Source organism: Chrysoperla carnea, chromosome 2 (genome assembly GCF_905475395.1).
Source record: "Chrysoperla carnea chromosome 2, inChrCarn1.1, whole genome shotgun sequence".
NCBI classification, from domain to species: domain Eukaryota; kingdom Metazoa; phylum Arthropoda; class Insecta; order Neuroptera; family Chrysopidae; genus Chrysoperla; species Chrysoperla carnea.
The window spans coordinates 20,190,787-20,479,144 of record NC_058338.1 but is presented as its reverse complement, the minus strand read 5'-3'; the positions used below and the strand labels follow the sequence as shown (position 1 = coordinate 20,479,144).

Here is a 288,358-nt window from a genome sequence, read left to right as displayed (position 1 = left end):
GCGCAAACAAAATTTTCTGGGAAGACCATTTATTATTTTACATAAATATAAGAAATGTATGCATATAGGATATTTTTTTTAATTTGAAGGCGAGCTACAGGCCCTCCAAAAAAGATGTCCGGCGGTGAGGACCATATCTTTGGTTTCGATTATTTAAAATGAAAAAATCCAGAAAATTTCTTTAGTCAATAGATGAATACAGATGTTTATTGAAAGAATTGTCAAAATAATAATTTTTGAAAAATTGCGGCTCGCGAAAAAAAAAAATCCAAAATTTTCAACTTGAAAGTTTTCTAAAATACCGAAATAATTTTCTGGGAAAAATATCTAAGAAGATTGTGTAAAAATTAGAAACAAATCAGTCTCCTCGTTCTGGAGAAAAACGCATTTAAAGTTTCAAAAGACATAATATTAAGTTAAATTTTTTTTTATGTCTTTCTGCGTGAATATTTTTCGGATCAACTTGAAATTTTCAGAGAATATACTTAAATATATATACATTGCAATGGAAATGCAAAAAATCTGCAAAAAATGAAAATTCTAACTGGATATAACCCCTTAAGGTTGTTTTCTTAGTTTCCAAAATTTCCAAATCCTCCAATACTCTAAAAGACATCATTAAAAGCATTGTAAAAGTAATCATAGAACTTTCAATTAATTATTGGATTAATGTCTTATATTGTTTAGAAGAAATTTTAGGGCACAACCATAACAAATGACGCTCGAAATTCCGAGCGTCATTTACCCAGTTAAACCGAGCTAAATTTGCATTCATTTTTATGGTGGAAACGCAGAGAAGTAATACGTTTTTACATCTATCTTAGACCAAGAATCAATTGACGAGAATTCACAGTCATAAAATTTGATAAAAAACCAAATAATAGGTGAATATATAAAAATAGTAAAATTATGTCGTCATAAAAACGTTAATGATGCACCGTGCGAATAATAATGCAATCGATTTTAAGCGAATTGAGCTGAAATTGGGATAATCAAAATATAAAAGTTCTCTATTACAATGGAAATATTAAAACAAGCTTGCCCATAACGGAATTTAACGAAACTATATCACGGCATAAAAATCCATTATCAAGTTAATACGAAAGTTATATCGTGTCTTCTTTAAAAAAAAAAAAAGTGTAAAATGTAAATATATATATACATTTTGGGGAAATGTCTGTATATGTTTGTACATTAGGTCAATATTAATAAGTTGATTTTAGACTAAAAACAAAATGCACAAATACTTATAAAGTCGGTTAATAGCTAAACTCAAAGTGAATATACGAATGCGACCAGAGAGACCCCACACATTCAAATGTGTACACAGGCAATTTAAGGTGAATAAGTGAGTAAAATTTATTCGAATGTTTTAATATATCTAATTCCTTTTTCTTTCTTTTTTTAAATTAATCTTCCAAAAAAGTTTTGCATTAAAAATTCAAGAAAGTTATCAAAACCAGATCATACTTTAAACAATTATCCAATTGATGAATGGACCTTTTTTCCGAGAGATGGTAGGGCCAATTAATAAATAGCTGGGTGGCAATATCGTCGGCTATACATTTTTGTCTATCAGTACTTTTATATTAAAATGAATTCAGAAACATTAATTCATCAACATTCTAACTTATTGTCGGCCTGGAAAATGGTTACAACTGTAGTAGAGCATTTGTTTAGAAGATTGAATGAGCGAGGTGGATGGGGAGCTTATGAACAGGTTTACAAGTGAGGAAAAGAATGTATGTTTTTAAAGTACAATGCCCAGTGAATCCAGTGGGAAACTGTCAGTTTTTGTATAAAGCGTGAATTGTCGTGGTATAAAATCTGATTTTTAACGCTCGAATTAAAAAAGGGGGGCTATAAGTTTGACCGCTATGTGCGTGTGTGTGTTTGTCTGCCTGTGGCATCGTAGCGCCTAAACGGATGAACCATCTATATATTTTTTTTTTGGTTTGATTGGAAAGGCAATTTAACGAACAGTATTCTTAGCTATCTTTCAAGTGCGAGCTTAAAGTTCCGTTCTCGAAAAAACTAAAAAATTGACGATGATCTTCAAAATCGATTCAGTTTGGAAAATGCATGACGTATAATTTTAGCATATAAATAATTACTATGGAAATGAATGATCAAATAAACCTTAATTCATTTTGAAAAGTGAAATGGTGAAATAATAAGGTAATTCAAAACAATAATTCAAAAGAACAAAGTCAACTCAAATATTTTAATTTCATTTCCAACAGATGATAGCTCTCTAAGTATTTTTTTCATCTCATCTGATGTCCTTGACCATCATTTTGATAATGATTTAAGAAGGAGTGTTATAAGTTTAAAGTTTTTATCTGTGCATCTATGTGTTTCTCAGTGGCGTCGAAACCGCTAAACGGTCGAACCGCCTTGATTCAGAACATTTTATAGCTAAGTTTCCAAAAATCGGTTTACAAGGAATGAATCGCATTTATCGGGGTTTTTTTAAATTTTGTAAACTTCACTTGTTTAAATAATATTTTTATATTAAAAGCATATAATTTATTTTAAGAATGTACTTACTTAAAAGGCAACTAGATCATCTGATCTATATTTATATATAATATGCTTCTTATGTGTAGGTATACTACAAACGCAAACAAATATGTATATGTTTGAGTGTGTAAAGGATAGTAAATATCTAACGCGCAACAGTTTTTTTTTTTGTTATGTCTCAAATATTTGTTTTTATATAAAATAAACACCTTTTTATATAAAAATAGAGACGACACGTAAGTAAAAATAAAAATAATAATATCATAAACATAATATGTTAATTTGTAAGTATCATTTTCTTTGAAAACGAAACAGATACTTTATTAGACAACACACAGATTTCTAAACACATTAATACGGAGTTCGATGGGCAAAATCAATGTTTGTCTAAATCAATTAAAAATGTATCTTTCTATTGACTTATCCACTAATTTCTGATTCTATTCTGTAATTTTTGATTCTATTCTTTGAATACAGAAAATCGATATAAATTTTCTCAAAAAAAGCGTATAAAAGGATGATTAATTGATAAATAAAATTTTAAATGTTTGGTATCAATTTCAATTTACCTACGTTATCGAAATACCTTAAAGAATTGGAATGAAAAAAAAAAAACAAATTGATTTATACTTTTAAGGAAATTTCGATTCTCTGTACGGTTTATGAGAAATTGTCCTGTTTTAGGTAAAACCAAGTGAAAACAAACAATTGACTTAGTTTATTGTTGAAATACCATGCATAGACAGTGTTGATTACTCTATTACATTACACATACATACTGTCACACATACAAAACTGATATTCCCATATAATATATACTATACAATTTACGCGTAATTTGCGCTTTCACGGGTAAACAGTGATGTTCACGAAAAAATGTTTCAAACAAGAATTTTTTTTGTTGATAAAGAACATTTTTGTTACATTTAAACTTTTGTTCTATCTCTAACGGTTTACCTGATGGGTCCCACGGACCCAAGACTCAATTGACCCATGTTGCCCACTTACGAACTCGACCTCAATTTTTACGTCCTAAGTACGCTGTAAATTTCAGCTTGGTATCTTTTTTCGTTTTTGAGTTATCCTGCTCACAGACGGAGGAACGGACGGACGGATGGACAACCGGAAATGGACTAATTAGGTGATTTTATGAACAACTATACCAAAATTTTGTACGTAGCATCAATATTTTTAAGCGTTACAAACTTGGGACTAAACTTAGTATACCTTGCATATTACATATATGCATGATATAAAAACTGACTGATAGTTAATTATTTTAAATATTTATTAAGGTACTGTGGTTAAGCAAAGATAATTGGGTTATAATTTTTATTAAAATTGAAAATTATTATTGCCTAAATTGCAAATCGTTTAGCAATAATTCACATGAATATGTTTTTATATATGAAATAATAGTTAACATAAATAATTTATTATTCAATAAATTTATTAACAACTGCAGCCAAACAGGAAAATTATTAGTAATTTTATAAAATTAAAAAAAAAAATGAATATTCACTTACCTATATGAAATCTACAGCCTTGAAAATATATTTTATTTGTTAAATTTATTATCAAAGATATTCTTATTAATTATTGTTTATTATTTTTATTTGTGTAGGATAGATATCTAAAAGTGTTATAAGAAATACTTAATTTTTTATTATCAATACCATACGCTATAAACAAAGATTATATTACTCGTTATATTTTACTTGTGAGAATATTGCAGAATTATGTTACCGAGGTATCATTCAGGAGTTTTTGACGAAAATATAATTTTTAATTCTAGCATAGTCTTTCATATGATATGACGTAGTACCATGAAAGTACATCTGATCTGTGTTTATGAAAATTATTATCTTAAAATATTAATGATCCTTAAATTGTGATTAATCATTAAAAACTTTTTATTCTTAGTGGACAAAAGCCTATTGTGATAGAAATTTATGACCCGTTTTCTCTCTGTCCAAGTTCCTGATAAATTTCCATCACAGTTTTTATCAAGTATTTATGATTGTAAATATATTGCAACAAAAAAATTTATTTAAAAAAACTTTCATTTTTTTACATCCTTAAGCGTTTCTTAAGTGCTTAAAAAATTATTTGATTGCAGATATTAAGATATTAATTTAGTATTAACGTCGTGTTATAGGATTGTTTCGTATATAATTAGAAAATAGGTTTTTGAAGGTCAGTCAGTGTGTGTATGTAACTTTTTATATTATATTTACATTATTAATTTACAAAGTTGCTAACTTTTTTCACATTATAAAATTGTACATATTTTAATCCTTAATCACTGAAAAATCTTTAACTTATATGATTTATGAATATGCCATTCTCCTCCACTAACAAAAATGATTCTTCTAGCCTATAATGCTGAAGAAATACGGACAAACAGATTATTTTTTGGAAACTTTTTGTTAAAATCTGCATATAGCAACCTAAATAATATCCGTAAACGTCTAGATTGATTGATTTATATAGGTTAGGTTAGACTGGCTGTCCTGGGGTGGGACACACTTAGACCATAGGGTACGTTGTGATACCGTAAATGTGTTGGCCCATCCCCGACCACTACGCCATGAACAATTTGGAGCTGTTTAAGATAGCTTTGACGTCAACTGACTAGGTCGGAGAGGTCATCAAAGAGAGGCTGGCTCAAGTAAGTCCATCTTCTCATGGCAAGAGCTGGGCAGTGACAGAGAGGATGAGACATTGTCTCTTCCTCTTCCTGCCAGGCCTAAGCGTTCAGCATGCTTGCCGCTCAAGCAGTGTCCTGTGATAGCCGCAACAACTTTTCGAACAGAGGCCCTTGGAAGTGATATAAGAACTTCGGAGCGCCTACGATTATATTCAGACCATGTCTGTCTTGTAGTACCACAAGTGCGTTCTTCCCTCCATCTAAAATTGGCCTTTTTCAAGATATTTGCAGTTCGCAAATGAAACTCCCGGGTATTTTTTGAATTGATTTATTTAATAATAGTTTAAACTATAGTGATTTATAGATTAATGAATGCCCTAGATAGGGTTTTTTATAATAAGAGAATTAATGAGCAATATTTGGAAATCTTTCATTTCGAATATATGTGTTGAAAACAATTTAATTACCATAAAAATATTCAAAAGACGTTCTATTTCTCTTTAATATGAAGAATATTTTAAAAAAATTTTTCTGAAGTGAATGGACGAATGTATCATTTGTGTTATTTCTTGGGTGTTAATTAATATAAGAATATATAAGCATACACAAAAATATAATTTATTCATAAAGGTATCTACATTAAGCATAAGATAATACTGGTCATAGTACCGGAGCTGTGGCAAGAGATTTACTTTTCGAAAATATCCATGCCAACTTGTAGAGCATAAAATGATAATTTCAAGAACATATAAATATATTTGCAATGAATCTATGTCTAGCCGTTTAGGGAAATGCCATCGATTTGCTGGTAAAATACTGTTCGGGATCAATGGCGTAGCTTCAGGAAGGTACAAGGGAGTGCATGTGCCCAATCTCCGATAATCCATACCTTTTATAATTCTTCGGATTCTCGTGACCCATATAAAAGGGATTTCGACCCATATAAAAGAAATTTTTGATAGACGTGTGCAAATTTTACATACATTTTTATCCAATGTACATTCCGGGTTTTAGATAAAATCTAAAATATGCTCTGTGTACAAATCGTTCGAGGGGTACTTATAGATTGATGAAATTTGCGTAAAAAAGTTTGCCCGTCCTTATCTGGAGCTAGATTTAAAAAAAAAAAACTTTTGATTATTTATATAGAAGATATGGCGCATGAACACTGGAGAAACTGTTTTGTTAGCTTCATGTCCTGTATGGGAAATTTACAAATCTAGTTTCATAAAAATTTTTTCATAAACATCACTGTTTACCAGTGAGGGCGCAAATTAGGACAAAACTATGGTGTCCATTTTCTCCAAAACTACTCGACAAAATGTTATGAATTTCTTTTCGGAACCAGCTCAAAAAAAATGACCTGAAAAGTGAATAAGTGGATATGTTTTCGATAACTCCCAAAAACTTAATGACTAAAATAAGACATTCAACGTATAATTCACGTCATAGAAATTGGTGTAATTGATATACTGCGACATTCAAATTCAAACCTGCAAAAAAGTTGTCGTTGACATTTTAACATTCTTACAATGTCTTAAAAAAATAAAACACAATTTACTTTCATGAGTTGAATTACGCTATTAATTATTCAAATTTTAAATAGTATCACTCTTAATGAAAAACACTACACCTTCAAAGAGGTGAACTTTAAAGATTTTTAGTATAATAACAATATTCTACTCTAAGTATTTGAACTTAATGGGTGGCCAACGATAAAGCCTACATAATCTTCATAATATTGTCAGTTATAAGCAGTCTGTCAACATAAGTCTGTCAACATATTGTTGTTATATTGTCACCAATAATAATACTAATAATAATATAACCAATGTTGTCTTTCTTCTGGTAGATGTATGTTAATTAACTCAATTAACTGTTCATTTTCACCCGCGAAGCGAACATAAACTTCTTAATTACAATTTACATAAATATATAATTTAATGTCGTCATATTGTCGTGTCAATGTACATAAAATGTTATGTCTTATTTTACATGTGAAAGAAAGAACTTCACTTTAAGGCACGACCTGCAAGTTGGTTTACATTATATGCAGTTACGATTGTAAGAAGTTAAAGAGTATTTTCAATGAATTTATCATGGTTCATGGAAAATGTTATCAAAAACAAAGAACATAATAGTTTTAGAAAAATAAAACCTTAAATTTTGTGTACGTCGACTAAATGAAACATTATACTGAAATGATTTTGACTGTGCTAAAAGATTAACAAAGGATTATTTTCTGCAAAGGAGTGCAAAATAGAAGGTTAAAAGATTAAGAACAGGAAAACTTATTGACCAGGCATTGATAAAAATGGAAACAAATCTAAAAACCTTTAAATTTTATTTAAGCATACTTCAATTTTTCAGGTAGGAAAAGCTTTTAAAAAATTTATTTAAACCAATTTACTTGCACCAATAAATTTTTTTTATCTCATGATTTTCGAACTTTAAACACATTTGCAAACATTCTTGTTTGAGCCAAGAAAATCATTTTTCTTGTACACTGAGTCTAATAATTTTATTTCTTAATCTCGCAAACTTTTACTCACCATGAAATTGCATTGATTGAAATCTGTAGTTGCTTTTTACTAAAAATTATAATATGGAATAAAAATTATAATATGGAAGTTTGTTGCAGAGCAAAGTTCTAGAAAGAAAAACCATTTGCAATTTATCATCTAAGCAAATTTTTGCCTCTATGCAATCCTATAATTTATGCTTCAATATCATATTAATGTTCTTAAATTTGAATTTTGAAAAAAAAATTAATTTAGAACTTTAAATTACAAACGATATTTAAACAATCCTTAGGTCGTTAATATGGTATTCACATTGAATCCAAAAACTACAAAGAAACTCTTTTCTTAGAGTTTCACTCTTAATGACTCTTCTAAAGTGACAGTTTTGGTAAATTAACTAAATGGTGAAAAAAATAGTGAAAAACATGCTTCCCTAATCCAGCGTTTTCTTTTCTTTTTAAATAATTGAACAACCTTGGGGAATGAATATTGCCATACAAATAAATGACGTTTATTTAAATGCAAACGTTAAATAATTATTGACACATTGCAATATTATCTAATTATTGCATGCATATTGGATCGTCGTGTACACATTATCTGCGCAAGCTAGTTAAAATTTTAACACTTGCATAAATAAACTATCGTATAAAATAGTAAATAAAAGAATTTTTAATGTTGTCACGAAATGCAGTGTTCAAGGACTACAACTCAAAGAAAGAATGAAATTTAGTATCTAAACTACCTGCGAATGAAATCGAATCAAAGAAAAATTTTTAAAGGGAGTTTAAGCGGAAGATGAAAACAACAGTTTGGGATTATCGTACGATAAAAATCAGTAAAGCAATTATTAATACAATTATTTACTTATATGAATTTGTTTCGAAGTAGCAGGAACGGGCGAGCGTGGGGAAGGTGTGTTTCGAAAAAACTATTGTTGGAAACTAATAAAAAACTATGGAAAATGATAATTTTGGTGGTGCTTTCCATCATGTCTATCTACGCGCTGATGTACTCTATTAATTACATTTTTACTCACTATCTCATGCTTAGCTGCCGGAATATCAACAATAGCTTGCCGTACGTTAGATTACCGTCCGACTTTCGTTTCGAACATTATCGTCGGGCTATCGTTTCCAAAAATTATTATGTGATAACCATTGTTATTAATGATAAAAAGTGAACCAAGCAAGTCTAAGTTATACAGCCAGCCGCTGGTAATCGACTCTTAGAGAGAAAGCGTCCATCAAAATAATCTCTCTAAATTGTCATTGCAGTTTGCGTGGTCTCCAGTGTATCCACATCAACTAATGGATCTCCACACTCCTTGCGCATTGCATGATAACATTTTAACTTTGTCTGAAAATTTAAACGAGTGTGAATGGTGGGTTGATGAGATATTATTGGAATATAGGTCTCTCCAACAGAAAATAGATCTTTAATTTCTTATAATAAAAGATAGATCTTTCGAAAAAGACCAAATATAGTAAATAAATTTTTTTACACATGCCGGTTAATTACTCTCTTTTCGCACTATTTTCTGTGCAGCAAAAAGAAGATAGGAGAGAATTTTTGAATTGACAGTGAATAGACGTGTCTATTATTGTGTAGCAAAAATTAAAAATTAAAATCAGTGAATACAACAATACACCATAGGTATGGTGAGTTATAAACTTGTTTACGACTTTGTAAAATAATAATAATTTATATAATAAATAGTGAACAAACAATTATTAATAAAACACAACTAAACCAACTAATAAATAATACAAGATGAGCCAAGAACTACTATCAAATCCTACGAATCCAAATCATCCAAACAACCAAACCCCACCACAAAACACACAATCCTTCGCAGAAACCCTCAAATCTGGACAACAAACCACTCAAAATATAGACGACGAAAACGCTATCATTTTGGAGACAATCCAAAATATAGAATTCAAAGAATACATTCGCGCCTTGGCCTCCTACATTGGTGCAGATAAAATCTTATTCAGCACAAGAATATCCAACAATAGAATCATTGTATACCTCAAAACCAAAAACGACGTCAAATATTTAACAGAAAATTTCAAATCAATCAAGGTTAAAAACCAAGATATATCCTTAAGAAGTTACATCACTCAATCGCACAGGATAATAATCTGGGCCTTCCCCACCATCACAAATACAACAATCCTAGAACAACTTAAAAAACATAAATTGAATGTTGTCTCTAATATTTACCACATGTCAGCAGGATTTACCGAAAAGGAATTCGCACATATCAAAAGCTTCAGAAGATTCGTTTTTGTTAACGCAGACCATCCCGCAATCCCTGACTTTATCGAAGTAAATCACGGAAATAGAATTCATAAACTATATCTTTCAGTAAATGAAATAAAATGTAACTACTGCAATAAATTTGGCCACTCAGAAAACAATTGTAGAATACTAATTAATAACAATACAAACACCACACCAACAACAGATAATACAATCACTCAACAAAACACAGAAAATCCCAATAACAACACAACACATACTGAAAAAATCAACCAAAACAATCCAGAAAAACAAACAAACAAATCAGAAATGCAATCAAATGAACCAGAAACAAACTATCTGAACGAACCCACAAACACAATTAAAAAAAACGAAGTCCCCATAACCTCTACTACAATCAACAATATAACAGAAAATAATGAACATTTGAAAAAAAGAACACTGTCATCCAGTAGCCGAGACTCATCAGACCAAATCAATCAAACAACAAAAACTCCAATGCAACACATAGATAACATATGCTCTACCTCCAAAACAACAGAACCGATGCCAAAAAAAACAACAACAAAGACAAACGATAAACTGAAAAAGAAAAAATCTAGAACAGAATACATGCCCAGTATTTCAATTAACATACTCAAAGCCCCAATGGAGAAAGAACCAGAAAAATACATTATTAACTTCGATACCTTAAACAATATTTTAATTGAATCATCCGGTATAAAAGACATATCGCATATAATAAAAAAATACCAAATCAATGCAGATGACCTATCCCACACAATAAATATCTTATACCCTCTATTAGATAACCCACATGCTAAAACAACCTTTACAAAACTCATCAAGAAAATCAACTTAACCCAAGACATAAATTCAACGAGTGCCGATGACGACTAAAACAAAATACCAAAAAATGAATTCAATCATTCAATGGAATGTCAACGGTTTTTATAAACGATTGGCAGAATTACAAATCTTAATTAACAGATACGAACCTATAATTCTATGTATTCAAGAAACCCACCTAAACCCCCACCAAAAAACCAAAATCACAAATTATATTCCATTCAGAAATGATTTTTTGGGAGGAAATAAAGCCTGTGGAGGAGTCGCTACCCTTATACACAAAAACATATACGCAAAGCAAGTAAATATATCCTCGGATCATCAGGTTGTAGCTACAGAAGTGATTATGAACAGGACAAACAAAATAACAATTTGTAATATTTATATTCCACCGAACAAACCATTTAATTCAGAAGATATTCAAAACATCATAAAACAAATACAAGGACCTTACATCCTTCTAGGTGATTTAAACGCACACACAACCATGACAGGAAATAATAAAACAAACAAAAGAGGTGAACAAATAGAAAAGTTATTACTATTGAACGACAATCTAATAATTCTAAACAATAATAAACCGACGCATTTTAGCACCGCAACGAACACGTTCTCGTCGATAGACATTACACTAGCTTCAATACAGCTTGCAACGAAACTTAAATGGGACATTCACGAAGACCCCTGTTCATCTGACCACTATCCTGTCATTGTACAATTTGAAAATAATTATCACAATAACTCGATCATTAAATACGACTTCGATAACGCCGACTGGGAGAGATACACTCAACTAACTGAAATAGACTCTTGCGAAACCTCCAACATCCAAGAATCAATCGACACCCTTTATGAATGTATCAACAATGCAATAAATAAAACCGTCCCCAAAAAAGTAATTACCTTTAAACACAAAAGAATACCATGGTGGACTACAACCATTAGCAAGCTAATTAAGGAACGAGCAAAAGCTTTACGAAAATTCAAAAAATGTAAGGATGAAGATAGCTTAATCAAATACAAAATAACTAGGTCGAAAGTACGCAAAGAAATCAAAGATGAAAAACAAAAGAGCTGGATCAAATTCATTTCCACAATAAACTCAGAATCATCGGACAAAACCATTTGGCAAAATATCAAAAAATTAACAGCAGGCACAAATAGTATGGACACAATATCAGCAATAGCTACAAATGATAAGATAATCACCAACCAAAAAGAAATAGCAAATGAATTTGGTAAATATTTTGAAGAGGTCACCGGCTCCCATCAATATAATCCCACCTTTTGCAAATACAAAAACCAAAAAGAAAAACAAATCATCAGCTTTTACTCTAACGTGGAAGATGATTACAACAAACCATTCACATTAGATGAATTTAATTCCGCACTTTATGACATTAAAAAATCAGCACCAGGATCTGATGACATTAATATCGAACTGTTACAAAAACTACATAAATCATCCTTATCGTTACTTTTTAATGTTTGCAATGAAATATGGGAACAAGGACTAATACCAACCGAATGGAAAAACTCACTAATTATTCCAATACTCAAGCCAAATAAAAACAAACTAGAAGTATCCAGTTATAGACCTATAAGCCTACTAAACCACAACTCAAAAATACTTGAAAAAATGGTATACAAACGTCTACAATGGGTTATAGAATCCAACAATCTAATAAACAACAACCAATTTGGTTTTAGACAACACAAATCCACAATTGACTGTTTAACCATTTTAGATACCAACATCAAAAATGCATTAGCTGTACGCCAAAATTTGGATGCAGTCTTCCTCGACATTGACAAGGCATACGACACTGTATGGCGACACAAAATCCTTACCACATTGCACAAATGGGGTCTTAAAGGTAAACTACCATCCTATATTCAAAATTACCTCTCAAACCGAACATTCCAAATTAAATTACAGAACACAATATCCAACACATACTATCAAACTAATGGAATTCCACAAGGGTCAATACTATCGGCTTTATTATTCAACATAGCAGTAAATGACATCGTAGAAATCTTTCAGTACCCCATCCAAACTATTCAATATGCCGACGATCTAGTGATATTTTTAGCCACCTCAAATAAATCCTATGCCCAAAAATCAATACAAACAGCAATTGATAGCCTGGTTGAATGGAGCGACAAAAATGGGCTAAATATATCTGAAAACAAAACAAAATATTTATCTTTCAGCAGAAAACGAAAACACAAATTAAACATATTCATCAAACAAACTAAAATAAAAAATTCAACAACACACAAATTCCTAGGATTATATCTTGACGATCGACTAAAATGGCAAAATCACATATTATGGTTGAAAAACGAAGTGCAAAAAAAACTAAATATTCTTAAAATCATCGCAAACAAAAACACAGGAGCCGACAGAAAATCCTTAAAAAAAGTATACCATGCGTTAATTACTTCAAAGTTAGATTACGGTTGCCAAATCTACATGACAGCTAAAAACACTATCTTAAAATTATTAGACCCAATCCACAACTCTGCAATTAGACTGATTACAGGAGCATACAGAACTTCACCTATAAATAGTCTTCTCTGTGAATCAGGCGAATACAACCTATACGAAAGAAGACAACTGATTATGCTTAAATACTGTATTAAAGCAAATGAGAAACCAAATACCGAATTAAAAAAGACCATCAATAATACCACATACAAAACCATTTTTGAAAAACATGATAAATACCCTAAACCGATATCCCTCAACCTACAATCCATTTTACATAATCTTCAGATCAGCCCACATGAAATTTCTAACATTCACCAGATCCAAAAACTTCCCTGTGTACCACCTTGGATTAAATTTAATATAAAAATTGACTACTCACTAAATGACAACAATAAAAAAAATAACACCACATCCACGGAATTTAAAAAATGTTTCAGTGAATTAACTAACACAAATTATAATGATTACGAAATAATATATACAGACGGCTCAAGAACCGACACTTCCGCGGCATATGCAATAATAAAAAACAATAATAAACACCTATTTAAATTAAATCCAATTTGTACAAACTTTAGTGCCGAAGCTGAAGCCATCCTAAGTGCACTAAGAATAATAAAAAACTCAAACAACACACAATCACACAAATCATTAATAGCTAGTGACTCCCTTAGTACCTTAAAAGCAATTGAAAACAGAATCACAAAAAACTCAATTATCCAAAAAATTCAAAAAGCTTATCAGGAACTACGTGAGGAAAATCATAAAATCATTTTCGTGTGGGTACCAGGACACGCAGGTATAGCAGGCAACGAAATGGCAGACACAGCCGCTAAAGAAGCCCTAACAAATGGAACATATAATCCCAATATATGTAAAGAAGATATAATTAAATTATGCCAGCAAAAAATCGACCAAAAAAAAACCCAATCTTGGCTGGAAGTGCCGATGACAAACAAGCTCAGACAAATTAAAACTGAAACCAGTACATGGACTTCTTCATACCAAACTAACCGTCGGGACGAAGTTGCTCTCACCCGTCTAAGAATTGGCCACAGCAAACTGACACACGAGCATGTACTAAAAAAAACAGCCCCAACACTATGCAATTCTTGCCAAGTACCAATAACCACACAACATATACTCATTACATGCGCTAAATATGACAACCACAGAGTAAACGCAGACCTATCACCAGACATCAAAGAAATACTAGGAAATGACGAACAAAACCTACGAAAATTATTTAAATTCCTTAAGTCTACAAAATTACAAAATAAACTCTAAATTAACCTATATAGTGTAACTAATATATATATTTATATATACATACATCTAAACTGTGTAAATGACCATAGTTGTTAAACACACAGTATAAAAATATATTAAAAAAAAAAAAAAAAAAAAAAAAAAAAGAAGATAGGTATCAACTTTCTTCGCCAAATTAGCACTAAAATACAACTGAAATTATCTCCAATATTGTGAAAGGTATTGATCATCTTATCAATTTGTTATCCTTTTTCTGTATGGATTATATGGCCTAGAAATATTGACATTTTTTTAGAAAAATTTTGAAGACGATATTGATAACAAAAAATTTGTAAGCCGCAATATTTTAAGTCGATTTTTTCCTCCCCTAATGTTGAATGCATACTTTCTTTCGGCCAAAATGTTTTACTGAGACACGTTGTAAGTAGATGTAAGGCTTTTGTGCAGCTTTTTCTTTGTTTTGAATTCATAACAGTTGGCTTTATTTTCTGTATCAATACAATTTCAATGTAAATAATATACTCTATTTTTAGCCTTTTACATGGGCTTCAGCATTTTTTTCCCTGCTTCACTAATGTATGCTAGCATACACCTGAAAAATAAATTAATTGGTGATTATTTTTATATATATTTTGAAAAGACTTCGTATCATTTAGTGTATTGTCAAAGCATATTTGAAAAACAAAACGAAGCGTAAGTGAATTTATAGGAATAAAAAGTCATTTCTTGATAGAGCTTTTCATTTTTAACCCGTCAACACTCGCACTGTTCGGTAATCTTTAAACGCATCATAAGATATGGACGTCGGTAAATTTTGTTCCTCCAACTTAAAATTGACGAATATGTACCTGCACCTGGAACTTAAGAATGATTTCACGCAGTCACCATGTACAAATTAATCTAATTAAGCTTTTTGAAGTGCAATTTGCACGGAAGAGCGTTTTAAAGATCCTTCAGGAACATAATTTTGAATTTATCTTGAGTAGTTTTTCTTTTTAGAACTTTCGATTTCGATGTTAAACATTTTGTAATTTGAATAATTCATGAAATTTAACTTACATGCACCGTTTTGCAATCCATATAGCACCGTGCGTGCACTCTTCTTCATTTGGACAAACACAGCTGCATGTTTTCGGGTCAAATATCATTGGCTCATCACACTAAAATGAAAATTTAGTTAGAAATGTTAGTTGATCTTTAAATCTGATGAAATGAGTGGCATTTGTGTTAAAAACATAAGTATCTCTTCTATAAGCGATTTTTTTTAATCTTGAGGCATCAATATTTCTTAAACTATGTCTGGTACAATTTTATTCTAAATTTTCGTCCCCCACCCTCAAAATTTGAAACGTAATTATATTTTCATATCGCCAGGCTATAACATAATTCAAAATTGAAAAATTTTTTTATTTGTTTACCTGAAATTACTAAATCAAGCACGAGAAGTTAACATTTAAGAGCACTTACTTCCATATCATTTTTACATTCACATGAACAATTGTTTGCGTCATAATATTGCTCCTTCCTGCAATGTTCTGATTTAGTCTTACATAAGATATCACAAGCTTTATGTTCCTTAATAGTATATTCATAACACTTTTCAATATCATCTGAGTTAGGCTTTGGAAATCCCACCAATATTGTAGTATTCGAAAATTCAGTTGGTTGGCATGCTGTAAGTGGACTATGGAACGACCCACCTTGGCATTGCTTTAACGTAACGTACATAGGAGTCTAAAATGAAGTATCTATATTACATATAAAATGTATAATAAATTCCAATTATGGCCCTAAAGGCGAGTAAAAATTGTGGTCAGGCTAGTAAAAAATAATTTTTTGATTCATCCGTTTTTTTTTTGTAGGAAAGATGAATTTAGCCAAAAGGTGGATCGCCAGCGGTGACACGTGGTTTTCAGCGATTTATGGCTTAAGTCTTTATTTTATAGAAAAAAGTTAAATATGAAGTTCTCGGTAATAAAAAAATATGGAACTTTTGGGCTAGCATGGGAATCAATTCATTATCAGGCTAAGGCGAAAATGAACTATTCTCCCATTGCATACTGAGTGAGAAAAGTCAGAATGGTGAGTCAAACTTGAGTCAAAAATATAATTTTGTTTCAAATCTTACCGAATCTTTATGATATCCAAATAGCAAATCTGAAACTTTAACCAACGTCTCGCGTGGCTCGCAGTCGTTATAAATATGATATTTTTTAAGTATCATTTTTGGGCTCTGTTCTAAAATAAAGAAGTTTTAAATTAAACATTTAAAAAATAAATAAATAAATTGTCAAAACTTACTTTTTTTATTGGCAGAAGATGCAGTTGTTATTTGTAAGAATATCAGACATAAACAACTTACTGTAAGAACTATCTTCTTTGAAGCCATAACTGAATTGAAATAATTTTAATGTTTTGAAATTGTTTCCAAAAGTATTAAATATAATTTTATCTAGATAACCCTTACTGAAGGTCAATAACGATATTACATTTAATTTCATTTTTATTTACATGTTTTTTTTTTGGGAATTCCAATAGATAACAAAATCATATCGTGTATGAATCATTTTGAGAAAAAATAACAACTAGTAACTAGAGTAGAATTTTTCCTTAAGACTGATTAAAAAACAAGAAAGTACATGATTTCGTATAGGATGCAGGTAATCTCGATTCGATTATTTTTTAAAGAAGACGCAGCTGTTTAAAACCTTTTTAGTGTTCATAACGTTATATCTTGTATATGGAAGTACAAGTATGAAGGGAGCATTGACCAAAAATCGTATACTTTTACACAGGATGATTTCTTTAAAAAATTGCCAGTTTATTTTTTCAAAAACAGATCAGAATATCAAAAAAACGTTAAAATGTGTCACTATTTTTCTGGAAAAAAAAAATTCTAGTTTTACTTTTCGATGGCACTTTCCTTATTAAGTAGACTCAACCTCGTTTTTTTGAATGCAATTGCATACATTCAGTTTTTTCAAATCCATTTTAGCAGATTGTTGTTCTTTGGCCGAAAAAACACTTTTCTCTGAAAAATGTTTTTCTTAGATATCAATTTTTGGACACATTTCATGTACTTACCGATATTTTCAGAAGGTTCCATCATGAAAATTTTTAACAAATTCTAAAAATATTAATATTTTGTACAATTTCTTAGTTTTTATCAATAAACAAGTAATTTTGTGTGTTCTAAAATTTTATTGCTACAGTTTTTAGTCTAAAAAAATCGTAAAATTAAGTGTTGAAAATTATCGTAAAGGAAATGTTTTTCAGACGAAGAATACGAATCGATCCTTGTTTAACCGGAAGGCACCTTCGGAAAACAAAAATTGAGCCATTTTTTTTCATTTCCCCCAAAAAGTAAGTGAATAGTTCAAGTGTATTTTTTGCAATTCTCTTTAATTAAGATTACTAGACAAGATATTTGTCAATATTTAGTTTACGCCTGTATGTAACATATTATATCAAAAATATTCGAATAGACCATGATGTAAATATCGTATGCATAATTATAAGTAAACAACAACAATAAGTAATAAAGTGAATACGTATTTTATTTTTTTGATATTCCAATTTTCGGTTTTCGGTTCAATTACCTGGAGACTTTATAAAAATCATCCTGTATACACTACATATAAATAATATATTATGTATGCTTAAAACCAACATAAAAATATACACTTTTAATTCTAAATCAAATAAAAATATTTAAAAAACAAACACCAAAAAAATGTAATAAATAAAGAATTATAATATAAAATAATAATAATAAATAAATAAATACTTAAATATACATTTTTAAATATAATTTATACATATGACAATAATTTTTGACCTACATCAAATAACAAAATTCACATAATTTGTTGATTATAAAAAAAAGTTGGAAAACAAAAAAAAAACTATACCGCAAAGGAGTTCGAGGTAGTCGAATTTTTAACTTCCCAGTATTGGGATCTTGGTAATTGATCCGAAAATCCATATCGATATATAAAGTATATATTTACGTTTCATGGTCAGCAGATTCTATTGACAAAAGTACAAGAGACGGAATAAGGTCGAACTTCAGTCGTTTGATAGTCAGATGAGACATATTTATTATGAAGTTTTATTGATTTTTAAACACTCCTATCATAGTTTTTCTCTCCAAAAGTGTTCAGGGCTATATTTTTAAATAAATTAATTTTTAATAAATTTTTTCCATGAACGTTTTTCTGCAAGCAAGCCTAGGTATACATTATTTTCGTAGTTAAGATATCTTTCTTTTTCAATTGGTAATCAAATCGGTGTAGATCTGTTCATACCATATGAACAGTTAAGTCCTTATAGGTAACTACACCGATCTGTTAATCAATCGAAAATTATATCAGAAGAAAGATCATTTATTTACAAAAATGATGGTATAGGCTTGCCTGCAAAAAACTCTTCAATGGAAAATATTGATGAAAGTTAATTTAATTTGAAAAAGTCATGAACACTTTTTGATAGAAAAACAATGATAGGATTGTTTAAAAATCAATAAAATTTCTTAAAAAATAAGGCACATCTGGTAATCAGGCACATCTGTTAGATTGCACTACATTTAGTTCATATCTGTGTGATGTGCTTTTGTGTATTCGGGGATATATTTGGTTCACAATTAATCGGGAACGATAAGCAATTTTGATCTCTGACTTTTGGGCAAACGTGGCTTAGAGAAGTCCCTCAGACTTTTGTATCTAAAATACGAGTAAGACAATGACAACCTAACCAGTCACAATCAAAAATACGAGTAAGACAGAGAGACAAAATTTTTTTTCTACCAAACTCATTACTATAAGAGAAACTGAGATATGTAGAAGAGTCGTATACCCGTCTCGCTTCCTCCTCTATGAGCATTGCGGACTTGGATAAAGAGACACACAATAAAGTTTATGGCACACAATATAGTTATAACAATGGTGACTTTGACTTAAAATAACTCGACCATGCCTAATGTTTGGAGGTAAAATCTGATTTATACGATACATATACGTCAAGTAAAATGTGTCCTTGTTTTATGGTTACAAAACCAAATTATAATTTGTTGATTTAAAACAAAAAAATATACAGACAGATTTCCATTTTTTTTTTTAATTTCTGTATGCGTTATCTATCAAAAAAATATTTATATTAAATGTTATAAAATAATTATGCGCCTATAATGTTAATCAATGTTTATTCAGGATAAACATTAAATAATATTTTTAATTTTTGTTAATATTATTTAGCTAACTAATTTTTTTCACTGATTTCAGATTTTTTTCATTTATTTATTTTTGGATAATAATAATAATTAATTAGCAATTTTTTGTTTGTTCGTTTACCTTTTATAAAATCAATTATCTTTAGACTGTTTAAAAGGGGTGTCGCTATGTTTGTGTGTTTGTCTGTCTGTGGAATCGTACCGCCTGAACGGATGAACCGATTTTGATTTTTTTGCTTTCATTTGAAAGGTAATTTAACGGAGAGTATTCTTAGCTATGTTTTAAGTACGAGCTTAGGTTTCCGTACCCGAAAAAACTAAAAAATTGGCGACGATGTTCAAAATCGATTCACTTTGGAAAAGGCATGACATATAAATAATTACTATGGAAATTACTGGTCAAATAAACCTGATTCAATTCATTTCGAAAAGTAAAATGGTAAAATAATTAGGTAATTCAAAACAATAATTGAAAAGAACAAAGTCAACTCAAATATTTCACTTTCAATTAAAATATTTCCAAAAATTTGTCTCAAAAAATGATAGCTCTCTGAGTACCCTTTTCATCTCATCTGATGTCCTTGACAATCACTTTGATATTGATTTAAGCAGGAGTGTTATAAGTTTAAAGTGTTTATATGTGCTTCTGTGTGTTTATCAGTGGCATCGTAGCGCCTAAACGGTCGAACCGACTCGATTGAGAACATTTTTTAGCAAAGTTTCCAATAAATCGGTTTACAAGGATCAAAATTAAATTAATTAAATTTGTCGGGGTTTTTTTGTTTTAATTTTATAAATTTCACTTGTTAATCAATATTTTCGTGTGAAATATAAATTATGCCACAAACAAAACATATAACAACATACTTAACAACAATAAACGTTATTGTTTATTTAGATAATATTCGATGGTGTAGACTGGCGTCAGCAGAAATAATTCTGAAATAAAAATATAAAGGAGATTCTCGTCGAGAATATTATTATTTGTTACCATTATAATCATTGTCGTGTGTTGATTTTTCTTGTGAACATACATACATAGTGTACATACATGATGACGTATTTATTATTATTATTGTATACAAACATTGTTTATAACAAAAGAGGACTTCTTCAACTTCGTCTAGATATTATTATAATGATGTAGATATATGTGGAGGATATAAAAGGACTCCAAAATTATTATGTAGATATAAATATACAACAATTCTATTGTTTACCATAACGATACAACACAGTTTTATAAATGATATAAACAATAACTCAACTCTTACGTACAACGTTATTCCTCTTGATATATAATGTACGTAATACGTATGTATATTATGTTGGTTACTGAAAGCTATTATGATTCTAAGAACAATATATATTTATTATGAGAGTGTCCTATAATCGTCTACTTAAACAAGTAGGTAGATATACCGGGTGTCCCACGGTGACCACCAATTAGAAGTTTCTGGAGAGCCAGACATAGAAATATGAAAATTGGTTATCCATAAAAAAATTTCCAGATTTGTGACACTGTCATGAAAATCGGTATAGGTTAAGTTAGGTTAGGTTATATTGGCTGTCCACAACGGACACACTTAGGCTATAGAGCTCATTGTGATACCATATATGTGTTTTACCACCATTTAATTTATCAGCTCCTCAATTTCAGAGGCTGAGTGCACCTCTTTCATGCATATATCATGCACTATACCAGTCCATCACAACTATTAACTAAATTAATTTTGTTGCGACGGCGGGAATCAAACCCGCCACCCTAAGCATACCGCAGACGGAATTGGTTACGTCTTAACCAACTGAGCTAATAGAGCGACTGAAAATCGGTATACGGGCATAAAAAAATATTCTAAGCAACTAATAATTTGTTTCGATAACTCTAATCATCTATGCCGCTATAGGCAAAATTTAAAGAATTTTCCCTATTTGTCAATTTGTAGTAGGCTGAGTTTAAGATTCAGGTTTCTGTTAATTATCTTAAAAAATGTGACCCATCCCCTTATATTACTGTGCAAATTTTCAAATCGATATTTCTATAAATGACGAAAGTGTGAGGGTGCCTTTCTCTTAAATGCGACACACTGTAGAATCTAGAGAATCTAGATATAGAATGTCCAGTGAAATTAACGATGTATTGCAACCTTTCCATTTTCTAATAGCCCAGTAATTTCTGATCAAAATGCACTTAGTTATTATGCCCCACTGTCTGTATATAACATATAAAAAAAAGAAGCCACCCTCTTGTGTAAGTACGTAATAATATTGAAATATAGGTAAAATTCTTTGTAAAATTCAAAAACTGTTTTAAATATTTGAAGACATAGCAAATAAAAACTTTTTCATTTGATGTTGGATCTAATTTCATATACATTCTACATCGTACACAGTAGTGATGTGTCGAATATTCGCATTCGCATATTTTTTAACTTCCCACTATAGGAAGTTATCGTAATGGGTCCGATTTTCGAAATTGAAATTGACAATATATCTTTACGTTTCATGGTTAGGACAAGGCATTAACACTAATTTGGAGAAAAAGTATGTGTGTGTGTGTGTGCGTGCGTGCGTCCGCATACATTTTTTCTTGTGGTGTCGTGCGATGCGTATTAAAGGCAATATGATCCGAAAAGAATTTTATTCGGACATTCGATCGAGCCGGGCGAGCTTTTTCTGAAATTTTATCCAGATCGATATTGTACGTCACGATAAATTGTAAAATAATTCCACATTTCACTAATATGTACTTATATACGTTAAATGTACATTCGCGAATGTACATAATGCAACAGTCGTCCCAACACTAGTACACAGTTCTCTTACAAAAATGTATACCAATGTCGTTAAAAGTTTAATCTCTTTCATTAATATTATTATCAAATATACGAAATAATTTTACAATTTTCTTTTCTGACAAAAAATACGTTGAATTCAATCCAACTTTTTTATGCAAAGAAAAACTTTATTTTGAATTTTACAAGAATATTTTTACTTCCATATAAACTTAATTATAATAATTATAAGCTAGCAATTAATTTCGATTTAATGATGTGTTTGGCATTTGCAAAGGGCGTAATTTAGCACTTTCCAAAAAAAATATATATTGTTTTACTATATCACGAAATTATAACCGCAAAATAGTTTAAAATTGACCTATATTGCTTATTTACCAACTGAATCTCACTTTTTATGTCCGGAGCACAAGAGGGCAGACGCACGGACAGATGGAAATGGGATTATTAGGTGGTTTTATCAATACCTATACCACAATTTTACTTGCATTATCAATATCATTTCTAAGCGTTACATACTTGGGTCTTATATAAGTATACCTTAGCATATATTTCATATATACATATACCGCCCCATTTTTCAGGTTAGGTAGGTAATGACTTCAGCTATGTAGAAAATGTTCTTATGGTTCTGTAATCTCTTTGCTCTACCGGTATCAATTTTCGGCCTTACCATTTTAGGATAGAATACCTATAAATTTAAACTGACATGACGTGACATGACCTAAGAATATCACTTAGTATTAATAATTATATCTTCTAATATAATTCGATAAATCACCTAAATAAAATATATATGTACCTCTATATTGAATGAATTAATGCTCCCAATAATAAAATCTATGTAATTGTCAATAAATAATCGTATGTTTTTCTAATGTTTCACAAAGGGTGTAGAAATAATAAATACGTTTATTAAATCATTTATAGTAGGCGTTAAATATTGTATTGTTATTATTATTGCTTATATTATCTGAGGGGATTTTGAATTTGTTACCGAACAATTACAGTTTTACAATACAGAGAAATTATATCGAAGGGTAAAAGCCTTAACAAACCTTATAATATATATAACAGTATATCTATCCACTGTTATTGTGTTACATGTTACATTTATACAAAAAAAAAAGTATAACATATGTATTATGTAACAATAAATTATACGGTTGATATGTGTGATAGAAATTTAAAAAAAATGTTTTGATTTTATTAAATAATTGTTGGTTTAGTTTAATTTTTAAGTTCATATTCAATGGTTTACCCCCCGTGAAAATCGCACCCCAAAATGCGAATTTTCATAAAATGCTTCTTTGATTCGTTTGTCCATAATTTGTTCACATTTGTCCACTCAAAATTTTCGTTTACATCAACACTTCCAAATGCTAATTTTCACTAAGTGCAAGTGCCATTTATTAGGCAACGGTTTTTACACGTTTGTCGACCTATTTTGTTTGGCTAATCTTCAATTTTGCATTTTGAGGCAATAAAAATTGGACATCAGCACTCCCAAGTGCGAATTTTCACAAAATTCAGCCCTCCTTCTATGAGTAGTCGATTTTTCGATAACAAGTTGTTACAACCTAATAAACAAATGTGCCAAAGTTCAAAGATGAAACACTCTTTTCCTTAAGGCGGGCTACTAACCCGTGATTTGTGAAATACAGAGTCTTATGCCGGTTTTCTACTAAACGGACAAAACACAAACTCGTGTCGAATAAAAAAAAACTCAAATTTTTTGCAAACTTTTTTATAAAAACTGTCGTGTTTTGTGACAGTTGAAGTTATTTCAGTAAAAGTAAAAATTAACTACAAGAAAATTTTTATTTTGAACTGAGATGAAGTTTGTCGAAACATATGTCGAATACACACTCTAAATAAATATGCCACCTGTTTCTCCTTCCAAACTGCAACACAACAAATTAAATGAAGTTGATTATTGTTCTTTGCAGAATAATATGATACATAATCACTAGTTCCGACAAAAAACTTTTGTAAATAAAACAATAATTACCCAACACTTTCATGCAACAATAATTTCATGAATTTATATTAAACATGCAAATATAGAAAATGTAAATAAAAAAATTGATTTTATGTTACAAAAAAAAAAAAAAAACAAAAACAAAAAAACAAGTGAAAACAAACACTGAGTTAATTGTTGAAATACCATGTATAGACAGTGTTGATTAATCTATCACATTACACATATTACATGTCACACATACATAACTAATAATCCCATATTAATACATACTATAAAATTTGCATCTAATGTGTGCCTTCGGGAGTAAACACTGATGTTTACAAAATAATGTTTCAAACAAAAGTTGTTTATTTTTTTATATGGAACATTTTTTATATTTAAACTTTTGTTCTATCTCTAACAGTTTACAAGATGGGTCCTACGGACCAGATACCAATTGACTTATGTTGGTCATTTACGAACTGGATTACGAGCTTTATATCTATTTGCGTTTTTGAGTTATTGTGTTTACAGAGATTCTATGATTACCTATACCAAATTTTTTTTTAGTTGCAACATTATTTTTAAGCGTTACAAACTTGGAACTACTCTTAGTATACCTTGTACATTACATACATACATGGTATAAAAATTGATTTTATGTAACATGCTGCAAAAAAAAAAAAAAAATTAACAGTGAATATTTGAGTCATATTATCTTAATACGTTTGCATATACCTTTAGGGAAATTTTCCAACAATATTATGATTTAAGGGTTAAATACTTTTTGATTCAGATTGACAGAATTGTTTGTGTGTATTTAAGTAGTAGCAGGTGTACCCCGCCCCTGGTATTTATTGTTAAATGAATATAAATATGTCCCTTTGCGTTTTAAATACATCTATCTGTTCTATGTATGTATGTGCAGGGAGCCCTCAAGCATTATATAAAGCCATAATATATAAATTGATGTATTTATAGACGAAAAACTTTATATGACATCTGGCAACGGTCATATCGCGGTTTTGTCATGATAAGCGTACATGTTTAACTGCTTTATCATGATAGTAATAAAAATTAATAAATTAAAAGTAGACAGAATGTTATGTTATATTTTTATAATATGACCAACCATTTATAATATTTTGCGTGACGATAATTTTTTATTTTATTTAACCATATTTTATTAGATTCGAACTTTATTTCACAATTTATATTGAAAAAAGAGTAAAAGTTTAATCATTCAAGAAAGGAATTTTTAGCACGCTTTTATAACTATGCAACCAAATCTTTGAACGTGATTTTGAACCACTTTAAAACGTCGTTCGAATTCAGTTGAACCTTCACAAGCTTATCAAGAACCGATGACAATACCATCATTTAATAAGTATGACCGATTATCCTGATAATGTGGATAATCAGGAATAACGATTTTATCATATAAATAAATTTATATAATTATGGTGGAAGCGCAGATAACATTGCAAAGTAATAAAAAATAATAGTTTAAAAAACACGTTTTGAACCTAGCTGAAATACCAAGTAGAAAATAAATAATAGTTTGAAAAAACAAAAAAAAACGCTTTTGTAACTAGCTGAACTAGAAAGTAGAAAATAATTTCTTTGAGTTCAAAAAAAAAATCACTCAACACAATTTAACAAAATTCACCTTAAAAAAATACTTCAATCATTCAGAAATAAAGAAAATTAATTTTTTGAGAAGAAATACGTTTAAAATGTATGTTACTGAAATATTAATCACCATAGTAAAAGTTATATAAGAAGAAATCGAAAACATTTCATCCCACAATGACGGAAATGAAAAGTTTAAAGATGTATACAAAAGTCCTTTGGAACTTTCCAATATGAGGACACCCAATATTGATTTTTTTAAATAATTTAATTTAATTTTTTAAGATTATAATTGAAAATTTTCAATTTATAAAACTTTTCTATTTACATGCTAATAAATAAGTTATAAAACTTGAATATTATTTGATATAAAACGTCATTTTTTGTCCTACATTTTAAACGAATTTTTCCATCAAGTACATTGTGGCAACAGGGCAACAGCCCTGATCACCACGGGGCTTTTCAATTCTTTTTACAATTTATATAAATAAATTCATATCCTAGCAAAATTTGAACACCATAAACTGTTCAAAATTCGAACACACAATGAGTATTCAGTTTACAAATGTACCTTTACGTATGGGTTTGGGATGTTGGTGTTAGTACCTTGTTCGTCTTATATATTTATCTACCATATAACATTAAACTCATTTCATACAGCTGCAGCGTTACATGTTCAACTTTATCATACATGACTATGTCATATTTTTCAGGGTTGCAAATTTTGTGAAAAAATATAAAATATTTAACCATAAACATATCTGTGCAAAAATTGGGAATAGAAAAAAATGTTTTTACCATTAAGCTCATACGATATAAACAATTGCTGAAATTGCCTTGGAGTAAAATTATGGTATTTCTAACGACATGTTGCTAAAAGTAATTTGGCATGAAGCTGATAAATTTTCAATAATACAATAATAGCTAAGAAGGGAGTCTACCCAAAACAAAAATTCATGGCAAGTGATATACGAGAAAAAAAAGTTTGGGTCTCTGGTCTACACCTTTCTACACGGTAAGTAAGTGAAAATGATCTCCAAGCTTTAAGCCTACATATTCCTAATGATTTTTCACAATTCGTAAATTTAAGTAAAAATTGTCCAACCATTTCAACTTTTTATCTATGTATTAAACAATATCGCATCTATATATATTCTACACATATATTTTATTAGATACAGTTACTTCCTTGATGTTCTCGACATTTTCTCTTTTCCTTTTGCTGGTAGGTACCCAAGTAAGTTATATACTCACTTCATTCTAACTAACATATTCTATAAATCTTCCTTTAACTTACCAATAACAAAATACATTATTCTATGTATTATAAATAGGGTATTATCGGTTATTTTTCTTCAAAACACGTCTTTTGGAAATTTATTTGTATGTTAAAAATCATCTGTCCGAAATTCTGCAATTTATGTCGGATTAAAATCTAAAATTTTTCTTTATATATCAGAGATCAGCTATTAATGCAGTAGCGCTTTGAGGTTTAATTTTCGAAATCAAGACTGGTGAGGCCAAATAATATTAAAGCTCTTATTTGTTGCGCCAGTTGACTGCATTGTGCAGACATATGGTGGTATAGCTTCCATCAATTGGCGGATGATACAGCCAAAGGATCCATTTTGTAACCTTCAGGTTATTCTTTTCATTTTATCACTGGCCACCAATCCCGTGATTCTTCTCAAATTCTACTCAAAAATTGTAACAAATTTGTCAGGTAATAGAAGAGTTCTACATCTTGTATGACATAGGAGTCGATTAAGAGAGAGCAGCGAAGAAAATACGCAAAAGAAGTTTACCTTCCAATTTAACATTTAGTCTAGTTGGCTTTTCCTAAAGTATAAATTTAGATAAAGATTCCAGATTGTATTTAACGCTCAAGTTATTTAATGCCCAAATTTATTATATCTTGATCGTAATACAATCAGTAATTAATAAAATGCATTTACCTACAAAAAAAGAACAAAAGTTTAAAAAAAAAGAGTATTTCAAAAGAACTTTTATTGGTAAATAAATATTTTAGAAAATAATATATTTACTAAAACAATGTAAGGTAAATTGTTCAAAGTGGCGTTACAAACATAGGAAAACTTACACATATACATACACAAGCCATAATACCCATAAACACACTAGTCCTTACCGTGCCATTAAAAAGTATGCTGACTCTATTACTGTCAGCAATCATACAAAACTCGATGCAAAGTAGGTAGGCGAAAATATTACTTATTGCGCCTTTATCGGAGGAATTTTTCTGAGTAAGAACTGAATTATAATTTTTCAATAACCTTAAGTTGTTGTTAATAATATATTGTTAATAAGTTTTTTCTGAGATTTTAACTTTTGATGCTTTTGGATTTACTTACAGTCGTTTTGAAAAGCTCCGTAAAAAAAATTATTCCTCCGTGTGAGTAGTATCTTTTACAAGGTGTAAATACTTGATAACGAATCTTCAATAAAATGAAATTCTGAATATATATTTTTATTGTGGCGAAAAATCAAATAGGCCAAAAGAACTTGTCCTTGTATGCTTGTTCTGAAACTACTATGTAATTGTTATGGTGACTCTCAAAAAGAAGAATGCAGTCTTAGCTGGTATTCTAGATTCAAATATCTTTTAGTTTATAATTTTAGATGATATAATATTTTGACAAAAAATGTCTATTAGTGGACGTATTTTTGCCGGAATATGAATTTAAAATTCATGCCTTGTTAGTGTTCGATATTTTAGTGGAAACTGTGGTTTGGAAACAACAACAACTTTAAATCTGCCCGTCCAAAATATCGGCAAATTATATTTTATATTTTGGCATCTTCTTGACAAAATCATTTCAGCACAATTAATGGAAATTTGATTTATGAAGAAAGATCATTATCACAACTATAACAGTGCTTCAAAAGCTAATTTCACATTGCTAGTCATCAACATTTGGTTTCCTTCAGTAATTAAGTTTCTACATTTTTTAATGTTTTGGTAAGAACCAAGCATATAACACAAGAAAGATTATCAGAGAGAGTGTTCGTTTTTCATATAACGACAATAGCATACAGTGAAAAACGAGACAGACAACGTAGAAGATAAACGAGACTAACAGACAATCATGTGTAGATTTGTTGTGGAGGGATATCAACAATAGTACTCACTGGTGTAATATCGGACTGAACGAAACGAACAGACCAGTTGGGGCGGCGCGTATGTTTGCACAGGACTTCAAGTGAAATATTAAAACCTGCGCTGTGGAACATAAATATATATATACATAGACATATACGATGGATATAAAACACCACATTTACCCCATTATCATTCCTCCAGCTCCGGAAAACCCGGGACGAGAGATGGTTGGCGGTGAGTTATACCCCTCTGACATTACCTTCCTCCTCCACTAAATATTATTCAATATCCAGCCAACATCATTTATATTGGGTCTACTATACACCAAGTATATAGTTATACATCGATTGTAGTATATCATTTTATACATTTGTTCATTGAAAAATTAAATCTCACCAACATAAAATGTGAAAAAATTTTGCGTATGTTTTATGTGTATGATAAAATTTTTTGGTTTTGAATATACATTGTGATTCATATTTGTTAAGATCGTATACGAAATTCGTTTTTACAAGATATACACATACTAATTTATAACGGATGGAAGTCTTTAAAAAAATTGGGAAGAGGGACACCGTTTTTGGAAATTCCAGCGGACAAAATATGAAAATTTTAAATTTATATGAATCGTCCATAAATAATTAAAAAAGACAACGAATCGAGGGCTGTTGAATTCGTCTTAAAAAATTTGTTCTATTTATCTTGAAAACATCTTTCAAATAAAAAATTTTCTATCATCTCCCCCTGCCCTACAAAAGGGACTGCGTGAATGGTAGTCCTTTATCTTTCAACGTGTTTGCATGTTGAGGGTTCCGAACTTTTTCGCATCACTGTATATCCTGATAAATAAAGGTTTGAGAATGCCTTCAATTTTCGCAGTTACCGTTCATCTTTTTTATTAAATGAAAACAAACGATTGACTGAGTTAGTTGTTGAATCTCTAGCAATTTAAAAAATAGGTCCTTCGGATCATAGACCCAGTTCACCTATGTTGCTCATTTACAAAATCGACCTCACTTTTTACGTTTTTTTAGACAAGTATTTAGAAATCATACAAACAGGAATAAAACAGAAAAAGAATACTCAAGGCCTTTTAAAAGCTTTTACTTTTATCAACTTTTTTTTTTACATTACTTATAAATCATTGTTATAATTGAACAAATCAAATAAAAAGAAAACTTGAATACATGCAAAACAATAATGTATCTTTTTCTACCTTACTGATAAAAATTCTATGTAAAATACTTTTTCTTTTTTCTAGTAAGTATCATTATGCGAAGTACAGAGTGTTTAAATAGCATATTTCTAGATAATTTGTTTTTTCTGAAATTAATTTAGTTTGATGATTTGTATGACAAAAGATGATGATCAACTCTGGTCCTGGTTTCTTCTAAAGTACTAGGATCAGTTAAGGCAATTTTATAAGCCAGCCCAAGACAAAATTTGCATCATAACTTAAACTAATTAAAAGAAAAGATATACATCCAACAAAAACGTTAATATCATTTCCATATTGATTAGAAAATTGATTAAACTGCGAAAATCGTTAAAGCATATAATCTGCACTACCAAGCTGCACTAAGAATTATAAATGGCAATAATAGTCGAATGAAGATCATGATGGATTGCATTTATGCAGTTTGTATTTACCCATTTATCCAATGGATAATGATCAAAATATGAGTGAAAGATAAATTATATGGTACTTCCATGGGACCTGTAATTGAAAAAAATTACCAAATAAAATTCAGGATCAGGCATAATTATAAGAGAAACTTTAGAAATAATAAGTTTTAAGTTGCAAGGTCTTGCAAGTCTTTGGGTGGTCTTGCAAAGATGAACGAGAAAATCGAGGAGAGAAAGTAGCATAAGGCCGAGTGTTCAAGATAGAGATGGTTAATAATTGAAAAACCAAGACAAATTTATTGTTTAGGAGCTAGAACGAAATACATGTCTAAATGTGTAAGAAAAAGGTAATTCAATTTGCCTTTTTATGGGTCTTGGTGCTCACCACTGGCTCTGTTTGGGTTATTTCGGATTTTAAATCCCCCTTGTGTTGAGCAAGCCAAGATCCAAAACATCACCGACAAAATCGTCGAGAGGATCCGTACAGATATTCGAGGTTGCGGGATATTTTGGCACGAACATTCTCATTGAAAAATATTACTTCCTTTCGAGATTTTTAAAAAAAGTAGCATCCTCCCTCTATTCATTTTTTTTTGTATAATACAAATAAATATAATTTAACTTACGAACATCAAATTGACTATTTTAAGCATATTTTTCCCGAAAATATCAACTTCTGCACTATACCGAAGGTCAATGGAGAGGGATGGAATGAGATAAATCCATTTCATCACCCTTAGAACGCTATATTTGCATCTCTTCATATTTGTTTCCCGAACGTTCGAGCTTCTCAAACCCTTTTGTTCAAATGAGGTTAAATTCTATGAAGGGTTTCTAACAGCTCTCCACAACTGTACAGCCACATCAAATTGTGCAAGCGGGGCTGAAACGTAATGCCAAGAATGTACCTTTTTTCGCGATATTTATGCTTTGCACACCACCACAGGACTTCTAAACTGTGCTACAGAGTTAAATATTTGCAGACAAGCTGAATTAGTAATAAGGATGTGCCTTTTATGTTTGGCAACTTTGCAAACCTTTTTTAGCCTTTTTGTCAGTACTTGCAATGCGATTTTTATTTCAATACAAAGCATCGAACATTAAAATTATTTATTGATTGGGAAATATGACTTTAGTGATGGAACTCTGCTGCTCACGAGTTATTTTTTTATTATTATTCCTTTTTTCTTTATTATTTATTATTGTTATTATCTTGCTATCTTTTTTTAATGCACATTATTATCAATTTATTTATTTATTTATTTGTTTATATATTATTTGTTGAGTACTACGACGATGTTGATGATGATGATGGGAAAGACAAAAGAAAAAAGAAGAAGTGCTTTACGTACTTACAACAAATTATTTATTTTTATCTATTATTTATTATCTCTTCCATGCTACATTAAAAAAAAAACAGGCAGGAAATACATAAAAAGTAATTTCTTAATATCAAATAATGATATTATATTTAATTGTAAATTATTATTTACTTTATATTTATTTTTTTATTTGTGTTTTTATATTTCTTTCTTCACTGTTAATTAATTTACGAATATATTTTTATTGATTTTTTACGATTCTTAAGCGCAAAATTTGTTTATGAATATTTCTGTATATTAAGAAACGAAGTACTAGCAAAACAATTGTACACATACCCGCGCCGGCTTATCTAAGTTATAGTTCGGACGCTAGCAGGGATTCGGTATACTTTTTCAGCTTCATTGATTTCAATATATTTTTTGATGCTCCGATTCGATTTTTCGAGGGTAAACAAATTTGCTCGATCATCTGTTTATACGCATTTTTTGCATTGATAATAATCAAAATAACACCTTTTTGACATGGTAGTACAGTTCAAGAAGAAGATTTTGAGCCCTGAAATAAGACATTTGGTTCATCAAGTGCATTTTAAGTGCTCCAAATCCAATTAAAAAATTAAATGTTTGTAATGAAATTATCTATTATATTGGCTACAATCTTCATAAGTAGCAAAGATAATTTTTTACTAACGTTACATTTTTAGGACTAACGTTCTCGAAAAATCGAATCACTGCAACAGAAAACATCGAAATATGTATAAAAACTCAATGAAGGTGATAGCATCCGCACTAATACTGTAATTTATTGCTTTAAAAACTTCATTGATAGCATTCGAAAAAAAATCATTTTCTTAATGTCTTCGTGTACTACCCATAAAAGAAATTTAACTCTCCGGTCGTTTCATTGTCGAAAATTCTTCTTCCTGTTTTCTCTCGGGAATTTATCCTTCGAATTGTTGTTAAGTGGCATAGTGTCAGAAAAATTTATCCACCGAAAAAAATCACCAGAATCCGTAGAAACCCAACTCGTAGATTGCTTGATTATTTCAAGGAAAGTAGAAGCGCAGGTATCGCAAAGCATATGAAAATTTCGTTACTTTTATCTTAATTGAACGAATTCTCTGACAATTTCATCACTATTTAAGAGTTACTAACTTAACTTAATAATTTCATTTTAAGCTCAAATTATCAAGAAAATTTATCTTTACCTTTCCCTAGGCATAGGCTTTAAATTCACCTTTCCATAGGCCCCGACAATGTTTTGGTGGCCTGTTGCCCATTCTAGGAAACTTCTTCAGCTACTCCAATGGTAGTTCATTTTTGCAATATGATTTACGAGAAAACGAAAATATTTCACTAGATGATTGGTAATTATTATCAAAATTTACCCCAGATAATCAAACTAGTGACTAATGGCGTCGTATCTATCTCTTAAGATACATTATTTGGATTAGTTGTTTTTGCCAAATACAATTTATCATATTAAATCTTATTCACTTGATATAATGATTGCTTTGCTTTGGTTCTTGTTCTGGTAAAATCTTACTGATTACCAACATACTGATTTTAAGTATATTGGAATGAGGATATATTATATATAATGCCATCCATAAACGAGTATTAGTAACAACAGGAGAGTATATAAGGCTATCATATGGTCTGTTGAGCGTAAATTTCTACATCAAACCGTCCCTGGGGTTTCTACAAACGATACGCTTCCATATATATGTATATATTGTGAGTGTGTGTAATGGTAGAGACCACGAATATACAGGCTGTTTAGTTGAAAATTTAACATAAAAATATTGAACTGATCAAAATAATGAAAAATATTATTGGATGTACAATACTTGTTATAAAGTTGTAGTAGTTTGAGTAGAGTCAACAAAAATCACTAATCCCAAAACATATTTTACGGACAAAAAGATACGAAAACATTGGATAGTAAAACTTCTAATGGTCTCATTTAGAAAATTCACTGAAAGTATTTAAAGCCCCTAATCAAAAAACATTCTATTGCCAAACAACAAATTTCTTGCTTCACCCAAAACTTTATAAAAGACAGCAGAGCGTGTCTATTTCCTTATCAAAATCAGAGCAAGTTGCATTATTTTTCCGGTTCATATCCTCCAAAAAAAGTCTAATACATTTTCAGCTTTTATCTGATCATAGACCAATCCATCCACTCCTTAAAGTATCACGTAGTTTTCGAATAACTCCCACATATAGCAATCACATTCCTGAAACCTTCACAAGGAAGTTACCAAATCGTTTTATTACCCTCGTCTTTGCAGTAACCTAGTACCTATCCTTAGGTAAATTTTTCTTTCATTTCCAAATTCTGAAGTGAGTCTGCACATTCTGAAAACGGCAAAAAAAGGTAGCTTTAAGCTACCTTAAAGCTATTCGAACAGACGTAAATCAGCCGCTCAGTGCAACTTATAACTTCTTGCTGGTTTGCCACAGATATTTGAGCATAATCCACTGTTTGAAAGACAGTGGCGTATCGACCCAGATAACTTATCTGTAAATAAAATAATATTAGTAGGTAAAAACATTATAAAATCACTCTATAAACAATATGTAGAATGAATGGGAAAGGTATTGCATTTCATTTACTGGTAAAATCATTTTAGATTACATGAAACCACGATATTATATAATATACTAGTAGAAAATAGATTCGAAGTTCAAATCAGTTCGAGGTACAATACTACCCAGCTGTAGACAGATAGTTGTTATATAATAATAATCCTTTACGTTTGATTATATCCTGTGTGTACAGGATCATTACGATTACGATTACGAATTAACAATGATATAATTTATAAAGATATTTAAATAAGAATATATTCAATTTAATTAAAATTCATTAATTTCATCAGCGGTTTTTAAATCTTTGAGTTTGAGCAAAACTGTGATGAATTATACATAAAACATAATTGGAAAGAACGATTATACTTCCAGAATTTATCGTACGATATTCGTTTGCTGGTTAGGAGTTAAAACCAAAAAAACTGCAACAGACACCAAAAACCGGCATCTAAGTTACCTAGGAAACTAAAACTTGCCATGAATTTTGAAAAAATGTAAAATTATGTTTTATCATTTAAAAAAATTGAGCTGTGAAAGTTAAAGAAAACAGAGATAATTTAAGGTAAGTACAATGCAATTTTTATGGTTATTAGGTACAAAAGGAATATAGTTCCTACCGGGTGTCCCACAACACCTCTCGATCTGTTTTTTACAATATTGATTTTAACTTTCTAAAAAGTGGATGACTAGATTACATCCAGCTAAGAAGTCAGGTAAAATTGGGCCCCTTCCAGCTGAACAGTTAATGTTTTGAAAATGTGCTTCCTAGCAAAGTTTAGAGCGTATGTTCTCACTCTTAGGCGGAGTAAAATAATGTTCTGTTACATATGAAATTATATTTTTTGATTGAAAAACCTGTTACTTCATCCCAATTTTATCACCTGAACCTAAGCCTTGACCTTATTCAAATCTTGTATGCGTTAAAAAATCAAAAATAACGAAATCAAAAAAATATCAAATAAATAGTATTAAAAAAAAATCTAGCTATTATGTTGTGTAGTAATAAAATTCGCGTATGATATACATTACATACTTTTATGCAGTTTATATTTACTTTTGGGAAAACAAACTACTTTATTTACAAACCTTACTCTGCGGAGACGATAACATAGGGATATAAAGCATGTATGCATGTGGGGTATATAGAGAATAAAAGTGGTTTGAGAAATAATATTCATAGTAAATGTGTATATGTGTGTAGATTAAAACTCGATGTATGTAGATGAAGAGCATCATTGCATTATTGCTGCATATATTTTATGCTTAAGAGGAATTTAACGAAAATCAACTACACAAAACGTTGAGAGTTAAATGTTACTTTGATCCTAGATTAATTTACACTAGAAGGGGATCATTAAGATCACAAGGCAACATTCACTATAAAGAATATATATTGCAAGAAAACTTGGCCTTTGAAAGGGAACGAAAACTCGAGAACCAACAGTTCGACATAGAACTTTGCAGAAACAGCTTTTGTTAAAATTTTCCTAAAAATTTAGATTAAGTTTGATCAAAACAAATTGAAGTGTCAATGCTTTACAAAGTTTTTAAGTGGGAAGTTTTGGAAATATTTCGACATCAATTTCTTATCTCCATAAGAACTAGAATTAAGTATTTTTGAAATTCAACTTAATTTCTACATATAGCAGTTAAAGTGTCCACTATTTCTTTGATCGGAATTGTCTTTGTTTACCGCTTTAATACTTATGTCTCACATTTTGGTATATTTCTCTAACATTCATTTTGTTAATGTGAAAATTCTGTTTTAATTCTAGCAAATGTATTATATTCTAGTAAATATTGTAGTATTAGCTAGGGAAACTGGAGAATACTTGAAGCCATCGCTAGTCCCTCCCGTTGGTAAAAACATTACAAAAAATAATTTTTTTTTAAATAGTTCTTTTTATCATTCTGATCAAAAGCTCTTATGAATACAAAAATTTTTAACGAGTAGCTTACCAGCTACGGACTATACAACTGTAATGTATGTGTAGCTTTGATTGTACGTAGCTCGAAAACTACTCGTTAAAAGGATTTGTGGCCGTAAGAGTTTTTAATCCTAATGATCTGAAAACCATTTTGGTGGCGATTTGAAATAGTTTCACAAAACAGAAAAGTTTCACAGATGGGTTGGAAAAATTTTCATAAAAAGCCATTTTCCATGTAATATTTCAGGGTCCTTTCATATCACTATCCAACAAACTCAGTTGGGTCAAGTTTTATTGGGTTGGAACAAGTTGGATTGAGTTAGTTTTTGGTAATTGAGTATACATTAGTTTGAACTGAATTTAATTGTAACGTGTATAAGTAGGTAATCAAATACGGGTCGTATAAATAGGTAACATTCTAAATCCATTGGCAGAAAAATAACACAATAAAAGTATAACAAAAATAGAAACCAAATTCTATGAATTCTTTTTCCCAAGAACATAAAACGGAAACATTGGAACACATAAGATGTGATTGTATATGCCATTGAGATACAGATCACGTTTATACTTTTCAAATCGTTTCTTCTACACTACACACAAGACGTAAGAGATTGTATGTATAGGCATTGTTTTATTATCAGGAATATCATCCTTACATTTCAAAATGTTATACCTATTCATATTCTTATGTAGTAGCGAAACGAAATAAGACGCCGTTTCGAGTTCGTTTTATTTTCAACGTTATTTTCATTAAATAAAGGATTCGTTGACTTATTATACATAGATTTACAATAGTCACTTAAATATAAAAAACACCACAAATGGTTGTCCACATTTTGAAACATTATTGATTTCAGAATATAAGGAATATCAATATGTACGAATAACGACTCAATAGCTATTTTAAACGTCCTGAAACACACACAAAAATTTCCAAGGGGCTCATTAAATCAAGGGGACCAAATGCAACCGATTTTTGTACTTTTTGGGTCAAAATTACCTTACAATAAATTTGATCCAAAGAGTATAAAAATCAGGTTAATTTAATGATTGGATGCTAAGTTAGTGAGATATCGCAATATTTGGATCGATTTTAATCCGCACCTCAAAAACTATTCGACCAGTCGTCAAATGCACCCGATTTTTGTACTTTTTTGGTCAAAATTACCTTATATACTAAGTTTTATCGAAATTGGAGATAAAAGAAATTTCTCACTTCAACTCTCTGTACATTTGGCTATTTGGCTATAATATGCTGCACAAGCTATAATATGATTGTACACAAGAGTTAAAATTTTTAGGCAAATATCTTTTTAAACTTTTCTATTCTTAATGCTTTTAAAATGCGTACAATCTTGTGGAAAAACCGTTCTAATTTTCATCTAGTCCTGCTAAATCTATAGTTCCGTCTTGAGATTTACGATCTATAAAATACAGTAAAACGAAAAAGTTCGTTTGATATATAAAAAAAACGAAATAAAAAAACTTGAAAGAACACGAGAATCTTTTATTTTGCCACCCTCATCCTGCACCTGGTAAAAATAATACTACAACTTACAGTAACTGAGACTATAAACGATAGTCACTGAAAAAGAACTGTTCTTTTCTAAATGTGTACAGATATTCGTTTGTACATGAACAGTATACGTATCTATAATGTGCTTTATTTCAACTTTTAAGCTCTTAGTTATAAAACGTTCGTTTTATTTATAGTACACACATATTTTAACCTTCGTATGTGATATAAAATATAAATGAAGTTTTATCAATTATGTATTTTACAAATAATAGACACACATATAAGTGAAATATCACTGACCACTGACTTGAAATAGCTCTAAAACTATTCATTTACGATGTAGATGCTCACTAAGAACGGATTTTTTTGAAATCTTACTTGTAATGAAGTGAAGGACTCAAAAAACCCTGCCGATTATATCACTTCCAATTCATTTATCATCATTTATAAATTATCCGCCTTTCAATCCATCAGTTGTTAGTAAATGGATCCTCAAGTCTATACTTTCACTAACGAAAGATACTACTCTTTCTTTTACTTGAATTTTTAAATCCTCAAGCCTACCATATTTTTGCGAATCCTGGCCGAGAAAACCGTAATACTGCTAACCTTACCTCTCAAATGTTTTCGAATGATCTTACAAATCGATCATTCGAAAACAAGCCAATCACTGACAACTTTTATTAGGGTCGTAGCCAGATATTAGATAACACCAAAGCGGCTCAGAAAATAGCATATTGTTTATTGACATCTCTTCAAGACATAATTTTCATCTATGTTTTTGCAGAATTTTGGGGGAGACTATGGCCTTGTACTTGATTTCCTATAATTGGTAGAGCACAGTACATGATAGATCAACTGAGTCGATCATACCGCTCTATACGGACAAAATTTCGTGCTCAAGCAAAATTCGTGCTTACATTCAGAATAATTATAATAATTAATTAAATTATTATTTATAATTATTGATTTTAATATAATATTTGGAATATTTAATAGATTTAACAATAACAGTTTTTGACAGATGAAATCTGTCAATTTGATGGTTCACATAATATTTGTTTTCGTTATTGTGTTTATTCTACTAAAATTTTAAAGCTGATCCAAAGAAAGGGTTACTTTAATATAGGCAGAATATATTATTGACTTAAAATTCTACTTTTTTATTAAATAATTGGCTTCAAACACATATTAACTAACGCGTTCTAGAGCATGATTTAATGTTATCGTCAGATGTCGTTTTCATCGGGCTCTCTATAAATAAGCTTTAAGAATTTCTCTTTAAAATGCATTTGTAATGCGAAGGTAATTCCACAACGAAATGTTTTTTTGTTGTGTTGTTTTTCATTATTATTACCAGGATCATGATTCCATCTCAGAATGTTGTTGTATTTATTTCTTTGTTACACAATATAATTTGTGTATTTTAGGTAAATACTCAAACCATTTTTGTTAATCCTGTGTTTTTTAGTTTAGTTTCGTTCTATTTACTTTTTATTTTGAGTGTAGGAGTGTATATTTAGGGATTGTTTTTTGAAAATTCATAAAATTTGAAGTTTCGTAATTTTGATTTCAATAACCCATTCAAAGGTGTTGATTAATAGTCGTCTAAAAGAGCCATAATAGAAAAAAATTTTTGAAAAATGTTTTTCGGAGAAAGAAGTTTGAACTTCATGTTTTAACGATTACCTTCTTAAAAAATCAATTTCAATATATCAGTCTTTTTGTTAACTGATTAATACATACTTGAAGCTTCGTAAGTGGCTTCGTTTTGGCGAGTCTATCAAAATTTCTCTTGACGACTATTTTCGAAAGTGCTGCGTTATCGAATGAGCATGATAACCTCATATTTAAGCCATCCATTTGAAAAGTGTAGAAGGTAATTTGTCAGACAATATGACCACTTGATAACATGAGAATTCTTAATTAATTAATATCAATGATTTTCAATTGAACTGGACGAACAGCAAGAGAAAAGTGTTATGATGCATTATAGATTTTTCTGTTATTGAACGAATATTTTTGGGTACAAATGAGGTTTTCCCATAATTATAGTTTTATGGAAATATATTTGCTTTAGTAACTATAGAAATCAATAACAATATAAATAGTGAAATCACTATAAAGCAATGGTTGAGCTTATACAATGTAGACAATTCTAATCAATGTGGAAATATTTTATATAAGGTAACCAAAATACAGAAAAATTTTAATTTTTGGACTCAAAGGAAGATATTTTTTACACTTCATAAATTCCACCTTGACTTTCAGAATCATCTAAAAATCACCTCGTGATTGATTAGAGATAGAAGAATGCTTCAAATTAGAAAGTTGTCCCCAAGAAAATTAAGTTGTAAGTTAAGTGATAAGACAAACTAAAAAAACTGATTGTACAAATATACATGAAAAAGAAGAGTTCTACAACTAAGACGGAAAGCGTAGATAAAAAAAAAACTAAGTTAGAAACAATTGAATATATCCTTTACTTTACAGCGGAGCTCCAATTTTTCCACATTGCATATCTGCTGCAACTGCTAAGTATATATGTACTTAGTTTTTCTTAGAAACTTTGCGACCAACATTTTTGATTGAAATTATTTTCTGAATTTCGATTTTCCTACACGATTTTTCAACTTATCGATATAAATAGTCCATCCAATATAATATTGTAATAATAATAGTAGCATAATAAATTCATTTTTAATGTATTTCTTGTCGATTGTGATAATTTTAAAACGTTATTTGATTGATTTATAACTATTTAACCATTGTTAATGTCATATTCAATCACCATTATGACATTAAATTGTTATAGACCTTAATAGCAAAACCATAAATAAATTAACGTTATGTATTTTACATAAGACGATAAAACAAATCGCAAGCCGAACCACAACACACCGACGATAAAACGAACCACAACACTTAACTTTTATGGTGAATATTTTCTGAATCATGTTCTGGAAAAATGTATTCTACCCGTCAAGTCGATTCTGGACTACAAATTATATTAAATTTGCCATTTTAGTTTGATTAGGATATATACTATGGCATAACATAAAAAATTGCCATGTACTTACTTGAAATTATCTCTGTTTTCTTTAACTTCTGATAACTTTCACAACTCATGATAAAACATAAAATTTTGACTATAAATACAAATTGACAGTTATAAAGATTTTTGCGTTTTCTCGAAATTCTAGGTAACCTAGATGTTGGTTTTTGTGTCTGTTGCAGTTTTTTTGGTTTTAACTCCCAAAAGGGTATTCATGATGTCCTATTTACAAGTTGTTTAAGTTCTATCATTTTAAATGGAAAACCCTCTACAGCTAAAACATGTAGGTAATGTAAATGATTGAATAATAATAATAGTTCATGAAGATTGATTATTACAAGTGAATAATTAATAAACTTATATGTATAAATGTTTTTAAATTACACATCAATAAAATTATAATAAAACTAAATGTAAAAGAAATTAAACTTTACGAATATAATAAATAATATAATATAATGGGTATACTCGAAGCTAGGCTATTATTATGTAAATAACATAATAAACGACTTGTCTCTGATTGTACAGCTTACATTTGGATATTAACCGTTCATATATATTTCCTAATGATTAAATAATGAGAATTTTATCAATTTGTTTCATAATTAAAATAAAAAATTTTACATAATTTATAGGGATAATTTTTGTGAAAGCTTCTTCGAAATGAATATGGCATAGAAAAGGATAATTTTTGAAGTGAAAACTTCATTCTGATTCAATTACAAAAAACAAATGAGAAAGGGGATCAAAAATTACCTTTAGAACATCCGATCGCAAACATCAACAAAATAATCGTCTAAACTCTTTGCCGATCCACGAGTAAATATTGATCTCTCTATGACCAAAATGATTTGGAAATGATAATTAATAAATAATGATAAATGATAAAACTTTTGATTAAACTATAAATTTGCTCGCAGAAATTAACGCGCAAATCTGTTGAGTTTCTGAAAAAATGATTCCGACTGTACTCTGTACTCAAGGGGCATCCTCTGGTCAATAAACATTCAAAACATATGATGATTCCGATTTGAATCAATGTAAACAACACAAATTATTAGTTAATCTATGAAAACCAGACGCATAAGGTGTGTAAAGAGGAAATATAATTTTGGTAATTCATTAAACAAGTTTTAATAATCAACAAAATTTACAATGCAAATTCCAAATCGTATTTTTTGTTACTTCCATAACATTATGACAATTTTAATATTTTTATTAAACTTGAAGAACATTTGAAACTGTTGAGACTTAAAAAAAAAAAAAAAATTCCCCCAAAACTTCAAATATTCTACATCATACTTGGTAATCATAGCAAAAAAAACTCATCTTCTTTTCGGCATGAACGACAAAATACATTTTTCCACATCTAATTAGAAAATAATTTGGAAACAGCTATTTTCCACTTTGATGGATTTTTAAACATTTTCTTTGCTAACTTCATATGAACTAACGTCAAAATATATTGAATATGTATTTATATCAACTGTCATTAAGGTGTTGACCTTGAAGATGAAAAACAGTTTTTGTACTTTTAATTTTAAATTTCTTTTTACAAAATAATAATATGTAATTGCTTATTGGGCTAACTTAATTTCTCAAATTATTTTTGGAACATGTTTTTTATCGCGCGATATCGTTTTGATTTGATTGCTGGTTGGAAGGCAAAACCAAAAAAAGTACAACAAAAAAAGGCACAAAAACATGTTCATTCAATTTTGAAAAGATGCAAAAATATTTGTATATCTACTTTGTCAATTTATATTTTTTGTCAAAATTTTATGTTTTATCATTTAAAAAAATTTAGTTGTGAAAGTTATCAGAAGTTAAAGATAACAGAGGTAATTTAAAGTGAGTACAAGGAAATTTTTATGTCTGTTTTATGCCTGTGAAAATTTTCAAAAAATTACAAAATTTTTTCAAAATGTAAAATAGATTCGTTTTAAATTTGTGAATGAACACAAAAATTGTACATATCGTCAATTTAATATCGAAAAATCAATTGAAATGAATTTTATAAACTATCCCTGCATAAAATTATTTGACCTATGAATGATGTTACTGGTCAGTCATACAATGTTTTTTATTATTTCATAGAATATAGTGAGTGCTTGCTCACCATTCAACATATGTAGGGGCGGAGGTATGTACCCGAAAGGGAGTATGGTGTGATGATGTTAACAAAATACAAGAGATAATTGAAATAATTATTTTGAATTGATTGAACATGGTGGGTTGATGGTAATTATTAAACGAATACACATAGTCGTGTAATATCTGTGTGTGGTGTATGTTATTTTTTTTTTGTACAATGGATTTCGAATGAACAGAAAAAAATATGACAGAATATGAATTAGTTTCAATAAATGGGATATACAGAATGTAACCAAAAATTTTTTTGAAAGAGTACCTAATCCATATATACCTTAAATCTTCTATTTTTTCTCGATAGATTTTACCATTTACTGGAGAGAATTTGTATTCAAATGAGGAAATTTTATCAGAATGCAATAAGTCTGAAGATTGATTGTCAATGTGGTTTTGTTTTCGAATAAAGTAAAAATAAAATATTTTGACTCTAGTTTAGTAGTAGTTTTGACTCTACTGATTAACTATTTGAAAACTGGTCATTGTACATTGTTTTATAAATCACTAGCTGTGAACTACCTGCTTCGCAAGGTAACTTCAATTTTAAATGCAAAGATTATTGTGTTACAACCTCTATTTCATTTGTCGGTATTTACCCTCCTTTTGTTCACAAATTCGTTTAATCTCTAAAATTATCAGTGTATTAAAAAAAACTCTATATATTAAAAAAACCGCATCAAAATCCGTTGCGTAGTTTTAAAAATTTAAGCTAACATGAGGATTAGGGGCAGACAGACGGAAGCGACTTTGTTTTTTACTATGTATATTGAAACACAACGTAAATCGTTAATTATTTTAACTGCGCTTAATTCAAATGCGCAAGAAATGTACCTTTAATATAGCATCATAATTTACCTTTATATATTCAATTGACACATGATGTATGCAACAAATTTTACAATTACATTCTTGTTTTTTATGGATTGTTAAGTTTAGAAGAAAAGTAGAAAATTTTCAAAAAAAACGACAAAGTACACTTTCTAAACATCGGTTTAACTCGAAATGTGGCATACTTATCAAGAACCGATGACAATACAATAATTTAATAAGTTTATTTCATTATCCTGATCAGGATTTTCAGGATTACCGATTTCCGTATCTGAAAGTATATACTTTTACTTGCGCTCCCACCATATTTATACTGAACTTGATTAATAAATAATAGTCTAAAAAACTAAAAAACACAAAATGAATAATCGTTTAAAAAAACTAAAAAAACTCGCATTGAACGTATTGGTATTGAACAGTTCTAAAACTTTTCGAAAATACTGTAAGAAATATATTAATCATTATAGTAAACTCTTATTAGCTCTTATAGATAAAAGATATCCCGTACAACTACAGCTAATTATTTTTCATTAAATGAATTATAAACTTTGTCTATAATTTTTACAAAATCAGTAGTAAAACTTCAAATAAAATTATTAATGCAGTAGTTATATAGATAGTAATACATTAACATTATCCAATAAGCATATAAGTTTGTTGAGTATTAGATGACGTCTATCCTATCAATATAAAAAAAAAATCTTGAGCGGGAATACAATTGAAAAACTATATTAAATTAAATTGAAGCAAATTTAATGCCTTTGTACTTTAAATTGGCTACGTATTAATTTTAATCACCATAAGACATGAGAAATGTCGTGTCCATGATGGCAGTAAATTCCATTATGAATTTACTTTTTTGCTCTGCTTTAGGAGTAAAGTTATGGCTGAATTAAATTTTTGAAACTATGTTACTGTTTAAATCTTATCTCCAACATCAATTAAATTAACTTCCTTTCAAGTGAAGTCTCCATAAACTATGAATAAAAATTGGAAAAACGAAGGTAATCAAGAATGTAGAGCTCTTTAACCACAGCAAACAACTCTGCAAAGCATCCATCACAGAAATCGTGATAGTTTTGAAAACATATAGAGGTACAATTGATTTTTCAACGAGTTTAATTTATTATTTTATAATATACCATCCCGTTGTTGTTGTGTTATAAACGTTGATATGGTGTTTACTGCAACCCCCATGGGCATAAGTGAGGGTTTTCATGGTGGTTTTTGTACATGTGCATGTTGTATAACGTTATGTTATCCGCCAGTACTGTTGCTGTTACTGTTAGGTTCCTGGAATATTTATTTCACATTCGCATACAACATGTTCTCCCAAAGGAGATACACTATCAACAAATTTATCCCAATTGAACCCTGAAAATATATACAGCATATATTTTATAGAGTATATATCGATATATAATAATATAGTATATGAATTGTATTTGTATTTCCAAAACTATCGCATTTAAACAAATAAAATAAAATTGTCTCCTACCATTATTAATATTCGTATACAAATCACAAAATTGATGACTTTTTTTTAGTAAAATTGGAGGAATATAGAGCCAATTGGAAGCTGTATGATCGCATTAAAATATCTAAAATTTACCAAAATTTTATTATTTTTTGCCTCTATATTCAAGAAACATTATACAATAGAGGACGATGTGCTATCTCGAATACGAAATTAGGTTAGGTGAGGTTAGGTTATATTGGTTGTCCACGAAAGACACACTTCGCCTATTGAGCCCATTGTGATACCATACATGTTTAACCACTTTTCATGATTGGCTGACTGTGTCAGTGATTTGCTGACGTCACTGACATCGCAATTTCACAGATTCTTAGAATAGTATAAATTGTAGGTACATGAAACGATCGATGTTATCAATGGTTTTTTAAATAAGATTTTTCCGATATTTTTATTTAATACGATATTTATATAAGGTATTTATAGGTAAAGCTTAGGCGAGGCACTTTGAAACTTCTCCTCTTCAAAATTTAATGTAATCGTTGAAACTGGAATATAGTATAATCACTTACTCACCCAGAACCTATGATTACGTTGAGTGTGATAATCAAAAGAATATAATATTTTTTACTTTTTTCTCTTATTTTATTTTTACTTCGAAAACAAAACCATAATGACAATCAGTCTTCAGCCGATTACATGTTGATAAAATACACCAAGTAACTGCATAATGGTTCAAGGTACATTGTAAGTAACAACCAAATAACTTCTTTAGTTATTTGGTTGTTCTCTATGTGATTGCCTTTCAGTCAATTGAAAAACAATAATTTAAAGAATTATTATATAAAAAAATCTGATTAAATTATTAAAAGGCTTTTTAATTTGTTCAGCATTTTTAATTTGTTTATAAATTTATTAGCAATAATAAGATTAAATTTTGTAAAAAAACAGGATTAATTTTTTCTGAATAATTTTCAAATGACAAAGGGTAAAGGTAAAATATATACAAATAGTGCCCACAGTTCTATACAGGAAAGATTAAAATAATATATCATTTGATTATCGAAACACGGAAGGAAACATGCGTTAAGAGCACGTGTCCGTAATTTAATATACAAATTATAATGTTATATTCCAAATGAGTTATTTAACACACGAAATTCATTAACTATTTCGGTAATTTGAGAAAATATTCAATATGTAACTATTCTATTTTACGAAACACTGGTAGACTAAGGACTATAAGCCACATCTTAGCTTTTTAGCAATTGAAAGACGGAGTAAGCTTAGATCAATGTATTGAGAATTGCTATTTGAACACTATAGTCATTTTATATCAATTGCATTTAAACTATCTAAATAATTTGAAAAGACCAATGCTTACAGACTCATATAAAAAAGGAACTGTTAAGTTTAAACTTTTGTGGAAAGTGATGCATACCGAAATCTTATTCTTAGAATAATGGAAGTTAAAGACTAATAGCCGATTTTTCAAGTTTAACCTTTGAAAAAATCGATAAATATGCAAAAAAAGTTTTGTTTTGGAATTTAATGAAACTCGGTGGATGGGGTAATTTTGATCCAAAAATAATAAAAATCAGGTTGATTTAATGATTGGATGCAGAGTTTTTGAAATATCGAAATATGACAAGATTTACCACGTGCGGTAGTTGTTAATGCTTAAACCAACTCAGCCTCTACCGTTATTGGAAAAACATATTGTGTATTTTTTAGCTGTGTCCATGTCCATCGACTATATCTGATACCGCCAGACAAAATAAAATAAACTTTTAAAATATCAAGAAAAAAAACTTGAATTTATAGAAAAAAAAAAAGAAATTTCTGATTAAATTTGTAAATTTGAGCAAACTATTCACGAATAATAATTTTATGATTAAAAGCAAGAAAGTCTATTCGGATCCCGTACCATTTATTTTTCATTTAAGTAATCCACAACAAATTTACATGCAACCTGCAACGAACGACCAATGCATGTTATACATCTACACATATAGCATGTATATGTTGCATTCATATTATATCCAAGCATTGCATATATAGTTGAGTTCAACTCCAGTAACAACAACCTCGTACGGTTAAAGTATATTTAATATTAGTTTATGATGAGGAATTACGTACTGGTATCGTGGTAATATATGGGTGATAAGAGGGTTAACATGTGTAAGGGTGAGGGGTGCTTATGTGTGTATGATATATAATGTTTTAGATTAGTGAGTGTATGTGAGTTTTGTGTTGTTTTATACAACGTGATAAAGAATTCTTATTCTATTCCTATTATTATATTTTCAAGTTGCTTCAAATATTGGAAGCTATCGAAACCGTTTTTTAATTGTTCATTTAATTAAAAATTTTATGTTAAAGTTCAAATTTTTACAAGGTTATATAAACATCTTTTATGAACGGTTTTGAATCCAAAGAATACAATATGATGAATGAGAGAGAGGATTGTATCCCTATCATAGTCATATGTCATAATCATATGATGCATAGACATTTTATGTCTGCCATTATATTTGTTTTGTACAAAGATGGACAATATTCTCCAATATGTGGCCGCAGTTAAATTGTATACTAAGTACACAATTTTTTTTTTTTAGAAATATTGGTCGATTAAATTGCACTTAAATTTAAATAATAATTAAACTCAATACAACTTTTAGTTAATTTTATTAAAAATTAAACTGTTTATATTGTGTTTTTTATGAAAATAAAGTTTCTTTTGACCGTTCTACTTCTTGAATAACTTTTAATGTATTAAATAATATTCCATAAATCTTAATATCAATAATGTAAACAATATGTAACCAATGAAACATAGATTAGACGAAGATACAGGGGAACTCACTGACAGTCTACGCTCTCATTCATCATATAGCAAATTTTTGTCCCTGGCGTTCTCTAGTTTTATTACCTCTTTGGTATACTATGAATTGTCATAACAGATGACGTCATGTATCATGGTGCAAGATTCTGAAGTGTTTAAAAAGTCACAATTCTTTTAAGCGAGTAAATTTATTGCAAAACACTTTTAAATGTTTATATTAGGAATCATTTTTTTGGTCCCTATAATCGATTTGACGTGTTTTTGGTCGAATAATTTACTCGAAGTGTCTATTTATTCTTACACACATAATACAACATATATAATATTATATGTATTATATGGGTTTAATACTGCTGATATAATATTATTATAGATGGAATGAGTTTAACCCCACTGTAATATGCATCACGTTCACAGTAATAATTAATGAAGCACTTCTAACAGGAAAATAATGTTTATTTTGTAACCTTTTGCTTTCTACATATTACTTACCAACACTAATAAGTATATGTACATTGTACCTACGTATATACAGGGTAAAGTATTGAACCTAGTACATTAGATCAACAAATTTACATTTATACATTTTCAAAGCACTTTATACATTTTAATGAACTTGAAAAACTGTTTATGAAAAACTATATTTATTTAAATTTTATTTATACTAGCTGACCTCGTGAAATTCAGTTCATCTACAGTTAATAATTTACTAGCAGCCATCTGCCCGCTTTGCTGGACAATTTCTACTTTAAAAACAAAGGCTACCGCGTTATAGCCCTAACTTATTCTCCCTTTGGTTCACAATTTAATGAATTTAAATATTTTGGTGGGGAACTTTAACTTTTTTGAAAATGAAATTTTGCCCATGATACTTGCTGATATTGTAACTTTCTATATGTGAAATAATTTTTAAATCGGTGAAGCAGATAATTCAATAATGACGAATTATCATCTCCTTTTCACCTTCTATTTGACCCCCTGAGAGAAGAAATTTTCATGAAACAAGTAAAATAAATTAATAATTTATTTCATTTTAACTTCTTCGTGATTCTAGAAAGGGTCTAAATTAACACCTGCAACTCTTATTCATCAATAGCTCTTACTAATATTGCTTAGCCTCCACCCTCCCCTCCCCCCACTTAGCCTGCCTGCTAGATACAAAATTTACTCCTATTTCTAGGACAATTAAACGTATGTCCCGTTTGCTCATCTTAGGGGTTGAATTGCAAAATATTTACTTACTAATACATAAACCAGTGCACTTACGAAATTCTGACACTAAATTATTGCTTTTGTACTAAAAAATTTGATTTAAATTTTACTAAAAATGCTGAATTTGGCAACCATACTCTCGGTTTGTTGCCTGCAGTTAAGTATACTTTATCTTCATAAACTTTATTGTCTCATAAATAGCAATATATTTAAAGGAATTGAAGTCTGCCCGAAGGTATATTTTCACCCAGATACAACAATTTACCCTTAATATATAGCTAAGGTACTTATGTATTCACCTATTTTTACCTAGTATATACACTTTTTACTAATATGGTACTTAAATTACTAACTCTATACGCTATTATAATATATCTATGGTATGTGAAATAAAATATTATGAACAAAAAAAAAGTATTCAATGACTTTTTTGTATTAAAAATTACACCAAACAAATATGTCAGAATATTAAGAATCTTGGTTTCTATGCATCACTAGGTTAGTGGAAATTGAAAAAAAAAAAACATTTTTTTTATTAATAAGTCATTAGAGCCAAATAAATGAATTTCTATGGAAAATATAGTTGCGGAGATATTCTGCCGTCATAATTTAAAAGGTCCTACTACATTTCAACGTTTCCAAATATGTACACCTTTTTATAACAAAAGAATTTCGTGATGTGAGAGATCGTTTTGAATGATACTAAATTATAATGATTAATTAACAAATAAGTGTAGGCGCTGAGAAGGTTTCGTATGCATTTACAGGTCCCATCGAACAAGGAGTGTATTTCGACGTAATTTGATCGACTTAATCCGAATTCAGTCATTTTGATTATTCCACTCATCGATCAGAGTGGAATAAAATTAATTGTTTATAATACAGCCATAGATCCTAAACTATTGAAAATTTTACCAAACAATTGTGTATTATTTTATTTTACATGAAAAAACAAAGTTTCTTTTTTTTATTCGACTTGATACGACCATTAGGTAAAACTGGAGATGTAGTTAAAATTGTAAACATTTTATTTTTGCTCCCAGAAATTCAGTAAACTTGAAGTTCTATTTCAAATCAATCTATATTCAATCAGACTATACATTGCACACATTAAGCTTTATGATAAAAACGAAACCTACAAATGGTAAATAAAGTAGTTAGTATCGTGAGGTTAATGTGTTCTAACTCTTTGGTGGTCAACGTGAATTTATCATTCTAACCGTTGCCGTCGTCTGCTGGTGCGTGTGTTATACATAATAATATGACGTTCTTCATCGATGGTCATTGTTGATGACGCGTGCACTTTAACAAAAGCATATTCAATATGGTTAGTGTAGATATAGATTATGTGCGTTAACATTACGTTCAGCATTATACATTCGTTACCCAGTACGTATAGAGTGTTCCAAAAAAAAAAAACGTACAAACAATTGTCTTAAGGATGTTCGAGCGCCAAGGCAATTTTAGATAAAAGGCTTGACTTTTTTATATGAAGTTGGACTAAGTCTAAATCAAACCTGAAAATTTTAAGGGGGATAAATAAATGACTTCAAAAATAAATTAAGGTAGGCTCTGCAATGTCAAACCTTTACTCTTTTATCCATTGGCTTTAGACCTGTGGAAATTACAATTTATGGTAAAAATATGGTAACAGTCACTGAATGATTTAAAATCAGATATTACCAGTGTAAATATCAATTAATCTTTGAATGTCACTTACTCCACTTTGTCGAATGATATTTAGTTCAAAGAATTAATCCATAGTGGGCACAATTTTGAAACTGGCTTTAGAGCAGGCAGGGGCGAGTTGTCGCTATTTTTATAACTTTATTGTGTGCCATAAACTTTCTTGTGTGTCTCCTTATCCAAGTTCGCATTACTGATAGAGAAGGAAGCGATACGGGTACACGATTCTTCTACCCATCTCAGTTTCTCTAACAGTAAAGATATAGGTAATAAAAAAATTATTGTCTCTCTGTCTTATTCGTATTATTTTTGTTTGTCACTGGTTAGGTTGTCACTGCCTTACACGTACTTTAATTACAGAAGTCTGAGGGACGTCCGGACGTCCACTTCTGTGAGTACTGTTTGTCCATGCCTGCTTTAGAGGAAACCTTACAAACGAAGAAATGTATACCTGCAATGGATATGTTTTGTAAAAAATTTAATGTGATTTTTTAGCGCATTCTGTACGGTGTATAGTTGGGTTGTTCAATATGCACCATGTTCATGTTTTATTGTATATTGGGCTCCTATTATTTTATTATTATGATTATGATAATATTCATAGTCTATTTTGATGTGAGCACATCACGCAATCGAAAATTTTTTTATTAATGTGTATAATAGATAAAATAATACACTACGATCGGGAATAAGTTTGAAAATTATCTAAGGTCATTTAAAGCAGCTCGAGAAGAGTATATAAATAATTAAATAATAACCCATTGTGACACCTTTTTTAAAAGTATTAATCAAATATTATCCTTAATAATACATGTTATATATAAGGAAGTTACTCTTATCCATAATGCACTAAATTACAGAAGTTATTTTTTATTTAAATGTGGAGAAAGTGCCTCTTTAGATCAAAAATGCTGATAACCTGATAATTAAATTACCTACCTTTTTTGTAAACAATTTTTTTTTTATCATTGACTATTTCTGACTTTTACGACTATGACGATTTACTTATTGACTATTTGACTGATATCTCTTCTAATATTTGTTTAAACAATAAAATGCTCATAACTTAACTTTTATCTCTACAAATTTCCTAAAACTTTTACTGTAAACTTTCTTTCCTAAAATTAAATTACGAAGTTATAACGCGTTTAATGTTGCAATCACCGGGTGCAAGATTAATAAAAAAGAAGTATACAATCTAAGACCTCTGCCTAAGAAGAGTCAACTCTTACTAACAATCGACTCGTCCTAAAACATATATATCATTTACTTTATACTATGAACAAAAACTAAATTTAATAACATCAATTAAAATAAATTAGGTAAGTCGTCCAGAAATAAAAACATCAATTTGTATATTTTCTAATACGATATTTAATTCTATATCCTTCCTTCTATGATGTATATCTATCATATGTTTCAAATAATAATGTCACAGAAAAACAAATTACAATAACAATAAACGCCTTTAAATAGTAGTAACACCGCACTATTTAATAAATAATTTATGAAACAGATTTGTATTTTATTTTATTAGTTGTATTATATTAAATGTAGACAATCAACACTGAACGAATGAATGGCAGATATGTCCCCTATAATATACTAATTTTAAACTGCATGATAGTTGTCCTCTTTGGTTTAGTATCCATCCCTTTGTGATATGCCTACGTAGAGAAGGTAATATAAAAAACCGCTCTTAAGATATTTCCAGCATGAATGCACCTGTCGATAAATTTGGCCAATTTTGCCACTGGCCACTGGCTTAGAATAATGTTAGCTGTTAGATCCCGAGGTTGCAGAATTTTCGGTCGTTTCGATCGCGAGATAATCAGCTGCAAAGTTCGTAATTTCCCCATTCAAAGCATGTATAAAACTCACTGACCTCCCAGCTATTTTTTACGACATTAAAAGATTCTCTGGGCAGGAGTGAACAAAAAACTAGGAGAGTTGAGTAGAATGTTAAAAACATAAAATAAATTTAAAAAGTTTTAGATATTAATTTAGACGTAAATTGGTAAAAATTGGGAATGTAGGCTCTCTATTTCAACCTTTTATCTTATACAATTTGTAGAAAATAGAAACAAAATCCTTGTCCTAATTTGCACTCTTACGGGAAAATTGTTTACAAAATTGTTTACGAAAAAATGTTTTTAAAGCTGTTTATTTGGAATTATCGAGACATGATTCTACCAAGTTTATATCGTAGTCATAGTTAAGCCATTTTATACTCATGATAACTGATTTTTAACCTGGAATTTGACCTTTAATTAATTTTCTTATTTCACCAAAGGTTTTACTATTTTTATCTCAAATATCAATAATGAGAATTGCCAAAGTTCAGTTTGTAATATGTCCCGATTTGATTGAGCTTCTTCCTTAAGTGACCGCAAATATCCGCTTAAAACCAGTAAAGCAGGTTTTAAGGTTCCGGGCTACCGCTGACAATTCGGTGGAAGAATTGTTTTTAAAAAGTGGCATTGTCTATTTTGCGAGTGTTATAGAGAGAGGGATAAGTACGGTGAAAAGAAGTGAAGGCTAGGTTAGGTACACTCAGCCTCTGAAAATAATTGAGGAGCTGATAAATGAAATTATCAGCAAAAAAGATAGTAAAACCCATATATCCTATCACAATGGGCTCTATAGCCTACGTGTGTTCTTCGTGGACAGCCAGTATAACGTAGTTGAAGGCTTAAACGCAATATTTTTTGTTTTTCAAGTTGAAATTTCCAAGCGAAGCAGGCAAATGACGGTTAGTTACATATTAAAAAGTACATACATGGACATTTGTTAGTTTTCAACAAAATAATACACTACCCACACGTCATGACCACTGAGATTTTTTGTATATCACATATTGTTATTGTTGTTCACTATTGTATATAATTTTTATTGCCCAGATTTGATTGTTATTTAGGGGAATAATATGAACATTTTATAGGGTCAAACAAGAATGTATAAATATATATTTATGCATATATGCATGTATTGTAGGGATTCAGATGATCTAATGAAGACACAATAAGGAGTTAGCACTCACAGCTTTAGTTTTGATCGTTTGTTCATAATAAACCTCCCCCATCAGTATATATTAGTTATTATTATTATTACTATTATTCTCATTTTGTAGTTTATTTATTATTCAACTCTGATCTTTTATAAATTCAATTCGTGTTTTTTTTACTATACATGCAACTATTATTTAAGTATAATCCAATTCGGATAAAAATAAAATTGTTTTATATGGATTCGCATGTGGATTGGGGATTTTTCTTATATTCGAATATAATTTGGTTAGTCGTTTTACGTTCAAATATGTTAAATATAGAATACAATCTAATCTTCTTAAACGACACTTCTTATACATTGAAAAGCAGCGAATGTAGAAAATGATAATAATTTTACTTCTCAGTCAACAGTTTCCGGTATTTTTTACTTCATATTAAATAAAATTTAATATTGATTCCCAAAACATTCTTGAATTTTCTACGTTTATCTACAACAATTTGCGTTCCGAAATTCAACTCAGTAATATTACGTAAGAATGTTAGTTAGTGACACACATCAGACAAATCTTGCATTTCTTGTAAAAGTAGGTGCTTATACTTAACTTAAAATATTTTTAGTGCATGAAAGCACTGGTCGACAAAATTGGCCTACTTTTTTACGGACTCGGAAAAATGTTAGTTGTGAAATTCCGAAGCTGCTGAATTCATGGTCGTTAAGATTTATTGTAGGAGGTTGAAAGGAATCATTTTAGAATAAAAAAAATAGCATCATGTCGTTTTGTATATATGCAAATCCATTAATTTTGGACGAAAGTGTGCGGCGATAGGTCTCCGATTGGGATGCCGTATCTCCGATTTTGATAAATGAGGTATCACAAGGAAGGGGGTGCCATCAAAGTCGGGGTGGGTTAGGGTGAAGGGATGAAACCTAGAATGTTCTAGGTACCAATTTTGACTTCCCCGTCTATATCTAAATCGACGTATTTTCACTCAAAACAAGAATCACATCATGTCAAGAGTTATTAAGAGTGGATACCTTCCATCTTCTGTACAGTCTGTCTTAAGAACCCATCGTACGATTTCATTTTTTTATCATGGTTGAATAAAGAATTTTATGCCCTTTCAAATGAGGTATAATAAAGTAGTTGGTGCCATTTGAAATTTCAAAGCTGGGGTGGCTAGGCGCGAAGGGGTGAAACCTAAAATTCTCTAGGTACCATTTTTTAGCTTTCCCCTCGATATCTAAATCGACGTATTTTCATACAAAACAATAATCACATCAGGCCAAGAGTTATTAAGGGTGCATACTTTTGAAATGAACGCACTGTATATTATTTCTCTAGCCTATTTTTTCTTGTCCACGCGATATCTTCTATATTCCTTTCTCAAATCCCATGATTAACTCCTCATTTTACCACTTATCGTACTGGCTTCCCGCTCAGGAAAACACAGGCTAGAAAAAAACTAAGATTTAATATTGTTCATTATGTAATATGTATATCATATCTGTAATAAAATTGCCTATATAAAAGTCAATTACTGACTGACCTGAATATAGGTATTATTTCTTTAGCCCATTTTTACCCACAGGTACAGGACTGCGGAATTCCGACCAGGAGATCTACTTTAATTTATTGATAGAAAGCAAACGTAGTTTCCACGTTATTTGGGAAAAATATCCGTATTATTAAAGTTAAAAAGATAAAAAGTATATTTCCCAAAAATTGTTGGTCGTTCCGCGGTAGAATTATTTTTTTAACCCAGTTTTATAGCATGAACATTATAACCAATAAATTAATCATAATTGAAGTACATATGATGATCATATTAATAATTAATAATTGCAATACGTATACGACAATTATTCAAAATAATTGTGGGAGTTAAGGCGACAGGTGGCATGCAGTCCAAGTTTATAACCCTATATACTGTAACTCACATTTCACATATAACCGCCAGCGATGAATGACTGACATTTATATAGTGTTGTTTAATAATATGAATTGCATTTTGTTAATAATTTTCTTTATTGGTGGTAAGCTTCTGGGAGCTCTTCACCATACACGTGACCAGTGACACGTGGCATTATATATGATAGAATGTTTTCGTAATATACCTACATTGCTCGATTCATGTCTGCTTTTATTGGGATACTATATATGCTACTAACAATATGCTTACTATGTTTCAGTCTTCACCAGGGAAAAATTTCTGTTTGAAAATACTTGATAGGTTTTTTTTTAGTGTATTGAATTAATTTAATAACTATTATCTCTTTTTTTTAGTACTTGAGTTGATTACATATGATCAATTCTCATTATTTTGTAGTTAAGAATTCTTTTTTATAAATGATTCATCAAATTTTCCTTCGGGCTTGTTTAATTCAACAATAAATTATAAAGTATTTAATGCTTACAGAAGAACTAAAAGTATTTTAAATTGAATTTTTTCTCAAATTACTACATATTATTATGGATGAGTAAAATGCAATCTGAGCGTCTCAAACTTTGAAATTTAACAGTCTTAATTCTTATCTATAGCTCTTTTAACTATTGCTAAAAAAGGAAAACTTTCCGTAAACATTGTCGATGAGTTTCGATTTCCTTTCAGTAAGATTGTTTTATTTTTTTTAGCAATAATTATTATTAATTCGATTTTAATTTTAAAATTAACATTAAATCCAAAAATTTTCCAACAATTATCAAACTTCAGTTTAATATCTGTTCAACAATACAATCTGTTCAACAGCAAACTTCTTAGTTTTCATAGCACAAAATTGAATGGCAGATTACTGTATTAAACGTCACTACATAGTTATAAGAGCTTTACTTTTCAATAAAAATATTATAAAAAAAAAAAAAAGAAATTGAAAAACTTGACAGCTTTCATAAAACCCTTCAACAGAATAAAAATTCTAATAAATATTTTGTTCCAATACAAAAAGCAGTCAGTAGTCTTTTTGATTGTTTTCAATTGAATAGTTGTATAATATAATCTCAAAGTATTTTGTCGGTATAAATAGAGTATATCCCACAATTTACCAGTTAAGAGTGTTACCCCCTGGGTATTTACATCACCCCTAACATTATTTATATCAGATCAATTGTATTTAAGATTGAATATATTTTATAAACAATAAATAAATATCATCTATTTCCATTCTATACAGTCTGATTTCTTTATCCAAACGATACACACTAATATCACGGTTAATTGAATTTTTATGGATACAGATATAAAAAAACAGAAAGTACTCACTTCAAATTAATCTTATGTGGGAAATTTCAGGAGTTTTTACTCTTTCAAGAAAAATTCATGTGAATTTTAAGGGTGCATATACGATTTCCTTGATTGCCATAAATTGCGTAAAAATTCTAATTAGAAATTAGAGAATTAAGAAACGAGTTGTAAGGAAATCTTGTTTCGTCTCCCAGTAGTAAAATTGACAGTCTTGTCTTTTCATATATTAGATACCAACATCATTTTTATTCGGAATCTACGACGAATTGTCATCTGACTGATATCTAGGCAATTTATTGACATAAAAAAATTTGGTGGCTTTCTAAAACTGTGATTTTTTGATTTTAAGGAATATAAACTAAGGACACGAAATACTAACAAGAAAGGATGTAAACCAGGCATGGGCGAGTTATTTTAAGTCGAAGTCACCATTGTTATAACTTTATTGTGTGTCATAAACTTTATTGTGTGTCTCTTTATTTAAGTCCGCATTGCTCATAGAGGAGGAAGCGAGACGGGTATATGACTCTTCTAGCCATCTCAGTTTCTCTAATAATAATGAGATAGGTAGAAAAAAATACTGACTCTCATGTGGTTTCAAAGTGTTGTTATTTTTTTTTAATAAAATTCGTTGTCGTGCGGACCTCGCAAAAAATACTTTGCCCACATCCAATTTAGCTCTTGCCTTGACAACCTGCATGTATAAGTGTTGTCAATGTAAGCTTTGTCAATGTCAGCCCTTCCTTTTTTTTTAATAAACAGAGCTTGAATTGATTTGTGTGAAAGTTATTTTCCAATTGATTTTTTTAATTTATTATTTTTATATTTTTAATTATTAAACATATTGAACGTAAAATAAATTACAAAATTCATTTCAAAAAATTTAATTTTCAATAAATAAAATGAATCGAAATAAAAATCTATATAAGGAAAATGAAGAATTCTAAAAAATTAAATCGGTTGTCAATTTTCTAATATAAATCATATATGACCGTGTAAATATTCATATTATTACGAAGGGTCTACCATTCATCGCTTGCCTCAAAAAATATTAAATAAGTATATTCGACACAAAAAGTAGAAGTGGTGGGAGACCTACCATCCCTTTCCATGCACTCTTAAAATACACACTTCAATATAACTGTGTGTTTATAAAAGATTTATTTTCATTCAACCCTTTCAACATCCCTGAAGGGTATTAATAATAATTTTATACCTTCAAAAAGTAAGATATAAAATTTTTGTTTGGTAGAGGTAGGCAGCCGTACAACTTTTAACTCAAAAATATTAAATTATTAATTTGGTTATTAAAAATTTATAAATTATGAAAATTTATTTTTCATAATATTTATTATTCATTCCCACCTATCAAATATAATTTAAAATGTAGATAATATTTGAAAATCTGAATGTCTATAGACAAAAATAAATTTTAATTTTATAATCGTGAGGAATTAATTGGTAAAAATTTAGTCCTGGAATTGTATTAAGAGAAAAATGCAGCAGGGTAGTGATCTGCTGGACTTATACAGGGCATGAGGGTGATTCGCTAGACTTACACAAAGCGGGGCGATAATCCGCCGGATTGATAAAAAGCGTAGTGATGATCCGTCGGTATGGACTAATATATGCACTATCTACAACACATTAGAAACCGTAGACCCAGAAACGGTAAAAAATTATGTTTCCCTCGGCGTATGTACATTGGTAGAAACACTTTAGTAGAATATTTTAGTAGAAAGTTTCAAAAATTAGACTGACTTGTTCAGTCAAATAGTTGCACATGAAAAAAATTAAAAAGGCCGATTTCCCTTCCGTTGTTTATGTTTTTAGATGGCTGAAACCGTGCTGAGAGTATGCAAACGTGTTCTAAAAAGTGTTCATGAAGTGGGTTTAAGCTATCTATTGATCTGGTTGGAGATGGTTGATCAATTTGCTCTCAAACGAAAAGACTTATATTTTAAAATTTCAAAAAAAAAAAAAATATAAGCACTATACAGATATGTAAAATTAAGCACAAAGCTTAGAGGACTACATTTGGATATATAAAATTCTCAGTCTTTCTCCGTTATGGGAATAAAAAGTGGAAGAAAAAACAAGTTTTAGATTATTTCAAAATGTCGACTTAAAACTGCGACAAAACTGTTAAATCTGTTAAGAAAAAAATAAATTTCAAACAAAAGCTAACTTTTTTGCTAGATTCGATAAATCCAAAACAAAATTAAAATTTGTTAAGTTGAAAAATTATACATTGTGCTTGAAGCACGTATAGCCCAGTTGGTTAAGATCTTGAAACGAATCTTAGACCGCCGACATCGACTCTTTTTTTTCAATTCTCTTTATTTCAATCTTCCTTTGATTATGCCCGAACGACCAAGGCTATGAACATTATTTCCCTCTCCATAGTTTCGTAAAACGACCTAGTTATGGGTGTCAGTACTGTAACAAATGGTTTGAAGATTTATGTTCGTGATTTTACTTTTAACAAGTACGTATGACGAATATTTTGTAAACGTATTTTCTGCATTTTTGGACGTCAAACTTATTCCAAGAAACTAAATAAAAAGTTATTAAAAATATATAAAACAAATGAAAACAAACAATTGGCTGAGCTATTTGTTGAAATACTCTGTATAGGTACTATACGTATATTATTGCCTTTCGGTCGCCAGATTTTGATTTCAAAATTTCAAGTATTTTCTAGTTTTTTTTTTTTCATTTTTCGAGAATGTTTCTCAAGACCGTCAGTTGAAGCTAATAGTTTTGGAGACAAATTTTGGTTCTAATTTGCTCCCTCACGAGTAAGCAGTGATGTTTACAAATAAAGTGTTTCAAAGAAAGGTTGTTTATTTTTTATAAGGACATTTATTACATTTAAACTTTTGATCTTTAGCGGTTTACAAGATGGATCCTACGGACTCAAGACCGATTGGCCTATGGTTCCCCATTTACAAACACATGTCCACTTTTTACGTCCTGAGTGCGCTTGATATCTCTTTTCGTTTTTGAATTATCGTGTAGACAGACATCACTTGGGACCAAACTTAGTATACATTGATATATATTTCATATATACATAGTATAAAAAAAAGTACCTATTTCTCAATAAAATAACTAGCAAACAAATAAAAAAATATTCAAAATCTAAGGAAAAAAAGTTTTTTTTTGTAATTTTGCATATTATGAAGAAATACTAAATAAACTAATATTTAAATTTCCGCAATATAACTTGTTGAACATTATTATAATACATAATAAATAATTTTATTATTTATTTAAGATGAATCGCTCGGTTATCACTTTAACTATTTTTTTTTTTAAGTATTTTACTAATAATGCCGACAACATAAAGATTATTAATATTTTTTATATATAACATTAATGATGATATTATATGGTCTTCTTTATGTTAACTATGCGTCAATAGTCAATCAAGCGCAATTCAATTCCTGGAACTTGTAAAATTTACATTTAAGTATCATCTAACCATAAAATACATATTATATGATTTTACGAAAATTAACATTATTTACCGAGCTCAAGCAAAAAGTTCTCGATTCGCTGGTACGAATGTTACAAAAGTTCTCTAAAAGGATTTCTGGATTCGATTCACGGTATCTGTGTAACTTTTCGTTTCTTTCTACTTAATACAGGTTTTGTAGAAAGCTAGTTATTCTTGTCCATAATGCACTAAATTACAGGAGTTATTTTTTTATTTAAATAGGTTAAATATCACGTACTGAATGTAAATTTACAAAATCCTTACAAAAATAGACGGGGAAGTGCCTCCATTTTAAAGAAAACTGTTTTAGGCTATATCTCCATAACCGTACACTTTAGACCAAAAATGGTAATAACCTTTATTGTAGATAATAAAACTACCTACCATTTCTGTAACATAATTTTTTTATCACTAACCGTTTATTTGTTTACGCAGGAAAATGATAATAACTTCTTAAACTTTTGCTTTAAACTTTTTTTTTTTAATTAATATTTATGAAGTTATAACGCGTTTAATGTTGCAATCACCGAGTGCAAGATTAACAATGAAGAAGTATACATAGTGTAATGATAAAAATTCAATCAAAATATGAAAAAGGTTAATGCTAGTGACATAATTTGCAATAAATAAATTGCCTTCTTACCTGCAAAATCAGCGACCACTGAAATTTTTTTTAAGAATAAAGAAAGAAAAATTATTGTAATATTTCATTATAATCCATTCAGTAGTTTTCAAATTCGTATACCGAAGCCGGCGGGTAACTGCTGCCGTGTGATGCTATATAGCTAGCCTATAGCCTTCCTCGGTAAATGTGCTATCCAACACTAAAATAATTCTAACCAGAAGTTTATAAAATTAGCGCGTTAAACCAAACAAACAAACTCTTCAGCTTTATAATAATAGTTAAAATTAAAATGAAACTAAAAAATAATATAATTTATCTGTATTAAATACTTTAGGTAAAACCACGCAGGTAGTTTCTTTGAATATTGCAACAAATTAGTTTATCCCGTAGTCCTGTTGCAATTATTTTTTATTAATATTTTCTACAATATTATGTTTTAAGGAAAAACAAATATTTAAAAATATATACTTAGTTTTATATATGCAGATAGATATATATGTATAAAGTAAATATTAGCTATATTCTTTTTTTTTAAAGTTTATTAAAAAAACATAAAATGAAGAACTAAAGGAAAATCAAAGACAACATTTTTATATTTGTATCAAAATTAAAAAATCTGTGTAATCAAGGATTATCGTTAGATAAATGTATGTTAAAACTATAATGTTGATCATATTTTTGTTTGTATATTAATAAAATAGCAATTTTTGTACTACATGGTAAGAAATGCATGGCGTTTACTACAATGCTGGTGTGATATAGAGACAGATACTATAGTATCTATGTTAGCATAAGTAATCCACCAGTAGTCTTGGGGGTATCGCCAATCAGTATGATCCTGTCGCCTATACTGCATTGACTCGTCCGCCCTAACTATTGCTAATGTTACTAACAATACAGTATACAGTATACTCTCTCCCTCAATACAGTATACAGTATGGTGTTCACACCGACACTGACATTGTGATATCCACAAAAAATTTCTTACCGCGTATAATCATTTACAACTGCTTCGCAAAAATGGATCGGACCTTGATTCGTTCAAAACAGAGTTGGTACCTAAGTAGCAAATTTGGCAACTCATACGCAGCGCACTCAATTATTAACATAATCATTAAAAATTAAAAAATGTTTGAGACTTTAAAATAAATTTCTCCGTAAGAATTCCACTTTGTTCGAATTGTTTTGAAATTTTGGGCTTCATTTTGTTATTCGGTAATCTTAGTGAGGAAAGAAGCGTTAATTTAGCTAATTTTTTCACCTCTCCGGGCGCAAAACGTCGACTTTCATCCCTCATGTGTGTAATATACAATTTTCGTTTAAAAAAATAGTTTTTCTAATTATTAGTGTACTTTTATGTGCGCCGTGTTATTCATATTTTAATATATATCACCTTCTGGACTGGTTTGCTAGAGCAATATCAACTGCTTTGGCAATCATCTTCAGTATATATCCTGTATTTAAATATTTTAGATCCTTTTTTTTTTATATATTTTGAGTAAAAAAATTTTCATTTTTTTGTATTGTATAAGAATGTAGGTTAAAAATAAAATGGATTTATTTATTTCATAGACAACAAATATTGACATTCTCTTTTTTTTCTAAAATTAAACATGATGGGTTTATTTTATTTAGTATTTATTTATTTTCCACTTCATTATATAGCCGAAATAACCATCCATATACCTACATATTAAAAATAATAATATCGTTAAGAACAAAGAAAACGGAACACTTCAATTTATTTCAATTTTATATAATAATAGAAAATAAAATATATAACTATATAACATGCCTGTCTTTATTGTCTTTAAATAAATATATTCTGATATAATATTCATATTTCGTAAATCTTGTCTTTTCGCCTTGAACAAGTGAAATTTACAAAATTTAAAAAACCCCCGACAAATTTTTCGGGTACGAAACCCTAAACTTGCACTTGCTAAGAACACTCCCTGTTAAATTATCTTTCAAACGAAACCGAAAAAATTAAAATCGGTTTATCCGTTTAGGCGCTACGATGCCACAGACGGACACACACACATAGCAGTCAAATTTATATATACACCCCTTTTTTTAGTTCGGGATTAAAACGGTTTTATTGCAGCGATGAGACGTGCGATTCTTTCAAACACTCCAGCATGATAATAATTTCCAATTCTCGTTTCATTTTACACTTCGCGCATTGTTTCTCGCCCTACTTACTCTTTTTGTTTTCCCTCATTAAATATAAACGTTGAAGAGGATGTTTCCAATTGATTTATGCATTTCCATTATCTTCTTGTTCATCAAGTTTATGCTTGCTACTCAATTTGGATCTCTCACGATTAGATTGGAAAATTGGATTTCTGTAAAACTTTTTCAAACCACCCCCTAAATGTTCTTCGGGTCATTCTGGTCAAATACTCTCACGGCAAAAGAAAATTACTAGTAAACAAATTTTGTGGCCATGAAGCTTCTGATCAGGGCGATCAGAAGAATATTTTGATTTCAAAAAGTCTCACAGAAAATCATTTTCCTATGTAATCGTACATGGTCCTATTACCTGGTCTACGAAAACAAAATTTCGTAACAGAAAAAGTTTCTAGGCACGAATTTGTACTTACAAAGGCACGAAAAGTCTCTCAAATTTCCATCAAATAAGTTATGACATCAACATCGAATAAGCCATGCCAATTACATTAAAGGGCTGCAATGAGTCAGTGGGCTTTAATCATTTCCATTTAATCTAATAAGTATAACGAGAAAAATATAGATTGATTTATAGCACACAAGTTTACTCATCAACATTTTTATACAAACAAAATCTCCCCAAAAATTAAATAAATAAATAAAATGTATTAAATTATAATTGATTCAAACAAATTAATTAAAACAAAAAATATTTATAATTAATATTAATATTCACATATTTACACGTTTACATGTGTATGTAACAAATGTATTATTGTACCACGTAGGTTATTGATGGTGGTACAAAAAAAAAAAAAGAATTATTATCCAAGCATTAAATAATAACTAATATTTAAAAAATAAATTTTATGTCAATATTTCTAACATCAATATTGACAATTTTCTGTTAAATATTTACTGAACAATCACTGATTCTGTGAATCGAAAAACATCGTATGGATTTTTGTAATTAGATTGCGTAAAAAAACCTCACACATGTAAAAGTTTATATAAATGTATTGGTATGTATGTTTTGGTATATATGTATATGACCATTGGTGTTATTTATATACCTTGTTCACTGCTTATCGCTCCACAAAAACCGGAGCAAAAAAGTAGCCGTAATAAGTTATTAGCCTCCGACTAACAAAGAGGGGTTTAAGTTAAACGTGTCTGTGTATTTGTGTATTTGTGTATCTGTCTGTGGCATCCTAACAAAAACGGGGGAGGTTATCAATTCGACTGTACTTTTTTGTGTTGCCTCAGAACTTTCGAATGGGTGGACTGATTTTGATAATTCTTTATCTGTATGAAAGTTGGTGCTTCCCGTGTGGTCCCATTTCATTTTGGTCCAGTTCTGACTACGGCATCCATGAAAAAAACGTAAATGACTTACATTTGCATTAAGTATGCACGACAAGAGGACGAATAGCTCAATATCACGTCAAGCGATTTCGATTATTCTTTTTTTAGTGACAAATTTGTTAGTGTATCTCAGATTCACTAAAAATCACAAAATACCGACTCCAAAAATATCAATAATTTTAACTACATTATATTATCGTTATTTTTTTACTTTTTAGTGCATATTAATTTTTTTTTTTTTAAGATTTTCTTTTGAAGTCGGTTTGCTTTTTGTTAAAAGTTTTTGAATGATATTTTTTTTCAAAGGTATTTTGATCAAGACTAAGCTGTGTTTTTAATTCGACGGGTTGTAACCAATAAAAAATAGAAAAGAGATGATGATCTTCAAACGGCGGCTGAGTAGATTTTCTTGAAACATAAGTAAGAACACGATCAAATCACCTTTGAAACCAAAAAAATCATGATCAGTACATTACATGATCCATTCATGATGATTATGATCCATACATGATGGAATTTTGAAACTTTTTTACTTGTTTGGGCCTGAAACAGTGTTTTTATTCGCCAAACCGATCAAAACTGTTTTTAAATACGAATTGGAAATTAATTAGAGCTTGCCTGGTGAAAAGGGAGAAATATGAACTATTAAATACTGTGCAGATTTATGATAAGATTGCGCGATCTTTGAATGAACGCAGTGTAGTCACTACACATTAGTGATATTTTATTTATGTATCATGGTTTTTATGTAATAGGTATATTATATGTACATATATGTACGGCCTCTATGACCAAATACACACATACATGAACACAACAGATAACACCACGAAACATTCATTATTTTTTAACTTTTAACATAACCACACGAACATTTTAATTTTATATTGTACTAGCTAATGCCCGCAGCATCAAACTGTGAAGCAGAAGTGTTTTCTTCATACCCACACCCACTGCCTATTTATCATTTACCCTCTGCTCCAAAATTTTACGTCCTTCTCCCATTTCTTTGGACGATGACATATTGTCATTAAATATACCATCTGCAAAAATCTATGCAAAACTACTTTTTTTGTATTTTTCGAGAAATAGCAAAATTTGGATACCATTTATTCTTTTGAATATCTCATAATTCGCTCAAAGATCATGATAAATCATCGATTTGTATAGCTAATCAACCGCCTAACATTTTATAAAGTTATCCTGATTGTCGCCCTATTAGCTCAGTTGGTTAAGACTAACCAATTCCATTCGCGGTATTGTTCAATTTAAGTATATTCCAAAAACAATCCTTCTAATAATAGAGTTTTTATTTTGATTAAATTGTTCTTAAGGATAGCACGTGCTTGCAAAATATTAAAAATAAAGTAGAATAATATTCAATCTATTTATTATAATTTGTTAAATCAAAGTAACAAAATTTAAATACACACTACAAAGCTTATGCTAATATTGTTTTAAAGCACGTGTGGAATATATATTTATAATATATGTTAAAACATATTGAATATACATGTTTTTTTTTTAACCAAACTGATTTTGAAAATAAATAATATAAAATGTTTTCAACCAAGGCGGTTTGACCGTTTATGGGCTAGGATGCCACTGAGAAACACACAGACGCACAGATAAACACTTTAAACTTCTAACATTCCTTCTTAAATCATTATCAAAGTGATGGTCAAGGACATCAGATGAGATGAAAAGGATACTCAGAGAGCTATCATTTTTTGGGATAACTTTTTGGAGTTTGTTCTCTTGAATTATTGTTTAGAATTACCTAATTATTTTACCATTTCACTTTTGGAAATGATTTGAGCCATGTTTATTTGACCATTCATTATTTATATCATAATGTTGGTTTATTTCTTAATAATATTTATTAAAAAACCGCATCCAACGAGTAAGTATATAACAAGGCTAATATAAATATTTGAATTTTTGGTGGCCTTAAACCTCCTAAAATGAATATAGAGTGAGATAAAATCAAATTTTATCATAAGTAATTCAAATATAAATAATAATAAATAAGTACATAAACAATTTATTATAATTCCAATAAAAATATTTAATTTAACATTTTGTATGTAACTGTGACAAAACAATCCACCTACAAAGATCTACCTTTTAATACACAGCCTTACAAATATTATACAATAAATTGTTTATTGTGAAAAATAAAAAGAATTACATGTACCTACATTATAAACATATACCCTTACATTGACTACTTTTAGCACAGTACACTTAACCCTTATATGACGGCCCTTTAACCATTTTCTCCCAAAGCCTAGTCACTTAATTGGACTTTTTTTAACTGGAAATAGTATTTGTTCATTTTGTACCCCCTTTGAAGCCTTTTTACCGTAAATTATTCATGAAACTAAAAAATTTACCTCGATTCTGAGTGAATCAAAATTACGTGATATGTTAACTTCACACAAAGTTGGCATTGCGCATATGAGACTCTAAGTGGGCTTGTAATTTATACCGTTTATTATTCTTGAAACGTGAAAATTTGGTACTGCTTTGTGTGACACAGAATTAAAACGCCTGAAATTTGCATGCACAGCCTGAATCGTAATTCGTGACATAAAGCTCTTACGAGCTTCTAAGTAAGTGTAAATTTGTTTAAGATTATCCGTAAATTATCTCTAAAACGCCACGAATGAGAATAACATTTAGTTACGAATTCTTCTAAAAAAAGTAGGGAATAAAGGGTGAAAAAGCAAATCACTATATAGTATAAAACAAATTCGCTTCCCGCTGTATGTACCTATGTATGCTTAGATCTTTAAAACTACGGATTTTGATGTGGTTTATAATAGATAGAGTAATTCAAGAGGAAGGTTTATAATTATAATACATGCATAATATAGTAGAGAAATACTGATAATTTTAAAGGTTTCTAATGTGATGTCGTAAATAAACACATTTTTGTATATAAAGATATTCTGTTGTATATTTAGTATCAGCATTACACCCGTGCGAAACCGGGGCGAGCCGCTAGTAAATTATATATGTAATAATAATAATATAGCTTAGATAAGATTAGGTTAGGCTACCCACGAAGGACGCACTTAGGCCATAGAGCCCATTGTGATACCATATATGTGTTTTACCACCTTTTCCGCTGATAATTTCATTTATTAGCTTCTCAAACATTTTCAGAGGCTGAGGGCACCTCCTTCATGCATGAACCATGCACTACACCAGCCCATCACAATTATTAATAAAATTAATTTTTGTGGTGACGGCGAGAATCGAACCCACTACCCTAGGCATACCGCGAACGGAACTGGTTAAATAAATTTTCGTCTAAACTCGCTCACTGTAAAAAAAAGGACAATATTAAATTGTTTATTGTATGAGTGTTGTGTATATGGTATAAGTATGAACTACAATATAAGACTTAATCGATGGAAAAAATTTTCACAGCATAGCAAAAAATTTTATTGTACTAATTATAAGAGAAAAACAAGAATCTGCAATGCACGACAAACGACTTTATAGATGATATGATGACGATGTTGTCGTTGTTTGGTATTAATAAAAAGTTATCCCCTGGATTTTCTACACTACAGAATTTTCATTTGTCGTCAAATATCATTAAAAGTTATGTACTTGTTTTTCAATACTTTGTAAACATACAATACAGTACTTCTATACCCATAAAAAATACAGAATGGTTTTTTAAAAAGTTTCCAATCGACTATTTCGAAAACGTAATGGAAAATAAAAAAAGACACAGCATTTTGTCTTTATATACGAAAGCGTCTTTGTTGCCAAAATGTGAATAACTTTGTTTTTTTAAATAGAACTACATAATTTTTGTGGCATTATACCAGCTTTTAGTCTTTGCCACAAAAAAAAGAAAAAAAAACACTTTTGGTTGAAAGTTTTTTTCTTAGGCAACAAAAACTGTAGGAACAGTATAGGAAAACAATTTTTCCGACAAAATTATTAGTTTCTTAATAAAAAAAAAGCCAGTAAAAAACTAATTTTTTTAGAATTTGCTACTGTACCTAGGTTTCAGAACAGTAAGAGAGCATGCAAAATTTTTTATTAAAATTTCTTATTTTGGCACACAAATCTATTTGTTGTCGATACTGTAGATTATCTTTAAATTTAGCGCCCCTAGCGTTTGCTATATCAATTATTTCAAACTTCACTTCAATTGATTTACATCAAATATGTATCTAAATCTAAGCACATAAACGAGTAGCTTGAAAAAAAGGTACATAAAATAGTTCAATGGTAAAAATTTGGAAAGTCTTTTCTTAATTTATTCTATTCTACAATATGATTTTCCTATGATTTTTGAGTAGGTAATCATGAGTAACATGACTGTTTCTACAAGTTTCTGATGGAAATACTACTCCTTTTTTTTGTGTTTTCACAAAAATATTATAACGAGTGATTTTTGGATGCGAACCTTATCAGCTTTACTTTCAGCCCTGAACAAAAGTGGTTTTTGCATAGAACAAGAATATGGTACAAAAAAAGTAGGTTCCATGAAAAATAAAACAAACAAAGAAATATTTTCATTCCCCTTGGACTTTTTATCTTTTTTTTTTTCCATACCGCTTTGGAAATATATGGGTAAGAACTTTTAAACACATCATCATGTATAACTTGCTTTACATGTGATGATCTACTTTCTTCTTTTTAACATAAAATGCAGATATAATGTAATAAAAATTGTTTATTACAGTGTGCGCAATAATAACAAATAACAAGAGTAAGCAGACAATTTTAAACAATTTAAAAATTTTAGTAAACATGACGTTAGACATTACATCAGTCTTATACATTTACAGGATTTTACTATTATACTATACTACTCAATAAAGGAAGTATTTTCAATGACAATTTATTAAATTTATTTACAATAAATTCGTTGTAAGAACCTATAAAGAACTTTATTACTTTGTTGAGACATTACATTTGGAAGAAAGGAGATATTTTTGAAGATAAAAAAAGTTAATGTTACTCTCAAAACTTGCCATCTATCTTTATTCCAAAAAAAAGTCGCTGCGAGGGTTCCTCTTCCATGAAATCAGTTTGAGATTATAATCTTAAATTAAATTCGAGTGCAAAAACAAATTTGTTTTCGTATTTGCCTTCGAAAAGTTTCTTTCGTCCTATATCTAACAGTTTACAAGATAGATTCTACTAACCCTAGGCCCCATTGACTTATCTTACTCATTTACGAACTCAACAACACAATTCTTACGTTTTGAGTAGGCTATAAAAAGGAAAAGAATTAATTAGGTGAGTTTATAAACACCTATACCATAATTTTGCTCATGTTATCAATATCTCTAAGCGTTACAAACTTGGGACTAAAATTAGTTTACCTTAATATATATTTCATATATACAGGGTATAAATATAAATCATTATATTTCGTAGAAATTGAAATATGAACGTGAATCAAAATTATCATTGTACCACGCTAGCTAGCAGTGTTTTAACTCATCGTATATATATTTTATATAGAACGTAGAAAGTATTATAACAAACCAACGCCCATAAACGTATTCTTATATTCTCCTTTGGTATCTTCGTCCTTTTATTATCATCAGAGTTATAAGAAAGCCCATCAACAAGGAAATATAAAACATATACCCAGCCTAGTCTGTTTATTCATCTTGATAATCGGGTATATAATATGTTCAGAGCACATGATGATGCGATGGGTCGCTAATCATATAAAAAAAGATGGCTGGTTGGCTACACGATAAACATAAAAAAAATTGAATTTCATTTCTTTAAAAAACACTTAAAGTTGTTTGTTTGTCAATGAAGAGAAAATTTATTATTTAAAAATTGCCTTTATGTATAGAACTGAATAGTGGCATTGGAACATAATGCCTTATTTGGGAATGTAAAAATTTCTATTATTGGTGATTATTCCTACATTGCCTAATTAAATTGTAAGGACGAACTAGAAATCCACATATATAAATTAACTTCGACTAAGAGTTAACGCCAGTTTTAATCTGCAAAGGCTAACGATAATGTACACTTAAAAATAATTATAATTTCGAAGGGAAGGTGAAAACTCCATTTTTAGAAAAAAAAGTATAGTGCTAATTTTCAAAGAGTGGTAGCAAATTATTTACGAGATATTTTAACAAATATTTCATTGGGGAAGAAAGGAAATAGAAAAAATAATTCTTACACGAGCAAGTAAGACACAATGCCGTATTAGATAAAAATTAGTTAAGCTCTACCGTTTGAATTTTTTGATAAATCAAAATTTAAGAATAGTATGAATCAATGAAGATTTTTCGAAATGATTTAATTACTTTAAATGTTTTGCTAGAAACAAAAACTGTTTCTCTAAAAAAAAATTTCTTCTAAATCATCCATGAACAATTGTAATTTTTAAGTTATAAATGTTTTTTGGAGAAATTCTTTGAATTAATGCGAATGCCGTCCATAACAGGGTCAAAAACCCCTTTTCTCGCTGGGATCTGGTCTAATTGTTTATCTATAATTGTTACTACCAACAAGTGAAATTTACAAAATATAAAAAACCCCCGACAAATGCGATTTATTCCTTGTAAACCGATTTTTGGAAACTTAGCTATAAAATATTCTCAATCAAGTCGACCAGGTTCGACCGTTTTGGGGCTACGATGCCACTGAGAAACATATAGACGCACAGATAAACAGTTTAAACTTATAACACTCCTTCATAAATAAATATCATAGTGATGGTCAAGGACATCAGATGAGATGAAAAGGATACTTAGAGAGCTATCATTTTTTGGGACAAATTTTTGGAAATATTTTAATTGAAATTGAAATATTTGAGTTTACCTTGTTCTTTTGAATTAATGTTTTGAATTACCTAATTATTTTACCATTTCACTTTTCGAAATGAATTGAGCCAGGTTTATTTGACCATTCATTTCCATAGTAATTATTATTTATGTTAAAATTATTTGTCATAATCGCCAATTTTTTTGTTTTTTCGGATATGGAAGCCTAATCTTGCACTTGAAAGATAGCTAAGAACACTCTCCTTTAAATCACCTTTCAAATGAAACAAAAAAAATGAAAATCGATTCATCCGTTTAGGCGCTACGATGCCACAGACAGACACACACACACACATAGCAGTGAAACTTATAACACCCCTTTTTTTATTTCGGGGGTTAAAAATAAATTTATAAATGAAAATTAAATATAAATTAAAAACACATTTATAAAGTAATAATGAAAAAAAAAGAAATGTGCATAAGTCGAAAAAGAAAAACTACTATAAAATTCTAATTGTATATATACGGAATCAATATGCATATTTAATTAACCATAACAGAAAAAAAGTGTGACCTTAATTCATTTATTAACACGTCTGTCAAATATTTATTTTTTGATTATTCAGTGTGCGACAGACAGCGACTCAAACAAGTTAATAGGAATAGAGAAAAGAACTAAGATGTAATGATGATTGCCTCTATATGAGAAAAAAAGAAAGATCGAGGTTTTTCATTTTTCATTCGTTTTTGTGTGTGTTTTATTTTTTTTATTTTATTTTTTTTCAAACAAATGTTATAACAATCTCCTTTACTTTAATAAAGATTAAATTAAAACTCAATAGTAAATGTAACAATTTCGCTCTGTTGAACACTACTCTCTTTTCCCAACTCTTGGATGAGAGGTATATAACTAACTTGTGCTGGCGCTTATATATATATACTTCATGATGATACTATACTAGTAGGTATAGACTTTACTATTGCTTGGTGATGCTGTTTCTTTTCGTTGCAATTTAAACTTTTCTGTTCGTTAAAGCTTTCAAAAAGTATAGAATATATTTTATGTAATATGTATGTATAGTAGTCGATATTGTATATATACAGGTTAAGTAACATTTTTAACAGATATCACAGATTTCGTTATCGTCAAATGTATTATTTATTATTTATTAAAGTATTTATTAGTTATTATTAACAACAAAACTTAATTAATTAATTTCTAAAAGTCGTTTGTGTTTAGAATTTGCGCATTTGGCGATTCATTTTTAACCCCCAAACTAAAAATAGCGGTGTTATAAATTTGACCGCTATGTGTGTGTGTCTGTGACATCGTAGCGCCTGAACGAATGCACCGTTTTTATTTATTTTTTTTTTTTTTGGGTTCATATGAAAGGAAATTTAACGGAGAGTATTCTTTTAAGTATTCTGTTCTCTGTGTTTCAAGTGCGAGCTTAGGTTACCGTACTCGAAAAAACTAAAAATTGGCGATAATCTTCAAAATTGATTCAGTTTTGAAAAGGCATGACATATAATTTTAACATATAAATAATTACCATGGAAATGAATGGTCAAATAAACATGGCTCAATTCATTTCCAAAAGTGAAATGGTAAAATAATAATAATTAAGTAATTCAAAATAATAATTCAAAAGAACAAAGTCAACTCAAATATTTCAATTTCAATAAAAATATTTCCAAAAATTTGTTCCAAACAATGATCTCTAAGTATCCTTTTCCTCTCATCTGATGTCCTTGGCCATCACTTTGATATTGATTTAAGTAGGAGTGTTATAAGTTTAAAGTGTTTATCTGTGCGTCTGTGTGTTTCTCAGTGGCCCCTAAATGGACGAACTGACTTGATTGAGAACATTTTTAACCCCCGAATTAAAAAAAGGGGTGTTATAAGTTTGACCGCTATATGTGTTTGCATGTCTGTCTGTGGCATCGTAGCGCCTAAACGGATGAACCGATCTTAATTTTTTTAGTGTTCTTGATGAAAAGGAGAAGTGCTTTGATGACTGTTAAAAAATGTACCAATCTGTATATTATACTGAATTGAACTGTATAACTGTATAATATACAATACATACACATACATTCTTCCCTTATTTTATATCGGATAGATGGTTGGATAAATGGGATATATATTCTTACTAAAAATCTTCCTTGTCTTGTATAAACGAACGTCAAGCTAACTTCAAGCTTCAACAAATGTTTGCTGTATTAAACTTTTTACATTTAAACACTTACAAAGAGTTTAAAAAGTATTTTTTTAATTCTATAACTGGATATTTATTCTCATTTAAATGGAATTTTGAATAAATATATATCTATGTTTAAGAAAAACTTCATAAAATAACGGGGTTCAAATTCATAGAGAGTAATCCAAGGTAATCCAAGGTTCATGGAGAGTAATCCCAATCATTTTACGTAAAATAACGGTGATTGGCAATACTTTTTTGGAATTTGTTGAAACTCGGTGGATGGGGTAATTTTGATCCAAAAAGTATAAAATCAGGTTAATTTAATGATTAGAAGCAGAGTGTCTGAGATATCGCAATATTTGGATCATTTTAGTCCGTATAAAATTGTGAACAAAAAGATGGATAAGTGAGGGCTATAACGTGAGTCTAAAGGAGAAATTGCCCAGCAAAGTATCTGCTAGTTATTTATAATTTTTTATATGTAGACAATTATTATTTTATGTGATCGAATAAAATTAGATCCATTATACGTCGAATTCTAAAAGCACAAATATTTTGTATTCATTTCAATTCTTTTTAACAATATAACGAAAAAACTAATAATATTTTTCAAAATTTACAAATTTTGATCTGAATATTAGTTTTTTTATTTACATATATTTTATTATACACTGTATTTTCTCAACCATACCCATTTTCATTGCTAACATTTTCCTTTAACAACTTAAAAGTGTACAAGAAGAATATATATACGAAACACCATCATGCGAAGAAAGAAACAAGCATCAACTTTAGATTTTATTTTCACAAAATTACTTTATATTTCGTACTACAACGTAGTCATACTCCCATCCATCCATCAGCCGCCATCTCTCATCACCAACAACATCATAACGTTTAAATTTGAAAATTCGCCTTCCTCTACATACAATACACACAATCGTTCAAAACTCATTCCACTACTAACACCCTTCTATGTTGAATCTCTCCATTTTCTTCAAGAATGAAAAACCATTCATCCCGTCATTTCATTTATTATTGTACGCTTACTTGAATTCTTATATACTTGGTATTACATTTTACAAGATGAAACTTGCTAACATTATTATAGTAAGGGCTCCATACACGATCAAACAAATTTAACAAGTTTTGTGCAACAATTCTGGCCTTCGATTTTCATTTAATATACCTTGTTAATACATGTGAGCAAGCTTCTACGTCAAATATAGCTATCAAATACCACTTTACTCCATGCAATGTCAAAAAATTCATCAAATACACGCTCATCGCATTTACCAAACTGTACAACGCGCGTACGTTTAATAAATTTGGACGCTGGTCTTTTGAATATTTTGCTATTCTCATATTCAGCACTCCATCTAGTCTACAGTACAAAGGGAGTATAGTTTCGTGACCAACACACTCACGAAACTTCGTGGAGTACACACTCACGGCACTTCGTGTGTGGCTTCATTTCAGTGTAATCTACACTATTTTTATTTACGAAAACTTTAGAAATTGGGGCGTTAGCATAATAAATCATATAGTCGTTAAACTGACGTAGTTCTGAGAAAATGGGGAACCAATGTGTCAAAAATCGTCATGCTTGCATAATTAATGTATAGCCCCTAAGATTTATAAATTTCTCCCACCTTTCTCGGTTAATCTTCTAAAAATGTCTATATATTTCGGGAAAGAATGACTAAAAATGTTCAGTTTGTCACCGTTTTAACAGATGATTAACATTAAAGGGGATAATCCTGATGTCAGATGGCCGTATTACCCATAAAAATGTAAAACCAGACTTGATACCATGACAAAATTTACAAGTGAAATTAAAATTGATTAAGAAACGAAAAAGTTATAAGCAATTAAAGATTGCATTCAAAGGTTGCCCATCTCCTTTTAGCAAAACAAAGTTGTATATATAATCTCTGGCGATACCCAAGTATGACTAGGGGATATCTTCTTCTTTATTTTATTAGGAATTTTAAACATTCATATCTTGAATACAAGTAATGATTTTTAAAAATCAACTTCACTTTTCTAGGTGATAATTAAATAGCTGATAAATTCTTCGATGATAATTTGTAACAGTTTTTGTTTACCACCCTGTATTTAAAGTATATATTTTCTTTAGATTTTATATGGCAAGAAGCACTGCAGCACATACTATATAACACTGTTACAAAAATGTTCTTATCCTCTTGTTGTAGAAAACATTCTAAGAACTAACGAAGTTTTATACATTGAAAATTCTCTTGACAACAAATTATAACAAAGTAACAAGTTCGTCTTCGTCAATGTTGTGCTTCTATTTTCTTCGTTCGCTCGGTAACATCATCTGGAACCATCACCATAATATACGAAAGATATCGTACATAGTGGTGTATGATTCATTCCATGGTGAATCTTTTTTTTTTTCACTTCAGCAGAAGATATTTTCTTCTTATTATTATTTTAGCTGAGACGTATTATAATAAAACGTTTTCAATTTTAAAATTATATTTTTCAATTAAATCATACTCGAAACTTTCTCTTAAAAATTTTGTGTTCAAAATTTTACGATATATCAATTTAATTATTTATTTTTTTCGTCATTTAAGTTGTTTTTGTGTTGATTTTTAAAAATGGTAGTAAAAATCTATACATTTAATTATTAACGCTTCTTCAGATTTCGTATCTGTAGGCCTTAAGAAGGTGACAGTTTAGAGTGACTCATTTTCTCGCTTCTGATATGAAAAGTATATTAATGTTGGCCAAACTGTGAGAAAATTAGAACGAATGAATCATATCAAACTGACATATGAAAAAGTATTATTTAATTTTTGTAAAATGAAAAGGAATTTTCTAAAATTTGGCCAGCTGTCTCATGTCCACTAAATAAAGTATGTGATAGTACCTTGGATCGCAAAACATTTAGGGTAGGGACTGCAAGAAGCAAGCTTTCCTCCAACACTTTTGTCGCTTTACTAGATGCTAGATTCCAGAGTTTCCGATGATAAATTCTGTCATAGAAAGTTTCGGGTTCCATACTCAAAACATGTGCCGGGAATTTTTTAAAGATTTCACTTTCACAAAATTTTAGTTTCCTTAGATGATGGACAAAAAAAATTATGTTTTCTATGAGTAGAGAATTACAAGGAGGCTGTGTTGTTAATTTTTTGAATTTTTTTTCGAAATAAAAACCTTTTAAAGGGGAAAATCTATTATTTCCATTTCTAAAATTAAAATTTAAAAAAGCGTAAAGATTTTTCATTTGTTAATTACCATACGGTATATCCGGTTTTAATGCTAGACTAGACAATTTCTATATCACATATATTCGCGTATTGAATACATCATATTACCATATATTATTCCCTAACAAAAATAATAACTGATTCAGCTGAAATAATGTTATCTCTAGAAAATTTTTCATACACGAACTGCAAAAATAAAAAGCTCTATATACCTACTATAATAAGCAATTAAACCGATGTTTATGATTTTAATTGAAATTTTTTACAGCTATAAGTATAGTACAGGGAGAAATTATTCATACTTTAATAATTAAATAATAGAAAAGTTGCCGTACTTTTTTCACAAAGCAGTATTACAAATTTCCTCAAAAGAATCAAGATTTCTTTTATTTAAATTAAAGTTGACAGATCATTTTTTGTTATAGTTTTTAAAAAGCCATTTCTCTTACTCTTTTACGCTTTTCTTTTAGTCAAATTAAATTTCCTTTGATTAATATTATTTTTCAACCAAATTTTATTTAAAAACTTTTGCTTTTTTGAGATCCACATGAATTTAAATTCAAAATAGTAGAGAAGTGGTGTGTCAATTGTTATATGAATAATATTGAGCATCTATAAGATGTGATGCTTATAAATTTGATAATATAGATATCGCTCTTCAATCATCAATACTCTAACTATAGTCGTCTCTGTTCACCAAATGATTAATCTTCGATGATCTCATAATTAAATTAAAATTTTGTTTTTATATCATCGGCAACCTTATATTTTTATGATATTATTATAAACTACAAGATCGTCTAAATATTTTAGATAGTTTTTTATCACACTCTCTAGATTTTTTGATATAGAAATATCCAATTGAAAAAGATAACGTAAATGATTCATCAATTTTTCAGCCCACTTTGAACGATAAAATAATTATCAAAAAATGTATTTATAAAGTTTTATTGAAATCTTTAGTATTTTTCAATCTTTGCATATCTCCTTAAATCTGAAAAAATATACGTAAACAAAAAATGTATTCATTAATTATCATAACGTTACTTATAACCCCCCCCCCTCTCTATAATGAGTATATATAAAGCTAGTATGATATAAAATAGAAGAGAGTAGCTCTATGATATAAAGGATTTGAAAGTATAAAACCAAAATCATGGTAAAGCACATAATAATATAGATATAATAAATATAATGTAATTATTTACATAATTGAATTAATATTTAAGTGTGTGTATGTTTTGTGTGTAGTTTTGTGTATCATTTCACTAAAAAAATAATTCCAACATTTATAATTTCGGTACAATAGTTTTGCAAATATCAACAGTTAAACAAATATATAAATAAATATTATTACAACAAAATAAATATAAATAAAATATTATTCCGTTTTAATACTAACTTCAGACTATATATACACCGTGTTCTGTTATTAACTGCAGAAACCTAACTTTTCAAAATAAGCTCATCAAGAGCAACAAAAAAACTCTTTTCCAAATTTCGATCTGAGCCTTAATTTGGGAGCTACAGGTATGACAAAAATTGATAAATTTGATTATTCATTGGCTGTCATTCGAAAACCAGTAACCAATGATAATCAGAAGATATTAGTAAATTTTTTTTTAATAATATTCAACTGAGGTAGGGATTTTTAGAAATTATAATTGGATTATATTATTTTGCATAAACATTAAATTATTGTACGTAAACAAATAAACTATGTGACAATGGGTGTGGTTTGCTTGCTTAGATCCAATGATAAATTGTTTACTTATAAGTATTATTATTTTCTAAGAATAATAGAATAAAAATATTTAAATTATAAAAAGTGGGACAATTTAATATTTTTATACATTTTTTGTTTTTTATTATTCTGAGAAAATAATAATACTTATAAGTAAACAATTTATCATTGGACGTAAACAAGCAAACCACACCCATTGTCACATAGTTTGTTTGTTTAAGTACAATAATTTGATGTTTTTGCAAAATAATATAAACGAATCAAATCATGTTATAATTTCTAAAAATCCCTACCTCAGTTGAATATTATTTAAAAAAAATTTACTAATATCTTCTGATTATCATTGGCTACTGGTTATCCAATGACAGTCAGTGAATAATAAAATTTATCAATTTTTTCATACCTGTAGCTCCCAAATTAAGGCTCAGATCGAAATTTGGAAAAGAGTTTTTTTGTTGCTCTTGATGAGCTTATTTTGAAAAGTTAGGTTTCTGCAGTTAATAACAGAACACGGTGTATGTGTGTTTTATTAAATACACATACATACATGTAGATGGATGTGTTCCTATATTCAATTTATTATATATCTGTGTGTTGTTTAATCGTTCACTTGATGCCTTGCTTACTTTTGTCTGTTACTGTTATAGATACTAAATACCCCGTGTGAATAAAGATATCAGAGGGTTGTGATCAAGTTCCTTCGATTTGATCCATTGAGTAAAGATGTAACAGAGAAGACTGAAACCGATTACAAATACTATAACTATAATATACTATAATCGATAAGTATTACAAATATAGGTGTCCGCAGTACAGTTGCGGATATTACACAGTGGTTTTTGGGTACAAAAAAACAATTCATTTCTGTAATATTTTGACAGTGCAGTAAACACGTAGAAAATTACCTCAGATTTTAAAATAATTCTCCCATCCGGTTTTTAAACGGGAAATTATGATACAAATTTGTTCAAAAACCATCGAAAAGCTTAGAAAAGTAGCGAAAATCAGGTTTTTTGCAAAAAAAAAAAAAAAAACAACCGGAAAAATATTTTAATAAAAAACAAAAAATATAGCGTCCTAGAGCTTACACAAAAAACGAAAAAAATGAGACTAGCTGAAGATAAATCCGATCGAAAATTTACGGGAAAACACGGTTTTATGAGCGAAAATATCGCGTTTTTCGCCGTTTGATTTCTCAGTTTGTATGAATCGCAGGAAATCTGGTCTCTGATCTCAAATTGCAAAAATATGAGTTTCCGAAAAGCCGTGCGCAATCGCTAACGAAGCATTCTACTGCAATTTGAAAAAAAAAACATTATCTTCTTTAAGAGTTTCCCAAAAACCTCTGCATAATTATGAATCTTGTAGATGCACGATGGAACCTTGAAAACGTAAAGAAAAATCGAATAGTTTATCATTTTTACTTAATTTAAGCGAATTGAAGAAATTATCATATTCAAATATTTGGAATATATTATTCCAATATTTTTTATTTTCCATAATACATCTGATATATATTGTAATCGTGAAAGTTTGGATAGATGGATGGATGGATGTTTGTTACTCTCTTTCTTGCAAAAAATATTGAACGGATTTTGATGAAATTTGGATTGAAATTTTGATGAAACACAGATAATTTAACACATAGGCTATTATATTAATTTTTAATTCAAAAAAAGCTTTAAAGGGTTGAAATAGGGATGGAAAGGAATGTGCTTCAAAAACTAAAAAAGTTATGAATCGATTAAGCTCAAATATGAACAAGATATACAACCAGCTTCAAGGATTCTTGTACAAAACGTTTTTGCATTAATTATATTATTGTAATAACGTATTTACGTGATCAGAAATACTTCAGATGTTTATCAGTGCATTTTTTCATGTTTCATGTTTTTGAATAAATCAATTGGTATGTCTGAAAAAGTTTTGCTACATCAGTAATGCCTTTAGCCTAACGGCATCCATAAAGATTATGTGTAATATTTCATTTATCATAAATATTTAACTTTTTGCCAGTGTTTCCAGTTTCAGCATTGTGTAATATACCTATTTTAGCCGTAAGTTGAGGGCAACTTTTCTTATATAAGGCCATCTATGTAACGTAGGAGTAACGTGTTAGATTTTGTTCTAAACCAGGCTTGGGCGAGTTATTTTAAGTCAAAGTCACTGTTGTTATAACTTTATTGGGTACCATAAACTTTATTGTGTTTCTTTTTATCCAAGTCCGCATTGCTCTTAGCGGAGGAAGCGAGACGGGTATACGACTCGTGTACCTATCTCAATTTCTCTTATAGTAATGAGATAGGTAGAAAAAAAGATGTTGTCTCTTTGTCTTACTCGTATTTTTGGTTGTCACTGTCTTACTCGTATTTTAAACTCAGAAGTATGAGTGTCGTCTCTAAGCCACGTTTGCCTATGTCTGTTCTAAACATTACTGCCAACTTAATAGACACATAAACAATATTTATTATGCATTCTTGTACATACAGAATATAGATATACCTACCTACTGTTGTTATATAGGTTACGTTCTGTTTGGTAAATGTTTATAGTTGCCAAATATTTTATTTTCAAGTACAACTGTTTTATTTGTTGAATATTTATTATTTGTTACAAATTTATTTATGTATTAAATTTGTTATTATGTTTTTGTATCCTAAAATGAAATAGAATTTTTAATTATTTACTCTATTCCACAGTATATGTATACACTGTAATATACATCTATATGTATATATGTATTATGTATATTGTGTATAACCAATTCACTGATTGGATAATTGATGAAAAACAATTTTTATTTTAAACAATTTAATTTCTAAACTTTTCAATTTAGTATTCTCTATGTTTACTTTTTATCTTTTATACATTTTAGTGTTATTATACAGGGAAAGGTGTAGTACCTAGGATCAAAAGTATTACATTAAAATACCACAATGAGAATTGTTATTGTTTATAGCAATGTTATTCCTCAAAACTAAGTTTTTTGTTGGACACTTTTTGGTAGGGGAAAATGTTATCAGTTCGTGTTACCGATATGCTGTGCCCGCGCAAACATGCTTATAGCAGTAAATCTGTAGCTATGCAACTGACGTATTTGATTCCCGCCGTCGCAACAAAAATTAATTTAATTAATAGTTGTGATGAGCTGGTGTAGTGCATGGTATATGCATGAAGGAGGTGTACTCAGTCTCTGAAATTGAGGAGCTGATAAATGAAATTATTAGCGGAATTGGTTATAAAACACATATATGGTATCACAATGGGTTCTATAGCCTAAGTGAGTCCTTCTTGGGCAGCCAATATAACCTAGTCTAACCTAAATAGATTATCAGAATCATAACAGTTGCCTTTTTTCAATCAGAATCCAAGTTACCTGCATTCTGATAAAATATCTTTGTTCATTTCAATGTCTGCTGAGAAGCCACAATTGATTCAAAGTAAATTCGACCTTGGGTACTACCTCCGACCCGTAGATAATATATATGATCATATTATAAATAATATTAATAAATTAAATTGAAAACGATTTTAATAAGAAATTAAAAATTTATAAAAACAATGAAAAACTTTTTTAATTTAAATTATATTATCGTCAAAATTTATTTTTTGATATGATCCAGATTAGATCAATTCCACAAAAAGTTAGATTACGTAGTGGAAAGCACCCTTTTTTAGACATCGCTGCAGATGTTCACATACATTGTACGAGGTTATATGCATTGTATGTAGAATCTTAATTCCGAATTTCACGTTTCCACCATGAGAAGTTTTTACTCGGCGATGATTCGGCGGATATAAAGAACTTTGCACGCTTATCAAGGACCTATCACAATATAATAATTTAATTCAGGATTTACGATTAAATAAAAATCTTTGATGGGATAGTGGAAGCGCAGATAACATTCTATAATATTAATAATAATTTAAAAAACTGAAGAACGCGCTTTTGTAGTTAGCTGAACTAAAAAGTAGATAATAAAAAAAGTAAATAGTTTAAAAAACTAAAAAACCACGTTCTTGGAACTTTACTTAAACGTAGAAAATAAATTCTATAAGTATTTGTAAAACATTTTTATTAATCTAGGTATAATTTTATTTTTATTATTACCAGAATAATATGATTATGAAAAGACATTCTCTTTTTCTGTATTTTTGAAATAATTCTCATTAAAATTTGGTATATAATGATGACAACTGATTTTGACAATAAATTTTCATTTCATCTACCTCATATCCTACTTGTCTTGTCCTGAGTGTCCACACTCCACTCATAATTGTGTGGTATTGATATGACATCTACAACAATAGTACAAAAATAATAGATCTCTCATTCATGTTAACATTGTCGTATATAAGGATTTTTTCCATGACGTACGATACAATAACAATTCGAAAAAAAAAGTGTAACAATGTTTAGCAACAACAGTTTTGATAATGTTATTTGTACACTATGTGTAGTATCTTTTTGACAAGATAGAGTGCACTTCACAATGTCACACCACAAAAAAAATAACACTTAATCGAAATAACCCAAACCATAAAGTACACCCTCTCTAAAGTACGTAACTATTATTATAACAATCATAAAATAATAATGACGTCATATGGTGTCATGAAAACAACAATGAAAAGCAGCAATCATCACCAAATATCAAAATATGAATACAGAATGTTACAAAGTAGCATTGACATAGATGGTGTATTATGCTAAGATTGACAGCCTCCAAATAATTCTGGATACGTCAATAGAAAGATAATATTTACAACAATATTGTTTTTGGAACTATTAGAACTATGTTCCTTATCGCACGTTATGATTTATTTGCTGGTCGGGAGGCAACAAATAAGAACGACCCCAAAATCCAACATGTAGGTTACCTTAAAACTGTTTTAATCGATTCAGCTTGCCATGAATTTTGAGAATATTCAAAAATATTTTACAATCTGTCAATTTGTATTTTTTTGTACAAAATTTATGTTTTTTCATTCCAAAAATTAGTTCTGAGTTATCAGTAGTTAAACATAATATATACAATTTAAAGTAAGTATAAGGACATTTTATGCTATGTTATATTAAATATCTAGATCAAACATACTGTGGGTAATGAGCGCACATAGTGGATTGACTACTAAATCAGAATTATGTCTTTTTTAACTAATATTAAAATTAATTCGTAAAGTATAAAGTTAAAGTAGCTATAACACATATTTTTTTATACAATAAAACAAGTATTTGACTTCTTAAATGAATAAATTAAATTTTCAGAATTACCAATACACAGATATGCTAACAGTATCGCGCAATAAAAAATGAAAAAAAAAATTTGACCTAAAATTACCAACGCAAAGAAATAAATAAAGTATCGAGAGAGAAAAAAACAATTAAAAGAAACTAATTACACAAAACCTGCCTTTTTGTTTTGGAACTGTGTTGTTTTTGATAGGAAATCGACTACAAGACGGGCTGAATATTTAAAAAAAAATAGACACAAGAAAAAGCACATCTGCCGGATTCCAATTACTTGTTTTCTTAATCAATAATTTCAGAACATTCTGTAGTATTCTTTTTGACGAAAAAACATCTATCCAGAAATATACAGCTCTCATAATTTAGATAATAGCGTTGCTTACAATTTGATGCAATAACATTCATTACATTAACTATTTCAGAATATATTGCAATTGACAATGTCATATAAATATAAGGGAAAGTGTAATAAAAACAACAAAAATTTACATTTATGCGTTTTTTAAGCACACTCTTATTCCTACACACTATGTATTTGGACAATTTAAATATTAAATATATTTTCGATAAAATTTGTAATGCATAGTACAAGATTTGTGATACTTTCTAGGTAGAAATTTTCAAGAAACTTTCAAGAATAATCCAAAACACAAACGATTCTGCCTAACACACATTACCCTACATCTAGGCTATAATATTCAAAAAATTTTAAATGTAACAAAATAATGTCATTAAAAACCACTTGAAATACCTTTTATAATGTAGTATATGACTGTATTGTATATACATACATACATCCATCTTTTATAGATGTACCCTAAATTTACTTAGCAAACTATCATTATTTATTTATGTACACATAGAAAGACAAATTTCGATTTACAATTGAAAAGAAAATTAAAAACATTCTTATTTAAGAATTCATTGTCACTTAAAGATTTATTTATATCAAATTTGTTACACCAAAAAACATCTTATACCCTATACGCTATAATACAGTCCTTTTATAAAAATCTCTGTAATAAGAACTTAAAAATCTTTCGAATATAATAAAAACATTTGTTGGTTCCTTCCATATAGAGTTTTCTATTTCAAACGAACCAGGCATTATACTACCAACAGTAAATTTTAAGCAAATCGACGGTACGACAATAATGGTATACGCTTGCCAGCAAAATCGATTAAAATCGATTTTCACTAGGACATGTACGTGAGCACTTTTCGATAGACAAACATCACAGGCGTGTTTATTATCAATAAAATTCCATAAAAAGTGTTTATACAAAGAAAATTTTTTTATTTCGATCTTGGAGTCAAATAAAGATATCAGACGTTTTTTGAAGTTCATCGTTTTTGAGTTTTTTAATGTTTGAAAAACTCCAGAAAGATTATTTTGAAAGCTGAAAACTAACACAAATAAATTAACTTTTTGAGCTTTTCAAAATCTTAAAATTATATTTGATTATCTTTTTTATAAAATTCTGATGAGTAATTACAGATTGCTTAGTTCTAAAGTCTCAATTTTTACATAGAACTATTTTCATACTTCAAGAACTAACTTAATTAATATTTTCTCCCAATTTATCTCTTTTACTAAGCGTCATACATTAGTAGTAAATTAGTAGTAAATTGTTTTTACTTAACGGTCGGCAGACCATTTTAAAAGCCGTTCGTTCCTCCTAATATAGAATATATTTTATATAATTTAGTGAAATATGATATTTTTATCAATTTGTATAACCACATAAAATCACTACACCATATTTAACAGACGTATGGATACAATTTTATGACAAGATAAAAGGTACTTCTATATTCATAGAGGTATAATGAATATATATATACAGGTCTAGCACCAGACGTAGAATTTGATAATCAACGATAATTTTTAAACGGAGACTTCTCTTTCGGGAGGTTTGCAAATATACAACAAGCTTGGAATGAATGAATATAATTTATTCATTGTTTGCAATATTTTTATACGAAAACTTTTCTAACTTGAAAACTTTCTCAATGAAAATTCATCAATATTGCGCTTACTATGAATTAGAAATCTGTTGTTAGAAATATATTGTGCCTCTTTGTTAATCGAAAATTTGAAACGATATTTTATCGTTGTACGAAAAATTTGAAACAGTGGTTATAAAGCTATATATGTAATTTTCGAACCGGTAGAAATTGGCAAACCATTGAAAATAGAAACTTGAATTTTTTAACAGATATCTAAATGAAATACAGTATAAAAGATATTCTTAGAAAATCAAATATCATAGAATGAATATTTGATACAGCACTACTAATAGTTACGGTTCTATAAAATATCTACTAAATTTTTTTCTTTCCTGTCATGGACACATTTTAAATATACCCAAGTGGTAGGGTATCAAATAAAAGAGCATGGCATGCATAGTGGGATTGATGAATGATCAAAGATTTTCAAATATACTTATATAAGAGAGCATAATGTGTTTATAACTGTAAGTAACATGAAAATTACATTAAAAAAACTGTAAGTAACATGAAAATCAGTTCGACCGTTTAAAAGTTGTGAACTTTTTTATCGGGTGTTTATCAAATTTCATAAAATTTACTAGATACTTCTCATCTTTTTCTATGCAACCATAATATCCCACAGCGAAGTGTGGCGGAGTACAGCTAGTATCTGTATAAAAAATGTCTAGATTTGCCTAGATTTGTCTATGGCATTAATGTGCTAATATGTAAAACTTATTTTTGACTTTTTTACGAATAATTCTTTAACAAAATGGTTTGAGATGTTTTTTTGGCATTATAAACGTTAATATGTAGCCTTTTTCAAAATTCAAATCCAATGTTTGAAGTGCGAAGTCCTTTGAAGGTGTTCTGAAATGATTATCAAATACTACACCTGATTCTAGACCTAATAGACAATGTATGGAGGTTGTATGTGTGCGTGTGTGTGTGTGTGTGTGTGTGTGTGTGTGATGGTGTTATTATTATTATCTTCATCGGTTGTTACATATAGCACACCATCACACCATACCACGGATGTAACATGTAACATGTAACATTGTATATGTTGTTATTTAGGTTTAGGTACATCACATATTCAACCAACCATAGATAACTAAAATATTCACTCGTTTATAATACATTCACATACTATATACACAGACAATAGATATCATCATGTCCATAGAACTCATGAGCTATACAGAAGAGATATGGTTACACAGTTTTGATCAGACGCAGTCGTGAAAGAAGATCTGCCACACGTAATCCCATCAAGTTATGAGTGACCAACCATAGAATTGAAATCAGGCAGCATAGATGAGACCGATAGAGCACTAAAACCGGTTTGCTATTTTTTTTCGGGAAAGATACCGGGAATTGCGATTAAAATTTGTTACCTATTTGCATTTTATGCTAACTACGCACTTATTTTCTGCATCGCCAGGATCGATTTTCAAAAGTGCGTCTTATAAGGTTATTATAAAATAATTTAGAAAATAATTAACCAAAATTGACCTAATTTTGTTAGTCGGAAGTTTTTGGAATTGCTGAAAAAGAATATGCTATTAAAAATGAAACCATATGCACCTGGTAACCATGACGACCTGGTTTCAAACGTCATCTTCAGAATCATCTCTAAATTGTTATTAAACTACATCCAAAATCGTAACTCGAAAACCCCGATTATTTTCTTCCACTATCGTCAAAACTGAACAACTTTTCAGCATCCTTTGAAGCAAATGGGGCACCTTGATCCTGTACTATATTTTGGTTAATTTATAGTAAATGAGGCCTAATTGAGAGTCGTTAGGTGCCCGTTGTTGTACCTTAGCACTATGTATGTATGTATCTATGTAACGAAATCTGTGGACGTGATTTTCACCCACTTCAAAACGTCGTATTGAATTAAAACTCTACACACGCATCAAGAACCAATAAAAATAAAATAATTTAATAAGATTATCAAATTATTCTGATCGGGATCTTCAAGATTTACGATTAAGGAGAAAACCTTTGATGGTGGAAGCGCAGATAACATTCCATAATATTAATAAATAATATTTTAAAAACACCACGCTTTTGTAACTAGCTAAACTATTAGTAAATAATTTATAAAAGTTAAAAATCATTATAAAATATCTTAAATCGTACTTATTTTGAATTATTTTCTATTTTTCAGTTTAGCTGGTTACAAAAGCGTATTTTTTTAGTGTTTTTAAACTACTATTTATTATACAGAGATAAAGTTTGAATCATAAATCTATGAATAAATATTCTAATAATTTTACATTCGAACGAACGCAGCTGTGGTGTGTTCGTGTGTTTGTCTGTATGTATGAATGATGCACAAATGCCTTTACATGTAACATACGCATACAAATAAAATACATATGAACATTACTATACACAACATATACATGTTATCCATGTACGAAGTGGACCCATAACCAGAACAACCATCAGCCAACAACCAGAATAGACTATGGGGCTAGGCTAGGCTAGGCTTGTATATTGCTGAAGGTGGGGCTTCTCCACCTTCCAACATCCAATCATAATGTAGTACGCACCATTATTATCAAACAGACCCATCAAGAACATCATCATCATTTTAATGATTATTATAGTCATTGTTCACGGGTTTTAGTCGAATATAATAGTCAGTGAATGCTGAAAGTCAATTTACAACATATGGGTTTTTTTGTGTTAGTAAATTTTTGTTGCTAAGTCGAAAAAATTCAAAATATCTATCACAGCTATGGATTTTCCTGCTCACACAAAATATTATAAGTTATAGGTCTCGTGGTAGACCTAGAAGATAAAATTCTTTAGATATAATTATTGATCTTTAATCTGTATACAGGGTGGGTCATTTTATTCTATAATGGCTAATAGCTCATTTTGTGTTAATCAATCAAAAAATGACTTAAACAAAAATTGTAGAGTATGATGGAGGACATAATTTTCTGGCATCAGATTGGACCTAGTTATTCAATGCGAATTTAGATTCTAAACGGTAAGAGATAGAATAACACTTTAAATTAGAAAGTTGATCCTCATTAAAAAAATAACATTTTTTGTTGAATACATTTTTTCGAAAAACGTTAACTTTCGAAGGAAATGCGGCTTATAAATATGTCATTATTGCATTTAATCGAAAGAAAATACCAAAGTATATCGATAATTGTCGGATAAATTCATGAACACGATTGTCCTCTACCTACTGCACTTTACAACTTTTGGCTAAAGCATTTTTCCGTAGTTTGCGTGTTTTTTTCCGATTTAATCGTGTTCCGTGCCAAAAAATTAAAACTCATTATCACAAAGAGGGGTAAGTAAAAGTTACACCGCGGTGGTGTTTGTATTTAATGTTGAAATTTACCAGCAAAGGGAGTATGGGCTGCTAGAATATATTCTGATCGTATAAATATGACTGTAAACTCTTAATAAGCAAAATTCCACGTGCACCTACTACCCATTTTACAAACCTTTTGATATATGCAAACTTCGTGTCAGTTAATTTTCGCGTATTGTATCGTCAATAACTTTATTTTGACAACTTCCGTACATAGAACAAATGCATAAAGATTATGTAACATAAAACTGAATTAACACAATTATTTTTATCAGAACAATCAAATCCAATGACGACAATAGTCTCTACGAGTTATCGTATAAAAACAACATGAAAAAATCTAACAATTAAAACACTCATAAAAAAATTGAAAACATATTTAGTTATTTAGAATTTTATTACAGCACTTTTTTTTTTCAACAAAATTTAAAATTTGGAAATAAATAAATATAATCATAAAATATATATTTTTATATTATATAAATATAATTAAAATATATAATTAAAATGATTTTATAAATACATACCAGTAGCGGCTTTATCTACATACATCATACCTATAATTAAGGTAAAAATGGTAAAATCGGTGCTATGATAAAATCGTAAAAACTTAATATTTTTAATTGAATTTAATTAAACTACACTTGAATATTTTTTCTAACGCTTTCAACTGTAAATTTCTATTTCAATCTGTATTTCCAAAGTACGTTTTGGTTTTAAATAGAATGCTGAATGATTTCATATAACTATTGTACCTAATAGTCAATACCTAATATTTCCAAAACTTCGCACCGGTAATAAAATTACAAGTATTGGGAAATTTATTTTCAATGTCGGATTATTCCAGGTGGAACTAAAAGTTTTTTTCAAAGCCACTAATTTTCAAACATTCCAGGTTTACACCAAACACAACCCTTGTTTGAAGTTTTATATGCGGTGTTTATGTCTACCTATTTGAACTTTTCTGAATAATTTTCGACTTTTCGAAATATACCACATTGAAAAGAAACTAAAATTAATTTCATTTTACCATATTTACCTGTTCTATTATACACTTTGTAATAGTAACTTGCAGTAAAATCTATTTATTTTATAATTTTAACAAAAAAACAAAAGATTTAAAAAATGTTATTTAATTTTTCTACACGCTTTGTGAAAGTAATTTCTTCTTTTATCTCAGAATTATGATATTAGCATCATGAAAAGACGTAAAAGACTGTACTGTACCCAACTTCTTCTACAGTCAGTGAAAACCGAAAAGTGAAAGTCTAATCCGTTTATTATTCTACAGCGTTTATTCGTTCTTAGGACGAATGATGACTCCCGGGCTAAAGAGCTAATTTTTCGTGGATTAACCATTCCCGTCACAATGGCTCTGTAGAAACTCTCCATCCAATACCATTCTCTTTATCTATACTATTTATATAAAGAGAAAAAATTTGACTATTTGTTAATTTGTTTGTATGTAATATATTCGTTGTGTGCGTAGTCATGGTAGGGACAATAAAATCGATGCCAGCGCTTCCAGTGAAAAATTTTGGTGATAAAGGGGGCTGTTATGACTAATTTGCAATTCTTTACATGTTAATATTATAGAATATGTCAAATTAAAATTATTGAAAAACACAAAACAATTAATTAAACTTAATGCATTAAAAATTGTGAAAATAAGAAATTAAATTGCACAAATATTATTTTTCAAATGTAAATTATCATAATTATATATTTAAATTTGTGAGACAATAATATTAAATTTTCAATGTAAGTTTTCAATGCTATCCATACAATTATATATACATCCATACAATTCTATATAATTAAAGTAGGGTATCGTTACCATGGAAACGAAACTCGCGCACGGTGCGAATAAACTAAAATACTGGACCGAGTTTACAAATTAATTCACCAATATAAAGCAACATTATCAGCAAGTAATTGTAATAAAGAGATTTCACTGTAGGTGTGAAAATATTCACAAAAAATCAGTATTTTATATATGAGCTATTGTGTTAAATTTTTTTGTTGTTGTTTTAATACAAGTATAGGCATATTAAAATTTTTCAGTTAATTAGTTTGTTCAGCGATTTATTATATTGTTTTTTTTTTTTTTTTTTTTTTAATTTTATTACAACATGCATTGAATTCTTTTTATTAATATTATATACCTCTAAATTAATTATGCGGTAATAAAAATCTGCACAAAAAATTACAATCTAATATTTTAATTACCATACATGTTTGTTTACTTTTAAATATGCGATGCTCATACTTAATGTTGGTTTTATTGTATTGTTTTTTTTAACAATAGCCTTGAAATATTTAGTTTCCAACTTAAGGAATTAGTAGTTACGATAGATAATTTTTTGTAATCGATTTTTATACCCTTTTATATATCAAGGTACACTTAGTTTAGCCCCAAGTTTGTAACGCTCAGAAATATTGATGTTATTAACAGATTTTTGGTATAGATGTTCATAAAAACACCAAATCAGTTCATTTCCGGGGTTGTTTGTCCATCTATCGGTCTGGTCATAAAAAAGAGTGATATATTTTAGCCCAATACACAATTTTGAGAAAAGTTCCAACGGTTTTTTTTTCAAAACCATCATTCATATAAATTTACATCTCTTGTAGGTATACATTTTACATCAGCAGCAAAGCTTTTAAAACATTGAAGAATTCAACAGTAGAGAATAGAATATACTTTTATTAAGATATGTAAACAAGCATATTATGACTATAAAAACAAGCTCAACTTTTTTTTATTTTTTATTTTATTTATTTTATTTAAGGTCGCTTTTAACGTCTAGGTCATAAGCGATCGCAGAGACTTATACATTATTTACATGTGTTATTATTAATACAAAATGGGTTCATATAATTAAGTCATTGTCCTTAATAAACTTAAGAGACTCGGGAAATATTTGGGATCATTGAGGATATCCTTGGCTTCCGAGGGTAATCCATTTTTGTTTCTTTGATGCTGGTATCCCTGACATTGTGAAAGAACGTGATTCACCGATATTATTGCGTTGCAGTGGTGGCATCGGTTTGGGTTACTCTTGGTTATGAGATGAATGTGGCTCATAAGCTCAACTTTGTAAATATAAAATTGTAATTAATTATTAGAACATAGCTTTAATATAAAAACAGAAAATATTTACCATTAATGAGTAGGTGCCAAGAAGTGTTGAATGTAAAATAGTTATACGCGGGGTTTTTTTAATGTCCAATTTCAATTAAACTCAATACCTAAGGTAATTTTGACCCAAAAAGTATTGCGATATCTCAGAAACTCTGCATCCAATCATTAAATCAACCTGATTTTTATACTTTTTGGATCAAAATTACCCTACCAACCGAGTTTCATCAAATTTCAACACAAAAATTTTTTTTGCGTTTTTCTCGATTTTTCAAAAGGGTACCCCTTAAAAAAATTTCAAAAAATCGCAAAATTTTTTTTTATCTCCAATTTCGATAAAACTCAATATATTAGGTAATTTTGACCCAAAAAGTACAAAAATCGGGTGTATTTGATGACTGGTCGAATCGTTTTTGAGATACGGACTAAAATCGATCCAAATATTGCGATATCTCCGAAACTCTGCATCCAATCATTAAATTAACCCGATTTTTATACTTCTTGGGTCAAAATTACCTCATCCACTTAGTATCATCAAATTCCAAAACAAAATTTTTTTTTGCGTTTTTCTCGATTTTTCAAAGGGGTACCCCTTAAAAAAATTGTAAAAAATCGAAAAATTTTTTTTATCTCCAATTTCGATAAAACTTAGAATATTAGGTAATTTTCACCCAAAAAGTACAAAAATCGGATGCATTTAATGACTGGTCGAATAGTTTTTGAGATACGGACTAAAATCGATCCAAATATTACGATATCTCAGAAACTCTGCATCTAATCATTAAATTAACCTGATTTTTATACTTTTGGATCAAAATTACCCCATCCACGGAGTTTCTTCAAATTCCAAAACATTATTGAAATTAAAATTATTGAAAAACACTAATTAATTAAACTTTATGCATTCAAAATTGTGAAAATAAGAAATCAAATTGCACAAATATTATTTTTCAAATATATAAATTATCATAATTATTTATTTAAATTTATGAGACAATAATATTAAATTTTCAATGTAAGTCATAAATGCAATACATACAATTATATATGCATCCATACAATTCTATAATTAAAGTAGTGTATCGTTACCTATAAAACTCACGCGCGGTTCGAATACTGGAAAGTCTGAAATGAAAAAATTCAAGTAATATTTTAGGAACTACAAAATCACGAATAATAAGTAATAAACAAAAATACGCCATTTTTTTCTTTTCAGAGTATAACTGTTAATATATTTTTGTCAAAGATATAATCAAATTAGTATATACATATCAGAATATTATTGTAATATATGTAATAACGGTAATTTTAAGTTTAAAAGTTAAAATTAACTTCATTTTACGGAAACACTTAAAAAAAATACGTTTTTTTTTTAAATATTTTTATTATAGTTGTTTTACCTGTGCATGATAATATGAAAGAGTTTAATGTATGTATATGTAATGTACATGTTCTTTATTTATATTTACTTCACTACTACAGGGAGTTTAAGTGTTTACCAATCTTGTTCATGTGGATATAACAATTTAAAGTACGTTAGTGGTTTGTTGTTTGAATTTATCAAATTAATATTTTGATTACACTGGTCTACAACGGAAAAGTATTCGAAATAATTTCTACAAATTTCTACTTAACTACCCATGCTGAATATAAATTGACAAGTAAAAGTGATTTATTAGTTTAAGTTTTTGCGATATTTGACATTTTCTGAATTTAATGATTCTAGCCTCACTGAAACTAATAATACTATAATTTAAAAAATTGATAAAATCCTTCTATTGCGGATTAAGTATGATGAACACCAATTGCTTTATTACCACTTCTATTGCTTTATTTGCGAATGGGATAGTCGTGATAGAAAAGAGCATTGTAAAAAAAAAGTTCTGGCCCCATCGTCAGACACTTCAACCTGGACAAAAAAATGTTAAAATGATTCTTTAGTACTAGCTAATATTTCCGCCAGAAATTTCCAAGTTTAAGTGACGCTAAGGTCAAGGGAGGTATATATGTAGGTTCTCATATAAGAAATTTATTTAAAGATGATAACTTTGACTCGGTTATAGAAAGTACAGAAAAAAAGCCTAGGATGATTTTCGCCTTGTTGCAAAAAACTTCTTAGGAAATAAGAGGAGTGACAACTACGCTGAACTTATAGAAAATATGTGTCACCATTCCAAAAACTGGGTTGCAACATGTTCTTGAAAATCCACTTTAGGAATCTAATTTTAATGAAACTATCTACATGGGTTGAAATAAAAATAAGATTAGGAGTAACAAAAAATAATCATACGTAGAAAAAAACTACCATTCATCTTTATTTAATCAATTCACAATATAATTACATTTTTTATACTCACGTACTCATTAGACCATGCAATATTTAAAATTAAAATGTCTAATACTTGTGCTATGGGTTATAAGTGAATTAATCAATAAGGCAAATAACTAGGAATTAGTGTGAATGTTTAATCGCCAAAAATAACTAAAACATTCATCATGCCAGAAGTTCAAAGGTTATCTATAACCTATAAAATGCTTTGACCTGAATTATTAATTGACTGACTGACTGGCGAATCAGCGCACATACTAAACCTCTGATAGTAGAGACCTTCAACTGTGTGAAGGTGTGTTTTTTTTTATGACATAGACATCCGACAAGAAAGGATTTTCCGAAATTCTACCCCTAAGAGGGTGAAAACGGGGGCAAAGTTTGTATAGGCCAACGTGTAGACGTGTTTCGTATTTTATTGAACCTCATCACCTAACGTGGTTAAAAAGGGGTAGAAAGTTATTTTGGTAGGTGATTTGAATCGAGATTGATATTCGTCATTTTTGAATAAAATACTTAACCGATTTTAAAAATTATTTCATCTGAAGAAAGTTACATTATCAGCAAGTATCATATTGTGAACAAAAGAGAGGATAAGTGAAGTTGAGGAAAGTGAGACCTAAAACACGGTAGTTTTTGTTTTTAAAGTTGAAATTATTCAGCAAAGCAGGTGGATATTTGCTAGTCGCAGATATCCGCAAAATTCACATGAAGAATTAGTTTTATCATTTTATTTAAATTTTAATTTTTATAAACTTAGACTTATGTTTGCGAAACAGTTTTACCGTTTCACGCTTTAAGAAATTTTTAAGTTTGTGCTTTGAAATAAATCTTTAGTACCTACACTAAACATCTTCTCTCCTGGAATGCAACCTACAATACACATATACACCAGGGGAAAAATAAAAATCGAACATTCTTCGACCCACCACAGGTTTGTCCATCATAGTAGTTATTAGGTATAAGTTAGGTTACTTATGGTAATTTTGAATTATGAATAGTGTGTTCTAAAAGAAATGAAGTGTTAAACGTTAAACCAAGATCGAATTAAGGCAATAAAATGGAACTTATGTCTAGTTATTTACGTTAATGACTAATTCATTTCTACTCAACAAATATGATATATATGGTATAAATGTAGTATACATATGTTTACATTTCTAAGTAATAACATATACGTTTACAACGTTATATATATTTGTACAATAACATGTTCGTTTATATCTACATAGGTATCTATCTATATAACTACAACATCACGTAGGTACTATAAATACATATCCTACCTAGTCATATGTAAGTCACATTAAAAACAAAATTAATTTTTATTCTTTTTATTCTTAGTGGAATAAAATTTACTCTTGTACACAGTGGTAGTCAAACTTTTTAATGACCATCGTGATTTTAAAGAGTCAATTTAAAGATCGCAAAATTTAACATTCTCACTTAATGCCTACACTAAATTGCAAGCTTCGGGTCCGATTTCCCAAGTCAGACCGAAGAATTGAAGTGGGTTGAAGGATAGCATGTGGTGAAATTGTCTTTAATTTTGGAATTGTCTACATTGCAACGGTTATGAGCCCTATTAGCTCAGTTGGTTAAGGTGTAAACAATTCCGTCCGCGGTATGGTTAGGGTAGCGGATTCGATTTCCGCCCTCGCAACAAAATTAATTTAATTAATAGCTGTGATGGGCTGGTGTAGTGCATGGTATATGCATGAAGAAGGTGCACTCAGCCTCTGAAATTGAGGAGCTGATAAATGAATTTATCAGCGGAACGATGGTAAAACACATATATGGTATCACAATGGGCTCTATAGCCTAAGTGTGTCCTTCGTGGGCAGCCAATATAACTTAACCTAACCTAACGGTTATGAAGAGCAGATAAGTGAGGCCAGGATAGCTAAAACACGCTAGTCTTTGTTTTTAAACTTGAAGCAGGAAGGTAACTATTTAAATTCATTTCTTCTGCGGCGGCAACACATCGGGTACACCAGGAAGTAGTTAAAGTATCAGTAAAACAAGAAAATATTATATTTTGATCGTGTCAGTACACCAATATTTTACTGCGAGTCAGTATGTAGGATTGTAGTTTAAATTGAATCGGCAGTCTTGGGATCTAAGTGCATCAAATCTTGTGATTAATGAGGATATATTTCATCCAAGAAGCAGAAATAAAATACTTAACTTAGAACCATTGTTTTAAAACTGCCCATTCAAAAACAATAATTTATACATTTAAAGATAACATTTATTACTCTTAGTGTAACAGACTTGAAATGATGACAATCTCGAATGATAATAAATCATATGCCTTACATGATGGTAAAGGATTTTAAACATGAGATGATATATTCATTTATTACTGGATTCATAACGTATAATGGACCTTATAGTCATAATCATAATCATAATCATATTTTTACATACATTTATTATTATTATGAGTAATAATATATAATTATAATATATTAAAAATATGTGATAATTTGATAACAGAAAAATGATTTTATGTCTGCACATCTTATTAACACCTTTTTAGCTTATTGCTATGTCAGTTTTTATTTTATTTTCTTTATTATGGGTTTGTTTTAACTTAGTTACAACGATGATTACACTTTGGCCGTTTGTTAACTTAGACTTAGGTTGCGGGTTCGAATCTAGGCAGCGGCAGTAATTAAAATTAAAATTAATGAAGCGGTAGAATTTGAGATGTAGCTTGGGTAAGAACGAAGTAACCGAATCCACCCACATAATAAATGTAATTTAATTAATAAATATTAACAAAAAATAATGTAGGTGGCCTCTGTTATAGGTATATATGTCAGAGGTCCTGTTTAAAGGTCCTGTAAATTCAATTTCTCCATTTTATTGGTAACATATGGTCGTTATGAAATCTTGTCATAATATTAAATTTTATCTACGCCCGTGTGATAAGAACTAAGTTTTTTTTCTCAATGTGCGTGGGGAAAATTAGTTCATTACCGCTATAGAGTAGGAATGAGTTCATTACCGCACTTGTTTCGTAATGAATTCATATTACCACACCCCCAATTACTGTCAAAATTTAAACTAACAACAAGTTACTATGGTAATTTTTTTAATATATTTTTTTTTCAGTCAAGACTAATTTTAAATAATAACTATTAATTATTTTCACATTTTAGAGGCGTAGATAAAGTTTTGTACGATATACGTGTAATAACGCATTATTAACGTACTTCTGCGGCTGCCCAACTTCTCTTCGTGCTACGATTGTTGTGCAAATTTATCAGGCGTACATTAAAAATGCTTTTATCCCACTAGTATCGTAAATAACTATATTTCACTGCATTTTTTATAAATTATTATGTCTGTATCTTGTTTTATAAATTTTAGAATTTAACTTAGCTATCCTTTATCTACATAGAGACTTTGTGATACTTATGTGACCCCAAAAGGTTAAATATGGCCCTGATTCAATCACTTTAAACGTTTATTGATTGGTGTGTAGTAAAAAATGATTTTACATTCATTTTAATGTTCTAGGAGTACTTGATGTACTCTAAATGAAACAAAAAAACTTGATTTATTAACAATTAAAAAGCGACCATGGCATAAATATTTAATATCGTAGGTACTCTTCATAGGATAACTGAAATACATTATTATCGCATGTTAAAAATAAATTCAAGGTCTATGTAATAAATCTGTTAAGATGATCTTACATTTTGATAAACATATACATAATTACCTACAGTCAAAATCGTTTATAACGATATCGGGTATAACCAAGAACCAGATAACCACATATAGAGTGGACCATTTTAATATATTATGGCTAGTAGCTCGTTTTGTAATTGAGCAATCAAAAAATTGCAGAGTTTGATGGAGGTCATCATGTTCTGACATCTGACTGAACCTAGATCCCCTGGTTTCTTTAATAGTCAATTTTGATCAGGCATGGGTGAGTTATTTTAAGTCAAAGTTACGATTGTTATAACTTTATTGTGTGTCTCATTATTCAAGTCCGCATTACTCATAGAGGAGGAAGCTAGGCGGCTAGCTCTCTAATAGTAATGAGATAAGTAGAAAAAAAAATGTTGTCCCTCTGTCTAACTCGTATTTTAGGTTGTCACTGTCTTATTCGTATTTTAAGTTAGGAGTCCGAGGGACTTCTCTGAGTCACATTTGCCCAAGCCTGATTTAGATCCTAAAATGTTTGAGGATATATAATAATACTTAAAATAGGAAGTTAATCCTCATACAAAATTTAACATTATGAATTTAAAACATTTCTTCGAAAATCGTTTGTTTTCCGAAGAAATGTGACATAAAATTCTATCATTATTGCATGAATCAGGATATAATTACTGATCAAAGTATTGCTATTATTTAATTTCGAGTAGAAATAAAGTCTCCATCAGGATTTGATGTTTCCAACAGGATACCTACATACATTAATTATTTATCAATTAATAATAAACTTTCACCTTTTGTTTTTATTTAATAAGAAAAAATAAATAAAATTTTCATCATTAATAATTATTCTTTTTATATTTAAATTTTGTACGTGTATATTTAAAAAAAAAAATTAAATCAGTAAATATTGACAATAAATGAATTATTTAAATGAAATTTGATAACCGTGGTTATTTTTGTTTGTCAGAATTGTCTGTAAATTTAAATGGTTTTGGCGTCGGTTTGATTCGATATCATTTAACTATCTCACTTTATTTTATATATACTTTTCATTACAGTGAAAGTGAGATAGTTATATAAATAAATTTTATAATAATAATAATATCTATCTAAAATGTATAGTATTGGTTAAACAAAAGATAAAATTTGCCAGTGGCGGTTACTTTCAACCCCTATAAAAATATGTTTCAAATGCTTAATAAAATATGATAAAATATGGCAACTTACAGGCTTAATTATTTAAATACTATGTTATATTATAGTGTTATATTAATGAACATAAAAACTAACAACCGATTTTGACCAGAAACCGATTTTGATGTTCAACATCTCGTTTTGTTTGTAATTGCATATAGATAAAGCTCCTTAAATTAGTTTGTGAGCCTTTTCCTCTCCTTTTTCGGAAACTTGACTTTTAGGCCCCAGAGTTCCCGAAACTTAGTAAAAATAATAAATAATGATCAAAATACCAATCTAAGGGCTTCTGTTACCGTTTAATTAGAATCAGGCTATAAAAATATGAAAACTCAAAATGGTGGCCGCAAAATTCAGTTTTTAGCCGAAGTTCTTATTTCGATCCCCGATAATATAAAGCACAGTAAAAAAAAATATAATTATTAAAATAAGGATATTGTCCTGGAAGTTTTCAAGGTTGCTGAATCCGAATCTGATCATAAAAATGTGAAAATTCAAAATAGCAACCGGAAAATTCAATTTTTAGCTACTCGATTAAAGCAAATATATCAAGAAATATTATTATTCTGGAGGTTTTCGAAGTCGCTGAATGCTAATCTGCACTTAAAAAGTTTGAAAACCGACAATAGTTGCCGGAAAATCTAGTTTTTAGACAAAAATACCCATTTTTGCCGATATTACAAAAAAAATTTCAAAGTGAATATACCACAAAAATAATGCTACGCAGGGTATGTAAGTAGCCGACATGAGCTGAGCCTTACTTAATTACAAATATATTTTTTTTAAAAGTTATTATAAAATTCATTCTAAAATACAAAACTGGAAAGTTTTCGAACATTTGCAAATTTTGTACTTTAAAAAATGAAATAAAATTTAAACCAAGTCGAAAGCCGTTGTATTGTCCAAGAGATGAAACTAACGATAAGGAGGAAGTACCTATTGTAAAACTGAATTGCTTTTTTTAAAAGGATAAAATGCATTCCTATAGCCAATGTACCAAACTTGCTGAGGCGTCAAATTTAAAGTTAATAGTGTTTCCTTTTTTGTATTCTTAGAGCTTGTTTCTTATGAATTCAAAAACGGATATTAAAACATCAAAATAAAATTATATTGTGTCTTTGATTTAGAAAAACCTAAGTAATCAACTTGAAAATAAAAAGCAGAACTAATTTTTTTGAAAAGAAACCGTCACAGAAATTTGATCGGATATTATATGGTAAAAAAAACCTACACACACATTGACTGGTCCTGGATACACACACACACACACACACACAAACGTCTATAATATATCCCTCAAATAATAATACATATATGTATATTTAAAGCGTCCCCCAATACCCCCCGATTTTAGTTTTTAGAAATTGTAATGTATGATATATTATTATATATTACACATATATATCTATGATATAGAAACTAAACTAAACCCCTGTCTAATATAATATAATATCTATGTCCTTCCTGAAACGTATGAATTTGTTTACATTTCAGCATCCTATGTACACACACAAATACATATACCTACACAAAAACTCCCTCTTATTTTCGCCATTTATTCGTTGATATATATGTGAGGAGTGAAACAAACTTGCGAGAGATACTCTCTTAGAGCAAAGTTATTATGTACAAAAACGTTTTCAAAATATTTAGAACATCATACAGATACTTCCATTATCTGTATATATAAGAATTCAAGCTGACTGATCAATCAACGCACAGCTCAAACCGCTGGATCAAGAAGCCAGAATTGATGACGTAAGTGAGCAGTAAGAAGGGATTTTTTCTAAAATTTTTTTTAAGGTGTAAAAAATTTTGATTTGGAATTTGATGAAACACGGTGGATGGGGTAATTTTGATCCCAAAAGTATAAAAATCAGGTTAATTTAATGATTGGATGTAGAGTTTCTGAGATATTGCAATATTTCGATTGATTTTAGTCCGTATCTCAAAAAATATTCGACCAGTCAACAAATGCACCCGATTTTTGTACTTTTTGGGTCAAAATTACCTTATATATTGAGTTTTATCGAAATTGGAGGTAAAAAAATTTCTCGGTTTTTTTGCAATTTTTTTAAGGGGTACCCCTTTGATAAAATCGAGAAAATCGCAAAGAAAAAATTTTATTTGGAATTTGATGAAACTCGGTGGATGAGGTAATTTTGATCCAAAAAGTATAAAAACTAGGTTAATTTAATGATTGGATGCAGAGTATCTGAGATATCGCAATTTTTTTATCGATTTTAGCCCGTATCTAAAAAACTATTAGACCAGTCAACAAATCCACCCGATTTTTTTACTTTTTGGGTCAAAATTGCCTTATATACTGAGTTTTATCGAAATTGGAAACAACAAAATTTCTCGATTTTTTTTGCAATTTTTCTAAGGGGTACCCCTTTGATAAAATCGAGAAAATCGCAAAAAAAAAATTTGATTTGGAATTTGATGAAACTCGGTGGATGAGGTAATTTTGATCCAAAAAGTATAAAAACCAAATTAATTTAATGATTGGATGCAAAGTATCTGAGATATCGCAATTTTTGGATCGATTTTAGCCCGTATCTCAAAAACTATTCGACTAGTCGTCAAATGCACCCGATGAAGTTGCTTATAAGATAAACTTCTGAAGTTTCCAGATTTCAATCAAGAAATCTATAATGCTTTTCCCATAACGATTATATGGTACGAATACTCCCAGGTACCATCAGTAGGGGTGATCCAAGTTCGATTCGTAACATGTTCCTTGATACATGATGATCTTATACCATGGATCACATATTCATTTAAAATAAATATACTTTACATTAATAGTTGTTTTATTCTCTAGTGTGTTGGAATAATAATACTACAAAAGAAGGATATCCCATTGTTTAATATTATTTTTAGATCTACATCCCGGTATATAGTATTGTAATATAATTTATAATTTCAATTTGATCAAATTACAATAACGGAAGTGAAAATCAAACAATCTAACTTGAACGTCAATAATAAAAGATACATTATTTATATGCATTCAATGTAAAAGTGAGATAAAATTATTAAATAAATCAACAAAATATATAACAATACACCAATACCGTGCGTAGATACACTTTTTTAAATTATAATATGTGTATTTTTTTTTCAATTCCTTTTTGATTTTTTTCCTAATACTGACAGTTTTTTTTTTATACAAAATAATTGACAGGCCGGCAGCTGTGTGGTTACTAAATATGTGGATTTTCTCTCATAGCGTAATTTAAAAGTTCATGAATGTAAACAAAAAATATCGGCCTTGGTTTACGAAATATTGAAAGCTAAATAATTAACGAAATTTTCAATTTTTGATATTTTGAAAATGGAAATGCTTTATTCTTACTTTTCATCTTATATTGTCAAGTTATCAAAGTTGAAAATATTGTCAAGTTACTATCAAAATTGAAAATATATATTTTTTTTAATTTGTGTCCCCACTACCGTGCTCATACATCCTTAATTAGTCGGACACAACGGGTTTTATTTTTATTAAGGTTGAAACTTTAATTTAAATGGAAGATTAAATATCAAGAACTTGGACAAAGATTCCGATATTTAATCTTGCATTTTGTTATACAATTATGGATGAGAACAATTCGAATTTTAATTTTAATACTTTTTTTTTTATTTCCACTGATTAGTTTTGGAGAAATTTATGAAAACATATCATCCATCCTCCAAAAAAATCAAGCTTTTTATTTAAAATTTCCTTGGTGATCGTACGTCCTTAATAACTTGTAATAAAATCTTTAGTTTTTTTTTTTTTTTTTTTTCATTTTCTACCATTTTTATCCCATAAGATCAAATATGCCCACTTTTAAGACAATAAATAATCAGCCAAAATGCTTTAGTTTTCAGAAACGTATAAATGTAAAATAACATGTAAAAAATGAAGACTTTTACTAGTAGAATTATAATTTTATATTATTTATTATTATTGATTGTATTAAAAAATTACTATAAAAGAATATAATAAATGTTTTGACAGAAAAACCCTGTGGTAATAATAAAAGTTTTAATAAAATTTTCGTTGGAAAAAGTTTACCATAGTTAAAATCAATTTTTATGCAATCAATGTTCAATGAGTGAATGAATTTATGAAAGCTTGAATATTAACGACTAAATCGAGCAATTGGCATCAGGGATTAACAATTATTTCACAAATATTCATTTCGTGCTTTATTATATAACACATACTCATACTCAAAGATAAAATCAAAGATAAACTGCTAATTTCCTATTTCTTAATTATGCGGTAAGTTTGGTAATATAGAAAAAATTTCAATAAAAAATATTTTTTAAAGCTTTTATTGCACTTTAAAGTAAAAAATAATTGTTAGTAGATAATTACTACAATAAAACTTGCCCTTCATGCATATGTTAGTATGTAACGGAAACTTTGAACATGATTTTGACCCCCTTCAAAACGTCGGATTAACTCGAAATTTGGCATACTTATCAAGGACCAATAACAATACAATAATTTAATAAGTTTATTTGATAATCCTACCCAGAATTTTCAGGAATACCGATTTCCAAATTCGAAAATATATACATTTACTTGCGCTCCCACCATATTTATACTGAATTTGTACATAAATAAATATTAGTCTAAAAAACTAAAAATAAATAATAGTTTAAAAAAACTAAAAAACATGCTTTTGTAACTAAATGAACTAAAAAGTAGATAATTTCTTTAGATTCAAAAAAATCATTTGATCGTAAAAAAGCGTGAGATGCTTTTTAAGATATTTTATAATGACTTTAACCTTCTCCTCAAATTATTTTCTACCTTTTCAGCTAGTTTCAGTACAGCTAGTAACAAAAACGTGTTTTTTTAGTTTTTTAAACTATTATTTTTAATTTTTTTTTGCTAAAATAACCTTTCAAACTGAGCTTTTTTTACAAACCGGTATGGGTTTTTGAAGTTTTTGAATTATAATGACCTTAAAATGAGTTTTAACAACATCAGCAAAAAACATTTTAGTGTAAAAATAACTAATTTTTCCGATTTTTTAATAGAGCGATTCTTTCCACAATTTTAGGATTTATTTCTCAGCTTTTTCATGTTATTAGAAGGTACTTTTTTACAAATCAAAGATATGAAGAGATTTTAAAAAAGTGTCTACTATCGTTTTTCACTGAAATATATATTATTTGTTTCTCGATTATTTATTGAAAATTCGTCTTTCGCTGGTGTTTTCTCGTTTTTTGGGATTTTATGTATCCTGTAGGTGATTAACCGGTATGTAATTTTACCCATCCCTGATCTAATTGACTACATATATGGTTTTATTAAACAGGGGCATCTAATACAAATACATTCCAAATATATATTTATTAGTATGATAAATGCGCTCGCTGAATGATAGATACCTAGTGTTTTTGGTACAAACAGGGTTAGATCATCATCTTTATCACTTCAGGGTGTAGAATGAGAGAATGTTCGTATGCGTGTGTAGAGGGTGAATCAAATTTATATATATTATCATCCAAAAGAAGGGGATTTCTCATTGTACCAGAATAAATTTTATACAACCAGTAATACGAACAGAGGTAAAGCTACATTATTATTATTGTATAAAAGAAAAGGGCTTTAACTTCATGTATGACTGCTAACAAGTAGTAGGTATATTATATTCGTAATAAAACGTTCAATCGTGATTTTTCGCTTTAGGCAAAACCAGCTTTTATTTGGTGTTTCAAATTTAATAAGATGATTCTTTTCATCATCTATGTAGTAATGAAAAAAATATTATTAAAACTTTATGTAACCCGCCTACGACGATTTCATTTATACAAAATTATTGGTTAATCCATCTGGTCTGTTCTTTTTTTGTTGTTTAATGTTTGTTGAAATTTTTTTTTTTTAATTTGTTTACGCTTTTTTTGACCATAGAAAACCTAAAATAAAATTAAGCTTTCTACTAGGATTGAGAGCATTGTTTTGATGTCCGGAACATTTCCTAGAAAAATTGATGTTTATGAATTGATTCAGTCAAATTATACATTAAAGGGGGTGAAACTTGCAACAAATCGGGTATTTTTGTTATGTTATTTGAAATGTAAAGGCAATGTTAAATCCAAGTTTTCGACCATGGCAAACGACCGGATCATGCCGAAAAATAAGAAAAACCTCCAAAATTTTGACCTTATTTCAGTTTTTGCCGATTTTGATGTGAGTAACGATCGTCTTTTTTGACATTCAGGAAGAACACTAAACACTACGAAAAAGAGGGATCAACTTGGTACTTTTCTTTTCGAAAATTTTTTCATTAGAAGTTTGATTTTTGTTGAATTAATGAATAAATCTTCCAAAATAACTTAATCAATATGCAGCATACATCAACTTAAGGTAGTACGCAGCATGAAATCACTTTTCGACAGATTTGGCCGAATTTTTTTTCTCGGGTTTATAATAGCTTTATTTATGAATTCCTAAAATTTCATAATTTTTGACCGTTTAGATCGCGAGATATTTAAAGACAAAGTTCGCGATTTTGAGGGTCATGTCCCATTTAAAGCATGTAAAATGTCCGGTCTCTCCAACTATTTTTTATGATATTATTATATATTGAAGAAAAAGTAGAAAAAAATGTTTATACAATACAATTCTTAAAAAAAAATTTAGAAATTAATTTTCACTTTCGAGATATTAATTTTGACGTAAATTGATCGAAATTGGGACGTTGGCATAATTATTTCCCATTTTAAACGGTCAAAATTTCTGAAACTTTGGGAATTAATAGTAAGCATTATTAAATTCTTAAATTTAATTTTTCGTTAAATTCTGTCGAAAAAAAAATTGTACCATTGCTTTAACATAGAAACTGCAAATACCATGCTGGAACATCCTTAAAGTGCGAAGTTTTTTTTGTTTGTTGTATATTTTGTGTTTTGAGGTGGTTTTTTAACGTTTAATTTACAGATAAATTTAAACCTAGTTCGATTTTGTTAGGAATGATATTTGTAAACAGTTGACATAGGTCCCGATTCTTTAAAAAAAAAAGTTTACATTTGATGACTTCATTCTAGTTCTACATGATAATCCTGCACAAAAAATGAATAACTGAATTAGAAAGAAAAAACATATAAATACCCAATCGCATAAATAAGTATATCACAATAAATGCATAATATATACTATCCATACCGGATGAACTAATTTAAAATCCTGTTATGTAATAATATCCATGACTTATTTAGGCCAGTAAAATGAAAATTTATACTGCCATCAAAACGGAAGACTGCATTTTTAATATAAGTTCATTTTGTCATAAATTTGAATTGGTTTAGTGGTGAAGTTGACACAAACGCATGAGTTGTTTGTACGAAAGTAATATACTGTGTAACAAATTTCAAATATTGTTGTTTTAAAATGCAACATAGTTTTAAACAATATTTTTTTGATTGGTTCTACCGCTTATAAATATTATAACAAAATAGTGGTATGATTGTCATAGCTACATGAGCAGGTAAAACAAAAAGGTTTATACCTGCTAATAGGTTTTTTTTTTAATTAGATTTTGAGTCGGATTTGAATCAGTGACCTATGGATTAATATTGATTTTAGTGTCCTAGATATTATAAAAATGATCAATTCAAACTTTCTGTAAGTTAGTAACAACAATCTTCAGGTAGTTGACTCAATCACATATGGACTGGACATGATAGATATGCGATCATCATAACCAAATCCTCTATTTAAAGCAGACGCAAAGAAATTTTCTTTTAATTCATCGGTTCGCTTTATTTACACGGTTATATATTCCAACAAAGTACAATTTTATTTTCCTTCAATAATATATGCATGACTTCAATAATATGCAAACTAAAATCAATCTCTTTCATAGAAGTAATGATTTTGTTTATTTAACTTCAGTGATTTTGTATCAATGAATTCATATTTTAAATTCAATTCCATTCTATTTGTAAATACAAATATTTAGCTGTACTTGTTCCAATCGTTAAGCAATTGTTTAAAAGTATTTTTACTTTATTTCAATTTTACTTCAGTGTGTCAATTTGTCATACATGTGTTATGTCTTGTACAAATTTTAAGCAATACACAACATATATTTTATGAATTTATAAAATATGATGAGTTTGTAATACCTACTACATACATGATGTATATAGTGAAAAATACAAAATAGAACAGAATAGCAAACGGTTAGGAAATGTATAGTAGTAATGTTATTCACCAAGCAGGAACAGCATACATATAGTTACCACTGTTTTTAATGTTTACATAAAGGATTAGTATTTGTATATGCAATCTGGTGTTCGTTTGATTCAAACCCAAACCATGTACCCATTTCATTATTGGGCGATTCACTATACTATTACTAGTATATTTCTGTACAGACATTCACAGAATATAAAAAAAAAATTTGGTGTGAAAATACACAACCTCTATATACACACCACTAAAAAAAAAAAAAGATATATTTAATTAAGGAGATATGCAAGGATTGAATACTACTAGGGATTTCAATAAAACTTTATAAATACATTTTTTGATTAATAAAATTTCCAAAAATCACAAAAAAGTCCTAGGTCATCGAGCTTTTTATCATTATTTTATCATTCAAAGTTGGCTGAAAAAATGATGAATCATAAAGGTTATCCTCTTCAATTGAATATTTCTATATAAAAAAATCTAGAGAGACTGATAAAAAACTATCTAAAATATTTAGACAATCTTGTTGATTATAATAATACCATAAAAATATAATGTTGCCGTTCATATAACTACAAAATTTAATTAAATTATGAGTTCATCAAAGATCCATCATTTGATAAGCAGAGATGACTATAGTTAAAGTATTGATGATTGAAGAGAGATATCTAACTACCATTCGCTAGTTTTTGCGTGAAAACGTATTACAAACAAACATCCTTACTTTCACATTTATAATATACAGGGATCAAAAATAATATTGTCTAAAATATGCGCGTGTACGGAGGTAAAAATTTGATATAAACGATTGAACATCCAGAATATATTCATTTAACAATAATTTTTTTTCTATTATTATATTAATGCCATCATACCTCATATGTGATGGAAATAAATCGTATATATACCATATTATTTAACAAGATCTCAAAAATTGAATCTGTTCAATAGAATTTTAAATTAATATTCAACAGAAAATGGATATGTTATTGGGTAGATTTATTATACAGCGGTTTTCTATATATGTATTATGTATCATTTATACGTAATCAAGATAAAACCAAATTAAGCCTAAACGGTCATGTAACACTTTCAATTATATACCAGTCCCTAGCCCAAAAAATGGGTCAGAACTCTCACAACAATTGTTAGAATTCCCAATCACATTTTCTTTATTTTTAACCGACTTCAAACAAAAAAGGAGAAGGTTATCAATTAGACTGTATTTTTTTTTTTTAATGTGTGTTACCTCAGAACTTTCGACTTGGTGAACCCATTTTGATGATTCCATTTTGATATTTATCACAACTTTTCGAAAATAAATTTTACTACTTTAACTTCTCATCGCGTTTTTTATAAGTCGAATATTTTCCAAAAAAAATCGACATATTATTCCTTCATTGTATGTTCAATATTTACAATGTACAGTTTACAATATCTCGGTTAAGGTAAGTAAAATGGAAATATTAACCATAAACAAACTTGTAGTAAGTGCATTTTACTATATTTTCTTAACGGGAAAAGTAACATAGAGAAATAAAAAGTTGTTGGTCTGACTGTATTCTTCTCTTGTTTCTATGTATGAGATAAAATTTATTGTCGAAATTAAAAACTTTCTCACAAATTTTAAAGTTAATGAAACCAATTATGAATCTTATTTTAAAATTTGATAGTTAAACTATCAAGACAGACAAAAATGAAAAGCAAACAAACAAATAAGTAAGTTTTATATCTTTCAATAATAGGGTAAGATGTAGTACCTTAAAATAGTCAAATATACCTTGCTTTATTCTGTGGTTTCTATATAGATATTGATATTTACTGAACAGCATTTATAGTGAAATGCGTGCATTTTTTGAGACTGCAGATAAACTAAGACTGATTTCAACGAGGTTTTGTTTTCGAAGAAACTGAAAATATAACTTCTTTAGAGAAAAAACTAAACAATTTGTATTCATTTGATTATCTTTTTTTTTTGTTATTAGTCATTGATGATTAGGTCGTTATAGCATATTCCAGTTTTAGACAAAACTTATATTTTGAAGAGGTAAAGTTTAAAAAAGGTAGGTAATGTACCTTAAATCTACCAACGTATGCAAAAATTTTTTAAATTATATTTGTTCTCGTTTTTTATATTTTACCAAGTATATAGGTAAGAAAAGTACAAGTGAAGGAAAAGAATTATCATTCACCCCGAGTCACTTAAAATACGTGTTGATGCTGTTGCTGGACGTGTTGAATTGGGGATGCCATCGCCTTCGAGAGTGGCTCGCCAAAAGGAAGCCACTCGCGAAGTTTCAAGGATGTATTAATCATTTAACCAAGTACCTACTCTTTCTGTGCCACAGTCTAATTGGTTTTAAAAACTCATAAATGAAAATTTTGATTCTAGGCACTACACTTTCTACTATAGTTCGCTAGGTCTCTTATTTATTTTACGAGTGCATTTTCTTTGCATACTCCGTTCTTGGCCAGTAAAATAAATGAAAACTGTACATATAAGTAAAGCTGATAAGTAGTAGAAAGTAGAAACAGCAAGACTTTCTAAATCTTCTATACATTCTACTTGGTCATAAAAGAGATAGTTTACTTCTTCCAAGTATTATATTCGAGCTCTTTAACAAACAGTACAGATGCTTGTAGCTACTACGTCTTTGTGTATTAGATTCTCATAATATATACCGAGAAATTTAACATTATTGTCCAAAATGAGTTACAAACAAGTAAAAACAAACAATTGACCGAGCTTTTTCGAAATTTTTCCAAAGTGTTTTCTAAAAATCTTTTTCGTTTTACAAGAGTGTTTTACAAGACCACTAGTTGAAGATACCTGCAAATTTTTAACTCCCTATTTTTTACAGTTTTGGAGAAAATGGTCACCAAAGTTTTGTCCTAATTTGCGCCCTCACGCGTAAACAGTGATGTGTACGAAAAAATAAGTAATTATGAACAGTACCTTCCTAAGCCGATCAAGAACATTTTTTTTTTACAAGAATGAAATTAATCTAGAAAAACTAATCAAAAATAATGTTTTCGAATTATTTCAATTTTTTAAAAAGGTACCATAAGCATGCCCGATAACATAAATGTTAAGCTCGATACTCTGATTTACATCTGCACCCTGCTATTTCTTTGTATAACATATTACATGGAAACTTGGGCATCTTAATGTTCAGGAAGAGTTGCCAGATCTAATGATATATAATCTTTTTTGTCTCAATCTATAGCCCGTGCAACTTGTTTGTCTGAATGATTTTAAGGTCTTTGAAAAATTGAAGCAATGAAAAAAATAATTCAACGGCAATTTCTGTAATAAATAAAAAAATTCTGTAGTTGAATGGAACTTTCTGAACAAAACAATATGCCGATGCCCAGAATCCGTTTCAGCTGTGTCCGTAATTGCTTAATGCCTGCTTGCAAAAACTGCAACCCTCATAACTATATGATTTTCCTTATTATAGTCTAAACTGGTTTGTAATCTGTAATTTTCTAGTTATTTGTAACCTCACGAATTGTAATTAAAAACTCTACTAGATATAGCCATTCTAACATCTCTATTGGCTGACTGTATGATTTCAATAATTTTGAAATATTTGGTCGGAGAAATGCCAAAGGACATAACTTATAAACGACTAGGCTTCAACATTTTAAACCTATGTTCAATTGGATTGTTAAAATTTGTTCAGGTGAAATCGGAGAGGATGCGAGTACATAAAATAATTATATAGAATAAAAGAACGATATATTTATTCATTGTGTGGGAAGAACAAACGGTATATAAGTTTAAAGTAAAATATAACCTAACTATCTTTAAGTTATAATATGTATAATATACAACATTTGTCTGTTCTATTTAGGATTGCTGCAGCATACACTTTAGATATCTACTCTTCTTCTTATAGTTCGCCACAATTCTTAATCGTATATAACTAAATGTAAATAATGTTCAAATACATAAAATACAGAGGATTTTAAATATATTGAAGGTTTAATTACCTCTACCACACATGATCTATGTCAATTTCGGTATATACAAATCTATATTTCAGACGAAAGCCATAAAAAAATGTGTATATAAAAACCTTCAACTAAACTACAAAAATGTATATCTGTTTATCCGAAAAGTAGTCTATTCCCTATTAGATCAGTTGATTAAGGCGTAACCAATTCCGTCCGCGGTATGCTTTGGGTAGCGGGTTCGATTTCCGCCGTCGCAACAAAATTAATGTAGTGCATGGTATAAGCATGAAGGAGGTGTACTCAGCCTCTGAAATTGAGAAGCTGATAAATGAAATTATCAGCGGAAAGGTGGTAAAACAAATATATGGTATCACAATGGGCTCTATAGCCTAAGTGTTTCCTTCGTGGACAGCCAATTAATATATTTTAACTATAAAGGCTTTCTATTTGGAAGGGTTAAAAATATATGTATATATATTTATACTTAACCTAACCTAACCTAACTTATCCGAAAAGTACAATCAGAATCACTGAAAAACTAGGTAAACATAGCATGGCCACTATTGAATGAGTGCTTGGGTAATTAGGAATCGATGGAAATAATAGACGAATGTACTTCATTAAACGGTTCCGTATCTTCAGGTACCAAAAAGTACAATAAAACATAGAAATAATGAATCGAAAACCGAATCTAACCGTTCTTAGATAAATCCTTATAACAAAGATGAGGCAAACTTTTATATAAAACAGGATCGAGAGGTTTCGTGGGACACCCAGTAGGAACTGTATTCCCTCGTACCTTGGCACATTATAAATGTAGCGCTTACTTTTTTATTTACAAGATATTTTTCTGAAAAAAGGTATTAATTTTAGAAGTTAAATACTTTTTTGATTCAAAAGAAAATTTAATTTTATACCTACTTTTAGTTTTTACTGTATGGAATAATTGTAGTATCTATTAATTAAAAAAAAAAAAAAATCTGATTTAGTAGTCAACCCAATATGTGAGTACATTACGTTTGATTTGATTAGGATATTTATTAAGATATAACATAAAAATTGCATTGTGTTCTTACTTTAAATTATCTCTGTTTTCTTTAACTTCTGATAACTTTCACAACTCAATTTTATTTAAATGATACATATGAAACATAAAATGTTGACAAAAAAAAGAAAAATTGACAGTATTCAAAAAATTTTTGCATTTCCTCAAAAGTCATGGCAATCTGAATCGATTGAAAAAGTTTTAGCTTCCTAAATGACCTAGATTTCGGTTTTTGGTGTCTGTTGTAGTTGTTTTGTTTTGTTGTATAAGGAAAACAATCTTCCAAAAGGCCTATCAAGCGATTACAACTAGTAACAAACCTATAGAGGGTAGTGACTGGGTCTACTTACTGGTTACTGCAAACTCAATAAACAATTATACATGAAATCAATGTAACAGGAAACGATATCTACAAAAATCATGAAGGGGAGACAGCCTCTTTCACAGATCCTCCAACCAGCAATGAAGTATCTCCAAGAAATATCCTCATCGTCAATGAAGTATCGCAAAAAGATATATGATTATCAAACCTTTAAAATTTCTGGAATCCAAAACAAAATCTCATTCAATTATATAAAAATGTTACCTTCCATGTAGAAATTTCGGTTAAAACTAACCTTAAAAGAATCTTCCACGAACTTCTACTTATCTTTTACAAACTCTCATTATATATAAGATTTTGCACAATAATTTAATTGCATAGAAACTGCTGTTAGTATAAATTTGTAACTCTGGGTATAGATAAGATAAGCAAGCAACTATGCAAGAAACGCTACTGCAGTTGTGTTGTTAATTACTGCCCTTTAAGTTAGTAATCTTTGTGTTTGTAAACAAGATCAATGAATGATTCTAATAATACTATTTTACTTATTCAAAGTATAATTCCTGTTATTTAATCATTTATTTGTATGTATTTTATTTAACATAGGTACCTAGTTATTTATATAAATAAACTAGCGGCCCCGACGGACGTTGTCCCGTAAAAACGTAACTCCAATTCATGAATACCTATACTACGTTTAGCCTGTCCGCTAAACCCATCCCGCTAAACCCCAATTTAACTCCTATTTATTGGAGTGGCCTGACCTTCGACCTTTGGCCTGACCTTTGATAGTAGAGCTCGCTGCGCTCGCATATGGCTCTAATAAATGCCTATTGACAATACCTGAATACTATTAAAAATACATAGCACACATAGTATACATAATGTGATATGATTTATATGCGCTCCCACCATTTAATGAAATTTCATTTTTTTGGTACGGAGCCCTCAAAAACAGTTGTACTGGACCAAATTGTAAATCTAAACCATTCTCGAATCTCCACGAACACACACAAAAAATTTCATCAAAATCGGTCCAGCCGTCTAGGAGGAGTTCAATTACATACACACGCTCACAAGAAATATATATATTAAGATAAGATTATTATTTTGATCGTTTAGATTTAGAACTTGATTTTACTAAAATATTCATTTCAAACTTTTAAACTAAAATTGAAAAAATGTTGAAATAATTCATTCGATAAAGCTTGATATCTTTTTTCGTTTTTGAGGTATCGTGTTGGCAGATAGACGGACAGGCAACCGAAAATGGACTAATTAGGTGACCAATACCAAAATTTTGTTCAAAGCATCAATATTTTTAAGCGTTACAAACTTGGGACTAAACTTACTTGATTTTACTAAAACTTTACAACTAAAATTGAAAATTTTTTTTAATAATTCATTCGATAATAGAAGGCAGAGACGAAAAAACCGTAGTTGTTTCGAAAAATGAAAAACAAATTTGTTGGCCAAACGAAAACCTTCTAAATTTTTGTCACATTCTAATAAAAAATGTATACTTTCACATCCTATTCGAGAGAGAAATGAGAAATTGTGGCACATTTATCTATTCTAAACTTACGGTCTATCAATTTTCATTTACAGGATGTTTTTCTAACTTGAAAAAATGCTCGAAACTCGAAAAATAAATTTTATGGACAAAAAACAAAACAAAAAATGTTAAGTCATCTTCAAATAGCCACACATCTTCCACAAGTATTATATTCAACCTAGGAGTTCGATGAAAGGCTTATTATTTCATAACCGGTAAAAGATGGAAGAAATTTTTTAATTAAAAGTAGTTGTTCCTTAGGCATTCAAAAATTAGGCTTTTTTTTATGATTTAGACTGAAACTAAGCGCAAAGTTTTACCTACAACAGTTTTTTCGTATGGGTCTTGCGGAAACTGCAGGGCTTTTGGATAAAATATTCCAGATAAAAGTTTTTTTTATTGTCTGTCTATTACTTTTTCAAAAATTGAATAAAAAAATATACAAAAAGAGAGATATTTGCATTTCAATTTCTGTGTAAACTATTAAATTAAAAAAAAAAAAATTCGGACAAAAAATAAGGAACAACTTTCCAATTTTAAGTGTTCTACATCGCTTAACAATAATAACACAAAGTAATATTTTCATTGAATCTAATGGCCCAGGATGATTTTAATGCCTACCTAAAATATGCACCTTTAAACTCAACATTTTACAAATTATGTTATGATAAAAAATCAGCTTATCCTGATCGAACAGTCTAGAAGACAATGGCTGTCTTAATAGCAAAAATACGACATGTATTTTCTTGGATTTCTCGAACGACATTTCATTACATTATTAAGAGATTATTTACTGGATCGTCGAGTATCGAATTTAGTTACTATTCATTACAACTAAAATTTTACATTCATAGTATAAAAATAGCTGTGGGCTATTAAATTTTTTTTAAACTAATCCAATTTCAAAATATTTTTATAAATCTTAAAGAATATTTGATCAATACCGGATATAAACGATTTACCCATATTTAGTAAGATTTGATGCACTTCAAAGATTTATTTAAGTCAATTCGTCAAGGGTTATTTGTGAATTTAACCAATAATACCTATTTAAAATTAAAAAAAAGTTTTTTTGTTAAATTATTTTACAAAAACGTTTAAATAAATTTAATGGTTTAACATCCAATTTATTTTCTATATAACAATTTGTAATTGGGATATTTGAAAGGATAGATTAATAAAAATTTAAAAAAAATATTAATGGTTAATAGATGTGTAGAACACCGACGGATGTAGCAAATTTTCTGCATTGCATAACTCTGACAAAATTGAAAAATATAAAATTTAAAGTATAAATCTGTCAAAACTTTCTATAGGTTCAATCATTAAATTAACCTGATTGTTATACTTTTTGGATCAAAACTACCTCATCCACTGGGATTCATCAAATTATAAAAAAAAACTTTTTTTTTGCGATTTTCTCGATTTTATCAAAGGGGTACCCCTAAAAAAAATTGCAAAAAATCGAGAAATTTTTTTTATCTCCAATTTCGATAAAACTCATTATATAAGGTAATTTTGACCTAAAAAGTACAAAAATCGGGTTCATTTGATGACTGGCCGAATATTTTTTGAGATACGGACTAAAATCAATCCAAATATTGCGATATCTCAGAAACTCTGCATCCAATCATTAAATTTACTCGATTTTTATACTTTTTGGATCAAAATTACCCCATCCACCGAGTTTCATCAAATTCCAAAACAAATATTTTTTTTCGATTTTCTCAATTTTTTCAAAGGGGTACCTCTTAAAGAAATTGCCCAAATATGAGAAAATTGACCCAAAAAGTACAAAAACAACGGGATTATAAAAACAAAGGGATTAAAAATTAAACCCAAATGTGAGAAAAATTTGTGCCTATTAGAAGAACTGGTTCGATCCATTCATAAAAAAACTCATTGTGAGCGATTAATTAATACGCTTCAATTTTGAATGAAATGAATGAGTCCTGTTATGTAACATAAATAGAAATACATTCAATATTTACATATGCTTATATTATGTATATACACTATTTGAAGCCTAATTGTTAGTGGTCTGGTCTGTCTACAAGCATAATAGTAGATGTATGTTTAATTTCTTCGACATTGCACAATTATTTCATCTAAAATGTTTATAAAATAAATGATTTACAATCTGAATTATTAGAAACATTACTCCTCTGTTCATTAAGAAAATTGACTGGCTATGCTCGAAAATTATGTTCCTTGTTTTGCTTTCAAAGCGACAATAGGAAATTTGAACAAATGACTCTTTACGAGAATGCTTTTATCGAACCAGGCGGTAAAAAAGAATTATCACAAGAATACAATAAACTATCTCTTTCTTGGTCACGATACCTCGGAACATACTACTGTTCTTACGGCATCGCTGAGTTTATAGCAAACAATATCTTAACAGTTGAGTTACGAGATAAAAATTAAATAAAAATTTTAAAGAATTTAGGTGTTAGCAAATTCACAGGAGAGCGAATTCACAGTAGGTAGCTGAACAGGAGTTAGTTACCTACAAAAGCGTGTTTTTTAGCTTTTTAAACTATTAATATTATGAAACGTGTGTTATCTGCGCTTCCACCAGAATTATAAGAATTATTTGAAATATCTTGATCAGGATAATCGTACAAACTTAATAAATGATTGTTTTGTCATCGGTTCTTGATAAATTTCGCGAAATATCAATTCAATTCGACGTTTTGAAGGGGTGAAAATCATCTTCAAAAATTCCGTTACATTGTAACTTACATCGATACATAAAAAGTTCATACAAGCGTGTTAATGAAAATCCTAATCAGAATAATTAGACAAACTTATTAAATTATTGTCTTGTCATCGGTACTTGATAAGTGTGGAGGTATTTGAAGTTCAAAACGTTCGAAGACGTCGACAATTTCATACTTTTGCTCTCCTTATAGTGGCGAGTAGAGCTTTATTATTAAAAAGCGCCTCCTAAACTAAAACAAATTTAAAGATGCTGTTATATGAAGGATAGAAAAAATTGCATCATTCTAGTTGAAAAAGCTTTTGTGTTCGAACAAATCACTCAAATTAAATGTATTAAAATTTCCAATCAAACCTAATGCTTAAAAAAAACAATTTTATCAACTCATTCAAAAGGAATACCATAAAAAATCTTTTGTCACAAATAATTATTTAAATGTGTTCAAATTAAATCTATTTAAAATTGTAATCCAATAAGAAGTGATAAGTCTCAACATGATGTACATCCCTTCTTTTCTCAACCATTATCCAATTATAATCAATTAAATTCAACATATTATACTGATAAACACTGTACAACATTTAACAACCCCTATAGCGTGCACAGCATACACACATACACACAAACACACCCTTCTTATCGGTCGGGGTCATTGTAATACATGTTACAGTTACATATTATGTAGAAATAAAAATAATATTTTATGCATTATAGACATTTATTATTTTTTAGTACTGCTAGTTTTTTACCTTATGTGGTTATTTGTAATAAAAAATTTATTTTTCTTAGCAATAGGGTCATTTTTTTTCTAAATAAGTACATAATTAAATAATTAGTATAGACTTATAGAGGTTAATGTACCAAAGTTTGTTCCCATTAAAACTAATGCAAATTTTATTAACTTCAAAACTTCTCTAAAATGATTTTGCCCGACGCTAAATAATAGAGAATGTTGGTTATCTGACAACTTAAAATTGAAAGTTGTCAGAAGTTGTTGCAATTTTCAAGTTGTCAGACAATCCCTACACATTATTTACACACGAAAAATTTAAATAACAAAATTTCGAAGATTGGAAATCACTCATAATTTTTTTCATCAAAAATTTCATATGTTAATAATTAATTATTTTGTATACAAGATAAATTCATTTATTGATTCGATGACGGTTTCTGTAACGACAGCGTTTACAATCTGCAAACTAACCGGAAAATCTTTTGAAAAAATAAATAAAATCCCTATATATTATAAATGTGAAAGTAAGGATGTTAGTTAGTTTGTTTGTTTGTTTGTTACGCTTTCATGCCAAAACTAACGAAAGGTTTTTAATAAAACTGTACAGCAATATAGCTCATACATCAGAATAACACATGAGCTATTAATTATAAAGATATAGATATTTATTTCTGATATACTCAATCAATTATGACTATTTTACAATTTAAAAAATTGAAAACTGTGTATACCATTTAGCTGCGTAAAACAATCCCTTCAAGTGTTATGGAGGGGGGGGGGTAAGTGAAATCAAGAGAGGTGGAGGCTATAAAGCGGTGATTTTTACTTTTAAGCCTAGTGAAGCAGACGGGTATCAAGCTAGTGTATATATAATTCTCTGCGTTCGCTAATAACTTAGTTTTTAAAAAGCGACCATAAAAAAATATCAAAAGTCAAAAATACAAAAAATCAATTATAAAAGTTGTGAATTGTAATCAATTGATACCTTTAACGGTCAAAATGAAACTGTAACAGTATAAGCAGAAAAAATTCAGCATCTTGCGTATCTGTATGAATGATGTTTCAAATGTCCAATATCCAGACAAAGATACTTGGACCTGATAGATCTTTAGATAAATTTTGATGAATTTTAAAGCTAAAAAGTAAATATAAATTTCAATAGAAAAACATCCATCTGCAATCCAATAATTAATAAATTATCGAAGAACATTAAACGTGTGTGCAAATATTAGAAATTCATTCATAAAAATATAATGATTTTTGCTATGTAGTTATCCAAATATTTACTCATTATACAACAACAATAATTGTATATACAAAATGATATTGTTAACGAAAAAATAATACATATATGGTTTTAGGTAGATACATGTTTTTAGTAAACAAATAAGACATATAAAACTTACCTATATATTCTTTTATTTATTTATTTACTTCCTCGATATATGACAGCTAAACAACATTAAAGAAAGAGAAATAGAAAAAATCAAAAATATTCTTAACGAAAAAATTAACCGAAAAAAAATTCAATAATAATTATTAACTTCCCAGAGGAAGTTAAGTCGCCCTATAAGCTCAGTTGGTTAAGGCGTAACCAATTCCGTCCGCGGTATGCTTAATCCGCGGTAGGCAAACTTAATTTAATTAAAAGTTGCGATGGGCTGATGTAGTGCATGGTATATGCATGAAGGAGGTGCACTCAGCCCCTGAAATTGACGAGCTGATAAATGAAATTATCAGCGGAAAGGTGGTAAAAAAAATATATATGATATCACAATGGGCTCAATAGCCGAAGTGTGTCCTTCGTAGACGGCCAATATAACCTAACCTACCCTAACTAGAGGAAGTTCATGTAATGGGGCCGATTTTGAAAATCTACTGTTTTACCTATTTCCTCGGTTTCAAAGCCGCAATATCCGACTCAAACGTTTTAAATGTGATGTCTGTGAGTATGTGTGTGTGTGTGTGTGTGTGTGTGTGTGTACGTATGCGCGTAAGTTCGTTCGGATTATTTCGTCCCGATTATCTCGCGAACCAGTTATGACATTAACACTTGACTGGGCTTATTCGACGCGTAATCTCGTATTTAAGAACTGTCTTCAGCAGAATAAGTTGACCAGTTTTTTAATGGTAATAAAAAAACTGAATAAACAGAATCTGAAAAGTGGATAAAACACATCATTTATCTATGGAGATAATGATCGTTCCAGCATAAGCTGCAATACATGTTCGAAGAATAATATATGAAGGCTTAAGACCCTTTTTTTTAAATGTTTTTTTCCCCTTCTGGGAAGTTAGTCATGTGGACTACAGGGGTCGCACTCACACGACTTCAGTACCCCACCGACTAGTGAGTGAACGCAGTCGCAAGATTAACGCGATTTATTTTGTAACAAATAGTTTTGGGCGGAGTTGTATATTGTACCGAGTTGTTTTTAACAGAACTTTAATGATCGAGCTGTTTTGGCCAGAGTTATTAAATACCGAGTTATTTATGACGGTTTCCCTTTAGCGATAAAAACTAGTTCTGACCAGAAGCGTCAGTCAAAATCACCTTTGACCGTAAATTTACATTCAAATGCACTATTAACCAATGATATTTAGGCAAAACTACTATAGACGAACTTGTGCAGTCTAGAGTACTTTTGCCTGTTTTTTTCAGTTAAAAGTTGGTCAGCTAAGAATTTTGATTGTAGCATATATAAACTTCGTATAATACGCTCACAGATGGCGAGAATATAGTTCACAATATACCTTAAGGCCGCCTGTTTTCTTGAGTCAAAATTCCTGTCGTTTAGGGTAATTATTTTAGAACATTCTGTGTAACCAAGACAAGAATAACCTAAACACCCTGTAAAATAAAGAATAGACAATTGATTTTTGTCATGTTTATAAATAATTCAACAATTCCAAAATACATTTTTAACTTTTTCATTCATAACGATAATGAAGGGGGCTGTGTCATACAACCAACCTGTAACACTAAAACTAATCATTTTACAATAGTAACAGACCAAAGCGGAACATTATTGTTGTTTGTACACAAACAATCATCTATTTTGATGTTATACACAACATATTCCATTGTTACCCAAAAAAAAAATATGTATCTTGTTTTGTAATCGGCCGGAAGTTAAAAATGCTTTAGGTCATAAAGAAGCAAGATATAATTGCCATAATATTTTGTAAATTTTACACAAAGAGTCTAACAATCAAAAAATTTTATGGTCTTTTCAGATTGTATGTAAACCTGTCAGCCAACTTCTCTTTTACGAAAATAACATTTAATCATTTTTTTTCGCTATCATCAAAAAATTATTATGATTCGGCATTTAGGTAATTTTTTTTAAATCAATTATTGTTGTAGGAAGTAATAAATTTTAAAAATTGATGTTAAGTAATTGATATATTAAACGTTCGATGTTAAATTTTTTCTCACGTTGTATAATAAATACTACAAATTCTATATAAAAAAAAAAAAAAAAAAAAAAAAAAAAAAAAAAATTAAATTCTGAGGCGAATCAACGCACAGATGTCGTTCCAGACAATTTGAACTTAGAAAACAGATATCACCGGGTAAAATCTACCAAGAAATCTTACCACACTCAGGTCCTTTGGATCTAGATCATTCTTTCAACATCTGCTAAAATTATTCAAATTAAGATGAGCATTTCTGTGGGCTGTATTATGCATTTTGTTAAAATATATCCCCTTAAGGACCCACAATAAAAATATTTAGCTAGATTATAAAATTATTAATTAGCTAGACCGGTTTCGATTGCTTTGGCAATCCTCTTCAGTAGCATTAAACCTCTTAAAATTAAAAAGTCTTAAAATTAAAAAGTCTTAAAATTAAAAAATATTTACAAATCCGAAAAAAGAACCGCATCAATCTGAAACAAATAATAATAAAATATTACCCTTAAAATTAAAATAAAATTATTTACCCGATTATAATAATAATAAATCTTTATGTTACACCCTCTAAAATAATGTAACTGCCTGCTTTCACCTAAAACACAATAAAATATTAAGTTTTAATCCTAAGATAGGATTATCGTTATGAAAATATCAGAAAACCAAGGGATTAAGCCTGAAAATAAATTATAAGATAAGAAAAGTTGTAAATATAAAATAAAAACACAGAAATAAAAATAAAAATAAAGAGAAAATTAGATTACCAACAAATTAAAAATTTTTATCCTCGGTATACCTAAAACAGAATAAATAATTAGAATTTAGAAAAACCTGTAACAAACCGGTCTGAAGAATGGTTAAACGCATCAACTATTGGAAAATGGTGTAGTAGGCCGGTTATTATTTGCTTTATGTACTTAAAATTGAGATACAAAAATATATAGGTCCTCTAGACCCAGTGTGGTGAACAAAGGTAAATAGTTTTTCAAAATTTCCCGTATATAGGACATAAAATATCATAGTTTGTGATTTTTCGTAATCTAAAATGAAAAGTGAATGTCCCATATTTGAAACAAAAGCTATTGACGATTGTACCCAAAAATCAAGTAATTGTAAGTGGCTGATTATCATGACGTTATAAAATGTTTTTATTAATGCTACTTCGAATCTCTATTCAGGATGTGAATATTTATATAACTACTTTTCTAATTGGACATTGAAATGTTCTTAGCCGTAACGCTAATTGTGAGCCGCGCACCTTATATTTATGAAAAATTTCCAACTGAAAAGGACTTTGAAGGAAGGAAAAAATGACTGAATTTGAAAATTGAGGTGTACATATAACGTTAAATTTTATCATCCACAACTTTTATTTCATGGGTTTTTCAACAGGAGTAATCTCTTACAAATAAAATGAGAAATTTTCCCGGATATAACTTTTGATTTCGGCTGTACCACTGAACTGAATTTTTAGAATCTCATTCGAAGTAGAATTTAACTCTCTTTAATATTAAATGGAATGGCATTTTCCGTTGGTCTGACCGTTTTCTAGGTACAAGCAAAAAACTGAAAATTGTGAAAAAATTTCGCAGTAATTTGGCTCCTAAAAGTTATGCACGTCTCCTGGAATTGCGCAATTTTGGATTACACGCATTTAGGACCAAATGAAGGAATTAAAACGATTGTCGACATGCTGGAAATTAATTCTTCGAAAAATTTTAATTTGATTTGCCTACTTAGGCAAAAAAAATTATTGAAAATTTTGTAAATTGACTTTGTGGAAAATTGAATGTACCTTTGCTAAACAATAAAATATATCAATGTTCTAAGATTTCGCCATAGGGTTTTTTAATTTTTTTAATCGAATCGCCGAAAAATCGTTAAAAAATTGTATTGTCTTTTGATTTATAAATATCCAGAGATTTTTATTTTGGGTTTCAATTTGCGCCAACTTACCTAAGTGTCAAGGACGTGCAATGAGCATTTTTCAAATATTGCGTTAAGTTAAACAATTCGACATTATGACTACTCGACGAAATACATTGAACAAAGCTATGCATTATGGCGGTTTTCCACTAAACGGACAAACAAAAATAAAACTCAAACTGCAAACAAAGACAAAACTGAAACTGTAATAGCCATTGGCTAATACATTGACAGTCTCAAAAAGTTTGCAAAGTTGCAGTTTTGTTTTTTTCGAGTCGAGTTTCAGATATGTTTTTGTTTGTTCTTTTAGTGGAAAACTGGCATTACAATCTTCCATCTGTTTCTATGTACAAATTGTCACGATATATGATGTCAGCAAACTACATTTATAAAACGTAAATTGATGACATCTTATAAAGCCAATAGGTATATGGAAACATAGTGTTTATTTCTAAAGCTCTTTTGTAACACTCGGGCTAGAGTCCAAACTACCCTCTATATTCTGTTATTACACTTACATAACGTGTTGTAATCGTGTATTCAGTATTTTATGTGCCATCTGTTATCAGCCTTAAGTAATACTTACATTCAAGTTGTATAGAGATCTGCTGATAAATTGTTATAAATTGGCGGTGGCATCATAAAACAATTTTTAAAATTTTAAGTATTAAATGAGCATAAATTACTGTATTTGTAACATTTATTTTTCAGTGGTAAACATTCGATTATTTATATTTTTTATAGAGTTCTTAAAACTTTATTTCTTTTTTCCCATATTCATATTGGAAAAGAATACCTCTTTGATAATGGAAATAGTATATTACACACCTAGGGAGCAAAAGTAAAGAATGTTTCAGATCGGCTTCGTCTCGGACGACAATGAAAATGAAATTTGAGACATTCCTTTGCTCTCTATGTGTATATACTAGTTTTTTGAAAGTGGCAACTTCGTTTTTATTATAATTCGTCGTTTTGAAATTTTTTATGAACGAATTTTCTTAATTAATCCAAGCTTGGATCAATATTTTCTTTAAAATGATTTGCAAAGATTCTATTAAGAGATAAAGTCGTTAATTTTCCACTCTCGTCTTCCAAAATAAATACATTATAAGGTAAACAAATTATAAAGTAAGAAATATAGGTGGGATTTTGAGGAAAAAAAAAAGCAAATTTAAAAAAAAATTTATTTAAATAACTCAAAGCCATCAATCAGACATGTTTAAGAATAATAAATAACATTTATTATGTCAATCAACGCAGTTTAACACAAATTTTTGTTTTTGTTCAAATACTTCACCGTTCCTTACATTGTAAAGCCGCAATTCTTGGTTGATTTTAATAAATCTTGTTTTTTCGGATTCGATAAAAATTTGAATTAAAGTCAATTGTAACTATTACGATTAGACGAAGAACAAGTACATTTAAAATGATAAAAAAAATTCCCACTTTTTGTAATTGAAATAAATTCCATTCAGGCTGTGTGTGACATAAACAACAATTTTTCATTGTTTTTATTTATTTCCACTTTGGTTAATTTTTATGAAACTGAGTGTACATGATGACGATTGCACTAGAATCATCCAAAATCATTTTCAATTTTAACAGATGCCATTTTAGCAAGGTGGATTCTTTGGTGTCGTTTTAAGTGTTCTTTGCGTGTAAATGATTTTCCACATACGTTACATGGATATGGCTTTTCACCAGTATGTGTCCGTTCATGTATTCTCAAATGTGACATACTTATTAATATTTGTTCACACATTGAACACTTGTATGTCCTCTCACCAGTATGTTTACGATCATGTCTTTTTAATTCCGAATTACTTTTAAACGCTTTATAGCACGTTGGACACTCATAGGGACGTTCGCCCGTATGAATTCGTTCATGTACTTTTAAATCGGAGTTAGTAGTAAAAGCATTTTTGCATGTGCTACAAACGTATGGTTTTTCTCCTGTATGTGTACGGTTATGTATTTTTAAGTCAGAACTACGTGAAAATGCCCGATCACAAACATTACACTTGTACGGTTTTTCTCCAGTATGAATACGTTGATGAATTATTAAATGTGAATTACTTATGAATGATTGACTACATGTTTCACAATGGAAAATTCGTTCTTTTGTTGAATTTTTCGATATGGATAACTTTTCTTGAGTATTTGCTTTAGGAACTGATATTACTTCAGGCACTATTGTTTCTGTCTCATTTTCAAAATTTATCTCGGTTTCTTGTTTTAAAAAAATAATTTCCGGGTAAATAGGTTCCTGTGTTTCTATTGAATCCATATCTTCAACACTTTCCATCTAAAAATTAATAAGATAAACATTTCAAGTTATATTTTTGCAAAAGAAAGTGATCAGAAAATTCACCTTTGTTAAGTAATTTCAACAAAACTTTTTACAAGTTTTGAAGTTTCGGTACCGAAGTTGTTGTAGAAAGTTAATAATGTTAATAATGGACTGGTTATTGTACGAAAATTAGATATTCTCAGAATCTTCTATGGGATGGGTTAGATAAACAAATATTTTTCTACGAAACTTCATGGGTTGTTGGTTAATAACATGATTGCCAACTTATATGAAACATAAACGCAACAAGCTAAATACAGAGTGTTTCAAGAATATTGTGTAACGTTTGTTTGTACAGTAGACCCTCGGTAATCCGACAAACGTTTTGCAAGGTGGTGTCGATCATTATCGAATTTGTCGGACTATAAAGTACTGCCACAAACCTCCTGTATTCCGGAACTTTTTGAAAAAGAATACCTTGTAATCCGATAAATTACAAATCAAAGTGATGAGATTTCAATCATTATCTAATTTCTGCCACGGAAAATTCATGTATTTATAATAAATCTGCATTGTAATTACCGTTATAGTTCTGTCGGATTACAAAGTGTGCCGGATTAGACAGGGGCCGGATTACCGTGGGTCTGCTGTATCCTGTATAGTTAAATCATTTTGGCTGATTGTTTATATGTAGGTACACACTACACATACTCTCGTGGGCCGATTATATGCTTTGATTGGTTGTTTTGACGGCGGACGGCTCAGATATTATATACAATTACCACTAATGCAGTAGGATGTAGCTTCACGATAGTATGGCAACTAAAGACTGTCCTTCTTTTTAACAAGAGTATCGTAAATCTATTTTATCTTTTACATGTCTATGTTTGAAGGTTATGAGCAAACAATAAACATATAAAATACAATGAATAATAATGAGACGTTTACATGGCGAATCCGATTAGACCATAACTCCTCTAGGTAGAGTGGTGTAGTGTTATCTACCCCTCTTGCGTATATTTATACTATAAGCATTTATCACAAACCCACTAGCTGAAGAAAGATTTAATAACTTTCGTATTGTATAATGAGTATTATATTATTGAAGTGCGGAGGTCAATTTGGTAAAAATTATAAATCAGATCAGATACTTATGGCTGACACACACAGTAGGTCAATCAATGTGCTATTTTAAAGAAAAGAACGTGAATCAGGTAATATTTTTTATCTATTTTTACCTTGGTTAAATACATATCCGATATGGTCTAGTGGCTAGGATACCTGGCTTTCACCCAGGAGGCTCGGGTTCGATTCCCGGTATCGGAATTATTTTCATTTTAAATAAATGGGCCTCAATTTTACATATTCAATTCACCAAATTTTCATGTTTGAGATTCCCTTAACTCTTGTGTTTCCATCCGGGTACTAACCGGCGTACGTTTTTTTTAATAATTGTTTTACCCAAATATGATCATATAAAAACAAATAAAACTTCTAACTTTACAAGGTTTAAATTACCAGAGTATACTCCAATAATATTTTGGTATTGGCGCAAACTGGAAAATAAATTCGAACGGAATATGTAATAGAATTGCACGAAATATTTATTTTTATAATTTATGTTACACTAGATTTTTTTATCATTTCAATAATTATTTTTTTGTTTTTTATTAATTATAATTAACATATATTATTTTTAATTACATACATTATAATTAATGTTACAGGTAAAAGGTTCACTGTTATTTTTTTTTGTATAATTATTGACATACGAGATTGTAAAAATTGTTAAAAAATTATTGTAAAACAGAATAAAAATTTGTTTCTGTGATAAAAACACACTCGTTATTTAATTTTTACACAACTAGAGATTCAAAACACATACAACAAAGGAAGACAACATACCGTACAATAAAATAATTAACAAGCTATTTTATGAAAAATTTCAAATTTCACTAGTCATTTTTTTTTTTTTTTTTGTAATTTTTATTTGCCGATAAATATGTTATGAATACAATAATGACTTTTCTTAGAGATTGTATATACATAACACCATTTGATATATAAATGATTATCATTGATAAATGTTTGAAGTGTTCAGAGAAAATGGTAGTTCACACAACGAGTCGCTTGCCAAATCTGATCTAATCATCATATTTCGCTCTGCGGGAACAAAAATTCTCTTTATTGCTCTAAATGGCTTGGCCAATGGAATGATAGGATAGCAAGCCTTACTTAAAGGGGTTTATCAAATCACTCATGAGTATATTTTTTTACATCCTAATGTGAACTTTTGCCCTAGGTGTATAGTGAAAAAAACATGTGTTTTTTTGCAAGATGTACTACGTTTAAGCATATCAGAACGTTTTCTATGGTACATTAAATTACACTTTGCATTGTATTTATTTTACACTCTGTGTACTGCACCACGACAAAAGAAACAAACTGAGTGAGAACTAAGCTCTTGGTGTTAATATGCATGATAATATCTATATAAAGTGATATTTACATACTGTAGTCACAAGTACAATTTTGATGATAGATTAAATTTTATTTAAATCATGGTCAAATCACATCAAAGCGACGGACGTCGTGCGAAACGCTAATCCCGATAGAGCTGCCGAATAACTTATAAGAAATTGTGATTAATGGTGAAAATCTATGGTTTAATTTTCATAGCTTTCTTGGGAAAAATCTGTATATAACTGCATTTCATTTGCCACCCATCGCTCCAGTGTTGAATTAAACATCTATTTTAACAGAAATAGGGATAATTTATGACGTATACAAAGGTTCGAAAAATCCGTCGAAAGTTGTCATCTTTGTTGAAGGCTAGTAAGACAATTTACTAATATGTTCTGCGAAACAGAATTGTCTTTTTTTATATTTATTTATCATCAAAATTGTTTTTAAAAATAATAATAAATTATACTTGAAAAAAAAAACCGTATCATAATTGTTTACGACGATTTTTCGCTACTTACATATTTAAATAATCATTTGTTTTTAATAAATACGATATTAAAATTATTCTAGTAACAATTTATAAGAGGTATCATTCTACGCTAAATCCAAGATTTCATTAAGTACAATTTAAATTTTAATAAATACATTGTTGTATTGTTTTCAATTTTATTAATTTTATTTAATACTCGTATATTTAATGAATAAAATATGAATTTTTTGAAAATAAATTTATTTTTTGTTTGAGTAATGTAATAAATATAATTATATGTAATAATATAAAATTTAAATGTTAGGCTTCAAACAAATGTGAGATATTTCAATATTTATAGTTAAACCAGTGACTAACGTTTAGATCCAAAAGTCCGGATCTTTCAGGATAATCTATCCCGGCAATATTTTAAAATATACATTATCACTTATAAATTTATGATTTGCCTTGCAGGAGATAATGATCCTTTAATGACTTAATTATGTTATTATTAATAATGTCTGTTAGCATGATTTGTTCAAAGAGTTCTATATTTGTACAAAGGGTTGTATTTAATTTGCCTCTTCAATTTTTATAATCTCATAAAAGTCTGAAACTCATTATTTTTGATGCGTAAAAATGCAGTGATCAAGTTACTGAAATGCTAAATGCATTTTAAATAATTAAAACAGGAAAAACTAAAAAAGGATATATTTCAAAGCAAATCATTATTTCAGTTAATAGTTTATTTGTAACCTAACTAAAGGGTTAAAAATGATACCTCAATGTTTCAACTATTAACCTAGATTATTATTAAATTGCAAAATAAAATTTTAAATACATATTGAGCATGGTAATAAAAGCCTGTCTTTTTAGACGGCGAAAGACATTAAAATACTGGACCACGGCTTTCATAAATTTATAATCGGAAAAAATAAAGATCAAACTGAAGATTATGTGGTTCGAACCTCATTAAGGCCATTAAAATCAGTTCAAGTTTTGAAATTAAGAAGAAATTATTTCTTCATTACAATATCATCTACATTTTCGCTAAGACACTTCGCGCACAGACGTTGCTAATTTATGTATACGATATTCGGCTACATTCCGATAGTTAGTAGATTTATTGAGTATCGTTTACTCAATTAGTGTCGTGTGCGATATCTTATTATATTTAGATCAAATTAATTTTAGTGTCTATAATGCAGAATTCAATTAAAGCTAATTTTTGAGATTGAAATGCGCTTTACCTGTTTATAATTTATTTGATTAACAATTAATTTTGTTATAATTTATTCGATTAACAATTAATTTTTAGATAAAATTTATTTAATTAACAGAACTTTATTAAAAGGAAGACTGAAATATTTCTAAATATGTTCTTTTGAATAATAAATAATTAGCTTTAAAAGTTCTAACATTTTTTCTACTCTCACACTCAATTAAATTTTTCTAATGATTGGAAAATTTTATTAAAAATGTTATCAAATTGTGTAAGTATACGATTGTTAAAACAGAAATAATAGATAATATTTTGTACAGTGTATTTTTGGACGATTTCATACAAGTTTCCACGTTTTCGTTAGGTAAAGAATTAATAAAAAGAATAAATATAAAAAATAAATCAATAAAAATTACAAATTTTTGTTACATAATTTAAAAAAAAATAAATCCATTTATCTTAATAATTTGTACATTTTACTGAAAATATAAAATAAAATCACTGGAAAAAAATAAATTATTCTTTGTTTTTACATTTAATTTTACGAAAAAAATACTTTTGTGTTTAGGGCCATTAAACTTGAAATTGATAGTAAATTTTTGGGCAGTATATAAGTTCTGCTTTGAAGGTTAATTTTGTTTCTATTATATGTAATTACCGCACCGAAGATATTAAGAAAATAGGTAGATATATAATAGTTGTGTCTTACTAAGTACCATTCATATTGATACGGTATTATGACACATTTGTGAATATTCATTTTTTTTATTCAACCCGAGTTGGTCGGTTGTGCGACCTGGATTTGAGTCAACTTGGTCACGCCTCGAATTTTTTTACTACCAGTCTTTTTAGTGCTTATTCAGTGCGAAAGTTACTTACGACCGTTATGGATTAAATAAATGATTATATGGACAGTTGGAAGATGTTTGACGAGAAAAGCCTCGAATTATATAGATTATAGAGTTGGTGTTTAGCCTCAATATGATGGTGTCTCACACTGAGTAAAAAAATATGTTTTTACAAATGCTCAAAATGGATCCCATTAAATTCGGAATCATTTATATTGTTTTCCATATTGAGACAATTTGCTTCCTGAAGACTGTGCCTTTAAAGATATGTAATATTATTTATTCGATCGGGCAATTTTATCGAATCATCGTATACGAAACCTTTTACACGTTATATTATACATACTATTACAAATCACGCACAAACAAGTTTTACCTTGAATATAAAGTATAATTTATGGGCTGCTGTAACCATAACCTCATTTATAAAATTAAAAAAATTACGTAAAAATGTTTTAATGTACACGGTCAAAAACACAGACCTGAAAACTTCATCACAAATATAATAATAAAAATCGCAACGTTGTCATTAAGCATGGTTGCAGTTGGTTGAACAAATGTACATATTTTTTAACCAATAAACACTCATAGAAAATTGTATCCACTTTGTGCTAAATAAATTTTAACTGGTTTGTGGATAGATTGTGTCGACAATGTCAAGTTTGCTTCTAAAAAATTATAATAATAAATTTTCATTTTTACAAAAGTTACTCAATTGGTCGTGGTTACCTAATACAATAACCGAAATAAACGTTGACGTTCTCTTTAGAGATGATCACCCTATATAAAGAAAATTCTTTTAGTCTTTTTTTCTATAAGAAAAATATAATAACGATATTTGGATTATTAAATGTCTGGAAAAGGCTTCGACGCCTATTTCTTTTTTTGTATCGAGTAACCAATTTCAATCAACCTCGTAGAATTCATCTTTATTCGAATTTTTATGATGTTTTCAAACCTGTGTTAAAGATCATGATTTAATGGCATTTAAATTTTTGTGCATTTTTATCTAATCCTTTATGGTTGCAAATTATGATATTTCCTTAATTTTAAATATAAAGTAAAATATAAATAATACACATTATACAATTACTATAATAATAATTAATAACTGTACAGAAAAATAATAACTTTAAATAAATTCCTCAATATTCGATGGCTTTTTTTTTTCTTTCTGTCTTTCTTTTGTTCCGACGATATTCTCACAATCAGAAAAAATAAATAATAATTTATGTTTAATTACATTCAAATACACACAAATGTGATTACCATCATAAAAAATTTAGTCTTTTGTATCCCAGAGTATAAATATTTAAAAAGATCTATTTTAGCTTTTTCAATTGGTCCTAAGTATTTAATTCATAAGTAGGCCGGTTGATTTATAACGAATACAAAACGTCCTTGTTGATAAGACTGTGAGATGGTACATTCCACAATTAATTAGGAAAAAAATACAAGCAATTTTAAGCTATAAAAATTCCGTTATTTATAACATATAATAATTGATAAATATAAAATTAGCACAAAAAATGAAAAAACAATCCTTTTAAAAATGGCATTACTGTAAAGAAAATAGTCATCACGTTTCTAAAGGTGGGTACACACTAGCGACTCGAACGACTCATTTTCGTTTAATTTACCATGAATAGAATTTTTAGTGGTGTTTAAAAATTCAGCGTTAATATAAAATGATATTCAATCACAATTTGTATACTCTGTGTCACAAAAAATGCATTTGCTATACCATTCTTAGTGTTATGACATTGGTTACATGGTGAATCACAAGTAATGTTATTGTAATAACACTTAGAATGCTTTAAGTTTTGGGTTTTTTTTTACTTAGGGTATACAAAGTAATAACACAATTACTTCGTATGTACAAAATGAACAATATTATATTTTGCAAATGATCAATACACCACAACGACACCAGTTGCTTATAGTTTTTTAGTACAATAAGTATGCTTGCCGCACGCAAACTGCTTCACACACTCAATGATGGTAACAGTTTCGAGTCGAGACATCGCACACTATGGCAATACTTAATCTATATAAGTATAGACAAAACTTTGAATTACTAAATTTGAAAAAAATTAATAAATCGTATATAATTTTTTCATGTTAAGGACGCTACGAAATATGGTCTCAAATCGTACTATAAAAGTGTACATTATATCAACCGAAGAATTATTTAGATGAAGATTTACGAATTACATTAACAATGAGCCGCTAGCGTAAAGGCACCTTAAGAAATTTTGCAAAATAAACATTCAACTAAATAACAACGACTAGAAGGCACTAGAAACTTACATGGTGTGCGAAAACCAGAATTTATTTTCTGCTGCAAACAATTTTATGCATTCGCTGACATCTCACACAATTCATCCACTGTTTACTCTTTACAGTTGTATAACTTCCTAATAATAATGTCATTTTCGTCAATTGTTTCATATTTATTTCATTTATTTTCCAAATTCAAAAAGCCAAAATAGAGCTTTCTTTAATGGTGCGAGATTGTTTGTGATAAATTATATTCATTTAAAGAAACCGAAAAATAAAATGATTATCTGATATTTGAAATATTTTTTCAATAGTTCAATAATTTTATTAATAGACGTGAAACTTACGGCGTAAAACAATTTATATATTAAAATTTCATTTATTTGCTAGTTTTTTATCGATTTTTTTCTTAAAACGAATTGACTATATTAAAAAGTTACATAGTGATCGATACGGTAATACCTTAATTCTAATCTAAATCAGGGTGTCTCACAGCTTTTATTCACAAATTACCCTGAATTTTTCCCTGAACTTTCCTTCTAACTATTCCTAAATTTTCTCATTAGGTTATCTTCGTAGTTTGTGGAACGACATCCAGACTTCGAAAAATATCATTTGTAACGGTAATCAAAATTAAATTTATCTAGTCAGTTTTAGTATTTATTATTTTTAAATCTGTATAAAGTTTGAAAAACACCAGATTCTTATGCAATTGTTCTAACAAATCCTGTAAAATTTTTTTGGCAATTTTTCTGAATTTTTAGTTTATTCATCAAAATCCCTGAATTTCCCTGATCATTTTGTATTCGCTTGATTTTTTTTCAGAATGAAGACACCCTGTAGATGCAGAAAATCGTAGATTCTTGACAGTGCTATTATACTACTTTAAATAAAGCTTTATTTTTAGTAATAAATTATTAAAAAATGTTTAGTGCTACGCGGATACGATTTAAATTTTCTTGATTTGAATATTACGGAATTTTCCACATCATTTTAAAATTGTTCTAATTATAACGATAATTATCGATTATCACATAATAAAATATATCCTGATTTTTTACTCTAGTTTTTTATTGGTCCACAGAAAGTGGATTTTTTGCTATTTATTCAAAACAGTACGGAATAAAATAATTTCTTGACGCCGTAAATTAAAATATTATAGAATATATCAAATTTTTTTGTCGTGAAATTTGGCTACTAATTTGTTTATAAATGAATATAAATTAAATCTTATATCAAATCGCATCTAATAATTTAAAAACAAACAAAAAAACATACACAAATATTCATTTGTGTTATTTACAAATCGTTTTTCTTCTATGGTAACATTTGGCTTCAAATTTTTATATTTTCAACTGGTGCACACATTCCTTATTATTTCATGTTGTTGTAGATTTCAATTGGGCGAGCTTTACTTTTACGTCCCTAAAAGTCGGTCTTTTATCAGGTAATAAATCCCAGGCCTAAAAAGCAATTTTTACAACATTAAATATATTAGTTTTCAAAATAAAACAAAATAAATGTTTGATTTTGATTTACCTGTCTCATTATTTCATATATTTCTGACGGGCATCCTTCAGGAGCTTCCATTTTATACCCTTTCTCTACATGTTTCACAACATCCGCCAATGGCTACAATAAAGAAAAATAAATTAGTAACATTTAAATTAAAATTGCATTAAAAATACAACTTACAATTCTTGGATATGGAACTCTACCGAATGAATAAATTTCCCAAAGTAATATACCAAAACTCCACATATCCGATTTATTAGAAAATTTCTAAAACACATGAGTATATTAAATTTAAAAAATGTACTGACATTTAAAAAAAAAAAATAAATAAAATCACATACATTGTGTTTGAGCGCTTCAGGTGCAGTCCACTTAATTGGTAGTTTTCCTGTATCAGAGTTGCCACATTCCGTGCGTGCAAGTCCGAAATCAGAAACTTTAGCTACCCCACTTTCAGAAATTAAAACATTACGAGCTGCCAAATCACGATGAACAACTCTTCTCATTTCTAAATACTCCATACCACTTGCCGCATCACTAAAATAGTTTTAAATAATTATAAGTTAATTACTATCTATATGAAATAAAAAATCCAAAAATTTTAGCTTTAAATTTTTTTTCTCGTTTTCCTAAATGTTCTAAATTTAGATATTAAAAAACTGAAAGTTCTAGTTGGGAAAAATTAAGTTATTTCCAGGCAATTAAACTTTAAAGATATTCTAAAGTAGCTGGAAGGCATTAATAGAGGTCCCGCGTGAAAAATATCAGGACTATCATATGAGTGAAATATATAAAATACTAGAATATATGACTCTCATGGATAGGCAATCATAAAATTCTTTTAATGGGACTGTTTAAAAAAGAATTTACGTCAGTAATTGAACCATAAAAATTAACTTAAGGAGAAGCCAAATTGAGCTATTTAAGAACTACATATAACATCTATTTGTTCAACAATGAATTTCTTTTAGTCAAAATATCATAGTGATTAAAATAATTTGTATTAGAAAAATACTTACAACGCAAAATTGATTTGATCTTTTCTAGTAACATGTAATCGTCCTCGAGACCGCAAATAATCTACTAAACTACCTTTACTCATATATTCAGTTACCAAACAAATGTGGCGATTATTTACGACTAAACCCATTAACTGAACTAAATTCTCATGACGCAATGATCTAAAAAAAAATTCGTTTTATAAACGCATAAATTAATCTTAAAACTTCTCTTTGTTACAAATGGAAAAAATTATGATGATAACTTACGTCATTAGAGAAGCTTCTGTGAGGAACTTTTGGGCAGCTTCACTTGAATCTTTAAGCATTTTGACTGCAACTTTTTCGCCACGCCATAATCCTAAAAATACTTCACCAAATTCGCCTTTCCCTAATGGTTCACGTAACTATAAAATGCAAAAATACATTGTTAATTATATTTTATGGAGTTGGAAGTTAAGTTTTATTAATATAATTCAATAGAATTTCGATAGGTTAAAAACCAAGAGAAATGTTAAATAATTTGAGTTACCGAGTTTTTAGCTTACTAAGAGTTTAAATTAGGGAGTTTTTAATGGTTCATACTTTTGCTTAAGTTATCAGGGTTTTAGTTATTAGGATTCTACTGAATAAAGAAAATGGAACTAGATTCATTTCGTTGCGTCACAAATTACTCCCGTGTAACATTTCCATGGCTTCGGCGACATCTGCCTCCAGGATAAAAACAGAATTTAGAATTACTCTCAAAGAGTTATACAATTACTCTAAATTAAAATTCTTTATCAAACCTCTAGATCACGATCTTGAATAATCCAGCCACCATCTGCAAATGGTTTTGTATCGATGAAGTCCTGTGTTACTTTTGGAAGACATTTTGTAAGCTGTGTGCAAAGACCATCGGCATCTTGTTGATAATGCTAAACATAAGTAACATAATTATAAATTTAATATTATGTTTTAAAAAATAATTGAATAAAGCAAAAAACATAAATATCTTACATCGACTAATTGTGTTAAATTTTCGAAAAATTCTTCATCGTCAATTGTTAAATGGTGATCCCTATACTTCACTCGATAATGTTCAACATGATTCTGCCAACACACACATAAGGTATAATCACCAGGGAAATTTGTTGATTCTCTAACTAAAAATTGGCCATCGATTCGTGGCATTAACAGTTTTTCAGCTTGTTCACGTGAAATTTTCCCATGAAACCATCTACAAAAAAAACATCATATACATATATATATAAATCCAAAATTCTAAAATTACAAATTACAAAATTCATTTGACGATTAGATGAGTAATTCTTAAGAGAGATTTTCGACGATATTTTAAGAATTACTCATCTAATCGTCAAATAAATTTTGTAATTTGTAATTTTAGAATTTTGGAAAAATGCTATCAATAGATAAATAAATAAATAATAATAAAATATTTTTTGTATTATTTTGTTTTTAGAGTCTCTTAATAGAATAAAACGTTACTGACAACAAGATAGACTTTTGAAGATTTACAACTTGGAGTATCTAAGGGCCTACGTCAAATACACAAGCTGGTTAGACAACTCAAATTTTATTTTAAAACGAAAATAAATAACTTACGGCATTGAATTTAATTTGACTTCACTGCGAGGTGATTGTATTCGATTAACATTGACGTCGTGCTGAATAGGTGGTGGAGGTGGTGGTATCACTACATGCTGCTGCTGTTGAAGTTCACGATTATGAAATTGTTCTGGATAAATGGACGGTGGTGGTATATAATGTGGCGGTGTGGGTGGTACAGGACCAGGTGTTGTTGCATTCGTATTTATTAATGGTTGTATTGAATTTGGTGATGTACTGCCGGCAGTTATAGTTGGTCGTCGTGAGCTACGTGCTGGCACTGTTGGTGGCCAATCAGTTCCTCCACTATTATTAGAGCTACCATTGTCTTTATACGGACCCACAATTGCAACTGGTTGATATCGCTAAAATTTAACAAATGGTTCAATATTATTATCATTATAAACAATAATTTATTATTTAAATAAACAAAAGAAATCAATGCAAATTTCCTGATATTATTGAGAAAGAAATCACAGATTTCTATATTTGATGACGTCATAAAGTTAAAAAGCTCGAACGTCAATTTTTCGCTAGCTATCACTTATGTGCTTAATTCCGGGGCCATGACCCCACATTCTTGAAACCTATTAAAGTTAGGTTAATTTTGATCACAAATTTGAAAAGTATGACCCAAATTTAGTAGGATTTCATACTTGGTTTTTCAAAATTGGATAAAATTTGGATGTGATAGACAAAAATTAAATTTTTTGGTTTTTGATGACGTCACAAAGTTAAAAAATTCGATTTTTTCATAATACAGGCAAATTTGATCCGATCTTATTGGAATTTTTTTTGAAACCCACTAATTTTGGGTCATTCTTTTCAACTGTGATGCCAATTTTTCGCTAGCTATCACTTATGTGCTTAATTCCGGGCCCAGGACCCCACATTCTTGAAACCTATTAAAGTTAGGTTAATTTTGATCACAAATATGAAAAGTATGACCCAAATTTAGTAGGATTTCATACTTGGTTTGTCAAAATTGGATAAAATTTGAATGCGATAGACAAAAATTAAATTTTTTGGTTTTTGATGACGTCACAAAGTTAAAAAATTCGATTTTTTCATAATACAGGTAATTTTGATCCGATCTTATTGGAATTTTTTTTGAAACCCACTAATTTTGGGTCATTCTTTTTAACTGTGATGTCAATTTTTCGCTAGCTATCACTTATGTGCTTAATTCCGGGGCCATGACCCCACATTCTTGAAACCTATTAAAGTTAGGTTAATTTTGATCACAAATTTGAAAAGTATGACCCAAATTTAGTAGGATTTCATACTTGGTTTTTCAAAATTGGATAAAATTTGGATGTGATAGACAAAAATTAAATTTTTTGGTTTTTGATGACGTCACAAAGTTAAAAAATTCGATTTTTTCATAATACAGGTAATTTTGATCCGATCTTATTGGAATTTTTTTTAAACCCACTAATTTTGGGTCATTCTTTTCAACTGTGATGTCAATTTTTCGCTAGCTATCACTTATGTGCTTAATTCCGGGGCCATGACCCCACATTCTTGAAACCTATTAGAGTTAGGTTAATTTTGATCACAAATTTGAAAAGTATGACCCATATTTAGTATGATTACATAAAACATCGAAATATTTGTTACATAATAATAAATATTACCTGAGCTAACGATGAATTTGAAATATTTTGACTAGCCATCTTCACAATTTGTTAACTCAATTGTTACAATTAAATTTTATCTAAAACAAAAATAAAAGGTCATGACACGAAACAAAATTATAACCAGCATTTAGTATGATTTCCTGTGATTTTAAAAAAGTAATTTTTCTTATTGTAGAACATTTTCTGTACAAATTAATTAATAAAAACAATTTAATAAAACAACAACTCCTCAGAGTAATTTTAATTACAATTTATAACTTTTTACAACACGTTTTTCTAATATGTAATTTAATTAGAGTTTGATCAGCATTTTTAATAGTGAATATTTTAATCTTAATCAGTATGGAATTTAGCATCCCGCATTCTCTCCAACCCGTTGTGCATAAACAATTAAATTTAAAAAAGGAAAAAAAAAACCGGCTAGTTATGCCAAACGTTTATCTTTATATTAATATATAATCCTCCACAACAATTAACCATTTTGTGGACTTTTTTACTTAGCGAAATACTTTTAATGTCCACAGAAAACAAACATTTTTTTCCTGTGACAAAAATTTTTAGAACCAACTCTAATATTTCATTTGTTGGTACCAATAAACCAAGAAGTAGAAGCCAAAAATACGCTGATCGATTGCACCAGTGGTGCAATGAATCAAACGTTAGCTGGTGCACCAGCGGTGGGTGTAAAATTGGAAAATTGCGGAAGTGATTAAAAAAAATTTAAGTAATAGTACGCCGGCTGAAACTTTTTTCATTAATAGTTACTGAGCTAAAAAAATAGACAGTTGCATCGTGGAGGGCTCGACTATGAGTCAGCTGTTTGCATGATCTTTTAAAAAAGAACACGTTAAGTAAAGTTATAGTATGGCAAGTCATAGTAGTAACAAAATTTTGAAAAGTGGCTAACTTTCCTAAAATTGAGTCTAAAATTGAATTTTCACATTGTTAAGCTTCAATGTTACATGAAAAATAACTGAAAAAATAGGATACCAGCTAGACTTAATCTCTCACCAAAGAATTGCATCATTGCGCATCTAATACACTTTACCTTAGTTTTTATTTTCAACAAACCTAGACTTGATATTCAAAAAATTGTAACCTTCGTTTCATAATTAACACTAATATGCTTATTATCAGTAAATAATTTTTTGTTCCAAAACATTAAGTAATGTAGTAAGATATATGGGTTGATAATAAAATCAATAAAAAAATGAAATCCGACCTCTACATGTGAAGATGTGAAGCATTTTCACTAAGATTTCGTCTCCAATATTCCTTCGAAGAAGAGAATCATAACAATGAAATAAAGCAACTTTCATATGTACAATATATGAAATTAGACCCAAATAAAAATCAATTTTTCAGGAATTGGGTGCAGGAATGCTTCTTATACCAATTTTTAACTTTTTACCTGTAGAATAAAAATTTTCGTATACACAGAAAAAAAGAGTCATTTCTGACAAATCAACGATTTTCCGCATTGGTGACATCACGGAGCAATTTGAGTATCTCATTGACATTACGTGTTTTTTAATAAAACACATACTTTTTATAAATCGAAATAAATGAACAGTTTCATAATCGTATATAATCTGATCAGTACCTGTATGTAGAGATCTAACAGCCGAAATAAATTACTTTTACATAATCTAATATTTCTATGTAATGTTTGTACATAGAAGTTAAGTTTTCTTTCATAAACATCTTAGAAAATTTAATATAACATCTCGTTTAAAATTAAAATTAACACTTCATCTAATCATATGACTTGTTTATGATTTTTCAAGTTCACCAGAGTATGACAACATTAGAGAATCGGAATTTATGAAAAAAATGTTGTTATATAAAATATAGAAAAATTATTTGAAGAATTTCTGCAAGGAATTTTATTTATTTATTTTTATTTTTTTTGCAATTGTAGGTTTGTTTTTTTGCCCCGGTGTGTTACACTGAATAGTATATTAATGTATCTTAGAGAATTTTTTTATATTCATATCGCAGCCAATTAATTAATTGGCCATTTAGTTATCAGCCTAGCCTTTTTGCTAAACGGCGCCGTTCAACTAGCGTCCTGAATGATATTCAGCCGTAGCATCTAATACAACATTAGGGTGATCATTTGACAAAGAAAGATGAAATATCTGCGAGTATTTGGTAGAATCTTAAAGGTAGGTTTATAAAAATCTCACTTGTTTTTGTATAGTCAACTTTGAATAGTATTTCTTCTATTTAGTACAAAATTAATTCTAATAAATAAGTATAGATTTGAAATTTAGATAATACAAGTTCGTAATGAAATACAAATCCGCAGGCCATTTTTAAGCATATCATAAAAATAGAACATTCCTATTTAAATTATAAAAATAATAAAAAAGAAAAATTAAAACTACGCGAATCATACCAAAGAATATTATGTTTTTGATATGACAAAAATAAGGCTTTTCATTTAAAAAATGGTTATTTTTTGTTTCGGACAAATGTCAATCAAGTAAATATGACATATTTGTCAAAAAGCGCTATTTGGTAAAGGTAAAATATATTAGATCTTTTTTGCAGCTGTCCGAAATAAAGCAAATTGATAAAAAGCCTATACTGCAACAATGTCAAATCAATCTAAGAACAAGCGAGTCGAATAAATTTAACAGTGCGCCGGACAAAATAAGTCGTTTAAGACTAGTTAAACAATGAAAATTGCCGCTAGAAATCATACTTTTTAACAATGAAGCAGTGGTTTAACAAATTTTTTATGTCACCATCGTATTTAACGCATATTTTTATATAAAAATAGTCAATAAACTAGCCTCTTTAATTTTCTCACGAAAATCGATAATTTTGAATTCAATACGACTCTGCTAAAATGAACGATTTTCATGTTTAGCGAATTTTCTGACAGACAATGTAATTATTGGCTTGAGACTGACCACAATAACCGCAATAACTAATCGACATGGACATCAGTGATAACCTTCATTTATTAATTGAAATGCAAAAATTTCCTAATATTGAGATTTATGTCATAAATTAATTCGTAATATTATGACATCATTGACAGTAATTTTATTACAGCAAGATGAACATGATCCATGAGATGACTTCATGAATGAATGCAATCATTTGTTTGTCAATAAAAAAAGGTAATCCCTGTATATCATAAATGTGAAAGTGTGTTTGTTTTTTCTTACGTTTTCACGCAAAAACTCATCGATGGATTTGGATGAAACTTTACAATATAGCTCGTACATCAGAATAAAACATGAGTTATAATTTATAAATATATTTTTCTTAAAAATAATTTAAACAAGTGAAAACAAACAATTGACTTAATTAATTGTTGAAATACCATGAATAGACAGCGTTTATTACGTATTCTTTTGTTTTTTTACGTCATGTAACTAAAGAAAGATAAACACATACACATAGGTAGCTGTTCGTTATATAGTTACCTGTATATACACATACCATATAATGTTTCTAAGCTAATTTGCGCCCTTACGTATAAACAGTGATGTTTACGAAAAAATGTTTCAAACAAAAGTTGTTTATTATTTTATAAGGTACATTTTTTACATTTAAACTTTTGTTCTATATCTAACGGTCTACAACATTGGTTCTACAAACCCAAGACCTTGACCTATCATTTACGAACTTTTTACGTCCTGAGCACGCTATGAAAATTTCAACTTGATATCTCTTTTCGTTTTAGAGTTATCGTGTTCACAGGCGGGCGGACAAACAACCGAAAATGGACTAACAAATGGACAAAGTTGTTCGTTATAAAAAGATCAACTTTAAAAAAAAAAAATGATGCAGAGTATTTAAACAGTTATTTTTACTTTTTTTAATTTCTAATTCTTGTTATCATATTAATGTAAATTTATTGTTTACGAACCCAAAAAAAGGGGTACAACTATTAGTAATCAATTTTTTACAATTAACCCCACCTTTGTTTAGTTAAAATTAACATAATATGTTATAATTTACCGACAAATAAAAAAGCATTCATGACTAAGCACTTCCGATTACAGGACTATCAATATAGTTCATGAGCATTGACATTTTTATTAATTAATATTCATTTCTGAAATTTGTTCCTTAAAATGTGATAACAAAACAAAGGACATTCCAACTTATATACTTTAATTTTTAAATTTGCTTTATACTAAAATCTATTGAATATTATGAATGCATTAATGGTCTATGTACACTTTTAGTCAATTCAGCTATCATTTTAAGTTCTAATTAATGGCAATATGACCACAAAAAGTCGTTCAAATTTGAAAGAAATAAAGCAAAAATGTGCAAATATCTCTCATTCCTCAGACAATATCCACAATAAGATAGTAGTTTATTTTTGGAACTAACGATCCAGTCAATAAAAATGTTTTGCTTCATAAGATCAGCCGGGCATTGTCCTGTGAATCAGGCGAACTAACACATTTTGCCCATACCAAAATTTAAAATTAAGATAAATGAATCATTTAATGATTATATTTTTGTTGTTACAATGCAACACTAAGCCTTAGTTGACATCCATGAGTTATATGACCTCTCCTAGTTTTTTCATGTTAAGCCATACAATAATATGCTTGGTATATGCTTATTAAAACAATTAAAGAAAATTATAAAACATTTTATCCAAATAGAGGCTACCCTAAAAGATAAACTTCCTAAATGTTTATATTATTTTTTCACGGACCACCCTATATGATCAAATAAACAACGTCAAATTGCGTAAATAAAATTAAAGAATATCATCATTATAAAAAAATAAAGTACGTGTAATTATCTAAAATGTTTTTAATAGCGAATTTATCCTTCAATTTCCATTTCAAATTCAATTAAATGACAGGAAATCATACAATATATTAGCATACGCAAGATGAATTAGTAAATAAGGTTACCCTGTGTGTTTGCAAAATAAACACACCACACAGAAGTCTTCAATGTTCAAAAGTTTTCATTTAAACAAATATTTTGTTGTCTACCTAAATTTATACACAGTTCTGCCAAAGAAAATGCACATTTCTTCGAGTAAATTTTCTATGACACACAAATTCTTAAATCATATTTTTATATAAGTAAATATTAATATTTATCACTCATTTAACACACACTTTGTAACAATAATTACATTCAAATTTGTATAAATATTATAATAATAATTTGAAATGTTATTCGCAAATAAGTTTGCGATTTACTTTTTGATAAAAACACCTACGACGCTGTCAAAGACACACATAATAATACACTTGCAATCTTTTCAAAATGATTTTAACATATTTTTTGTAGTTCAACACATTTTTTAACACCTTTATTTTTCACATATTTGTCATAGTAAATAAAATACTTTGACACATTTATTTATTATTATTTTGTGCTTATTAAAAGTCACAGCGATTTCACTTTTCCGTCAAGCATCTTGCACTTGCAGTTTTTCATTGCTACCAACAACTTTAAAGTTCATATTTTTTGTGTATCAAATGGGTGTGTTCTGTATGTAAACTTAAGATTATTTGACTTTTTACTTTATCACATTTGAAACAGCAGTGCCGATTATCATTAATATTCTTGATTGATATTCAAACTCGTTAGCTGAATAATAATTTCCATTCAATATCTTAACCATTTAAATCAATTTGTGTCGCATAAATTTAACTTGTATCGTATAAAATATAGTAGAATTTCTCGAAAAAATTGTCAACAATAGCTTGTGCAGTTTTAATTTTTTTTAAATTTAAAAATTATTAGTCTGGGTGTTGCAACACATAAAAACATATTTACAGATTATAGAGTTCAACCAATTATTTAAATAAAGTAATTACATAAAGGATTTTTGCCATTATTATGTTCCGTGGTTCAGCTCCAACAAATTGGTTAGACAAAATTCTTGTTAAAAAGTTATATACCAATTAAAAGCGTTGAGTTTTTTTAGATTACATCAATCAGATTTTAGAGCTTTAGATCAGCAGGTTTTAGTGCTTCTAATGTTAATCCTCGATCATTTCGTTTGCCTCTTCCAGTTCCAGACTTTTCACAAAACCTTAACTTCTACAGTATTTTCAGAGTGCTGGTTTTGATACTAATTAAAATTTTACTTAGTGCTAAACACAACAGAACATATTTGGTGATTAGTTGTTTCTTTGGTTATTTTTCGTAAAAAATTGTGTGGTTATAATAAAAAATTTGAAATATATAAGCTCCAATAGAAACACTATGGTAAATTTTGTATTTAAAATTTAAAGCGTTCATTTAAAAAAAAAATCTCGTGATTTAAGTGTTTTGCTGCCTGAGTTATAAACACAAACATTGTGTGTAGGTGTTACTTTTCATTGTTTCAAGATATTTCTGATTTCACTAGCTAAATAAAAGTAAATATACAATAAATTCTAAATTTTTAACAATTTTTTTTTACGGATATGAATGATGGAATAGCATCAGTAATTTGATTGTGATACCGAAATAACTTTTTCTTGATTATAATCATCAAACTTTTACTTTCAAAAATTTAATTGTTCCGTTATTATGAATGATTTAATTTAAATTATCATTAACGTTTAAATTTATTTTTACCTCAGAAAGAAACGCCTATGACTTATATAATCTGGTATCTTAAAAAATATTTATTATAAACAATCGTGCGTGTTCCTTCCATTAATATGTATACGATATTATTCTTATGTATTCAATGAATTATCTCGACATATCTATTCACTACTTGTTACCTTCATAGCGCTCTTTTTTACATGGCCGCTTTCTAAGTGCGTGTCTTTTGAAAGATGAAGGTATGGGTTTACATATCGTATAATTTTTGTAATTATTGATCTTCAAATATATTTCGATTAAAATTATTTTCTACCTTTATATCGTCATTAATTGAATTGAATTTGTTTTAATAATTTGTGATGTGTTAGATATTGTTTGATAATTTTTTACCGATTTCACATGTCCTACTAAGGTTTTGTACTTATACTTATGGGTATTCTTTTCTTATTTTGTTTTAGTTAAACGTTTCATATCCCGCAACGGGATGCCAAAAATTATTCGAAGTTGTGGATGAACACAAACTTCGTATTTTCTATGAAAAACGTATGGGAGCTGAAGTTGAAGCCGACACTTTAGGCGATGAATGGAAAGGATATGTTTTACGTATTTCTGGTGGAAATGACAAACAAGGTTTCCCAATGAAACAAGGTGTTTTAACAAATGGTAAGTATTTTTTATATAAAATTGTATCCTTTACTGTAATCGCATTATAACCTAATTTTGTGTATGTGTGTTTAGGTCGAGTTCGTTTGTTACTTTCAAAAGGTCATTCCTGTTACCGACCAAGACGTACTGGTGAACGTAAACGTAAATCAGTACGAGGATGTATTGTAGATGCCAATCTTAGTGTTTTGGCATTAGTTGTTGTCCGCAAGGGCGAACAGGTAAGAACTGATTTTGGTAATTTGACAATCCTTATCTGATATGAAGCACGTGTAAAGGATACACGAAACATTTCAATTTTTGTTTATAATATAATTTAAATTAAATATAAACTTGGTTCTTAGGAAATTCCCGGATTAACAGATAACACAATTCCACGTCGTTTAGGACCTAAAAGAGCAAGTAAAATCCGTAAATTATTCAATCTTAGCAAAGAAGATGATGTACGTCAATATGTTGTAAAACGACCACTTCCACAAAAAGAAGGAAAGAAATTGCGTCAAAAAGCACCAAAAATTCAACGTTTGATTACACCAGTTACACTTCAAGTAAGATTTATTTTATTTTAAAACAAGTGAAAACAAACAATTGACGTGAGTTAATTGTTGAAACAACCAGATATGGACTTATACTTGAGGCCAATAGTATCAAGCAATTCATTGTTAACACAAAAAATCATTTTAAAAGTTAGCTGTATCTTAAATGTTATTTTAAGAATCCGTTGTCGGAGATGGTAAAAAATTAGTTGTTTGGGGTTGGGTTTTACTTACGAATCAAAATAAATTTATTTTAAATCGATCGTTTGCAATCCATTACTCGACTGTCGATTTTTAACTTCGTTTTTTCGATTATAGAAAAAAGAAACTGAATTTCTGAAAAATTGCATGCACGAAATTGACATGTACTTTCTGAACTTTTTGTTTGGATTTCGCACACAAAATTCTGCATCAATGAAACAATAATTTGATAAATTATTTTGATTTTTTAGCGCAAACGTCATCGTCTTGCATTGAAAAAGAAACGTTGTTTGAAACGTAAAGAACAAGCTGCAGAATACGCAAAATTATTAGCTCAACGCAAGAAGGAATCTAAAGTACGTCGTGCTGAGGAATTAAAACGCCGCCGATCAGCATCTCTTCGAGAGTCGAAATCATCAACAGGAGGTTCGACCAAATAAACAATATTTGTATAAATAAAATTTATATTTAAAATGGAAGCAAATAAACATTGTTTCAGTTAAATTGTGTCTTATTTTAAAAACTATTAGCCATTCAATATTTCCATCACCACTTGAACCTATTTGAAGAGACTAAAAAAGGAGAAACGAGTTAAAATACGGACAAATTTCACACAATTTTCAATCTGTAAAGTTCTGGTTTTAACAAATAGAGCTTTTAATTTACAAAATGATTTTGTTTTTTTTGTTTCGCACAGATTTCAATCAAATAAAAGCATATCACAAATCTTCCATCCTAGTAAAAAAGTATTGTTTGATAAAGATAAAATATATTAGATTTTCTTCAGTTGAAAAGTTTTTTGACAATAGGGAATATTCATGAAATTTAAATTTGGTTCAAATATTTTTCTTCCGTAACTTTAATGACTGGACATTTCAACTAAACCATTATTTTAGTAATTAATATCTTTTTAATTACTTAAAATTAATTAATAAAAGTACAAATTCAGTGAGGGCATTTAAAATTTCTAAAACGGAATTTCAAATTTTTATATGGACGTGACATCATAGTACGGGCTTGTCAAATCTATTGACTTACTGTATGATATTAATTACTTACATTTTATATGGTATTTCATTAAATTATACTATTCTACGGCTTTTTATTAGAAAACTTAATAACGAGTGTAAATTCTGTGTTGTAAATTCATTTTTTTAAATTGTAAATTATACATTGAACTGTCACCAATTGACAGATCACGTACTTATACGTCATCAACAGAGAGCGCCAAAAAAACTGCGTTTAAATTAATTAAAATTATAATGTATTTTAAATATTTTTTTTACAATTAAATACAGCATTTTTAAGCACTATTTATATTTTTTACTTTGTTATAACGGTGTAAGCAATGAATTAAAAATATAAAAAAAAATCCATGAATATTCCCCTATTGCCTGAGACAAAATCGAAGCTTGAAATGAAAAGGCCCATTTAAAAATGTCAGGTATGCCAATTTGTTTTTCACTTTCTCTGACTTTCTCTTAAAATATATTGGCAGTCCTGTATAGAAAAATGCATTCAAACTATTTCAACTGTCAAAATGGTTGTTTTTTTATAACTTTTATGATAATTAATCAACACGTCTGTTAAAATTGTAAACCTCAAACAAGCTAAATTTTTGAAAGAAAGAAAAATAATTAGGTGTTTATAAAATAAATAACATTCGTTAAAAAAATGGAACACGATGCCATAACAGTAGTTTTAGAAGGTCTTGGTGCCGAATATTTAATACCAATATTTAAAGAGAATAATATTGGTCTAAATACCTTACCTTTGTTAACTGATGGTGATTTAAAAGCACTAGGAATTGAAGATGCTGCATTACGTGAAAATTTATTGAAACATGGTTACTCCAAACAAAAACAAATTTGTAAAGAACAATACATACCAATTACTGGAACGTATACACATAGTATATTATCAGACATAAATCGGCATATGCGGAAATTAGAGGCAAATTTATTAACATCATACATACGATTAAATAAAACAAAACAACCGATAGACCCTTTAGTATCACCAAATTTGTATTCATCGCAAGCATGTGTAAAATCAATGAAAATTCTTATGCGGAATTTAACAAAAATGGAAAATGAAGTCAAAGAATTAGAATCATCTATAAAGCATATTGATTAAAACTATCGAGACAGATGTATTTTTGCACAAAGAGTTTTTATATTTGCTCAGTTTTATACCTGTTTGTTATACAAGAATTGTATTTTATTTAAATTTGCGATTGTTTCATTCAACGTTTATAGGGATGTCATAATTTATAAATTATAAGCTTTTAGGGCATTGCAAAGAATCGAACGTTTACCGTATAAAATGTGATAAAAATTATATTTACTTTTAAATTGGTTAATTAAATAATTAAATATTTTTCAGAAATCGATGTTTACTTTTTTAATTAAACCTAAAAGTCCAGGAACAAAAATCGTAAAAATTTCGATATTTTGTTACCACGGTCATTTTTGAAGTGCTGATTAATGAATATGCTATTTTGGAATGATACTGTAAAATGCTAACATTTGAGTGACTGTAGCATAGAGGTTATAAAAAAGAACAACGATCGCTATAGAAAATATTGTCCCCGAAATATGGACAAAATAAGTGAGGCGCTGCGATCGCTAAGTTGTCTCATTAAAAGCGGGCTAATTTCCAATGATCTATCAACGTTTAATATACGTGTATATAATATCATTCAATTTGAACATTATGCGCCTAACTTCATCTACTTGTACTCATAAACAGCTTACTTCGTAGATACTACTTACCGACTGGTGGCTGAAGTACGAACTATAAATTCTACAAATTTTCAGGGACAGCTGGGCTAATGCTTTAGTACGTAACGGTCGTTCTCCTTCTTTATAACCTCCATGGACTGTAGGTAGGATTCGGTATCGAAATATTAAATCTCTATTTAACGAAAATAATTACATCTAGTGTTTTACTTGAAATAGAGCATTTAACACTGAAACTTTTATTTCCTGATGCTAATTTTTATGAGATCCGGTTGAATCATTTATCAACGCTGATATCATTATAACGGTGATGTTGGTCTGAATCGAATGATTTGGAGACGTAAGTGATACTCTGATAGACTAGTGCTCAGGAGACTAGCAAAAATAAGATAGATATTCTGTGATACGTAATAATAATATCTCAAATATTCTTAGTTAAATCGGAATTATAATTCAAGGCTAAAATTTTAAACAAACAGAACTGAAATAAATAGCAAATGCTACCAACTAACTATTTAAATAAATCGAAAAATTTTATACTTTAAAATATATTTGTTATTAAATCTAAAATTGAAACTTCACATTTCGCATAAGATACAACACAATTTCTTTCATACTTTCCTATGTATTCTGCATACTGGTAGACGTCTCTATGAGAATTATCTTCGTTAAAATTTTTATCTGTGGATGGGCTGCAAAAGGCAATAATAGAATTAAAATTTTAATTTTGATCCAAATAGATTTTAATATTTCTTACGTTAAGATAAAATGTAAAATATCCTCTAATACATAATTTTGATCATCGTTGGAGAATGGAGTTTCTGCTAATTCACAAATAGTTCTTAGTAAACATTCTTTTCCATTAAATCCAAAGCTATAAAATATAAACAATAAGTATTCATTGGAAAGTAACATGTAAACTATGCCGGCCAGTATGTTGGATTGAATTTACAAAAATTTCTTCTATATCTAGAAGGGCCTCCATAAGACGTGCAATAGTAAACATTATCTGGTCATTATATTGGATTGGATTTACAAACACATCCTACCGAGCTATACTTCGGTAGTCTGTCTTTTCGTAGTTGATATTGCCCTACGAAAGTGGGCGAATAACTGCTAGTCGTTTTATATAAGATAACTCACCCTTCTAACATATTTTCTAAATACTGGTAAACAATTTCTCTGGACAGTATTTCATTATTTTCAACTGATCGTTTTGCGGTAACAATGTAAGGATTAGTTTGGTAATAAGATAAATTTGTGGGTACTTCAAAATTCATTTGGTATCCACCACTTATGGAAACTGTTTTGTTGCGAAATATTGTTGGAACATTTACACCTAAAATCATCTGTAATTTAAATAAAATTTTGCTCATCTTAATTTGGTTTTCAAGTGTTTTTTTTCTATATTATTATGGAACGTAAATAAACAAAAATATATTATAATATGGTGGCGTTAGTGGATATCCTTCCAACTTATCATATAGTAACAATTCGGAACAAAACATTAAGTATGACGGCGTTTCGGAATAGACCGGAAAAAAATGAAATAATATGTGGTATGTGTACACTTTATTTTATTCCTATGGAAAATCTCGGGCAGATGATTATGATGGAGATTATAAAATATTACTCCCCTTTAAGAAATGCATTTTTTTTTTTCATTTTTTGCTTAAGTGTTTAGAATATTTAGCTATTTATGTTAAAGGGAACATTTTTGAGGAAATTCCGCCTTTCGGTAATTTGCCCAAAACTTTACAAGTTTTACAACCACTATTGTTTTAAATCCTGTAATATGCATCTTGATAGGAAAGGTAGTGAGTTTCCAAAATATGACTTCAACAATTCTTGATCTTAAAGTTAGCCGAAGTACCGAATATTTAGATTTACTAATTTAAAATTTAAAAGCCAAAGAAAATAATTCGGTACCTTATGAATTGCACTGCCACTACTGGCCAAAAGAATAACTAGCAATGAAACTAACAAATTGTTTATACCATAGACATATAAAGTACTGGTATTATATCTATGGTTGGTATTATATCTATGGTTTATACACTGTTCAAAATACTCATTGTGAATAATATTCAATTGACTTTTGTAGTATTTTGGCTTCTGGCTCTGCTCGGGCTATAATTTAAAAACGTAATGAATTAAGTATACAAATAAAACTTACCTGTAACAATGATGGCGTTGGATATACTAAATTACGTTTAACTATATCATGCCGTAAATTATATGAGATCAATATAAAATTATAAAAAATAAAAGTCATAAATAAATTTTTTGGTAGCGCCATCAAAGATGTTTATTACAACTACTTCCATGAGAAATTTCTTTACAATAATAAAGCCGTGACTGCTAAATTATATGTGTTTGAGTAGCAATTTTCGGTATAAATAGTCAAATATCACGAAGTCGCTTCAACTGAGCACACAAACACGCAGGTACTACATTTAGTAAAAACACGGCCGATTGATTCGTTTAGCCGTCAAACACGTGACGAGCGATCAAACCATCTAAAGAATTATATACGCTTGTATGTACAATTTGATTATCATAATTATTATATAAACAGAAAAGTAATCAAACAATATATAATAATACTTAAAGATCACCATAAATATAATGATTTGTAAAAAACTATATATTATATATTTATTATTTATATAAATTTCGCCTATTTATTTTTGAAAAAATTTGTGTATACTTTTTTTTTTTTATTGAGTGGAAGAAATTTTGACAAAAAACACACACGTTTTTACGAAAATAATTTAATTTTTTTTTTAGAAAAATATTTATGGTCTCTTTAAGGAATTTTAATATAATTAGTTTAATCGCGACAATTAAATTTGTGTGAAATTGAAATATTTATTGCTTAAAGATGACAACTAGATTATTGTACCGATATGATTGGTTGCTCAGTTCTATTTATATAAACCTTTAACAATAATATACTAATTATTTATTTGGATAACGGAATTTTTTTAACAGCATTCAACAAAACATATTTTTTTTTAAAGTATCTTCACAATAAAGACTTCCCAGGTACAGACAGCTAATTAAAAATATAAATTCAATTTCATTATTTTAACGATTTTAAATATAAATATTTATTTCGTTCTCTATTTAACATTATTAATACTAAAAAATTGACTTGAACCAATGACATTTAATATTAAAAAAAAACTTGAAATTCCCCCAATATTATTATTAATTTTCGTTAAGGAACGACCCAACCAATTCAAAATTTCGAACTACTATAGTTAATTCATTTATTAAATGCCATTGTTTTTAGGTAAACCTGGATACTTTTTTTTTATATAAAATTTATAAATATTTATTTTTATTGTATCTGTATCAAGGAGGTCATTAAAATATTCATTGATTATTTTCCAATTTTATTCTATTCGTGATGGTTTTTTTTTTTTGAAAACTTTTCCCTTTGGTCCCAAAGAATTTTACAAAAAACAAAAAAATTAATGATATAACATTTATTAATAAAATTTTTAATTTAGACAAATTATAATTTAAAATGATTTCGATTTATTACCACTTAAAAAGTATTTTTTGCCGAGTTTCTATAAAATTATTTAACATTTACTAACCCAATGAATAGGAAATGAACCGTAAATTTAATTTCTGATTCAATTCTATTCAAATCCATTTAAAATTTTGAATCGAAATAAATAGAAAATTTTTCGATTCATTTCTTTCATTCCGTTTCAAAATTTTGAATCGGTTTTTGTAGAATGAATCAAAAATTTCCATTTCAATAAATCGAAATTTTTTATACGGTGGGGAGTTAAGAAATGATTAAACGTCATTTGTAAATCAGAATAAATTATTAAATTTAGAACGTTATCAACTATATTTATTTTGCCGCAAGTCTAAGCCTTTTTCGGTTTGGTATAGTCAAAAGAGATGAAGGCACGCTGCGATAAATGACCTTGGACATCACCTATTACAGGACCCATGTTTCTTTTTTGCAAATGAAAAGTTATTAGTTTTTTTTTTTATTATTTATCGACAATGCTTTCGCGAAATACGTCTACACCAAGCAAAGAAGAATAGATTCATCATTAAAACGAATGTCCGTTTTGTGCACAATAGGAAAGGATAGTTTAACGATGAAATCACATAAAGATGAAAGTCGAGTGACACGCTTTTTGAAATTATTATTTTTGATTGAAAGATCACTATTTCAATCATAATTTCATAGAGTTTAGTGACAAATCTATCAATATTCATGTATCGCTCGTTGCGTATCGCGTGCGGTCACCATTATACCACTGTCAATTTTGTTTATTAACATACAGTAGCAATAAATCGAAAATTATCAATTGTAAAATATTATTTTATATTCCAATCGTACAGCTATCGGCAAAAAAACGATTTAATAAAAATAAATGAATAAAAATATAAAATTGGAAAATAATAAATGAATATTTTGTAATCATTCCATAATCAATTTAAACTATGTGATAAATACCTGTGGCCCTGCCAAGGTAACAAACGAAACAAATGAAATACCGAGATTCCTGCATCAAGAAAGAGATATTTGCATTATTTATATTTTAGAATTCTTTTTATTTCTCTTTTTCTTTTTTCAAGATAACAAAGTGATTTAAAATAAACTACATAATATATGTCAACACAAAAAATAAGCGCATTTTTTTTATTTATTTATTTATAAAATCGATTCTTTCTTGTTGTTGGACATCTCAAAAAATTGTTAAATTTACAAATTACAAACTTGACTGCAGACTTTTCAGGGCAGTTACATAATCACAGAATAATATTTGGTTGTTCAATTTTTGTTGTAGATGATATTTTAATTTGGGGTTAATCATTTACAAACCCCATAAAATAATGATTACCCAAAATTATTTATTGCTCGTAATCAAATCACATTTGTTTGTAAATGTTTAACGGATCTTTTTTGGTTGTGTACAAATGGTGTGTGAATTTGTTTTTTGTGTGTAAATGTTTTGTGTTTATATTAACCAAAATACTCTGTGCTCTTTTTAATATCGATTCGGCTGGGTGGTGGAACCTAAATTTAATTAAATTTTCTTTTATTGTGTGTTCAATTTATACAATTTGCACTTAATAAATGTTTTAGTTAAATTTTTTTAATTAAAGTTCACATATAGAGATATATAATAAGAATTATTACATTAGTTATTATATAAAATATATTATATATTATAGCTACGCATTTTTTTCATATAAAAATTCATATAATGATTATTAAAAGCTTTTTTTTTTGTTTGGTTGCAACTCATCACCCATCCGTCGAATTAAAAATAATTATAATTATATTTTTTGTTTTTTTTTTTTATTTATTTATTCAGGCATACAAAATATTAAATTTTTTTTAATTTTTATGTTATATATAAATGTGATTTTTTTTTTTTGTTTTGTCCGCCCCCTCCTCAGGAAATGCAGTTTCTGTAGATAGCACGTGTGTAATAATTTTTAAAAAATTTGTTTCATTGTACAATTTGCCTTACGAAAATGATTGATAAACTCTTTAAGTTTTAGAATTTTGACAAAATTTGTCGTAAACAGTTATTTAAAAAATAAGGTTATGTTTTGGTTATAATATACCATGTAATATACGCTGTCATGTGTCAATTTAAGATTCTTCCCCAATCATCTCTATAGACCATATTATAGAGATCAGTAATTTAAATTAATAGCGCCAATTTTCACGTTAAAATTATAAGATTAAAAAATGATGCTTGAATAAATGGCGCAACTTTATATCAAATAATATCAAGTTGTCAAATTTCTAAAACTTAAATTATAACCTATCAAATTCATCTGACAAGTTGTCAACTTTTTTTTATAATTTTAATAAATAACGTATTGTTAATTAGAGCTGACGATTAAAAAAGCACCATATCATTTTAAAAATTAATAGAACCACAATTTTTGTAAGTTTTTAGTTTATAGTTTTTTTGTTTTTATTTGTAGAATTATTTTTTTTTGTTTTAAATTCAGACGCACTATTTTTCACTTTTAATTTAAGTGTCTTCTTATTTTAAAATGGACAGCAGTTTATTTATTTTATATTAAATTTAGATTCATGCTAGCAAGCACACTCACACGTTTTATATTAAATTTCATTATTTTTTGTCTATTTGATGCATTGATTTCTCATCAATTTTGTATCAACATAACCATCATCACCAATAATGGTATGTTGGTCATCCCTTTTATTCCATCAGGTATTATCGCCTATTTTTTTTTTTAATCTGTTGAAAATCTTTAAATGTACAATCATTGTAAAATATCGCTTAGAAGATTTTTTTAGATTTAAACTGTAAAGAGACGATGACCAATAAAAATCCTTTCTGAATTAAAAACAAAAAAAGTGTGTAGGAATTCAAATTTGTTTCGAATACAAAATAAGTTGTTTTGAGAGAAAAAAATTTTTTGTGTTAAATTATATGTTTTATAAAAAAAATTAGAAATGGGTGGCTTAGACAATCGAAGTAATTCAAAAAACCTTTGTTTTCATATTTCAGTATTCTCGTGCGTATAATAAATATAGTACGTGTAAAGCTCTTTTGGTATATTGACCAAAATATGGACCAAGATCAAGTTAGTTAAGTGCTACTGAATATTATTGAGGTTCGAGGTAAAATAGCCATATTGATTGGGTATTTCACTTTGCGTAAAAGTTTCAGGTGGGTAGACTTTGTAGTTCTCAAGTTTTAAAACACAGGCAGATAGCGGTATAGAGTACAGAGTTGAAAGAGTATTAATGTTATCGAGCGTCGCGAGATTTTACTAGAAAACATAATATGTAATATAGGTACTGCTCAAAATTCAATAAGTCATATTCAATAAGTCTCTAATACGTTTCGAACTTCGATTGCGAAAGTGAATCACAATATATCATACTTCAATTAATTGTCAAAGTTACCCATCTCTAAACTCTAATAAAAGTGTTAATATTTAACAAACTAATTTAAATTGGGAAATGAATTATTTTTTCTTCTTTACAGAATATTATGTTAAAAAAAAAACTAAAAAATTTTTGTAACTAACGACGACATATTGAAAATTAAAACGTGTGAATAAAATTAAAATTTTTATTAGATGTATTTCATTAAAAATTACAATATAACTACGTAGAAAACCTTTAGGTTTTTTTTACAACAGGAAATAGTATTAAATGGCAAGGAAGTGGCTTCACATATGACAGTTATATCGTAATGTAATTATATTTTAAATTGATATGAGCGAAAATGCTGGAGTATAGCTGGAATATAAAACTATAAATATGGCAATCGTAAACTAAGCAATTTGTGTGACGCAAATGTAAAAAAATCTTCTAAAAATATCGAAAAAGCGTAAAAAACAAAAGTTTTTTTATGTTTTCTTTTTGGAAAGCGCCGTAAAGTTTTTTTGTTGCATACACAGAATCTGTGATAAATTTTCTTCATGATGAAAACTTTTTTAAAGCTCATTCTCCGATTAATTTTTGTACAATTAACATTATTGTGAGTTCTTCCATAAGGTACTGTGTTAAAAATCACAAATTTAAAATGAAATAATTAAAAATTTTGCCAGAGGCTCTATAAACTGTATTTATTGTGATCAAGGGACTTTCATTTACTGCAAAAAGAAAGAACATTCACCGTACTTGCTCAAACAGCCGAACCTTTTTAAGGATTATTATTTATTTTTCATCTCTGTTATTTTTCAAATTAGTAAAGATACAGTAAATAATAAAAATGATGTAATTATAATATGTTCACTATAATTATAGAGTCTGGTTGCTAATACTGCACTGGTAATAGATAAGATTCAGTGTTTTTAATTGCCATATCTATAGTAATTATATTATTGCTGTAGTTTCTCCTTTTCAGTACGCGGAATAGTAGCTATTATAAGAAAGATAGAGGTTGATCACATAAGCGTTCAATTACTTTCTTTCGCAGAAAAACTTTTTCGGAAATGGTACGTTCAATATTAATATGTTGGTAAATAATATATTTATAATTTATACACTTTGTATTTACAATAAAATACTTTAAAAATATGTCCAAATGTAGTTACAGAAATTTTAGATTAAACGGGAAATTTTTTTTACTAATAATATAATTGATTTCATAAAATGTGATTTTTTTTTTTAAATTTATTCAATGAGTTTAAAAAAAGTTGGAAAATAATCACAAATTATGAATCAAAACAATTAAAATGTGAATAAAAAAAACAAATTTTAACTACTAAAGTGTTCTTATCACATTGATTCAAAAACAAAAGAGAAGAGTGTTTTTCTATTCGTCTCTTTGAGTTTACATTATTCATCTTTGTTCTTTGTGACCATACCACTTTTGTAGTCTATATAATGAAATTTGAATCAAAACTAATGATAAATTGCACATATTAGTTTTAGCTCAAATTTAAATTTGAGCAATTTTAAAAAAAATTTTAATTGCATTTTTAAAACACATGTACTACAGAAAGGCATTGCGATTTTTTTAATGTCTCACTTCAGAAATAGACAAAGATGGCTATTGTTATTTTTTAAATTTTTTTTTATTTAATAAAAGTTCAATTATTTAGGCAGTGTGATTTTTTTTCTCATCGAATGCAAATAAACAGCTTTGTCTTATTTTGGGCACACACTTGATTGTTTTATTATGTATTTTTTTTTTTGGAAAATTTATTGACGAAATTCAAAAGTTTATATTTCCCCTCCTAAACATCACAAAAAAATGATTTCAATTTAATACGAGATGATACAAAGTTATCAGTGTTAAAAGTATATAAAAAATAGAGTGATTAATGTAATGATTCGATTTTTAGAAATTCTAGTGATGCAAAAAAATAAAAAAAATAAAGGAAAGTTGCCTTTTAAACAATTGAAAAATTAAAATAAAAGAGAAAACTTTGATAAAAAATATGTTAATATTTACAATTTTTATTCCGAAAATTGAATAATTTGTTAGGAAAATGAATTAGAAATTTTTACATACTTCTACATTGATATCTTGGGTTTGTTTTAATAAATATTCAATTGAATTAATTATTGAAAATATATAATTATTATATACATTAGTGATGTATGAATTTAAGTGTAATTTTTTTTATTTTTAAATTCAATGGCGCTGTTTAATATGAACTTAAAAAGTGATTTCTAAAAGTGGCTTTAGTGCAACGAAAATGGTATTGTGTCAAGTTCTCAAGTTGACATTTACGAATGGAACGGACCAAGCATTTTACGTATAATTCTAAAAATATATAAGGCAAATATTGATGAAATTAATTAGGTTTCCCCAACTGAATTTCGCTTTTTAGGGGATAGTAAAAAATCCGAGTTATATTTTATTTGATACAACACTACTAAAGTCACTTTTAGAAAAACTTTATAAAAAATCTTTTGGACGATCAAACACAAATATATATGAAATCTACATTTCGCACCAAAATTTTTAAAAATTAATTAAAATAATAATAAAACTTAATTATTTTTTTTTTGTTCACAAAAAATTGCGTATCACATGATTGTCAAGTTTTTTTTATGTGTTTTGTTTTTTGAACAGTTCATTAAAAATTTTGAATTCGTACATAAAACATCAAACGAATGAAACGTTTTATATAATATTTTTTTAAACAACGCGTGACGACATTCAGTGGTAGCTTCGTTGCATCAATTCCATCATTTTTTAGTACATTTTACAAGACGAAAGCTGCATCACCGTGAGCAGTTACGACAACAATCAACCTATAATAATATTAAAGGTATTATTGATAATAATTCTTGTTATTATTTTAATAATTTTTTATTTTATTTATTTTTTTTTATTAAATCTTTTGATTTTATTAAAATTTATATATAAAGTAGAGTTATATATTATTTAATACACACCATTCGAAGTGTCCATGGCAGGCAGCAAAACTAATTTTTTTATATTTATATATTTGTTCTTAAAAAAGCGTTACTCTATAAAAACTATTTAAGCTAGTTTGTTAGTAAACAGTTCTCAATCAGTGCTTATATTTTACTATTTTCATTTTTTTTTAGTTTAAAAATATAGTTATATTTATTGAACAATTTTTCTTTATATATATATAATTTTTTTGTTTATATATATATATATTTATATTAAAAATCACACATTTTATAAATATACACTTTTTAAGCCGAATAGCGGAACGAAGATCATGGACGAAATGTTAAGATATAAATATATATAGGTTTCGTTTAAAAAATCCCTCATAAAACACATGAAAATTATTATCGAATGATTCTCTTAAACTCTAGAATTGTGGTGTAGCATAGTATTTTGCTACCATACCAGTGTGAAAAAAGTGGTTTTTATGAAGAGTTTAAGAGAATCATTGAAAAATGATTGAAGTAGTTACCGGATATGATGAAGAGCCACCACTGAATGTTACTGAATTTTGGACAATAAAACAAGCAAGGGTGACCGGATGAGACAACAAAGAGAGAATATATATATATAGTGTGAGTTAAATACAAAAAAGTGTTTTTGGTGTTATTTTAGAGAGCGATAAAGAAAGATAACTAGAATAATCGAATTAATACGAAAACGGGTAAGTGCGGCATTCTGCATGATGAATCTGAGCTGGAGAGAGACAGAGACAGAATGTTTGTGCGATTTACCCGATAATGTATGTGATGATTTTAAGACTCGGCGATGATGATTCAGTCAAGGAGGAGTAGTTGATTCAAGGTGTTTGATTTTTTTGTTTTTGTTCATAAGTTCATACGTCAGCAGTGCGAGATGTGACACTTGGTGTTCTCGAGTGGATCACCACACGATGACCGTTTTTCGTAACAAAACCATCACTTTCAACTAGTACGGCAGTTTGACGCCCTTGCACATCTAACTCACCCTCGTCTGATTCACCACCAGTGGTGCCTTCATTTCCATCGCCGGATCGTTGTCTCTTATGTTTTCGCCATGCATTCTGTATTAATCTTGCACAATATTCTTCACGTTGTCGCCATAATGTTGAAGACACAGGATCATAACCAGCTTCATCTGGTCGACCAGGCTGCACTTCACTTAATTCATTTGTATCATCGATAGGACCTTTACGTGCGAAGAAATCTTTTGTTAATGCATCCAAGATATCGACACAAAACATCATATCCCCTTTACATATTGGTATATCCATTGATACAATTTTATATTTATTGGGTTTGTGAATTTGCAATGGTGGTTCCAGTACATCCAAGAAGTCGGATAATTGATCGTATCGTATGTACTGTGTACCATCTGGATCAAAGTTTTGCCAGATTTCGTAGTACATATCGTAATCATCATCTGTCAGACCTTCTTGCACATCTTCCGTTGCCTGAAATTGGAATAAAGCACTTATTAATTTATTCTTAATTAAATAAATACATTTTATATTGGCATATTACATACCTGTGAATAGTTTTCAAGAATGACAGCAATGTACATGTTAATGACGATTAGAAAGCTAATAACTAAGTAAGATAGCAAGAAAGTGATGCCTATAGTAGATGATCCACAATTTCCTGGATACCCAATTTCATTATTTGGTGGCAGACAATCTTCTTCATTAATTATACCATCTAATACACCATCCCAGCCAGCAGACGTTGACATCTGATGAAGAAAATATGACCGTTAACTTGAGACTCCTTTAATAACTAGATGGTAATAATTACTTACTTGAAACAATAATATCATTGACTGACCGAATGTTTTAAAATTATACACATCATCTAAACCACTTTTGTCTTTGACGTGCATGAAAAATGACATTCCGAAAATAGCAAAGATGAACATGACTAAAAAGAGCAGCAGGCAAATATTGAACAGCGCGGGTAAGGACATTGCTAAAGCGAAAAGCAATGTTCTAATTCCTTTTGCTCCTTTAACGAGACGTAAAACACGACCAACTTTAGCTACACGAACTACTCTTAATAACGTTGGCGAAACGAAATATTTTTCAATTATATCACTTAATACCAAGCCTATAAACAGGAAAAATTAAAATTTTTAATTTCATGAAAAACGAATATAAAAATCACACCGAAAACACCAAAATTTTTGTATAAAATGTAAACATCTATTTTGAGGGTAGTTCTATGTTGATCTGCATAAAACTTCAAAACACCTCTTGGAGAGAATGCGTTGGTATAGAACAATAAATGATCCTGGGAATTATATCATGTTACGAAACGGAAACTGCCGTTGTGAAATCCAATTGAGATCCTTTCTTCCCTAAAAGAAATTGAGGACAAACCAGACATTCTGTCCTTATTAATATGTGCTTAAATGTGACTTTGTTGAACTCGAACCAACTATTTTTACTGTACTGCAAATCAATGTGAATCGTTTGCGATTTTGTTGGATATTCTCCTTAGTATCAAATAAATAATATATTTTCTAGAGAGAGATTTGATTTTAGTACATTCATATTTTCAATACCGCCTGAGCGATGAACATCGAATTTCCTTATAAGTGTATATAATATTGTTATGAATTTTCAGTTGTTTACATGCGAATCAAATTTAAGTGGAAGTGATTTAAAATTAATATTTTGTAAATTTGTACTAGAATAATAAGTAGAAAATGGAAAACTATAAATAAGTAGAAAATGGAAAACTATACCCATTTGATAGATTGGCGATTGATAAATCTACCTACTGCCTTTTAATGGCTATGTGCAGTTTCATGCAGTGAAAAATTTATATCTAAATACGTGTTGGCTTAATGTGACAAAACAATTAAATTGTTCGATAAAAAATCAATGTATTTTTAACTGAAAATCGTACAAGCAGAGGAAAAAAATTGAGCTTTGTAGAAATTGTGAACAAATGTATTACAGAAATAATTATTTTTAGATATATTTGGTCCAAGTATTTTTTACATGCTTCGATCCTCTATTCTACTTTGAAGTATTGGAAATGCTCATTCGTGTATATAATACATTATTTTATAGGAAATTCGAGATAAATCGCTTAGACAGTACATAATATTAGAAAGTACTAAAAAGGCAAAAATAAAAATATTAGATTTAAAGAATCAAAAAAAACCACTGCGTAAAAAGCGGAATAAAAAGATGAAAACAAGTACATAAATCTCGAATAGAAATCTTTAAAGATAACATGCTATCGAATGCTTCAAACATGTAAGCACTCAACTGCATGTTATCGTTTTAAGGATTTACTATTTGTTAATGAGTACTTGTTTTTATTCTTTTAGTTCGTTTTTTTACGCAACTGGGTTTATTGATTTTTTAAATTTATTATTACCAATATGTTGGTACTCTCTCCTTATTTTTAACACAACACCAAATAAATGAAACTTCTTAAAGAAGCATCATTTTCACAACTATAATATTTACCTAATATAGAAAGAATAACAACAACAAAATCAAATAAATTCCAAGGTTCCTTAAAATAATGATAACGTAAAGCAAAAATCTTCATAAGGCACTCAGAGCTGAAGATGACAATGAAGATCATATTGAGATAATCTAGCACCATTGTGAATGTCTCCTTTTGTTGGTAATGATCCATCGTCATTGTCAACATATTCAAACCAATAAACAACATGATTATCATGTCAAATTTCTTATCTGTTACGATTTCAAAAACAATCGCTTGAGGTCGCCACTAAAAAACATACATAAAACAGAATTTAATCATAATTTGAGGCTAGTTCTATTAAACAATTATCAATTTATATACTTACCCTTGGTCTTGGAATGGCTTTTAATGGTTTCTTTGAACCCATCTTTTTCATAGCATTATAATACTTTTTCTGATCATCTGTCATGAACATCTCTAGTGAACCACCTGCCCGTTTCTTTTGTTCATTAAAGTTATCGATGATAACACCAATAAACAGGTTAAGTGTAAAAAATGAACCGAATATAATAAAGAATACAAAATATAAATACATATAAATATTAGTTTCTCGAATAGGCTGCTTATCAATCTAAAAAAAATTCAATATTCAAATTTTATTCGTTTGAATTTGAAAAGAATCCAAAAAAATATAATAGTAATAATAATTTACTTCTCTTGAATCAATAGCATCATTCATAATTTGGATCCAGCCTTTGAATGTAGCTACTTGAAAGAGGCAGAGATAAGCTTTTCCTACATGATCAAAATTCATTCGTGAATTTTCCCAAGTAAGATTTTCCGCATCACATGCATTTCTATCGGCTATAAACTCATGACTCATTGTAGTTTTATTGGCATCTACGCACTAAACATAAAAAAAAAAAATAGATTTGGCAAATTGGTTACGAAAAGGTATATATATTATTTCAAGATAAATATTGTATGTTATGTATACCTTATAATATTTTCCAGCAAACAACTGTACACCCATAATAGCAAAAATCAGCCAAAATATCAAACACACAAGTAATACGTTAAAAATAGACGGAATAGCTTGCACTAATGCATTTACGACAACCTGTGAAATACATAATTGAGTATCATCAATTTAATGACTTAAATGTTTAAAAGAAAGTCAATACACTTACTCTCATGCCCTGCATCCTGGACATAGCACGTAAAGGTCTCAAGGCTCTCAATGTTCGCATTGTTTTGAAAGCTTGAATACCTCCTGCACCGACTAAAGATGCTACAAAATTAATTAATGATACCTGGAAATAGTTAAAAAAACAATTTAAATAATTTTTCTCTTTTGCTAAATACTTAATAAAACTATTATATTTCTATACTTAATAAATCTTAATTAAAACTAAGATTTTCCAAATTTGCATTATATTGGAACCTTATGATAACTTTTGTCCCATTTATTGGGACCAAATATTTTACAATCGTTAAGCCCAATTAATAGATGGAAAAATTTTCTTTTTCTTAAATTTTGAGTTGAATATTATAACAACCCGATAATTTGAAAGTTTAAAAAAAAAGTTAACTTGATAGTTTTCAAAACTTCATAGAAATTTGGCTATGTTTGAAAATATTCGATCCTTCGTCCCCACTTTCACACCCTCCCCACAATGCTTTTGCGTCGGGGTTGCAGTTTTGTATTGTACACGTCATGCTCTCTTAGTTTATACCCCATTTGGGTATATTTGAAAATATTCGAATGTTCATCCCCATTGATGTGTTGGGTCAGCGGGAGGCGAATTACCACAGGAGGGTATATATCCACATTCAAAATCGTGATCAACAACTCCAAAAAACACCCAAGTATACTTTTTTGATCCATTTTGTTGAATATTTTCAGAATATTTCGGTGTTAAGTCAGCGAGGGGCGAATAACTCCAACAGGGTTGAATATATCCCCCATCTAAATTCGGAATTATGATCAGTGACCCCAAAAACTCGAATATACTTTTTTGGTCAGTTTTCTTGAATATTTACAGAATATTGCAATTTTCGACTGGCGGGGTGAATTATACCAGGAGAGGGGGGGGTATCGAAATTCTCATTTCGGAATTGTCATCAGTCCCGATAGGTTGAGGTACATAAAAATTCTTCATTTTACACTTTTTTCGTCTAAATTGATTCGTCTAAAACCATTAGGGTCTAGATATATCTGTGCAAGATAAATTGTCAGCAAAGTTAACTCTTTCTCACAGAAGGCTCAGATGACCCTTGTTGCTTCTATTTGATCATCAAGTGACTCATCATTCTTAAATTTCTTAAAATTTTGCAAGTTTCGCGTACGTTAAGTACAATATTAGGCATTGGGAAAGCTTAGTTATCGCTCGTGACGCTTAATTTTATTATATTTGATCCATATTAACTTACCATTACAATTACGAAATCGAGCCAACACCATGCGTTTGTAAAATATTTCTGAAATCCTAAGGCCAACCATTTAATTAACATTTCAAAAAAGAATATAACTGTAAATATCCTATCCATATAATAAAGTATATCTTGTAAAATTGGCCTATTTGGCAAATGTACATCTTCTAAAGCCTAAAAAATGAATATCAAACATCAATTTTAAAGCATGAATGCGATATTTCGTTTTTCATACCAAAGCTAAGCTACTAAGTAGAATCATTGTGATAACTGCTGTTTCGAAATATTTGTTTTCGATTAATTGGAAAGTTTTTAAACGAAGATTAGCCCATCCTTGCCAAAACGGTGCATCATCGTCACCAGCAAGAAATGGAAATCTTTTATACCAGTGTTCTGGAAAACAATCTGACGGGTAATCTTCATTTTCTATAACATCTTCTGTGGCTGCTTCTAAAATTTCATTTTCATCGGCTGGACCGCCACAATCGCAACCTTCTTCATCCTCTAAATCTAAAAAAAAAAAAAATAGAAGTCAATTTTCTATTTTAATCATTCTAATAGGGCAGGATAAAATTGAAATTGTACTTTTTCGAATTTAATGATTGTATGCAGAGTTTCTGAGATATTGCAATATTTGGATCGATTTTAGTCCGTATCTCAAAAACTATTCGACCAGTCGTCAAATGCACGCGATTTTTGTACTTTTGGGTCAAAATTACCTTATATACTGAGTTTTATCGAAATTGGAAATACAAAAAATTTTTCAATTTTTTGCAATTTTTTTAAGGGGTACCCCTTTGATAAAATCGAGAAAATCGTAAAAAAAAATTTTGTTTTGGAATTTGATGAAACTCAGTGGATGGGGTAATTTTGATCCAAAAAGTATAAAAATCCGGTTAATTTAATGATTGGATGTCGAGTTTCTGAGATATCGCTATATTTGGATCGGTTTTAGTCCGTATCTCAAAAACTATTCGACCAGTCGTCAAATGCACCCGATTTTTGTACTTTTTGGGTCAAAATTACCTAATATACTGAGTTTTATCGAAATTGGAAATACAAAAAATTTTTCAATTTTTTTCAATTTTTTTAAGGGGTACCCCTCTGATAAAATCGAGAAAATCGCAAAAAAAATTTTGTTTTGGAATTTGATGAAACTTGGTGGATGGGGTAATTTTGATGCAAAAAGCATATAAATCGGGTTAATTTAATGATTGGCTAATAGATATTTACAATATCAGCGAGTATCATGGGCAAAACTTCATTTTCAAAAAAGCTAGAAAAAATTAAAATCCATAAAATTGTGAACAAAAGGGTGGATCTCACTTCCGTAGTGGGTGGAAGTGAGGGCTATATCGTGATAGTCTAAAGGAGAAATTGCCCAGCAAAGCGGGCGGGTATCTGCTAGTAATACATATAATTTGTCAGATGTTGTGAGAGTACGGATCCTAAAAATTCTCTTAAAAAAATCTTTCTGAAAATCTACAGTTTTACGTTACTTGTTTCAGAATTTAACGAAAATAAACTAATAAAAAATAACTAATTAGTTGCAATTTCAAATAATAATAAAAGATGGTAGAATTAACAAAAAAAATTTAAATAACTTACCATCTTCAATTCCTAATTCCTCTTTGCTTGCATCTCGTTTTTCTTCCTCATCATCTAATGTATCAGCGCTACCTTTATGGCTTTCATCTTTAAACGGTCGATGTTTATGACTACCATATGACATTGTACTCATTACATCCTCATCTAAACTACCTATTGTGCCTAAATATTCTTGGTGAATTTGATTTGATAATAATGATTTACTATTGTTGATGTGATTTTTACCACGTTTTTGTTTATTTTTAGAATCACCTAAAATTGAAAAATTGATTTTATTTTCTAAAAGTCTGCCACAAGACTTCTGATGGTTTGTACGACAGTTTTAACTAAAGTTAAAACCTTAATAAATTATTGAAAATCAAAAAAACCCGTTGTGCCCGACTAATTAAGGGTGTATGAGCACGGTAGTGGGGACACAAATTAAAAAAATATATATTTCCAATTTTGATGGTGAATTATGTTATAACTTGACAATATAAGACGAAAAGTAAGAATAAAAAATTTCGATATCTTTAGTAATTTTCAAAATATCGAAAATTGAGAATAATTAAGCTTTCGATATTGCGAAAACCAAGGCAGATTTTTAAAAACTTCATTCCTATTTTTCGTTAACATTCATGAAGTTTATAACAACATTCATCATCAAAGTTAAGAGTAATTTCAACCGCAAGTCTAAAGTTACCTTGGCGGTCGTACTACCTAGCAAAAGTCAGTTTTCAAAATCAAGGTTCAATATTTAAAAAGAAGTATGACTTTAAAAAAAAAATGAAACTGAATGTTAAATTTACCATGAATAGTGAACTCCATTCCATCGCCTATTGTTACTTCTAATTTATCTTTTGAATATTTTTCTTTGTAAATAATACCATCTACTAAAATTTCGTCAGTTAATTCAAGACCACCATCTCTTGCATCTACAAATTTTCATTATTCATAAAGGATTAATCGATTTTTATATCCATACTAAATTTAATATAATACCACTGCATTTTGTTAAGCAGTAAAAATAAAGTCCAAGTTTTAAAGCATATAGTTAATTATATATAGGTATTCATAATTAATTTGTTGTAATAAATATAATTAAGCCAATTGAAAGTTGAAGATAATATTACAAAAAGTTTTAATGTTTATTTTACAAATTTTAGAATAAATGAGAAGGTTTCTTTTGATTTTAAAATTATATAACGTAATTGAAATCAATATTTGTGTTGAATAACGTAATATCCACACTGCAGGCCAGGCTATGTTTTAATTGAATTTAGCAAAAATACCCCCGACAAAAAAAGCGTCGGTAAAAGTAGACCAGAAAAAATAAATTTGGAAAAAATAGACCCGGGAAATATAGATCCCTAAAAACGCCTGAAAAATGGAAACTGACAAGAATACATTCGATAGTAATGAGTGTTAAAATATTAATAAGATCGTAAATTTTTTCTTTTCATTCATAAACATAAAAATGATTAATTAATATTTGCGTTCAGTGAAATTATTTTCCAATTTAACAAAGAAAATATCGGATGGATATCGTCTACGATAATATCTCCGTCTTCTGTAATAGAATCCCATTTTTGATCGAAAGGGCTAAAAGCTTTAGAACCCAACCAACTCCTCTATAGTCGACAAACTCAAGCCAACCAATTCCTAATTACAACAATATATCGTTGTAAAAAATTTTTTCTTTATTAACAGAAGTGTTTAGAATTTATATTCCCGGATCTATTTTTCCGGGTCTATTTTTTTGAGTCTTTTTTTCCAAGTATATTTTGTTGGGGGCTATGTTTCCGATTTCCGTTTTTTATTATAATTACCGCAAGTTTTGAGAGTGGTAACTTTGTGTTTATTATCTACAAGGCCCCCAGAGGTTGATACCGAAACATAATTTATTTAACCAATTTAGAGACTTAAACTCTTTACTTAACAATATAATATAATATGTTTTCTTGATTGTAAATAGCATAGAACTAGCAGTATTGTTCAACGTTGCCCGATTAAACCGCAAAACTTTTTAGATTATTCATCAAAGCTTGTGCACCTATTTTTGCTAGTCACCTGTACACGTCGATTCTTACGTAGTGAGCTCTTACTACCAAATTGTCTTATTAGCTTTTGTTCTACTACCATGAACGCAAAAGCTTTTGTTCTACTACCATGAACGAGGCTAAGAGTAATGGGTTACTTTACAATCATTAATTTAGTTAGCAGTTTCATCGAATGTTTTATGTATATTATATAATTATAAAATCAAAATAACCTCTATCATTTAGATGTAATTACTTATTAGTCCAAAAGATATGTTTTGTATAAATTTTAGCATCCAATTACAGACAACAATTAAAAGAATTTCGAATATGGAAGTTTTTATTTTGATTCAATTATGTACAGAAATATTTAGAGAGATTGGAAGTATAATATTTTGGTTTGCACATCATTTTTCTAGAAATGTTTAAATGCAACCAATTTTTTTTAGACAATAACAAAATTTTCAAATAATACAAAAATAGTTTTAGTAGCTGATGTTATTATTATCAATAATTTGAAAAAAAAATTAGCGTTATAGTGCTTTTTAGTTAAAGTGCATTTATACTAATATACCGAGAAAAATGATTTTTGAATTTAGATTGATAAACCGATAAAATTTAGTGTGAATTTGTGCATATCCAAAACACCTACGACGTAGAAAAAAATCAAAGCCAAGCTGTGAATAGCAAAACAAAATGAAATAAAATTAAGAAAATAGTAAACAAAAAGGATTATTAAACTTTATTGCTTTGCTATATATAGTTTCGTTAAAAAAAATACAATTGAAAACAAAAACTACTGAAATTATTTTTATATTATTAAAATTTATCTACAAATATTTAGAAAAAAATATAAATTTCAATTGGAAAAGTTTTCAATCCACCTCAAACTCAAGCTGATTAATTTGCCGCTAATTAAAAAAATAATTATTATAAACGTTAAAAAAAAATTTGTATTCAATAAATTTCTAAATTAATTAATTACTTCCGTGTTTTATACGTATATACAAATGTTCTAAATTAATTTACTTCTGATTTGTATTTTTGTAGTATAAAAAATTAAATATTAAATAAAAAAAACAATTAAAAGAACATTACAAAAAAATTGTACACTTAAAAATACTATCTGAGTTTTATTTTTTACAAATTGTATATTTGTACTAAATTATTACGTTTAAAATTAAAAATATGAGGTGATGACTAGAACTAAAGGCTGTGGTTCCTAAATGGTTCACTTTCCGATCGAGATCAACTTTTGAATACAAATTCAATAAAATGAAACATGAAAAGAATACATTAATTTTTTTGTTGAGAATTTTAGAAGAGAAATTCTTGTTTGTTGTATATTTTTATGAGTTGGAAGGTCCGAAAGTGTTGAAACAAGTAAATATGTACCCATACTCCGAATAACATTCCACTAATTTTAGGTTTAAGGAAATTAATCTGTTCTATGTGTTATTTAAAAATTCGAATGATCCCAAATTATAACTTTGGTCCAAATAAGTCTATAGCTTTATGTTTTCTTTTCTTTCCGTTATAAAGAAAAGAATCATCGTTAAAATTTTGGTGGACGAATACGGAAACAAAAACTATAACCCCGCCGATTACAAAATCACGCTCTTAAGTATAAAAACAAAAAAATATTTTCATTTGAAATTGTTATGATAAGTAAAATTGTCATTACAGCCAGGGGTTCTCTAAGATTGAAAATTTTTCACGGGACGAAAAAGAGGTCCCCCGACTGTAATGTCGACTTTACTTATCATAACAATATTTCCTTGTTTTCATATTTTTAAGAGCGTGATTTTGTAGTCGGTGAGATATAATATATGTTTATGTTTGAAAAATGCTCATTATACCCTTTCATTTGATACCTAAAACATAAAAGGGTTGTTCTTTCTAAGATTCTATACACATTAAATTTTGGAAATTTGAATATAATAATTTTAAAACGATCTAGGGGCAATAAAGAATATATGTGCCAAATGTAAACTCAATCGGAAAGTGACATTTTACAGAACTTCAGTCGAACTAAATACTTACTGATAGGAAAATGAAACAAAAATGTACAAAAAAATTACACTCAGACAGCTATACTAATATAATTATGGATATTACTATGGACGTCGCGACGCCTCATCTATAACTTTATTCAATTAAGTCTTTTTTTGTTTTTGGAAACTGCATATACTTACAACAGATGTGTTTGTGACAAAGAAATTTATTTGTGGAATAAATAGTCCATAATAATACAAAACTACTATATTAGTATTTGAAAATAATTTTGTATTTTAATATTTAAAAAACTTAAAAATAAATAAATAATAAATACTGACAGCAAAAACAAGCAGGCATCAGCAAGCGATCTGAGTGGATAAAAACCTTGGTTCCAACTGTTGGATGGTCCCTCACCTGGCGACTGATCGGAAATTTGATTTGTTAATTTGAACCGAACCATCTTAAAAAAGTGTCTAACTTTTGCTTTCGTCCAATCTGTAGCACGACCGATACGATCAAATGCTTCAGCTATTTTATTTGTATCGTTATCAGTTGTTGGTGCTGATAAACTTGATGAACCAAAATTGCTGAGCAACAAGGCCAAGAAAAGATTCAATACCTATAATTTATAACACATTAATAACCATTTTAGGAATGGAATAATTTCTTTGTTTAAAATGTAGCAATACTAACGACAAGATTTCCAATAACTACTGTTGCTAAGAAAAATGGAATGCATGAAACATCGCCCACAAGCATACAATCCCACATAGATTCAATCCATTCTCCACACAACACACGAAATACAATCATAAAAGAGTGCATAAAATCAGTAAAATTCCACCGTGGTAATTCTTTATCGGGAAATCTATCCACGTTATCTATAAAAATTAACATTCATATTAAGATTCAAATTTTTAACAAATCGTTTTCAAAATTATCTTGAGACTTACCAACGTAATTTTTTCCAAATAATTGCATACCCATAACGGCGAAAATGAATATAATAATACATAACACAAACGTTAAGTTACCCAATGCACCCATTGTCCGACCCATAATAGATATCAGTAGATTCAACGTAGGCCACGATTTTGCCAATTTAAATACTCGAAGCTAAAATATTAATTGATATTTTATTTCATTATTAATGATAAGCTTTCTAAATAGACTAAATTTGGAACTCTTAAAGTGGTTAAATAAGTTGTAGAAACATTTCATATTGCAAGCATAATTGTCGGGCTTACTTCTCCATCTTGGATTTTAGCAAATAATTAAGAGGAAAGTGATCGATTGTTTTGTAGAAAAAACTTGTGTCCGTCTGTGTCCGTTAGATTTTTCACAGTTGCAAACAATAGTTGCTTTGTCCTTTATACATACTATGTAGTATAATTTATATATGGTATACTAACCAATCGAAACGATCGCAAAACTGATAAACCTTGAACACCTTCCAAACCTAATTCCAAAAGTGATAGGGTGACGATAAGAAAATCAAAAATATTCCATCCTTCTTGAAAATAATACTTAGGACTCATTGCACATAATTTCATTGTCGCTTCAATTGCAAAAGTAGCTGAAAAAAACTAAAAAAAAGCAAAACATATCAAAGTAGTCGTAAATATTTTTTAAAATATTTGAATTGTATATAAAAAAATGATTATACAAAAGTTGTATACATACATAGTTACCACTTTTGAGCGCTTTTTCCATTTGTTTATCCATGTCGTGATGATCGAGTGCCATAAATAACGTGTTGACGACAATACATAACGTGATGAATAATTCCACAAATGGATCGAATACAATTAATGCAATATATTTTTGAATTTCCAACCATAGCCAACAACAATCCCATACACAGAACATGTCAATGATTCGCATTAAAGATTCTAACATTTTCTCTTTGAATGTAGGCCCTTCATCATCATCCTCTGGGAAATAATAGACAGAAACTGTACAACGCATTAGTAAAACAATAGCTGGCCACACTCTTTATGGGAAAAGAGGTTTTTGCAGGTGTGCTGATGTGAATATAATTTTCGTGTTTTTTTAAATATTTGATTGATGAGGGGAAGTTGGTAAATTAGCTGAATAAGTAGCTGTACTTTTGTTCATAGTATTGTAGCAGCTAATTTAAATAACTGTGCTCAGGTATTCGTGCTGCTGCGACTTGTCAATATTATCGCATGATGCCATTCACATGCTAATGACCTAGATTCAGCCCATTAGCACCAAAATTGTCTAAAAATATACTTTGACAAATTCTTGACGTGATGCATTCCATTTTGATTATTTTGGAAAACTAACAAATAGTTTACAAATTTTAAAATGATTTGTTTGTTTGTAATTTTTTATTTGGTGATGTTAATTTTCTTACTTCTACATTGGCAAGAAAGTTGTATTGCCAAAATCAGATTATCAGCTTGAAAGCACTATTGTAGCATGATTGTATATGTATCAGTCTTCCTGGACATTCACTTACAAAATGAATACAATTAAGTTATTTTAAATGTGAAAAATAAGCAATTTTAAAGTCTCATATCTTGAATGATTTCAAGCGCTTGTTCTCTTCTTAACAAGTGGTTATTTGTCCCAAATATAGCAAGCCAATTTTTCTTTATAATTTTTATTTCGCTTTTTTAATTTCAAAATTTAAGCCTTATCAAAGTAAGAAAAAGTACCGGGCTTTGAAATGTGTTTTAAAATCATCTTATTCTAGCATGGTTTTTGAAGAAAACAGCAGCAAAATTATTGTGTCACCCATCAATCCCTAAAGTGGCATAGCTCATATCATATCAATTAAAACAGGACATATAAAGGTCTATGATTTTAATACCTTGTACATGGGTAGGTAAGGTTAGGTTATATTGATTGTCCACGAAGGACACACTAAGGCTATAGAGCCCTTTAAGATACCATATATGCGTTTTACCACTTTTTCCGCTGATAATTTTATTTATCAGCTCCTCAATTATTTTCAGAGGCTTAAGTGCACCTCCTTCATATACCTTGCACTACACCAGCCCATCATAAACATTATTTAAATTAATTTTTTTTGTGATGGTGGGAATCGAACCCGCGACCCCAGGCATACCGCGAACGGAATTGGTTACGCTTTAACTTAAAGATGATTATGTAAATGCTTTTTATAATTGATTCCGATATTTGGATTTTTTCTTGCTTAATTTGTGAAATTTTTCTACTTAGGTACCTGGTTTTATGCACGCGTTCATAAAAATTTGCGAAAACTTAAAATTATTCAAGATAATAACTATACTCAAACATTTGAACCTGTAATAAAATTATTCACAAAATTTTTGTTCGGTTTTTGAGTTGAAATAAAAATAGGAAGACTGATATAAATTAGATTCAAAATTGATTTTCTAATACACTTCTAATGAAATTTATGACAAATACATGTATTTGGTCTATTTTTCTAACAGCCTTTGAATCATCTAAATTTATTTTCTAAGTACACTATAATTGCTTTTGTAAATTGTAAACTACGCTAATCTAGATTGATAATGAATTCTAGAAATTATTAATTTTACTTCTGTTATACATTTCTTGTGACATGATTTGTTTTAGTATCGCTCAAATGATTGGTGCATGATTTTTTTAAATTTGAAAATAACACCTTTATTACAACATTAAAAAAATTATGGTGCAAAAATGTGTGAACTGCTATTTTTTGAATGATTGAAGTTCATTTTTAAAAGGTAAATATTTCTAAATTTTTGTAATAAGAATTATGAAATTTTTTTTATAATTACTATACAAGAAGGAGGGTGAAAATTGTTAGTTATGGACCTCGAATTTATATTTGATAGAAACAAAATCATAATCCTTCCCATAGTAATAATTTAAATTAGAGAAAAAGCTTTAATTTTTCCCCTTTCATTTTCTCTCGGTAACTAAGCTTGTATCGTTTTGGGCTTTATAAACATATATTACAAAGCTTATTTTCTTTACTTAATTTTGAACATTTTACCCTTGAAATTTGTAAAGTTTGTACACAACCAATCAGAAATAGAACTAACAAAATTTATTAAAATAAAAATGAAATGATTTTTCTTTTTAATTTTTGTTTCATTGTGTAACACAATTTGGAATATTCATAATTTTTATTAATGTATGATATTTAAAAATTAAAAATGTTATTTTTGCTAAAAATAATGTTAGTCATACACTTAAAAACTTAGCTAATGGGTCTCAAGCCAAGCTTTTTTTTGGAAATATTTTTTTTTTTGGTATTTTGTAAATTTCAGAGCGTGTGTGTATTTTTGTTTGTGTATTATGTGTATGAAAACATTGATCGCGTTCTTAAAATTCAACGAGCGAAACTGTAAGCATTATGAGCGGGGCTACCAGTGGAGCCATCCCTCTTTATTCCGTTGGATCACTGAAATTATTCTGAATCAAATTTTATTATATAATTATTGATTGAAAATATTTCGATACCTGGAGTAATTTTCAAAATATTTGAAATTGAAAATCTGCTTTAATGATTCAGCTTTCGATATTTGGAAAACCAAGGCAGATATCGAAGAATTTTATTCTTCTTTCGGTCTACATTCATAAAATTATAACAAAATTAATAATTTAAAAAAATTTATTCTGTATCCAATCATTCCACGTGGTAGCCCTGGTTTTGAATTCAGCTTATAAGTATGAGATGATCAGATCGCTCAGTTTTATTTTATAATCGCAACCAACGTGAACTCTTATCATGTCTTTTGTAAAATTGTGTATTGTGTAGGTCCAATTGTATGGCAAGATATAAATAGAAAAGTATATTTACCTCCTTGATCACTAACACGACTCTGCCTTCCAGCAGCTTGCTCAATTATTTCATTCAATACCATAACATCTAAAAGATTTTTCGAAATTATTTTTAACAATTCTTTGATGATAGATTTTTGATGATTAGAAATCAATTATTTACCTTTCATATCCACTACTGTTTGCTTTTGCGTTGTATCTGTGAAAGGATTATCTAAATGTTTTAATTTTGTATCACCCATTCCACTATTTCCAATTTGTCCATCCTGCAAGATTATATAGATTAAATATCCTTAAAGCTTTCAAATCATAAAACAATCCTGTAACATCCTCACTGTTGAATTGATTGAGTCGTAATTATTTGACTAGCATATTTTAAATTTAATGATTTGTACAAAACATGATAAAACATTCGAATTCTTGTAGTGACATCAATATGCTTACTCAAATGATCGTTTTTGTTTTAACCCTCACTGAAAAACTTACCATCTCTCTGTAAGGTTTATGATTCATGTCCATATAATTGGCAGTTGGTGGTCCATTCCGCATTTTTCCTCGCAATTTACTCTCTTTGGTGATGACTTTACCGTTGGCACCAATTCCTCCTAATAAATCACCATGTGATGTGTATGAAATTCGTGATGCATGTGATGTGTATGATGAATGTCTAGACCCTATGGTTTTGATAAATAATTGAATTATTAAATTTGTGAGCCTATAGGTCTAGAGCCTGTGTTCATTTTGGTAATTTATTTTACCAAGGACAAAAATTTGGGAAACTGTCGGAAAATTCACAACTTAGACCATTAAGTACATGGACTGAGCGTCAAACGATTTCATGCTTGCCAACATCTGAGGTAATTGCTTGGGTCAAATCCATCATGGCGGCGGTGTGGATATGTGGATATAAGGAGATAAGCACTAACATGAAGTAAGACTAATCATTGCTTTTAGGGTTGAATCATTCACTTTCAAATATGAAAATTACCTTGAGGCTAAGAACGCCATTTTGACAACGGTTTACCAAATATCTGTTTTTAACCTTAATAAATTGTTTGACCAAAACGTACACAGACCTTGAACCTACTAGTCAAGTCTATCACAAAACTTGTATTTTTACATTGGTCTTCGTTAAGTTTTTTAAATTACCTAAATTAGCATAATACATAGGGACAACCATAGCTCCATTTTCTTCACTCATTGGAGTTACGGCATTTGAATCATCTGCATATGGTAAATGCTCTTGTGCGTCTAAATATGTAGATAACACTAGTGGTTTACGATCACCACCCGGTGGACCACAAATACGGCCACGACCATTACGTAATGTAAATTGATGACTACCTCTTGAACCCCGCCGTAAATTGAATGGTGATCCTGGTAAACTAAGGCTCGTCTGTGAACATGACAAGGAAGTCTACTTGAACTGTGAAGGCTCTTAACACATCCATGTAGGTTATATAGATAGCAAGTTGCAAACAAAGTACATAAAAATAGTTTAAAATAAAAAATTAAAGCGTTTTACATTTATTACACAATAATTAAAAGCCGTAGCCACACTAAAGGTAAGATAATTCCTACAGTATATACTAATTTTATTTTATTTAAAAGAAGTTCTATTCTCATTTGACTAATTTTTAACCAATTTCCATGTGATTGCATTTGCGTCTTTAATTTAGCTATCTAAGTTTTAAAGGAACGGGTGGAAAAAGGCTTAGTACCTTTATATTTTAAAAAAATTCAATTATTGAACTTTAAGATTTTTTTGAGAGAGTGTTTTTGATATTGTGTTAAATTGATGCAAAGGTGTATGAAAAATAGGTTCAAATAATAAAATTTTGAAAAGTTTATTTGTTTCACTGGCTGTACGGTTTCTAGTTCTGTATGTTACACAAATGTACGGTCAATAGTAGTTATGTAGGGTAAATAACTAATTTCATGTGAGATTCCTTGCATAAAAATCATGAAAAAGTTTCACGGTAAGAAATGTATGGCGTTTACTACAATGCTGGTATGGCATAGAGACAGATACTATAGTATTCGAATAGAGATAGATATTAATTGAAAAGGGCTGTGCACCAGAAGTATTGCCATATCGCCAACCAGTATGGGCCTGTCGCTTATACTACAGTGATCCGTCTCCTTTCTCGTCTTTTTCATATTTTTTTCATCTTATATCAAGAAAATAAATTTTTTTTAAATGTTTCTATAGATTATTTTTCTTATTTTTATGTAAAGAATCACATTAAATTTTTGTATAATATAAATGATAACTGTCTACTTTTATAGCTTAATATTGATAATTAAAATCTGGATTAAGTTGTTCTATTTACAGTATTTAAAAAATAAAAGAAGAAATAAAAAGCGGAAATTAGAATGTCAGACAGAAAACAAGTGCGTAAGTGATGCTTTAAATATCATCACTTGATAACAATTTTTAATCTGACTCACTTCTTTATTTGTGTCTAAAAAATTTAATTGTACAATCTTCTAGGATAAAACTTTTACTATTAATTATATTTTAGGAGTATTATTAAAAATTGTTACACGAATCAATAGTAAACCTGGATGAATTATCTAAGAATGGTACTTTCTATGAAATTAGCCATAAATATTTGGCTGCAAGATTTTTTTTTTTTATTCATTGAAAATTTAGAATCCAGGTAAGCCATCGATATAAACATCAACACCGATATTGTCTCAACATTCTGTGGCTTACATTTACAAAACTCACTGTGCTGACTTTTCGTATCTTATTTGAGCTCAGTGGTGCTCGTGTTCGATGTTCGCTGACCGAGTCTAATCCTTCTGAATGTTCTTTATAGTTATCCTCATTTCCTTTTTCTTGACCAACAAACAATTCATAGCTATCCGTTGAGAAACCTGATGGAGATTTTACTATTGCATTTGCTGCCTCACTTGCGGCTAATGCTGCCGCTTCAGCAGCTTCTTCTGCACGAGCTGCACGGTCATCGAGTTTTTTCTGTCTCGCTAACTGCGCTAGTTCTGCTTCCTAATTTTTAAATAAATATTTTTAGTATTTTCAAATGTAAGTTTGATTTCATTTCCTACCTTTATAGCCTCTTCCTCAGCAGCTTCTTCCTCTTCAGCTTTCTTTTGTAATTCATCGTAAGACATAGCGACAATGGCTAAAATCAAGTTCACTAAATAAAACGATCCAAGAAAAATAATGACTATAAAAAACAACATATGCCATGGGCCTGCTGATCTTAGCACTAATTGATAAAGATTCTCCCAGTAATCTTGTGTCATTAATCTGAAAGCTGATAAGAAAGCCCAACCAAAACTATCAAAACTCGTATATCCATAGTTTGGATTGCTGCCAAATCCTTGAAGGCATGTATAACCTGGTTCACATTGTCTGTAAATAAGTAAAAGAAATCAATTATTCTGAATTTTCATTAATTGTATTTCACCTGCGTTATAGTCCCTGATTAAATGCTGAATTTAGCAGAGCTAAGATATTGGATCAATAAAGTAGGGAGAAGGACAATCTGGAGACATAAAGTCGCCAAGGACTAGGCAAGAGGATTATGGTAGTACAAGAAAGCATATGTTTTCTAGAGAAAGAATTTGGATATTAACGCAAGTGAAATAGTACCTCGAGTTTTCATTGGTTACATACCCTGCGCCTGAAGAATTACCACACAGTGGTATTTCTCCTTTATCATCAACATAAAAGTTTGCTGAAAATAATTTTTTTAATTAGTACGTTATCTTAAGATAAGATTTTGAACAAAGTTTCTTACTTTCATTACTCATAAACCGATGCCAATTTTCATCCGTTAAATTGCCCCATGAGCCATCCATTGGGAAATTTTTTATACATTTTTGGGTTAAAACACCCATATAAATTTGGAGGCCCATAAGAGCAAATACAGACAGTGAAAACATTGTTAAAATAATTACATCACGCAGATTTTTCACTGATTCTATGACAGCACCGACGATGGTTTTCAAACCTGTAAAAAAATAAGTATGGATTTTTAGATTTGCCGTTTTTAAATAAAATTACATTAGCAATTTCCATGTTGTTGATGAATATAAAATGGGATCTAAGAATACTATTTTACCTGGGACGATAGCTACTGTTTTAAGGGCACGCAATACTCGAAATGTTCTTAAGGCGGCGAGATTTCCAAGATCTATTCCCATTGTAACGTACCTGTTGAAATAATGCATAACATATTGAATTTTTTTCTAAATTTTTGTAATTATTAAAAATGTTTTCTGGATGCATTTTAAATTTGGTGAATATACATTTTAGTTGTGCCTTCCAGAGTGCATTTACCTACCTTTTTTCGGATAAATAATATTTATAAATGTGTGTTCATTTGATTTCCTTAAGAGTACAATCAAGTTGCATTATTGAATCTCATAAAATGTTTCTTTTCATTACTTAGATATTAGAAAACAAATTGAGGCATAAGAGCCTGACGATTTATGAAAACAATTTTGAAAACTGTAAAAGCTTCAGATCTGCTGTATTCCTGGTGATTTATTTCTGTTGAAATTAAAAAAATTTTTCATGAGATGATCTAGAGATTCATTTGATTCATCTTTTTAATAATTAAATAAAGGTAATACTTTGGGTTTTAATTTAAAATAAAAGTTCGAAAAATGAGAACGCTTACTTGGATAGAATTTAAGCTCACTTTATTTTCCGGAAAAAAGCAATTCTGCCACGTAATTCGAATGGCGATAGAAACCGTATATAAAATTGGGTCGTTAGGATATCAAATTCAACATCCAGCAAGATCGATACCTTCACTTAAGCATCTAAATGATGGTTTCAATATGCCTGACACTTACGAGAGGGTGTTAAATATGGAACACATAATTATAGTTTTTCCCACTAGATTTTGATGCAAAGAATATTTTAAAATATCAAAATTTTAAAAACTTAGTTTTAATTATTCAATTTTTAAATCAAGAAAATGGAGTAAATCTCGTTTTAAGTAAGTCTTACATTTAAATTCGTGCTAACAAAGCACAGTAATCTTGAACTACCGTAAACAAAGTATAAATTACTGTAAAAGAGAAACACAGATCTGGTAGCGATTTGATCATTACAAAGTTTTCTATTTATTTTCAAGTAAGTATGATGAATTGATTGGACAGGCTTATTTTCGCAATGATTTTGCATAGAGAAATGTAGAGAAAGAGTATCAAATTTTGTAGAATTACTGAAGAATAAGCCAGAATGTTCTGCTTATGCATGAAAGATTTTAAATGATCTTTGATTTAATAACAAACATTTTGTTTGATTCTATTCAACTTGGAACACATTGTACTCTTTTTAAAATAATTTAGGATGCAAATGCTGATTTTTGTTTAAAATAAAAACTCTATAATATTTATGGAATTAAAGTGAACTATTTTTAAAATAAATATGGAGTGTAGTAGTGCATCCAGTTGTTATCAATAAATTTTTTATATATATAAAAAAAAAATATTTAAATTTTGAAAGTAGAGGTTTATTTTGATTGATTGATTTATTTGTGGTGATAAAAAATAATGTGGAATAAGTGAATTTCCTATTCACTAATATACATTTACGGAAAATTGTAACTAATTCTCAAGAATTGACACAGGAAATTAAAGAAAATATTTTATTAAGTATGGTAACTTTTTTCTTTTTTTTATTCTTACTGTTTTGATAAGGTTTGACTGGGGCACGGCAATTGTTGATGGTATGAAATAATCAAAAGCCGAAAGATTTTTGCTTATCAATAATATTATTGCTAGGAGTACCTATATAATATCACGTGGTTATTAAAAGAGTTGCATTAAAAAAGTAAGCCTTAACAAACCTCATTAAACAGAAATATGTTTTATGAGGTTTGTTAAGGCTTTTATGACTTGAAAATATTGTGATAGTAGGTTCTAAAAACTGAAAAAGTCAGTTTTTTTTTTTTTTTTTAAATCTGAATATAGATTTTATCAAATTGTTTTACTACATTTGATAAAAATCTAATCAGTCGTTTGCAGATTATGATCGATTCTTTGTTTTTATTAACCCCCGAACTAGAAAAAGGGGTCTATAAGTTTGACAGCTATATGTGTCTGCCTGTCTGCCTGATGACATTGTAGCTTTGAAAGGGAATTTAATGGAGAGTGTTCTTAGATACGTTTCAAGAGCGAGTTGAGGGTTCCGAACCCAAAAAATTTTCTGGAGTGTTTTTTAAATTTTGTAAATTTATATTGTTAAAGGGTGGGAGCGCAAGGAATAATATGAGATGTAGACTTTTCAATATTATTACTTTTAGACTTCTTTAGGAAATAATTTTAAGACGCCCTCTTTTTAAATCATAAAAATTTTGGTTATAAAACTTGAAAAGATTCAAAGAAATTTTTTTTTTGATGATAAAATTCGGATATAAGAAAAATAAAGGCTTTGTAATGGACATTCTATAATTACAACAGATCATCAACCTTGTCTTTTTATGTATATAAAAAAAGGGAGTTGGCTGCATGCCAAACATTTTTCCCGGTTGATAGGAATAATTTAGTGCAATAATATTTTATGTAAATTATTGTACTATAGGGAGTAATTTTTTTTTTCAACCAAAAATTAAAATGCGTCAAAAGGAAAAACCATTCATTTGAAAGTTTTTTTTTTCTTTATCAGATTCGATTTATTAAAAGGATAATTTACCTTATAGATATTGTTTTTAATTTATAACAAGGATATTGTCGCCATAATTCTATTTTCCATTTAGAACAGGGTAATTTGACGTAAAAATATTTTACGTGCTTTTCTCATAAATGAAACGAGTATATGTTATGAATTTATATGAGTATATTTGTGAAATTTTATTATAGTACAGTTAAAGATGTTACAAATAAAGGAAAATGAAAGAAGCAGTTTGCATTTTGTTAAAACCTCATGTGTTTCTTAGGTGTCAAGTATCATTAGTAACGCATGAGTTAGTGGCGCAAATGTTTTTATTAATTAATAACTAATACATTGTTAATTCAATGGAACGGTGAATGTTAAAGATGACTTACAAAATTATAAATAGGCAACTTGAATTACGTATTCGTTAACATGAATAGTTTTCGATTATTTGACAAACACTTAACATTTACGTCATACTAGTTGCCTAATTACTAATTTTTTAAGTGAACTTGAACATTGATCGTTTCATTGAATTAAAAATTTATTGTTTATAAACAAATAGAAACATTTGCGTCACTAACTCCTAAGAAACAAATTCCATGAGGTTTTAGGAAAATGCGAGCGGTCTCTTTCATTTTCCTTTATTAGTCTATTTTTGTAACATCTTTTAAATTACTTATTGTACTCAAGTATGTAAATAATTTATAATTAAACATTTTAAATATTATCGACTGTTAAAATTATTGAATAATTCTCAATTTTATCTTTTGAAATTAGAATTTTGAAACTAAAAATTAGAACATTTTTTTTGTAGTGAATTAATTTCTGTTGTAAAATAACAATTTATCTATTCCGTAAATTACCCTGTATGCACGAAGTGAGGTAAATGTATGTCACTCGAGTAAAATTTTGTTGAAATATGAAATGTAGGTAAAATACAATCACGTTATCACGTTCGTTGTTTTATTTTTTTTCAATTCTCACATGACATGGTAAATACATAAATGCAAAAAAAAAAAGAAAAGTTATTAAGTGTAATTGCGTGATGAACTGTTTAGAATAATAATAATTTTTGATTGTTCAATATTGTTTTACTGCATATAACATAATTTTTTATATATTGATTTAGTTATTTGATTCTTAGAAAAAAAATTTACTGTTTTTAGTAGTTTAAGTATTTAGTGGAGAGCCGTAAGATTTATACCTCGGAATCCAAGAACAGTCAATGAAAAACTGTGCCACTGCATTGTTTAAAGATCTTGCTCAGGGGATGGAAGCCACCCTTTCTCGAGAGTGGATAAATTTATACTACAAATGACAACGGGAATCGATATAAGAATGAATTCTAAGCAAAAAGTGCCATTGAAACATTTTTCGAAAAGTCAATACTTTCCGAGTTATTGGCGGTTGAAATTCGGAGTATTTAACGTCAAATAAAATTTGACGGTTTTTGAAAAAAGTATGTCAAACACTTTTTAAAGTACTATAAAAAACCTTGAAAATGAAAAAGTGTGAAGTCATTTGCATAAAAATTGACGGAGTTATGATGAAAACAAAGTTTATCGGATCCTTCTTTTTATGTTTTATTCAGTACAAAAACCGATTAATTTACCACGGGAACTAAGGAACTAAACTTAATGCTTGTCTGACAATGTCTGTAAAGGATATAAATGAAGTATATAGGTACTACCCTGAAGCAAAAAGGAACGGCTTTGTGATACAAAAGTTTTTAAAGCTTGGTAGTCACGTCTTCGCACATCCAGTCCAAGGTGTTCGATAAATATATTGATTGTATTGTTGGTTTATAGAAAATATATACATTCTTGGCCTCAGTTCGAGTTATTTATGAAAATTGTTTTCCTGCCATTTTTAGCATTTTTTTCAGTAAACTAACCTAGGAGGTGATTTTTCTAATACGAATTATAAGAAATTAAATTTTCTTATATAAAAATTAGATTGATTTTATATTCGATCTACCAGGCGACTTTTGAATCTCGGTCTAGACCTGAACTTTCTTTATTACCATACTTATATTTTATAATCCTTTATAAAGCAAGAAAAAGTACAACTTCCAAATACATGGTTTCCTTTTGGGGTCTGTGATTTTAAACAATCGGAAAATTATATGGTTCATAGTTTTGAAAAAGAAAGTTTGTTCCTGCCTATTAAAATTTATCTGAAGGTCAATACTGCTGAAATGTAAAGTACAACAAAATTGTACGAAGAAACCCATAGAATTAATATAAGATTGAATTAATCGTGGTTTAATTTCATACTACATAACCTGTAAACAGTATAAACATATGCCTATATTCCCTATAGAAATAGCTTTAAGTAGTGTTTAAAAGTTCATTTTGTAGAAATGTAGAGAGCCATATAATATAATATATATCCATATATATAAATATATAAAATATATTACATTATTGTACAAATCGATAATTTTTAAACATAGAACTTTCACAATGTGTTAAACAATATAAGAATGTTTGTACAATATATAAGATAAAATAGGATAGTTATATTCGTCCTTATTTGAAATTCATTTGTTAGTCAACAAACATTGACTGAAAGTATTTCATTTTTCTGAATATTTTAGTTCTATATTGCAACTATTGCTGTCTGCTGGAGAAACAAGTACTTTGAAGCAAAATTAAAAATAGACCGTATATTGTGACTCTTCACTGTCATTGAAAATTTCCTATAACAGTTGATAAGAATTTTAGTAATTATTATATAGAAATATGTGTGTAACACTGAGTTAAATGCAACGGACATGCATATTTACACGTTAAACCGACTCTTATTTCTAGATGAGCAGTCAATTAGCAGTAAGAGGTCAGCAGACTGACACAACTATTTGTTAAGTCGAAAACTCATTAACTCAAAATTTTCTGCATTTCCTTCGAAGTTCGAGCTGTCGAGTTTTCACTGTTACGGATATCGTGACGCAAGTGCGAGAGCGTCAGTTCGAGAATATTAGCAACGGTTTCCTGATCTTAGAATTCCTAAAAACAAGTGTTCTTAATGTGCATTGCCATTTGATAGGAAAATATTTTGTTTTCCAGAAGCTAATGCGGAACATCCTATACCGAAAGTTTCCGACGAAGAAGCTACTATTTATATGGTCGAAAATAGTCCCCGTAGTACTTTACGAAGAACAATTTTTAATTAAACATTAAATTACTTTACTCAACAATGTCGTTACTTTATTGGTTAAATTCAGTAGTGCCCACAACTCCTAAAATACTGGTTTTTGGACAAAAGTTTGTAAGGCATTTTCGACTTAAAATTGTCCAAAGATTGCTCTCGTTAGCTATGTCCATCAAATTGCGGAATACCCTGTATAGGTACTAAACGTGTCGTATAAACAGGTAAATAAGAGATCAGGAACCAAAAAAATTCAGATAAAATTTATAAAGCACGCTCTTTTATAAATGAGTGCAGCTAACATTCGCCTGCGGTGAATATAGCGTAGAAGTACCGCATAATAAATTTAGAAGCTAAGCCCTCAAACAGACTCCCGAAAATTCGAAAACCCAAGAAAGCTTCCGAAGACCAGAAAACTCAAGCAAAGAATTCATAAACTAATTATATTTACTCGTAGTTGGACAAAAAATTTTGGTATTCATAAGAAATACTATCGAATTCAGTTTTGGGACGAAAACATTTCGTTTCAGGTTCTTTATATATCATTTTTATATCGTATAAAGTATCAATCAACAAATTAACAAATCTAACGTGTAAACAATCATGGTCAATATTATTTACATGATAGCGTGTAAATAAATATCGATCCCCATAGAGTAGTATTATTCGAATATTAAATGTCACTATCGTTAATTTCACGATATAACCCAATAAATCAATGATTCTTATCCCTTTAGTTTTAATAACCAATCCCCAAGAGATTTACCATATGCCAATTTCAATAATGTGTCAATAATTTTATTAACGAAAATTGGAATTCGTGTGTAAAAAGTTGAAATAAATTTTTCTGAACAAAATACAAAAATTTGTTTACTAAACACATGTAACTACAAAAATTTCTAGAATTTTATAAAAGCTTTTCAAAAAACTTAAATGATTTTGTTTAGATAATACTAAAAAGCGGTTTACTACTAGTTTCTACAAGAAATAATTTCAAATCCAAAAATCCATTTGAAATTACATCTTATCTAAATTGTTTTACTAATTACTATTTTGGATTCTGTTGTAGGATTTTGTTTTGGATTTATTAGGGAGTGAATGTGTTTTGAAACAAAAAAAGGATCGGAGTATGAATTTTATTTTAATAATTTATAATTTATTTATTTTTGCTTTTCAGGTAGACTAATGAACTATAACTACTCACGCTAATGCTATAACTACGAAGTCGAGCCAATTCCATGCATCCCTAAGGTAGGTGAACGGCTGTAGAATGAAACCTCTGGCCATCACCTTCACGGCTGATTCAAACGTGTAGATGCCGGTAAATATCACTCTGGAAATAAATCACTCAACAACAGTTTTATCGATTATCAAAAAATAAAAAAATTTTTCACAGGAAAAAACAAAATTGAAATTAAATATAAAATTAATTAGGTAATTTTCCTAATTAATAAAAATTTAGTTAAGCGTGGGAGATTATGTGAAAATTAGAAAAAAATATAGGTAACTGTATAATTTATACACACATTTTAAATATAATCATACTATTTAAGTTTGTTAGCTTTAATCGTTATACAGCGTCGCCATCTCCTAAAAAGCTGATAAAAAGGGCGAGCTATTACAATCTATTGATATATGATAATGTTCTTAAAATGTTTTTCCAAATACTATGTTCTAAGGACTAAATTCGGAGGAATGCGTTATGAAACGAGTAATTGGTTTAATAGTCCAGAAAAAGAGTTATATTCAAGATCCGCGCAATCAAGAGCTAGACATGCCAATTTTTCCTTGCGTTCTGGATATTTCGTTGCGTTTCTGGACGTATATTATTAATATATTGATACAATTTTTTATTCCTTTTTAGAAATTATTGCGTCTTCGAAATTTTACTTTTCATCTTCTTTTAACTAGTGGTCTTGATAGCAAATAATTCTCCACTTGTGTTGGAGTTTCATAGCAAAAAATTCGTTCGAAACGTGAGAAAAAACGACAGTTTCTTCTGGATAAAATTAAAAAACTAAAATTATCATGATGGCATTCTGAAAAAATGTCCCCTCTGATTTATTAAGGTTTTAACTTTAATTTGAATAGTTTTTTTTTTGAAACGGACTAGTTTTGGAGAAATTTTCTTCATTACTGTGAAAATGGTCTTCTTTAAAAGTTGCTAAGGGAGAGAAAATAGTTTTTTTTTAATTTCACTTCATTTCCTAAAAACTGATTGATTTGTTTTAATAATGAATGAAAAACGCCATTAAATAATTTTAAAACCGTGAAATATTTTTGAATATCTATCATATTTTCAAATCCAAAACACTTTCAAGTAGATTATTACGACCTTGTTTTTATGACCTTAAAAATGTGTGAACAAATTTACAGCTAAAAAAAAAAAAAAAAACAAAATTGAAATATTTGAAAAAACCTAAAAAACTGAAAATGATAGATTTTAATCTTTTTGAATTAATGTGATATTTATTATATTAAATATTCCCAATTGTTTCATAAATTTCACTATTTTATTGTAAATAAATAAATAACTTAAAAAGAATGTAAATAAAATGAAGTTTTTTATAGCATTATTATTATTATTTTTATTTGTAATATTTCATATCCAACCAAAAATAATCGATTAGTCCAACCCAATACATTTATTTGATGATGCATATTAAATAAATTAGCTACAAGACTACAAGTATAGTCTAAAATGTATATTTCTTGTTTACCGTCTAAAACTGCATTTAACTATGTAATTACTAATTAAATAATAATATCACTTGATTTGTGTTTATTAGCTGTGTACGTACAAAACGTTGCATCCAAGTGCACTTTATTCACAGTATCACTTAATTTGTACGTATTAACCGCTTTTAAATAAATTACGTATTTACTAAAAGTTGCATTCATGTGCACTTTTTGATTAGTTAATATAGTATTATACTTTTTATGCTCACAGTGGTGAGCAGGAGAAGACAAGGTCTAATCTTCTCTATCACTGTCCAGCTCTTGCCATGAGAAGATGGACTTACTTGAGCCAACCTCTCTTTGACGACCTCCCCGACTTAAAGTTTGTCGATGTCAAAGCACTCCTGTTGTTTTTAAACAGCTCCAAATGGTTCATGGAGTAGTGGCCGGAGATGCGCCAACCCTTTTTCGGTATCACAATGGACCCTATGGTCTAAGTGTATCCCACCCCAGGACAGCCACTCTAACCTAGCCTAACCTATGCTCTTACATTATACATTGTTTCATTTAGACTGCTAATAGCCTACCTTTTGTTTGCTTAAAAAAGTGAAATTTTAGTTCATATTGGAAAAATTTTTGTTTCGCAGTTTGATGGATTTTGACGTATAGGATAATTTTGACCCAAAAAATACAAAAATTTTATTCATTTAACGATTGACTGTGTAGTTTTTGATATGTTGCCTAAAATCGCTATAGCGATAGAACGTCAAGCTTCATAGGTATTGACGATCGGCTTAAGAAATTGCTTCGAGATATCACCTTTCGTTTATGATTTTAGATGATATTTTAGAAATTACTCGTGCAATCGGCTAAGGGCAGGTAGATTGCTGTAGTTTTTGAAATAAATTACTCTAAAACAGAACTGTTATCCATGAGGCATGAAATTTTCAAAATTTCGACAGTTTTCTTAAAGGGGATGATCGTAAAAAGATAATTTCTGTCAATCTTATAAAAAAATATGTAATTTTAATAATCAAAAGAATTTTTTTGCAGGTTTTAGAAAGGGGAAAATTTTGTTATATCAAATGATCATATTTTCCATATCCTTGGAAATATATATTACGCGCCTACGTGTTCAAGATCGAAATTAGGGTTCCGTAACCGAAAAATCTAAAAATTTGGCGATGATCTTCCAAATCGGCTCAGTTCAGAAAAGGCTTTAAGGAAAAATCAATTTAATGGAGATTGTTCTTAAATATGTTTCAAATGCGAGTTTAGGGTTCCGTGGTCGAAAAATGTGTCGGGGGTGTTTAAATTTTGTAAATTTCACTTGTTAGCTTTTATGAGTACCCATTAAAATTAATTTAGAGTACCCATTAAAATTGACCGTTAACAACAGGTAATATTTACTAAATTTTTGTTGATCATTCACAATAGTTAAATACACAAATCACGTGATATAAAATGATATTCTATTTGGAGTTTATAATAATATTTTTAAAGAGTGTTAAAAAATAAGGTTATATGATGAGTTTGAATATCATATATATTTAAATATATACCCATGTATTTATTTATATACATTTTACATGAATAATGAGTTTTAGGGTAAAATGGTAGATAGGTATTATAATTAATGACATTGAAATGCAATTGGGAATATTCTACATATGTATAAAATATTATATTGAAATTATGTTATTTAATTTATTAGTGTATATATTATATCATGTCTGAGGTAGGTTTCTACCTAATATTTAATAATTCTTTTTACTTTCATTATAGGAATTGTATTTTTTTTTTTATTAAAAAACTATTCTACCTACTTTTTAATAATTAAAATCTATGATATAATAATTAATAGAACTGCTAATATATATTACGTTTTTTTTAAAAAAATCAATGACTTAAAAAATTTATTTTTTGGGCTGCGTTTCTTTCAATCAAAATCAAGAACGATTAAATATTATAAGTTGTACCTTATGGTTAAACTTGAATAAAACTTTAAAATCAAGGGATATATTTAGATATGCATTCAAAGTGGGGTTTTATGGAAACGAAGGACGATTGCAACAGTGGAAGAAAAGTAGTATATCGAATACTAGAGATGGAGGGTAGAAGATGTCAGAAAATATCACGCGGTCGCTAGAGAATGGCTAAGCAGTAGGATATTAATGGCTTCCATTTAATGAATTTTACTAGCTAACAGTAGCCACTTTTTTGTGGAAGTGGTGAATGCAACACTATCAACGTTTCAGGACATGGAATCTTTCAGCCAGTATCTTTTTGAGTTTGCTAGATGGCAATAGTCAACTGGAAATTCCAGTGGAAGGAACTTGACACTCGAAGACAATAAAGGAATAGTTATAAGCTTCCATTGCTGACTTGTTTTACTGGACGGTATAACTCTCTCCATATGCAGTAACTTTTATGAATTGGCTACCAAAATACCGTGTTAATTTTGGCTTCGAGTCGGAAGGATAATCACCTAGTGGCCTAGGAGGTGGATGGATCTTACAACGTGATGTAACGAAGAAAAGATTAAAAGAATTAGGTAAGTTAGAATAAAATTTCCAGTTTTTTTATTTAAATATAATTTTAAATTTCATTTTGATTTGAGTTTAAATAAAACAAAATGAAAAAAGAATTTTATTTGAGTTAAAGAATGTTTTCAATTTCTCATAAAAACTATACGTTTTCATAAGGAAATTTTGATTTCTAATTGCCTCCATGCTTGATGTGAAAGCCATCATACCATCTTAAAGAAAAATAAAGGAATGAGTTAGAAAAACGTAGCATAGTTGGGCAAAATAAGAAACTATAGCTACCAAATCCTAAGTCATACCTGTCTCCACTTAACAATTTAATTGATTCCCAAAAAATAATATTTTATAAGTCATTATAGATGAAACGACAAATGAACAAAAATATAACGTACTAAATTATTTTAAAAAGAATTAAACTACAAAAAATAAACTTATCATTTTAATTCATCTAATATTTATATATCATAATAATATATGTCTAAATATTATAACCAAATAATTCTACTGAATTAATTAAATAATTAATTATTTAAAGTGTGATAATAACTGATAAAATATTAATAAATTATATTTATTTTGTTGAATTTATAATTATATAATTGATAAATAAATTAATGAACACAAATTATATCATCATTATTTATTTTATTAAAAAAAAAATATTTAGGTAAAATTTAATAATATTGGATTATTGTTTATTTATTTTTTTTATTGGTCGATGCTTTCGAAGTAGAAAATTTTTTCCGAGGCAAAATTAATAAATAATGTACTACTTTTAAAAACTATTATTTAAACCTAATTCAAATTAGTCCTTTTCGAAAGATTATGGTATTTTTCGTATTTGGGATAAAGAATAAATTTATATTGGAGCCAAGATTAACTTGTTTTATTTTGGAAACAATTTAAGGTACAACCATTGTAAAAATAATCAAAACGATTTAACGATTTCTGCACTCCAGTCTCCGATTTCGATAAAACTCTGAACGTAAGGTAATTATGATCCTTAAAATCCAAAAATCGGGTTTATTTAACGATTAGGAGAATAGTTTTTCAGATATCAAACAAAATCGATACAGATATTACGATATCTCAGAAACTATTCGCCCGAACGTTAAATGAACCCGATTTTTGTAATTTTTGGGTTATAATTACCTTATAAACTGAGTTTTATCAAATTCCGAAACAAAAATTTGTTTGCAAAATTTTCGATTTTTTTGAAGGGGTACCCCTTAAGAAATTTACAAAAAATCGAAAAAAAATTTGAGTCTCCGATTTCGATAAAACTCTGAACATAAGGTAATTTTGATCCATAAAATCCAAAAATCGGGTTTATTTAACGATTAGGAGAATAGTTTTTGAGATTTCAAACAAAATCGATCCAGATATTACGATATCTCAGAAACTATTCGTCCGAACGTTAAATGAACCCGATTTTTGTAATTTTTGGGTTAAAATTACCTTATAAACTGAGTTTTATCAAATTCCGAAACAAAAATTTTTTTGCAAAATTTTCGATTTTTTTGAAGGGGTACCCCTTAAGAAATTTACAAAAAATCGAAAAAAAATTTGAGTCTCCGATTTCGATAAAACTCTGAACATAAGGTAATTTTGATTCATAAAATCCAAAAATCGGGTTTATTTAACGATTAGGAGAATAGTTTTTGAGATTTCAAACAAAATCGATCCAGATATTACGATATCTCAGAAACTATTCGTCCGAACGTTAAATGAACCCGATTTTTGTAATTTTTGGGTTAAAATTACCTTATAAACTGAGTTTTATCAAATTCCGAAACAAAAATTTTTTTGCAAAATTTACGGTTTTTTTGAAGGGGTACCCCTTAAGAAATTTACAAAAAATCGAAAAAAATTTTGAGTCTCCGATTTCGATAAAACTCTGAACATAAGGTAATTTTGATCCATAAAATCCAAAAATTGAGTTTATTTAACGATTAGGCGAATAGTTTTTGAGATATCAAGCAAAATCGATCCAGACATTACGATATCGCAGAAACTATTCGTTCGAACGTTAAATGAACCCGATTTTTGTAATTTTTGGGTTAAAATTACCTTATAAACTGAGTTTTATCAAATTCCGAAACAAAAATTTGTGTGTGTGTGTGTGTCACAATAAACACGCCTTTTTGCCGAATGTCGAACAAAAAATTTAAGCAATTTTTATCGACTGGTGACTACATCTGCACAACTTTTGACTATGGTCGTACCTAGAGTGTTGGATTTTCTTTCCCATATACGAAATTGGTGTTTAAAGGTTTGATCTAATACTATAAAGGTTGAGCTAAAGAATTAATAGTTGAAAATTGAAATTAAATTATCTTTTAACTTGAAATTATGCTCTTAGAAACAATACTAAGTCTAATTTGGGAAAATGATTTATTTACATGTTTATTATTTTTATCGTGGTTGAACGTTTTGTTTCAAAGAATGTTTTTTTTTTTGTTTTATGAATGCCAAACAATTTTTTTTTGTTTTTCTATAAATTTTTATTTTGAATATAACAATGTTGTGTTGTTTTGTAAAAAAGAAAATTTTGTGTAAGCGTGTTTTGTATGCTGTATGTAAAAAATATCATGGTTGCTAAAAAAAACTCCACAATTTATTTTATTATTTTGGAAGTATCTCAAATTGGATTCTGAATCTCGATTATTATATTAGGTTATAGGACTTTAATTTAATTGAAAATTTAGTGAAAACAGTTTCGAGTAACGGAATCTCTAAATGTATGTTTATTAAATTTCTGGTCTTTCTTGGAAATTGCTAATCAAATCAGCATCCGAACTATTCTTTTACTCTCCGCTCTCCGCAACTTTTTAAATAATGACTGTGTTCTTCGATAACTGGTAAAAATAAAAGAAATTGTGATCGACATAATATATCCCAGTAAAATAGTATAACTGCTTTTTTGGGTATGTTATTTGAACCCCTTAAGGGAGTGTAAAACCACGTTTTGCAAGCAAAAAAAAGTTGTGCAATCTTTTTTTTTTTCACCTATAAATAACGCAAGTTTGCTTGGAAAACGTAAATTCACACTCCCCTAAGGGGTCCAAATGACACACCAAAAAAGTAACTTCTTATCGCCTTCCAACCGCCTTATCAGTTTTCGAAAATATTGAATTATTTTCTAGCAGAATTTTTGTTTGTTCGCATTAGACTCACTAGTTGAAGCTATCTAAAAATTTTCATCTCTGTATCTTTTATATTTTTGGAGAAAATTGGCAATGAAGGCAAGTTTCATTTTGCAATTTGCAATTTAACACGTATTACGCAGGTAGCTCAACTTTTTTTTTGCTTGCAAAACGTAGTTTTACACTCCCCAAATCCAAATAACATACGCGCTTTACGATTTTAGTACTCTTTTTGTAGGATTTTATTAGCTCTGAAACTTTTTGAGATTGCTTAGGAAACATCTGTATTTTTCATCTACACTGCTTTTTAATTTAATACACAAATTTAGAGACTATATTTTTCGTTGACCTTAACAAATGAGGATGTGGTTTTTATAAAGAAATCAAAATTATAATTAAGAGAAAAAAATAATTTGTATAGTAAATAATTTCCAATAAACAATTAAGAGCGGATAATTATTTTTAACGATTAAGTAGTAAATTGCTTAAATTTAAAACATAGAAGAATTGAAAAATAATTATAAAATATTAATATTTAATAATTATAACCCAAAAGTCATATATTTCTTCTGAGTTTCCGGGGTGTAACGTTTTCGAATTAGATATGTACCACTATGTTGGAAATTGATAAATTATCATTTTTATTGCATAGTAGAGAACATACGCTATTCTTATGGAAAATGAATTTTACTTAGACTGTTTTCACTGTTGTCAGTTATCCTTGTAATATATAAAAATTAAAAAAAAAAATATTGATTCAGAATTCAATCATCATAGAAATTGAAGAATATTAAAATTCAAAAATAAAAAAAATAATTTTATAGTTTGTGTTAAAAATTTTTCTGTTTTTTAATTTTTACTCACTCGGTTGATTCAACTGCTGGTGTTGTGGGCATGATCATGAGTATGCAATTGACGAGAATAGTTGTGATGATGAACAGCGAAAACAAAGGATGCACAAGGATGTAGATCGCTACTCTCCGGATCGGATTGAATGGATCTAATACCCACATTGCATCTGTTGCACTAAATCTAAATATGTCTTTTCCCTTACTAACTACCACGAATGTCTGTGAAAATTTAAAATACAAAATTAATAAGCATAAACAATATAAAGGATAAAAAAGGGCACTATTTTCAAAAGGCATGACAGTTTTAATTTGAAAGTTGGTGAAGTTGTTAAGTAGTCATTGTTTTATACACGTTTTATTTATGAAAGGTATTTCAAACCTTTGAAAAACGTAAACCGAATGTTTCGAAAATTAAAAATATGTTAGATAAAAGAAAATTTATTGCATATACACATTAACACTTACTCTTTGATTACTATAGTATGGATCGATATCTTCCAAAGGTGTACTAGCAAGTTCTGGGGGGAAGCCGCCTTGGAGCCGAACAGGGAGTGGTACTCCCTGCTCCAAGGTCGCATCCGGCTGTGGACCTTCATCTTCGTCCTCGTCCTCATACCGAACCTAATATAAATTTAATAATTTAATTATCATTTATAATTATCTATGTAAAAAAAAAATTTTCTAAAAGAAAACTTTAATCACTATTTTGCATTAACAAATGTGCAAGATTATTTTGTAAAAATTTGTTTAAATTGATGAAATTTTGTGTTAGTAACAATTGTTAAATCTAAAACAAACAAAATAAACCTATGCTGAACTAAATATTTTCCAGTAATCCAGTCATTTATATTTTTTAATTGAAAAAACTAATATTGATACTTGGAAAGTTTTTATGCGACACTATTGAATATTGCAATACTCATCTTGTGGTAAATTGTGTAAAAAATGTAAAATCAAGTGTTCTAAAGCAGCAGAAATGGTTAATTTAACAGTACCTAACATATGTAGGACATTTTTGAGTAAATTAAAAATTTTTTTCTTCCCTTAAATTATAATTAATAACTTTAACAGACATTGGTTAAAAGTAAAATTTAAAAAATTAAATATAATATTAAAAATATTAAAAATATTACATCTCGATTTTTCACCTGTTTTTACTTGAATAGACCTAAAACGATTAAATAAATTTACTAAGGGACCCCAAGAGAAAATTTGTGTAGTAACTCGAGCGCGTCAGATTAAGATATGGGGGGTTTCTTGGACCTTCTGCAGTACCTCCACCAAATATTAACTCTAAATATGGAGGGACGCGCGTAGTGCAGACTATCAGATTAGTAAAAACGAAATTGAGATAGGTGAATTAACTCGAGCGTGTCAGGTTAAAATATGGTGGGTTACTTACATGTTAAAAGTGTACATTTCAATAATCTGATGATTTAAGCGAGACGCAAAGAAATGGGAGGTTTGCAAAGTTGCGTTACTCGTAGTAACTCGAGCACGGTCAAAAATTTTTCAGACTATTGAAATCAACATTTTTTAGCATGTAATTAACTCACCATATCTTAATCTGACGCGCTCGAGTTAATTCATCTATCTCAATTTCGTTTTTACTAACCTGATCGTCTATTCTACGTGCGTCCCCCTTTATTTGTAGCTAATATATGGTTGAGATGCTAAGGAAAGCCCAAGGAACCCACCATGTCATAATCTGACGCGCTCGAGTTACTACACAAATCCCCACTTGGGCTTCCCTATTATAAATAAATACTCTATACACGATTAAACATTTTGCGAAACCTTTTTGCCTGCATTTTTTTCTGCTATTAGATGGCTCCCAAATTTACATTAAAGTACACCATTACACCAAGGTGATATGAGTATTCCATTATGGTATAGAATTATTCTTTTATTCTTAGAGTTTAATATGTCGTGAGCACAAATAGAAGTGCAATTTTTATGAATCTTATTGCCTGCACTTTTGAGAATCTATACAGGTAAAACTCGCTGAATTTTATTTGACTTCTAACTTCAGAGAACGTTATTAATAAAAAAAAATATATGAAAAAAATTGCAAGGGGCTTGCAACTGTCAAAAAGTTTGAAAAAATGAAAAGCAATTGTAAAAAATAAAGCCATCTTTTAATTTTTTCAACTGTTGTATACTTTTTGGTTGCATTTTCTGTGTTGTAGACTGTTTTAGACAAACAAAATTTCTGAAAAACTGAATTTCCATAAATACAAAATTACCATTTTATTAAATTCTCTAAAAAACAGACAAAAATATTCATTGAATTTTCGCTACATTATGTGCTCACGTTCTATAAATTTGATCAAAATAATTTCACCGTAAAAAACAATTTTTAATGACTGGGCCACATGGACGAACTAAAATAATTTTTTTTTTAATTCTTTGGTGTATGTATGTATTCGTGTGTAAACATTATATTAGTAAGTATTAGTATATTAAAAGACGAAGCTAAGAATAAAAATATGAATTTTAATTATTTATTAGATTATATTGGATTAATATTTAATAATTAGTGCAATTTTATTTATATTAGGTTATTTAACATTAGGTTTTAAGTTGTTATAAAGCATTATAAAGCATTAATACTGTGTGATTATATACGATGATATTTATATTATTAAAAGCCTTTTATATTTTGTGTTCAAGCATTTAAATTTGTAAGCTTTTTTTAATTTATTTTATCAGTGACGTACTTATGTTATACTTTTATACTTTTGAAATAGTTTTTGGAAACATAAATATATTTTTAATTTTTATTTTAATACTAGATATCAAGAGTTACGTAGTAATTAATAATTTGAATGTAAGACTTTTCATATAATTTGTTCAAAATTCTTGATTTCAGAAAACCAATAATGTCATTAAATTCATAAATGAATAAACTCTCCAAAGTCATAAATTTGAATTATTAGCTGTATAAAGTTGTTCCTTTTCTTATCTAGTAGCCAAAATGAAAAAAACAATCGTATATATAGAGTGGGCCATTTTAATGTATACACCTGAATATTTCGTTTTGTAGTTAACAAATCAAAAACAACTTTTACAAAAGTTGCAGAGATTGATCAGAGGAGGACATCATGTTCTGACATCACATTGGATAATTGATAATTTAACAATTCGATATCACTTGTACAAAGCGATTCCGAGTAAAGTTCCAGCGGAAATTGTGGCTTATTTTGCGCCTTTTAATATATATTTAAATTGGTTATTTAAACCTGCACATAAGTAGTCACTGTTAGAACGATGAAATAAAAAACTAAGTACGTCACTGTTTAACTTATATTATATTTTGTGTTAATTTTATCAAAAGCAAATTAATTATATGATTAGTAAATTCTTAACTTTGTCGAATATACTTTAAAACCATCACTCACCTATTCAATATCGGTTTTTTTTAATGATACTCACAGAATTTTATTTTAAATTACTTATAATACTAGTTATATAAAGTAATTTAATGATAAAACAAAATAACGAATTATATTATCAAAAAAGAAAACACCCTATCAAAGTGTAATTATGTCTTGTTTACACATGTATTAATTAATTAATTGATAAAATAAATAAATAACTTGTAAAAAAAATAATAAATGGTTTTTTTTATTTGTATAGAAAGTAATAAATATAATTAATGAAAAATCTAATTTCAAATAGTATATTTCAAGAACAAAAATAATAAATAAATAAAAAAATCTATGCAATACTTAATAATGTCTACGAAAATATTTGGTTTCTAATACGTGCATAAATTTTTTAAAAATATACGTACGAACAATTCTTTATGGAATAATAAATATATTCTATGGTTTTTTGTTTATTTGTGCGAGAATGTTTTTTTTTATGTTTATGTGTTTTAAACATTATAAAGACAAAATTTTGAAGGCATAATGCGTAAAAATTGAATTACTTCTTCTGTTTATATTTTAAATGTATTCATTGGGCTTAAATGGCCTAAAATAACAGGTTAGTTCAAACGTAGGCAATAATAGTGACCTATGGGTATGTTCATCAGGTAAAATATTCGTTTGAGGAATAGAGACATTCATGGGCAAATGTGACTCAGAGAAATCCCGCGGACTCCTCACTTAAAATACGAGTAAGACAGTGGCAACTTAATCAGTGACAATCAAAAATACGAGTAAGACAGAGACCCATCAGTGTTTTTCTACCTGTTTCATTACTATAAGAGAGAAATCCCCCGGACTCCTCACTTAAAATACGAGTAAGACAGTGGCAACTTAATCAGTGACAACCAAAAATACGAGTAAGACAGAGACCCATCAGTTTTTTTCTACCTATCTCATTAATATAAGAGAAACTGAGAGAGGTATAAGAGTCGTATACCCGTCTCGCTGCGGGCTTGGATAAAGAGACACACAATAAAGCTTATGGTACACAATAAAGTTATAACAATGATGACTTCGACTTAAAATAACTCGCCCATGCCTGTGTTAACACCTATCCAGTAGTTTAGACTACAGAGTGTTGTAAAGAAAAAGATATCATCCATTCGAAAAATATTACACTACTTAAAATAAGGAAACCGTGTAAAAACTGAACTGAATATAAACATATAGACCTGATTAAAATCAAATAAGTCTGTTAAAAGTCTACCATTAAAATTAGATACATAAAGACATTTCAAGGATAAAAATATTTATGTCACTCAGAGAATAAGAATGAAAGAAAAATGATGTTTAGATTGTTTTCAATACATTTTAACATATATGAATAAAGAACATATGGAAAACAATTGCCACACTAATATATACAGGGTGTTCAAAAGGTGTTTAGAATCTCATACTTAAAAATATTTCGAAACGAATCAAAATAAGTTCCTGGTGACAGGGGTCAAAGGTTCCTGAATGATTTTAATGAAAATAACTTTTGGTCTTGAATGAGTAATGGCATGGGATAATTATGAATAATAACACTGCGTTATAGATATTTCATACCCAAAACAAGAGTATGTTTTAGAAAGCTTTTTGACGTACTGAATACGAATCTGAGAGCAAAATAGCTTCAGCATGTTACGTTTTCAAGAAATTAACCCTTAATGGAAAAAACTTGTTATTGTTCCTTAACTGGTGAAAAATTTTATGTCACAAAAAAATTAACGCCTTCAGAAAATACCATTCATTTCCCTTAAAAGGTCATTTCGAAATTTTCCAAAAAAAATTTCCAGTAAATAGAATAAAATAGGTAATATCTAAGTGGAATTAATACCTATTTATATTTATTAGTAGTAATACAGTTCGTATTTCAACTATAATCAATATCATATGATTTCTCGAAGAGCAAAATGCATTTCGGAAAGATTCAAAAAGTATTTTAAAGGAAGAGAGAAGAAAAAGTATGGCTTCCGATTTCCATATAAGAAAAAAATTACATAGCAAAATTTTGAATCTAACCGAAAAGGGAACTTTTCCCTTGTTTAGGTAAAAATATTTCAAAATCCTTATGTGCTAGAAAAATTGTGATGCCAAATTCGAATTCAGCACTCTTAAAACCATGTTAGAAAAATAATACAAGGATCATCATGGTCTTTTTATCGTTGTATGATATACTTTTTCAACTACACCCATAGCTTCGACCTTTCTAAAACCAAAATTAAAAAACATTCAGAAGTAAACGTACTGTATACATGAGGTATGTGCAAGTTATGATAAAAGATACAAACTACAACAAACATTGACTAACAACTGTGAATGTAATGTATCTTTGTTTGAATAATAAAATGAGCTTTAAAGAGAATACTATTATAGTATATCTAGTTCCAACATATAGCTTTTGATATACACACAACATACAATGTTTGGTTGGAATTCTTTATGTGAATCCTACAGAAGGTGTACAGAGCTAAAACAATACATGTGATACACAGACAGACATCTTAGTATTTAGTATTATTCTGAGTTCTGACACTATCTATTCTATGTAATGTTTTCACTTGATTTTCTCTTATTATTTTAAACACCTTTTTTATTTTATTTTGCATGTATTGTGTGTTTTCAGATGAACATGGTAGGTATATAGAACTTTTATTTGGGTTTAAATTTGTGGTGTCGTTTTATTAGAAACGAATTTTTCAATTTAATATACTTTCAATTTCTTAGAAGTTTTATAAAGATTATACAATTATCTAAGTAATATATTGCAAAATGAAATGATGTTATGCTTTTTGACATGGAAAAGACGTTGTGATTTGATATATTTGAATTAGTTTATTTCTATCTAGATGATAATAAGGGTTGCCACCAGAAAGTTCCAGGAAGTCGGAAATGAGTGAAGTTAATCTAATTATATCTCTGAATCATAATACTGTACGATATTTTTCATGTTTTTATACCGTGTATTTTTATGAAATATATCAAGGTATAAAAGTTTAGTCCCGAGTTTGTAACTGAAAAGTATAGTAATCTTATTACAGTCTTACCTGCCATCAAGAGTTTTTGTTCTAGTTTGGAAATTTTTCAAATGATAGGGTAGGATATAATAAGATATAAAATAAAATTTTGTCTTTATAATGTTCATTTTAATCTGAAAGAAAAAACCCGATCATCTTAGTCAAGAAAAGGGATCAACCTCGGAATCAAATGGAATAAGCTAAACATTTGCACAAACCTTCATTTCTATATTACAAATGTCGTCTCAAAAGAGACATATGATCACGTGCCTCAGATATTCAAGGTCAAAGGTCAGAAAAATCAGTTTTTTGACAGTATATAAAAGTTGTAAAGGGTACAATTTTCTACAATTTTGGTATATAACCGTTTTTTTAAATAGAGGGCCCAGAAGATGAAGCGCCCTTTAGTCCAGGGTCAATATTTATAAGTATAAGGTATTAAATAATTATTAAAGGAATATTTAATGAATAATTAAGTAAAATAAAATGCATAAGAGACTTGGATTCACGATTGATTCAGTCTTTTATACGGTTTTTTTAATTTATAAATATTGACTCTATAGCTGAGGAGGGAACCAGCTACTAGATGGTTCGATTAGTCTTTCGCCCCTATACCCAGTTCCGACGATCGATTTGCACGTCAGAATCGCTACGGACCTCCATCAGGGTTTCCCCTGACTTCATCCTGACCAGGCATAGTTCACCATCTTTCGGGTCCCAGCGTGTACGCTCTAGGCGCACCTCTATTATAATATAATCCGAAAACTAAATTATAATAATATAAGATGCCCTAGGAGTGCGATATTTAATACATAATATAAATATATCCTCCTTTTATCATTTATAAAAAAAATATATAAATAATATTTACTTTCATTGTGCCTTTGGGTTGCATAAAATTTTGTAAATATTTCGATGAAAAAATATTTTATTCCCAATGACTTGCGTACATGCTAGACTCCTTGGTCCGTGTTTCAAGACGGGTCCTGAAAGTACCCAAAGCTATATCGTCGCTGACAGATAAATCTTCGGCGCCCTCTATTTCAATAACGGTTCAACGATTAAAAAAAGGGTTTCAGGCAAAATTTGTAGAAAATTTTATCTTCTACAACTTTTTTAATAAATTTAAATACGTTTGAAGACAAAGGAAACGAGATATTCTCAAAAAACTGATTTTGTTACCTTTGACCTTGAATATCTAAGTATTCTCAAAATAAAGGTTTAAGTATTCTCAAATTTCGGCTTATTTCGGTTAGATTCCGAGGTGAAACCCTAAGATGATTGGACTGTAAGGTGTATTGCGTATTGTTTTTATTTAAGAATAAGTATTTCTAATGATTTGGTATTTTTACCAAATTTTTAGTTTTTTATTAAGAAACGGTTATAATTTAAAAAAAATACTTATCCTTAGAAGTCAATTTTGTTGTTTTGAATTATAAATTTTTGGAGCTGCATATTACACGAAAATCAGAAAATATTTGAGAACGAAAGAAATATTTTTGATGGTTTTCTTAAGACCTTTTTTAATTATTGCCTTAATTGTTCTGATATCAAAATTTTTTTGTTATAATTCTAAACAGTTCCAATATCTCAGTAAAATATCTCGAGATGAGATATAACCATTTAGTGAAGATCTACATGAAAAGAAGGTTCGACTTGTCAGACAGTAGATTTCGGTATTGCATGTAGGTGGTTTATACTTTTTAGCTCGGATTTAATTTGTCATTTACATAATACCTGAGTAATTTTACCCTATTCCAAGAGTTCGGTACGGTGCACTGTGTAGATACTGCTTAAAATCACTAAAACTCGTTTTGAAACTTTTAGGTATAATATTCGACGTGGTTAAATTTAGACAATTTGGCGAAATCTTAATTTCAATAATAGAGATTACAGATAAAAATTTTTGGATGGAGCAAATATTAAGAGTTTTTGTCCAAAATCGGTGAAAAACTCCACATACTGTATACTATACCATCTTTTTCAATTTTATGACCACCATAACTATAATGCAAAATACTAACGACTTCTTTGTTCTTGAGAGTGTATTTAGGTTTATACAGTTGTATAATAAATGATTCTCTAGTAAAGTTTTATATTTGAATTATTCACTGTAAAATTGAATACAATACTGAAATTGAAATCGATAATCAACAGAGTTATGGTTATAAATAGAAAATTAATGAAATATTCAGAGAGTTGAATGTAATTTATGTATATAAACTTTGTAAAAAATAAATTATTATTTGTGAATAGAATATTTTTTGATGTCACCTGTAATATGCAATTTTTATTGATAAAGGCTGACATATTTTTACCTTCCCCGTAAAATTTTGGAAAAGCGTAATTTTCTAAACATGAATTAAGTTGGATTCAATAAGATATATGAGGTATGAAGTTGCTTTAAAAGTATCTGCAGATTTTTTTAAAGTAGATCCTGAATCTAGAATGAAGTAAAAATTATTTTACCCTCCTTTGGCAGGAGGCAAAGTAGGTTTGAGGTAAAAGTAAGAAAATTGAAAATTTAGGACTGAATCGAGTGTCGTGTTATTAGAAATCGGCTTTCTCGCGACACTTCACAATACTTAAAACTGGCAAGAAGTTTGCAAGTTACAACTGCTAATAAGGTTAAAAATGGGTTGTACATTGAAACGTTTGAAAACTTTCTAACAAGTTTATTAAATTTTTTGGGGTATCAATGACGTCTTTTAAGAGGTACGTTAGCTAAAAAAAGAAAACACGTGAGCGAAGGTGAAAAAGTTAATTTTCTTCTATTATAAACTTTATAAATGCCTTCAAAAGGCTAACAAAAAGGATCACATTTCCACTTCAATACGAACCCACGGTCTAAATACGCAAAAAATTGTATTTAATTTTACGTGTTTTGCGTTTCATGTCTCCAATGGCGTTTCCCTTTTTAGGGTATTTTGTTTTCTTTTTCTAATTGCAAATAAATCAAGCGTTTTTTTAATAAAGTTTTCGAGGGCTTGAAAGGCGAGTTTAATAGTTGGGGGTTTAATCGTGACTCACGTTATGGAAAATCAAGTTTTTAGTATTTTTTGCATAGGACGCTAAATAATGATAGGAAATTTATAAATAACGAATTTATAAATAACGTTTTTCTTTTTTAATTTGATTTTTGATTCGATTTCCATTAACTCGGGCCAAGATGAAAACGTGAAATTTTCTTTACTAATAGGTTAATTTTTATAAATCATCTAAAATGAAGGTAAAAATAATTTATTTCATTGTGAACTTACGGTTCAAAAATTTTGTATAGAAAATTGATGCGTTTGTTACAACATTTATATGAGGAAGGCGAAAAATGGTCCATCCTTTATATCTACGATCATTCATTCTCAAATATTTAAACATCAGGTAAGTATATCAGTTTGAAAAATGTGTTATGTATTCTATAATTACACAACATATTTTCATTTTGAGTGTGAATTCATCCAGTTGTTGTGTTCATTATTTAGTGTTAGAAAAGTTAAAAGTTACTACTGTTTATTGTTTTTATTTTGGTAAATATTTCTAAATAAAAAAATTATGAAAAAGAAATACAACTTTTCAGTCATCTAAAGAAAAACATTTGTACTAATTACATTTTGTTTGGCTATCTACCCTTGTGGCAGTCGTAATAAATATAAAAAGAAAAAAACAGAAAATAATATTATAGAATAAAATTGTGTTCAAGATATTCTTTTTTAATTCTTGAAAGCCATCAAACAGTTTTTCACTACATTTTCACTAATTCATTCTCTCATTCTTAGAAAATACATATATGTGGCAAAACAATATGCATATAGCAAGTGATGCAACCATTTTTAAAATTATTTAAAAAAGGAGCGTTGTTTTTTTATTTAAATCAAAAATTAAGAAGACCGCTATTTTAAAAATAATTGTACCTACTATTTTTAATATGAAAAGTACAATTATTTAATATTATCGAATTATTTTCGAATTGATTAAAAATAACACTATAATAAATATATTGTTTAATTATTTAATGCAATTAGCAAACTAAATAGCTAATCAAAAGCTTTGCAATGCATTGCTCTGGGTTTAAGTGCTTTATGAAACTGATCATTTTTTTTTGGTATTAAGAAAATTTTTTTCTACTTAAAAGAAAAACTGAAGCTGAAAATAAAATATAAAATAGCATAAAAATATTTTACAGCAGAATTCAAAAATAATGACACAATTTTTTTTTATTTTCAGTTTATTATAAACTGAAAACGGTAATATAAGAGAGAAAAATGTAATGGATATGATATTTCCAGGTATTTTAAAGAAAATATTTATATTTGATATTTTATCTGCATAAATATATATTATATTATAAATGTGAGTAATGTTTACCTAGAATTTTCGAAATGGGATTATGTTGTGTAACATAATGCGAAATATATGTGTCAAGATACTTGACCCAATCATTTCACAAGGTCAACTATCATGAGAGAGACTATACACTATACCTATATACCAATAAGAACGTTATATAAATTTCAGAAATATTTTTTACTAGATAAATAAAAGTTCTAGCATTACTTAAAATTACTTTCTCTTCTTTTGTAACGAATTCGATTTTTCGAACTTTTATAAATATTTGTTAGGTTTAAACACTATGAGGGCTACGTCAGTTTTTTGTTGAATTTTCTTGTCCCATTCAAAATGTTAAACTTTAATGTTAAATGAGGATTATTCAAAACAATTTTGTGTTTTTTTATTTCCAGCGAATAAAGTGAGTGTTTTTTCGACAGCAAGATTTTAGATCCTGAAATTGCTAAGATGGATACGCTACTCTAACGGCATTGCACTAACAGGCAATGAAATAATTGCAAGGAAAGTTTCGCCTTATAGGATAGCTTGATTCAAAATTATGGAGATTTTAAAAAATTTAAGGAAATCTTGATGATTTCGGAGAGGAGGGTACTTTTCGAAATTTGACTAATGTAAGGTCGGTTTTTCTTAAAACTTATTATTTATAAAATAACAAACAACATTGCAGGAAACATTTTTTGCAATAATTTCGGCAGAAAATGAATGTAATGATCTATTTATTTTTGTTATTCCACTCGATTTTTAAGAACTTTAATTTAACTTTCATCGACAAAAACCGAAATAAATCGTTTCAATGTTTTCTTTTATCGTTTATTCGTTATGACGATGATTGGATACTTTAAAAACTTGACAACCTTGCAGGAAAACTTTGTTTATATTTTTTTTAAAACACAATTTATATGAGAGATTATTGAATTTTTCAAAAGTCACTTACTGTAAATATTTTTCTAATAAAATTAATAAAAAGAAAAACGGAAAGATATTTTTCAAAGATAAAACTCATTTTAGAAAGTATTACATTTTGTAACAAATAACGTTCTATCTCTATGTGTGTTTTTTACAAGTAAATAATTACCGAGCAATAAAACTTGATGTGTAATGTACAAGATGCCTTTATATAACCGAACCTAATATAAAGAGGAAAGTAATCTAGGAAGCATTTTCTTGAGGTCGTTCCACTACAAATTTCAGTTTTTCGATTGGCTATTGAGGAATTTGTTTATTTGCTTGTCTATCGAAAATGGTTTTTTTTGTGTAATTGAAAAATTTGGAAAGGTTCAGCAATACATGTGTTTTATTTTTTGTAAAAATTGTTTTGAATTTTGGTGTATAAACAAAACTTACATACGAGAAGGTTGGAATCGTCATAGTAAGTATTGTGAATGTTCTACATGAGACATTACTCAAAACCAATTAAGTTTGATTGCGGTTAAGAATAAGGAGATACTGTCGAATCTCGCTAAGGGTACACCATTTTTATAATCAAGGTTGGCCTAGCTGTTTTCAAAGCTACAAATCGAAATTTTTGTATTTTTTGGGAAAACGGTAGATGGATGATATGTTTTCATAGATTTCTTCAAAACTAGTCGGTGGAAACTTTAAAACCTTAATAAATTATTGAAAAAAAAAACCCGATGTGTCCGACTAATTAAGTATGTATGAGCAATGTAGTCGGGACACAAAATTAAACAAATATATATTTTCAATTTTGAAGGCGAATGAGGTTATAATTTGACAATATAAGACGAAAAGTAAGAATACAATTTTTCGTTATCTGGAGTAATTTTTAAAATATCAAAAAGAGAAAATTTTGGTTAGTTATTTAGCTTTCGAATTTTGAATGAAATTATAACAAAATCATCAAAGTTACGGTACAAATAACTTAAGCGTATATTTCGTGAATTTTCCGCGACGAACCGATCTTGACAACCTTCCTATACACACACTGATATCAGCTCGTCAAAAGTTTGTATAAAGAAACAAAAATATAAAATGAGTAGTAGGTTATATACATAAAGGCGTATGGTTTATGTGTGTATATATAGTACTATGAAAAAAAGCAGGTGACTGCTTGGATGAATCAATACCCTAGGAAGCTGTCCTAACCGTGACCCACTTAAGCAAGTGCTCTCATCTCACACGGGACATGATTCCTATATATCCTTACTATACAAGATGTTGTTCATATTGTGATCCCATATATGCAAACCGTAACATAGTGGTTGCAGACAAGTCATTTATTTCTAATGGTAATATTCTGAATAACAGTTGGTTTCTTTATTAACCCCACTACAAAAAAAGGATTTCTACTCGGTTATATTCTTTTAAAACTGACTCTGAAAGAAGAGAATACTGAATTAACAATAAACTAGTTGGATTAAGCACACTTACATTTGTTCATAGAGCTCTGTAGTTGAAATATCTAATGCAAGTTTGAGATAAATTCTGTTTTTCTCGCCTTTGTATTGAAACGAGAGAAATTTTTGCCTTTTCTGAACTCTGAACTTCTAGAATTAGTATTTACCAATCGAGTAGTCAGTAAACACTTACTCTTTGCTTAATATGGCATTTTAGAAATACCATTGGTTACTATATTTTAAACAACGTTTAAGATATTTCAGAAGCTGTCTGGGATGGATTTTCATTTTACGAATCGAAAGCAAAAACCAGAAATTAGGTTGAAACTTGGATACATAATTTTTTTAAAAATATACATTCGTAATCAAGTGAAATAGCTGAAAAAGGAAAATCCGTTGGGTGGAAGCTTTAGCAGCTTTAGTAGTTAGTCATTAAATATGACATTGTAAGAAATGATATGAAATTTGTTAAGCATGGAATAATTAATTCTAAATGGTGGTTATCTATTGTAGTTGGGTTCAAGAACAAAAAATTTCATTTCGAAGATATTAACTGGCATCCCTTGAACTCTTTCATGGGAGTATTTAATAGCAAAAATAAGTTGTGCTTAATTCAGTGATTATGATGAAGAGTTTGTGTTCTGATTTATATACATGGCCTATTTTTTGTATGAAACACGTCTCACAGTTATAGTTAGTTATTGCCTTTGAGGACGGTATATAGGATCATGGTATTTTTTGTTTTATGTAAACATTTTACGATCTATTTCCAAGTAAAACGAGCTTTATTTAAGAATTTTCAAACATTGTAGTTTAAATATATTATTTAAAACAAGATCGGAGTCAATGGGTGGTGTACTAAATAATCCCATTCGATGTGATTTTTATAACCACAAAGGGTAAAAATTACTTATTTATTGAACATGAAAACATTGAAATATTTCTAGATCAACACTATACTCACATAACCTTAATTTAACCAATGTAATGTACGGGGTGGTTCTTATAAATGCGCTTAGATTCTAGAGCAACATGAAAGTTCAGAATGAAAGTTAAGTTATTTTTAGCGGAAGTAGTTTTTAATTTTTTTAACTGAGGCAAAAAAGTGACATTCGTTTTTAGAAGAAAAAAGAATTTAAAAAAAAATAAAAAATAGTAGGTATTATAAATTTATTGAGCAAAAGTGAAGAATGTCTCAGATCTCATGTTCATTGTCGCTCGAGGCAAAGCTGATGGTGAAAAAATGATATCTGAGACATTCTTTATTTAACTCCCGTGGTGTGTATACTATTTTTTCGCTCGATAGAGGCAGAAAGTGGCAACTTAGTTTAGCACAAGGGAACGAAAGTTGATACTATTCACCCGGAGTGGAGAAAAAATTATTTGTTGTTGACTGAGAATATAAAGATTTTCAGTGGAAGGTATGGAAATTTCTTGTGAGTGCTTATAAATTCTGCTTATAAATTTTGTATACAAGATAAGTTCACGGGAAGCTTCGAAAGAAAACTCTGGAGCTGCTTTTGAGATACTTACTAGAATAAACTAGCAGTTCAGGATATAGGATATTAAAGCTACATGTCCTAAGCAGGAATTGTAGTAAGTAATAGCCCTTGCATTTCAATGAAAAGACGATTTAGTTCGATCTTTATGGTTCGAGGTACAGAGAGATTAAATTTCAAATATAGGCAATAACAGTACAGAGGAGGGATGCCCCTGGAAGATTGTGTTCTTCTACTCTACTTTTTTTTTGAGGCAAATATTACCTCCAGATATACGTTCATTATAATGATTGTCTATGGCTCTAGTACCCTCTAAGCCGGGGACCAGAGAAAGATACTATTTTGATACCCTGAAGAGAGTTTTATATTAAAACATTATATATATTTTACTTATGACAACGATAAAAACTATCTAGCTAAGAACTTGTGGCCATTCATTAGTATATATTCATCTAAATTTCATTTACTTCCGTAACAAATGCAATTAAATTTCTATTCTGCATCCGCATTAAATGCATAAAGACCGTATTATTAACGCTTTTATTAACCACCCCGTAGAGAAGTTGTTGAAAAATAAAATGAAATAAAAAAAAGTAAAACACAAGCTTAATTAAAAAATAAAAAAAAATTAAAATAAATTATTAATCAGCATCTTATATTTGTTTTATATAAAATAAAGCAAGAAGAATTTTTTTATATTATATATTCGCATTATATAAGTTTATATACAAATAACCATAGATCCACAATAGTACATTTAGTTCACACTATTTATCTAGAAAGAAAATTATACTTTTCAAATAGATATAAAACTAGCTTTCTTTTTGTTTGTTTTTGGAAGTATTTGAAACAAATTTTGAATTTGTGTACAGGTAGTTCTTACATTGTTTGAGAGAGCCGTAGTTTTTTAGCTCTGGGTGCACCAAATATTTAACTATACCGTCAATCATACATGCATATCTGATATGACAAAAACAAAAGCAATAATCGGTATCGGGCAAAAAGATTTTTGCTTTTGTTTTTGAATTATCTTCTTATTAGAATAAGAAAAAAGATATTCATCAATTTTAAGGCTGACGGTGCAATTTAAATTTTCTATGCTAGTATCGTTGAAGTAGGTTTCTATATAACAATTACATAGACACAAATTTTTGATTCGTTGTAAATAATTCCAAAAAAATGAACGCAAGCTTTACACCTAAGAGATTTGTGCGTTTGAATGTAAAAAAAAAATGATCAGTTACATTTTTGTTAATTATGATAAAAAATTTGAGCTAAAAAAGCTTTTTAATAAATAACATATTAGTGTATTAGTAAAACATAATACATAAACTTGATTGTTAAGTATTTGATTTATATTTGAAAGTCTTACTTCTTTTTTCTTTTTTCTTTCTCCAAATTTTGGCTGGAAGAAAGTTTTTTACACTTTAACACATTCACAAAGCGGAATAATAATAATAATAATAATAAATATTTATATAAGAAAATTTACAAATAAACACATTTAGTAAAAAATAGAAATAATTACATTTAGTAGCAAGCAAAAATATATACTTTTTTTTTCGTTTTATTTTTCGTTTTTTTTTTTTTTTTTTGGAGTTGGTATTTGTCACATTGATATTATGAAATTCGATTGACGTACTCCTAAATTTTAATATTTTATCGTTATAATGAAAATTGAAATTTTCATTATGAAATTGAATTTGTATATAACTGACTTTAATATATCCTTGATAGTTATGAAAATGATAAAGTGGAAAATTTGATAATGCAAGAATAAAATTTTAGGAAATATTTAAAACTTTTCGGCAATATTTTGGCTAGCATAGACTCAAAGCCTTATTTTTGACTTCTATGAAAAAATATTTAGTTAGATTACACATTACAGTGTCATTCTGATCTATAAGTTTAAACGCTACTATATTCGCTTTATGACAAATATTTTTACAGAAACTATTCTTTTCTCCATCAACTTTTTGAAGATAATTATACTTTTATTTTCACAATGAACATGTTTAGAGTATCAAAATTAGATTAAAACTTATACAATGACATAGTTACGGACATCGGTTACTAAATAATATACTAAATTATTGTTGTGTTGCACAAGGTTAGGTTAGGTTAGGTTAGAGTGGCTGTCCTGGGTTGGGACCCACTTAGACCATAGGGTCCGTTGAGATGCCGAAGAAGGGTTGGTACATCTCCTGCCACTACTCCATGAACCATTTTGAGCTGTTTAAAAACAGCAAAAGAGCTTTGACGTCGACGGGATTTAGGACGGAAAGGTCGTTAAAGAGAAGCTGGCTCAAGTAAGTCTATCTCTTCATGGCGAGAGCTGGGCAGTGACAGAGAAGATGAGACATGGTTTCCTCCAGCTCACCAATGTGACAGCTCCTACAGTAGTCGTGATACACTGCCAGGCCCAGGCGTTCAGCATGCCTGCCGCCCAACCAATGTCCTGTAATAGCCGTAACTTTGCTAACAGAGACCCTTGGAAGTGATGTAAGATCTTCCGGAACGCTTACGATTGTACTCAGACCATAGCTGTTTTGTAGTACCACAAGTACGTTCCTTCCCCCATCTAAGATTTTTTTAAGATATCTTCTTTGAGGAGAAACTTGTAGTAAATGGAACTTCCGGATATTTATTTATGTTTGTGCCCCGGCAGCATTGTGCCATTTCTAGCAAGTGTGTTGCACAAACAAATCATTAAAATAATAATATCTTTTATCAACAAAAAATAAACTTTTAGAATTTACAGAAAATAAAAATTAATGTTATTTCGGGTGTTATTTCACTACTCGAATTCGTATTGAATTTCCATTTCGAATATTATTTAAAAGTTAAATAATAGACATAAATGTATATTTTATAGGTGTTATAGTTGCCTATCTGCCAGCCTGGTTGTTATATGTGACCTCATTTTTATATAAATAAATAAAACTTTATATTGTATTTAAAATTTACATGCCAGTATCAATTTTGCTTTTTAGATTATTAGATTCATATGGTAACTAATTTATACCACACATCGATACTTTTTGACCAAAGATTGTATTTGCACGATAATAAGAAAAACTACAAAGTTTATTACCTAGTATATTTCATCAATTTTAATTTTCACGTGATTTCTACTTGCTTGAATGATCTCTATTGTTAAGTTATCAACAGAAACTTGTGTCTTCAATCCACAGTTAAATTCCTAAAAGGAGGGGGCTTATTATTATGGAAGCTGGATGCCTCAGTGATGCTTTTAATTGATTTATTGGGGTTGTTTTTTACATAATTATTAGTCATTAGGAGATGTAGCTCGTTTCATGATGAGGCTGATAATAAAGAGTTTTTAGATTCTAAATTGAAAATTTTAAAATTAACACCTAATGCAAGAAGATTTCCGGATAAAAAAGTGCTTAATATGTGAAATTATTTGCAGGTTAGTATGCAAATAGTAACGACTTTTTTTTATGAATATCTGATGGGTATCAGTTGATAACTATGATATGATAAGATAGATTTACTATGACAAAATTATTTTTACAGTTTGGAATCTCACAGTTCACGGATTTAACATATATTTTTATTCTTTAAACACTTTTTGTCGAACTCTCTTGACTTAATAGTTGGGAATATTTTATTACCTAAATGATTCAATATTGCCAATTTTTATCCGAACCACGAATTAATTAGGCTATTTGAATTCACAACCAAGAATCGGACTGAAATAATTTGCCATTTGCTCTATTGCCAATTATTTAATACGCCAATTAATTACTTGACCTTCAATTTTCACCATCGCCTTATTTTCGAATCTTTAATGATATATTTTTCATGAGTAATACGTATATATTTCTTTTAAAAGGAAAAGGAAATAAAACATTTAAATTAAATTTATTTGACAATTTTCATTATTTTCATTTTGTATGCAGTAAGTTAGTTTGTTCTCCCTACCTTTGGGGGATAGAGAGATACAATCAAAGATGGGTGCGTAGTATCAACTCGTAGTATATAATTCTTTATTATTGAATACAATATTCACGACAATACTCTTAATTCCATGCGGAATAAGTGAAAATTTATGCTCCAACAAATATCTAGGGATGTAATTTTGAATGTAATTATTATTATAATTTTTTAACATTAATATTTTTTTAATACTGGCTGCTCCGATAGGATTCGTCCTGTCAAAAGTGATTGGTTATTTGAACTATTTTTCTAGCAATTTATACGTTTTTTTCTCTCCATTAGATCTTTCTTTCGATCGAAAAAATATGATGTGGCATATGATATGGCATGTTTAAAAGTCAATAAAATTTCATAAAAAATATGTCTCAACTGGTTATGAAATGGGTGAAGATCGACCTTATACCTACAATTCTTCATTAGTCTCTTGTACTAATACAATAAATTTCAGATTTTTCTCAAACAAAATACAAACCATAAGATATTTGCAACCCTTGTTGAGTTAACTATCGGGAAAACTATCTATTGGAAAAGTTTAATGTTGGAAAAAAGGATTACAATCTAAATCTGAGTGATTTAGACAAGAGTAAAAAAGCTACCAGAAATGTCAGCTCGTATTTATATGAGTGAATATCTTAAGTTCAAACTATGCAGAACTTTTTAAAATTTACACCAGTTTTGTTGGCAAGTTCAATATCCAATCGGTTAAAAAAAATAACTCAAGGTTTTATCGGAAAATTATTTTTACACTAATGTTATTGTATTTTATTTGAAAAAAAATTTTTGTTATTGGATAATTCAATTCAACTTTAACTTATTTCATAATAATGCTACAAAGGACTGAAATACTAAAGTAAGCCTTAAATTTAATTTGCATACATTTTTAATTTTACTTTTTCTCTTGTTATAAGGGCATTACTGAAAATGGTAATCAAGGACAAAATCTAGTCAGTTATATACAATTTTCATTTTCAATAAAATTTATGGTTTAAATATTAATATCTTGTCTCACTTTTATCTTTTTTTTTAAAAAAAATCAATTTTATTTATTGACCTAATAACCTCAATTGAAAGTTTTATTGTTACTAATGTTAAAAATATGATAAAATAAATGTTTTCAAGTACATGGACAAAATATTAAAATTTTATTAGATGTAAAAGAAAATTGGTGAATTTGATAGAAGAAATATATATTATAAAACTAAAATAATAACTAAATATATTCACAATAAAAAACACAGAGAGTAATTAAATAATCCTAGAAAAAAAAAAATTACTACAGGAAGGAGAGAGATAGATGATTTGACCGCCAATTCATTGGGTATAGCCTTCAAAAAATTTAACTATAGTACATTATCTTTTTAAAATTTTGATGAAAATATATGTAGGTATTTGGGTTTATTTTTTTTAAATTTTGATAGTGAAATATGATTTTGATTATTTTGATAAATTTAAACTAAATTTTATTTCGCAAAAAAATTGTGGAAAAATTTATTTACAATGTAGTGAAGACACATTTCGAAAAAAATTAAATTAAATTGTTGAGTGTAATTGTGATAGGAGAAATCGCAAAATGAACTTTTTCCAAACAGTCATTAAGAATAGTCATCGAAGTAAGTATAAAAATATCTTGATTATCGGCTAAAGCTATTATCAGTTTATCAAACGTAATCTATGTACTAAAGTGGAAAGTTACACAAAGGAATTGTTGACACAGTCGTAACTTTTAAAAAACATTTTTTGTTTGCCTTGTGGAGTGGTTCAAAATTATTTTGGAATTGCATGGTGTTTGGTAGGTAGCACCTAAAATTTTTTAATATAATATACTGCGCCCAGCAATATTTTTACACAAAAGTTTCAAAATTTTTACACCTAAATTGCAAACAGCTCCGCGAAAAATCATCATATTCGGAGCTTCAATAGTTCATTTGAAAACTTATACTTTAAGTTTTGGGTTGAAAAGATGAGAAATGTTTTCCCTAAATTTTATATAAAGCTTAGAAGCGTACCAAAATTTTTCAAAATATTTGTTAAGACCGCTCGAAAGTTTATTCTTCTTGAAAATGAGCTTAAAAAGTTCCCGTACGAGCTTTTTAATTCAAGATATTCGCGTAGTCCATAGAAGTATTAAAATAAATTAAAATTCATTTTACAGAAATAAAAATTGAAAAAGGAAAGTTTCCTACAATCCTATTGTTAGAAAACATCTTATCCGCGCTAAGATTGTATCCAAGAGCTTTAAAAGTAAAGAACTTCAGAACGGTAAACAACAAATTATTCTGATACATAATGTTTTAGATCGATCACACGAACAATTTCTATTGCTCCCTGTAAAAACTGGAATTAGTAAACTGATCACATTTTGAATCGAAAGCAAAGTATTTTGCTTACTTCGTTGACTTACTAAACGATTTATTAAGAAAAATTATGTTTGTGATTTTGGAAGAATTCAGAAAACCAAGTACTGTTTTATTTTAAAAAAAAATGCATCGACTTAAGACTATTTATGTTTCTTCCTTCTTGGCATAAATGGTACACCTGGTTTAAAATTTTTCTACGAAAAAAATTTAGTTTAAATTTTTCTTGTGTGTTTGTCTGCAAAATGGAGAATAATGAAAACATGTTGAATTGAAATCGTTATTTATTTTTGTTTATATATGAATAATTTTTTTTTAGACATGCGCATTCAACACAGCACACACAAAATAAATATATATATATAAATAAATATATATAATTATATACTTTACACTGTTTCACACCAATCACAAAAAATAAAAAAATAAAATAATTTTTTTTTAAACATAAAATAGTACCTTATTATTAAAAAAAAAAACAAAAAATTAAATCGTTTATGATAATAATTATTCAAAAAAAAAGTAATCCATATTTTTTCTGTTTTTAAAACATTATTCATTTAAAAAATAAATATATTCAGGACTTTAATGTACGTGTGAAAATGGAATGCGAAATGATATACATGAAATAAAAGTGAAAAATTAATATTAATATTGTAATATCGTTGAAAAAAAGACAAAAATCGAAATTCTTTTATTCGAAGAAATTATAAAGGTAGGTTGAGTGTGACAACAGAACACTTCCTCGAAGTTTCGCAGCTACCACTATTTTGAATTTTAAAGTTAAATCATCTTTGTGAATATTGCTTTTACGAGAAAAATTATTTACGTTATTGTCCCAAAAATTGGTTTGAAACTTTTGTTGGAAGCCCAAATTTGGAATATTATTTTCAAAAGCTTTAAAGTTTCAAATATGTTAGTTAAAAACAGTTTTTTTTCACTTTTATAACGAAATTATTTATAGCTGGTTAATAAGAAGCTCTAGGAATAATTCTAGTTGTTTTATAAATATTGAAAGGTTTTCATTGGCATTTTTAGAAATTCATTGGCATTTTTAGAAATGTTGTCTCAATAATTTTGGTCATATTAATTTTCATGTAAAATCAATATTCACGGAGACTGCGGTTATCTACACTTGAGTGAAGAGATCTGGAGGCATTATCTACCTACTTTTAAAATTTCCTTGGACTTTGATGTTTCTTACTTAAGTCCAATCTATCCATCTTTTTACCTTTAATCATTCATTACACTTTTTTTTAAAAATAAATGCTCATTTAGACCATAAACTTAATTAAGATTTTGTTAATATGCTATAATGACTAATTAATAAGAAAATTCAATAAGCTAGATAGACTCAATTTAAATACAGTAAGTGATTACAAACTTAAATCGTTTAAATTCGTTTAATTAACAGAAAAAAAAGTATTGATACATTTATTTACTTTGGAAAATCTGAACGCCAAGATCAATCTTACTAAAAATAATAATAATTTTCTTAAAATTGAATAGACAAGATGAATCAAGGTTGTTATTAAATCTTCTATTAACGAACGAAATAACAGAAAGTTGAAAAATGTTGAAAGAAATAGCAGAAAAATTATCGTATCAGTGAAAATGTGTTACCCAGTATTATTATTTATGATAATAAAAGCTTACATTTAATTGACTATACGATAAAAAGAAAATAATTGGACGACATAATATTCCTTTTTTTGTGTGTTTGTTGAATGGTAAATAATAATAATAATTAATTCGTAGGAAATAGGACTAGGAGAATAAAAAAATAATAAAAATAAAAAAAAATTATGTAAAAACTTAATTAAAATAATATAATAACCTAATTAGTATGGAAAAAATTCACGGAAATGTATAAAATTAAATATAAAATATATATTTAAAAGAAATAATGATTCAAAAGTTAACAAATTTAAAGTACAATGGTGTTTATAAAAATGTCTCCAACTTAGGAATTTGTTTTGATGTTTAATCTTTGTGATTTTGAGTTTCCAGAAGAGTTGAGTTTTGAAAGTATATGGAAAAATTAGTCGTTCAAACCGTAATGACAAAAGTAAAGTTAAGAGGACCAAAAATTTTCTTTTTAACAAGCATCTCTTGTTTGTTTTTAAAAAAACATTTTTAAAACAGCCCTGGAAAGTAATTAGGTACTCTAATTCCTACTTTATTTCACTTCCATTTTTACTACCTAAATAATAAGTATAAAAGTTTGAAAGCTCCGTGAGTCTGTATCTCCTAAACGAATTGACTAATTTCAATACGATTTTTTAAATGTTGCATTTGAATCCTAATTTAATCGAAATGTAACGACGTTTTTTGAAAATTTAATTGGTTGTGTAAATTTACTTTTTTATCCATTATGCAGGGATTTTTTACGCCCAAAACAGCTATGACATTGCTTAAATTTTAAGACTGGAAGTAATTAAATCTTATTTGAGCTATGAATAATAAGCCTTAGTCTATGAGACAGTCTTGTTTCATGGACTTAGGGTAGTACTTCCTTCTAAGAAATAAGAATTATTAATTGTAATTTTTAGTTGGAACCGCTTGTTTTTACTTTATATAAATAGTGTGTTTTTAAAAAAATATTACATCAAACTTTTTAAAACATTTTTTCTTCAGAAAAACCAAATTTATAATTAAAGGTAAAATTTACGAACTGTTTTTTGCTTAAACTCATCACCATAATAAGACCTACGTGTAAGAGTTCATATAACCACAGAGCTAATAGATAACAACATAGGCCAAGGTCTTGGGTCCGTAGGACTCATCATGTAAATCATAAGAACAAAAGATTACATGAAAAAAATAAACAACTTTTGCGTGAAACATTTTTTCGTAAACATCACTGTTAATCCGCGAGACCACAAATTAGGCACAAATTATATAGTATGTATTATATGGGAAAATCAGTTAAGTGTGTGTAACAAGAATGTATGTATATTTGGCTATCTTTCTTTACTTATATGACGTATAAAAATAACCAAACGATTGCGTAATCAACATTGTCTTTACATGGTATTTCAACAGTTCAGTCAGTCAATTGTTTGTTTTCACTTGTTTTTCATAATTCGATTGAAATGTAATAAACTATACGCTGAATAGACAACTTATTTTTCGAAAAAATAGATTCGTATTATCAGAACTGCAGTAATATATATTAAGCATATTTGAAATACTTTGTTATCAGTAAATCGACATCATTCTCGTTAAACATATAATTTTATATTGGTACGTTTAAATTATCACGAATATAAAGTATAACAACAAAAAAACACTACATATTTATTCCTTATGTGCGTAGTCATGGTAGGGAGAATAAAATCGATGCCAGCGTTTCCAGTGAAAAATTTTGGCATTACAGGACGCTGTTTTGACTAATTTGCAATTCTTTACATGTAAATGTTATGGTGAATGTCAAATTAAAATTATTGAAAAACACTAATTAATGAAACTTAATGCATTAAAACTTGTGAAAATAAGAAATCAAATTGCACAAATATTATTTTTCAAATGTAAATTATCATAATTATTTATTTAAATTTGTGAGACAATAACATTAAATTTGCAATGTAAGTCATAAATGCAATCCATACAATTATATATGCATCCATACAATAATTAAAGTAGTGTATCGTTACTATGGAAACACCTCCAATAAAACTCACACACGGTGCGAATAGTGTTTTTCTAATGGTTTATATTTTGTATTTGTACCTGCAAACACAGTACTAGAATATTAATTATGTATGTTCTAAAAACTATAAAGTAAAGCACATGGGTTATATATAAAAATGAACTACTTTTGTGTGTTGAAAAAATAATCAATATTACCTATTATGAACTTATACTATGAACCAAATTTGTTTATATGATTTTATAAAGTAGAACTCCTAAGGTGGTGAAAAAAGGGATGGAAGTTTGTTATGAAATCGCAGTTTTGAATCCACCGATAGATTTAGACCGATTTTACAAATTTTTTCATAAATTGAATGCTACATTATCAAACCTAATGAAATGCTACATATTCTGCACCAAAAAATAAAAATCCGATTATGGACAAACCGCGGTGGTGTTTGTTTTTAAAGTTGAAGTTTCTCTTTTCCTCCTTCATGCATATACCAGCCCATCACAACTATTAATTAAATTAATTTTTGTTGTGACGGCGGGAATCAAACCCGCTACCCAAGGTATACCGCGAACGGAATTGGTTACGCCTTAACCAACTGAGCTACTAGGGCTGACTTTCGAATTTTAAATTCATTTCTATAGAGAAAATCATCATTATTCAGGGTTACTACACTACACTGCTTAATTGGCGAATCGTAAAGATATAAGCCCCATTATTTTTCAAATATTTCGGTATAGTGTACTCGATTTTTCCTTTAAGTTAGCACAAAAATGATGCTTATATGTAAATTAAGGAGAAAAAGTTTATTCAATCTTATTTTTAAAACTTTAATGGCATAATAATTGCATAGTTAATTAGTTTACTAACTCAAGAAAAAAGTATTAAAGTGTTGATTGTAATTTTAGTTAAATCAAACATTTTCGTGATTAAAGTTAATGCAGAGTTTGACTTTTGTCGATTTTGTTTTTTTTTTCAAAATAGTAATAAATATTTAACGTTGCCTTACACCACTTTATGATGAATTTTGTCCTATTTTCAGCCGTTTCCTCTACAATTATTGAACATTTACAAAAATTCCGTTAGGTTTCTACAGCTTGTGCAGGATAAGTACAAGAGAATCGAATTAAATATATTTGAAATTAGTCTTTCAAATTACTCTTTTAAAAAACGTGAATAATTAATCTTGTGTGAAGGAATAACCACTTTTCTGTCCGTTGTGTATTGATAGTGTAATCATAACTATTATGGCTTCTTCATTGCATATACTTAGTATTAAGAGTATGGTTTATGTAGGCGTCAATTCATCACGTAAATGTTATTTTAATTACACTTGTACAACTTTGAATTTTCATTTCTAAAAACAAATAAATGCACTTAACATAGTCAAGGTAGAAGTGTTTGACAATTTTCTAAATTTAATTTGTCTTTCTTCACAAACTTGTCTGTTGTTTTCCCTACTCACATCTGGTGTTCAGAAAATCTCCTAAATAGTTCATTTTTTCACACGATAACTCAAAAACGAAAATATTAAGCTGAAATTTGTTAAGCGTGCTCAGAACATTAGAAAATTTAAGACAAAATATTAAATGTTAAATTTAAAACTAGTAGTATGTACTTATTTGCGCTTCCACCATATTTATCTAGAATTGTGAAGAGGTATTTGAATAGTATTGCGGTATTATTTGTTATTATTCAGATATTGTGAACAAGTATTTATTAGAGCTGTATGCGAGCGCAGCTAGTTCCACTGTCAAGAGTTTCAGCCAGACCGAAGGTTGAAGGCTTTAACTATCTACTTAATAGCAATAATGTAAAGAATATGTAGCCAATGACATATAGATTAGACAAGGATATATGGGAACTCACAGGCAGTATTCTCTCTCATTCATCGTATCGAAACTTTTGGGCCATGGCGTTCTCTACTTGTAAAAAACTCTTTGGTATACTATGAATTTTTATAATAGATGACGTTGTGATTCATGATGCACGATTCTGAAGTGCTTTAATGTCACAATTTTTTTAGCGAGTATATTTATTGCAAAACACTTTTAAATGTACATATTTTATTATAGACATCATATTTTTGGTCCATACAATCGATTCAACGTGTTTTTGGTGCATCGAAAAATTTACTGAATGTGTCTATTGTTAATAACATGTTCTATGATAGACAAATGAAGTATATTACGGTTTGTGCCTTTGGGCCTCTATTTCCTGTTGGTGCACACATGTTCATCATTCACATGAAGAAGTGATAGTAAAATAAATTATCAAATTAAACGTCATATTATTACTATTATTAGTGATGTTTATAAGGCTACATTTATGATTTGAGACACCTACACTTATTTTTTCGTCTATAAATAATATTTTTAGTTACCTGTTATTAATATTGATGAAAAATTTCAATAATTTATTTAATTCCAATTCTTGTCAAACATTTAAATTGATTATAAACGAGTGGGCAGTAAATAGATAACATATGGATGACAATGCCATTCTGAATTAAAAATTAAAGGCTATGATTATTTTTAGACAATAAAAACGATTATTAAAATAATATTTGTATGAGTATTTGAAATTAAAACAGATATCAAGTGGCTATAAATAATAGTTTAATAGTTTAAAAATTTAATAGTTCTAAATAGAGCAGTTGAAACTTAATTTGTAAATGTTATCAATGTAATATTGTACTATAAAACCCTTTAGACGTTCTTAAAGATCATATGAATTGTCATTGGCTACCGAAAATGTATGTCATAAAATTGAAAAGTCATGGAAAGTTTAAGAGTTTAATGTTTTATTGTCAAGACGGCAGGTGTCATTTTTGTGGTGGTAGAACAAATTCTGCTATTTCATTATGATATATTATGTACATATTTAAATAAAACAATTGAAAGTTCACAAATATGTATTATTTCTATATCCTGTTTTTTCCTGTCCATGCGATATCATTATTCCTTTATCAAGCTCCATGATTTACCTCTCATTTCCAAACTCACGTATTGGCTATGGCATAAAATGGCACTCTTTAAAAAATGTATTGCTTAGGAAAAATTTTGGAAATTCATCCCTTAAGGGATTCTAAGGGGGATGTGAATTTCGTATATGGGAAACCCATGTTAATAATTTTATAGACAAATATAGATCAACGGTTGCATGTTTTTAATGTTACCAAGGTTTTCCGATACCCATTGAAAAAATCGAGAAAAACGCAAAAAAATTTTTGTTTAGGAATTCGATGAAACTCGGTGGATGGGGTAATTTTGACCCAAAAAGTATAAAAATCGGGTTAACTTAATGACTGGATGCAGAGTTTTTGAGATATCGCAATATTTGGATCAATTTTAGTCCGTATCTCAAAAACTAGTCGACCAGTCGTCAAATGCACCCGATTTTTGTACTTTTTGGGTCAAAATTACCTTATATACTGAGTTTTATCGAAATTGGATATAAAAAAAATTTTTCGATTTTTTGCAATTTTTTTAAGGGGTACCCCTTTGAAAAAATCGAGAAAAACGAAAAAAAAATTTGTTTTGGAATTTGATAAAACTCGGTTTATGGGGTAATTTTGATCCAAAAAGTATAAAAATCAGGTTAATTTAATGATTGGATGCAGAGTTTCGGAGATATCGCAATATTTGGATCAATTTTAGTCCGTATCTCAAAAATTATTCGAGTAGCTATACATTGATTTCTTGATTTCTCTTTTCGTTTTTGACTTATGTTGTTGGTTATGGTTGTAAAATATGTTGTCAGATATATGGGACAAAAGTTATCATGAGATTAACGTGAGTGCTAACGGGTGAATGCAATGACTTTAATGTTCGATAGCAGTTTTCAGTTCTACAATTTCACCACTATACTGGGATATTTAAAATGATTTTATGAAACCCCTGTATGAGTAAATATAGACAATAGTCTATGTATTAGATAGATAAATAAAATATTGAATATGGAATTTAATACTTTTTTTACGTAATGAATAAATAAATAAATTGTTTTGCTTTTATACTACCGTAGGTAGGTATCGTATCCTATAGTATTGACATTGTCGTACCGTGCACGGACAGAGACAAAGTTTGAATACAATACAATACATATATTTATAACCTTCAACTACTGCATAAAGAAAATATGATTCTATTAAAATTTTAACTTAAAAACAAGTTTTATTTTTTCATTGTTATGTCTCGTAATGGATTTTTATTGACTAGACATTTTATTACTATTCCTTGTACAGGCGGTTCAGAAAATAATGTAAAACAAGTGAAAACAAACAATTGACTGAGTTAATTGTTGAAATACCATGTAAAGACAGTTTTGATTACTCTATCACTCATTAGACATATGCCTATACATTTCACACATACATAACTGATATTCCCATGTAATACATACTATACAATTTTCGCTCTCGTGGGTAAACAGTGATGTTTACGAAAAATTTTTTTATAAGGAACATTTTTTACGTTTAAACTTTTGTTCTATCTCTATCGGTTTACAGGATGGGTCCTACGGAGACCCAATTGACCTATGTTGCTCATTTACAAACTCAACCATACTTTTTATATCCTTAGTACGCTATAAAAATTTTCACTTGATATATCTCTTCGTTTTTGAGTTATCGTGTTGACAGACAGACGGACAGACAGCCGAAAACGGACTAATTAGATGATTTTACACCTGTACCAAAATTTTGTTGGTAGCATCAATATTTTCAAGCATTACAAACTTGGGCCTGAGTGATATATATATACATTTCATAAAACAAGAGGACGAATAACTCAATTTCACGCAAACCAATTTCGATGATCTTTTTTTAGTGACAAATTAGTAAGTGTACTTCAGATTCACTAAAAATCACAAAATAAAAAAACTTTTTACAAAAAGAAAACCGACTCCAAAAGAAAAACTTTTCCAAAACAAATCAATATGCATTAAAAAGTTAAAAAAAATAACGATAATATAATGTAGTTAAAATTATTGTTTTTTTTTGGAGTCGGTATCAGTCAAGCTTATGTAGCAAACTGGTCTGTTGGAGTTGTTTCCTTGGCTGACACCGACTCCAAAAATAACAATAACCTTAACTACATTATATTATCGTTATTTTTGTACTTTTTAGCTCATATTAAATTTGTTTTGAAAAAGTTTTATCTTTTGAAGTCGGTTTTCTTTTTGTTATAAGTTCCTTTTTTATATGTATAGGATAGATTCAGCGTGTTGGCTTTGTGACACCATTATACGGTCTATCAGTTTTCGGATGACATAAAAAGTTTCCGTATAATTTTTTTTTGCAATAAAAAATTTACACAAGAAACTTATAATATATCTGCATGATAAATATTTACAGTAGAATAAGTACTAGTGCCAAAAGTCTACAACCCTTATAGCAATAATAATATCACAACATAAGCTATTATAAATGCCATTATTGTATAATATTATTATAATATCTGCATGTTGTCTACATAATGTAAATTATGTAGACAATTATAAAGTCATTGGTTCACATAACTCATATGTGAATATTTACATATACGATGGCAACTAGTCGGGCATGTGTCTGTAAGAGCTTGGAGCTAAAATATTTTTTTTATCTTTTGGAGAAAGTCTTGTGCGTAGACAGTACCGAGTGTATTTCCTTTATTCAACGCAAATTGTACCTCTTTAACGCTTAAAAGAATATTAGAATTAGACCGTTCAAAAGCACAAAAAAAAAAAAACAAAAAAAACCTGCTACCAACGTAATTCGTGAAAAACAGCAACATTTTCGTATACTTTTTTCAGCTTTTGTAGTTTAATTCAAAAACTATGAGCTTTTGACATTAGTTGATACTATCATTTTGAAAGTATATTAAATTTGAAACAATGAAAACTCACACCTCCGTATGTTTAATAGTTTTTGAGATATGTTGCTTGAAAAATTTACATGGTTTTCGGAAATGTTAAAATTTTGGTAATGTTAAACCGTTAGAGATAGAACAAAATGATTCTTTTAAAACTTTTGTTTGAAACAATTTTTCGTAAACATCATTGTTTTCTCGTGAGGATACAAATTAGGACAAAACTTTGGTGCCTATTTTCTCCAAAAATATAAAAGATAGAGAGATGAAAATACTAGGTAACATTAATTAGTCTGCCTTATGAAAAAGTTTTGAAAAAAAAACGAAAAAAGGTTTCTAGAAAATAGAGTAGTATGAAACTACGTTTTGCAAGCAAAAAAAGTTGTGCTACCTGCGCAATTTGTAAAAAACGGAAAAAAGTGGACTGAAAAAAATTTGGAACACAACTTTTTTTGCTTGCAAACCACACACCATTCTAGTTTCACACCATTCTCAAGGGGTTCAAAGAGCATTATCATGAAAGCAGATTTACATCGCGTTTTTCGATTTTATTGTAGAATTTTACTGGCGTATTGATAGTAGGTGAAATTATATTCTTCGATTTGAAGGAACAATTTGCAATAATCAACACCATTTAGTGCCTGAACGTTAGACGGTAGCTAGTAGGTATGTACATTGTACATATTCCTATCCGATAGATATAACAAACTCTGTAATATTATTGCCTGCCAACTGTATACAATAACAGCCAGCTAAAAACAACCCCTTGTTTGTTAATATATAGGTCACTTGATATTATCCATCACTTAATTTTATTGAGTAAATAATTTATACGAGATGTATGCATAATAATATAGATATGTAATTTTTTTTTGTCGTATGTTGAGTGAAGGCTATGTGCTTTTGTTCTTTATTTTTTACTTTTTATTTTATAATGTTGTATATTGTAAAGCCGATGTACTTGGGCAAAAAGTTGTTAAGAACTATGTTTGTAAATAAGTTAAGTTAATAAAGAGTGATTAAAGGCGTTGCTTTGTCCTTTCACGTAGATGGTTTTGTGAGTGATACTTAGTTTTCTGAGGATAAAGAAATATTCGCACCGTGCGTGAGTTTTATTGGAGGCGTTTCTATAGTAACGATACACTACTTTAAGTATAGAATTGTATGGATGCATATATAATGGTATGGATTGCATTTATGACTTACATTGAAAATTTAATATTATTGTCTCAAAAATTTAAATAAATGATTATGATAATTTACATTTGAAAAATAATATTTGTGCAATTTGATTCCTTATTTTCACAATTTTAAATGCATTCAGTTTAATTAATTAGTGTTTTTCAATAATTTTAACTGCAAATTAGTCATAACAGCTTCCTTTATCGCCAAAATTTTTCACTGGAAGTGCTGGCATCGATTTTATTGTCCCTACCATGACTATGCACACAACGAATACTAAATAATTATGTTCTTATACGTGATAAGGTTTTGATTTTGTTATATTTGCAATATGGTAAAAAATAGTTCGTAAATTTTATTTGGAAAGAAAGTAAAATATATTAATTTCATAAAATATAACTTTTCGCTATTGTTGTTAGTTTAAAAAAAATTTTACAAAGGGGTCGAGGTTCTGCTATGAACGGATATTTATTCTTAGGATTCCTTCAAACAACCATAGTCTGATAAATTTCAATTATGCTTGAATTAAAATTAAATCAAAATAGATAAATGGCGTTTCGTTTGATGTATATTTAAAAAGATCGATAAACAAGACTTAAAGTAGTTTAGACTTCTAACCATTGGATGCAAATTATTGGATTTGCGTCCATATCAGTGTTCCGGATTAATTTTCGGCCTTATAAGTGATCTGCATCATCTTTTCTAAACTCACTTTAATTAACTTATAATAAACATCTTTTACAATCCAAACTTGAGCTTTTATTTATTTAATAAATGAATGTAATGAATGTAAATGTTTTATGTAGATGGCAACGTAGTTACACGTAATAGGGGATGAAAAAAAATATAGGGGATGAAGTATATGTATGAAATAAATGTTATGACAATATGTATTATGTTTTTAATGTTAAATTTGATTGATGTGATCAATATTGGTAAAAAAAGGTAGACACTAAAAAACGTTGTTTATATTAAAAATAAAACAAAAAGTATATAAACAAAGATAATAATAATAATGATAAATTATCATGTATTTACCTCTCCTTCAGCTCTTTTCTTTTCGAGCTCTTTCTGCTTAGCATGTTCTTCAGCAATACGAGCTTCAATCTGTGCCAATGACTCTCTCGTAAATGGACGGAATAGACTGCGTTCCTCCTCAGATAGAGAATCTGAATCTTCGGACATGTCTCCTCCCCCCTAGACTGTGATGACACCCTGAAATCAAATAAATATAGTTTTTATTGAAATATCAACACACATTCAAAAGATTACAATAAATAATTTATAATATTTCAAAAAAAATTTTTAGGTGAGACTATGCAAAAAAAAAAAAAAACAAAAAATGGCAACAAATTTTTTCAAATTTTAATTAATCGCATTTTAGTTATGAAGTTTCTCTTTTACTTTTGTACAGCCTTTAGTCCATGTGCTTGGGAAATTTCATTCTGTTACAATAAAATTTCTTTCTGTTACAATGTTAATCCCAATTTTTTTAGAAGAAAAAGAGTCTATAAAATGTGTGGTCTAACAAATACAAAATAATTTTCATGATAAATTTTCAAAGTTCAAAGTTAAAAGGCGTGAGGGGGGGCTGTACATATTTTGGTAATTAGTCTACGCTTTTTTGCATTGAAATTTATTTATCATAAGACTTATCATGAACTTTTTAGTTCACTTGTTCAGGAAGCGTGTTTTTTAGTCTTTTAAATTATATTTTGAAGTAAATTAATAAACTGTAAAAAAGGCTAAATAAAAAATATAAACGAAAGAATCATGACAATTTTGAAAAAAAAAATCGTAGTTAATCAAAGAAAAATTATTTTTATCAATACATAGTACATTCAATTTAGTTTAAACTGTTTGGTGATCAAATAAACTTTGTATGTATTTTCAAATAAATTCATTCTAATTTATATAGCTGATTCGTTCCTTATATAAAGTTTAACCTAACTATGTCTATACAGTATGTACCATAAATCGTTAACCATCATTTTATGAAATCTTTCTTCTTCAAGACAATATTGCATTTTCAAGGTAAGTTAAAGGTTAATTTTTTTGGTAAGAAGTAAAATTAAGCAGGCCACTTTAACTTAGAAATATGCTCCTAATAAAAAACGAATATTTTTTGATTAAAACTTTTTTTTGAAATATGAATAGGTTCGACCGAAAGATATTATTTTTAAATTTAGTCTCCAATTTTCTCAAAACACAAATCACATTAAAAGGTGGCTAAAGACTTCTGGAACATACCGTATACAATTAAAAAGATTTTAATACTCAATAGAAATTGTACGAAATTTGATCTTTTATTTCCAGTAAACTTGATACTTTATACAATTTAATTTCGTTAATCATTTCAAATCGTAAAAATATTACTATTATTTATTTATTATTTATTGGTTGTTATTGCATTCTTTTATGGACTTTTGTTTGTGTTTATTGTTTTTTGATTTAATTGAGATTTTATTGATACACATAAACCAATTATTTGATATGAAATTCGATCATTATGTTTGTTGTAAACAAACTCCAATCATCTTAGGGTTTCACTTCGGAATCTAACGGAATAAACTGAATTTTTGTACAAACCTTTATTTTGATAGTAGGTACAAATGTTGTCTGAAAAGTCACTTATAGTCACGAGTGCGCGTCCTTATGTATTCAAGTTCAAAGATCGCGAAAATCACTTTTTTGTGAATATCTCGTTTCTTTCAATGGTACATTTATTTTATCAAAGTTGTAGAAGATAAAATTTTCTACAAATTTTGTCTGAAATAGTTTTTTTTGTACGTTGAACCGTTTTTGAAATAGAGTGCTCAGAAGATGGAGCTCTCAGTTTAACGTACTTCTGTGCTCGGTCAATATTTTTAAATATAACGTATTAAATCATTATTTAAGTAGTATTTATTGAATAATTAAGAAAACTATTATACGATTTTTTCGCTTAATTATTGATTAAATACTACTTAAACAATTATTGAATACCTTATATTATTTTTTTCCTTAATTATTATTAATTAAATACTACTTAAATAATTATTTAATATCTCACATTACCTCATAAAGTAAATTTTTTTTTTTTTAAATAATACTTTTTTGGTGTAAATCAGATACTAATGTCACGCATAAACCAATTTTTCAAATTTAGGACAAAAGCCTATTTAGAAACAAAACACATATATTGTAACACAATGACATTCTGGTCTACATTGCCATTTTTTCCCTGATATTCACGTGTATGGATATGTTCAAAATTTGAATTAAATAAAATACATTTTCACTTATTTTTCATATGATATACATATAAATTTAAATTATACATTGAATAAAGACCATCGTATACGACTACCGTTTTTTTATTGATACTTTCCGTTACAAGATAATCTCATTTAAACATTGAATATACGGTATGAATGACTCTCTATGATGGTATATAATACTAAACCGATACCAAAATAATCATAACATATTCCATCTACATGTCTGATGGTGTTACGTAACACACCTTTAGATAAATTGGTTTAGCTTTAATACTGGTAGAATCATGGTATGTGGTATGAGGTAGATAAGGGTGTTTATGATGGTATATGAATGAAGTTTCGATGTTGTAATACACTCATATTTTCATTATATACGTGTTTAAGCTGTGTAACGATGAAAAATTTACATTTGTTTAATATCTGAACAAAATCCGAAAAAACAAATTATATTCTCTCAAGCTAAACTTAAAAAACGAACTAATTAATTAAAGATTAATTAACATTTTCGAGATAAGAATTGAAATAAAAGAATATTTTGGATAAAAATATTCTACAATTTTTTCAAAACAAATTTTTTTTTTAAAGAATATTTATAGATTTAAAAGTTAAGTTATTAGCATTTCATTGTCTAAACACAAATATTAGAAGAGATATCGGTCAAATAATCAATAAGTAAATCGTTATCGTATGTCATTTATCCCCCTTCCATTACCTTGTTTCGGGATTGTTTTACACAGCTAATATTTATGCACAGTTTTCAATTTTTTAAATTGTAAAATAGTCATAATTCATTGAGTATTTCAGAAAAGATGGCCCTGAATTGTTTTGCATTTACTATGTTATCTCTAAATGTATCTTTATAAATTATAGCACATGTGCTATTCTGATATATGAGCTATATTGTTGTACGGTTTCATTCAAATCCATTCGCTAGTTTTTGCGTGAAAGCGTAACAAACAAACAAACAAATATCTTTACTTTCACATTTATAATATAAAAGAGGTAGGGATAATTAGGGATTCAATCACTGATATTCAACAAATTGTCTATACAGGATATTTCAATAATTAACTTAGTTAATTATTTATTTTCACTTATGTTTAGATGGATCTGATGCCTGGTAAATTGAATAAATAAATCTCTCTGGGTCTTCGTTATATATGTGACTGTAATAATCAAGATGATGTATTTTTAATGAGTAGAGTGTTATTAGACGTATGATAGAACAAATATGAAATCATTTGCCATAATTACTCTATAATTTTTTGGTTAAAAGGCTAATGCACTATAGATAGGAATAGTATATTAAGTATTATAATGGGGATTCTATGTGTGATGCCTTTATAGAATTATAAGAACAAAGTATACCTGCATCCGCATTAGCCTGTTTATGGTAGTAATATCTCAATACCTAAGCTTGTATTTACCTATCTGTATTTAAGTTGCTTACTTTGAAACATCACATTTGAATATATAATCTCTTTGATGGCATCGCCTTTTTTTATCAATTTTTTATATTATTTGCCATGCTAGTACCTTTAAGTGCCCATATTTGTTTATAAAAACCTTTTTTCGTTTCTATATTGAATTAGTATTTCGTTTCCAAGGAATAATGTCCACTTTAGCCAAGTTCATAAAAACGTGTTGCTTTGTATGTATCCTACATGCGACACTTTGAAATTTTTCGTGTTCGAGTTACAGACACCCGCTTTGTGAAGTTTCGGACCAAAGTTATCAGTACCAGAGAGTCAATTATCGTACTCTTTTTTTATGTTTTAGGCTTTTAACTTCTTAATTCTACCTCGACAAGAACAATAATATTTCAATTTAATAGTCTCTCGTGCAATTGTAAAAGAGTGCGTTTATAATAATAATAACCACTGATTAAAAGTATTTTTTTCGATTAGGAACATTGTAAAGTGAGAAGTTCAAACAACATAGCGATACTTGACATTTTAAGAAATTTAAGATGATTGTAAGTAAAAATGATTGTATAATAATAAAAACATAATTATTACTTACAAAAATTAAAAATGTGCTTATAAGGCACTTGAAAGTGTATGACGTAGGTATAAGGAAAGTACTTGTTAACTTTATAGTAGAAAGAAAGTGTATTTTTTCACTGAGAAAATCGAAATCAGAAGTTATACTTTTACGTTTTATATGGTGTTTACGATGGTTTAATAGTATTGTAAAAGTGCGTGTGTGTGTGTTGTTAGGAAATTATTCTTACGCAATAATAACGAAAAAATTCTGTGATAAATTTGTAATTCTAGCTGATGATAACAAATCAATAAGGAATCAATCCCTTTCAATTCGAGCGTAGCAAAGGAGAAATTTCAGGAAGTAAAAATGTGAAAACACGTCTTCATGTTCAAACAGGATTCAACTTTTTTTTTGAAATGAAACAACACATTTTTACAGCAAATTTTGGTTTTTACCGCAAACAAAAGGATCTATAAAAGGAATTAAAACGAATATTGGGTCAGAATTGGCCTCTGAGATACGAGGTGCCCAGGAAACACGGTACCGCCATCGTCTTCTGAAGTTGTCAGAATATCGTTATATAATCGATCAAAAATCGTTCCCCAGGGTATCGCGGGAAAAAGGTTTAGTACCCGATTCTGTCGCGATATTCGTGTTCAGCAGCCCCAAAGACTCCCGAGTAACGAGCTTTGATCGATTATATAACGAATTTCTCGAATACTCCAAGACGATGGTGACACCGTGTTTCCTCAGAGACCAATTCTGACTCAAGCTCAATATATGTGTTTAGTGACCCCAAAACCCCCCGAGTAACAAGTTTAGAATCATTTTCATGACTATTAACCGAATTGTGAATTTAGTATATTTAGGGTTAATTTAAAATGCAATTTCTTATAAATCAATTTAGGTCCCAAAATTTCCTGACCCTCTAACGAAACGAATGCCAAAGATAGCATTCAAGTCCGATTTACGGTTCAAATATTTCGAACTTCATTGCTTTGTTTCTTAGTTACTTTGGTACCCACTATATAATTTGTTAAGGTGTACATTGCGTTACTTTATAGTTTACATGAGGTACAGGTACAGGTACAGTTTTATTGTTCGTAATAAAAATCAATAGAATATACGCAATATAATAAGTAGCGTAGCATGTGATTGAATGAATGCATGCATGTGATGAACTGTAAAAGTTTTATACATAACTATAAAATACAAAATATAATCAACACAGTGTGTTTATTTATAATAATGAAAGCTTTTTATCGTGAAAACTTATATTGAGTGAGAATATAAGTTTTACAACATTCAGATGGTTATCATGGCTTCGATCGTTATACCAAGTTGAAAACACCGCTTTACGACCCGTCACTGAACCAACACTGAAAAAAAAAACTTAATACCAACCGATATGAGACTGTCTCAACCTCATGGCGAGATCAAATGTGGCGAATGGTGCCACGAATGTGGTACAACTACCGTACGGGGTTGAGTGGTGAAGTTGGCACAAACCCATGAGTTGTTTGTATGAAAGTATGCAACATCGTTTTAAACAATCTTTTTTTAGATTGGTTCTACCACTTATAAATATTATAACAAAATACTGATGTGAATGTCACAACTACATGAGCAGGTAAAAAAAAAATAAAAGGCTTATACCTGCTAATAGGTTTATTCAAAAACAAAATTAGATTTCTTTTAGTCGGATTTTAAACAGCCACAAATGGACTAGTATTGATTTTAGTGTTTTAAGTCTACAGCTTAACCAACGGTATCGATGCTTCTTATATATATTCTTAATTTTAAACTTTTTGTAAGTTAGTAACAACAATCTTCATGTAGTTGGCTTCATGGACTAGACATAATAGATATGCGATCACAATAACCCAATCCTCTATTTAAGGCAAACGCAAAGAATTAAATATATATAATAACTTTCACAACTCAATTAAATGATAAAACATTTTGACAAAAAATACAAATTGACAGTTATAAAAAGATTTTTGCATTTTTTTTGTTTTTATCGACCAAAATGGAAAGATGATATATAAGTTTTATAACAAAACTTTCATTTTTGCATGATAGTTTTAATGTTACAGGCAGTTTTAAAAGAACTTTTCGAAACAAAAACGCCCGACCAAAAAAATGTTCGTAAAAGACCTTGTAACGTCATAATGTTAATTAATAATTTATACAGTGTATACTATTCAATTAACTTTATTACGTTCCAACGATGTTTTACGAACATTTTTTTGGCGGACGTTTTCGTTTCTGTTTTGAAAAGTTCTTTTAAAACTGTCTGTAACTTTAAAATTATCATGAAAAATAAAAAAATTAAAATAGTTTTGTTATAAAACTTACACCTATATGATCTTTCCATTTTTATAAAAAAAAATTTGGTTTAAAATCCCCAATTTTGGTGGATATATAATTTTTGTAATAAAACATAAAATCTGTTAAAAACAAATTCATTTTTTGTAGAATAAGGTTAGCGCGGACCCAGCAAAAGCGGGTACTAAATATTAGATTATTATTTAAGCTTCTTAAAAGTTTGAGAGGTTTATATTAATATTTCATAAACCAAACTTTGACACTCAGTGTTTTCACAACTAAATTTAGTATTACCAACAGTATTTATACTAGCTAATCTTTTTAAGAGTTTAATTTTATAAAAAAATCCACAACTTTGTTATATGTGATAATGTACCATTAATAAATTGAATGTTAAGTTGAATTTTAAGTTTGTTATACCATGTATATATTATGTAATATGCAATTTATATTAAGTTTAGTCCCAAGTTTGAACCGCTTAAAAAAATTTTGGTATAAATCAGCTAATTAGTCCATTTTCGGTTGTTTGTCCGTCTGTGCGTCTGTCTGTCAACACGATAACTCAAAAACGAAAAAAGATATTAACCTGAAATTTTTACAGGACGTAAAAAGTGAGGTCGAATTCGTAAATAAGTAACATAGGTCAATTGGGTCTTGGGTCCGTAGGACCTATCTTGTAAACCGTTAGGGGTAGAACAAAAGTTTATTTGTAGAAAATGTTTCTTATAAAAAACAAAATAACTTTTGTCTGATACATTTTTTTGTAAATATCACTGTTTACCCGTTAGGGCGCAAATTAGGTGTAAATTGTATAGTATGTATTATATGGGTATATCAGTTATATTAGCTATGTATGTGAGGCATGTATGTATGTGTAATGAGATCAACACTGCCCATGCATGGTATTTCAACAATTAACTCAGTCAATTGTTTGTTTTTCACTTGTTATATAAGTAAAAATTGTAACACTATTAAGGTAAATAATGTGATATTTAGTTTAACGAACATCTATCTTTTTCGACTATGATTGTAGTATCTTTTAAAATATTATCAGAGTAATCATTGAGGGTGGGTGTCTTTGGTTAAATTTATTTTTAAGTTAATAAATGAAAGGATTATTTGGGATGCATGAATTCAGATTAAACACATATCGTAAAAATGGTTTTATATGAAATATAATATTTGTTGAAGAAGGAGCTTTAAAAAGTAGAACACAAATGCTTAAGAAACGATTAAAAATTATGGTTTTAAATACACTCCATAAACATTTAAGCATATACATGTGATATAAGCTTATGGGTATTACACAGTTTTTATAACAGGCTTCTTTATTGTCGATAAGCATTAGGTATAAATGAATAAAAATATATCATACAATTTATTTAAGAATATAGCTAAACTAGTTGTGAACTACCCGCTTTGCTGGGCAACATCCCCACTTGCACCCCTCCCTCCACATTTCCTTGCATGGGATAACAGTTTTGTAATGTACACGTCATGCTCTTTTATTCGATACCCCACTTAGGTATATTTGTAAATATTCGATAATTCCTTCCCACTTTCTCGCTACACCTTTCTACCCTCCGAAGGTTAAAAGTAGATAAAAACAATAGATCTTTGAAGCTGGTTGTATATCGTGTCAATATTTCAGCTTAATCGATGCACAATTTTTTTAGTTTTTGAAGCATATCCTTTTCAACCCCTATTTCAACCCCTTACTCTACTATAATATGGATGTATTATACATAAAAACCTTCTTCTTGAATCACTCTATCTATTAAAAAAAACCGCATCAAAATCCGTTGCGTAGTTTCAAAGATTTAAGCGTACATAGGGACATAGGGACATAGGAACAGAAAAAGCGACTTTATTTTATACTATGTAGTGATTACAATAATTTCCATTTAGCACATATCTAATACTAATCGAAACAAGTGAAAACAAACAATATGTTGACTAAATTTTTTTATCACTTCAAGTGAAAAATTCTAACTAAACGGGCAGAAAAGTGAAGTTGGTTTTTGTAAATCTTTGGAAGAACGCAAAATATGAACGTTAAAAATTCCTAGTGAAACAAAGAGAAAGATAAAGGTTACGCCGTCATGGTCGGATATCACCATAAAGATACATATAAAATACATATAAAACTTCGTTTTGCTAAAAGGAGATGGGAAACAATCTTTGAATGCTTATAACTTCGTTTTTTAATCAATTTTAATTATTTTAGTTAATTATCGGAATACCCTTTATAGAAAGTGTTGAATATCAGTGCTTGCATTATTTTTTTTTTCTAAATTAGAAGTATCTTCTAGAAGTTTTTTTTGATTTTTGAGAATGTTTCAAAAGCAAATTTCCAAGTCCCAATCACCTTCATGGGTAAACAGTGATGTTTATGAAAAATTGTTTAAAAAAAAATTTTGTATAAGAAACATTTTTTAATATTTTAAACTTTTGTTCTATCTCGGTTTACAAGATGGGTCCTACGGACGAAAGATTTTTACCTATGTAGCTCATTTACGAACTCAACCTTTCTTGTTACGTTTTGAACACGATATAAAAAATTTCAGCTTGTATATATATTTTCGTTTTGGAATTATCGTGTAACAGACGGTCAGACAGACAGACAAGAAACCGAAAATGAATTCTTTCGGTATCAAGCTAGTATTATATAATATTAAACAATTAATATAAGTTGTTAAGTAGATATTTCATAGAATAATATTAATAATTATAATGTGATACATGTACCATACACGTATTTATTTAATAATTCAAGGACTTTTTTTTAAATGTTTCGAGTTAAAAAATATTTTTTAATGTCATGATAAAAAGTGACAAATATATTTCAATGTTTATAATTTGTTTCAGTTGTTATTTTTTAAATAATGTATTTTTTATACAAGAAGATTAAGGGATGTGGGTCGTTTGCGTTAATAACAACAACAAATTATCCCCGGACAAGATATTCAAAGCTTCAATTAGTTGTCATTATACCATTTGTATGAAATATATCAAAGTATATTATGTTTGGTTCCAAGTTTGTAATGCTTGGAAATGTTGATATTACAAACAAAATTTTGGTATAGGTATTCATTAAATCATTTATTTAGTCCATTTCTATTTGTTCGCGCGTCTGTCTGCTCGTCCGTCGCAGACAAGTGCAAGAGCTATAACCAGAAGCTTTAAAATCAATTTCCGTTACGTAATAAGATACTAGATACCAGAATAAAAGAATAGATAAGGAGATACTGGAATAATAAAAGAAATCACTGAAACACTCTGTAAATACATAATTTTCACCCATAAAAAAAAAACAAACTACACAATGTAAATACTAAAAGTAAATAATAATTAAATATTCATATTTTTAGGGTGAAAATGTATGCATATAAGTGTTTAATTGCTAAAATGTACATTTAGAAAACAAATTTCATCAAAAATACTAATTGGATAGAATGCAATGTTTAGAAAGTCTGTTTGTTTCATTCATTTTGTTTGTAATTAAAATATTTATTATGACTGCCATATTTTTTAATTTAAATTCCAATTCGTTGGAATAAAAATATTCAAAATGAAAAAATATATAGATATTATATTGCTTGTTTAATTTTTCGAAGTAAATATCTAATGAGTTTTACCCTTATTACATAAACCCACAAAAATCACGTTTAATTTTTGTAAACAATGTTTCTAGTGCTAACAGATACAGATAGTACCTACTTTAATATACTTAAAATATAATGATTGATTTCACAAAAAATTATAACAGGCATAATTGGCAATATTAAATGAACGACCTGAAACGGTGATCTTTGAAACGGTGTAACCTTTAGTTCCTTGATGAGACATTTGCTCGAGTGCTAACTGTATAATAATATAAAAAGTATAAAAAAATATATTCTTGTATAATAGTTTGATAAATATGGTGGGAGCGCATATAAACGAAATGAATACACAGTATTTATAGTGAGAGTATATTTAATTGCGCTTCCACCAATCTTATATATATATAAGAATTCAAGCTGACTGATCGATCAACGCACAGCATTTGGAATTTGATGAAACTCGGTGGAAAGGGTAATTTTGATCCAAAAAGTATAAAAATTAGATTAGTTTAATGATTGGATGCAGAGTTTCTGAAATATCGCAATATTTTGATCGATTTTAGTTCTTATATCAAAAACTATTCGTCCAGTCATCAAATGTACCCGATTTTTGTACTTTTTGGGTCAATATTACCTTATATACTGAGTTTTATCAAAATTGGAGATACAAAAATTTCTCGATTTTTTTAATGGATACGTACCCCTTTGAAAAAATCGAGAAAAATGCAAAAACAGTTTTTGTTTTGTTTTGCGAATAATAGACATTCTAAGATAATGACATTACAGTCGAAAAAATTATATCAATTTTTCTTAAGATCGTATTATATAAGCGACGTTAAAGAGTTTAAACAAACAGCGATTATTTTTCATCTCACTTTTGGTTGATTATTTGAAAGTCACCAAACAATAACGCAGTTTGCATAGAATTGCATTCATTTATATTTTAAGGTTTTTAGAATGACAATAAAAGAAAAACTGTTGCAAAGTTACAGATTGTTGCACATTCGAAAGCTTTTTGAATAACAGAAGCTTTTATAGTATTAGTTTGAATTTTCTTTCCTTTTTTCTTCTTTTTTCTTTTATAGAAACATTGACCTTTTAACCATACATAGCGAGACGGTTTTAGTATCAAATATAAACAATTTTCATTATATCCTTTTATGAACCAAAAAGATATTTACCTGATATTGTTGTGATACTTGATTTGATACGAAATTTAATAGAAAAGTAATATTTGAGCTTAAAGGGATAAAATTGAAATTGTGTATTATAAATACCATAGTTCTATATAAAAAAATTGAATGCGATCGAATTTATTGTAGAACTAAAATGAAATCCATCCGCTCCGCTGGATCTAAAAGTAAAGAACAACGTGAAGAGATAGACAAAATTTATTTGAATGACGAATATCGAATTAGAATAATCCAATTATTCGTGAATGACGAGTAAAATTATCGAATGCTTATTCTTATTCGAATAAATTATTCGTGGAATAATTTATTGCGAATAAGTCAAGAACAGTATGACAAAATTCCATTAAAATCATATAAAATTCTATGGGTTTATAAAAAAAAAGTGAAAACAAAAAATTTACTGAGTTAATTGTTGAAATACCATGTATAGACAGTGTTTATTACTCTGTCACATTACAATACATACATGTCACACAGATATAACTGATAGTTCCATATAATAAATGCTATACAATTTGCGCTCTCACGGGTAAACAGTGATGTTTCCGAAAAAATGTTTCAAACAAGAGTTGTTTATTTTTTAAAAGAAACATTTTTTATATTTAATCTTTTGTTCTATCTCTAACGGTTTACAGGATGGGTATACAGCCCCCAGACCTAATTGACCTATGTTGCTCATTTACGAACTCGATCTCACTTTTTACGTCCTAAGCACGCTATAAAAATTTCAGCTTGATATCTCTTTTCGTTTTTGATTAATCGTGATTACAGACGGACAGACAGACGACAGACAGACAAACAGACACACCGGAAATGAACTAATTAGGTGATTTTATGAACACCTATACCAAAATTTTGTTCATAGTATCAATATTTTAAACGTTACAAACTTGGAACTAAACTTAGTATACCTTGGTATATTTCATATACATGGTATAAATATTTCGCATAGTTTTTTAAAAGTGACTAATTTTTTCTCTGAAAAATATATTTACACTAGATATACATTCTTCTCTTCTACGAAAGATAATATTGTATTATTCATGGTTAGTTCTAAGAATTTTCTTTCTTTATAACATGCCCAAGCAATTCTAATAAAAGCTTTTGAGAAATAGTTTTATTGTTCTATAAAAACTTGATCGTCGTGAATAATATCAATTTTGTATTATTTGAGTTATGTTTCATTTGAATATATAAGATCATTACTTTCGAAAGGTATAAAGATACATGATATAAATATATACAGTCAAACCTGGGTAAGTGAGAACTGGATAAATGAGAAAACTCTATAAGTGAGAGTAATAACCAGGACCCGCCATTTTAAGCTCCCAAAATCTCTATTAACGATAAACAGAAACCTCTGTAAGAGAGAGTCGTTTTTCTCTCATAGACCTCCGTAAGTGATACTGCTACTTATCTGTACCTCTATAAGCGACAGTCGAGCTTTATTTATTAATATTATTTAGGAGGAATATTTACTACATTCGTACTTGCTGTGACATGTTATTGTTGCGTACCCCTATAAGAGAGAAATGCTACCCATGTACCTGCATTAGCGAGAAACTCGGGTAAGTGAGAAACCTCTACAAGCGAGAATGAGATTGTGCTCCCTTGAACTCTCGCTTATCCAGGTTTGACTGTATGTAAAAAAAAAATAGTTGTAAGGTATTACTTGCATTTTATCTAAATACATCAAAGAAGAAATATATCCAGAAAATTGTTTTCCTTAGATAAGTCATATTTCTATACATATAATATATTAATGATATGCAAATTTTACTTTTTTCATTTAAGAAAGTGAAAAGATAGTAAGAGGAAACTTGGTTGCATGTAATATAATTGGGAGAAGATAGGTTTTATATTTTACATTTTAAAAAACAGTTTTTAATGATAAATGTTATAAAAAGTAAAATGCTTTCCTGTTTTATTTTATATTTCATAGATAATTGAATATTAATCTTTGACTTGAACTGTTTCAAAAATATCTGGACACAAATAAAATTTGATTTCTTATAGCAATTGAAAAGGTTGTACGATTACCAATTTGTTGAATTCTAAGTTCAAAACTGATAACCGAAGAGGTAAAGGAATTACAGTTAAATCTTATTTCTAATAAAAAGCGCCCTAGAAGATATTTTTTTTTGCAAAAATTTTGAATTTTATATAAGACCCAACTTTATGTATTTCAATTATCAAGAAATGAATGTGGGTATTCTTTAATATCACTGCAGAAAAATTTTCGCTTTTGTGTGTGTCTTGTATAAATATATATACAAGAATTGCTCGTTTAAATATATAAGATAACTAATTGTAATAAACGCTAATTGACAATGTTAATAACCTAGCTCATTCATCAATATGACCTCATATTCTCTAAAAATGTGTTGTATTTGTTAGAATTAAAAACGTTAGTAAAATCAACACTTGAATGTGTTCAATTAAACGTTCATGTCAGACTTCTTTACGTATATAGTTTACTTACTTTTCTTGTGTATAGTTCTTTATATTTTTCTAGTGGTTGGTAATGGATTTGAACATTTTGTGTGGGTGATGAATAACCCATCTTGCATCTTTTGAATATATCTTTGTTCTTCATTATCATTGTAGACACACATTTATTCGCATTTATTGTCTAGTCCATTAAGCTTATTGTTATGGGTCTTGTCTTGTTCGTTTTTTTACGAATATAACGTTATAATAAAGAATGTTCCGACGCATCAAGTAGCCTAGGCTGACTTTCTAAGTAAACACAGTAATAGGTCTAAAACCAGTGTACATTTTTTAAGAATAATTTATCATAAGTAAAAATAGTGAAAGACAAAAGTGTACAGAGATGATTCTTCCTGTAGAAATAAGAAAAAGGTCAATATTAATCAATTTTAAGTTGGTAAGGTAATTAAAGGTGATTATTTCTCTACAGTATTGTAAAAAAGTTTTTGTTTATTGCATGGTACATACATATAAACCAAATACATGCTTTGTAGTCGAATAATGTGTTATTTTTAGCTGTACAATTACACGCAACTACAAAAATATATAAAATATTGTGTGCAAGTGCTGCTTATAAATTTGAAAGTATAGATATTCCTTCTTCCATCATTATGAATATCCTAACTATAGTCGTTTCTGTTCATCAAATGATGGATCTTCGATGAACTCATAATTAAATTAAAATTTTATTTTATATCATCGACTACCTTATATTTTTATGGAATTATTATAAACAACAAGATTGTCTTAATATTTTAGACAATATTTTATTTGAACGAAAAAATAATAATAAAAAAAAAGCCCGGTGACCTAGGATTTTTTTGTGATTTTTGGAAACTTTGTTAATCAAAAAATGTATTTTTAAAGTTTTATTGAAATCCCTAGTATTATTCAATCCTTGCATATGTCCTTAAAAAATTCCAGGCTCATATCTGAAGTCTCTGTAAAATTTTGTTCAGCTGTCTCAATAACTTCCTTTGTTTGTTGGACTGTTTAACAACTTCAATTGAATTATCTATCTTCAAGGCAAAACAAAAAGATTGATTCCGCTACACACTTGCTTCACGGAATTGTACACTTGATGGGTGTACATTTGATTTAGTATGTTTTATTAGTATGTTGGAAGGGGTGGTCTTTGTTTAACCTTGGCGTAAAACATTTATTCCTGCCAAACACAGCAACAAAATGTACATAATTTTAAAAAACCCAAAGAAATCGGGAAAGAAAATATGGAATTACTAATAATTTTCTGTAGGCGTATTTGTAATACTACGTGTTATATTATCCAGACGCTACGATGTTAGAAAATACAGAGTTATACATATACTTTATATCAATTTATATAAAAAGGATATTTATTTTATATGTATATGTATTTGTTATTTAAATAACAACGGATATGACGTCATAAAGTTCGTTGTTGAACAATTGACTATCTTTCTACAAGCATAATATTATAGCAAAGCACAAACAGTCTAAATTCACAACGTATAGAAAATATGAAGTAGCTAAAGATAGCGAGGAAAGTAATTCACTATTTATATATTATATTTATAGGCAATATAATTCGTTCTCTGTCTCTTTCTAGACGTAGAGAGAGAGAAAATGATGATGATTGTAAGTTGAATGAATAATGGGGTAAACGAAGTTGTCATTTATACAAAACGCCTACGACAATATAACAGTGGCATCTGATGACAACTGAAAATAGTTCCAGTAGGGTTGTCACTTTATTTAAATAGTGATGTGATTAGTTTACCATGATTATGGTCCTAAATATACAAGCTGACCAAATAACTATGGTAAGAAATATTTGAATTATATTTTGGTTAAATAAACTATTAAATAAGATTTTATAAAACGAAGCAATTAAAATTTATTGAAAAACTTTGGTAATATTGACGACTAATGTTCTTGATAAAGTTTTAAATAATGCTTACCCGCGAGTTAAATATAGATAAGATGTCATTGATAGATGTAGCAATTGCGTAGTTTAATTCTATTTTATTTAAAAACCATTCCCTCTACACCAAGTCTTGCAAGTTTTCTTTGACGGGATTCAGAAAATTTTTGATAGCTCAAAATGTTATCAATTGATAGACATAATATTTTTTGTTATTCGGTTAGGGAATTAATTAAAAAAGCAAATTGTACCACAAGCTGAAAAGTGTATATCTGTTTTGTGCAAAGTAAAAGAAGAATTAAATGTAATGGCAAAAAATTCGATGTTGAGTTTTCAATGGAAATATCCATTTTTGGCATTATTTAGTCCATTTTGACTACATATATTTTACGATGTGGTGTTTTTGCATATCTATTGACTCGATATTGAAGACTATAATGAAATCCTGATTTTCTATTTGGTCATTCTGTACAGATGTTTCTAGGTCAAATATTTCTTAGGTTGATAATTACATACTTCCATTGAAATTTTTCATTTCAGTATTCCTTGAAAATAGCAGTGTAAGACTTGAATAATATAAAATTGGAACATAGAAGGTATGCATTCGCAGGAAAAGTCATGACATTTGCATAAAGTGATTTTAGTATCAAAAAATTGTTTAAAAAAATAAATATTGAATCATTTGATGAAATCATTTTGCCGTTTTGTTGAGTAGTGGGCTAAAGTAACACCCTTAAACTAGTATACATTTCAAGGCTTTAATTATATTTTCATCGAAATAAACGGTTTTAATTTAAACATTTTTGCGTTGACGTATCCGCCAGTTATTTTATTCTGTTATAATGAACATAAATGGACCTACATAAGCAGGGCTTTCCCAATAATAGCTAAATTTAATATTTATTAATAACTAGAGGGTTTTTCTACACAAGTACAACAAAAATGGAATACATGAATATATATTTTACAAAATATAAAAATTTAACGGTTTGGTTGAAAGTGATTGTTTTCATCTCAAAAAAAAGAAAAATATTTCTGAAATTGTTTTTATATGGGTGCCCATAATGAGAAAATTACACTTTTTTAAATGGAGACATGAATGTATTTGTGAGGTTCTGTAAATCCACTCTTAAGGCACACACATGCAAATTGTAAGTAAAGTTGATCTAGCCAGAAGTTTGCAGAGAAGTTGCAAATTTACGTTCTTTGAGTTGTGAGTCAATTGTAATCACGCTAAATTTACAAATTTTTGGGCTTGTTTCTATGGAAAGTTACGTTATAATATTGCGAATGCAAGTTGAGAGACAAATCTAAATCGATGTGTTGACGTCACTCGGCATTTGAATTTAAAGTTTAAAAAAATCTTTTCCAACTGTACAATTACATGAAAATCAATTAAAAGTTTTTTTTTAAATAATTTTTCTTTATAGTAAAAGTTTAACAAAATGCATGACTTTTATTAACTAATGGAAGCGCTGATTACTAGATTTGTTGATTTTACATTTTTATACCATGTATATATGTAATATATATCAAGGTATACTAAGTTTAGTCCCAAGTTTGTAACGCTTAAAAATATTGATGCTACCAAAAAAATTTTGATAAAGGTGTTCATAATATCACCTAATAAGTCCATTTTCGGTTGTCCGTAAGTCTGTGAACACGATAACTCAAAAACGAAAACAGCTAGCAAATTGAATTTTTTACAGCGTACTCAAGACGTCAAAAGGTAGGTCGAGTACGTAAATGAGCAACATAGGTCAATTGGGTCTTGGGTCCGTAGGACCCATCTTGTAAACCCTTAGAGTTAACAAAAGTTTAAATGTAAAAAAATGTTCCAAAAATATATTATTTAAAAAAAATAAACAATTTTAGTTTGAAACATTTTTTCGAAAACATCACTATTAACCCGTATAGTATGTATTATATGGGAATATCAGTAATGTATGTGCAGTGTGAAAGTGTAATCAAGACTGTCTATACATGCTACTTCAACAATTAACGCAGTCAATTGTTTGTTTTCACTTGTATTATTTCTGTTCATATACGGTATATGCCAGCAGAAAAATGTGATAAAAACTTATGTAAGTTTATATTTTTGCCGCAAGGTAATATATTTATGTTTTAATTTCTATGTGGCTTTATTTTTTTATAAATAATAATAAAATGTATCTTGAATACATTGTGAATATACATACCTACTAGCATATATAAATATGCTTACATAAGCATATTGTTTATGTTCTGTTTTACCACAAAACACCGGAAGTGTTGTACTGCATCAATGTGGTTATTTATCATAATACAGAGTGATATGTGACCAAAACTTCAAAATTTAAAATTTGTCACATGATAATCGAATTTTTTTTTTAATGATAATACAATTTTCCAAAAGGTAGGTAACTCAAAATAACGTATCAATTTTTAACTTTTTATCTCTTGTACAGTTTCGAACAAAAGTGCTGGCAACTTTTTTATTTAATCCCTGCGGTGGATATAATTTATTTTATAACCCCTTGACTTCGGCTAGGGCGACCATGAACATGAGACCTGGGATATTTGTTACTTTAGTTCCCTAGATGTGTAATATACTTTTTCGTTAAAATTAAATAATATGATTATTTTAATAAATAAGGGTTTTCTATGATTAACAAAAATTCACTTCAAAATGAAATTATTGTAGGTACTCATGGAAAAAATCTATTTGTTGATGCCAATAAGTAAACTTTTTGAATTTAACATTTTTGTAAAAAAGTTTTTCTCATGGAGTCGCTTATAATAATGATTCAATTCATTTTAATTAATTCACTTAATGATGCATTTAATGAAGCATTGTTTCATTTGATGAATCATTGATGTAGACAACTTTCCTTATTCTTTCTTATTCCCTCTGTACACCACTCGCCATATAAAAAATTCCAACTTTTGCAACAAATTCATTACATGCTACCCTTTAAACCTCTCATGCTCGCTTAGAAAACCTTCTTAACACCAGCATTACCTACAAACCTTGAACAATGGCCTTGGCACATGGCAGGGGGCCACGGAGCTCGCTGCGCTCGTAGTTGCTCGCTAAGTTACCTTCCCTAGTGGCCTTGCTTCCTGAGTGGCATCAAAAAATTATTTTCCTATTCAATTGTTGTGGAAATTAATATTATTTAAATAATAAGTCATTAAGAATACATTAGATCGAAAACTTCCGTGATATATAGTTGTCCTTTGCGGTTACCTTGGGAATTATGAATAAACCAACATGAATATTTTTTGTTCCTGAATAAATTGGATAAGAAATGCAAATACATAGATAAAATAATAACCGTAATCGCTCATTTCAAATAATTTTTCGGTATTTATATTGTAAGTATTTCGCTATGTTTGAAAAAAAGAGAAAGCATCCTTTAGAAATTAATTTTACTAGTAGATAATTTTAAGTCCTTTAAATAAAAATTTAAAGGACATGTAAAAATAAAAAACACGCTCGTACCTATGTCACTTATACCAACCAATGTTTTGACAGAACGGAAGTAAATGCGAATAAATACGGCTTTTGTTGAAAATTTGTGTTGTTACGTATGTCTATCCTTATTTAATATATGAATTTGTGGTGCTCCTTTCTATTTTTACTTTTATTTTGAGCAAGTTCGTTTTCCTTATGTATTTTATGATTTCCTGTGGGATGATAGATTTTTGTTAGATACAATTCCTAATATATTTTTATGTGTCATCATATAAGCAACCATATTGGTGTGTTGAAGATACACTGAATTAGTTATTACCAATATTACTTTAGAATTTTCTTTGAGAGTGTTCTTTAAAGAAGAGAAGTGTTGGTAATTCGAGTGGTTTTATAATTTTGAAGTGATATCTTATTCGGATATTTTTTATTTATGAAATATTTTATGTTCAAGGGTATTCAATGAATAAGTTCATAATTGAGGCATATACATGGTATTGAAATGTGTGTTTTTCTAAATGTTATTAAATAAAGTCATCATTTTTAAAAAATTTTTATTTTTATTTAATATACATAAAAAAGGATTTAAGAAAATGATATAATTTAAATGATTTAATTAAAAGGACTTAAGAAAATGGAAAAATTATTTAATTAAAAGGATTTAAGAAAATGATAAAATTATTTAATTGTATTTATTAGTAAGTTTTTAATTAATTGGTATGCTACAAATAAATTTGGGTCACGCATTATGCAATATTGCGGAAAGTGTGTCTGTTAATTAGTGTATTTGACTATTATACCTAACAAGTCGTTTGACGAAACCTCAATATTTTATTTGTCGGAATTCATATTATTTATATAATTTAATATTTATGTAATTAATATAAATTGGTCATTTAATTTCAATTAACAATTTAAATAAACTATGAAACTATTTGATATCTACATAATATATATTTAGACGTATAATCGATAATTCCAATGAATTTACTATACACTTCAAATACTAAAATCATTTTAGGTACATATGAAAATAGTTATATAGGATGATCTTTATCTAAATAAAACGTTTTCTAGATTATATAGGTAACGTTTTAGGGTCTACGAGTGTATTCTGGGATAAAATATTCGTTTTTCAGTAACACATACAAGTGTAGTCATTTGGTCGTATGATTGAACTGCATTTTTTAATGAGGATGGATTTCTGTTATTTTAAGAGTGCTTGTTGTTGTTGGCTTTCAATTACCTGGAATATTTATTATACGCGGTACCAATACCAAATTTACACATTATTTTATTCGGAAAGCACAGGAGTGTCACTTTAGACGATAGATAGATTAACTTAAGGGATAAATCGTCCCTTAAATTTCAAGAAAAGGCAACAATATTTCTGTGCGTTGGAGTGTTTCATTCTTTATTTAAATATCTCGTCACTTATGTGTGATACACATTATACCCACAGCGTGCCCTACTTTCAAGAGTGGATTTGTCACCATCAATTACTGCACGTTTTGCGTCTTATTTTCAAGCTAGTTGTATTAATATAATTATAATACTAATTGATGATTGGCTAATTTTTGAGATTTTTAAAAACTGATTACATCTTAGATTTAAAAATTTTTTCATTTATTTTATTGAAGAGTTTATAATAAAAGTTTTTTCAAATAAATTTTCTTGGATAAATCAAATTGGGACTAGATACAAACAAAGTTTATTGAATTAAATTTGACAAATGCACATTTGCGCAGGTAGAAATATTAAATTTCGATTCTTCTCTGGTCGACAGCGTCTGTTGTTACGTCTATGTAGTTTGACCACAGGTAAAACTAATTGGTATGCCGGAACGTGTATGCGGGCCGTAGGATGTTTTTTTAACAGCCTGTACTTATTTGGTGAAGAAAAGTTTTTGAACAGAAATTGTTTGTGGTTTGTATATGGGTATATGGTTTATATTTTAAAATTTTCGGAATATTTATAAGAATATTTCTACACATGTAACAACAGCCTGTATTTACATTTCATAATATTATGTGGGTCGAATTTTGACAGATTTCAACTTAAAATAGTACAATGTTATCAAAAGACAATATATGCGGCGTTCCGCAATGATGTTTACAAATAAATTTATTTATTTTATATTACATTCAAAAATATCATCAATTCAACAATTTACATTTGAGTCCATTAAACAACTTATACATTGGTTTGAGTAAGCATTTTGATAGGTTTTTATCATGAAAATAAAGTTATATTTATGTAAAAGTATAAGTACACTTTAAAAAAAAAACTCTATGATTCATTTTGTGTGACCTTTTGAGAATCGAAAGAAGGTAATTCTGACAGCAGTTCATGTAAGTGCGAGAGTATTACTAACGAAATAGTTCGATGTGGTGCAGTAGGTAGATTTCAATTACAGATTACATTTTTTAAAATTAAAAGAAAATTTCATCTCTATCAATCAATTTTCTCTATTTGTAATGATTGTCATTTTATTTTACATATATCTCTTTGTTTTTTTAAACTTACCTTATGTATAAAAAATAATACAAGCACTAATATTCAACACTGTCTATATAGAGAGATATTTCAACAATTAACTCGGTAAATTGTTTATTTCCACTTGTCTATTTTTTTTTTTGCAAATGGATAAACTGACTTGTTTCTAAATCTACAGAAGTGAAAATGTTTTTTTAGCACATCGAATATTGAAACCAACATGTGTCAATTTTAAATCAATGTAAATGAAAAATATAATAAGAATTTTACCGAAAAAAGCTCAATAATACTGTAATCTATATAATAAAATATGTTGAAAAAGTATTTGGATATGTAAAAATTGTTATTAAAAACTCTTTGGATAATATTTATTTTGAAACATAATCTTTTACCAAGATATAGAAACATAAAGTACGGTAATGTAGACTATGGTAAATATTTTAAAGAAATCACATCGCGAAAATAAATTGATTGATTATCGCAATGTAGAAGTATAATAAACAAAATTTTGAAGTGAACACTTTTATAGACGCGTTAGACGCTATTTATAATATAGCGTGAAATATTATGGTTTCCCATCATCAACATGCTATGAATGTAGCTTCAAATATAGTACCGTAACCTATGAAACTAAATCTTTAGCAATCGAAAAAACGAAACATATGCAATAATAATTAAAGCTGTACAATAAGCTATTAGAAAATTGATTCTGATCTTTGGTAACTTCTGATTACTGTTCATAGATGGCGTTTTTTAAATTATATAATAGTTTTTTTATACATACTTTAATAATTTCAATTACAACTTCTGAATTTTTAATTATTCATGCCATAATTAATTTAAAAAAATTTAAAAAAAAACACTGTTATTTCAATGTTTTAAATTTCCACTTTCGTCGACAATCTTCATGACTGCTTCCTGATTTTTTTGATATATGGTAGAACCACATTCAATAAGTACTTTTTTGACACAAGTAATATTATTCTCAATAAGTTTTTCGAAGTAAGAAATTTACTATTCTATTTAGAAATAGAAAAGGAAAAAGCAGGGAAGCTTTTTCCAAATTCTTTTTAAAAGCAAAACCCAGTGTATCTATTTAGAAATTATTTGCAACAAGTTAAAAAATGGTAAAGATGTCATCTTGAAGTCACCCGACAAAAGAGTGCAAGAACGTTATCGAGAAAGTAACGTTTTTATATACGTTTAAATATCCAACATGTTCCAATCTTAAACAAAAGTTGTCTTATTTTTAGGGTCCCAACTTAGGACGTACGATCTTGTTCTCTATACACTGAATATCGGAATAACAAACCTTGTATCTTCTTATCGTATTTTTTACATTAAAATATAATTTAGATATTTTTTTAAAGAGAAGAAAAAAAAAGTATCAATAGATTAAATTAATACGTACTATAAAGCCTTCCCAAAAAATATAACATTTTATACATTTCAAGAAAGTCGTACATAAGAATTTATATCTTGAGATATATTGACAGACAGTCAGACATGTGTCATTGTATTTTATCCATAAGCGTTTGAATAGCGTTATAAATGACAAAATGTAACATGAAACTCATCTATAAAAATATATATTCTTCATGTATGAAAAATATTTAGGAGAAAATAGTTTGTATTAAAAATATTCTTTTTATGAGTGCTCCAAAATAATAACTCAAATTGTTGTGATGGAAATTGGAAATTTAAGACATTATTTGTAAAAGTGAAATGTTTGTCCTGATGCACTGCGCTTGTAATGTGTTTTTTATGAAAATTGTGAGTCTAACACAATTCAATTTTTTCTCTGCAATTTGATATGTATGATTTTTTGAACTCGAGATATGAGCATATTTGTAAGCGACAAAAGTACAATTTTAGTTAATCCGTCTACTAATCCGTTACTTTTATGTTTTGAAACTAACTTTTAAACTAGAAACAGTTTTCCTCGAAAATTGACACTTTTGACGTTTTTATACATTACAAACTTGGGACTTAATATACCGTGATATATCATATATACAGCGTATAAGAAGCAGGTATATACAACTTGGAACATACTGTATTTTTTGATTCGTAAATCAATAATCAAATTTAAAATGCAAACTTAGAATAACGAACCATATAGAAAACGCAATTACGAAAAGAAATATGATTTTGTTTACGTATATCTTGCGCATACTTTTTTTAAGTTATTATTCAATTAAGATTCGTTATAAAACTTCTGAGCATTAATCACTGTTAAAATATTGTATACCTTAGTATTTATACTCCTAGAATTTGCCATGGCCATAGACATTCAACTTAACTGTAGACAAATTCGTTAAGCGAATGGTAAATATTTGGTAAAAAGAAGAATTATCTAAAGTCTTTGAAGAAATGATTTAGAAAAGAGTAAACATTTATTGAAATGAATGTATCGAATGATAATTTTTATTATTAATTTGCTGTTTACTCCCTATCCCATTAGAAATGCAAATGTCATGGAAGAGTTTCGAGAAAACAGAAGTATCACGAATCAGTTTCCTTCAACTACTGAATTCACATTAATACTAATATAATACTATTATTTACTAAATTCGAAATAAATTGTTCTTAGTTATGGCTATTGGCTGGACTTCAGAACATACCAACATGAAAAACTTAATTGGCGCTATGAAAATAATTCACATTCCAATTTACACTATCTTCGAAAACTATAGAAATATTCAATTTTAAAGAAAAAAGTAGCCTATCTCAGAAAAGTGAACAAAATAGTCGAACGGTTTTTATAAAGATTCATTGACTGTCCCTGGATTTCGAGATATAAATCTAAGAGCTCTCCACTAATTAAAAATAAAAATATATCTTTATAAATAATTATAGCTCATGTGCTAGCCTGATGTATAGTATCATAGTTAGTTATTGTAGAGTTTAAATCAAATTCATTCACCAATTTTTGCGTGAAATCGTTGCAAATAAACAAACACAAACAAACAACTTTACTTATTTTCGCATTTATAATATATGGGGATTTCATATCTGGAATTCGCACTTTAATAGTTGTTTTATTATCGTTGTAGGTTTAATGACTGATTATTATTTACTAATGATTATTCTCCAGTATTAATTCGTTGATGTTCAGAGAAATGCTATCAACTAAACACATCAACGAATTTAGACATCAACGAATTCATACTGGAGAAAAATCATTATTTCAATTTTAAAAAAAATTTCTTTTATATTAATTTAGTTTGATATAAAAATATTTAAACAATTTTGAAAGCTTCTCTCGCTTTAATATAAATATTGAAACATGTTACTGTTGAGAGGTTCAGATTAATTTATTGATCGATTTTATAGAGAAAATTTTTAAACTTTTTTGGCATGAAGTTTTGAATACAAAAATTAATTAACATTTTTAGGACTGATACGATAAATAAGTGCACACACATATTTTTTTACAAGTTGAATAGGTTTTCATAAAAAATTTGAGCTAAAACTGTTCCATTTTTGTGTGTGTATTCATTAAAGTAAAATTAATAGTTATATATCAGAATACAACTACAGAGGGTAAGGAATACCTTGGTTTTTTTTAACTAGAGCTTATATCATCGGTAGCAGACCTCTAAGATAGTTTTTAAAGTTAGAGAAATTTAGTATTATTTTCTCGGTGAACGAAACGAATCGATAAACACTTGATAAATGTGATTTTGGGAAATATAAAAAACTCGTTATTGAACGAACTGAAACGTTCAATTTTTAGGTACATTATATGAAGGGCGTAATTAAAGTGACGGAATAAAGATGAAACCAAAAAGAGACTGAAACCATTAAAAATATACCGAAAATTGGGTTTAATTAAGTTTGAAATTTGAAAATACTTGATAGTTTTACAAAACGTCACCCATTAAATAATTTTAAAATTTTGTTTCATATTCGCTATTTAAGTTTCGATCTCTTATGATTGCATTAAAATTAAGTGACGTGGATATAATTCCTGGCTGTAAATCTATGTGCACACGCTATATGTCGATGATAAGTTTTATCAACATTTTTTTTTTTTTTCGTAAAAGTAATTGATTTGACCAATGTAACTCTCTGAAGTAATATAAAATGTATGTTCTAATGTACGATAAATTTATGTTATGTCTTTTTGAATCATCCACATAGAACCATTTTCTGAAATATTCAATGTGGATTGTATATATTTTATAAGAATTATTGTGGGTTTTGTTACATCTGTTAATTCTCATAATCGTATACAGAGTGATCATTTAAAAATGTGGGTAGGTTGTTATAAGACACTGCAGAAATTTTGGGGAAGCGATTGTTCGCAAAATATCGTGCGATATATGGCAGCATTATACAGTATGTATTATATACAGGCACCTATTGTTCATATTTTAAATTCATACGTTACCTATATTATGTATGTGTTTGTTTGTTTATCTTCCTTTCCTTTTTACTAACAAAGCGTAAAAAAAACAAACGAACTCGTAATCAACACTGTCTATACATGGTATTTCAACAATTAACTCAGTGAATTGTTTTTTTTATTTTTATTTTAAATATAAAAACACAAAGCCTGCTTAATTGATGAAGTTTGATGATACCTACTCTTGTATTTCTTATACCTCAAATTACTCAAAAACGAAAAGAGATATCAAGCTGAAATTTTTATAGCGTGCATAGAACGTAAAAAATGAGGTCAAGTTCGTAAATGAGCAACATAGGTCAATTGGGGCTTGGGTCCGTAGGACCCATCTTGTAAACCGTTAGAGATAGAAAAAAAGTTTAAATGTAAAAAATGTTCCTTTTAAAAAATAAACAACTTATATATAGTATAGTATGTATTATATGGGAATATCAGTTATATATGTGTGACATGTATGCATGTATAATGTAACAGAGTAATCAACACTATCTATACATGGTATTTCAACAATTAACTCAGTCAATTGTTTGTTTTCACTTGTTTCAATTCGTTTGTCAAAGTAAGTTCATGATTGCTGTTTTATTTATCAAAATGTATCCTTTCATAATTTCTCTTTGCTCAGAAGTAAAATCAGCATGTTGTGTATATAGTAATTATGCCTGTGTAACTATAAAAGCTATAATATGTATATAAAATAAAATTGTATCTTTTTTTTTAAACCCTTCAAATACAAGAATTTTTCTCTATGCTGTTAATAAAAATAGTAAAAAAAAAAAAAAACATTTACATCTATTTTTTTTTTAAAATAATACATTTCTATTGTCATTTTTGTTGTTTATAATTATTTTTATTCATATTTAATACAAACAGTAGATACCAAAGTAGTATAAAATGCTTGTGAAATATAAATGGATGAGTTTTGCAAATTAATCGTAAAATAAATTTGGTTAAAATTTGTATGATTTTCCCATAATAAAAAAACTTTGGCTTGGTACAGTGAAATTTATTGCGATGAGGGTTGAACGTTTGCCTGTCAATAACACAACACAATAACACAAGAGATTAATTCATGAGACGTAACCGATTGAAAAAGAATTCAAGTGTAAAGTTGCTTAAAAAAAAGAAACCAAAAATCAATATATATCATGTAGACATAACCTTTGAAAGGCCATAGCTTAGAAATGAATGGTTTTTGAGGGTTGAGCCCACAAAAACTTTTGATCAACATAATCAAAACTTCCTTCATAGTTTTCAAAAAATTTTTACCATAACCAAAAAACAATGTATTGTGTCCGGAGTCCATTAAAAAACATTTTTCGTAATCCGGCCGCTTTGTTTGATGTTTAGAAAACCTTAAAACGGATATTTTCTATTCTGAATAAAATGCTATTATTAATTAAGACTTGATTTTCTTGGGAATATCCTTAAGAAACTAACAGCTCTTTTTATTTGTTAAAAAGAATAATATTATGTCAAATTTTATTTGTTATGACATACTTTGTATAGGTATGTTTACACATTATTTCATCATTATTTTTCAAAAAGTATATACTTATGCCCCGTATCGAAGGTCAACGGGGAAGGTTGAGGGGTGTGTTATAAAACCGTCATGATCCCAAGAACACAATTCATTGGCTGATATTTTTTATAAATATTTTTAAGAGGCACTTTTTGGTTCAAATGAGATGTTATAACATGTTTTTAATGTTATAAAATCGGAGACTGATTCTAGCAATTTGGAGCTATAAATTTTTAGTATTGTCTCCCAAATTGAAAATTGACATCAAGGTTGAGTTTTTCCTTTTAAACATCTTGACAGCTTCCCAAAATTGACTTATATAGTCTAGGTTAGCATCAAAAACGTGTCTTTTGAGGGTAGAAACTTCCTAGACATCCCTATCCTCCTTTTTACGTCTAAATGTTCAAATTAGGATGCGCCTTTTAGAGTTAACTTTCTAGTTTTCTTTAACGTCCTATGCAGATATGACATGTTTTCAACAACTGGAAATCACATAAACTCCATTTCAATAAAAAACATCCTTTAATCCGAAATGTAAAGTGAGGGGAAAATATAACTTTAGAGACGGAGCACTGCTGTTTCCGAGCTTTTTTTTTATTATTACAGCATAAGCCAAGCCTAAAAAAAAAATAATAAAACTTTATGATAAGTTTGTCATGAAAGTTTTATGTGAGATCATATTCTTAATTCCTGTTACAAATTAATTATTACGAGGTTACTTCACTGTGAATGTATGTATGTGTGTATGTATGTATAGTTTTCTTTCTTGTATCCCCAGAAGGAAACAAACAACCATGTTATAAAGGAGAAAATTAAAATTTCCACCTTATTGTATGACCTAAATAATAATATATAAGCCACAAAACATATTGGAATAATTCTTTACTTTTATATTTAGAATGCTTAAGTCTATCATTTTTCTACTTTAAAAACGGCCAAAAAAAAAACTGATCGTTTAAAAAAGTCTGAAAAGGACGTTCAGTTTTACAGCACAGTTCGAAACAGTTTTCATTGCCCAGGCCATATTAAAATTAGTACTTTTATTACTTGGATATTTCACTAACAAGAAGAGATTTTTTAGATAAAAAAGGTGTTAAACTAAGCATATATTAAGTCACACAAGAATTTCTCTAAGCGTATTTATTAACGATAACCTAAACATTAATCCGATTTCTTAAACAATCGGGGTATAAAGAAATTTTTTTAACTGTTGTAATTCGAAAAAATTCGTAGTGCAGGAGCTGCGTTAGCTGAGGAAATTCACACTTGTCTTAAAATTCAATATTGCATTTTTAATTTTTCAAGAATTTTTGTGTCTAGATAAATAATTACAAGAGTACTTTTTTTGCTCAGAACTGATAGAAAATTACAAAAATATTTTTATTTTCAAAAATATTTTTTACTTTGGCATCGAAAAGGGTTTTGGTAAAACAAAGGTCAAGTTCGTTAATGAGAAAAATCGACGGATAACGAAGAGGGGTGTGTGCAAAGTAACAAAATTTTGAATTTATTCAAAATAAAAATAAATTTTTGTATTTTTTTATCAGTTTTAGGCAAAAAAATACCCTTGTTATTTTTTATCTAGACGCTTAGTTTTCGAAATAAAAATTTTGATAAATTCAAAATGCAATATTCGATTTTAAGAAAAATGTGTTTTTTTTTTTTTTTCAAAATTTCATCATCGGTATAAAAGCAATAGCTCCATTTCCTTCGGAAATTCGCAAAAAATGAACATTGGCTTTATTTCTAGTTTTAAACAAAGGACATTTCATTTTAGTGACATTTCATTGGCAATTTGGTGATATATAATTATTGAACTTTTATTAATAAAGCGAAGAATTTAAATATATTTTTACATTAGTTTAATGAGGTAAAATTTTAATTTATTGATAAAAATCTTTGAAATGTATGGTAGGTACGGACAGCAGCCGTAGCTTGTGAGATGAGAGACGAGGGACACTAGTATATCATATCACATTTGTATAACAATGTAGTTAGTCCCCAAATTATTATTTTCATTTACAATTAGTAAAATAAACGATGTTAAATGGTTTGTATACATACATGTACTGATAATATCATAACAGGCCATTATAAACCTATACTTGTTTATTAATTAATATGTAAGCATACATTATTAGCATATATTGTATCATTTGTTATTATACGTAATTGTTGGTTGGCAGCATATTTTCTGGTTTCTGAGCACACAATTGATTCAATATTGAATTTGATTTGATGATTTACAAACATTTATTATAGAGACATAGATTGTTATGTAGTGTCCGACCGAAGGTCGATTTTTGGCCGAAGCCGAAGCCGAAGCCGATTAATCGGCTATCGCCACAACCTTCGGCCGAAGCCGAAGCCGAGCCGAAGGTTTAAAAACATGATTTTAAAACTTTAATATTAAAGTTGATCTCTAGAAGTTGATTTAGAGGTTATGATCTTGAGAAGTTGATCTAGAAGTCAATCTAAAGATGATTAAAAAATTACCTTGAAATTTATTTCAAAATAATAACATTTAGTACAATTCGTTCAATTCCGACGTTTGCTAAGAATCTTTCAGCTTACCAAATACTCCTGGAATTATTCTATCTTTCTGTTTATACCACACAATGCGAGACATAAGTGTTTGAAACAACTTCAAATTAACAACACTTTCTATGTATAAAAAAAATTGCACAATGGATCGACTTCTAGAATCAGCTGATGAAGAAATTGTTTTACAATAGAGTATATACGGTTAGAAATGATAATAAGAATTGAATTATCTTCCACAAAAAAGACCGTATAGACGGTATACCGTATAAACGGTATACCGTATAGACGGTATACCGTGTAGACGGAATACCGTATAGACGGTATACCGTATAGACGGTATACCGTGTAGACGGTATACCGTATAGACGGTATACCGTGTAGACGGTATACCGTATAGACGGTATACCGTGTAGACGGTATACCGTATAGACGGTATACCGTCCACGGTATACCGTATACGGTCTATTTAGACGCGGTATGAAATTATTTTTGCCCTTTTATACCGTGGGGCCCTTATACCGTGCACGGTATACTTTTTCACGGTATACTCTTTATGCCGTCGAGCCCTTATAGCGTGTGCGGTATAGTCTCGTCCACGGTATACACAATATAGATTGGAAGGCTTAGTTGAAGCAAATGAAATATACCGTGTGCGGTATAGTCTCGTCCACGGTATACACAATATAGATTGGAAGGCTTAGTTGAAGCAAATGAAATATACCGCGTGCGGTATAGTCTCGTCCACGGTATACATTATACAGATGGGAAAGCGTATTCTACAGAAATGTAACATACCGTGTGCGGTATACTCTCGTCCACGGTATGTATACATTATACAGATGGGAAAGCGTATTCTACAGAAATGTAACATACCGTGTGCGGTATACTCTCGTCCACGGTATACATTATACAGATTGGAAAGCGTATTCTACAGAAATGTAACATACCGTGTGCGGTATACTCTCGTCCACGGTATACACAATACAGAGGGGAAAGCGTATTCTACAGAGATTTTTTGCCGTGCGAGGTTTTTAACCGCACACGGTAAGCTATAACACACGGTATGCGTTTATACAGAGATTTTCAAGCCGTGCGAGGTTTTAAACCGCACACGGTAAGCTATAACACACGGTATGCGTTTATACAGAGATTTTCAAGCCGTGAATGGTTCTATACCACACACGAAATGTTAAATATACAGAGGAGTACTGTGACTCTTGAGAATATGGACCGTATTAAGATGCCCTTATCCGAAGTCGTCCATCAGGGCATTTAGATACGTGGATAAAAACCAATAAAAAAAAGCGTAGATCATCGTCTGCACCACCATCAATTGAAGAGCCTAGTGTACGTGTGATTAACTTAAAGGATATAAAAATGCCAACAGCCCACATGACAAGAGGCCGACCACGTGGAAAGAAAACTACAGCAATTTAAAAACATGATTTTAAAACTTTAATATTAAAGTTGATCTCTAGAAGTTGATTTAGAGGTTATGATCTTGAGAAGTTGATCTAGAAGTCAATCTAAAGATGATTAAAAAAATTACCTTGAAATTTATTTCAAAATAATAACATTTAGTACAATTCGTTCAATTCCGACGTTTGCTAAGAACCTTCGGCCAAAGCTTCCGCTTCGACCTGAATTCAGGCCGAAGCCGAATGTATGACCGAAGGTGGTTTTTTTGGCCGAAGGTGGCCGAAGTCGAAGCCGAAGGCGAAGCTTCGGTCGGACACTATTGTTATGTGATAAATTACTAGCCCATGATAAAATTTTTCGGGTGAAATTACCCACCAGAAATCATGTTGAAAAAGATGCTCCTATATGAAAAATTAAGTTTAACCACAGTGTCTTCAGTTCTGTACGGTTCTGGGGAAAGGTGGATTAATTATGCACAATATCTAATTCTTCAAATAGTAAGATAAATAAATGGCAAACGAAATCGTAAATATGAATATGTTCGACGCTGAATAAGACAGCGTGCTTTTGTCAAGCATTCAAAAAGCGGATTTTTTTTATTTTACTGATATCGAAATAGAAGTTTTTGCTTCACTGCTACACCTTACTGAGCATTTTTGATGCTTTAATTGAAAGAATAAAATCCACAAATCCCAATTAGAGTAAGGGTTGCTGAGTAAATATTGACTATATTCGTTGTGCGTCCAGTGTCCGACACCTATCGATCGGTTCTTTTAACTTTATTATCTTGAATTATTTATTATATTGCAAAAGGGGCCGTGGTCTTGTGGTTATGATGTCCGCTACACATACATTTCAATATATTTTTCTATAAATTTTTAACTCGTAAACCGTTAGAGATAGAACAAAAAATGCAAAAAAAGGGAACAAATTAAAAACATTATATATCATATACTTATATGTTTGTTTGTTATATTATACTTTACCTACTGAGGACATGTGAAGAAAGGTACTCTTATTACTTTGTGTGCAAGAGTGGGTAGGTATCTTTCTTTACTTACATGATGTAAAAAACAAACCATTGCGTAACCAACACTGTCTATACATTGGGTTTTAGCTGCCTCAGAAAATGTATCTGCAGCCTGTATGTATACCCATGCATTTTTAGTAAAATGGTTCTTACAAGGGTGCAATACCCCGACGAAGGTGACTAGCATTTACTTACTTTCACGAGGAAAAGTAGACTCGAGTATGGATCGAACACACTCGGACCATGTCGCGTATTGCCACGAATATAAATTTTTGAATTGTAACAATTTATTAAGTTTAAAATGGAAACACATTCATGTTCTAAAATGTATACTTCATAATTGATTTGCTTATCAAGTATTTTATTATTCAAATATAACAATACATTGTCTCTATTATTGTTTATGTAAATATCGTGGTAAAATATAACATAGGTCATTGATTTTAAGAATACCGTTTTTTATCTACCAATGATATCTACGTTTCGTGCAAAAATATTTCAGTTTATTTGAGTGTTTGAGGAGAATTTATAGGGTAGTCGAGATGGCACATATTCAACTGAGAAAGAAAATGTATATCTTAACAAATTATAAATTTTATAAAGCAATATAATAGCAACAGACAACAAATCCATGTGAAAAACATTCGGGTAAAATGATCCAACAGGAAGCATGTTAAAAAATGCTCCTGTATGTAAAAGTAAGTTCAAACACGATGGCGTTCCCAGTTTTATGCGGTACAGGTGACTTCGGGTGAGAATATGAATGTCACACCACTTGGTGTCTCGCCTCTGCATCAGCAAAAATGTACGCCGTTGCTGGATACTACCTCTGTATAAGTATTCGAAGCGAGTAACATAAATACCGTACAAAAGTAAATCACGCCGGGCTTCGGAAATTGACGGGAGGACAACACTTTAAACGAAGCACAGCACTTACAACGCTTTAAACGAAGTAAAATTTCAAAAAATCGATGTATCTTTTTAATGAATCAACAAAAGCGTTATTACAAGTTTATTTTCCAAAGTTTTAATCAGTTAAGAAATATTTTACATCGCAACCGATCACATAATTATAGTTTCTATTCAATACAGTTATATAACAAAATATTATGTATACAAATTTAATGAATAATAGTTTAATTCAATCAATAAGTTATGCATAATCGACCTTATACATACATATATTCCAGAAGCATCAACACTGTCGAACGTTGTCTGACTCGACTGACTATCATCCTACACATTCTTCACGATATAACATAGTATAATTATTTTGGGGTCTCTTCTCCACAAAATGCAAACAAGGTAAACTTTGTTAAACTGATGACTGATATGTTTACGGCTTGTAAAAATTAAATAAAAATTTCCATAGCAAGAAATATACAAATTTAAATTAAATCTTATATATTTAAACGAGCAATTCTTGTATATATATATATCAACAATCTTGGAAATGGCTCCAACGATTTTCATGAAAATGAGTATGAAGGGGTTTTTTGGGGCGATAAGTCGATCTAACAAGGTTTCATTTTAAAAAAACGTCTTTTTATTCGTTTTTTCATGAAAAACTGAAACCGGCAATGCAAATTATAACTCTTCCTGACATCTATTGGTGTATATCGTAGTTAATGAAATACAATGCAAATTATAACTCTTCCTGGCATCTATTGGTGTATATCGTAGTTAATGATTCAAATTGGTATTTGTGTGGAGACATTTAAAACGGTCTTCTATTAGTGATAAAATTTGTGTCTTTTTAAGAATACCGAGCAAAGCTCGGTCATCCAGATATGTATATTTATAAAGGAAGCCATGTCTTTCTATATTTATTTATTTTTTAATAAAAAATTCCCGCCCGTTTAGCTGGACAATTTCTCCTTTTTGAAAAGACTATCACGTTATAGCCTTCACTTATCCGTCCTTTTGTTAACAATTGTATGGATTTTAATTTTGGGTGGGGAACTCTTTTGAAAATGAAGTTTTGTCCATGAAATTTGCTGACATTGTAACTTTCTATAGGTCCAAACATTAAATTCACCTGATTTTTATACTTTTTGGATAAAAATGACCCCATCCACCGTGTTTCATCAAATTCCGAAACAAAATTTTATTTTGCGTTTTTCTCCATTTTTTCGCATCCCCTTTTGAGCTTTTTAGGGAATAAATTTCTAAAAATCTCCTCTTAAAGCTCACATACGTTACTTAAGGACCGTGTGTACAGAATTTCAGGCTTCTAGACCTAGCGGTTTCAGCTGTGTATTGATCGATCAGTCAGCACTTGATTCAGTTTTCACTTGTTTTAATTATATTATTAAAATATTCGGTAAATTTTTTAGTTTCACGATTCGTTATTATGAAGCTGGTTCGGCTTATTTCTAAGAAGTATTTTAATAAATAAAAAGTTAAAAAAATTAAAAGAATTGAAAGATGAAATACATTTATTTTAATTATAAGAATATTAATTAATATATGGCAGTAGTTCTTTTATATTTAAGTATTTCTATCTTCTATACCTTTTAACTTCAATTAGAATCATTATAAGAAAGTAAATTTCATTAAAAATCAAATTAATATTTATCACTTGTGACATTTTAAAGTTGTTAATTGAATGTTAGAATTATTATTATTATTATGAATAATATAGTATATTCAAAGATGATTCATATTTTATATTTTTGTATTTTCTATTGTCACAATTGAACATGGTTCTTTTTAGAGCGAACCGTTATTTCTCAGCATTATGTATTTGTTCTTTTGAGAATTTAAATGTTAAAAAACTCACGATAAAAATGTATGAATTATGATACAAATTATATTGTACCATAATTCACACCCAGAACTACTCTCTCCGAATATAATGGGTGATAATCCTGAGATTGAATTGGCCATATTACCCATAAAAATGTAAAACTAGACTTGATCCATGACAAAAATTTGAAAGTGAAATTAAAATTGATTAAAAAATGAAGAAGTTATAAGCAATCAAAGATTGCATTCAAAGAGTGTCCATCTCCTTTTAGCTAAACAAAATTTTATATGTAATCTCTAAGATCATACCCACGTATGGCGTCACTCGTTGGTATCTCTGTTTAATAAGAAATTAAAAACATATCTTGTACACTAGTCATGATTTTTAATAATCAACTTCACTTTTATATTCGCAAAGTGAGAAGTCTTCATCAGAAGTGATAAAAAAAGTTTAGTCCAATCTCTTATTGAAGGCGATATGTAATCAGTACAGTTCACGATGTGATTGAAACATTGAAAGCCCTACATGTTTCTCTTACAGACATCCATTAGTCTGACTGTCGAGCAACAGCTTGGTCTTTTTAATTGGGATTATCTCTTGAGTGAGATCTTAATCCCATTTATACTGCGATTACCTATAGTTTGAAATTGTAAGGGCTTGTCCTTACATCGCCTAAATACGCAATAAAACCAGAGAACTATGTTTGAGAACTTATTCCCCAATTATAATGGGGTACAAACGACATGGGTTGCTAAAATAATATTTATCTACAAAGTAAAGTCGTATCTATCGAATGTACCTACATTCGATAGAAACGCAATTGCAATGTCGTTACAAAATCCACAAATCACAAGAATAAAATTCTAAATTTTAATGCATACGTACTACCATAAATCAATTGTTCGACTTCACATTGATTGACAATCAGTTTTAAGCCTACCTACACTGTGATAAAATGCCGTTAATTCAATAAAAATGTATTAGAAAAAAAAATCAATATTTGCTAAGAAACTCTAAATTATAATTCAAGGTATATTTGACTCAAGGTATTACCTTAAAAACTTAAGAAAAGAACCTACATTTTAAAAATATACAAGTAACCCATAATCTGTATTGTCTTACAAGAAATATAGCATCGAATGTTAATATAAAACGTCATGAAATTTCAATGAAACTTAAACTTTTCAAATTCCTTTTTTTTTCAACATTTTTCTTTCCCTTAGTTATTTAGTGTTATAAATGGTTACAAATTAAAAAGAATGTATTACTAAATTTCTTTCAGTATTAGTAATAATTCTTTAGTAGGTACTACAATAGGATCAGTTTTCAGTATTATATCACAACAACTTATACTAAAGTGGCTGTTTGAAGTATTAACAATGAACCGTTAGAAGAGGTTTGTTGATTTGAAAATGAAAAGCCTATATAGATGGTTTTTGGAGGGGATTTTACCAAATAATTTCCACTTCAATATGCAGTATACTGTACCGTAATATTATAGTCGAGGCTTCAAATTTGGTTGTTCAAGGCAACTAGGAAAAAGAACAAGGACACCTCAAGTACTTTAACGGCAAAACAGAGAATTAAATTAAGGAGAATGGAAGAAAATACACTCGAACCCGAACTTCTTGGATTCATGCTCTACCAATTGGGCCATTCGAGCTCTAGACACAGAGTGCAGTTTTTTTAACTCATCGAGTTTTTTATTATTATTATTTGTTTTGTTTACTTTATTGATGTATACGATATTTATTTACATCAAAGTCTCTCGATTATAATTGACGATTTTAATATGATATATACATATATACAGCGTAAACTAAACATTGACAAATATCTTGTCTAGTAATCTTAATTAAAGAGAATTGAAAGAAACTTAGAGAATTAAACTTTACAAATGTATCTTTTCATAATAGAAATCCAGGTTATTGCGGTTTAAATAACCCATTAATCTTGTGGTATTATTAACCATACACTACTTAAAAAGTCAATATCACGAAACTTTCTAATTTTGTGAATGCACTAAGGCTCATTAATACGCTAAGATTGTTACCTTGAACTATATTATTTACCGGTTCATTCGAATTTGTATTTCGATCGAAATCTATATGCACATTGGGAATTATTTCAAACAAAGTTTCATCGTTTTAAATTGAAAAAATGCAATAAAACAACACTCTTCATATCAAGACTAATATAAAATTACACGAAAAAATGAATAATAAAAATTTATGTATAAAATATATTTGTAACAAAAGTTTTGAACAATAAAGAGCAAATAAATTTTGAACAATATAAATTATATTGCAGAATTTATTTACATATAGGAAAAGTTAAGTAGTACCTAGAATCCAAATTTACATTTACGGTTTTTAAAACCATATATTAAAATATCATAATCAAAATTGCCTCTGTTTGTTTGTAGCACTGTTATTCCTCAACACAATTTATTACACACAGAAGTGTTTACGAAAAAATGTTTCAAACAAAAGTTGTATTTATAAGAAATATTTTTTACATTTAAACTTTTGTTTTATCTCTAATGGTTTAAAAGATAATCAATTAAACATTACAAACTTTATAAAAACTTCTGCTTGATATATTTTTTCTTACCTTGCAATATTTACTGGATATACATACTATTTAAAATAGTAATATGCTCAAATATTTGATCATGCTCAAATATTTAATTTTTTTTTTTTAATTGAAAAATTAAGAGCACAAGAAAAAAAGGTTTAAACTTTGAAATTTATGCTATAAAAACACAATCATACTTCGAACATACAAATTCATTCACTATTACGGAAATCCGAGGTCAAAACTCCCAGGCACTCCACTATATATGGTATAACAAATTTATGTTTAAAACTGAAATACCTATGGTTTAAAACCTACTTACCCAAAAAAGATATGGTTAACGCTGTTTATACTTTATAAAAAAAAAAAGACAAATGTCAGCTTGTAAATAGACGATCAGAAGAATCAAAATTTTTATTTTTTCCGCAACAAATTTCTAGTTTATTGAAAACAAAACCACAAAGACAGTCAATAATCTTCAATCTAAAAAAATACTTTCTCATAAAATAGTCCAATTTCAATTCAAAAGCTTTCGAATAAATAGGAATATCTATCAAGAAACTATATAGGATATTCAAGGTACGTATGAATTTAGGTACTATATCTTACCCTATACATTTACGGTAATCATATCCATATTTTTGAAAATATACAGGGTTTTCAAAAAGTACAGAATCCTCATCTGATATTAGAAAATTTTCGTCAATGTAAAAATTGTTTGGTTCGAAGATGGGAAAATGTTTTCAGTTGACAATTTTACCTTGGAATATAAGGTTATTTCATCATGTTCTTAACGCATAAGAGACAGACGAAGAATTTAAATTTAAAAGTTATTCCATATTATTTCGGTAGAAATTGAATGAAAAATTTTGTCTAATAATTTTATCTATCAATCCAGTTGGTTTTCAAAAAAGTGTTTGCAATAAAAGTGGTAGGTTTTTTTTTATAAGAACACCCACTTACTTTCAAATTTTCCTCATAGAAATTTTGGAAAATTTTCCGTTCGTAAAAAGTATTAGTTCTAATTTTTTTAACTTGTTTATCGCCGAACAGTAACAGCATTTATTAAAAATAAAATAAAATTTCCCAAACTCTCGTGAAAACGATATTATGCAAAAGAAAGTAGATATAAATTATCATACATAATTTATCAAAAAAAACACCTCTTTTACATCGTAGACAAAAAAAAAACTTTTCGGTTCGCTTGGTATAATCTATGCCGCGAATTGTTTTATTTTATTTTTCTACATCACCATTTTTTTTAAAGTATTTTCGTTTAGAAATAAAAGAACAAATGCATCATGGTGGGTAGTCTTTCGTAACCTAACAAGCGTTCACTTTATATATGAGCTATATTTGTATTTTGAACAATTATTCTAACAATATGAATATCAAGTAATTCCTTGCCACTTCTGACTAAAAACGTTTTCTGTAAGAGTTATAACATCAGATCTTTTAAGTAAGATAATATATAATACCTACTTCTTAAATAGTGGTAGATTTCATTTTTTTTTCTTTAAATGTTTTATTTAGACGGAGTGGAGAAGACGTTTAAGAGAAAAAAGTATTTATATAAATAGAAAACAAAAGATTTCAGTCATTATAATGACTGGAAATTTTTTATATAACTTTTATATTTATTAAGCAGTTATGAAAAGGAAGCAAAATTTCTAAATATATTGCGATGAGAATCGAGAATTATACAGGCTCAGTTAACTTCTTCTTTTTTCATATAGTCAAATCATATTTGCCGATATAAAGGCGATTCTCAAAAATGCATGTCCTCCGAATTTTATCCATGAGAAACTTTGAATCGAATGTGAAGAAGACGCACAAACGAGAAGGACAAATTGATTCAAGGGCGAGCGTAAGAAAGATAGAAATGTAGGTTTGACACAATAAATTCGAAAAATTTTTTTAAAGTATTTGAAAAATTAAATACATTTTATCGAAATGAAAATTTGAATTCACATTACGGCCTTAGTGGGATAGGGAGTCTTTTTGTTTGTAATTTTGCATAAGATATAACAATAATAAATTGGCAATACATAGTCGGTGTGGTACTGAAGTCGTGTGAGTGCGAAATGAAAATTTGAATTAATTATTACGGTCTTAAAGGAATAGGGAGTCTTTATGTTTATAATTTTGCGTAAGATAAAATAAATTGGCAGTGACAATGCGGTGTGGTACTGAAGTCGTGTGAGTGCGACCTTTGTAGTTCACACGACTAACTTCCCAGAGGGGGAAAAACATTTAAAAATAGGTCTTGTTAGCCTAATTGGTTTTTCTTCGAACATGAACTGCAACTTATGCTGGAACGATCATTATCTCCATAGATAAATGATGTATTTTATCCACTTTTCAGATTCTGTTTATTCAGTTTTTTCCAGTATTTTTATTACCATTAAAAAACAGCTCAACTAATTCTGCTGAAAATTCTCTTTCAGTTCTTAAATTCACTATTACTCGTCGAATAAGCCCAGTAACGTGTTACTGTCATAGCTGGTTCGTGAGAAAATCGAGGCGAAAGAATCCGAACGAACATACTCACATACGTACACACACGCTCAGATATCACATAAAAAGGTTTGATTCGTATATTGTGGCCTTGAAACCGCGGAAATATTTAAAACTGGAGATTTTCAAGATCGGAAATGCAATTGTTTTACGTTAATTAGCGCAATCTTTCTCATATGCAAGACACATAAATATGTTTTCAATTTCATTAGTACAACCCGAATAACATTCGGATATTGTATCATACTACGAAAATATGATACAATACGTTTATTAATTTGAAATATTAATAATTGTAATAAGTGAAATGGCAGAGTTTTACTTACTTATTTACTTGTTCATATGTTTTAAACTTTGTGTCATGTTAACAATAAATTGAAATTATTATTTGTCTTCAATTTATAATTTATTATTAACATTATAATAATTATTTTTGATAATTAATAACAAGTAGTATGGGATATTCATTCTTCTCATATGTTGTCAAATTGTTATGAATTTAAACTAAGATACTTTTGTAATCTGGAAATTATTTTTCAAACAGGATATGCTTTTTTTATCTTGTTTCTATATATAATCTGCTTGTGTATGCATAACGCAGAAACTATTTAAGGGTGCAAGATGAGTTTTTTTATACCATGCATATATGTAATATGCAAGGTATACTAAGTTTAGTCCCAAGTTTGTAACGATTAAAAACATTGATGCTACGAAAAAAATTTTGGTATAGGTGTTCATAGAATCACCTAATTAGTCCGTTTCCGGTTGTCTGTCCGTGTGTATGTCAACACGATAACTCAAAAACGAAAAGAGATATCAAGATGAAATTTTTATAGGGTACTTAGGACGTAAAAAGTGAGATGCTTGACTGACACCGACTTCAAAAATAAGTTTTTTTTATTTTGTGCTTTTTAGTGAATCTGAAGTACACTAACTAATTTGTTACTAAAAAAAGAATAATCGAAATCGGTTTACGTGATATTGAGTTATTCGTCCTTTTGTCGTGCATACTTAATGCCAATTTAAGACTTTTATGGTTTTTTCATGGATGCCGTTGTTAGAACTGGACCATAATGAAATGGAACCATACGACCTCTCGTATCACCATCTTTCAAATAGATAAAGAACCATCAAAATCGGTTCACCCAGTCGAAAGTTCTAACGTAACACACATAAAAAAAATAAAGTCGAATTGATAACCTCCTCCTTTTTTGTTTGACGTCGGTAAATGAATGTATTGCAATCTGTCCTTGGTAATTGTACGAAGTTTCAATTCAATCTAACGTTTTGAAGTTGGTGAAATTCACGTTCAAGGATTCCGTTACATAGATACATACAAACATAGATACACACCAAGCTCATAAAAGCTTCTTAATATAAGTTTGATAGAACGTTTTTGACAAAGGAAGCATTTGTTCATAAACACATTGTTTTATTTTTTAAGGTGTTATTCTCATCAAAAGTAATTTATAGCGCTAATGATGTAAAAGTTTAAAACATTTGAGGGAATATCTAACAATTGATTATTTGAAATTTGATTAATACATAAACTGGTTTTGTTTAAGTTGACCTAGTTTTTTGTTTTTGAAAATCAATAAAAGTAAATTTTTTCACGATTATATTTATATTTTTTCAGGATTTTATAAAAAGCTGACAAAATATCTACGCAACAAAAACGAATTTACCAGAAATGTATGATGGTATATTTTCTTATATTAAATATCGTATAATAATAGTAAATCGAATTAAGATATTATACAGACAATTTTATTATGCGTACGGACGATAACGGTAAAAACGCCAATAATGGATAAAATGTCCTTGGATAATGGTATAGCCATGGTTTACACACATATAAAAACAGTCTATATAAACTATGTCAAATACGAAAAATTCACTGTACTCACTGAAAAGATTAGATTCATAAATTTTCGTATAAATAACATTCGTTAATTAATTTTATACTATTTATGGATGAAATAATGGAAGTGATTTGATATCATACATAAGTCAAGGTTAGACATACTTCCATATGTAACTATCAAAAAAACCCTTTTTGGTAAATATTTGTTTTTAACCGACTTCAAACAAAAACGGAGGAGGTTATCAATTCGACTGTATTTTTTTATGTGTGTTACCTCAGAACTTTAGACTGTGTCAACCGATTTTGATGATTCTTTATTTGTTTGAAAGTTGGGGCTTCCCATGTGGTCCCTTTTCATTTTGGTCCAGTTCTGACAACGGTATCCATGAGAAAACCATAAAAGTCGTAAATTTGCATTAAGTATACACTCTTTTTTTAATGACAAATTAGTCATACTTCAGATTCACTAAAAATCACAAAATAAAAAAGAAAACCGACTTCAAAAGAAAAACTTTTCCAAAACAAATTAATATGCACTAAAAAATAAAAAAAATAACGATAATATAATGTAGTTAAACTTATTGTTATTTTTGGAGTCGGTGTCAGCCAAGCTAATGTAGCAAACTTTTTTGTCACAGTTTGTTTCATTGGCTGACACCGACTCCAAAAATAACAATAATTTTAACTAATTTTTAATGCATATTTGTTTTGGAAAAGTGTTCTTTTGAAATCGGTTTTCTTTTTGTCAAAAGTTTTTTTTTTTATTGTTCAGGTTGTATAATTTTCCAATATTACCCGCTATTATTAACCGCTACACAAGAATTTATTAAAATATTCTAATTTTCAATTTATATTACGTTAAAATATTTTGTTTTTATTTTGTTTGATGTGTTAAGCTAACTGAAGAAGACTGAAGCTGTGGTAAGCTAACTGAAGCAGAAATCAATTCTAAGTTTTCGGCTGCCTCAAGTTCACTACTACCTCTAGGTCTTAAACAATTTATCTTAATTTAAGAATAAACAAGAAAAGTTTAGCAGATTAAATTTAGGTCATAAATTTCAAGGTAAAAGAAATATTTTAAAAAAACGTTTGACATTATTTTTCACGTATTTCGATGTTACAAAATAAAAACATCAAAATGTACTTACGAGATCCTAACACTACAATATTTTCTATTCATATCATAACGTTGTGTGTTCGTCAATGTCATTTAGGCAATTCGTTTTTCGTATTTTACTTCCTTGTATGAGGATCACACCCAGCTATGTGTTTATTGGTGAGAATTTGATGTTTTTGGACCTTGATCGATTTTATATTTGCACTTTTTCTCATTTTGAGATTCCTTTTTAGTAGTTTTTATACACATTGATGCAGATAAATGTTTGTCAAAACAAAAAAAAATATTTAATACAAAAGTTGCAATCAATTGGTATTTTGAAAACAAAAAATTTTTTGTAAGCAATACGGTAAAAATTTCTTTTCTAAGAAAAAGAACATGTTTTTTAATGGCCCTAAACAAACAATTTGTTTAAAGCAATTTATTACCCAAGATTTTATTCAAGCAGTGTGTGATATATCGGATTCAATGCTGAAAAAAAAGCTTCATACAAAAATGTATTACTTTAAAACGTTTATTTTCGCATTAGTAGAAAAATTGGATGAATTTAGTTTTCACGCGTAAAAATTTGATATAAGTAATAAATTTCGATGAAAATTTATCGATTGTGAAGTATTTCAAATATTTTAATTCATATTCGCCACCATAATTTCATTATGCGCAGAAAAAGAAACTTTTTTTTGACAAGCACACCTTTAGCTTGAGTATTTATTGGAATCAAGGAAAGAAATTTATAAAACAAAGATTTTCACATACTACTTACAATTTTATAATAAATAAAAAGAAAAATTACGCAATATAGAGGGCATGCCAATCTTATATATTAAAATACCAAACTTAACTTTGAGATTACAGTTTTAAAATAATTCAGTAAACAGAAAAAAAAAATTAATAAAAATTAATTAACTTCTTTCATAATTTAATGCAAATCAATGTAGCATAAGTAACAAAAAGCTTTTATATTTGCTATACAAAGCATTCTAGTTATCAGATCAAGTCGTATTTACACAAAGGAAATAGTTCTGTTTGGTACTTCCGATAAAGTTTTTGTATAGTAAATGATATTTAATTTTTTTTTTTTAAATTAATAATCAAAACGTAGCAAACTAAAAATGTAATAAAAACTAGAACAATGTTCAAAATTTATCTTGTATATCTTTGAAATTAACCATGTAAAGCTAACCATACGCCATATAACTTTTATTTTAACTGAAAAGTCACAATAAATTTGGCGAAATGCCCAATATAAAAAAAATCTTTTCCTTAATTTTTCACATGCATGTTAAATTTTGTGTGTAAAATAGTAAAAGAATAAAGTCTGTTGAAAATAAGGTAATTTATAGGTAGTACGAATTTATGCTTTTAAGTTATAAATTTTTCCTGGAATTTTATGAAAATTTATAAAAATTGCAGAAAGAAAATAAGTGGAAAAACGTTTTTATGTATGGTATATAAGACACAAATTTAGTAGTATTATAAATTGTTGATAAAGCTTCGACGTATGTTCTAACAGTATAGCTATCTCTATATACAAACGGTACCCAATGCGGCATAGGTCAAAATCAATGCGGCCATACCCTTCTCACTAATGGTAAAATGCGACAAGGCGACATTCCATGTACAATACACGATTAAAAAAAAAAAAAAAAACATAATAGCATAAATTAAAACAAAAATAATTCGAATTTAATGCGAAAAATAAATACTGACAAAAAAAAAATTGCCACTTACATCAACTTTTCTTCTGCAGGTTAAATATTTGTCGTACATGTATGTGCTTCATTTATCGCTATCGATACATAAATAATCGTAAACTTTGTTGTTTGTTTAAGTTTAATAATAATTTATTTATTAAAGCACTATGATTATTTATATAATTAGTTTTATTGTTAATTAAATAATTGCAACCATATAAAAATGTTGACAAAATATTTACGCAATTTTCAATTATATGTATTTGAATTAACATTGAGTCCATTCCGCTTTGAATCCGATCACAACATTTTTAATAAAATTCTGTAAAATTTATTTTAATTATAATTTTTTTTTAATAAAAAATAAAAAATTATTTTTTTAAATTACTATTTTTTTTTTTATTAAATTATTTTTATTTATTTTATTTTATTGTTTCATAATTGTGATGGTTTATTATTTTTCTTTTTTTTTGTATATCACACATTTTTAATGACAAATAATATATACATATATATATAAATGTGTTATGTATGTATATATATATATATATGTATGTATGGGTATGGATTATTATGTATTTATTTATGTGAAAAAATGAAAGAAAAATTAAATGAAAAAATTAAATTGAAAAATCAAAAAACACTAAAAGAAAACACAACATTAAAAAACTATTTTAGAAAAACAGAATTAATTTATAAAAATGATTGTTAATCCAACAAACACTGAAATTACACCAATTTTATCTAATATTGAATACAAGTGCTTGTATTACCAATTCACCAATTCCTGCAATGGACGCCATTTTGTCCTGGTTGATGAGTTGCGCAATATAGATTCGGGCGTTCATATACCAATTATTTTATATATGATGATTATTAAATTTATAAATATTTATAAAAAAAAAATTGTTTTATTGTAAAAAATGTAAGTGGATGTTTTAAACAAAAAATTAAATTTCAAAGAAAGCATATCGTTATGGTGGAGGTGTTGGGAAATTACGAAATATGATTACAAGTTAATCATTTTTTAAAAAGATATTTAAAGAAAGATAAATTATTAATAAAATAAAATATTCTTGTATTTTGAGTTCCTAGAAGCAATTCTAAAACGAATTTATACTATAGAAGGCAGAAGATAAAATATATGAGAAGCCTGCGCTGAAAAGAAACAATACATTGCTTTCTTGTGCAAATTACTCACGAATGCTAAGTTACTTTATATTAAAAATCAAATTGATTGGAAACTATTAAAAATTATTGTATAAATTCCTGTCATGTGTGGCTAATAAATATGCTCATTTCTCAGCTTCTTAAACTTTGTGGTTTGCATTGCTTTGAGTCATTGAGATATAAGTTCAACTATGAGTCAACGATCATCTTCTAAATTTAGAAATTTACTTTTACCAAAATCAGATTCTCGAAAATTTCAAAACAAACAAAGCCAGCCTTTAATCAGAAATTACTTACCACCAAAAGTGACGTTACATTAAATGATGTAGACAATCTTTGGACACTTGAAATCCGGATAAATTAGGAAAAAGTCATGGCCAGGATAAGTGCAGGTATACTAAATAAAACTTTTTTTGAAATGCTGAAAAGTATTAATGTCTGGAGTACCGAAAAGGTAAAATATAAAAAAAGGATAAAAGAATGAACGATACGTAAGTCAAACACATCCTGAAATCACTTTTTCTTAGAAAAACTATTTAGAGAAAACCACAGTCATAGGAAAAAAATCTGGAAAAAACAATTTATGATACTTAATGACCTAGTTATTGGCTGCTTCCAACCAAATAAATCAATTTCAAAGCGAAAGAGCTACACTTTTTTTTGGGGAAAGATACCAACCAGATGAAATTTAAAAAGTGACATCATTAGATATCCAATTATTTATCAACGGATCCTCAAATACTTTTGAGGTACAATACATAAAATTGATTTCAATTGAAATAGAATCCGGTCAATTTATCCCAATTTGATTATAGGCCATCACCCATTTCTCACAGTGGACATATTCATACACTATCCTTAGAATATACCTTTTTTAATATACTTTACAAAAAAATATTTTACCAAGAAATCGATTATTTGAAAAACAGGTGTACTAAAGTTAACCATTACTAATTATTCAAATTTTTTATAATCTTTTTCTTCGTCGATTTTATAACTTGAAAAGGTGCATATTCATTGTTTTTAATTAATTTTTAAGAAAGCTTTAATTAATACAACGTGCATAGATACAAATTATTTAGGTTATTATTATTTAATTATATAATCGAAGGTTAATTGAGACATTATGGTAACCCTTTATATCTGGGGACATACCTAACATTTGTTAGGCAAAGACACATGAACTAAAAGGCACATGCGTATTAAGTAAAACAATTGCATGATGGAAAATTTCTGAAACAAGGATATCTAAACTAAAATTGAATCCTATATATATATATATATATATATATATATATATATATATATATATATATATATATATATATATATATATATATATATATATATAGTGTGTAGGTATATATGTATATATTCCGTTCATAATATGACAGTACGAGACTGAAAGACGTGTGTGACGTCACACAGGGTCAGTAATGTTGCGGAAAGCGTCGTTATAGCAACGAAAAACGAACCAACAACGAATGAATTTTATGTATAAAATGCTTTTGAAATACTTGGTACTTACCAATACTATGATAAAGCTTTTATATAGAAAAGTAACTACTACCTATTCATGATATGATTGTATACAATACCCATACATATTAGATAAGGATGAATGTATATGAATGTATATCATTGTAATAGCATTAGTATATTGTTATCCTTTTTTCTTATATAATATTATTAAATAAAATTTTGTGGCATGTTTTCTAGGTATCATTATATTGTTACGTCGTCGCCGTTATGTCAGTTAGTGCGTTGTTTTTCTTGTAACACATGCGCATTGCTTGTATATTATGATCAATATTTCTGAACTGAACTAAATATTTTGTTGTATATATATGTATATATATATTTGTATATATGTATATTTGATGTTTCTATATTCTACATTCGAGTTGCGAAGAGATATAGAATTTTCGGGTAGAGTATAACTTGACTAAACACAGTATCTAGTGTTATTACAGCCTTGATGATGATGATTTAACAAAGTTCTCTGCTATACAACTGAACTAACTCTTGTAATGTATTGTAGAGAAGATATTAGATTTTTAATATATACAATGATTTTCATGTAAACACCGTAGAGAAACTTTTTGAACATTTTATAATAAATTTTCTGATTCATGTAGACATATACATGTATACATTATATCTCTCTGTCGCTTAGTTCACAATCGACATATGAAATACATACATAGATGTGTATAAGCCATAATCAAGCAATGTTATATATTCGAGGCTCGCGTATATTTAGTTCAATCACGCAAGAAATTTTTAAAACCAATCAAGTCTTTTTTTTTTTTTTGGAATGGAAGAAATTGTAATACAATTAAATTGGCAGTATATAGTCGGTGTGGTACTGAAGTCGTGTGAGTGTGACCCCTGTAGTCCACACGACTAACTTCCAAGAGGGAGAAAAAACATTAAAAAAAAAGGTTTTGTTGGCCTTCATAGATTATTCTTCGAACATGTACTGAAGCTTATTCTGGAACGATTATTATCTCCATAGACAAATGATGTGTTTTATCCACTTTTCAGATTCTGTTTATTTAGTTTTTTTCCAGTTATTTTGTTACCATTAAAAAACGGCTCAAGTAATTTTGCTGAAAACTCTTTCAGTTCTTAAATACGTGATTATGCGTCGAATTAGCCCAGTCACTTGTTAATGCCATAACTGGTTCGCGAGATAATCGAGACGAAAGAATCGAACATACGCACATACGTACACACACCCACACAGACATCACATTGAAAAGGTTTGATTCAGATATTGTGACCTTGAAACCGCGGAAATATGTAAAACTGGAAATTTTTTAAATCGGCCTCATTACAATAGTTTCCTCTGGGTGGTTAATAAATAAAATTTTATACACAAATATGCACGGTAAAGGAATGTGAATCTGTAAAATTTAGTTGGGTGCATTTTGGTCGTCTTGAAACAGAAATAAGAATTTTATTGCTCGTTATTCCATATTAGTCTATAAAACTGATAATTGAAAATATTTTAAAACATTTTACACTGTTTATATTATTAATTTTAGAAAAAAAAGTTTAAAGTAAAAGTTTTAGGAAATTTTTAGATTTAAAAGTTATTATCATTTTCTTGTTTAAACAAATATTAGAAGAGATATCGGTCAAATAGTCAAAAAGTAAATCATCATAGTAGTATAAGTCATAAACGGTTAGTGATACAATAAAAATTATAAAACAAAAAAGATAATTTAATTATCTACAATAAAGATTAATACAATTTTTGATCTAAAGTGCGCGGCTATGGAGGTATAGCCCAAAACGGTTTTTCTTAAAATAAAGGCACTTCCCCCGCCTATTTTTTTAAGGAATTGTGGATTTACATTCAGAACGTGGTACTGAACCAATTTAAATAAAAAAATAACTCCTGTAATTTAATGCAGAAATAAATTCTCTGTAGTCTGAGATGTATACTAAATACTCTTACATTTATGAGATTAATGTAATTTAAGATATTTTTAAGTGAAGAAAATTTTTCAATGTAGAAAAGAAATAATTTTGCAAAAAAAAACCCATAATATTAGTTAGTATATACTTATCGTGTCATACAGTTTTCATATATACATACCACTGTCAAATCAAATAAAGGACTACTACTGTCAAATCAAATAATGGACGGTTTATATATGTATAAATACGTACAGCATATTGAAAAATGCAACAACTGCAATAAACTCTGACATGCGTAAAAACTCACCGATATCTTATAATACTAGCCTGAAGTATGTAAAAGTATGTACAAAGAAAATTTAATAACATTACTTTTATACGTCTATCGGAAACAAAGGGTTGAGCAAAAGTCGGAAAGTATGTGTTTTTCTTGAATCAAAACGAAAAAAAACATAACCCGAATTTTGAATAGAAAATTCAAAATATAATAAAATTCGAAGCTGTCCAATTTAAACTATTTTGGGGTTATAATTTCGCGAAAGTATACCAACATATATAATATTTTTGAAAAGTGCTAATAACGCCCCTTAATTTGATACCAAACACGCTAAAATTTAGTTCGAAATTTTTTTTTCGAAACTTTATTTTCTCTAGCTGGATATAATCTATGTGATGCCACATAGATTATTTCCAGCGAACGATCAAGACGCTTCTAACGATACCTTATTTGTCAAATTATGATTAGTAGTTTAGAACACATATTATAGTTTATAATTTAAAAATAAATTATAATCTGTGGTTTAGAAGCTATGTCCGAACAGATGAACATATATACATATGACTTCATCATACTGCCTGTGAGAGGATCAACAATTTTATACAATTTTTAATATCTAAACGATCAACAAATTCATACAATTTTTAATATCTAGCTACTTTTATATATGAGTAGCATTTTATTTGTATGACAAATATACAAGCTATGGATGTTTTTTACGCTATATGCGTAACATTCTTTAATTGATCTTCTAAATACAGAAAAAGGGTTATTTCCAAATTTACTCCATATGTTCTTTAAATAACAGCAGCTAGCACAGACGGTTAATATTTCTTCTATTTTTTTAACGCGCAATCTCTCTTCCTCCAGGTATAAAAAATTTTTAATAAAAATCCCGTGTTTTTATTATTTATTCAATGATTTAACTACGATTTTATTTATTATAGATTGTTTTTTGAGTCCTGTCGAAATACTGGGTGCAGATGATTCATGATAATCTTATATACAATTTCTTAAGCTTGTCTCTGTCACATTGCGATATCTTCCTTATCCTTTCATCAAATTCCATGATTTACTTATTTTAAAGATTATCGTTAAAATAAAATCACGGTCTACAAATGTGCCGCTTAAGGAAAAACAGGCTAGAGAAATAATATTAAGATTAAATTTGTTCATTATGTAATTTAAATATCATATATGTAATAAAATTGCCTATAAATAAAATGAAAGCAAATTATTTACTAAATATTATTTCTCTAGCCACTTCTTGCACAAGTACCTCACTGCGGAATTCTGAACAGGTTGAGCTGGTTTACTTAATTTTATACAAAAATTAAGACAGGCTATACATAATGAAAATCTAATCAGAACTTTTCACGATTCAAAAACTAAATAACAATAGATAACCTTGCATTCGACAAACTACGTAACGATTTAAAACTTTCTCACATTGATTTTAATTATTATGACATAAAATTTTTTTCTTGAGGATAAATATATTTTATTCGTGATGATCGTGAAGACAAATATCACACTGCTATTTAATTTTATAAAAACTTTTTCATCTTCATCATTTCTACAAAAATTTAGTAAAATTTGTTTTCTAAGAGTTGTATCCTTCAACCATTTATCTAAATCCTTCACAGTCAATTGTTTTGTACCCCCTTGTAATAAGTGTACTTGTGAAGTATTTTAAACCTACATAAAAACAACAAGTTTTATTCAATAAGTTTTGGACATGAAGGATGTTGATAGACAATAAAGTAAAATTTTACATTTTATAAAGTTTTGAATCCTAAATTAACAAACGAGATATACTGTACAAAGAACAAGTAAATATATAACTTATTTAGTTTTGTTAGTAAATATACACACAAAAAACTCCAGGCTGAATTGTAGCCAAGTTTTATAATCCTTGGATAAAGAAAGTCTTAAATTTAGGGGAGTGTGTATTGCCGTGAATGAAAATTAACATTTACGTTTTCATTGAAGACTTTTAAAAAAAATATAAATGCCTATGCAGACAGTCTCTCCTTAAGGCTCTATTATTTTTGGAGAATTTTAATAGCTTACGGCTATCGATAAAAACATATCGATGCTTTATACATATGATTAACGTTCTATATTACGATATGATACTTTACCGTGGAACACAACTTAATGTACTTAGGATTGTTGATTGTAATTGAAAGCACTCTCTGAAGGAAGAAGCAACACATAATGTAATCCTGTGACCACATTTTATTCTACTATTTCTTCTATGATTTTAATGATTGTATGAATATATATGGAAGAAAAAACCACACAGACGACCATCGAAAAGGATAGTTAAGAAATGTATAAGAATGGTAAATATATGACAGAAAAGAACCTATAGACGACCACCGGAAAAAATAGTTAAAAAATGTAAAAGAATGTTAAATGTTTGGAAGATTATTTTTTATATGCAAAGTAAATAGAATTAAAAAATTTTACTCTTTTACCGATCTCAAGATCAGGAGCAGGTTTTTAATTTGTATTTTGTGTGTATGTATTGTAACGCACCTTGATTTTGGTGTTTGCAGATGATCCGTAATCGAATTAGTTTTTTGCTTCAAATTTATGTTTATTTTTCAATCAAAGTATATTTTACAGTTGTTTGTTGTTCAAGTTTCGATGGATAGTGATTGTTTGGCGTTCAAACCAAATATTTCACGAGCCTCCCTTAAAATTTGACGAAATACTTAGTTTTTACGAAATCGGGATGATAATTTAATGTTACCATGTTAAGAAATCAATGTTTCTAATAATAATTATAGTGAATAATTTTAATTTATTCCTAAATATTATTTGCAAAATTTTAAATTTATAAATGGGCATTCATAATAAGGAAGTAATTATATATACGAATAAATAGTAGCAAATCCTGTTATTAGTTAAGCAAAAAAATTCTTAAAGTAATGCGCTCTTTTTCCTCGCTTACGTAAACACGACTCTTGGTGAAAACTGTGTGGACTTTTTTGAAATCAGTCCTTTTTTTTTTTTAAATAAAATTTAAGTTCTTACTTTATATCTTCTACGAAGTGAGGATATTTTACTATCTACTAATTTTTTTATTGATGTTTGTTATTATAACTTTATTAAAAGTTTTCTTTCAGGTGTTTCTATTTGGATAGAAATTAAAGCTTGATGTTAACTTATTAGAATAAATGTTGTGAAATAATAATAAAAGTTTTGTAGAACTCTTTTGTTCCTTCAATATAATATGACGAGTTTGGTAGAACTCTTTTGTTCCTTCAATATAATATGACGACAGAAAATTTTTTTTTCCAAAAAATTGAATCGATATCCATGTGCACAAAATAGTTACTACAATCATCTTCGGAATCATCTTGGAATTTAACGAAAGCTGATTTTTGAAATAAATTGATTCATTGAATGATTAAAAGAGAAGAAAACAATATATTTAAAAAAAAAAACGGATTTTCGTGACCTTTGACCTTGAACATCTAAGGACGCGCACACATTTTTACTATCAAAATAAACATTTGTACGAAAATTCAGCTTATTTTGTTAGATTCTGAGGTTGACCACTTTTTTGACTAAGATGATTGGGTTAAGTTACAAACTTTTCAATAAATACAACAACAATTTCCTTCTAAGATATTACGTTTAGAATAATAATAATTGATCACAAAATAATTGATTTTAAAATTCTTTTTTGAAATCCTTTATACCTCTAATTTTTTGTATCCCATTTTTTTCTTTTTTAGTAGAGAAATATTTTATTCAAAATTCAATCATATCATTTAACTCACGTTAACATTTTTCGTTCTAGTTCTATTTTTGGAATTTACTAGTTAGATAATTATGTGAATACTATACGGTTGAAAAGTTCCGTGAAAGAGTTTACACATAGGAAAAACTTGTTTTGATAGACCTTTAATGGACCCAAACATAAATTTCTAGAGGTATATTAATTAAAGACTATAATACCGACATGAATGCCACTTGTAGTTTTAAGCACATAATAAACTTTTCGATTATTAAAAAAATTTAGAACAATGTAGTGATAGTAATAGGTTTATTGTAATTACGTGACGGCTAAAAAGCTTAAACAGAAAATCATTTTGATACAACGATAAAAATCATGTTTGAATTGTTTTTTCCCTATCGAGTAAAATAATTATTAATGAAAGTAACACGCAAAAGAATTGTTTTTAATAAATCCTTATTATCATTATGCTGAGCAATAAAACCCGTTGAAATAATCACGCGATCTTTTTTCAATACTTTTATCGAGAAAAAACTATTTTGGTTAAACATAGAGGAAAACTTTTTAACAAAATTTTAAAACAGCAAGTTTTGTTCGAAACATTTTTCAGGACCTCAATTGAGTTTGAATTTCTACTTCTTATTGTATGGAAATAGCTTTTTGGATCAAAATTTTCATAATATAAAGAGATAAATTCTTAAATTATAAAGTTTGCCTGTCAAAACGAAGAAAGTAAATTGTTGAATACCATTTTCGAAAATTAACAAACTCTTCTGCTGTTCCGGTAGGTACTTCTAACACCCAGATTATCTGTTTAATTTTATTCTCAACAACACATTTCTTTAATTTAAAAACTAAGGCTTTTACGTCTTAGACCACTTTTTCAAAGAGATTGCTCGAAGATATCGAATAATTTTTAGAATTTTCTTTAAGCAATATTCGTTGATATAAATATGATATTCATTGTATAGATTCTAGATTACGATTGATATAAAAGTTTCTATTTTTTTGAACTTAGATGAAAATAAAATAATTCTAATATAATTATTTTCTTAAATGTTCGATGCTCAGCCCCAGGCTTTTTTACGATAAAATGATTTTTTTTGAATTTAAAGAAATTATTTTCTACTTTTTAGTTCAGCTAGTTACAAAAGTGTGTATTTTAGTTTTTTAAACTATCATTACTTTGTATTTTTTAGTTTTTTTAGACTTTTAATTATTTATCAAAGATTTTAGACTTTTATTTATTTATACAGTAAAAATATGGTGGGAGCGCAAATAAAAGTTTATATTTTCAGATATAGAAATCGTGAATCATGAGAGTCCTAATCGGGATAATCAAATAAACTCATAAACTCATAATAATTGTATTGTTGTCGATCCTTGATGCTGAAGTATGCCCAATTTCGAGTTAATACGACGTTTTGAATAGGATCAAAATCATGTTCAAAGTTTCCGTTACATTCTAACATACTAACATACCTATGAAGCTAATAAAAGCGTGTTAAAAAGTGGTTTAGTAGTACAGGCTATGTGGAAAAAAAGGATAATCTTTTTTAACGGGTTTTTCGTATAGTTTTTTTTTTTCAACAATAATTTTTTCGTACACGTTTCTTGGTGTAACGACCTTTGTCTATAATATTTTATACATGAAATGAACAAGCATTTTTATGTAGACCTCATAATTTATTATGGTAAATGGTTATAGATGGCTCTTTATTGCAATGTATCAAATTCATAGAAATAATGTAGATATAAAATTCATTTATAATAATGCTTGTCTTATTTATCATATGATCTTTTTTTTTAAATATATTTAGCTATACGTTTTGTTTGTATATCTGTATTTTGTTTGTAATTCAAACAGGTTACTTTTATAAACAAAACAGTGTATTACACATGATGGCCAACATATACTAACTAAAATATCATAAAGTATAATCAGGTTTCATGCATTGAGTAAAATGTGATGGTAGAAAAAGTTGTCTTCTAATGATCCCCCTTGGCAAAAATGTAATTAATAACCAAACTATTCGAGTTATGTCAATTATTCAAGTGTTGCAATATTTAGATGCCAATTTCTTTTAATTTGTTAAACTTTTTAGAACTATTCAATATTTCTTAAAAGTGATCCTCGTACTGACCTTATAAGAATAGGTAGAAAATGTTCCCTTTGCATTTTTTATCAAACACTTCATATAAAATTTATAAATTGTTCTTTTACATTGCATCAACGGTTAGTATGAAAAAAATTCGGCTGGTAAAATCGTCTAAATCAACGCATTCAACTTCAACACTTTTACACACAAAATAGGGATCTTTTAAACGTATATAAAGAGAATCATTTTACTCGTAAGGGTATATTTGAATATAGTCATTATTAAAAGTCAACATAAACCAAGAGCAAAACAGCCAGCCGGCGAAAAAAAAATACAAAAAAAGAAATTTCACGTTTAAATTTTTCATACTATAGGAAACACAAAATAGCTTATACATCACCATAAATCTTTTTTTGAACGATTAATTTGATCACGTGGAAGCCATTTATCGATATACATACTAAATGGCTTTAATGGTTCACTTAAAACAATGAGGGATCATTATATAGCACTCTCTCATATTTAAGGACAATTATGCGTCAACGATATAAAACCTTAAAGGATTTTGAATGATTTAAGAAAGAAAGCATATACTGTTATCGAATCAATTTTGGTGAATTTTAATTTAAAAAGCAAATTTTAGCTAAGTGAATTCCCTTAATTGAAAAAAGAACCCACTTTCCTTATAATGGAATATTGCATTTTATGTTTTCCAAGAATTTTTATTTTGAAAACTAAGCGTCTATAGAAAAAATCACAAGAGTACTTTTTTACTTAAAACTGATAAAAAAGACAAAAAATTTTGAAATGTTCAAAATTTTGTACTATGCGCAACTATCGCAACATAATTATTGCTTTTTTTTTTTTTAAATCACGAGACAGTTTCAATTACTTTTATACTATCAATTTGAAGGTAAAGTGTAGTTTTGTTATAAAGAAAGTGGATTTTATGATGTAGAAAACCCCGGATGCAAAAAAGGTATATATAAGCATTATATTTTATAATTGAGAGATTGTATTTATGATTACGTTCAAAGAATACAAACACCCTATTAAAAGGTTGAAACTGATAGAATTTGATGAGGGTTATTGAACCTGAATATAGATAGATGTCTTATTGATATAATTTTATTTATATACACATAGAAATCAAAATTATTAATACATTCGTTTATCTTATCAGTTTGGAAGTAAGAAAATTGACCAATAAGGAAGTTATATTTGTGTTTGTTTAAAAGATATAATCTACGATATATATTATATTTGTATAGCTTTTTGCATTAGTATTCTGATGCGTATAATACATAATTATAGTCAATTGGCACGTTCATTAGTAAAGATAAATAAGAAACTTTTTAATAACAAGTGAAAACAAACAATTGACTGAGTTAATTGTTGAAATATCATGCATAGTCAGTGTTGATTTCTTTTTCACATTACACATACAAACATGTGACACATACGTAACAGATAATCAAGTATAGTACATATTATAAAATTTCCGCCTAATTGGCGCCCTCACGGGTAAACAGTGATGTTTACGAAAAAATGTTTCAAACAAAAGTTGTTTAATTTTTGATAAGGAACATTTTTTACATTTAAACTTTTGTTCTATCTCTAACGGTTTACAAGATGGGTCCTGCGGACCCAAGACCCATTTGACCTATGATGCTCATTTACGAACTCGACCTCACTTTTTACGTCCTGAGTACGCTGTAAAAATTTCAGCTCGATATCTTTTTTCGTTTTTGAGTTATCGTGTCCACAGACGGACGGACGGACATCCGGAAATGGACTAATGGACTATTTTATGAACACCTATTTTTTTCCTAACATCATTATCTTTAAGCGTTACAAACTTGGGACTAAACTTAATATACAATGTATATTTCATATATACATGGTATAAAAAGTGCAATGAAGTTACTGAACGGTCAACAAAAAATATTGTTTGATCAAAACTTTAAAATACTTTTTTTAGGTATACAGTGATGGGAAAAAGTTCCACAACGTTTAAATTACTTTCAAACGGTTAAAGATAAAAAGCTGAAGGGTTCAATGAGCTAAAGAAGACTATAATATGCATCATATTGAAGAGGGGGTATTGTACGAATTTTTCTAAACTGAGGAGGAGGGGTAGAGTGGCGGCTCAATTCAATTGAGGTTTCAAGACGAATACAGCTATGTAGCCGAGATGATATGGGAAAAAATTGGATTCATATCTTAGTTATAACTTAACAAAATTTCGTGTGATAAGCTATGGGAATCGCTTTTAAACGAAAGGTTCTAATGATCAATAATTCAGTTACACAATAAATAAACTGCAGTAATAACTGCAAGATAGTGGTATGAAATATGGAGAGAATATTTTAGGTGTAACGATAGCGTACATTAATAAACCTTTTTTATTTCCCTAATTAGGAGAAAAAAGAAAAAACAAATACAAAAATAATTTAAGTCGAGAAAATGGATGGTCCTGCGTCGATATTCTGAAATTTTTTCGGGATGTCGAACTAAAGACTTTCATTAATCTATTTGCCGATTCGATACAGGGTTTTTTTTAATTAACTATCCGAATTCGTTAGTTAATTAAAAAAACACCAATATTTTCAGCATTTTTTGTAACAAAAATTCATGGGCATCTTTTCGGAGGTAGATACTCAATGAATTGTGACTATGTTACACTTAATAAAATAGAAAACTGGACATATATTTTAAGTGTGTAAAATTATTCCTTCAAGAGTTATGGACAGGGGATTAGTGAGATCAAAAAAAGTGGATTCTATAAAGTGGTGGTTTTTACTTATAAAGCGCTGGAAGTGGGCGGGTATCATGCTAGTAATTAATATTGCTTTATTTTAGGCAGTTATGCAAAGTTATTTTCATCATCTGAGAAGTTGAATGTGTGAGCCATAAAGGTCACAATTGCTTGAATTACTTGTTCCTCAAAGTATTCGATGGTGCAATACATTGAATGTTCATCCAGTACATGATACGCACAAATGAATACATAAATACTAATATTACGTTCATATTTTAATTAATTTATTTTGATATTGATAACTGTTAAACAATCATAATAATCATACTATCTATATTAGTCTATAAATATAAAATGCTTTGTCCTCAATGACTGACGGATCATCGTGCAGCCTGAGCCACCGATCGTGGAGACCTGATACTTGAGTGGTGAAATAGAGGATGAAAGTTTGTATTAACCGTGGAGACATCGTGGTTCCTTGGTCTTATCTACTTCAAATTGCATAAACATTCTTTAACGAATTGATGGAAGATGTGTTTCGTATTTTATTGAGACTCATCGTCTTACGGTGCTAAAAGGGTTAAAATGATATTTTGATAGTGATTTTCATCGAAGTTGATTTTCGTCATTTTTGAATTATCCGATTGAATATTTAATCGATTTTCAAAATTATTTCACCTGTGGAGAGTTACATTATCAGCGAGTATAATGGGCTAAATTTGTTGTGAACAAAAGGGAGGATAATAGGCCAAGGAAAGACAGGGCTATAACACGGTAATTTTACAAAGTTGAAATAGCCAAGCAAAGCGAGCGGATATCTGCTAGTGTTTATATAAAAGCTGAGTTAAGCAATATATTATCATTTTATCCAGCTATAATGATTAATGTTTCAGTCATCATTTCTTGTATAATATGCATATTATTATATTATTATTGGTTTATTGTGTTCACTGTTGTGAAAATATGATATCATGGGTAGTCTTTTATATCCTTAAAGTTATGTATTTTTATAAAAAATAAAAATAAAAATAAGGTTTGTGAGCTTGAACAGACCATTCCAATCTAGAACAAAACAAACAATTCACAGTTTTGCCGTTAATTATTCAAGAAACGTATTTGTTGGGAATCAGAGTGACATAGAAATGTGTCCTGCTAACTTCATGGAAATTTGTAAGACACGGGAATATATTTTACTTGAGATCCAAGCCAAAACTGAACTTGTTTTGTATTTTCAGTATTAAGTTCTACGCAACCGGGTTTTAAATTTTTTAAATTTACTTTCGAAAATTTACATTTTTGAGTTAGGATTTTCAAATACCTGTTTAATTCCATATATTTTTTCACAATATGTCGTCTAGTTATCGCCATATTGAATTTTGATAACTGACGTTAGTGACACTTGCAAGATTAAGATAAATCGATGGACGTAGGAATCGTTAAAATCGACCTCCGTTTTTTGTCTGTAGAGCAAAAAAGAATAACCATATATGCAAACGTAGGCTGATAATCATATTTCTCTCCTTTGCGTCCCGCAGTTGGAAGAAAAGTTAATATTTTGGATTTATTTCCAGTTTATTATATTTTGTTAAGTTAACATTGATCTTTTTTTTGTGGGCAAG

General features: G+C 28.7%; 6 protein-coding genes and 1 non-coding gene across 7 annotated transcripts; 2 read left to right on the top strand and 5 right to left on the bottom strand.

Annotated features, from left to right (window-relative positions):
* Positions 1 to 14,903: 14,903 nt before the first annotated feature.
* On the bottom strand, positions 14,904 to 16,967 carry LOC123292532 (balbiani ring protein 3-like). The gene is made up of 5 exons (XM_044873246.1): positions 16,880 to 16,967; positions 16,707 to 16,816; positions 16,046 to 16,312; positions 15,638 to 15,738; positions 14,904 to 15,170 (listed from the first exon to the last, which is right to left on the bottom strand). Exons 1-5 carry the CDS (start codon positions 16,965 to 16,967, stop codon positions 15,116 to 15,118), a joined length of 621 nt encoding a protein of 206 aa, XP_044729181.1. The 3' UTR covers positions 14,904 to 15,115.
* Positions 16,968 to 125,623: 108,656 nt separating this feature from the next.
* On the bottom strand, positions 125,624 to 126,811 carry LOC123293479 (zinc finger protein 2 homolog). The gene is made up of 2 exons (XM_044874325.1): positions 126,625 to 126,811; positions 125,624 to 126,558 (listed from the first exon to the last, which is right to left on the bottom strand). Exon 2 carries the CDS (start codon positions 126,556 to 126,558, stop codon positions 125,830 to 125,832), a length of 729 nt encoding a protein of 242 aa, XP_044730260.1. The 5' UTR covers positions 126,625 to 126,811; the 3' UTR covers positions 125,624 to 125,829.
* Positions 126,812 to 127,797: 986 nt separating this feature from the next.
* Trnae-uuc lies at positions 127,798 to 127,869 on the top strand. The gene has a single exon. It is a non-coding gene; the product is annotated as a tRNA-Glu (tRNA).
* Positions 127,870 to 135,030: 7,161 nt separating this feature from the next.
* Positions 135,031 to 144,650, bottom strand: LOC123292361 (tyrosine-protein kinase CSK). Its single transcript, XM_044872990.1, has 11 exons — positions 144,491 to 144,650; positions 139,587 to 139,666; positions 137,947 to 138,314; positions 137,341 to 137,560; positions 137,130 to 137,258; positions 136,612 to 136,748; positions 136,363 to 136,524; positions 135,685 to 135,880; positions 135,524 to 135,610; positions 135,368 to 135,460; positions 135,031 to 135,291 (listed from the first exon to the last, which is right to left on the bottom strand). Exons 2-11 carry the CDS (start codon positions 139,623 to 139,625, stop codon positions 135,208 to 135,210), a joined length of 1,515 nt encoding a protein of 504 aa, XP_044728925.1. The 5' UTR covers positions 139,626 to 139,666; positions 144,491 to 144,650; the 3' UTR covers positions 135,031 to 135,207.
* Positions 144,651 to 146,230: 1,580 nt separating this feature from the next.
* Positions 146,231 to 148,036, top strand: LOC123294213 (40S ribosomal protein S6). The gene is made up of 5 exons (XM_044875325.1): positions 146,231 to 146,371; positions 146,591 to 146,795; positions 146,871 to 147,016; positions 147,140 to 147,343; positions 147,784 to 148,036. Exons 1-5 carry the CDS (start codon positions 146,366 to 146,368, stop codon positions 147,970 to 147,972), a joined length of 750 nt encoding a protein of 249 aa, XP_044731260.1. The 5' UTR covers positions 146,231 to 146,365; the 3' UTR covers positions 147,973 to 148,036.
* A 2,683-nt stretch (positions 148,037 to 150,719) lies between these two features.
* On the bottom strand, positions 150,720 to 152,886 carry LOC123292531. Its single transcript, XM_044873244.1, has 5 exons — positions 152,450 to 152,886; positions 151,417 to 151,622; positions 151,031 to 151,147; positions 150,891 to 150,965; positions 150,720 to 150,732 (listed from the first exon to the last, which is right to left on the bottom strand). Exons 1-5 carry the CDS (start codon positions 152,570 to 152,572, stop codon positions 150,720 to 150,722), a joined length of 534 nt encoding a protein of 177 aa, XP_044729179.1. The 5' UTR covers positions 152,573 to 152,886.
* A 7,653-nt stretch (positions 152,887 to 160,539) lies between these two features.
* Positions 160,540 to 273,507, bottom strand: LOC123291710 (sodium channel protein para). Its single transcript, XM_044872102.1, has 32 exons — positions 273,287 to 273,507; positions 228,132 to 228,308; positions 211,475 to 211,507; positions 195,935 to 196,090; positions 195,483 to 195,688; positions 187,452 to 187,580; positions 180,549 to 180,640; positions 180,225 to 180,437; positions 180,101 to 180,161; positions 179,527 to 179,836; positions 179,189 to 179,467; positions 177,604 to 177,850; positions 176,941 to 177,128; positions 176,618 to 176,720; positions 176,474 to 176,542; positions 173,353 to 173,624; positions 173,082 to 173,255; positions 172,623 to 172,785; positions 172,363 to 172,550; positions 172,054 to 172,288; positions 168,442 to 168,567; positions 167,654 to 167,905; positions 166,281 to 166,555; positions 166,046 to 166,219; positions 164,803 to 164,925; positions 164,610 to 164,732; positions 164,325 to 164,519; positions 163,998 to 164,243; positions 163,648 to 163,918; positions 161,967 to 162,271; positions 161,697 to 161,900; positions 160,540 to 161,622 (listed from the first exon to the last, which is right to left on the bottom strand). The coding sequence occupies exons 2-32, from the start codon at positions 228,276 to 228,278 to the stop codon at positions 161,026 to 161,028; spliced, it is 6,156 nt and encodes a 2,051-aa protein (XP_044728037.1). The 5' UTR covers positions 228,279 to 228,308; positions 273,287 to 273,507; the 3' UTR covers positions 160,540 to 161,025.
* Between the last annotated feature and the right edge of the window lie 14,851 nt (positions 273,508 to 288,358).

Bases quoted from the DNA above. Each gene is read 5' to 3' on its own strand.
- LOC123292532 (XM_044873246.1), bottom strand. From the start codon at position 16,967: ATGGCTTCAAAGAAGATAGTTCTTACAGTAAGTTGTTTATGTCTGATA. The intron at 16,313-16,706 runs GTAAGATTTGAA...ACTTCATTTTAG, and splicing joins TTGGATATCATAAAGATTCG to ACTCCTATGTACGTTACGTT. The intron at 15,739-16,045 runs GTAAGTGCTCTT...TTTTCATTTTAG, and splicing joins AATGTAAAAATGATATGGAA to TGTGATGAGCCAATGATATT.
- LOC123293479 (XM_044874325.1), bottom strand. From the start codon at position 126,558: ATGGAAAGTGTTGAAGATATGGATTCAATAGAAACACAGGAACCTATT.
- LOC123292361 (XM_044872990.1), bottom strand. From the start codon at position 139,625: ATGGCTAGTCAAAATATTTCAAATTCATCGTTAGCTCAG. The intron at 137,561-137,946 runs GTAAGTTATTTA...TTTTTTTTGTAG, and splicing joins GTCAAATTAAATTCAATGCC to ATGGTTTCATGGGAAAATTT. The intron at 136,749-137,129 runs GTTTGATAAAGA...TGCATTTTATAG, and splicing joins TTCAAGATCGTGATCTAGAG to TTACGTGAACCATTAGGGAA.
- LOC123294213 (XM_044875325.1), top strand. The intron at 147,017-147,139 runs GTAAGAACTGAT...CTTGGTTCTTAG, and splicing joins TTGTCCGCAAGGGCGAACAG to GAAATTCCCGGATTAACAGA. The intron at 147,344-147,783 runs GTAAGATTTATT...TTGATTTTTTAG, and splicing joins TTACACCAGTTACACTTCAA to CGCAAACGTCATCGTCTTGC.
- LOC123292531 (XM_044873244.1), bottom strand. From the start codon at position 152,572: ATGGCGCTACCAAAAAATTTATTTATGACTTTTATTTTTTATAATTTT. The intron at 151,623-152,449 runs GTAAGTTTTATT...TTTAAATTACAG, and splicing joins CAACGCCATCATTGTTACAG to ATGATTTTAGGTGTAAATGT. The intron at 150,966-151,030 runs GTAAGAAATATT...TGCCTTTTGCAG, and splicing joins ATTTTACATTTTATCTTAAC to CCCATCCACAGATAAAAATT.
- LOC123291710 (XM_044872102.1), bottom strand. From the start codon at position 228,278: ATGTCCGAAGATTCAGATTCTCTATCTGAGGAGGAACGCAGTCTATTC. The intron at 196,091-211,474 runs GTAAGACTTTCA...AATTTATATTAG, and splicing joins AAAGAAAAAAGAAAAAAGAA to GTTCGGTATGAGGACGAGGA. The intron at 180,438-180,548 runs GTAAAATAGTAT...ATTTTTTTACAG, and splicing joins AACAGTAGCTATCGTCCCAG to GTTTGAAAACCATCGTCGGT.